This window comes from Chironomus tepperi, unplaced genomic scaffold (genome assembly GCF_022539635.2).
Source record: "Chironomus tepperi strain 1889 unplaced genomic scaffold, CSIRO-AGI_Ctep_v1 contig_214, whole genome shotgun sequence".
Classification (NCBI taxonomy): domain Eukaryota; kingdom Metazoa; phylum Arthropoda; class Insecta; order Diptera; family Chironomidae; genus Chironomus; species Chironomus tepperi.
Window position 1 is genome coordinate 521 of NW_027226336.1, and position 288,358 is coordinate 288,878.

At 32.1% G+C, this 288,358-nt stretch overlaps 19 protein-coding genes and 2 long non-coding RNA genes across 33 annotated transcripts; 5 read left to right on the plus strand and 16 right to left on the minus strand.

The window, feature by feature from the left end:
* Positions 1-10,528: 10,528 nt before the first annotated feature.
* LOC139090100 (uncharacterized) lies at positions 10,529-13,573 on the minus strand. The gene is made up of 2 exons (XR_011544354.1): positions 13,322-13,573; positions 10,529-11,236 (listed from the first exon to the last, which is right to left on the minus strand). It is a non-coding gene; the product is annotated as an uncharacterized lncRNA (long non-coding RNA).
* Positions 13,574-23,514: 9,941 nt separating this feature from the next.
* On the plus strand, positions 23,515-30,059 carry LOC139090107 (uncharacterized). Of its 2 annotated transcripts, none has more exons than XM_070639805.1 (5): positions 23,515-23,648; positions 24,712-25,799; positions 26,210-26,473; positions 27,051-29,038; positions 29,380-30,059. In XM_070639805.1, the coding sequence occupies exons 2-5, from the start codon at positions 24,714-24,716 to the stop codon at positions 29,690-29,692; spliced, it is 3,651 nt and encodes a 1,216-aa protein (XP_070495906.1). In that variant the 5' UTR covers positions 23,515-23,648; positions 24,712-24,713; the 3' UTR covers positions 29,693-30,059. The 2 variants fall into 2 exon arrangements, with proteins under 2 accessions (XP_070495906.1, XP_070495905.1); XM_070639804.1 differs by having other exon boundaries at positions 23,538-23,648; positions 24,709-25,799.
* A 7,053-nt stretch (positions 30,060-37,112) lies between these two features.
* LOC139090096 (uncharacterized) lies at positions 37,113-40,305 on the minus strand. Its single transcript, XR_011544353.1, has 3 exons — positions 40,265-40,305; positions 40,107-40,150; positions 37,113-39,942 (listed from the first exon to the last, which is right to left on the minus strand). It is a non-coding gene; the product is annotated as an uncharacterized lncRNA (long non-coding RNA).
* LOC139090095 (uncharacterized) lies at positions 38,410-48,299 on the plus strand. 5 transcript variants are annotated; one of them, XM_070639783.1, is made up of 6 exons: positions 38,410-38,920; positions 39,262-40,158; positions 42,866-44,186; positions 44,252-44,521; positions 44,959-47,111; positions 47,771-48,299. In XM_070639783.1, exons 3-6 carry the CDS (start codon positions 43,101-43,103, stop codon positions 48,123-48,125), a joined length of 3,864 nt encoding a protein of 1,287 aa, XP_070495884.1. In that variant the 5' UTR covers positions 38,410-38,920; positions 39,262-40,158; positions 42,866-43,100; the 3' UTR covers positions 48,126-48,299. The 5 variants fall into 5 exon arrangements, with proteins under 5 accessions (XP_070495884.1, XP_070495885.1, XP_070495886.1 ...); XM_070639784.1 differs by having other exon boundaries at positions 43,097-44,186; XM_070639785.1 differs by lacking the exons at positions 38,410-38,920; positions 39,262-40,158 and adding an exon at positions 42,319-42,335 and having other exon boundaries at positions 43,097-44,186.
* Positions 48,300-49,178: 879 nt separating this feature from the next.
* On the plus strand, positions 49,179-52,178 carry LOC139090109 (glucose dehydrogenase [FAD, quinone]-like). Its single transcript, XM_070639806.1, has 4 exons — positions 49,179-49,332; positions 50,058-50,207; positions 50,252-50,415; positions 50,643-52,178. The coding sequence occupies exons 1-4, from the start codon at positions 49,179-49,181 to the stop codon at positions 52,176-52,178; spliced, it is 2,004 nt and encodes a 667-aa protein (XP_070495907.1).
* A 401-nt stretch (positions 52,179-52,579) lies between these two features.
* On the minus strand, positions 52,580-53,940 carry LOC139090115 (luciferin sulfotransferase-like). The gene is made up of 3 exons (XM_070639814.1): positions 53,578-53,940; positions 53,379-53,511; positions 52,580-53,137 (listed from the first exon to the last, which is right to left on the minus strand). The coding sequence occupies exons 1-3, from the start codon at positions 53,880-53,882 to the stop codon at positions 52,607-52,609; spliced, it is 969 nt and encodes a 322-aa protein (XP_070495915.1). The 5' UTR covers positions 53,883-53,940; the 3' UTR covers positions 52,580-52,606.
* A 1,096-nt stretch (positions 53,941-55,036) lies between these two features.
* Positions 55,037-56,294, minus strand: LOC139090110 (sulfotransferase 1 family member D1-like). The gene is made up of 3 exons (XM_070639807.1): positions 55,984-56,294; positions 55,788-55,920; positions 55,037-55,570 (listed from the first exon to the last, which is right to left on the minus strand). Exons 1-3 carry the CDS (start codon positions 56,292-56,294, stop codon positions 55,037-55,039), a joined length of 978 nt encoding a protein of 325 aa, XP_070495908.1.
* Positions 56,295-57,184: 890 nt separating this feature from the next.
* LOC139090104 (luciferin sulfotransferase-like) lies at positions 57,185-58,924 on the minus strand. The gene is made up of 3 exons (XM_070639799.1): positions 58,606-58,924; positions 58,188-58,320; positions 57,185-57,815 (listed from the first exon to the last, which is right to left on the minus strand). The coding sequence occupies exons 1-3, from the start codon at positions 58,908-58,910 to the stop codon at positions 57,297-57,299; spliced, it is 957 nt and encodes a 318-aa protein (XP_070495900.1). The 5' UTR covers positions 58,911-58,924; the 3' UTR covers positions 57,185-57,296.
* Positions 58,925-58,992: 68 nt separating this feature from the next.
* LOC139090105 (sulfotransferase 1B1-like) lies at positions 58,993-60,512 on the minus strand. The gene is made up of 3 exons (XM_070639800.1): positions 60,153-60,512; positions 59,955-60,087; positions 58,993-59,683 (listed from the first exon to the last, which is right to left on the minus strand). Exons 1-3 carry the CDS (start codon positions 60,455-60,457, stop codon positions 59,165-59,167), a joined length of 957 nt encoding a protein of 318 aa, XP_070495901.1. The 5' UTR covers positions 60,458-60,512; the 3' UTR covers positions 58,993-59,164.
* A 136-nt stretch (positions 60,513-60,648) lies between these two features.
* LOC139090098 (sulfotransferase 1C2-like) lies at positions 60,649-61,933 on the minus strand. The gene is made up of 3 exons (XM_070639790.1): positions 61,591-61,933; positions 61,390-61,522; positions 60,649-61,333 (listed from the first exon to the last, which is right to left on the minus strand). The coding sequence occupies exons 1-3, from the start codon at positions 61,893-61,895 to the stop codon at positions 60,815-60,817; spliced, it is 957 nt and encodes a 318-aa protein (XP_070495891.1). The 5' UTR covers positions 61,896-61,933; the 3' UTR covers positions 60,649-60,814.
* Positions 61,934-62,823: 890 nt separating this feature from the next.
* LOC139090103 (sulfotransferase 1B1-like) lies at positions 62,824-64,346 on the minus strand. Its single transcript, XM_070639798.1, has 3 exons — positions 63,931-64,346; positions 63,403-63,535; positions 62,824-63,346 (listed from the first exon to the last, which is right to left on the minus strand). Exons 1-3 carry the CDS (start codon positions 64,233-64,235, stop codon positions 62,828-62,830), a joined length of 957 nt encoding a protein of 318 aa, XP_070495899.1. The 5' UTR covers positions 64,236-64,346; the 3' UTR covers positions 62,824-62,827.
* On the minus strand, positions 64,333-66,104 carry LOC139090102 (sulfotransferase 1B1-like). The gene is made up of 3 exons (XM_070639796.1): positions 65,740-66,104; positions 65,529-65,661; positions 64,333-64,946 (listed from the first exon to the last, which is right to left on the minus strand). Exons 1-3 carry the CDS (start codon positions 66,042-66,044, stop codon positions 64,419-64,421), a joined length of 966 nt encoding a protein of 321 aa, XP_070495897.1. The 5' UTR covers positions 66,045-66,104; the 3' UTR covers positions 64,333-64,418.
* Positions 66,105-66,882: 778 nt separating this feature from the next.
* LOC139090101 (sulfotransferase 1C2-like) lies at positions 66,883-68,325 on the minus strand. Its single transcript, XM_070639795.1, has 3 exons — positions 67,968-68,325; positions 67,769-67,901; positions 66,883-67,440 (listed from the first exon to the last, which is right to left on the minus strand). The coding sequence occupies exons 1-3, from the start codon at positions 68,270-68,272 to the stop codon at positions 66,913-66,915; spliced, it is 966 nt and encodes a 321-aa protein (XP_070495896.1). The 5' UTR covers positions 68,273-68,325; the 3' UTR covers positions 66,883-66,912.
* Positions 68,326-69,291: 966 nt separating this feature from the next.
* Positions 69,292-70,773, minus strand: LOC139090116 (luciferin sulfotransferase-like). The gene is made up of 3 exons (XM_070639815.1): positions 70,519-70,773; positions 70,325-70,457; positions 69,292-69,891 (listed from the first exon to the last, which is right to left on the minus strand). The coding sequence occupies exons 1-3, from the start codon at positions 70,710-70,712 to the stop codon at positions 69,364-69,366; spliced, it is 855 nt and encodes a 284-aa protein (XP_070495916.1). The 5' UTR covers positions 70,713-70,773; the 3' UTR covers positions 69,292-69,363.
* A 262-nt stretch (positions 70,774-71,035) lies between these two features.
* On the minus strand, positions 71,036-72,653 carry LOC139090097 (sulfotransferase 1C2-like). 2 transcript variants are annotated; one of them, XM_070639787.1, is made up of 3 exons: positions 72,314-72,653; positions 71,864-71,996; positions 71,036-71,806 (listed from the first exon to the last, which is right to left on the minus strand). In XM_070639787.1, the coding sequence occupies exons 1-3, from the start codon at positions 72,616-72,618 to the stop codon at positions 71,279-71,281; spliced, it is 966 nt and encodes a 321-aa protein (XP_070495888.1). In that variant the 5' UTR covers positions 72,619-72,653; the 3' UTR covers positions 71,036-71,278. The 2 variants fall into 2 exon arrangements, with proteins under 2 accessions (XP_070495888.1, XP_070495889.1); XM_070639788.1 differs by having other exon boundaries at positions 71,036-71,802; positions 71,860-71,996.
* Positions 72,654-75,115: 2,462 nt separating this feature from the next.
* On the minus strand, positions 75,116-85,835 carry LOC139090106 (metal regulatory transcription factor 1-like). 4 transcript variants are annotated; one of them, XR_011544355.1, is made up of 9 exons: positions 85,646-85,781; positions 82,604-82,995; positions 82,431-82,533; positions 80,627-80,732; positions 79,251-79,527; positions 77,078-77,134; positions 76,975-76,985; positions 75,524-76,602; positions 75,116-75,372 (listed from the first exon to the last, which is right to left on the minus strand). XR_011544355.1 is itself a non-coding variant. In XM_070639802.1 (8 exons), the coding sequence occupies exons 2-8, from the start codon at positions 82,840-82,842 to the stop codon at positions 75,602-75,604; spliced, it is 1,794 nt and encodes a 597-aa protein (XP_070495903.1). In that variant the 5' UTR covers positions 82,843-82,995; positions 85,766-85,835; the 3' UTR covers positions 75,116-75,601. The 4 variants fall into 4 exon arrangements, 3 of the variants coding, with proteins under 3 accessions (XP_070495903.1, XP_070495902.1, XP_070495904.1); XM_070639802.1 differs by having other exon boundaries at positions 75,116-76,602; positions 85,766-85,835; XM_070639801.1 differs by having other exon boundaries at positions 75,116-76,602.
* Positions 85,836-86,270: 435 nt separating this feature from the next.
* LOC139090099 (arfGAP with SH3 domain, ANK repeat and PH domain-containing protein-like) lies at positions 86,271-144,971 on the plus strand. 4 transcript variants are annotated; one of them, XM_070639791.1, is made up of 11 exons: positions 86,277-86,723; positions 136,044-136,262; positions 136,326-136,666; positions 137,025-137,187; positions 137,261-138,586; positions 140,098-140,401; positions 140,606-140,998; positions 141,149-141,256; positions 141,317-141,414; positions 142,773-142,949; positions 143,028-144,971. In XM_070639791.1, exons 1-11 carry the CDS (start codon positions 86,598-86,600, stop codon positions 143,223-143,225), a joined length of 3,453 nt encoding a protein of 1,150 aa, XP_070495892.1. In that variant the 5' UTR covers positions 86,277-86,597; the 3' UTR covers positions 143,226-144,971. The 4 variants fall into 4 exon arrangements, with proteins under 4 accessions (XP_070495895.1, XP_070495892.1, XP_070495893.1 ...); XM_070639792.1 differs by having other exon boundaries at positions 86,278-86,723; positions 140,098-140,392; XM_070639793.1 differs by having other exon boundaries at positions 86,278-86,723; positions 140,233-140,401.
* A 7,814-nt stretch (positions 144,972-152,785) lies between these two features.
* LOC139090111 (proteoglycan 4-like) lies at positions 152,786-153,622 on the plus strand. The gene has a single exon (XM_070639808.1). It carries the CDS (start codon positions 152,786-152,788, stop codon positions 153,620-153,622), a length of 837 nt encoding a protein of 278 aa, XP_070495909.1.
* A 20,490-nt stretch (positions 153,623-174,112) lies between these two features.
* LOC139090112 (juvenile hormone acid O-methyltransferase-like) lies at positions 174,113-174,987 on the minus strand. Its single transcript, XM_070639811.1, has 2 exons — positions 174,336-174,987; positions 174,113-174,267 (listed from the first exon to the last, which is right to left on the minus strand). Exons 1-2 carry the CDS (start codon positions 174,985-174,987, stop codon positions 174,113-174,115), a joined length of 807 nt encoding a protein of 268 aa, XP_070495912.1.
* Positions 174,988-177,610: 2,623 nt separating this feature from the next.
* On the minus strand, positions 177,611-178,485 carry LOC139090113 (juvenile hormone acid O-methyltransferase-like). Its single transcript, XM_070639812.1, has 2 exons — positions 177,834-178,485; positions 177,611-177,765 (listed from the first exon to the last, which is right to left on the minus strand). Exons 1-2 carry the CDS (start codon positions 178,483-178,485, stop codon positions 177,611-177,613), a joined length of 807 nt encoding a protein of 268 aa, XP_070495913.1.
* An 89,941-nt stretch (positions 178,486-268,426) lies between these two features.
* LOC139090114 (protein bric-a-brac 1-like) lies at positions 268,427-272,456 on the minus strand. The gene is made up of 3 exons (XM_070639813.1): positions 272,405-272,456; positions 270,379-270,788; positions 268,427-269,970 (listed from the first exon to the last, which is right to left on the minus strand). The coding sequence occupies exons 1-3, from the start codon at positions 272,454-272,456 to the stop codon at positions 269,242-269,244; spliced, it is 1,191 nt and encodes a 396-aa protein (XP_070495914.1). The 3' UTR covers positions 268,427-269,241.
* Positions 272,457-288,358: the final 15,902 nt, after the last annotated feature.

Here is a 288,358-nt window from a genome sequence, read left to right on the forward strand (position 1 = left end):
GATGCGGAGTTAGGCATATAGTTGTTTTATGGTTTGACAGTTCAGACATACTTGATCCAAAGAGTGTACGGGCTCTGTGCGTTTTTGTGACTATCTTGGGAAGTGGGCATTAAAGACGAAGATTGCCAAAATTGAAGGAAGACATCACTAAATGCTCACTATGACTTAATGACTATCAATTGTATGTAAATGTCTCTATTAAGAGAGATTCATTCTGATATGACAATTTTCAAATCCAGTCTTATGCTCAAGCATTCATGCTCAAAGTGCCGAAATATTGTGTTTATCAAAATTATTTTGGTGAATATTAGACATACGTTGGGCAAATGCTCAGATGTTACTTGATGGCTGATTAACAGTCGATACAAAAGAGTATAATGTTGGTTACAGACGTTCAGAACAACTGAAGTCTAAAATAACGTCGACTTTTAAAGGGTGGCAGAGTCATATAGGTTGATAGCAAATTGTTGGTAAGGTTTCATTTAATTTATCTGTGCAATGTTCTCAGATTATCAGTTAAATTGCGTTGGTTTTCAGAATTTTCAAATTGACAAAAATTGAAAAATTAGAAAATGCTCAATTTTGATAAGCTGAAGTTCCTCTGAATACGTTTAGGTTACGTTCCCGCGAGATACCTGACCTTGCGATGGCGGGAGCCGGGTCGAATTTCGGCACTGGAGCCGACAATTTCCGAGTAGAGTCAATTTCGGCTCGAGTCAGTCAATCCTTACTTGATGAGTCTCTCTAGCTTGAGTTGAGTCGATTTTGATTGAGCAACTTTGCCAGTGACATTAAATGTGGATTCACGCCCTTCCTAGCATTTATTCCTACTTCGTTATTTTCATCTTCTTATAATACTAGTATTACGCCATTTCTATCATTGTTTTCCCATTATATTATCTATTCCATAAAAATTTATTAAATAAACTTTATTATTTATAGATAGACTTGAAGAAATTGTGAACAATAATCTACTAAAATATTCACACATGAGGATGGAAGTAGTAGAAGCAAATGTTGGCGAGGCTCATGAGCTCGAATAAACTAAAATTGAAGTGACCACGAAAAGATTTTGAAAGTCGTCTTTTGAAATTTTTCAAATTCGCGCACGATGCAATGGGATGAGATTTTGCGAAATTTTGTTGAAGTCTGGCATGGGATTCCGAAATATGATGAAAAAAGTTTGAACTGACATGGCCAGAAGGTCGAGTGGAACAGATTGAATTCAATGTAGATCTAGTGGTCGTCAACGTCATGTTTATTACAGTCAGCCATTCGCAGTCTGAAACACTAGAATTCCGTCTGGTTCTGCGTAATGACATAGCCTTGCGGCGTGAAACTACTAAAATGTTGATATTATTCATTCGGCCCATTATCCCTGAAAGAATTTGCATATTCTTAATAGCACTACGTTGTTAAATCTTAGAACTATGATTATATAAGTCCGGTTTTTCAAATCGTCTGATATCGCACTGAATCTCGATACTGACAAAGAATGTGCCCAAACGGAGCACCCCAGCATGATGTTCCGTTTAGTTGCTGCTCTGTCAGAATCGTTCCGTATTACGACCTAAGGTCAGTCTGTATCTGATGCCATGTCATCTTGTCCTCTCTGATATGAAGACATTCCATGCGGCTATCTCCAATTTCCATTGAATCCTCTAATATTCATCCAGGAAAATCCCCCTTGTCACAAAACCCTTACTTCGCAATTGAAACTCAAATGATGGATACATTACATCATTTAATGCTGACTGTCTAGCCATGATCACATTCATCAACTGTTACATTACATGATGCTGAAACTCATTGTACCTTGCGATTTCAAACGTTCCTCTAATGCTGAAAACAACAACAATCGTCAAATGTCTCATTGAATATCACTTGAATCCCACTGACAAGAATCAGAGCGATTTTAGGGGTCATCGCAAATTTGTTGCAATCTTCGAGGAAATCATCGACCGTAACAGTGTTTTTTGCGGATCTCTTTAAGGAAATCCTGTCAATAGTGCCCGAGTACTGATGCGAACATCCAGTTACAGACGACAACTATTTTTGCGGATCTGGAGTCTATAGACACTGATGAAGTCTAGTATCCCAAAAGTACTCAATCATCTGTAGTTTAAAGTCCTAATAAGGAAGTCGAAGTCTGAAGACTCCATTTTCGGGCATCTTAATCTGATTGCCAAGAAGGAAGACAAATTATCGAGAATTTCAAAAGAAATTATGAATATGGTGTTCATATCGATATATTTCCATGAACTCGAAAATACTTGGCTGATTCAAGTCATCAAAGACAGACGAAAATGAAATTTTCCATGAAAAATATTCATCAATTTTCGTTCATACTTATGCTGCCATCAAGACACCAGAAGAACATCATTGCCAGCGGCCTCTATCAACAACTTCCTCAATAGCTGTCCCGAATTTCCAGCAAGTCATGAAAAGTTGAGGATACTTCATATCGATGTTTAAATTTCTGAAAATAAGTATATCTGCCGAGGAGACCTCCAAAATCTACATATGTCATAAATTGATTCCACATCCATGGATACCGTCATGCTGACTGTCACTTTATTGCTCCATTATAGTCATGATGTTAAACCGAGCAGATGATGACGCAATGACGAATGAGGCCATGACACAATGAATTATATCCTGAAGATACACCGTCTTGTCATCCTGCTCATGGAAATGACATTGAAAACTCAAATGGAAGGATCGAATTTGTCATGGAATCTGTTCCATTCCAAGGTGACTTGCTTGCTGCCGACAATACTATCGAGATGGTATGCCAGATTTGATAGCACCGTACTCAACTGGCCGGATGACCTAAAGATCGTCCATGAATCAACACAGATAATTCTGAAGTTCAATGAGTTCAATATTTCAATTACAGTAGGTGGTCATGATGAATACCGTTACGATTCGTGATCTGATGATCTTGAAATTCAGCATTTTCCAAGGACAGCAGATGCGTTAATTTTGTTGGAAGAGCAGATTCCATTGTGATAAATCAGCCCATTCATATGCAGATGTGTCTGATTTGATCTTCAGTTTACAAGGCTGTTAAGTTTCTGGTAATAAGAATTTATCCACTTTGTATGTCGACAAGCAGTTTAAAGAGTATCAAGAAAATTCAAATTGGATAGAATGTGGACTTGATATTCGCATCTGCAAGTTGTCAATGCAGCCAAACCCTTCATGTCTGTGTTCATCGAAGCTATGCAAATGTCTCGGATGATTATTGCACCGTGCTCACATATTCAGCCATTAAATTTCAATCTATGAAGTCGCTTCAGCAGACAGGCTCAGCACAGTCATTAATGACATTCTTCTTGCTCTCTTTCCATTATACTTGGGATGTACAGGCTTATATTATCGTAAATTTTGGCGGTCAAATTGAGCATCTTCAAGATTTGTGCGATGCATCCACAAAATACTCATAATTCGGAGTAGAAATCGAAAGTATTAACAGGAATTGTCATTACAATAATTCATAATGATTATTTTGATCATTAACAAGGCAAATTTAATTTGTCAGTTGTGTCAATGATACCTGTGAAAGGATGATCAGTCTAAGGAGTATACGATTTAGGGGTTATATGCTTAAGAAGTATGTGAAATTTCCGCTGAGAAATAAGAGGTTTTTATACAATTAAATTGAGCAAGTAGATAAATTTATGAAAATAATATGAGGATGCAATTTCAGAGTTGTTAATAATACGTTATAATTGTTAAGTACGAATGATGCGTAGTTGATAACTAGTTATAATGGTTGTTTGTATACTCGTGGTGCCATGATCTTCTAATAGGTAGAGCATGCTTTCATGATAAAACTAGTAAGGTAGCCAAAAGCGGGTCTCTATGTCTGTTTGGTGATGTACTATAGAGCTGAGGTCGATCTAGTTGAAGCATACAGCTCCTACTGTAGTAGTGACAGCGACGATTCAGAAGTTTCAGTGGAAATCGATTTTGTGAAGAATGTCTTCATAAAGGATGAGATTGATCTTCCTCATTTGCTCCTGAATAGATTTTATTAGCAGAATCTGTGACAGATTAAAATCGGAGAATTCGTGACAATTTATGGTTTATCTTAGCAGTCCGTAGCAATTATCAAGAATTTGTATGATCTGTTTGTCACAGGTGCCTGTTTTGCATCCTGATCTCTGAATACGTTCATGAGTATTTCTATTGACTACTTCGAGCCACAATTTGCCTTATCTATAATATTCAAATTTATTCTTTACTATATTCTCTTTTCCACTCAGTTGCAATCAAAATACGAGCTGATGTACAGCCAGATAAATCGAAATTTGCAAATCTACAAAATTGAGACATAAGATCATACCGTATACACTTCATAAAGAAGACAAAATGCTGAAGAATGGAACGCCACTTACCCCGGGGCGGCCTGTTCAATCATTTTAGGAGGATGTGATTGGTGATTTTGGGCCATGCTGAATAATACAAATTTTCCACCTGACACTTGATCCAGAGATAATGGATGCTTACAGCAGTCTGCTGAAAGGCTCTAAATGAGGCAGTGAATGGGAGGACTAGAGATCTAGAAATAAGGAAGTGATGCTGGGTTATATTGGAGAAGTCTACTGGTACTTGACAGATATCGAAAGTATTGGGTTGATGATTTGATGATGATAAGTTGACCTAACTCCAAGCCTAAATAAGAGAATCTCAAGAACTGCGTTGAATCTGAGTCTGGGCCCGTGTTTCAGAACCAATCATTCGTCATCAAGTGCTCATATGCTCTTTCGGTATGCTTATACTACCGGACAAACTTGTCTTGGAATTCGTTCCGAGTCCCAGAATCCAGTAGAACAGACCAGATTCCAAAGTACCTGTGACAGTCCAAACCGGGGTACAAATCTGATAATATAATTTTCATTAAAGTCCGCTGTTCATCAAGAATCCCAGGTTTATTCTGCCCGTCACAGACAATTGCCTTCCATCTGAATGGACTGACATGATTGAAAATCGTGGCCCAGCTATAGTTCATTAATAAAATTAAAATATTAAAAATGCAAAATTTTATTGAATTCCATGTGCAGATGATGTGGTCAATGTGACCACATTATACTTATGTTCTTATTACAACTCTAAAATACTTTTTCTTTGTTGGGGCCTGAGACACTTACTATTTCATTTACAGACACTGTATCCATGACCTTCCACAGGTGTCCTCTTTGGGTTGACGATCACTTGGGGTTCCACTCTGTCACTTCATCGCCAAACTCGTATCCTCTCATCTCCCACTGTCGACAGTCTGTAGATCGCCCAGGACAGAGAAAGAGAACTCGCTCATTGAGGCAGCTCCACGGTTGGAGTTACCTGTGGGGCGTTCGTCTGAATTAACATGAGCTCATTTACCACACAGAAATTGAGACAAAATTATTACAAGAGACAGGGTCTGGATTCCTCTATTTTTCATTGTGTGCAGAAACATTTACGATTAAATCACAGCTTCCAGGAGCAAGCAAATATTTTCAGAAGGATTATTTTAGGCCAGCTTATGCATCCGTTTGATAATACAGAAATTATTTGTGAATAACGTATAACATTTAAAAATAGTACAGTGCCAAATCAAGGCAAGGCATTAAAGATTACTTCATTAAAAATTGATACCGTGAATAGTGCAGTCATTAAGGGCATACGTGCCAATTATTAGACTTTCGTATCAAATTTTGAGCAGAAATGATTTGAAGTATGTTCCGGGAGCGTTCCCGCTCTGGTTCTAAATTGAGTTGTAACAATATCTTAACATCTTTTCACATCTAATCAATTTCATTCCTTAATAAACGGACGGCCTCTTAACAAAATGAATAGTGCGTGAATCGCATCGAGTGATTTCCACATATTTTGTGAAGTGATATGTATTTGATGAAAAATTCACAAGAATATTTCATTGCCGTTTGCGGAAACATTCTTTAATTTCAATTATCAAACGCAATAGGATTCATTTGCTGATTCATCGATTTACATATATTCATCGATTGTCATTGATAGTATATAGAGTTGTATAAGAATTGTGACAGGGTAAAAGCAAATTATCGTGTTTCCATAAATTTTGTAGTTGTTGTTTTCATATTAAAGTCTAATAAACATATTTGTTTCCAGACAATAGGTTTAGTGGTTAAATTATTTTAATCGTGGCCCTAGCAAATTCTAAAATTTTTATACAAAAAAGAAGAAGGAAGATTTTAAATAAATTATCAAGAGTTCGAATGAAACTAATTGAATAAATCAAGTGAATTAAAGGATTACGATATTTAATCGGTTTCGTTATCTAACGGACAGTTTATTATTGGCATGTAATCCTTTCTATAATACGCTATAAATACATTATGCTTTTTCGCGATCATAAACAGAAATATTTTGAGGTAGAGGTGTATTAAGATTGGTTGATATTTACTCTGCATGTATAGGGCTTCAAGAGCAGAGTAGTGAGGTCATCGATTTAACATTACTAAAGACGCGAGTATGCTCATCTTCTAACAGACAATGAGTATACTATCTAAATTTGTGTGTTTATGAGAATACTAATTAATATAGTTGAGCGTGCTCAATTATATATATTCATGAGCATGATCCTTGCCTGGTTTGGGGATCTAGTATTTCGCCAGCAAAGAGCCGTACAGATCAGCAGAGATCGAAGCCGGTTGGTGGTGCCGAAATCGTCTGGGGTGAAGCTATACAGACGCCGATCTTAGTGACTTCGATTTAGATTGTATTCCATGCCTATCTAGTCGGTGCTCTGCTCTATCATTTTCATTATTAATTACTAATTTAAGTGTGACATTATCTTTATTGGATATTTTTCTATGAGTTTTACCTATCACGCGAGCATCTTTGTCGGAGTTGGATTATTCGGTAGAAATCTGATCCCATTGAACTACGGATTTTGTGAATTTGTGAATTCATGGAAATTTGTGGAAATCATGGAATTAATGGATTTTGCGGAGACTCACGTAGTCTCATATCATTTCGTGATTCTGATTTTTTTGAGTGATAATTTTTATAATTTGTAGAATTTGTCCAATGGACAAGTCGAATCCATTGAATCGTTTTGGATCTAATTGACTCTACCCAAAATCCATAAATTCCATGATCATTAAATAATCCATGGATTACAATGAAAATCCATAAAGCTCTGCCAGATGATTTCATCTCAACATTCTGTTATCTCAGTCATGTTTCTGTTCGTTGTTGTTATAATCAAACTAATGAATCTAGTTTGATACATTAAATTTGCTAGGTATTTTGATAACAAGGATGTATTACCAGTGAAAAATTGATTTTATCTGGCTACTGTAGTTTCCAGATTTTCTGCATTTTAGATATGCAGGCATGCAGTTTTTTTGATTGAATCTACAGTTTGCGGTTTTATTTCAGCAAAATGTCAAATAATCGGTGAGCTGAGGTATTCCAGTATCTAAATAATGATTTAGAGGCATGAGTCAATGAAACAGTTGTTCTAATATCCTCATCTAATTGAAAATCATCATCTGATCGCACGTTGATCAAATTGATGTTGTTAAAATTTATCTTTTGATTGCTGGTCCTGAGTCTGGTGAGTTTGTGTGATAGCAAAATTTTGGGAATCTGAGCTGGCCGAGCATCATCAATATTTATTGCGAGAGGCATCGTGGACATGAGTTCCTCTTCAGCATTTCCTATTCGGCTACTGGAAGGAGCAGTAGTCGTCATCTGAAAGTACTTAAACTTGGTTATTATGATGAACGTTGCCAAATACAGATCAATGTAAGCTGATCCATTAAATTGCTGAAATTTGATGTTGATGGAATGAAGAACTTCCATCATATCTGCCTTAGCCCATATTTCACTTGAATAAATCAAAAGGAATTACAGTTCGATCTCTGATATTGATGATTACGTTATTCTTAGAAATTAAGAGAAGACTGCTAGTGTTCAGATCGTTTTCATAGACTCGATATCGTTAAATATCAAGAAAATAAAGGAAATAATTATGTCTACAACATGAAAAGCCATTTTACTGAGACAGTTCATTATAAGAAGATTAGGTTTGATTCTTCATTTTTCATTAAAAAGTGCAGAAACATTTTACGGACTAAATCATATGAGTAAAGCAATATTTTTTTCAGAAGGATTATTTTCTAGGCCAGTTGTTTATGCATCCGTTTGATAATACAGAAATTACTAGAATAACGTAGGAATATTTGTAATATAACAGGGCCAAATCATATAGTAGTAGCATTAAATTGATAATGCGTAGTTAAAAAGTTATTGCTAACACTAATAAAGCCACTCATTAGATTTTCGTATCAAATTTTGACAGAAATTGATTGTTTTAGTTTCAGGAATCCTGTCTTCAAAATTCCGCTTTTTGAAATTCTAGTTTGAGTTGTAACAATGATTCCACATCTTCACTTAATCAATTCATTCCTTAATAAATGATTGCCCTTAACAAAATGAAGAAAAAGGCGACTACATCGAGTGATTATACATATTTTTGTAGAGTGTTATGTATTTGATGAAATTCAATATTTCATACGTTTGCGACAATATCAAACGCAATATTAAAGGGATCCAATAGGTTGATTCATCGATTATTATTATACTATCGACACCACATATTAGTGGTATCTGTATTACAAGCATCTAGACAGGTAAACTATACAAATTAGTCAAGAATTTACAAGACTTTTGTGAATTAGTTATTCATATAAGTCTAGTTGTTTTGTTTCCAGACAATGGTTTAGTGGTTAATTGATGAGATTGATTTTAATCGTAAATTCTGGAATTCTAAATTTTATACAAAAAAAGAAGAAGAAGCCTTAAATGTAAATATTTCCGAATGAAATTCACTGAATAGTCAGCGAATTTTCAAATATCCAACGGACAAGCCTATTACATAACTCTTCTATAATACGCTATAAATAAGACATGCTTTTTTTCAGTGATATACACAAGTTTTCACCCTATAGCTAGGCTAAATTAAGCGAACGTTTTAGCCACCACCAGCTAAATTATCAGCGGCTTCGACCTCTGCTAGATCTGTACGGCCAGCGAAGAAAGTAAGTACTAGATCCCCAAACAGACAAGGATCATGCTCATGAATATGCTCATAAAATTGAGCACATCCAACTATATTAATTGAGTTTTCTCATAAACACACTAATTTAGATGAGTATGCTCATTGTGTGTTAGGGATGAGCATTCTCGTGATCATTGACCTCAGCATAGTCTGCTCTTAAGAGCCCTTTGTTTGTCTGCCAAGGTAAATATCAAGAACCCACCTTAAAACACCTCTATCTCAAAATATTTCTATTTTTGTTTATAAATGACTGAAACTTGTGTATGTCCTTGAAAAAAAGCATGTCTTATTTATAGCGTATTATAGAAAAGAGTTATGCTTAATAATAAACTTGTCCGTTGGATGGCAAAGAAGAACTTTTCGATTAAACATCGTAGTGGTCGGATTTAATTCACTTTGATTTATTCACTTAGTTTCATGCGGGAGCCACTTGATATTTATTTAAAATCTTCCTTCTTCTTTTTTTGTATAAAATTTTAGAATTTTTTAGGATTTTTGATTAAAAAAAAATGGAAGCAAATCCAATCTCATCAATTTAACCATTAAACCATTGTGTGGAAGCAAAATAGTGTTTATTGGACTTTTAATATGAAAATAACTTGAATTCCACAAAAATTTTTATGGAATTTTTAGCATGGAATTCTTGATAATTTGTATGGTTTTTGCCTGTCACAGGTGCCTGTTTTGCAACTCTGAATGCCACTAGCTATTATTGGTTAATCGATGAATATAATATAATAATAATCGATGAATCAGCTAAGATCCTATTGGATCCCTTTAATATTGCGTTTGATGGTGAAATTAAAATGTTTCCGCAAACGACGTAAATAATTCTTGTGAATTTTTTCATCAAATACATATCACTTCTACAAAAATGTGGTAAAGTCACTCGATGGAACGATTCGCCTTTTTTCTTCATTTTGTTAAGAGGCCGTCCATTTATTAAGGAATGAATTGATTAAGTGTGAAAAAGATGTTAAGATATTGTTACAACTCAAACTAGGGTTTCCAAAAACGGGAATTTTCCCGGGAACGGGAATTCTGGAAACCCTACTTCAAATCAATTTCTGCTCAAAATTTGATACAGAAAGTCTAATAATTGACTTTTTTATGTTACTTAATAACTGCACAGCCTCACGGTTATCAATTTCAATAAAAGTAATCTTTAATACTTACTTACTATGTGATTAATTTTGTTATATTTTTAAATATTCTCACGTTATTCACACAAATAATTTCTGTATTATCAAACGGATGCATAAGCACTAACTGGCCTAAAATAATCACTTCTGAAAAAAATATTTAGCTTTACTCACAAACTGTTGATTTAGTCGTAAAAAATGTTTCTGCACACAATGAAAAATAGAGAGAGAATCCAAACTTAATCTCTTATAATATTTTTGTCTCAATTTTTGTGTGGCAAAAGAGCTCATGTTGTAGACATAATTATTTCCTTTATTTCTTGATATTTAGCGATGTCTGTGATTTGTATGAAGACAACAAGCAGCTTTAGAATCTGAATTTTGTAATCCTCATTCTTAATTTCTAGAGCAGCATTTACTAAGTCATCAATATCAGAAGGGACGAATTTTATTTTTAATTCCTTTTCTATAAATTCCCGATTTATTTCATTGAAATAGAAAAAAAGAATTTTAAGGCAGATATGATGGTAGTTCTTCATTCCATCAACATCAAAGAATTTCAACAATTTACGGATCAGCTTTAAGTTGATCTTGTAATTAATAGCATGTTCATCATACGATCCTAGTTTGACGTTAAGAAAGTACTTTTCAGGTGACATTTTACTTTGCTCCTTCCAATCATACATCAAAATGCTGAAAAGATTCCTCATATCCACATTTTCTGTCACGCAATAATAATTGATGATTTGCTGACCAGTTGCAGATTTCCAAAATTTTTCGCTATCCTTTTTCATCACCAATTCGCTTATTGCTTTTGAGTTGTAATCAAAAAATGTAAATTTTGAAACATCAGTTTGATCAACGTGTTTTGGATCAGATGATGATTTTCCATTCGACGATGACATTGGAACAACTGTTTGATTATTTCCTGCCTCTAAATCATTATTTCCAGTAACGCACGGAGTTGCCTCAGTAATATCACCATTATTTGACATTTTTGCTGAAAATAAAATTTACAAACTGTAAGATACAATCCAAAACTGCATGCCTGCATATCTAAAATGCAGAAAATGCAGGCTTGCGGTTGTTGGATAAAATCCAATGTTTCTTTGTGCACTTCCTTGTAGTATAAAGATGTACCTAGCAAAAAATTGAATGTTGTCAAAACTAGGCTAAATTGGTTTGATTATAACCTTAACAGGCAAAGGGCATGATTTTGAGAGATAACTAGATGTTGGGAGTAAATCATCTGGCAGAAACTTTATGGATTTCATTGTATCCATGGATTTTATTTATGGAAATCATGGAATTTATGGATTTTTGGTGGAATCAATGGAATCCATGATTCAATGGATTCGACTTATTCCATTGGATCAACAAATTCTACAAATTATAAAAAATTATCCATAAAAAAATCCATAGATTCCACGAAATAATCCATAATTTCCATGGATTCCATTGATTCCACCAAAAAATCCATAAATTCCATGATTTCCATAAATTTTTCCATGGATTCCACAAATTCCACAAAATCCATGGATTCAATGGAATCCATAGTTTCTGCCAGATGATCCGAACTCCTAGATGCCCGCGCGATAGGCCAAAGAACTCATAGAAAGAAGCTGTCGATAGAGATTATGTCACACTTGGAATTAATAATTGGAAAGCGGTAGGAAGCGATAGAGCCAGTATCAGGCGCCGACTGAGGAAGGTCATGAATCACAATTGATCTCAGAAATCGAAGTCACGAAGGTCGGCGGCTTTATAGCTAGGCTAAATTAAGCGAACGTTTTAGCCACCACCAGCTAAATTATCAGCGGCTTCGACCTCTGCTAGATCTGTACGGCCAGCGAAGAAAGTAAGTACTAGATCCCCAAACAGACAAGGATCATGCTCATGAATATGCTCATAAAATTGAGCACATCCAACTATATTAATTGAGTTTTCTCATAAACACACTAATTTAGATGAGTATGCTCATTGTGTGTTAGGGATGAGCATTCTCGTGATCTTTGTGTGTTAGGGATGAGCATTCTCGTGATCATTGACCTCAGCATAGTCTGCTCTTAAGAGCCCTTTCTATGCATACCAGGGTAAATATCAAAAACCAATCTTAATACACCTCTACCTCAAAATATTTCTATTTTTGTTTATAAATGATTGAAACTTGTGTATGTCCTTGAAAAAAGCATGTCTTATTTATAGCGTATTATAGAAAAGAGTTATGCTTAATAATAAACTTGTCCGTTGGATGGCAAAGAAGAACTTTTCGATTAAACATCGTAGTGGTCGGATTTAATTCACTTTGATTTATTCACTTAGTTTCATGCGGGAGCCACTTGATATTTATTTAAAATCTTCCTTCTTCTTTTTTTGTATAAAATTTTAGAATTTTTTAGGATTTTTGATTAAAAAAAAATGGAAGCAAATCCAATCTCATCAATTTAACCACTAAACCATTGTCTGGAAGCAAAATAGTGTTTATTGGACTTTTAATATGAAAATAACTTGAATTCCACAAAAATTTTTATGGAATTTTTAGCATGGAATTCATGATAATTTGTATGGTTTTTGCCTGTCACAGGTGCTTGTATTGCAACTCTGAATGCCACTAGCTATTATTGGTTAATCGATGAATATAATATAATAATAATCGATGAATCAGCTAAGATCCTATTGGATCCCTTTAATATTGCGTTTGATGGTGAAATTAAAATGTTTCCGCAAACGACGTAAATAATTCTTGTGAATTTTTTCATCAAATACATATCACTTCTACAAAAATGTGGTAAAGTCACTCGATGGAACGATTCGCCTTTTTTCTTCATTTTGTTAAGAGGCCGTCCATTTATTAAGGAATGAATTGATTAAGTGTGAAAAAGATGTTAAGATATTGTTACAACTCAAACTAGGGTTTCCAAAAACGGGAATTTTCCCGGGAACGGGAATTCTGGAAACCCTACTTCAAATCAATTTCTGCTCAAAATTTGATACAGAAAGTCTAATAATTGACTTTTTTATGTTACTTAATAACTGCACAGCCTCACGGTTATCAATTTCAATAAAAGTAATCTTTAATACTTACTTACTATGTGATTAATTTTGTTATATTTTTAAATATTCTCACGTTATTCACACAAATATTTTCTGTATTATCAAACGGATGCATAAGCACTAACTGGCCTAAAATAATCACTTCTGAAAAAAATATTTAGCTTTACTCACAAACTGTTGATTTAGTCGTAAAAAATGTTTCTGCACACAATGAAAAATAGAGAGAGAATCCAAACTTAATCTCTTATAATATTTTTGTCTCAATTTTTGTGTGGCAAAAGAGCTCATGTTGTAGACATAGACAGAACGCCCCCTAGGAGATAGGTAACTCCAATACTTAGCATAAACAGAAACTACATAATGAGCAGTTCTCTATCTCTATCTAAATGATCAAAGAATTTTTGGAAGGAAGCTGTCGATAGTGTTAGAGATAGAGAGAGTGTTGAGTTTGGTATTGGAAATTGACAAGTGGAATCCAGCTATAAAGCCAGCTTCAGGGAACACCTGTGGGAGATCATGGATCACAATTGATCTGTAAGTCAGTAAGTAAATATCTCAATTTGTAAAAAAAAATATTTATTTTAGAGTTTAGCAATAAGCATAAGTATGTGTGGTCCACATAGACTAACAAAAGCACATCATCACCACATGGAATTCAATAAGAATTTAACTAATATTTTTAAATTTTTAATATTTTAATTTTGTTAATAATTTATATGAAATTTTGTATTCAATCACGTCCCGGGTCCGTTCCAGAGTTGCATAAGAGGTGCCTGTGACAGGCAACAACCATAAAAATTCTTGATAATTTGTATGGTTTTGTAGGAAAAAACCGTATAAATTATCAAGAATTTGTACGGTATTCGCCTGTCATAGGCACCTGTTTTGCAATTCTGGTCTGTTCTACTGAGATTCTGGGACTCGGAACAGAACCAAGACGGGATTTTGTCCGGTCCGAATCTAAGCATACCGAAAAAACATATGAAGCGCCTTGATGGCGAATAAATGGTTCCTGAAGCTACAGCCCAACCTTCAAAATTCAACTATTAATTCATAATTCTCTTATTTAAAGGTAGAGTAATTGTTAATTTATCATCATCCATCATCCACTTCATGTCATTCATATCATTCGATATCTGTCCACCAAAATTATTCAGCAAACTGCCAATATGACTCGACATCACTTCCTTATTTCCCAAATCTCCATCCATTCTGCTTTCCTTCTCATTTGACCTTTCAACAATTTCTTCAATAGCATCCATTGTCTCAGGATCAAGTGTCAAATTAGAGAAAAATTTATCCCAATATTCAGCATATTTTCTAAAAATCCACCAATCACATCCTCTAAATGATTGAGGACAGAAGATACTTGAGTCAAAAAGTGGAGTTCCATCTTCAACGTAAACATTTCCGGTCTTCTTTTCAACATAAAGTGTATGGAGTTGATGTATGTCTGGATATTTTTGGGTTGCAATTTTCACACATTTATACATAAATTTTGTACATCGAGATAAGTTGTTTTGATTGCAGCTGAGGGTTGGAAAAAGGAAATATAATTAAGAAATAAATTTGAATATTGTAAATAAGGTAAAAATTGTGGCTCGAGTAGTCAATAAAGTACTCATGGACGTATTCAGGATCAGAATTGCAAAACAGGCACCTGTGACAATCAAAAATCATACAAATTCTTGATAATTTGTATGGATTTCTGGGAAAAACCATGTAAATTTTCACGAATTTATACGGTTTTGTCTGTCACAGGTGCCTGTTTTGCAACTCTGTTCAGGATAAATGAGGGGGTCGAAATCTCCTCCTTTATGGAAAATATTCTTCATTTTTTAAGAGTTTTCCTCGATTTTCCGTGAAAAAAAACACAACCTCCTTCATTTCCTTTCAACAGCTTTCTGGATGCGTCGCTGACACTGCTTTACAGCGCTTGAAGTCGACTTGGATGTTTTATTTAAAGCTCAACTTGAGTCTACTTCAGGCTCTGCGGAGAACGTCACCAAACAGGCATATAGACCACTTTTAATTACCTTACTAGTATTTCTCTATCATGAAAGCATGCTCTTTGCTTGTTACGGGTCATGGACCACGAGTGGATAAAAAACCGTTATAACTAGTTATCAGCTACGCATCATTTGTTGCCTTTAACTAGTTATAACGTATTATTGACCACTCTGGTACAATTCATATTATTTTCTAAAAATTCTTTACTTACTCAATTTGAACAGCATAAAACACTCTAATCTTCTCAGCAAATTTCACATACTTCTTAGCATATAACCTCATTGTGTACTCCTTAGACTGATCCATCACTTTCTGAACATCATTGACAACAACTGATAGAATCAAATTTGCCTTGTTGATGATCAAAATTATCATTATAGTTATTGTAATGATTTGAACAATTCCTGTTATGCTTTTCGGTTCTATTGCAATCTCTCCAGAGTACATGATGATGTACTTTGTGGATGCATCTCCTAAATCTTGAAAATCCTCAATTTGACCGCCAAGATTTTTATCAAATAATATAAAAGCCATTGCAACACATCCAAAGAAAAGCGGAAGAAATAAGAAGAATGTCATTAAGTATGTGCTGAATACTGTCTGTAAGCATTTCATATAGATTGAAAATTTAATTGCTGGATATAATGACACGGTAGCAATAATCATCAAAAGAACATTTAAAGCTTCTATGAACACCAAGACGTAGAAGAGACTTGGCTCATTGATTTTTTGGTAAATTCCAGCACACACAGAGATAATGATTGGCAGTACAATAAGTCCACATTCTATCCAATTTGAGATTTTCTTGAAATATTTCTTTATACCTTTGTCGACATACCAAAATTGTATAAATTCTCTTATTACCAGAAACACAAGCCTTATGCCTAGAAGAAACAAAATCGAACACATGCTAAGGCTTATGAATGGTTTTTTGCTTGATATGTCTGAGGAATCTCCTTCTGTAGTCAAATTAGCACACATCTTGCTGTCCTTGGAAAATGCTGAATTTCCAAGGTCATCAGCTCCAGTCGTGCTGTTGTTCGTCATATTACCTCCTTTAGTCAAATAAGCAGGCATTTCAGTTGAAAATTCAGAATTATCTGTGATATTCAAGGAAGATGTCAAATTTTTGAGGTCATCAACCACCTGCGTGCAGTTGCTTATCAAATCTGGTACGCCACCATCTCGATGAAAGAAGTAAACCAAAGCAATTGTCGGTAGCAAGTAAGTCACAACAAATAAGAACAAATTCCATGACAAAATTCGATCATATTTTTGAAGTTTTGTTTTAATGATCATTTCCATAACAGGATGAGTGACCAAAGACCTCAAGTTGTTATCTTCCAGGATGTAATTCATTGTATCATAATCCTCATTCATCATTACGTCATCATCAATTTTCTCAGGTTTTACATCATGACTATAGTAAGGTAATAAAAATTGACAATCAACTTTGTAGTGATTATCCATGGATGTGATGCGAGAATCGAGGAATTTTTTCATGACTTTTTGAGGTATCCAGGTTTTTGGAAGATCTCCGCGGCTTAATTCATACTTATTTTCAAGAAACATAAGCATCGTGTAGTGATGGATATCCTCAACTTTCATATTTGCTGGAAATTCAGGGCAGCTGATGAGGAAGTTGTTGAACTCAAAGACCTTCTTAATGATATTCTTCTGGTTCGTCTTGATGGCAGCATAAAGAAGGATGAATGAAAAAATTGACGAATATTTTTCATAAAAATTAAAAATTTCATTTTCGTCCGTCTTTTGGTGACTTGAATCGTAAGTATTTTCAAGCTTGTATATCTGTCGATATGATTTTTCCATGTTCATAATTTCTTTTGGAAATTCTTCGATGAACTTGTCTTCCTTCTTTACAATTATCAACGATAAAATGCTTAAAAATGGGATGTAAAATCCTTCAAACTTTAAAACTTCCTTACTTGGACTTGCTACACTGCGGAGGATAATTGAATACTTTTGGGATGCACTAGAGCTTTCATCAGTGTCTATAGGCTCAAAATCAACAAAATAGTTCCAATAGATCATCATCAGGCTTATCCAGAAGTGCTTTCTAGGCAACTTTAGTTCATGTTTACCGTCAAATTTTTCTGGCTTTTCCGACAGGATTTCCTTAAAAAGATCCACAAAAAATTTATTTTTTCCCATTTCTTCCGGTCGATATTGACTCATTTCCTCAAAAAGGTACAACAAATTTGCAGTATTTTGATAATCATCCTTCTGATTCTTGTCAATTAAATTCAAGTGATATTCAATGAAACATTTGACATTGTTGTTGTTTTCAGCATTGCCAGAAGGCATTTTGAAATCACAAAACAATGAGTTTTTCAGCATCATGTAATGCAGCGGTTGATGAATATGATCATAGTTTTTAGGAACAGTCAACATGAGGAATGATGTAATGTATCCATCATTTTGCGTTTCCAGTACGTATTCAAGTAGGGTTTTGTGTAAGGGATTTTCCTGGATGGATGAAAAAATAGAAAATTTATGGAAATTGGAAATATACATCATATGATGTGCATATCCCGAGAGGACAAAATGACATAACGTCTAGGTACGAACTTGACCTTAGGTCGACTAATGACTAATTCTACGGAATGTTCTGACAAATAGTAACTAAATAGACATCATGCCAAGTTGTCCGTTTGGGTTTTTGCAATTCTTTGGTCAATATCGAAATTCAGTGCATTATGATCAGGGGGTTGAAAAAACTAGACTTATGTCTAGTTCTAAGGACAACACCAAGCGTGGATACTATTAAAATATCTGGGATAACCAGGGATAATATGGGCCAATTGAATATTATCAACATTTTAGTAGTTTCCACGCCTGGGGACAAAATATGCCATCATTACTTTAGAATTAGGCAAATTCTAGTGTATCAGGCTACGAATAGTCGACTGTACAATATAAATTTGACATTTGATGACAACTAAACGTAAACTTCACTAATCACAGTCTGTTCCACTCGAAAATCAACCTAAAAATGACTCAGAATTCAAACTCACCATCACATATATTTCCGGAACTTCCCACAACCGGAACTCATGCCAGATGTAACTTAAAATTTCACCAAAATCTTCATCCCATTTTCCATCATTAAGCATAGAATTTGAAAGGATATTTTCAAAAAGACTTTGACTTTCCAAGTCTTTTCTTCCGAATAAAAGCTTCCTGATTTTTGGTTTATTTTGAAACTTTTCCTTGAACTCGACAACATTTACATACTCTACTGTACTTCCATCCTCATGTGTGAATGTTTTGAGTAGATTATTGTTCACAATTTCTTTAAGATCATTCTGTAAATGAGATTAATTAAAGTTTATTTAATAAATTTTTATGGACTTTAAATGAATAATATGTGGGAGAAGCTGTTGTTAGTTGATAGAAACAATATTGTACTTGGTATTGATTATAAGAAGGTAGAAAATAGCAGTCATTAGGTGTCATCTTAGGAAGGACGTGAATCACATTGAACGTCTAGCTAGAGTTTGTAATCAAAGTCGACTCAACTCAAGCCAGAATCGACTCAACAAGAGCCAGAGTTGACTTTACTCTAGTCAAAGTTGACTCAGCTCAAGCCAGAGTCACCCCGACTCCATACAAAATCTGGGTCGACTTCAAACTCTGCATCTCGCGAAGTCAGTAAGCACACAAGCGTATTCAGAGTTGCTTCAGCATCAAAATTGTGAATTTTTCATAATTTTTCCAATTTTTGTCAATTTTAAAAATTGAGAAAATTGTACAATTTGCTGATGAGTATCTAAGCCTTGACTTTAATTAAATTAAATGATTTCTTACCAGCAATTTCTCATCTTTGCTATCCAACGCCCTATACAGCGACTGAAACTCCGCCACCCTTTTAAAAGTCGACGTTGTTTTAGACTTCAGTTCTGGACAGTCTGTATTAAGCAGTATAAACTCTTTCGTATCAGTCAACTGCTGAAAATCAGCCATCAAATAAAGCATCTGAGCATTTTGCTTAATAGCGTACGTCCAATATTCACCAAAATAATTTTGATAAATTTTAATGAATTTCTTGTACTCAACTTTGAACTCCATGAGTAGATTTTCCTTAAGCATAAAGGCTAATTTAAAGAAAAATTGATCGCAATGGTGGATCCTCGTCTTGTAGGACATTTTGCATATTGATGGATCATTAGAGTCATAAACTGAACATTTAGTGATGTTTTCCTTCAAATTTGTGTAAACTTCGTCTTTGGTATTTTCCAAAAAAGTCACAAAAACCTTTAAAATTTGACTTCGGCACTCAATATTCTCCATTCTTGTCACTCTTTGGATCAAATTTTGTATGTCTGAACTGTCGAATTCCTCGTGACTGTCGACTAACTCATCCAGGAAATAATAAATCATTTTTACGCATATCTGATGATGATCACTGGCTCTGGTATTCTCAATTATATTGAATAAATCTTGAAATGATTCTCGGTGGACACGATAAACTTCTTTGTCATCATCATCAGTCATTGTACGTCCAAATGTGGCAATAACAGTTTTTTTATTCTTTAGATATTCATTAAACAAAAAGTCACGAATAAGCTCGCTAACATTTCCCTTTTGCGCATGATATTTATTCCTATTTTCGATTGATTTGGAACGATTCAAGAAGTTTTTAGCATCTGGTGTATTTTTGGGTCTTTCTCCTGAAGTAGCAGGTTGAGCATTGCATCTAAAACTTCGATTCCGCTGTCGATTTGGAAGAGTGGCACTTTTATTGAATGTAGACATATTTATTGAAACATGTCGTCCATATTTTAGTGATCCACGATAATCCGTAGAGTCTAGGAGATTGGTTGACGCATCTGGATGTGGCATAATCTATGAATATGTATGAAAAAATGATTACTCATCATGCATTTAATTCATTGCTAATTTACTATGAGCAATTTCTCATTTAATTGTCATGATTATGTCAATTCTAAAAGCATATAACGAGAGATTGCCAAAAATGTAGGCTTCAGACTAAAATGAATCAACCTTTAGCCAGCATGACTCTAGCATAAAGTTATATTCAATGACATTCGGCTTTATGCTAGACAAGTTAACTTGAAGCTGGATTTATTTTAATTTCTCCACCGCGTGTCTCTCGCGACTATATTGAACAGATTGATAAATCAGTTAATATATCCAATAATCCAGCATCAAGTAGGCATGAAGCTGGATTTAGTTTAAATCCTGTATCAAGTCGACGTGTCTCTGGAATGAAGCCAGAGTCATTTCATATTCATTATCATGTCAGAGAAAAGTCAACTTAATGCAGGATTTTTGGTCGCTAGCTTTCTGAGTATTTGGAACTAACGAAGATCTTTCGGCCGATTTCGCTAAATAACTTCATATCAAATTATATACAACGCACACACACATAGTGTCCATATGAATAACAAATCTAAGTGGGGTTTCTTTATAAAGACATCTAACTTAGTTATACATTTATTATAATCTATGAAATAACCGGTTGTGACTATCAACTAGTTTAGAAGTTTTTGTGATTATATTTTTGCGTAGAAAAATTTATATTTTTTTAGAAAGATGAAGAGGTTTGGGGATCAAAGCCCCCCTACTTTTTGAAGAAAAATTCTTAAATTTGCTATAGTTTTTCATGATAAAATATCTGAAAACCTCTTTAAATGACCATCACCTTCCCCTTTTACTTTATAAAATTTCTGGTTACGACTTTTTTCCTGCCAAGCCCAAAAACTATTAATCAAATAAAAATTAATATTAATTTTTAATTTTATTCAAATTGATTTTCTGAATTTTGTATGTTTTAAATCTCTTTAAATCTTTCATAGAAAAAAAAATAAATAAATAAATTTTAATTTTTAAAATATTCATCAATTCACTCACATTAAAAATTATTAAAAATTTTCAAGACACCGATTGTTGATCACTTTATTTTGCAAAAGCTATACAGACAACTGAACAAGTCATCAAAAATTTTAGACATATTTTTTTTTTTTTTATTTTATCAATTTAAAAAAAAATATGCAAAATAGGGGCCGTTCACTTATTACGTTACCCAAAAAATTCCATACGAAATCGTTTCTTTTTTTTAAGCTTTTTTTTAAATTAGAAAAAACTTGGAAAAAACTTTACAAATTAAACGGTTTTCTAACCCTCAGAAGGGGAGCCCGTACCCCCGATGCTCCTGCCCCTGGCTAAGCTCCTAATCTTAATTTGTACTCAAATTTTTGTTTCTTAAATTAATTAACTTTAATAAATTTTCAAATTTTAAAATTAAAATTTTTATTGCTTTTAAAGTTTAAATGAAAATTATTAGATTTTTGGTGTATATTTTCCAAAATTTTAAGAAACATCTAATTATCTCAGTAAATTAGATATCTCCATTTTGCAAATTATTTATGGCCCTGTGAGTGGCTTGTTTTGAAGCATGCGTACTAATAACACAAATTACTAAGAAGCTCTTCAATTTACATTAAAATTCAAATTATTATCACATATTTCATAAATATATAACTTTGTTTTCATTTCATATTTACAAGCTACATAGTAAGACTCACATACATCACGATTATCTCAAAAAATAAAAATAAATTGAGAGAATTTGCTGAGTACCGGCACGTGTTTAGATGTAAACAAACATATGATATATCCGAGAGTATAATATAGCTTATTGCCGGCATTTTTATTGCATGTGGTTTTTTTTGTCGTGTGTGATGTGCTCAACACATTCATAATTCATTGAGAAAAGAAAAATATATGAATGAAGATAAGTGAGCTACAACATTATTCTACCCCGGACAGCACATTGTGTTTGCATGGTCGCCACTGCGTCGTCATGTTAATGGCAAAACGCGAAGTTGTACTGACGGTACTGCAATGGCTGCTTTTGACTCATTTTTATTATGCTTTCTCGATGTCGAAACCGGAACCAGGAAATTCCGGGATAGTCCCGTGTCGAGTCCCGAAATTCTCCCCGGAAAATCTCAAAAAAATGCAATTCGCTTTATTGTGCTGCTCGGGCACAATTTTCAATGACTTAACTTTATCTTATCATTTTGTATTTCAATTATCAATTGCACCGATATCAGTTATTTAATTGCAAAATATAAAATGATTGATATATTAAGGCTTTACGGCTCTGTTATGTAATTTTGATAAGAAATATTATTTTCCAATAAGTTTTATCAAAGTTAGAAAATTTGATAGGGATTTCAAGACTTATTATTATTGTCATATCAATAGTTATACAGTTAATATAGTTAAACCTTTTCCAAGCTGTACAACCTGAGCTTTTAAGGCTCTGCCAATTTTCTTTAATTTTTACTAATAAGAAGCCGGCTCTACCCTCTATTGAGGACTACGTCGGAAAGCTGCAAGCGAACTCTAACACTCATCTTGCATCGCGAAACACCGAATAGAGCATAACATAAATTAAAGCGAAATAATTTCCAAATAAAATCAATAACTAAGGCTAAAGGCGATAAGCCTGAATCCTTAAAAATTAAAAAAAAGAAGCCGTCTTTATTTGTTAGAATCGCACAACTCAGTTAATCGATAAAAATTCTGGCATTCGACTTACGTGACTTTGGATTGGTGCCTAATTTAAGTAAAGTCCGTGTCATACTATCTCAGAGTCACGAGGGTCTTGAAAAGCTCAAGTCGGGTATCAATTCAAAATCTGGCACAAGGCGAACGTGGTTCTAGCATGACATGGTCTGTAATGGATTTAATTTAAAAATGGCACCAAATTATAATCAAGCCGGCTTTTTGATCAAGAAGTCGGATTTTTGTTCGATTAATAGATTTACACTATTTGGATTGGCAATCAGTAGGATATCACTTGAAAGCAACTTCCATTTGGTGTTAATGAAAGAGCTTCTTTTCCATATGTGTCACTCGAGTAAATACCAACGGAATGAAAATTAAACAGACATTATTACGAAAACACAAATTACTCATTCTTCATCTCCTAGAAATACACACATAAATAGAGATTCTCCTTCTCACAGCTTGCTAATAACAATGATATATCTCATATAGTATGATTCATATTATCACAACCGCTTCCACGTACATCTCATTTTTTCGGCGTAAAATGCGTGAAGAGCGAATTAATTGAGTAACTAAGAAAATGTTTGAGAGAATATGAAGTTCGCTCCTCTTTTACGCTCAATAACTAACAAATCAGACAATTCAAAGAGTTGATGATCAGTTGTATTGTGATTTTTAAAGCAAAAGGATTTTATTTAAAATTAATTCTTAAAATATTCTTTTTAAAAAGTCATAAAACTACCTTAGTTCATGTACTATTTAGTATAGTTAATAAATTTTGTCTGGTAAGTTCATAAATCGTGTGTTTTTGGAGATTGGTCGATTTTCAAGGTCAACAATCGAGTCTAAAAATAAACTTTGTTGAAAGAGAAATGATTTTATTTCTTGGAATTTTCGTACATATGTATTTCGCAAAGTTGTGCAAACAAAAGACTTTGTTCTGTTTTGTTTATACCAATAGGACGTCATGATCTGCAACTAAATTTGTGAAATAATTTAAAAATTTACTCTGCATATGCTTGCAGAAGCTATCCCGATTGGCACATATTGTAAAAGCCATCCGGAAACGAGGTGGCAGTATATTTAGAACCAAATGGCATTTACTTGGCATTTTGTTTGTTTTCGACCAGGGACGTAGTCAAAAGAGACTTCTTTGAGGGTAATCTTTATTATAAACACCCAATCTCTTTGATACAAGAACGGAAGCCATGTGAAGCCATGTGCAGCCGAAAATTGAGGGGTATCAGAGGGAATGGGGGGATGTAATATGATGCCACGTGAAGCTATGTGAAGATGAAAATTCTGAAGATGGGCGCCACGGGTGCTCCCGATACTCTAGTTTTAAATATATTTGATTGGGCATATTGAAGAAGTTTACCGATGATGGGATCTGTTTTGAAGATTCACTGCTAGCTTCCCTCCATTCCTCCTTCTGGTTACGTCTCTGCAACAAGCTCTGACGATACAAATAAAAAAGACCCAGTCACGAAGCTTTTAAGGCTGCGCTTAAGCTCTTATTGCCACCAAATGAAACCTGCAGCTATATGAACGCTAAAATTAGACGGTTTTCATTTGGAGTTAGTATTAGAGGTTTAGCAAAGTCTGTAAAGCTTCATTAGAAACTTTCTTAATTTGTGTCCTTCGTTATGACTTATCGATTTCGATGCATCTGGAAAATCGAGTATTGTACAGAATTTTGCAAAATTTTGTTTCAGAAATCTACAGAATTCTACAGAATATTCAATCTACCAGATGCACCGCACCCTATTAATCCATCAAAATTCTATTAGCCTTAGTTAAAATCCTATTAGCTCTTAATTGTTAACCAAAGAATTTTATTTACAGCAGATATGGCCAACAATAATGGAAATTCTAGTCAAACAGGCCCTCTACTAAAGCCTAACCAAGAACACCAAGAAACCTCTGAAAGAATACGAAAAAATCGGTATTTTGACGTCAAAAATCAACTTAGAAAATCAAAAGGAGCATATTTGGATGAATTTAATGAAATTCTTATGTCATGTGATGATAATTCGGATTTAATAAGTTTAATTCTGCGAGAACTTGAAGATGAAGAATTTGTGGAAAACAAATGCGCTTCTATTATGGAATATTACGCAAATAATGAAGATGCTAATTTGAAAAATCTGTTTAGTGTCTTAATGTTTAATTGGCATGAGCAAAATCACTCAGAGAAAAAATATTTTTTGGTCCAAAAATTCAAAGCTTTTGGGGAACTTACGGGTAATAAAAGCCTTTTTGAGAAATTATTTACAATTATAGACGATGAAAGTGTTAAGGAATATCATCAAATATGCGTAAAGATTATTTATTACTACTTTAATGAAGCTAAAGTTCTGAACGATCAAGTCAGCAATTCTGATCAAATTGCGACCTCCCCAGCATTTACCAACGATGACATAATAAGTTTAATCTCAAAAGTCCTTAAAATGATCAACGATCAATACAGAAATCAAATTCTCAAAATTCTCGTCGTCCATTTAAGCTATTCTGACGACTTATCATATGTGGACATAAAATCCAACATACTTGAAGCAAAAAAGCATCAAAATGAGTTTCGATCACCATACAAGCAATCATATCAAGCAATTACAAAACATTGTGATGAAAAATTCTTTGAAATGGCATTTTATCTGAAGCAAAATCTAGTCATGAAGTTTAAAGTTGAATATAAAAACTTCATTGAAATGCACAAGAAATATTTTGGTGAATTTTGGGTGACGGCTATCAAGTTTAATTCACAATTACTCAATGCAATTGCTGAGCTTCAAGACTTGGTCGAAACAAAAGAATTTTTACTAATTGAGCTTAATGATCCTGAAATTAAAAGCTCACCGACTATCATTTTTGAGAAAATTAGCGAGTTTCAAGCTGTGTTTAATGAACCGTTGGATGATAAGGATGAGGAGCTTTTGGTAAGTAATTCAAATGGTCAAGAGCAGAATAAAATGAGAGCAATTTTCCCGAGCATGTTCATCTTGTATATTAAAGGTGCAGGGAGCATGCTCTATGCCTGTTACGGGCAAGTATGTGCGAAAAATATGGCTGGTAGAGTTTCATGCTACCCGAGTCATTCCGACAAGGATGTATTCAGGAGGTTGGGTGGGGACCCATCCTCCCTCCTTGTTGGCAATCCTGAGTCACGATGACATGTTTTCGTGCCACGTAATAAGTGGTCGGCCCTTAATGACAGAACTTGCAGTCAACTCGGATTTTGCATGAAAAAATCGACTCATGTCGACTCAATTCCATACAAAATCCAAGTCGACTTCTAGCTCTGCTTAATAAAAATAAATAAAATATTTATCCTCATTCATATTCACAGACCCAACTCACAGATTTTATCGATAATCGACTACAAGGTGAAACTTACCTATACACAGAGCAATTCAAAAGACATTTTAAAAATAATAAGAAGACTTTTCGGCTATTTTTCGGAAGGAAGGATTTTAACAGTCCAAGTCTCTTTGAGAAAATCATAACGATGGAGAAATTTGCAGAAACTGAATTTTACAATAATTTTTTGGAAATTTTGAATTATATATGGCATGAATTTGGATTGAAGGACAAACCTGAAGTGTTGATTATGGTAAGTTGTATGCTGATCCTTCCTTAATTTGATGGGAATTTTGATCAATTGAAGTTAGCTTTATAGCTTGATATCTTCTAATGTCAAAATCAAATTCAAATCGCCTTAGCAGGCAAAGAGCATGTTTTCATGGTATAAAAATACGAAATTAGTGTCTACAAGGACACGAATTTAACGTAGAGCCGGATTTTGCCTACTCTAGGGATACTTTTTTTTTTGCTTTGTCTATGCCGTGTGTATTGAGTCTATTGAGAGCTTAAAATGGTCACATAAAATGGTAAACTCTACAAAAATAACACAAGTCGGTTGATCGATATGAACCCAGTCTTGCATAATTCTGGCATGAAGTCAATTTTAAACTGAATTTGGATTTTAACAAACCCTAAGCCTGTATGATTCTGGGTTTTTGTCAAATTCATTTTAAATTTGACAATGCGTCAGAGTCACATTAGTTTGGTGCAAGTTTCTGGATCGATCACCGAACTTTTGCTATTTGAACTAGTAAAACCCCAAAATAATTTACTTAATTCACGAATATTTCTAACAATTTCATATTTTTTGTCATCTCTATCAACAGAAAAACTTCCATGAAAAACGACTAATAGATTTAGTTTTGGACACCTCAAATGACAATCTATTCATCTTATTCTTGATGCCAGAAAAGTCTTCCGACGCTGGAATTGTTGATGAACACAAATTAATGCAATTTATGATACTCAAAAATGCTCTTTACTTTGACTATAAAACCGAAAATGACGACAAATGCTTGATTGAGTTTAACCTTAAATTGATTGATAAAGAATGCAAATCGGACTATAAAAACTGGAAAAATGTTCTATATCTTTTCGAGGAAGTTAGTCAATATAATATCGAGGCATCAAAGGACGACCTGTTCATGTGTAACTTATTCGTTAAAGTCATGGAAGAGACGTATGAAGAATTTGATGAACAAAAGGAACTAAAACTACCAAAAATGCATTTTCTGTTGGGATTGGCGATGATTTATTTGGATTTTTTTGTTGAGTTCCAAAACATCAAGGATGAAGGAGGAAATGATAAAATGTTTGCGATACTTCGCAGCACATCAAATCCAACGGGAATCATATCGAGGCAGGAAACTCAAATTATTCCAGTTTTCATACTTCTGTCCTTAATAATCAATAGAAATGAGGATGAATTTGTGAGAATATTTCCGGAACAAATGATCTTAATGGAAGAATCCTACAAAACAACATATAAACTGAAAAGTACATACGCCAGGTCGTATGAAGACAGTCAAGAAATCTTTCATTTTTATGAGAAATATTCATCTTGGTTCTGCTTTATTCTCTTGTATGCTGCAATCAAGACAAACCAAAAGGACATCGTGAAGAAGGTTTTTGAGTACAACAACTTCCTCATCACAATTCCTGAATTTCCAGCAAATATGGTCGTTAATGATGTTCATCACCTTGCAGTCCTAGGATTCCTTAATAAAAAGTATGAATTAGGTCGAGGTGACTTGCCCAAAAGCTGGATAACTAAGGATGTGTTTGAGAAATTTTTGGATTCTCGTGTCACATTTCAGAATGGATTTTATAAAATTGACTGCTTATTCATGCTGCCGTACTACAATCAAGACAACAAGTCAAAGAAGCTTGACGATGATTTGTGCCTTAATGAAGACTATGATACAATGGAATATATTCTTAATGATCAAGATTTAAAGCATTTAGTGACACATCCAGTTATGGAAGTCATCACCAGGACAAAATTGAAGAAATACAGTCATTTATACTTTTGGAACTTCTTTCTGTTCCTGTTCACTTACATCATACCTACAACATTTCTGGTTTATCAGAATCATTGTGATTCCGAGTCATCAAATTTGTGTGGATGGTTAGGAACTGAAATTTCCATCGGAATTCTGTTATTTATAAGATTTACATTTATAATAATGAGGGAGCTGTTCCAGTGGCATGTCTTCTATCAAGGCAAATACTTCCAAAAAATATCCAACATCTTTGAATTCGCTTTAGTCTTGGTGACTTTTTTCCATCTTATATTCTACACAACTACATCCTCAACATCCTTTATTCTTGTAATGACAGAAGTTATTAATGTCCTGCTTATGATGCTTACAACTGCATTCTTATTTCCATTCCTTAATTTTGCTATTTATATGGAATGCTTTAAAAAGGTCATATTGACATACTTTAACGTCCTAATTGTCTTTATGTCCATATTCCTTGGATGCACTACACTCATGTTTATAATATTTGATAAGAATCTTGGTGGTGAAGTTGAAGACTTTCAAGGTTTTGGAAATGCTTTTATGAAGTACATCATCATGTTTTCTGGCGAAATGGGAATCGATCCAACAAAATTAATTGGCTTTATACAAGGAGCTGCCATTGGACTTATCATAATTCTTACAATAAATCAATCGAATCTAATTATATCCATAGTCATTGGTGATGTTAAGGAACTGATGGAGCAGTCAATAAAATATAACATGACATTGATTGGACAGAAATATGTTGAAATTGCAAGGAGTATCAGGATGTTTTATGCATTGAATATTGAGTAAGTTTTGTCATATTTTTGATTGCTATTCTGGAAGGCACATGGCGTCTTAATGGCCAAAAATCCAATCCCAGGCTTGTGTGACTCTAGCTGTATGCCAAGTTCAATGAAAAACGGTCTCAAGCTCAATTCAAGTCGATCGTGAACCGGATTTTTGGCCATATCTGCGTCTTGTGCTTACTTCGTGTTTTCCCTCGCAATCCTGAGTTGCCTAAAATAGCCAGAGCTGACAGAGAGTCCGGACTCTAAAAAAAATTGAAGTCTGAACTCCACTTAGCCCTTAAAGTCCTGCCAACTCTATAAATAACTCTAAAACATTATTCCTTTTTATTTTTATCCAGAACCAACTACAACGTTGGCTTCATCGACAACATACTCTACAAAATCATAAAGAAGCTCTCAAGAAAGAGCATTTATGCTCATCGACTTCAATGTCTGTATATTGAAAAGGAAACTGGCAATGTTTATGCTGACACAAATAAATCTGCGTACGAATTTGATGTGTTTCAGAGTCAGTGTGTCCGCAAGACACCAAAAAATATTTTTATGAAAATGTTTATAAAATGGCTTGATCAACTAACTGGAAATTTCATAATAAGTGATCAAATTATGGAGAAAATTAAGGATGTTTATGAGAAAGTCAAAACTGAATAGTATTGAGAACATATTGATGTCTATTAGAAGCTTTACCCGAATAACATAAATTAATTAATCGATTCAAAATCTAGCAACTGGCCGACATGACTTTGACATGGTTCCCAATGAAGGCTCACATCGTAGAATGGCAGAAAATCAATCCCCAGACTAATTTGACTCTTGTCCGATGCCGGATTTCATCAAATCTGACTTGAGATCAGAGTCAAACCCTAACATGCTTTCATAATTCAGTAAGACCACTATGATACCTGAAGTACCTAAAAAACGTTGGAAAAGAAAATATGAACATTTGGTTTTTTTTAACGTATATTTATTATTAATTTATTTACATATTTTAATAAAAATTTCCAATAATTTATGTATATATAGCTTTGTTTTCAATTCATATTTACAAGCACCCTAATAAGACTCATATACATCACGATTATCTCAGAAAAATAAATTGAGAGTATTTGCTGAGAACCGGCACGTGTTTATATAAATACAAATAAATAGTTTAGAGTATAAATAACTTATTGCCCACATTTTTTTATTTCCGGAAACTTCAACACATTCACATTTTATGGGTACGGATTACCAAAATGTCAAAAAATGTGATTTTTCAGAAAACCAAAAACAATATATTCAGCAGCGAAAAAGCGGCAATGATCAAGCGGTTAGAGCGTCGGACTACCGTTCTAACGACCCGGGTTCAATCCTAAGTAAAGGCTAGTTGGATTCGGATGCCTTTTCGCTGTTCTAATCACATTAACTCGGTTTGTGTGATTCGCTATACACAAATTGTAGCTAGGTACGTTGTATTGACTATGTCATGTAGTACGCAGAGTTGGGGAAAGAAAAACGTCCATTGGACAACTAACAGTCATCACGACTAAAACCGTCATCACGACAAATCATCATGGTATGGTCTGAAATGGATTTAATATTAAGATGACACCAAATTATAGTCACTCGAGCTTGGATTTTACATCGTTTAATCGATTTGAACTATTCGAGTTGGCAATCATAAGGATATCACATGAAAGCAACATCTACTCGGTATAAATGTAACATCTTCTTTTTGATTTGTGTCACGCGAGTAAATACCAACGGAATGAAAATTAAAGAATACACACATAAATCCTAGAAATACACACATAAATGGAAATTCTTATGCTCACTACTTATATCAAGCATAACTATGTTATCCCATATATTATCACATCCGCTTCCACGTACATCTGAGAAGCTAAGAAAATGTTTTAGAGAGTATAAAGTTCGTTTCTTTTTTACTGAACTAATCAGACAGTTCTAAGCGTTACTGTTTGAAAGATCAGTTGTGTTGCGATTTTTAAAGCGAAAGAATTTTATTTTAAATATTTTTAATAAAATATTTCTTTTAAAAAGCTATAAAACTACCTCAGTTCGTGTACTATTGAAAAAAGTTAGTAAATTTTGTCTGGTAAGTTCATAAATCATGTTTTTTGTGGATCAATTGATATTCAAGGTCAGCAACGAATCAAAAAAATAATCATTGATGAAAGAGAATTGATTTTATTTCTTGGAATTTTTGTACATATTTCACACCAGGGCTATCGGATAGTTTCTTGACGACACAAAACTTAAATTTTCGGACGATTTATTCTTCTTTCTGACGTTATTTTCCTTCCAAACGGCTTTTTTAAATATGTTGAAGGTTGAAAACGCTTGAAGACTTTTAATGCATAAGAATATGATAAAACAATGTAATAATCACTTTTGACTTCTAATTTAAACATTTTAGATCGTTTTTAGTAAAATAAATAGCGAATTTTTTTCCGATTTGAAAAATCTCTATACATATACACTTACGTATATATACGTATATTTTTTCTTGTTCGTATACGCATATATACATATATATACAATTAATGTTATTAAGGGGCTTTCAAATCGCTCTAACTTTTCACTGCCTTAGCAGATTTTTTTGAAATTTTTTTTATTTGGTAGGTATTAGTAAGGTCTTTCAGAAAAATATTCATATGTTACACTCAGGGTCAGGTCGAGTGTGAAAACCTCAAAAAAGTTCGAAAAATGCATTTTTTTAGCGGCTGCATACTGAGCTATAACTGTTGACAAGTTACTGCATATGAAAGATCTTATTTATATCTACAATAGCTACATACATTATAAAACAAAAAAGTTCTGTATAGGTAGTGAAAATTAGCTTTGAAGTTAAAAACACGTGGTTCTTTTGCCTTCTAGGTTCAATATGACCCCCGAACATGAAACTAGTTATATTTTTGCGGTTTTCAAACCTGTAAATAAGTAAACGGAAAATTCTTGAAATTCGATATAATAATAATACTTTATTGTGGAATTGAAATTCTTATAATTTGTTGTACAAAACGGTGAAAATATTTTGACACCAGCCTGAATGTTGCTTTAATTCAAAAACATCTTGAGAATTAATAATTTTAATGGATGAAATTTATGCTCATCAGTGAAGTTAGGCTTAAAAAGTTTAAAAAATGCCAAGTGGTAAAAATTTTTTTTTTCTTATTCCTTATATACTACGTCGGCTTAAGTTAAGTTGAAGAAGCCGTACTTCACCACAAGATTGAATGCTGTTCCTGGAGGAGCGTCTGCTGGCATTTTTTCAGCTTCGTCGACAAATTTGCAATATTTAATTATTGCTTCTTCGATGTTGGGGATCTTTTTCAGACGTTCTTGTGCTTCGGTGAATTTCTTGAAAAGGTTTTCAGCCTTGATTGCATCGCTTAGCTTTTCAACGTAAGTTGTGCTAATTGTCAGTTGTTGCTGGTTAATTACTTCATGACTTGACGATGATGAGTTGCTTGCAAAATTCACTGGATGTGGATGAGCAGCTGCTTGATGTACGTTGACTAACTGTGGATTGTTTTTGCAATCCAAATTTACTTTTGGCAGCATCTTGATTGGTTGCGTTTTAGTCCTTAATTTTTCGATTCTTTTGGAGTACATGATGAACGATGGGCACAATCTATGACTGGCAGCATGATTACCATTGCAGTTTATTGACCTGGATCGTGATTTTCCGTGCACTTTACGCAACGGAATTTTTATCCGCAATTCAGTGATGAATGGCCCCAACGTTGACAATTGAAGCACTGCGTTGGACTTTTGTTGGACTTCTTGATGTTCTCCCATTTGACAATAATGTTGTCAATGTTGCGATGGTTGTGGTTGAGGACATTGATATTCACATTTTTATCTTGAAAATGCACAAGATAAAAAGTGAATTCGGGCTTTTGCACGAGAGTTTTCACTTTAAAGGCTGGAACTTTTTCCTGTTGTAGCGTCTTCAACACTTCATTCGTTGGAGCCTCAAAGTAACCTTTAAGGTCAAATGACTTTTCTTTCTCTGATTTTTCAGAGAAAGTGTGGAATGGAAAGCCATTAGCTCGCAGGACGTTGATGATTGAGGTTTTATCCTCAATATTTTTGATGAATAATTGAGTTGAATCAAGCGATGAGATTTTATATAGGCTTGACCTGTAATTTAAGTTGTGAGATAATTACTCTTACTTCTCTGAGATTTTGATGGATGAATATTGGCTTTGTCGCTATTGGAACAGTTGGTTCCTCCGTTGGGGCTTGTTGCGGAATTTTTTTCCTCTTTCTGGATCTTCCGTTGGAATCTTCTATTGTTATTGTTTCATTCAAATCGATTTTTGGAGACAAATCTTGTTTTCTTTTGGTCTTCGCCATTTTCAGTCGGAAGAACACAAAAGCAAGAACTAAGTTAAGTACTTTTCACTACTTATAATCACTGGTAAACTGTAAAATTAAACTGAATCACTGAAACTTTTTTCCTTGAAATTCGAAAAATTTGATTGAATCATTTTCTGTCAATAACAGGTATTGATGGTGTAAAATGGGATTATTTCCAGTTTTTAGACAATTATAGAGTAAAAATATAGTACTCTTTTAAAAATAAAATTTGGATAGTCGTTGCACCAAGGACGTATCCCGAAAATAAGACATTTTGGACTTAGCATATCTGTGCACTGGGTAACTCTCAAGCTATAATTTTCTTATTATCTCATAGATACTGCTTTTAGCTTTCCAAAAGTACCAAATTTGTCAAATATTGTTGAAATTTAAAATAATTATGAGCAAAAAAGTAACTTATAGATTTTCAGATTTGAAAAATTTTGACAACTATTTAGTTTTTTCGATATAAAAAGCAGATTATGTAACATATTATATATCATCGGAAAGTTAATTTAGTGCGCTTTGCATAAAATAATGAAATATAAAGAAAAAATTTGGTTATCGTACGTTTAAATGTCATTTAGTGGGTTCAAAAACACAAAAACCAGTTTTTTCCAAGGCTCCTGCAGATTATAATCTTCATACAAAATGATTTTCAAGATTATAATCTTCCATACAAAGATTATTGAAGAATATAATCTGCGGGAGCCTTGCTACCTATACAGAACTTTTTTGTTTTTATAATGTATGTAGCTATTGTAGATATAAATAAGATCTTTCATATGCAGTAACTTGTGTAACTTGAGTGTAACATATAAATATTTTTCTGAAAGACCTTACTAATACCTACCAAATGAAAAAAGTTTCAAAAAAATCAGCTAAGGCAGTAAAAAGTTAGAGCGATTTGAAAGTCCCCTCTACCCAAAAAACGTTTTACCAAATATTTCGCGCACAGTGCACTCATGGGGAAAAATTTTATTTTTCATATATAGTACTCACTAGTGTCTATAATATATGCATATCAGATGAATTTCTTAATTTTAAACCAAATAATTTTATTTACAGCAGATATGGCCAACAATAGTGAAACATCTAGCCAAGTAGGCAGTCAAGTAAACCCTAACCAAGAACACCATGAAACCTCTGAAAGAATAAGAAAAATTCGTTATTTTAACGTCAAAAATCAATTAAGAAGATCAAAAGGACCATATTTTAATGAATATAATGAAATTCTCATGTCATGTGACGATAATTCGGATTTAATAAGTTTAATTCTGCGAGAACTTGAAGATGAAAAATTTGTGAAAGAAAAATGCGCTTCTATTATGGAATATTACGCGAATAGAGAAGATGCTAATTTGAAAAATCTGTTTAGTGTCTTAATGTTTAATTGGCATGAGCAAAATCATACAGAAAAAAAATATTTTTTGGTCCAAAAATTCAATGCTTTTGGGAAACTTACGGGTACTAAAAGCCTTTTTGAGAAATTATTAGCAATCATAGACGATGAAAGTGTAAAGGAATATCATCAAATATGCGTAAAGATTATTTACTACTACTTTAATGAAGCTAAAGTTCTGAACGATCAAGACAGCAATCCTGAGCAAGTTGAGACCACCCCAGCATTTACCAACAATGACATAACAAGTTTAATCTCAAAAGTCCTTAAAATGACCAACGATCACTACAAAAATCAGATTCTTAAAATTCTCGTCGTCTATTTAAGCTATTCAGATGACTTATCATATGTGGATATAAAGTCCAACATACTTGAGGCAACAAAGCATCAAAATGAGTTTCGATCACCATACAAGCAATCATATCAAGCAATTACAAAACATTGTGATGAAAAATTCTTTGAAATGGCATTTTATCTGAAGCAAAATCTAGTCATGAAGTTTAAAGTTGAATATAAAAATTTCATTGAAATGCATAAGAAATATTTTGGTGAATTTTGGGTGACGGCTATCAAGTTTAATTCACAACTACTCAATGCAATTGCTGAGCTTCAAGATTTGGTTGAAACAAAAGAATTTTTACTAATTGAGCTTAATGATCCTGAAATTAAAAGCTCACCGACTATCATTTTTGAGAAAATTAGCGAGTTTCAAGCTGTTTTTAATGAGCCGTTGGACGATAAGGATGAGGAGCTTTTGGTAAGTAATTCAAATGGATTTAAATATTAAGCAAACTATACTAAAATTCCAGGTACAATTACTCCTGGGATTATAAACTCTTCGTGCAATTTAAGCCCAGAAAAATTTTCCATTCTATACTTATTGTCCTAAAAAATCTTATTAAAATTTACGTAATAATGATATTTAGGCAAAGCCAAAAACTATTGCATTTAGCTAGGTTTAACTGGGTATAGGATTTGGCTATGCAAGCCTAAATGAAGGCAGACTCAGTTAAAAGGTGTTAAAATTTAAAAAAAGCATTTTTTTTCATAAATTTTAATAAGATTTTTTAGAAAAGTTTTCAAAAGCTTTAAATACACACTTGGACAATAAGTCCAGAATGTTAATAATCCCAGAATGTTTATAATCGTAGGAGTAACTGTACCTGGACTTATAATTGCACAGAACAAACATAAGTCCAGGAGTAATTGTATGTGGCATTATAATCTGCACGTGTAGTCCACTCCTGGCATTATGTTATTGACTTATGTTTTGGTTGTGCATTAATTTTGTATCTGGGCTTATAATTTCTGGGATTAAAACCAAGCAACGCGCTTAATAGCAAAGCTCGAAGTCGATTTGGATTTTGTACGGAAACTCATTTCAACGCAATTCCATATGAATTTCGAGTCCACTACAAACTCTGCTCAATAAAGATAAATAACATATTAATTCTCATTTTTATTCCCAGGTCCAACTCACAGATTTTGTCGACGATCATCTACGCCCAGAGCAATTTAAACGAAAATTTAAAAATAATAAAGAAACTTTTCGATTATTTTTCGGAAGAAAGGATTTTAACAGTCCAAGTCTCTTCGAGAAAATCATAATGATGGAGAAATTGGCAGAAAATGAATTTTACAATATTTTTTTGGATATTTTGAATTATATATGGCATGAATTTGGATTGAAGGACAAGCCTGAAGTGTTAATTATGGTAAGTTTTGTGTTGACTCTTGTTTACTATGTCGAGTATTCTGATCAATTTTTAGTTCTAGTTGTTAAGTCTAGGGAAACTTTTTTCACAAATTTTCATGCCGTGTAAGTTACAAACATTTTTTTCGGAATTTCAACTATTTTCTGCAACTTTCCTGCGTAATTTAACTAGTTCTATGAATATTAGGACTCAAAATAGTCCAAAAGAACTCCAATAGTACCAAACTTAGAAGTGTCCCAATTTTTCCAAAAGTTTCCCGATATTTTGCGAAAATCCCCTGCTTTACCTACTTTAACCCCTCAAGAATAAGTATCCCGAGTGAACAAAAAAACACTAGAACTAATAGGTGTTGAGCTGACAAATACGTTTATCCAATTTATATTTTTACCATTTCTATCCGCAGAAAAATTTCCAAGAAAAACGATTAATAGATTTAGTTTTGGACACTTCAAATGATGATTTATTCATCACATTCTTGATGCCAGAAAATACTTCCTACGCTGGAATTGTTGATGAACACAAGAAAATGCATTTTATGGTTCTGAAAAATGCTCTTTATTATGACTATAAAACTGATAATGACGACAAATGCTTGATTGAGTTTAACCTAAAATTGATTGACAAAGAAAGCCAATCTGACTACAACAACTGTAAAAATGTTCTTTATCTATTCGAGGAAGTTAGTCAATATAATATCGAGGCATCAAAGGACAATGTATTCATGAGTAATTTATTCCATAAAGTCATGGAAGAGAAGCTTGAAGAATTTGATGAAAAAAGGGAACTAAAACTGCCAAAGATGCATGTTCTGTTTGGATTGGCGATGATTTACTTGGACTTATTTGTTGAATTTCGAAGTATTAAGGATGTAGGAGGAAATGATAAAATGTTTGCTATACTTCGCAGCAGATCAAACCCAACGAAAATCATATCGAGGCAGGAAACTGAAATTATTCCAGTTTTTACACTTTTGTCCTTAATAATCAATAGGAATGAGGATGAATTTTTGAGAATATTTCCCGAACAAATGATCTTAATGGAAGAATCCTACAAAACAACATATAAACTGAAAAGTACATACGCCAGGTCATATAAAGACAGTCAAGAAATCTTTCATTTTTATGAGAAATATTCATCCTGGTTCTGTTTTATTCTCCTGTATGCTGCAATCAAGACAAACCAAAAAGACATCGTGAAGAAGGTTTTTGAGTACAACAATTTCCACATCACAATTCCTGAATTTCCAGCGAATATGGTCGTTAATGATGTTCATCACCTTGCAGTCCTAGGGTTCCTTAATAAGAAGTATGAATTAGGACGAGGTGACTTGCCCAAAAATTGGATAACAAAGGATGTGTTTGAGAAATTTTTGGATTCTCGCGTGACGTTTCAGAATGGATTTTATAAAATTGACTGCTTATTCATGCTGCCATACTACAATCAAGATATTAAGTCAAAGGAACAAGACGATGATTTGTGCCTAAATGAAGACTACGATACAATGGAATATATTCTAAATGATCAAGATTTGATGCAACATACACATCCAGTAATGGAAGTCATTATTAGAACCAAATTAAAGAAATACAGTCATTTATACTTTTGGAACTTCTTTCTGTTCCTCTTATTTTACATCACGCCTACAACATATCTGGTTTATCAAAATCACTCCGATTCTGAATCATCTGAATCATCATTCAGATCTAAATCTTTGGGAACTGAAATTTCCATCGGATTTCTATTATTTATCAGATTTATATTTTTAATAATGAGAGAGCTGTTCCAGTGGCATGTCTTCTATCGGGGCAAATATTTCCAGAAAATATCCAACATCTTTGAATTCTTATTGATCTTAGTGACGTTTTTCCATATTATATTCTTTATAACTACATCCTCAACATCCTTTATTCTTGTAATGACAGAAGTTATTAATGTCCTGCTTATGATGCTTACAACTGCATTCTTATTTCCATTCCTTAATTTTTCTATTTATATGGAATGCTTTAAAAAGGTCATATTGACATACTTTAACGTCCTAATTGTCTTTATGTCCATATTCCTTGGATGCACTACACTCATGTTCATAATATTTGATAAGAATCTTGGTGGTGAAGTTGAAGACTTTCAAGGTTTTGGAAATGCTTTTATGAAGTACATCATCATGTTTTCGGGCGAAATGGGAATTGATCCAACAAAATTAATTGGCTTTATACAAGGAGCTGCCATTGGACTTATCATAATACTTACAATCAATCAATCGAATCTGATTATATCCATAGTCATTGGTGATGTTAAGGAACTGATGGAGCAGTCAATAAAATATAACATGACGTTGATTGTACAGAAATATGTTGAAATTGCAAGGAGTATCAGGATGTTTTATGCATTGAATATTGCGTAAGTTTTGTCATATTTTTGATTATTATCACGGAAGGCACATGTCGTCTTAATGGCCGAAAATCTGAGTCAAGGCCTGCGTGACTCTAGCTTTATGCCAAGTTCGATGAAATTCGGTCTCAAGCTCACGTCAAGTCGATCATGAACCGGATTTTTGGCCATATCTGCGTCTTGTGCTTACTTCGTGCTTTCCCTCGCAATCTTGAGTTGCCTAAAATAGCTAGAGCTGACAGAGAGTCTGGACTCTAAAAAAAAGTGAAGTCTGAACTCCACTTAGCCCTTAAAGTCCTGCCAACTCTATAAATAACTCTAAAACCTTCTTCCTTTTTATTTTTATCCAGAACCAACTACAACGTTGGATTCATCGACAACATACTCTACAAAATCATAAAGAAGCTCTCAAGAAAGGACATTTATGCTCATCGACTTCAATGTCTGTATATTGAAAAGGAAACCGGCAACGTTTATGCTGACACAAATAAATCTGCGTACGAATTTGATGTGTTTCAGAGTCAGTGTGTCCGCAAGATACCAAAAAATATTTTTATGAAAATGTTTATAAAATGGCTTGATCAACTAACTGGAAATTTCATAATAAGTGATAAAATTATGGAGAAAATTAAGAATGTTCATGAGAAAGTCAAAACTGAATAATATTGAGAATATATTGATGTCTATAAGAAGCTTTACGCAAATAACATAAATTAATTAATCGATTCAAAATCTATCACCTGGTCGACGTGACTTTGACATGGTTCCCAATGAAGGCACACATCGTAGAATGGCAGACAATCTATCCCCAGACTAATTTGACACTTGTCCGATGCCGAATTTTATTAAATTTGTCTTGAGATCAGAGTCACACCCTAACATGGTTTCATAATTCAGTAAAACCACTTTGGTACCTAAAAGTCGTCTCTTTTACTGTTAGGAACACTGCCCCGAGTCTGATTTTCTACCATTTCAACGTCATGTGCCTTTCTTGTTGTGAATACTTTCGTCAAAGTTCCTTTCCATAAACTCTAAAAATATAAATATTTAAAAAATACTCAACTGACTACAGTAATGAGCATTATTTATGGTTAGTGTGTAAACACACAATCAGAACATAATTTTGGTGTTATTTTAAAAAAAAAATTTAGTTTAAGTGTGCACACTCTGGTGATAAGACGCAAAAAATACTTACTTAAATGTGAAGCTGATAATCTGCTTAGTTTTAACAAATTGTTACTGTAAATGTAAGAAGATTTAATCAAAATTGGTGAATTTAATTTGCAATAAAAGTTAAAATAAATTAAATTTAAAATAGTTTTAAATTATTGTAGTTAAAATTTGAAAATTTACAAATTTAATAATTGGTGTTTTTCACATCAAATGGAAGTGACCCCTCAATCTTTATTAAAGAGAATTCGATAAGATAAAAGAAATACAAGTATTAAATTTTTTATAGCCTTTACGCGTATATTTGCTATCGATTCCTCATGTATTGATCAATAATAATATTAAAGAGTCAATTAAGGGGGTAAAGAAGAAAGTGAGGGAGGAATAGGAATAGATATGTAGGGATTCGGACGGATGTGAAGGGATGCAAGGCATTGACACTCTTCATCCGCATTCATCCGGCCCATACAAATCATTCATCCGCTTTCATCCGCTTTCATCCGGCTCATATAAATCTTTCATCCTCTTTCATCCTCTTTCATCCGCTTTCATCCGGCCCATATAAACTTTTCATCCGCTTTCATCCGACTCATACAAATCTTTCATCCGGATGAAATTTTTGTATGGAAAAAGAAAAAAACAATTCATCCGGATGAATTGATTCATGAATTCAAAATAAATTATTATTTTAATTTATTTAGAATGATAATTTTTTAGAAAGCAGTTTCTGTGATTTTTACACATTATGTAAAGCACAGAAAATAATTATTCGAGTTTAAAATTAAGAAATTTAAGAAATTAAGAAAATTTGGTAATATTTTACTTCATTTTAACAAATTTTTCTATTTTTTCACGTATATTAACAGTTTTTTATAACCAATATGGATTGTACGAAGCAATATTCATAGCTAAAATGTTGAAAATAGCTTTCGTGTTTCTTATACAAGGATAAAAATCCTCGAAAAACCTAATTTTGCTTAGATTTCCCTGTATTAGGATGAAAATTTCTCAGAAAAGCCCTGCATTGCCTAGGTTTTTGTATATTAGAATAATAAACTCCCAAACAAGTCAAATTTTGCCAAAATTTTCCTATATTTCGGTGAAAAACTCTCGGAAAAGCCATATTTTTCTTCAATTAGGGTGAAAATCCCTCGAAAATAACATTTTTGCTTTAATTTTCCTATGTTAAGATGGAAAATTCTCATATAAGCCCAATTATGGCTTCGATTTTACTATATCAGGGTGAAAAATCCCTAAAAAATCCAAATTTTGACTCAATTTTCATTTATTAGAGTGAAAAAGTCTAGATTTTCCTATATTTGGATGGAAAATCTTTGGAAAACCCAAATTTCATAAACTACGGTGAAAAACCCTCATATAAGCCAAAAATTTTTTCGATTTTATATTATTAGAGTGAAAAATTCTTAAAGAAGCCATAATTAGCTATGATTTTTCTATATTAGTGTGAAAAAGCCTCGGAAAAGCCATATTTATCCAAGATTTTCATATATTATGGTGAAAAATCTTTGGAAATGCCAATTTCGACTACATTTTTCTATATTTGTTTGAAAAACTCATCGGATAAGCCGAATTTAAAATCAGTTCTCTTATATTAGGGTGAAAAAGTTTGAGAAAAACCGAATTTTTGGACGAAAAATGATGAAAAATCATGGAAATTGTTTTATTTTATCTTAATTTTCTTATACTTGAATGAAAACTTTGGAAAATGCAATTATTTAAACTAATTTTCTCATATGAATGAGGTAAAACAACATAAAATATGATTTTTGTATTAAAAGTATTCAAGTAAAAATTTGTTTAAAATCATTCATCTTCTTTCATCCGGCTCATACAAATTATTCATCCGCTTTCATCCGGCTCATATAAACCTTTCATCCGCTTTCATCCGGCCCATATAAACCTTTCATCCGCTTTCATCCGGCCCATACAAATCTTTCATCCGTTTTCATCCGGCCCATACAATCTTTCATCCGGATGAAATTTTTGTATGGAAATGAAGAATCCTTTCATCCGGATGAAACGTGTGTCAATGCCTTGAAGGGATGGGAAGAGATGGGGAGATGCGGGCGGGTGCAGAGGAATGGGGAGAGATGCGGAGGGATGAACACAGATGAAGACAAGAGCGTGGAAATAGGAATGGGAAGCATTTATGGTGGATTGAGGGCTTAAGTCTCATTTCCGTGAGTTAAAAAATAGCTGCTGAAAATCTCCCAAAAATTGCTTTTTCTATTTGGTAATTGAAAAAACTAGTCAATGTAGGTAAGAGTCATATATAGCTATGACCATAAATAGAACAAAATCCAAAATTTTAAAAAAATATTCGCCGAGTCTCCCATAACAATATTTTCTGACTACACTCTTGTATGAGGTGTAGTTTAACTCGAAAAACCATAGAAAATTGAGTAAATTTGCTCAAATAAAGATAAGGAAATGAATTGGTGTCGATTGCCGAAACTCTTCTAAATACGCTCTTGGTTCGTAATCAGATTAAGCAATACAAATGAAACATTGTGTTTAATTATCCAAAACCACAACAGTATTAAACCATATTTTCTGTATTGACAACTACACCTATATTTGATGTGTCATTTTCACAAATGTATCAAAATATATAACAATATTTTGTATTAAATAGGGATGTATTTAGTGGGGTTTGGGGGTCAATACACCCTATTTCCTCCTTATTTTGGAAAAATTCTTAAATTTTCTAGTGGGCTGTCCATTTATTACATTCAAGTAACTTTTGTAATTTTCTTTGTTCAGTTAAGTTTCGGATATAGCAAGTTGTTAACCTACTATACCTAGCCTGTTTGTGGGGCTGCCACCTTACCTTTGAATAGGCTTTTAATCTATTCTTTAAAGTACTTATCTCGGCACAGCTTCGGTCGCCAGCGGTGTTCTTAGTGAAAAGTTAGTCAATAACTTCAAACTTCCCTAAATTTTTGCAATCTATACACTAAAAACAAACATAAAGTTCTTAATTACTTCAAATAGAGCTATGGAAGCCAATGGAGAACAACAACGGCTTCTTAGCATTAATGGACATAATTCAGCTGCCAAACAAGCCGAACAAGTGGAAATGATTGAACTAAATTCATCAACTATTATAACATTTGAAAGTAATGCAGCTATTAAAACTGGAAGTTCTTTGAAAGATTTGACATTTATTGAGGATCAATCAGCACAAATTAGTGAATTTCTACGAAAAAATGAGAGTTTAAAATTTTGGAGTTCCAATAAAATTAGTGTGGTTATGAATTATTACATAACTAACACAAATGCATGCATAAAGAACTTATTCAGCATTTTAATGTTTGATTGCTATGAACTTAGCATAAATTCACCGGATACCTACTTCCTTACTGAAAAATTTCAATTTTTTGAAAGCACAGGAAGTAAAATTTATGAAAAATTGTTTCAAAAACTGCTGAATGTCTTTGATGATGCTGAATATGATAAATATCATCAATTATGCCTGACAATAATCTACTTTCTGTTCAATGAAGTTCATAGCAACATCGAAGATGACGTAAAGCATAACTATAAAAATTTCCGTAAAGTCATTGTTCCTGAGCTGATCCAACTGACTCTAAAAGTCAAAAATGTCGAATACAGAACTGAAATTTTAAAACTTGTTACTGCTTTTTTGGACAGCACCGATGAAGACAATTACATAATTTTAAAGCAAAATATCCTTAAAAGTATTCAGCATGTAGCCGGTCCACATCAATCTGCATGCAAAAGCTCTTACAATGAGATAATAATGCACTGCGATGAACTTTATTTTAATCTTTTGTTCCTGTTAATTGAAAACTTAATGATGACCTTTAAATTCGAATATAAAGTCTTTATAAAGACATACCAAAATTATTTTGGTGAATATTGGATCCACGCAATTAAGCAAAATTCTCAATTGCTTTATATTTATGCGGACTTACAGAAACTTGTTGACACGAAGGAGTTCCTGCTGATTATTACTGAGGGAGCTGATTTAAAGTCAAAAATTATATCAACAATTAAGAAAGTCGCAGAATTTCAAGCTGTATTTGTAGTTCCACTGGATAGGAAACATGAGGGACTATTGGTAAGGATCGGTTCTTGAGAGCATGCCCATTGTCTGTCAGGATTTAATAATGTACATAATTTCAGATTAAAATGACAAACTTTATTGAAAAAACGCTTTTAGATGATGACCAGGATGACAACATAATAACCGAATTCGAATCCATGTTCCGTAACGCTCCTAAAGTCAGAAAATTGCTATTTGGCAGAAAAGACTTCAAGAGTGAAAGTCTATTTGAGGAAATTCTGTCTATACCTGCAAAGAAGGATGAGAGTTGGAACTATATTTTTAAAGAAATATTGCACTACATTTGGAATGAGTTTAAATTGTGGGAAAAGCCAGAAATATTGACAGCGGTGAGTATTATTGTGGATGTGGATTGCTGTGTCTTAAGTCTAGTCGAGTCTAGGTCGAGTCTAGGTCGAGTCTAGGTCGAGTCTAGGTCGAGTCTAGGTCGAGTCTAGGTCGAGTCTGGTCGAGTCTAGGTCGAGTCTGGTCGAGCCTAGGTCGAGCCTAGGTCGAGTCTAGGTCGAGTCTAGGTTGAGTCTAGGTCGAGTCTAGGTCGAGTCTAGGTCGAGTCTAGGTCGAGTCTAGGTCGAGTCGAGGTCGAGTCTAGATCGAGTCTAGATCGAGTCAAGGTCGAGTCTAGGTCGAGTCTAGATCGAGTCTAGGTCGAGTCTAGATCGAGTCTAGGTCGAGTCTAGTTACATGTGTCGTGCTCTTTTTGACCATATTTCCGTTAAGATTAGTCATCACAGTTAATATGTTGCGTTATTAATCTTTTAATTCACAGAAAAACCCAAAAAAGAAGCGTTTATTTGATTATGTGCTTCAAACTGATAACGATGCCTTCATAATTTTATTTTCAATGCCTAAAATAGCTGATAAGTACGAAGAAATTTGCAAGCCGCTGCTCTGTATGATGTTGAAGAATTCATTATATTATGACTTTAAATCAAGCAGAATTGACCATGATTTTGTAGAAGTTGAGGATGATTATTTGAATTTCGGAACTAATCCAAAATGTCTGATTGAATATCATTTGAATTTGATTGATAAAAATGAGAGGAATGACTACGAAAATACGAAAAATTTGATGTACCTGCTTGAGGAAATTTATCAATTTTGTCCGGATCAAGATGGAAAAAATCAATTTTTTGTGAAGCTTTTCAAGAAAATTCTGTACGAGGAACCGGAAGTGTTTAATGGCAAACATGAGTTAAAACTTCCAAGAAAGCACTTTTGGATTGGCTTAATGATGATTTATTGGGGATATTATGTTGAATTTCAGCATGTTGAAGCTGCCTCAAAGGAGAATAAGACACAAAAGTGCTTCATTATACTTAAAAGCACTTCCAATCCGAACGAAGAAATTTTAAAACTTGATGGAACTTTCATCCCGTTTTTGAATTTATTATCATTAATAATCAGCAATAAGGATGAAGATTTCTACAAGGAATTTCCAGAAGAAATCAAAGAAATGGAAAGATCTTACAAGGATCTATACCAGCTTCCTAGAAATTACGATACAAGTCATCAAAATACAGACAAAAATGAAATTTTCCATTTTTATGAAAAATATTCCACAAATTTCTGCTTCATCTTCCTTTATGCTGCAATCAAGACAAATAAGAAGAACATTGTCAAGCTGATTTTTGACTACAACAACTTCCTCATCAACTGTCCAGAATTTCCAGCAAATATGATAGTCAGTGACATTCATCACTATACAGTTCAAATGTTTCTTGAAAATAAGTATGAATTAGGTAGAGGAGAACTGCCTAAAAATTGGATACCACATGAAGTCATGGAGGACTTCCTAGACTCAAGAATCACATGCCATAATAATTTCTATAAAGTCAATTGCAACTTCATGCTGCCTTATTTTAATCATGATAAAATACCCGAAAAAATAGACGATGGAATTATGATGAGTGAAGACTACGATACAATGGAGTACATGCTTAATGATTATGAATTGAGGTCACTAGTCACACATCCAGTCATGGAGATGATTATCAGGACAAAAAATGAAAAATATGATCGGATTTTCTTCTGGAATCTGGCAATGTTCATCCTGACTTATATCTGTCCGACAATAGGTTTGGTATGTCTGCTGCATTCGTATGATAATTTTACAGTGGAATTTGGAAGTGATGTTGAGAATGGAACATCCTTAAATGGAAACCTGACAGAAGATTCCAACACAACTTATGTCCAAAAGTCCTCAAACTGGTTCGATGACTTGAATCTGCGGTTCTCTATCTTGATTATTCTGTCAATATTCAGGATACTTCCAATATCAATCAGAGAACTTATTCAGTATTCTTATGTCTTTAAGGATGAATATTTCAAAAAATTAACAAATTTGATTGAATTTGGACTGATTATTTTACCAATTATATTCTTAATTCCAACTGTATTATACTGGATTTATGAGTCTGAATGGCTATTTGTCACAATGGTTGTAATTGAAGCCATTAATGTACTGCTGATGATCATTGCAACTGCATTCTTATATCCAGTACTTAAATTTGCAATTTACATGAAATGCTTTTTGACTGTTTTTACGACTTATGTGATGATATTCCTGCTGTTCCTTCCATTATTCTTCGGATGTGTTGCAATGGCTTTTATAATTTTTGATAAGAAGCTTGGCGGTAAAATTGAGGAATTTCATGGATTTGGAAATGCATCGACTAAGTACATCATCATGTATGCTGGAGAATTGAACATTGATTCTGAAAAATTAACTGGATTTATTCAAGTTATTGCTATAACAATAATCATTATTCTGATCATCAACAAGGTCAACTTAATTATTTCAATTGTTGTAAATGATGTCCAAAGAGTCTTGGATCAGGCAAAAGAATTTAGTTTGAGATTATATGCAAAGAAATATGTGGAATTTGCCAAGAAAATAAGAATATTTTATGCTAATATTGAGTGAGTATCAAAGACATTTTGGTCGGTTCATGTAAAGCATACAGCGTGGAATTGGGTGATAATCAAGCCTCAGGTCAATTTAAATCTTGCATCAGGCTGGATTTCATTGAAGCTGGTTTGAGGTCAGAGTTATGCTTTCTCAAAATCCTGGAAGATTTACGGGACTCAGGATGGGACTCACGACGGGACTCACGACGGGACTCAGGACCAGACTTAGGACGAGACTCAGGATGGAACCAGAACGGGACTCAAGACGAGACTCAGGACGGGACTTAGGACGAGACTCAGGATGAGACTCAGGACGGGACTCACGACGGGACTCAGGACGGGACTCAGGACGGGACTCACGACGGGACTCAGGACGGGACTCAGGGCGAGACTCAGTACAAGACTCAGGACGGGACCAGAACGGGACCAGAACGGGACTTTCCCGGGATTTCCTGGTCCCGGTCCCAATATCGAGAAAGTATAATCAGAGTCAAGTAAGCATGGGGCTGGTTTTTTGACCATTTCTTAGCAATATGTCTTTCAGGGTTGTAGCTCATAGAACCGACCGATTTTTCGGCTCAGAAAATTGTCAATTTTGTCGATTTTTGTCCCGAATTCGACCATTTTTTGGCGGTGAAACTGATAATATATATATATTTTTTTAATTTAAGCTCCAGAGATGACAATCAAAACATCAGCAACAGCACTGAACGCCTACTCAAATTTATCCGATTAATGACAAGTAAATATCCCCACCTGCATCAAATTCATACACTTTATGTCGAAAAAAAGACAGGATACGTGCACATTGTCGACAGAAGACCACTTTTTGAGGTCAATTATTGCTTCATGAGATATTTGAGGAAGCGTAAAAATTGGTTTGTTCAAGCAATGATATTTTATTGGGATGATTTTTTCTCACATTTGAAGCTTGAGACAGAAACGATGAATGAGATTAAGGCAATTGTTAAGAAGAGGAAGAGAGCTGGGAAGGATTTAAGTGATGGGCAAGATGATGAAAATTAGACCGAAATTTGCCTCAAATTTTCAATTTCTACATTTTTAAGGTTAAGGCGCAATTGTCAAAAATTATGAAAATTTCAAGAATTTCTAACAATGTTATACTTTATGATGCATTTACTTCAAAACAAATAAAATGTGTTATATTTGAGAAAAAAAAATAAATTTAGAGAAAATGTTTTCGTACGCTCAATTTTTAATGAAAGATAATAGAAACTAAGAGTATGAATTTTTTAATCTCATACTCTTTTTTCAGCTTAATAATTTGAGATATATTATTCAATGCCGGAAAGCACATGAAGCAGAAAAGATCGAAAATTCGGTCTCAAACTGATTTAATCTTGGTTTGAGATTTCATCAACAAAATATTCATGCTGACTGAGAGTCGGATTTTCGGACATTTTTACGCACTGTGGCTTTTACGACGTATTATGACATGAAGGAGGCCTGACTCGAACAACACAAATCGATTAATTGATCTGACCTAATGGCGGCTAGACTCTGAATTAGTGCCAGATTCGGTTTAAATCTTGGTTTTTGGCTTTTGGATAGATTATTCGGCTTGTGCTAATTGGATGATCACTTTCGTTTGTAATTTGTTTATATTTTCAACATTGTAGAACTATTATCCCTCAAAAATAAATGCTATAAATAGTTTACATGAATTTTTTTACTGACAACACCAAATTACATTCGAAGCACATTGCATAAAAAGGCCAAAAATCCGGACTTGACTCTTACCTGAAGACAGATTCTCTGGACTGATGATGAATTTTCTGTCATTTCTAAGCCATGTGATTTCCTGGATTCATAATTGAATAAAATATGAACAATTTTCACATTTTTAAAGCATTTCTTTTAATTTAATTAATTAACTGATTTTTGGATTCATCAATATTACCGTAAAAGTTGCAATTACACTCAACAAATTAGCACAAATTAGCATCAAACCTGTTTAAAATTCAAAAATTTACCTACTTCACAATCTTCTATAAAAGAACATTTTTGAGTTCATTTCTCTCAGTTTCTTTGCAGCATTGCAGCTTAAAAGTTTTAAAAATGTTTTTGAGATTAAATATTCTATTAATATTTATCATAAGTTTTCATAACTCAGCTGGAACTTCAAATGATTTCATAGATCAAGATAATTACGAGTTTGATTATAGTGATGAAAATTTACCATTTGAAAAAAGTGCTCCGCTGACAAAACAAGGTGAGTCTTAGAATTTAATGTTTCATAGCAAATTCTCTAAGCTGGCATAACTCTGATTTAGTGTCTGATTCGTCTAAAATTGAATCCAGCACCATGCTAGAATAACATTATCTAACAGGCAAAGAGCATGCTTTCATAATAACCGAAACACCATTCCGACACATTAATGTGGTCTCTTTGTCTGTTAGAGGTCAAATTTTGATGGACTAACCAACTTTATTTCACACTCTATTGACACGTTGCTAATAACTTCAATATGCTGCATAAAATTGACTCTGTAAGAGCTAAAACATCAGTGATAGCCATTAATAAAACTCAATCAAATGACTTAGAATGCTGCTTTGCATGTTTACGTATATATACAACTAAAGATATATTTAATTTTTCCATGCGAAATGTATCATGCTGATATGTAGCATGTATTGTTCTTTGCATGTATAAACACATTAGAGCTTTAAAAGATATGACTATCAGATAGTGCGCGATAAGAGCAATATCGTACTTTAAATGTGGTTGTAGCTCTACAAATGCAAAAAATAATTGAAAAATTACACTTTAAATTGGGGAATATTCAGGAAGTACGTAACGTTTAAGAGGGATAGGGAAGAAGTGGGTTTAAAGGTTACAATTTTTTTACCTAATTTGTATATCAAGTTCTTAATAGGACTTAACTGCTTAGAACTAGACATACAACTAATCCAAAAAATCTTCTTTCTCATCCATAGGCCAGCTTCAAAATCAATGTCCATCAAGAAGCACAGGAGGTGTTAAAAGTGTTTCCAATGGAATGTTCCAAAATTTAATTAATCGCGAATGTGAACTTGGTTCTCCGTCACTTTGGCCTGAAGACTACGGACCAACTGCTTTTAATAATCGTAAGAATATTTAATGATTTAAAGTGTTCCTGAATTTAATAAAGCCAATTTTACAGCAACAGCATTAAATAACTTTGATTTTGTGATTGTTGGTGCTGGATCGGCTGGATCAACTCTAGCAAACCGTTTAAGTGAGAGAAGTGATTGGAATATTTTACTTGTGGAAGCTGGCGGTGATCCACCAATTGAAAGTCAGAGTCATAAGAATGTTCTGTGACGGTTATGCGTTACTACTAACATTCAAGCATATGCCCAATGAGCATGCTCACTAGGTACTGTAAGATGGTCATTGAGATGCTTATGGTATGTATGTTGTTATGTTATGTTTGATTGATCAACTAACACAATCCATCATCTGACTAACCTAGCATATGCGTGTATGTTGTCTTATTGACTAACGTATTGTCCTATTTACCCACTTAAAATCATCTCTAGATTCCAGCATTCTATCCATTTGTGATGAACACTTCTTACACACACAATCATTTTGGCACTAAATCACCAAAAGCAGGCAATGGATTTAAAAACGGACCATATGTAGCAAGTGGTAAAATGCTTGGCGGTACAAGTTCCGTTAATGTAATGCTCTATGTACGTGGAGTACCTGAGGATTATAATGAATGGAATGTTACTGGATGGTCATTCAATGATGTCCTTCCGTACTTTAAAAAGTCTGAAGATAATAAAGATTTTCCATCTAATAAATATCACGGCACTAATGGTCCGTTAAGTGTTAAGTATTTTGGATCAACACCTGAAATCAGCACAGTAATATTCAGTGGAATTAATGAAATTGGATATAAGAAGCTTGATGATTTTAATCAAGATCAGCACATTGGATTTGTTGAGTCACAAGGAACATTAATAAATTCAGAACGATGCAGTACAGCAAGAGCATTTTTAAGTCCAATTAAAAATCGTCCCAATTTAAAGATCATTAAGAATGCACGAGCAACACATTTAATAATGAACAATTTAAAAGTTGATGGCATTAAGTTCCTGTTGCGTGGACGCAGCATGAAGGTACGAGCACGTAAAGAGGTCATTTTGTCAGCTGGTGCATTTGAAAGTCCAAAAATTTTAATGCTTTCTGGAATTGGTAAAAGTGTGGATTTAAAGCCATTAAATATTAAACAGGAATTGGATTTACCTGTTGGATATAATCTACAAGATCATGTGATATCGTTGTTGAATTTTAATTTTTTAAAATCAGCTCCACCGACTGATAAAATTTCAAATTATTTTGATAGTTTATATGCTTATTTGAATACAAGAACTGGTCCATTTTCTGGTGTTGGATGCTTCAATATCTTAGGATTCATTAATACAGACAATAAGACATCAAATGTCCCAAATATTGAGTATATGCACTTCTGTTTCTTAAAGGAACAAAATAATATTGATCGAATTATGCCAAATCTTGGATTTGATGACCACATTTTAAGTACCGTATATAAAGCTATTAAGGAAGCACCAATGCTTTCTGCAGCACCTATACTATTGAAGCCCAAGTCAAGAGGAACTGTTAAGCCACGCAGTCGTAATATTTTCGACAATCCAATAATTAATTTTAATTATTTTGATCATAATGATGACTTAATTGCTATGGTTAAAGGCATTAAGGAATACAGGAAGCTGCTAAATACATTAAGCTTTAAACAAATCGAAATTTCGGATGTTCGCATGTCATTTCCTGAATGTGATAAATTGGCTTATGATACCAACAGTTATTGGCTATGCTATCTCAAATATATGTCATCATCAGCATCACATCCTGTTGGAACTTGTAAGATGGGTGACAAATCTGACACTAGTGCTGTTGTTACACCAGAATTAAAGGTCAAAGGAATTAAAGGACTTCGAGTTATCGATGCAAGTATTATGCCGAGTATTATTAGAGGACATACGAATGCACCAACAATTATGATTGCAGAAAAAGGTGCTGATTTAATTAAGAATGAATACAAATAAAGCTATGCAGATGATCATTGCAGGCAAAGAGCATGTTTTTATGGTACAGAAAGATCACTTCTAGGGTGCGTAGCCTACCACTACTAGAGGGGCCAGGCCGTTATTTATTTTTTTTTTTTTAAAAACCATACAAAAAATTAAAAAATTTAAAAAAACGTTACAAAATGATTAGGAACCTAATATTGGAAGAAAGGCATGTGTCACCTGACTACGCCCCTGACCATTACGGTACTTAAAAGGTTCCTCTTTGCCTGTTAAGATATTTTGAAAAACAGAAACTAAAAATGCACTTTTTAACGCTTTTTAACTTTAAACTTATGGATTTATTAGCTAATTTTGTGAAAATACTCATAAGTATGGTCTTTAACTGTTCAGTATATACCACACATTCATAAGACAGTATGAAAACAATAAAAAACGTCAGCACCTTAAAGCTTGTATTTAAATCCAATTTTTTTCAATCCATCATGATTTGCATAATTTTCCATCATTTCAATTTGCTCATCTGTCAATTCATCTTTATATCCACCAATTTTTCCTTTCCTAATAAAACTAAATCCATCTTTTGGCTGATATTTCTGTCCAACTAGTTCCATTAATACTTTTAGGTGTTCATCTTTGTTGACCGTTTTGTTATTGCGGACTGACTCAAATGACAAATGCTGACAAAGCTTGTCAATTTCTTCTTGAGAAAAGTTTTTGCCTAAAAATTTCATTGTCTTTTTGACTTCTTGGTCTAAATTCCTCTTCATGTCCTCAAAAAAGAGGAATAAAATATTTGGCTGGTCACGAATCTTCCAGAAGTCAATGATGTGCTCATTAATTGGTGCATATGGAACCAAATCTTTGGCAAAAGCTTCAAAGAAGTCCTCCTTTGTTCCTTGATAGCCATGTAAGTTGATATGGTGATGGTACCAGGACACTGCTGCATCTTTTGCGTTCCTGACGACGTAGATGATCTAAAATGGAAATATGTGGAATTTTTGGGATCAAAACTAGCTTTAAATGAGAATTTCTAGAGAAGATGCTGCTGATGACCAGAAAATCTCTTGCCCTTTACACCCTCCACCCCCTCCCCTACTGAATACCGTCCATGTCGACGGTAATAGATTGACTAATGTGATCACTAAAGTATGCCCATAAGTCAGTATCCAAATCAATAAATGACTAACACTTAAATCATAAATACACAAAACTAACCTTAGGCTTTACAGTCCACAGCTGATCAGGCAACAAAAAATAAGGCAAATGTGACTTAATATATCTCGGACGTGACATGTCTTGGACCAATTCAAAAAGGTCAAAGGGTATTCCGGGTCCAAGCCAGCTCATTCTAAAAGACATAAATGGAATTAATAGATAAAATTACTTAATTTTCATTATCAATTTTAAGACTTACTCCAAAAATGGGAATCGCTCGTCAAGACTTGTTTTGGCTGATGTGACGTAGTCCAGGTCATTTCCAATCATCCAAATCATTTCTTGTGCCCATGTTGTGCCACATTTTGGGAATGTTACGATCCAAATGTCATCTTCATAAACTTTCATGTTTTTAATCCTTTCGATACCTTTTTCGATGAAAGTCTTTGGCATTACGCAAAACTTACTTGGATCATCTTTTAGGGATATCCTTTGAAGGTCGTAAATTAACGGTGTTTCGACTTTTATGGCAATTTCATCTTGTGGTCTTTCTATTTTGTACATTTTTAAGAAAATATTTTAAAATCTAAAGTCCAATTTTAATTTTTGAACTTTAACTGTTGATGGCTTAAGTAAGACTGACTTGAAATTTTCTTTGTTATTGAAAAGTCTCTCAAATACTCTCTCACGTGCCAGCTTAAATAGAACGAAGCTGATAATTCTTTTATCAAATTTGATAAGGTTTGTTTATTACTTAATTTTGGGGGTAAAGCTTCACGTGTCGTCAATGTAAAATACAAACAATTTTAGTGATTAGATTTTTAAAGAATGTATGCTTTACTGTTTATTTTGTTATTGAATAGTTTTGAAAATTTTTAGAAAATTTAGACAAGATTAAGATAAGATCAGATATTGAAGTCAACTTGAATTTAATATGGAATTAGACGATTTTGGCCAAGAGTAAGCAAGACTCAAAGAATCAGACTGCAATAATTGCCGACAATTATTGTCGATCTTCTGAATAAAGTTCTGACATTAATGATGTCTAAACTTAAAATGGAACCTAATACTAACAATTAAATTCGGACAATGGAATTGATATTCAATGAAGTCAGACCAATTTTTCTGCCTGAAACTCTAGTTAACCAAGAAAAAATCGGAATCAATACTTAAACAAAAACTGAAAACCCTCATTGAAACTACCGAAATCCAAAATTTTTGTTGATATTAAAAAAAGCTAAAAATCATGACAATCTCAAGTGTACTTGAAGTTGATATAATTATAAAGATTTCACTTGAAGTTGTTAATGCTTAAGTTTAAGATTAAAACTGTATTGCCATGGTAGCATTTAACATCAATATTTGTACTGTTAACAGGTGAACTTATTATCAGTTAAGTACATTTTTTAATCAATTTTTATTTTTTGTTGACAAACTTCGATTGCCGAACAGACAAGAAATGTGCACATTAGTATGCTTACAAAACTGATCAAGACATAATGTCGAAAATCATGTGCTACATAATTTTGGTTCAACAACAAATTTGGCTCAATTTTGTGAGCAAATTCATATTATTTCAGATTGTTCTGAAAATTAAAATTTTGCCATCTTTTACAATATTTTTACAAAATTCTATTCTTTATTTTTTCATCTTTTGTACTATTTTCAGCTACTGTCTTTAAGAAATCTCACTCAGATTATCTCAAAAATTTATTAAATCATCCAAATTTATACTCAAATTCAGAATCCTTCAGTCTTGAACAGTCCGCATATTTTTCTAACATAAGATTTTGTTCAGCTGCTAATTCCTTTTTATAACTACCGACTTTACCTTTCCGTATGAAGCTAAATCCATTACTTTGATCATATTTCTTTCCAAAAAATTCCATATATTTTACAATAGCGTTGTCTTTGTTGACGTTTGGATTATTTCTTATAGAATTGAATGATAAATGGATGCAAAGCTTGTCAATTTCATCTTGTGAATAGTTTTTATTCAAAAATTTCATCGCTTTTTTCACTTCCTGATCTAAATTTCTCTTCATGTCTTCATAATATAGGAATAAAATGTTTGGTGCGTTTCGGATCTTCCAAAAGTCTAGAACGTGATCATTCATAGGCGAATAAAACATTAAATCTTTAACAAATGCTGCAATAAGCTCTTCCTTTGTACCAGTATAGTCATGTAGATGTTTATGATGATAATACCATGATAAAGCAGTATCTTTCGGATTTCGAACTACATAAATAATCTGCAAGAAATGAAATTATTGATTTTCAGCTCATAACTGCTGAAATATTTCCTGAATAGCACAAATCAGTCCCAAGGTCACAAAAAACTGGTTTAAGATCAGCGTGACTTCGACTAAAGAATGGAATCGGCTCAAATATAGCTTTTAGTCTGTGTCACGTCGGTCTGGTGTCAGAATTTGGATCACTCAACTGGCTTGTTTTATTTAGCTTCCTTACTTTTGGTTTAACTGTCCACAATTGATCAGGCAGTAGAAAATACGGCAAATGTGACTTAATATGTCTCGGACGTGTCAAATTCTTGCAAATTTCAACTTTGTCAGTTGGGTAACCTTTAAGAATGCTACTAACTCTGTGAAAATACACAAAAAAAAATTAGGGCTTATCAAAATATCACATAAAGCTCATCATTTACTCTAAAAATGGATATCTCTGTTCCAAGACAATTTTTGAAGCCGTTTCATAATCAAGATTGTTGTTTAGCATCCAAATCATTTCCTGTGTCCATGTTGTACCACATTTTGGATAAGTCACAACCCAAACATCATCTTCGAATATTTCCATATTTTTGATCCTTTCACGGTCTTGATCGACGAATTTCTGAGGCATTATGCAAAACTTGGATGGATCATCCTTTAGTGACATTTTAACTAAATCTTCAATACAAAAAGTTTCAACTTTTTTAAGTATTTCATCATCAGGCTTTTCTATTACTAAAAGATCCATGATATCAAAAGTTATGCTTGTCTCACTGCTGAATCAAAACTGATATCAACGTGAACAAATGCTGAAAGGTGCTTGATGCTAAAGTTTAAAATGAAAATTTATTTAGTGTGCTTTTTGATAATTTTTTTATCAGATTAGGTCAGTGGTGAGTAACCTATGTGCTGTGGAACAATATTGTGTAGTGGAACACTAGAGTGCCGCCAAATTTGTTTGGAAATGTCATGAACTATATGCAGTGTGCTATTTCGGTTGAGAATTACCACCAAGGTGTGACACGAAAAGTACAAGGTTGTCCACCACTAGATTAGGTGGAAGCTAATGTTGTTGATAAGTATGGTTAAGTTGAATGAGTGTGCTTTATCTCTAAGTTCATTAAACTGCTGTGATTTAGAACAGTTGACATGGAGTTGGTCTACAATAAATTGTAAGCTTGGGCATGCTAGCAAGGTTTTGGCGATATACTAGTGCAGTGGTGTGTCTTACTTACTTACTTCGCTGGCTGTACAGATCAACTGTGAACCATGGCCTCTCGCAGATGTCGCCTACAACAGGTTCCGTCGCCGGCTTCCGTCTGCCAATTGCCAACACCAAATGCAATGCTGTCTCTATCGACAGCTTCCTTCCAGGAGTTTTTCGGTCTACCTCGAACTCCCTTACCATCCACAAAGTCTGATTTAAAGACCTTAGTGGAGCTTCTACAGGTCTTCTAATAACATGTCCAGCCCATCGGAGCCTGTTTACTTTGACTTTTTTTTGTAATATCAGCCTATCCATACATCCTCAAATGTACTTCCAGTAGTAAAATGCGTCATCATCTCTTTTTATTGCGATACTCTACTTAATTCCTCTGAAATGTTTACATTTAAAGTGCAAATAATTTTAATTGCTGATAATTTTTATCAAAACTCATTAAATAGTTGTCTTTATTGTTTCTGTTCATTTTGGAGGTAAAGTCAGCATTACATAACAATTTATTTCGTTATCATCACTAAGTGCTACGGATTAAAAATGATACTCAATATCAAACTCAGCCTTCTTGATGTATTTGTCAAGCATTTCAATTGATTCTCGGGTCAGTTCCTGCTTATATCCACCAACCTTTCCTTTTCTTATGAATGTGAACTTTTCTGGATTATATTCCCTGCCTGCAATGCTCATTAAGTGCTTTATGTCATTCTCTTTATTAATCATTTTGTTACTTTTTATTGAATCAAATGATAAATGGCTGCAAAGCTTGTCTATTTCATCTTGTGAATAGTCTTTGTCCAAAAATTTCATCACTTTTCTCACTTCCTGTTTCAAATTTCTTTTCATGTCCTCATAAAATAGGAACAAAATATTTGGTTGACTCCGAATATTCCAAAAGTCAATGACATGATTATTCATCGGAGCATACATCATTACATCATTTACGAAAGTTTTGATGAAATCTCCGATAGTTCCTTGATATCCATTCATGTTGTGATAATGATGGAAATATGATACAGCTGTGTCTTTTGGATTGCGAGCTGTGTAAACTATCTGTGGGAGAAATTTGGAGTAGTTTGAACATAAAATGTTATAAATTATGGAGGGAGGCAATTATAATGGACTTATTAATGGGAAATGTTATTGCTGGGACAGAATCACAAGGAATCCGAATGGGAAACAGCGGTCAGAAACTCTAAAAGCTACTTGGTACAGAATAGTAATATAAGAATGTCAGCTCAACGTGCGGACAGAGAATATGCACAATCTAAATGGCAAAGCCAGCTACATATAGCCTTCGTAAACACTACTAAATTGTTGTAATCTAAGTTCCACATAGGATCATGGTTACAGTAAGCAAGCTAGTAATGAAATTATCCATGCGGGTTTGGAATGAATCAGTTTCAATTGACTACTTTATCTTACCTTCGGTTTAACAGTCCATAGTTGATCAGGTAACAGAAATGCTGGCAAATGAGACTTGATGTAACGTGGTCGAGGCATATTTACACATTCATCAAACATATTCTTCGGATAGCTAGGTACAATACCTTGTAATCTACATAAGTAAATTAGTTTAATTATTTAGAATAGGTCTTGAATTTTCCGAGAGGCACACGGTGTGGAAATGGTTAAAAACTGATGCTAAGCCAACATGATTCTTCCTTGAAACTAGATTCGAGAGAATCCAACCTCAGCCCAGAGTCAAGTCAGCCTGAAACAATATCAACTATGCTCTCCAGAAATCCCGGTTCCTTAAGATGTTCGGGACTCGGGACGGGACCGGAACCAGGACCGGTATCGAGAAAGCACAATTTCAACACAGTATCTTTACTCAACTCACTCTAAAAATGGATATCGATCATCAAGTAGCACTTCCAATGATGTTTTATAATCAAGATTGTGTCCAATCATCCAAACCATCTCTTGTGTCCATGTAGTGCCACATTTCGGATATGTCACAACCCAAACATCATCTTCAAATATTTCCATATTTTTGATTCTTTCCAAGTCTAAATCTACAAAGCTTTGTGGCATGACACAGAATTTTGTTGGATCATTTTTAAGAGATATTTTAACAAAATCTTTATTAAATGGTGTGTCTAGCTTTTTATAGAGCTCGTCATCTGGAACTTCGATGTTGTACATTTTGTGATGACTTTCTGCTCTAAGTAATGACTTTAATATGACTTAGTATTACTAAAAATTTTAAATTTCCGAATGAAACAATTGTCCTGATAAGTTTTATCATTTTTTGATAACATTTATTGTTATTGACTCTATTAGGGGTGGAATGGTTGAGATTGATAACAACATATTTGGCATTAAATATAATCTAGAAGCTGATTCATAAAAAATAGACTCGTGTCGACTTAAGGAGTCATTTTTGAGGAATCGACTCCTTAAAACTGATACTCAATTTCAAACTCAGCCTTCTTAATGTACTCATCCATCATCTCATTTTGTTCTTTTGTTAATTCCTTCTTATATCCACCAACTTTTCCTTTTCTGATGAATGTGTATTTCTCTGGATTGTATTCCCTGCCAGTCATTTCCATTACTTGCTTAATTATTTCCTCCTTATTAATCATTCTGTTGTTTTTGATTGAATCGAATGACAAATGAACACAAAGCTTGTCAATCTCATCCTGAACATAATCTTTCTCCATAAATTTCACGACTTTCTTCACTTCCTGGTCCAAATTTCTCTTCATGTCTTCAAAAAATAGGAACAAAATGTTTGGCTGACTTCGAATATTCCAAAAGTCAATGACGTGCTCATTCATCGGTGAGTATGGAACTAAATCTTTTGCAAATGCTTCAATAAAGTCAGCTTTGGATCCAGTGTATCCATGTAAGTTGGTATGATGATGATACCAGGATATGGCAGTGTCTTTTGGGTTTCGAGCTGTGTAGATGATCTGAATTGAGTAAAATATTGATAATTGAGATATAATTTTGAGGATATTTGCCTTGGATTCAATCCTAGAACAGTATAGACCTGCAAGGGGGTGTTCATGGGAGGCCTATGGCAGGGGTGTAGCCCAACATTAATTTCAAACCTTAAATCTTGTTCTGTTCGTAGTCATATATAATATACTGAACCCAATGACCCTCCCCCACCTCCCTTTTCCCTGGCTACCTCTCTGATTTGAGGATTCATCTCCAAGTTAGCCCTATCAATTCACTTACCTTAGGCTTAACAGTCCACAATTGATCTGGTAATAGAAATATTGGCAAATGTGACTTGATATAACGAGGTCTTGGCTGATTTATGGAAGCTTCAAATGTTTCTGTCGGAAGGTCAGTTACAATCCCACCAAGTCTAAATAATAAAGCAAGGAAGTAATAAAAATTGACTCCAGAATGCAGAAAATTTTCAATATTTACTCTAAAAATGGAAATCGATCATCTAAAGGTATCCTTAATGCTGTCTCGTAATCAAGGTTATGTCCAATCATCCATACCATCTCTTGAGTCCACGTTGTTCCACATTTTGGATAAGTTATGACCCAAATGTCATCCTCATAGACTTCCATATTTTTAATACGCTCCAGGTCTTTGTCCACAAATTTTTTAGGAAGTATGCAAAATTTTGTTGGATTCTCTTTTGATGAAATTTTCACAAAATTCGCCGTTTGATGTGTTTCCATTTTTTGACAGATTTCATCTTCCGGAACTGTGACTTCATACATTTTTTAGTCAATTAATAGAAAAATGCAAGCAAAATAATTGAAATGTTGTTCTGCGCAAAGCTTTAAAATGACTGAAAAATATTGCAAACTACAACAAATATGATTTAAGTGATTGCGTGTGCTGATTGTGAACACGTGACGTGCTGATTATTTTTTTTTTTGTCATTTTTGATAAGCTTTTATTATTATTTACACTTTTGAACAGAGTTGGAAATTTAGATTTAAAGATAAATTGGCAGGACTTGATTGTCGGGATGGATCTAATTAAGTCTCGGGTCCTATAGTCTTACCAAGTCTGATTTTTGACAGAAAATTATGTTGATGTTAGGGATACCTGATCCCTGACCCTCACTAAACTCAAAACTTATACTCAATCTCATATTCAGCCTTCTTAATATACTCATCCAGCATGTCACTCTCTGTAATTGTCAGTTCCTGCTTATATCCACCAATTTTACCTTTTCTAATGAACGAATACTTTTGTGGATTATATTCCTGCCCTGTCATAGCGGATATTTGCTGAATTGTGTCTTCCTTGTTTATCATTTTATTCTTTTGGATGGAATCGAATGACAAATGAACACAAAGCTTGTCTATATCATCTTGTGAATAATTTTTGTCCATAAATTTCATGACTTTTTTCACTTCCTGGGGTAAATTTCTCTTCATGTCCTCAAAAAATAGGAACAAAATGTTTGGTTGGAAGCGAATATTCCAAAAGTCAATGACATGATTATTCATCGGTGAAAATAGAACTAAATCTTTTGAAAATGCTTCAATAAATTCAGCTTTTGTGCCTTTATACATCGCCATGTTACGATAATGATGATACCATGAAACAGCAGCGTCTTTTGGGTTTCGGGTGACGTAAATTATCTAATATTGAGAATCTTAAAATCATGCTGCAATTAAGGAAGTCTGGATTGTCTTACCTTAGGCTTAACAGTCCATAACTGATCAGGCAACAGGAATATTGGCAAATGTGACTTAATGTATCGTGGTCGTGGCTGATTCGTGGCCATACCAAAAGTATCAACAGGAAATTCCTTTGCAATACCACTGCATCTAATCAATGAATTTCAAAATGTACGTCAATGAACTTACTATGACATTCAAACTCTTATCGCACTTACTCCATAAATGGAAATTTATCGTCAAGCGGAATTTTCATTGACGTTTCATAATCAAGGTTGTTTCCAAGCATCCATACCATCTCTTGTGTCCAAGTTGTGCCACATTTTGGGAATGTTATGACCCAAACGTCATCTTCGAATATTTCCATATTTTTGATCTTTTCGAGGTAATTGTCAACAAAATGTTGAGACATGATGCAAAACTTGGATGGATCATCCTTTAATGATATTCTGACATAGTCTGTCATGAATGCAGTTCCAAGCTTTTTGGTTAGGTCGCTATTTAAAACTTCAATGTTGTACATTTTTTGGATTTAAAAAAAAAAAGATTAAGGAACACGAAACAGTCACTTTACTGTATGACTTTAGATTTTAAAATAACTAAGAAAAAATATTGTTTTATTTAACATGAACTGATTATTTTTATCACAATTGATAATTTTTTTCTACTAACACGTGAGTGTCACTTAGCAAATATTTATGGAATTTATCAACAAGCTTTAGAAGTTATGTGTTTATTGGAGTAAGTATTGGAAAGAAAAGGTCAAAAATCGGACGTGAGGCTGGTGCGTGAGTTTGGACTGGAAAAGGATTTAAGGAGGTCTGACTCCAAATGACACACATCATTTATATGCGTTTCATGGCTATTGATAGTTTAACGAGGGAGGATTCGCCAGATCTCCCGCTCAAACTTAGACCTACATTTTATAGTGGAATCCGAACCACTTCTTTGATGATATTACTGCCTGTAGCCTTCAAAGGGAGGCTGTGAGCCGCGTTTCCACTACATATGATTCGAAAAAGGACATGTCAAATGACTCTATGTTGAATTACCTGCTGTAGTTTAAGTACACCAGGCTGTACTTTAAGTACCCCAGGCTGTACTTTAAGTATCCCATTCTGAACTAAAATACGGTGCCAAGCCAGAGTGTCACAGTCATAGATTGGATATTCATAGCTATTTCTATGGATTATGGCTTCCAGATTAGAAATGTAACAAAAAATAGTAAGTTACCGTTCACTTATTACGTTAGATTATTGGGGCAGAGAGGAGGGAGGGGGGTGTCTTGTATTTAATGAAAGCTGAAATTAAATAATGTGAAATGTAGAAGGAAGGAGACTGAACTGAAAATTCGGTTTTTTAAGGAATTGCATACAAATAAATAGTTTCTAAGCTCTAGAGCGATTTATTACTTTAGAATGTTTGACAAGTATGATCTGTATACCTTTACCAATACTAAAACTGATACTCAATTTCAAACTCAGCCTTCTTAATATATTCATCCAAAATATCATTCTCCTCTACCGTCAATTCCTTCTTATATCCACCAACTTTTCCTTTCCTGATGAATGTATAGTTCTGTGGATTGTATTCCCTTCCAGTCGTTTCCATCAAATACTTTATGTCACCTTCTTTGTTAACCATTTTATTATTTTTGATTGAGTCAAACGATAAATGCACACAAAGCTTATCAATTTCGTCTTGTGAGTAATCTTTTTCCATGAATTTCATGACTTTTTTCACTTCTTGACTCAGATTTCGTTTCATGTCTTCAAAAAATAGGAACAAAATATTTTGTTGAAATCGAATGTTCCAAAAGTCAATGACGTGGTTGTTCATTGGAGAAAAGAGGACCAAATCTTTTCCAAATGCTTCAATAAAGTCAGCTTTTGTTCCTTGATATCCATGCAAGTTACGATGATGATGGTACCATGAGACTGCTGTGTCTTTAGGATTTCGAGCGACGTAAACTATCTGCAGGGGATTTTTATGCTGTAATTTTTAATAACATTTTGAAATTTTCTATTTACCTTAGGTTTTACAGTCCATAGTTGATCAGGCAGTAGAAACAATGGTAAATGTGATTTGATGAAACGTGGACGTGGCATATTTTTGGTCTTTTCGAATGTGTCTACTGGAATAAGAGTTGTGAGGCCACCAGCTCTATAGACGTAAATAATTCAAAATTTAGGAATGTAAATTCAAATTTTTATCGTTTTTCGAGTGGCAGAGCTCGAATTCGACTCTCATTTTGTATGGATTTCAGTCGACTTGAGCTTTGTCGAGTAGCATAAGTCAGCAGGATCCAGCTTCTAGGGCAATATAGAGCACTCTACCCCAGTAATACTTTAATTTTATTTAAATCTTGAGTTTCTTTACTTTGAGTTTCAGGATGATGGCATGGTGCTCTAGAATGTCCTTGAAACCAGTTCTTGGCCGGCGTGACTCTGACATGCTACCGGGATTAAACAGTCTGGTAGAAAGTCAGAGATATATGGCCTGGGACCGGATTTCGGATCAACCAACCGACTTGTGCTATTTAAGTCAACTTAACTTACTCAACAAATGGAAACCTTTCATCAAGTTGCACTTCCAATGATGTTTTGTAATCCAAATTATGTCCAATCATCCAAGTCATCTCCTGAGTCCATGTTGTGCCACATTTTGGAAATGTTACAACCCAAATGTCATCCTCAAAGATTTCCATATTCTTAATTCTTTCAAGATAATTATCAGCAAAATGTTGAGGCATGATGCAAAATTTAGTTGGATCCTCTTTTGATGAAATTTTTACAAAGTTGTGCATCAGCGGTGTCTCAATTTTTTTGAGAATTTCATCATCTGGAATTTCGATGTTGTACATTTTTTGAGGATTTTTCTTCTGTTGTCGGTTCTGCTGTAAGTTTAATAATGACTGAATAAAAATAAATTCAATATAAATAATAAAGTTTTGGAAATAATTTATCAAGTTTTTGATAATTCTTATCGTATTTGATAATTTTTATTAAGCTATTCCTTTTTGGTTGTGTTGGATGCCTTAAAATTTTCAAAATTTATACTCAAATTCAGCCTTTTCCAATCCCGAACAATTTACATACTCATCAAGCATCTCATTCTCTTCAGCTGACAATTCCTTCTTATATCCACCAACTTGACCTTTTCTGACGAAACTGAACTCTTTTGATGCTGGATCTCTTCCTGATGCTTCCATTAATTTCTGTATTTCAACTTCTTTGTTGACCATTTTGTTGTCTTTGATTGACTCAAATGATAAATGCTTGCAAAGCTTGTCAATTTCATCTTGTGAGTAATCTTTGTCCAAAAATTTCATCGTCTTTTTGACTTCCTGATCCAAATTTCTCTTCATGTCCTCAAAAAATAGGAATAAAATGTTTGGTTCATTTCGGATCTTCCAAAATTCCGTGATGTGTTCATTCATTGGTGAGTACATCATTAAATCTTTGACAAATGCTTGAATGTAGTCTTCCTTTGATCCTTGATATCCATGCATGTGCTTGTGATGATGGTACCACGATACTGCTGTGTCTTTCGGGTTTCTGGTTACGTAAATTATCTGTAATTATTTTAATAAATGTTCAGAACAGACCAAGACTGAACAGATTGAGCGTTGCCATGAGTATTCTCAATAAAAATGATCGGATCTCAATTGCAAAACAGGCACAAATTCTTTCTCACAAAACCATTCAAATTAACCAGAATTTGTATTGTTTTCGCCTGTCACCTCTGGTTCCTCTGGTTCGGAATACTTATTCAATTTTGTAGAATTATGCTTAATCAAGTGTTTATGCATTTTTGACTGAAACATGCTCTAAGCAGCTAATATAGACTTTTTGGAGCAACACAAATGCAGAAGGCACCGTCAAGGACCAATTAAGGCTCAGCTAAATCTCTTATTAACACCAAATGGAAGCTGCCTATTTTTGGCAGATTTATGGACGCCAAACGGAGTCAGCATCCATTTATTGTTAATAAAAGAGCTTTAGCAGAGCCTAAAAAGCTCTGTAGAGGAGTCAATTGTGTTACTCGGGGTTTAATCCCCAGTGGACCAAAATACGTTTGAACTAGTCATCAACTGGACATTGATCAGCCATCAACTAGTTATAACGTATTTTTGTCCACTCAGGAATGATCTCACCTTTGGTTTAACAGTCCATAGTTGATCAGGTAAAAGAAATACTGGAAGATGAGATTTAATATAACGTGGTCTAGGTTTATTCTTGCAGTACTCAAAAGTATCCGTCGGAAATCCAGTAGCAATTCCACTCAATCTTTAATAAAACAAGCAAAATCATGCAATTATTAGTCATAAGTATGACTACACGCCTTTCCCTTAAAAAAGTACATACTCCATAAAAGGAAATCTATCTTCAAGATTAACAGTCATTGACGTTTCGTAATCAAGATTGTTATTAATCATCCAAATCATTTCCATAGCCCATGTTGTGCCACATTTTGGATACGTTACTACCCAAATGTCATCTTCATAAATTTCCATGTTTTTGACTCTTTCGAGATCTTGATCGACAAATTTTCGAGGCATAATACAGAACTGAGATGGATCATCTTCTGCTGATATTTTGACAAAATCAGTCATAAGATTTGTTTCGATTCTTTTGACAATTTCTTCTTTTGGAACTTCTATTTTATACATTTTTGGTGGGAAATTTCGAAATTGGCAACAAAAAAATATTTCACTTAGCACTAATCACGCTGTATATAAGCACTAAAGTATTGTTTTGAATTTAAGCAATCAGTCGTGAAATTATCAGGTACTGATAATACTTTTTATTGCCGAAAAAGAGCGTAAAGAAGAAAATTGAGAGAGAAGAGTGAGTGGACTGTTTTTGTTAAAGCCTGTAATCCATTTACGATGATGTTGTTGATGATGATTGTGTCCATTACGCCACTATGAAGTATAGTTTGCTAGGGGAAATTGAGCGTTGCTGAGCCGTTTCTTTACGAAAAGGCGGTTGCCAAATAGAACAAGGTTGAACAGTAAGGCTTCTCGAGATCGAAATTAAGACTTCCTAGTCTCGGTCTCGACGAATCTTGAGATTTTGGTCCACCAAGAACTCACTTGCAATTTTAGTTTCGGTCTCCAAAACTTGTGAAAACCAAGACTGTACCAATGAGAATTTCATCTATTCGACGTATTTCAGAAAACAGCTCGAGAGGAACAAGCTGCGATTAGTCTAGTCGATTAGTCCCTGTCTCTAATAATGACCTTGACATTTCGTGAAAAATTCTACAAATAGTAAGGTAGAGTAAATAAGATCCACTAATCGCAGCCTATTCCACTAAAGCAGCTTGTAAGGCTATATCTGCAAGATCTTTTTGAGTGTGTGACCAATCCAGTCTCATTTACTATTCCCGGATTCTGTTTTGTTAAAGTTTAAAGTCTCAGATGCGATATGAACTCTAAGTAATTTTTTGAGCAACAATTATGTCTGAAAATCAAATTTTTGATGAACTTAGACTTAAAAACCAAATTTTAACAGAAATTTCAATCTTTATTGAATTCAAAATCTATACTCAAATCCAAATTCTTCAAAAGTTGGCCATTTTGAGTACTCATCAAGCATTTCATTCTCTTTCGCTGTCAATTCCTTCTTGTATCCACCAACTTGTCCTTTTCTGACGAAACTGAATGCATTTGGATCGAATTTTACCCCAATTGACTCCTTTATCATCCTGATTTCTTCATTCTTATTTATCATCTTGTTGTCTTTGACAGACTCGAATGACAAATGCTTGCAAAGTTTGTCAATCTCTTCTTGAGAAAAGTTTTTGTCTAGAAATTTGACAGCTCTTTTGACTTCTTGGTCCAAATTTCTCTTCATGTCCTCAAAAAATAGGAACAAAATGTTTGGCTGATCACGAATCTTCCAGAAATCAAGTACATGATCATTCATGGGTGAGTATAACATTAGGTCTGTTAAGAATGCTTCAATAAGGTCTTCTTTTGTGCCATTGTAGCAATGTAGATGAGTATGGTGATGGAACCATGACACTACAGTGTCTTTTGGGTTTCTAGCTACGTAGATGATCTGGATATTGTGAATAAATTAAGTTTTAATCAATAACTGGATGCCAAGCTTTCGACAATCCCTTATAGTTAGGGTGGCCAGAGAATTTTCGCAAAATATCGGGACACTTTTTAAAAAAAATCGGGACATTTCGAAGTTTGGCGCCATCTTTGACTTTTTTGAGTCTTAATATAAGCAGCAAGACTGAAAAGTACAGCAGTGTCCCGGCAAAAATACAGCAGATGGCCGTCCTACTTATAGTTCGTCCATGGATGCCGACCTGCGTTTATTGTTAGCAGGCTTGCAAATTTGGATGAAATTAGACAATAAATAGTAAATCAATCCTTACCTTTGGCTTAACAGTCCACAGTTGATCCGGCAAGAGAAACAGAGGAAGATGTGACTTGATGTAGCGTGGTCGAGGTCGAGTTTTGCAGTCTTCAAAAGTATCAATTGTGAAATTCTTAATAATTCCGCTCCACCTGAATTAAAAAGATTTTAAATGAATAAATTCGCAATTTTTTTCAAATTAATCAAATCATTTTTACTCCAAAAACGGAAATCTATCAGCAAGCTGCACTTTAGATGATGTTTCATAGTCTAGATTATTATGTATCATCCAAATCATTTCTTGCGTCCAAGTTGTGCCACATTTTGGATAAGTTACAATCCAAATGTCATCCTCAAATATTTCCATGTTCTTAATTCTTTCTAAATCTTGATCGACGAACTTTTGAGGCATGATGCAGTACTTTGATGGATCAGATTTCAGAGATATTTTCACCATATCAGCAGTCACCTCCGTTGAAATATTTTTAGCTGGTCCATCGTCTAATTTTTCAAAGTTGAACATTTTTATGGCTGAATATTTCGCGTCTGTTCTCTTTAAAAATTAAAGCACAACTGATAAGAACTGATAAAGACGCCTTAAATACTTATAAAAGAAATTATGTCATTTAATATTTTTGTAAACAGAATGCACGCGATGGTATAATATTAGTAATTTTTTTATTAGTCGTTGTAGATGCCGACTGCACAGATATAGTCAAGTGACAACGGTTTTTTTACAAACTTTGTGATAAGGCCAGCAACAGAGTCAGATGGAAGTCCTTTTGTAGAAACCTAGGCTCCACATCGGAGCATGGTTCCAGTAAGTAAGTAAGTAACGGTTTTGGAAGATACTTACTTCTTACTTCCTTGGCGAAGGCGCACGGGGGCCCATTGCCTCATTTAGAATTCGTCGAAAGCTGGATCTGTCTTTAGATAACTTCTGCCAGTTTCTAATTCCCAGTACTTTTGCATCGTTGCTCAAACAGCAATCCTATGAGCTTTTTGGTCTACCTCAGGAAGATACACGACTTAGAAATGGATAAAAATTTAACAACATGCTGGCTCTGAGTTGAGGATTGAATCTGGTTCCAGATTCTTCCCTCATTCGAGTCCAGATTGGGGATTCTATGAATATCCTCAGATCAGATTCATGCAAGTTGAAAGTCAGATTTTTCGAAACAAGGACTTTGGGAGTCCAAAAAGCCAACCCTGTTTTATTATAGATAAAATACTAAAATACAGTATAAATAAGATTGATAAGATAAATTTTTTTATTTGCGTAATCATAAAATAGTAGCTAGTCTGTATGTAGTAATGAAAAGAGAATTTTGAAGCAACCATTAAGTGCATTTGGAAGAAGGAAACAGGTGAGCTTTGGACAAGAGTCAGATTCTATCGGAAAAGTCATGAAATTTGAGAATATTTCCAATTTTTATCGAACCAAAAATCTTAAAACTTTCCATTTTTACAGGCTTTTTAAACCACAAAACCACAATTTCTATTTAAAAAATGAAGAAATCGTCCTGAATTCACAATTTTCACACTTTTTAGGATATTATCTGACCTTGAGCAAGCAACTACACTTTAGATAATTTTTTATCATTACGAATTATTCTAAAATTTATATTCAAATCCACACTCCATATTTGTTGCCTGCTTCACATATTCATCAATCATTTCATTTTCTTCAGCTGTCATTTCATCTTTATATCCACCAACTTGACCTTTCCTGATGAAACTATATTCATTTTCATCATACTTTTCTCCAAAAGATTCTTTAACATTTTTGACTTCTTCACTTTTGTTGATCATTTTATTGTCACGAATGGATTCGAATGACAAATGCTTGCAAAGCTTGTCAATTTCTTCTTGTGAATAACTCTTGCCTAAAAATTTCATTGCTTTTTTGACTTCTTGATCCAAATTCCTCTTCATGTCCTCAAAAAATAGGAATAAAATATTTGGCTGTTCACGAATCTTCCAGAAGTCAAGTATGTGATCATTCATAGGTGAGTACAACATCAAATCTTTGACTGATGCAGTTATAAAGTCTATTTTGTTGCCTTTATAAAGTTGGAAATGTCGATGGTGATGATACCATGAAATAAAGGTGTCTTTGGGATTTCTGGCTGTATAGATGATCTGTAATTGGGAATTTTTGGAATGATTAGATCAGAATTGGCAGGAATTTGGAATTTTGGACTTCAAATGTTCAAAAAGACGTCTGCACTCGAGTAAGAACTCCGATTTTTTCGAGTCCGAACTACATGAACGTCCAATGGAAGCGTATCAATGCTGTAGTCTGCCAATTTCGTTTAGAAAATATTAAACTTATATTAGGAAACGAAGGTGTGTGTAGCTAAAAACAGGATATGCAGGCCTATTAATTTTGGGACAAATCCCAAAAAATCCCCAAAATTTGCAATTTAAACTAAAAATCTTTTAATTAAAATGAAGAGTTTTCATCTAAATATAACGGTCATGCTGTATTTATGCCACGGTTGCTTTAACCTTGCAGCTGTGTCCCCTAAGTCAAAATTATCGATTTTTCAGATAAGGTTCAAAAACAAATTACCTTTGGTTTGACAGTCCACAGTTGTTCAGGCAGTAAAAACAGAGGCAAATGTGATTTGATGAATCTTGGTCGCTTCATATTACTACAAATCTCAAATGAATCAGTAGAAAATTCCTCAAAAATTCCACTATACCTGTTTAAATACAATTTCAATCAGTTTTAAAATTAACAATTTTAAATCAAAATTTTCTCACTCTAAAAATGGAAATCGATCATTAAGTTTCATACTCAAAGATGTCTTATAGTCAAGATTATTGCCAAGCATCCAAATCATCTCTTGTGTCCAAGTTGTGCCACATTTTGGATAGGTTACAACCCATGTGTCATCTTCATAGATTTTCATATTTTTGATCCTTTCTAGATCTTGATTGACGAATTTTCTCGGCATCAAGCAGTACTTGGATTTATCAGATTGTAAAGATATCCTTACTAAATCCACAATCAATTTTGTCTCAACAGTTTTGACAAGTTCATCATCAAGCTTCTCAATTTTGAACATTTTGCACGATTTTATGACTGAAAAGAACTAAAACTCTTCCGAAAAAGCAACAATTTGATACTGATTGCCATTATTAAGTTGAACAGCTTTTAGATGTTCAGGAGTTAGGTTGATTGCCTATCAATTTAGTATCTAATTTACTATCAATGATAACTTCTTTTATCATTAATTCGATTAAATTTATCAGTATTGATTGTGCACTTCAAAAAATGTTTGTTTTTTAGATAAAATCGTTTTGTTTTATTGACTTCTTATTACTAACTGCCTGAACACTTCAAAAAAATTGGAATTTCGTCATAGCCCAAGTCATGGTAACAAAATATGTTCGAATTGTGACACTTAACTTTTGATTACAATTTTGATAAAAAGTCTTATGATTCCTTAAAACTACGGTTCGCCTAGATGCGCAGGCCTGCATCTATATGCATCTAATTTTGGCAAACCCTACTTAAAACCTAATATTTGTACTCAAATCCATATTCCTCAAATTCAGCATAATTCCCATATTTATCCATCATTTCATTCTCTTCAACTGTCAATTCATCCTTATATCCACCAACTTGTCCCTTCCTGATAAATGTATATTCACTCGGATCGTAATTTCCACCTACAGATGTCACAAATCTTCTAAGTTCTTCATTCTTGTTAACTGTTTTGTTGTCCTTAATTGAATCAAATGACAAATGAGTGCATAACTTGTCAATTTGATCCTGTGAATAGTCTTTGTTCAAAAATTTCATTGTCTTCTTCACTTCCTGCTCTAAATTTCTCTTCATGTCCTCAAAAAAGAGGAACAAAATGTTTGGTTCATCACGAATCTTCCAAAAATCAAGGACATGCCTGTTCATTGGTGAGAAAAACATTAAATCTTTCGAAAATGCTTCAATGAAATCAGCTTTTGTGCCTTGATATTGATGGAAATGACGATGATGATGGAACCAAGATACAGCTGCATCTTTTGGGTTCCGGGTGACGTAAACTATCTGGAATTGGGAATTTTAAGAATCAAAAGTGTTGATACAATGTTTTCTCTGACTTACTTTAGGTTTAACAGTCCATAGCTGATCAGGAAGCATGAAAATCGGCAAATGTGTATTGATATGACGCGGACGAGGTAAATTTTTCAATTCTTCTATTCTGTCGACATCCAAATGATGAATAATTCCACCCCATCTACAGAAAATGTTCATAAAAAAATTATGATATAGTCAAACCATCCCAAGAAGCACAATGCAGTCACTAGAGCGCTACTTTGTCGTCGCTTTGACGGCTAGACGTGAGTATGCCCTGACGACCGCTTTATCGTACATCCTTAAATAGCACAAATTGGTTAATTGATCACAAATCTGGCCAAAATCGTCATGACATTGACTTGAATCTGTACTCAGTTTAAATCCATCACCAAGAGTCCTGTGAGTTTAGTGTCCGATTGTCAATCGATTAGCCAACTTGAGCTATTCAGGATACACTTTAAACTTTAATCTACTCACTCTAAAAACGGAAATCTTGCCGTTAATCTGACATTCTTCGATGTCTCATAATCAAGATTATTATTAAGCATCCAAACCATTTCCTCAGTCCAAGTTGTACCACATTTTGGAAATGTTATAACAAAAATGTCATCTTCAAAAATTTCCATATTTTTGACCCTTTCGAGATCTTTTTCTGTATATTTTCGTGGCATTATGCAGAATTTCGATGGATCATCACTCAATGATATTTTGACTAGATCAGCTATAACTGTTGTTCCAACTTTTTCCACAATTTCATCGTCTGGCTTTTCGATTTTAAACATTTTGACTGTTTTGAGGTCTGAACTGTTTTGTTCAACTTTACACTTAGGACTAAGTAAATTAAATATTTTTGAATTCCTATATCAACAAAATGATAAGAAAATTTTAATGCTGATAATTACTTTAGTTGTTGTTGTTTGAATGCATGTTTTTTGAATAGATGGGAAATTAGTTTATCAGTTTGTCGGTCTTGCAGATTCAAAACCTTTAATCAAAGATCTATTTGGAAGTCATTTGACCATATCGATGGAACTGATACATTCTTCTCATCCGGCTCGTAAATGTCATGGCAGCATTTACAGACATAACTAGAGTTTTTTTTAAAGTTTGTGTGATGAGTGTTGAATATAGAGAATTAATGTTGATTTATGTCACTGACTGACTTACTCACTTACTCATTTACTTCGCTACCTGAATAGATCACTTGCAATCTGCACCCTTAGATGGCGCTTGATGCTCACTTCATCGTTAACTAACCCTTGCCAAATGTCAATACCAAATGCAATAGTATCGGCTATTAACACGAAGAGTTACACAACATGTTGTTGCAATAACATTTTAACAATTTAGTAACAATGATACTTTCTTGTATGGTAACATTTGGATACCAGATGTTAAAAACCATAACAGGCAAAGAGCGTCCTCTCAGAAGCAACTTAAGCAAAAGTAACGCTCACAAGCATGCTCATCTAGTTTATTAAAAGTGATCAAGCTCTCTAAATCATGTTCTTTTGAAAGTGAATATTTGAAAATGTTAAAAAGAATAACTTTTGAATGAGTTACTTCTAGAAGTTTCGAGTCTTATTTTCTCCATCTTAGCTAATCGATATTAACAGCTTCTACCCATCAAGGGGGTATTCAAGGGGTTTGGTATAAGGTTTCTGAAAACGGTTATATAAAAACCGCAAAACCGTATTTTTTGACCCTAAAATAGAAAATTCCTCCATTTATGACGTATTTTTGGAAAATTTTCTGAAAACTAGTTAATACAAATTTACAAATGAAAAATCATTTACAATTTATTTATTTAATTTTTACAAAATTTTCCAACTCATAATTACTCATAATCTTATCAAGAACGTATTAGATTTATTAATTTAATTCACATTTTCCAATGTGAACCCACTTGGCCTTTTCTGATAAAACAGAATTCTTCCTGTTTTAAAATACGATTTAATTTATTGAATTCATGATTTTTATTTATAATAGTCTAAGTTGGTCGGTATGGGTAAGGGATGAGATTTTGTTACGCTTGAAGCAATGAAAAATCGTTTCTATAGAGACTTTTTTACGGACGGAGATCGGGACGCGCGGCTGAAAAAGCCAATTATGTAACATATTGAACTATTGACCTTCATTAGATTTATAAGAATGCAAACTGCATTTACAGCCTAATCTCATCTCATTCACCTATTTTGAATTTTTAGTTGAACAGATGTCAAACAGCTTGTAGATTGATTCGGAAACATCGTTTGACAATTTTCCGCAGGGTCATATAATATTTAAATAGTAAAACATGCACGGTGCTGAAAGGAACAAAATTGCATCTACAGCTTGATGTGCGTAGGGATTTCAATTCTAACATTCTGATTTTCGAGATTCCAGGATTAAGAATTGTATATTCTAATAGACTATGAGCAAACCCGTCCAAATGGGAATGCTTATGAGTATACTCAGTCCATAAACTTGAGTATGCCTAATTTTGTGAGTGTTTCTGACATTGATTCTAAGCTGTTTGGGTTAAATCACGACTTGTAAATTTTGCCGGGATTCAGATTAAATAAGCCTAGCTTCACACAAGCTTCAATCTAGCCTAGAGACAATATTTTCCATTTTTACCACGTCGAGCGCCTTTCAAGCCACCTAATACACTAATAAATAATATAAATATTGAGAAATTTTAAAAATTCGTCCTGAAATTCAGCATAGCTTATCAACCACTGCTATAAATCAATCAAAACATGCTATTTATGCATTACAAAATTATTTTATTTATTTTTTTTTTATATTTTTCTTTTTTTAATATCTTTTTAGATGTACAAATTGAAGCACCGAAAATTTTGACAACTTTCTATTCAATTTGAATTTTTGTTCTACATTTCATTTTTTAAAGGCACAATTCACCTTGCATGTTAATTGAATTTTTTAGTAGGAAATTTCTTATTAATTTTTATTTGTTGCATTTTCCTAAAAGAAAATAGCTTTGGTACGATAATGTTCATTCTTATAGTTTTGTGTGTGGGTTGTTCAAAAGTGATGTCTATTGTTTTTTTCTGGGAGGGTGGAAGAATAGGGGGCGTAGCTAAGAGAGGAGTAGTAGGAAAGGGTGGTAAGGATGAGGAGTAGGGAGGGATAATAGGGAGGGGTAGTAGGGAGGGATAGTAGGAAGGGATAGCAGGGAGGGGTAATAGGGAGGATATAGTAGGGAGGGATAGTAAGAAGATAGCACGCAGGGTAGTTTTGAGAGTTAGTAAGGAGGGGTAGTTGAGAGTCGTAGGAGGAAGAAGATGGGGTGTGGAAAATGAAGTGTAAATCTCCATTATAGACGTCATTTATGAACAAACTTTATTACAAAAAATCGTAAAACACTCTGACTAGTTAATTTTTTATAATCTATGCAAATACTCGACTTTGCAGGTTGTTGAATTCATTTTCTTGGAGATATTCTTTGTGATATGAGGATCTGCAGTAAGGAAGTCAGATGAACCCCCCAAAATTGATTTTAACATTGTTCCAGCAATATTACCTGAATAGCACTAATAGGTAGATTTATCAGAAATCCAGCACCAGGTCAGCATGACTCTGACTTGATGCCGGATTCAGTTTCTATCCGAATTCAGATTCGGTTAGAATCTGGCACTATATCAGAGCCATGTCGACCAAATACCAAATTTCAGATCAACTTACCGTCTTGTGCTATTCAAATTAATCAATCCAGACCACAAAAAACCCCAATTCCTAACATCATCACTCCTCATTCCTTCCTCAAAGTACAAAATGATTGGCACATACAGGTTTCTGATCGATTAAGTCATCAATCGTTTTATTCTCAGCTTTCATTGTCTCTAAAGTCTTTAGACAAATGACAACACAACATCCTTTATCAACAGCATCTTTTGTGCTTATACATCCACATGTACCATTCGGTGGTGGCTTTGACGTGTCAACATTCAAGGAATCAATTTCTTCAATCAATTTATTCGTATCAGCTTCAATTTCATTCTGTGTTTGCCTTACAATTTTTTTGTCCTTCTTTCCACCGCATGGCTTTGTTGTTTCACATGAGCCAGAACATCCGCCGTCTTGCATCGGATCACATTTACAATTTGTACATCCACAAATGCCTGCATCGGCTGTAATTGATTTTAAAGTTTTATTAATTGAATCGACTTCCATTTCTGTGTCTTGATTGCTATTTGACATGATAAAATCATTAATTGTTGGCTGTGCTGATTGCTGATCAACAAACATGTCATTGGCATTTTGTATTTGATATGTCGGTAAGTCAATATAGGTAGGAACGACAGTTGATATTGCAATACATTGTGATGTTACAGGCGTTGATGGAAGTACCGATTTTGCTGCCAATGTTGATATGTCAACCCATTGATGCTCATTTAATTCAACCTCATTTGCAAGGGCAAGTTCCATAGCCTCATTTGTTGTCTGCTCTGGCGACGATACCGATGGTGATATGTAATTATTATAGTATGGTTCAAGTTTTATGCTATTTCCATTATCATCAAGAACTTGAAATTGTAACATATTCATATATGTGTCGCCATCATCAGATGATGAGGCATTTGATGACGTCAATAAGTCTGTGGATGTTGTAAAACTAAGTTCTTTGGTATTGTTACGATTTATTGTTGTAACAGAGCTTTGTGCTCGCTTCTCGTGGGTTTTTATGTGAGATTTTAGACTGTGTGGCGTTGAAAATGCTTTTGAGCATGTTTGATCTATTTTACATAAGTACGGTTTCTCACCTGGAATGGAAGGTTAAGGATATATTTAGTAATGTGTCTTATAAGTGAGGAAAGTTGAATATTCAGGAACAGGAGCGTAGCTAGGGTCCTTTTAGTGATGGGAAATCAAAATCCGAGCGGCAAAATGCAGTAATTCACATTTTCGGCCTTAAAATGGGTCGAACTCAGCAATCGCGGTGCCGTCAGGGCAACTTTGCATCTCACTGCTTATGCAGCGACGTATAGGTGCCCTGGCGACCTCCAACATCGAGCACGAAGTCCGTAAACACACTAAAGTCTCCCTACCCACGCTTCTGCCCTGAAAAACTCTCAAATAACTTCAGTTCCAAAGTAAATTCCCTCCATAATTAAATAATCATTATTCATACGTACCACTGTGTATTCTACATAAAGGAACGTAATCAGCATAAAAAAAGATAAGAAAGTAAAATCAATTAAAAGTTCCAAGCGAGCTGTTTTCAATTTTCTGTATTACCTTAAATGTGTTTTTAAATGGTGTGACGCTGTAAATGCCTTCGAGCACTCACGACATCTAAAAAGAACAAATTACAGCAAAAAAAAGAAAAAAATTAGAATCATATCCTCAAAATGTTTCACACGTACAAATTTTTATGTCACGCGAATGAACAAATGATACACGAGAAAGTGATTATGTTTGTTTGTTTTGTGGATTGAATATTTGGGGCTGAGGCATGTATTGAGGTAGGGAATGATTGACGTGAGGGCATTGAACGCATTATTTTTGTTTGTTTGATGGGAATTTTGTAAATATTGAGGATATTGAATTTAAGAATATTTTGTGTATGCTACCCTCGGACATCAAACAGTCTCGGTTTTATAATGAGGAAATAAGCATTTTATTCAGAATTAAATGAATTTTGGTTTTTGGATTCACTCTTTTCCAGAATGGACGGATCCAGCACAATTGTAATAATTGTGAAAATTACACATTTTGTACCAAAAAAATTGTGATTTTCACGACTTTTTCAATTGAATTTTAACAACAGAATCTGAACCTTACTAGTAGAATATCCAAAAAAATTTACCACAGTCAACTCCATAAAAACCAATAAATATTGTAAATTAAAATTAATTTTCGAATTTAATTAAAAAATAATTTTGCAAAAAAAAAATTGAAAAAGTTAAAAATAAAGCTAGCTGCACAAGAGCGTTTCCCGCACAGAGAACGAAAATGAAGATTTGAAGTTTTTTCGAGAGATACGAATGTTCGAATCCCATCGAAAATGAATACGTTTGTGTGATTTTCTTCTATACATACTTGATTATTTCAATGTGATAATGGTTTGTAACTGTACAGATAGTTAAATCCCGTAATTCAGTACAAATACTAATGAAATTCCGCAAAATTTTTTAAAAATGTGCTCGTGTCAATTTAGTTTTTTTAGTCGAAATAGTAGCCCGGAATTTGAGAGCTCAAAATCATTAAAATTAGTCTTAGTAATCAGAGAATTTTTCCAAAAGTGCAAATTTTAAAAGTGAATTTTTATTGATTTTGAATGTCTGAATCATCCCAAATTGGTGTTAATATGAAAAGGTTATAGTGAAAATTTAGATAAGAAACTAAACTAGTGTGAATATTATTTGACAATCATGTGGAAATTCCATGCAATATCAAGAAAAATTCTAAAAATCTTACAATTTCAACGTCAAGATTATTTTTCAAAATTTCTAAAGAAATTCATACGTAAGTCGAAATTTTTTAAACATTTATTTCAAATTTGTGAAGAAATCGTTCATTTATTATAATTTTAGATCCCCTTCTTTCCCACTAATTGAAAAAGTGCCCATACACAATTTTTCGTTTGTTTAATTCAATGATGGGCAACCATTTATTTTTCGCTGCACACCTTTGTAGTAAATCTTGACCTAAACCGCAGACGATATCATACGGTTCTTGGCATTTTCAAACAAATTTGTCGGAACACAGGTTACCCATCAATGGTTTAAGGTGTTACTAAATTCGTATATTCCCTCATAAAAAGTTTGTTAAAGAGCTGGAGCCGATTTCTTCGGTGGTACTTTGAAGACACGTTATAGGTACACCATTCGTACGATACAATGGTATCATTGGTATGATATAGGTATGCCACTTTGCCGTAGCAGTGATGTACCTATACCGTATCATACCGTACCACGTCCAAAATAATCGGTCCCAGCGGTCAAATTATACAAAATGTACTATTTTAAAGTGAAAATCTTTAAAAAAATTAAAACATTACTAAAAATTTATGCAAATTAGAAATTAAATACCCAAAAAATTTCATTCAAATCGAATCAATTCAATACTAAATCTTCATTCTAAATATCTAATCCACGCCTAAACAAACAGCAGCGTAATTTTTTTCTATTCACATAAAATGAATGAAACAATAACACACAAGTTCATTGTCTAGTAGACTCTTTGGTTTTGTTGTATTTTTTGTTTTGTTTGTTATTATTCCGTAAATCACGTGTTATCAATAAATCTTTCAATGCTTTCAACGGAGAATATAAAGCAAGTCAGGCACATTTACGGTTGTAAATATTCATTACTTTTTAGTAGTAAATAAATTCATTTAGCGACACCTTATCATTGTCAGGTTTTTGGGGTTGAAATGACTAATAAGTTATAATTTTATGTTACTTACTTAAAAGGACGTTCTTGAGTGTGCGTACGAAAATGCTTTTTAAGATCCGAGAGAGTCGTAAAGAATTTTGAGCAAATTGAACAGTTGAATGTTTCGCCATTATGAAGACGTAAATGAGCACGCAATCTGTAACGTGTGTTGAATGCCTTCTCACATCCTGATTCCGTACATTCATATGGTTTAATCTTTGTATGTACTCGAATGTGAATTTTTAGAGAGTATGACGTTAAAAAGGCTTTTCCACATCCTTGCTCGGAACATTTGAAACGGAATTCACCTAAAATGAAAATGTTGGAAAGGATTAATTATGAGTGGAATTTGACATGTGTAGATATTTAAGTAAATGAGAGCGTGTTAATAGTACGACATTTTGGAATGGATTTTTATGGAATTATTGTCAAATGTTGCTTAATTTTTCTAAGTTTTTGAGTAGTTCTGCTGAGTTTTTGATCAATTTTGATGAAATTTCGTTAGGATTGCTGATTTATTGCTCAGTTTTGCTGAATTTTTATACAATTTTTTTGGCTTGTTACTGAATTTTGCTGAATTGTAGCTCAGTTTTGCTGAATTGTGGCTCAATATTGCTTAGTTTTGGTGAATTCCTGTCTAATTTTACTGAATTGATTATCAATTTTGTTGAATTCGTGGATAATTTTGCTGAATTGTTGCTCAATTTTGGTCATTTTATTTTGTTGAACTGTTCCTCAGTTTTGCTGAGTTGGGACCAAATTTTGCAAAATTATTGTTCAATTTTCCAGAGCTGTTATTCAGCTTTGCTGGCTAATTGCTCAATTTTACAGAATTCTTCCTCAAATTTGCTGAAATGTTGCTCAAATTTGTTGAATTTCTGTTAAATTTTGCTCACTTTTATTGAATTTCTGTTTATTTTACTCAATGGATATTCAAATTTGCTTAATTTTCTGAATTTTTGTTCAATGTTGCATTTTCTTTTAAATTTTCCTTAATTTTGTCGTACTTTTGCTCAGTTTTGCTCGACTGAATTTTGCTACTTTGTTATTAAACTTTGCAGAGTTGATGTTCTGGTTTGTTGCTCATTTTTAATGATTTGTCCCTAATATTGCTCATTTTGTTTATCTTTGCTCATTTTGCTAAAATATTTCTCAATTTTGCTGACAAACAAGTCAGTTTAGCTGAATTGTTGCTCAGTTCTACTAAATTGTTGTTCAGTTTTTCTAAATTTTGCTGAATTGTTGCCCACTTTTGCTCAATTTCACCAAATTGTCTTTCAGTTGCAACTAAACCTTTTTTCATTTCAACAAATTCACGCATCATTTGCTACCATTAACCCAAATATCAACCGTAAAAATACACTCAAAAAAAAAAAAAAAATATTCATCATCCCCATATCAAATTACCTTTATGAGTTTTCAAGTGAGTCCTCAAGTTACCAACGGTACTATACGATCTGTTACATTCATCATAATTACATCGATATCGTGCATGAATTGCTGGATCAGTGCCCTACAAAAAAATATATATATCATATTTATACACTCGAAATTCGAAACAAAAAAATTTCAAACTTGTTGAGTTGCACTCAAACACGATCATTCATGTCTGTCACAGCCGAATAGGAGAATGAGAATAAGAAAGGAAATAGAAATGATGAAGATAATGCAACATGCGAGTGAAAACCAAAAAAATTTCTTCAACACCTGCTGAAGTTTTTTTTTATTTCTCCTTTACGGTTAAAAATAGAATCAAGTCATGTTGGTTTCGGAATTAATAGTTCATTCCTCATCCACCCGAGTATATATCTTTTTGGGGAAATCATTCGCGATTAAAATAAGAATGAAAAAAATAAAAATGAGACTTTTCGCATGGAAAATTACTGAAAAAAAAGAAAAATTACATCTATTTTTATCTGCACCGTCTTGTAGGTAGCTTGAAGTGAATGAAAATCGTATTTGTAGCTGGTGTGATGATTTGTTGTGGATCTTGTGGGGGATTTTTTATGGTTTAATTGAATGCTTTGAGTTTGAGATTGATTGAAAAATTGCTTTAGTAGTCGAAATTAGGTGTTATTTGAAACTAATTGTGAATTTTAAGCGATTTGTTCAACTAATGCGTAACATATTGGGCTTTCTGTCCCTTATTCTGAATACTATATGGAATTTCCACTTTTTGGGGTGTCTCCATTTGTGGGTGTGGTGCCTGATAAGAGTGGAATCTTGTTGAATCTTAGGTCATCTAGCCATATAAAGGCAGTTATGTCAGTACATCTGGCTTGATCCACAATTTATGTGTTTATCGCTTTTCAGTTTCTGAGTCATCTAATACCTTTCCAAGTAAGACAGTAATATCCATAAAACTTAAAGAGAATTGTCAACGAAGTGATTTACCAAAGCACGCATTCTTTTCGCAAGGCAATGAAACCACGTGCGCCTTAGCCAGAAGTAAGGATGCCAGTGCGAAAGTAAGACCTCTGTGGTCGAATAGTTAGACAATAGATTGAATATCTGTATCACTCTTTTTTTGGGTCTATTTCCAATCAGAGACCGATCTCTCAATCATTAGATAACAAGGCATTTGGCTTCCGCGACCAAGATTAAAAGGATCCGTTGCGGAATCATTTATTTATTTATGTCAATCAAATTGAGAATATTTACTACACTATGCTACACTCCTACATTTTGGACACAGAATTGAATTCATCCCTGGTTCGTTAAAACCGATTAAAATTAGCATGGAATTTTTCCTGCTGACACTTGTATAAATATAAGATTTAATACAAAATATTTGCCTTCGACCTCTGAAGCATTTTCGGATCAAATTCAATATTCAATATTCTTGATCCCAAAAATAACCCCAACCTACTATCTCTAAGTTCATCAAACTCACATTCCCCCTAATTTATTGCCAATAAAAAATAGAAACAAATTTTTTCTTCTTCCGTCCTTGCCCTTCTTAAATTTTTTTGTTTATCAAAACATTTTCAAAACACAAAATCTCTCCCCCACTAATGTATAGCTGATAATTCAACCTTATCTATCATCTCGTCGATGAAATGGGATACTTTATTATATCCAACAAAGAAACAAAAAAATCAGACCAGAAAGGTCAAACGAAGGAAAAACTCCAACTCAGTGGTTGTACGGGCAATCAACAAGTTATAAAATTAGCATGCACGGAATGAAGCATGTATGTAGAGAACTTTACCTCAATCGTAATTGTTGCGTGTGATGGCTCACCAAGAAATTCACCTTGTCCCGGTCGTATTGTTAAATTGATTTCATTCTCATTGATTTGATGATAAATAGTTCTGTAAATTGTTAATGATAAGGAAGACATAAGTGTGACTCATTTTGACATTATCAGCATTCTTATCTCACCCTCGATCACTCCTTTGGTCAATTTCTAGGTCAAATTTAATGTCATTTGCTGTGTCATGAACAATTGATGAATCACAAAAATTTAAATGTTCCTCATTTAATGCAAATTGTTCAGGTATTTGATAAATAACTCTGTCAAATTCCTCTATACAATTATGTAGATCTAGTTCACGGTCCAGTGATAATACTTCATGCTTTATCAATCCTTTACTCGGCGATAATGCCATTTCTTCATTCATACTTTTTTTCTTGTTTTATTGCGTTGCGGGGGGATTGGCTGATTAGTAAATATTTGAAGTTGATTTATTTTGATCAACTGGTGATTTATTGGATGTAGAAATGTGTGCTTGGGAATTTTTTTCTGGTGGGTTTTTGATGATTTTACAGGGGTTCTGAATTGAAGAATTTTGAGAAATTTGAAATTAGTTTAATATTTTTGAGGGTTTATAAGCTTAGTATATTAAGGACCCTAACAGACAAAGAGAACACTTTTAGGTATCGTTGTGTATTATTAGCGTATTACTATGCCATGAAAGGATGTCCTTTGTCTTTTAGAGGTAGGGTTTCTGAAAAACCGCATATTGGGTCAAATAGTGAGGATATGCGGGTTTTAAGAAAACCGCTTCCAGAAACCCTAGTCATAGGTATGCTTTCCCGATTTCTTGGTCCAGGAAGATTTATGGGAAGACTTTTCCTGGTAATCCCAAGGGTTAGACACTCCAGTGCACAGTACTATAATTACTAATTTTATATAAATTCAAAGAATACAGCAAGTACAATACTGTATTTTTGGACTGTCTGACCTTTGGGTAATCTCAATCCCGGTTATAGGTATGCTACATCGGGCATGATTTCTTGGTCCAGGAAGATTTTCGGGAAGACTTTCCTGGGAATTCTCAAGGGTCAGACACTCCACTTACTGTACTTGTTGATTGGTTCCTATTGATCCACTGTGAATCGTAGACACTCCAATGTACAGTACTGTAATTCCTGTACTTTCATATAAATTCAACGAGTACAGCAAGGACTGAACTGTACTTTTGGAATGCCTGACCCTTGGGTATTTGGCTTTCCCGATTTTTTCTTATCGTCCCTATATCCCTACATCGGGCATAAAGCATAGCTATAAAAATTTAGAGTCTCAAGGGTTAAGAAACTGTTTGACACTTAAAAGACATTGTTATTTGAATTAGACGACTCTTGTGTTATGGGAAATTGGTTACAAAAGGAAATTCTTAATTTAAATCATGTGTTATTGAACCCCTAGAACTTTTCCGGGAGAATTTATGAAGAAATTTTCAATGAAATATTTAACCTAACTTGAAAATAACTGGGAATTGATAAGCCTCCGAGAAAATTGAACAGATTCGGCATTTATTTTATCTCGAGACAGAAACCTTGAAGTCTCGATATCAAAAATTCTTAGTAATATTTTTAAGGAAGATTAACTGAATTAAGTCATCATTTGACGTTTTTAAGAACATGCAGCTGATGATTTCATTTATTCTATTTGTCACTAATTATACGCTTTAACTCAATGATTAAATGTAATGACTTTATGCTTGCGTAGCTTCATCAACTGCAGTTGCACCTACTGTGCCATTTTTACAGTTAATGTACCGAAATTAATTTGTGTTAACTTTGGAGAATTTATCAGAAATTTTCTGTGAAATATTTGATTATAACTGAGAATGATAACAAACATAGAACATCTAGACGACATTAAGCATTTTTAAAATTCTTAGACCTAGATAACCGAAAAGCACAATTTGGTGCAAATTAATCTAAAATGTGGACCCATGATTAAATGTAATGACTTAATCTGGTATGCAATAGCAGTGCCATTTTTAGAAATTAATTGATAAATAAAAATTCAAATCAGTGGTTTTAAAAACTAGAGCTAGATCCCGAATAGTACCATTTAGAAGATTTCTCAAAAATTTGGAACCAGGAAAGCGTTAATCTGGCATAATGTAGGATTTAAACCAAATTCATATCATAGTCATGCTGACCTTAAGCCAGATTTTTGGTCGATTTGTGCTATTCACAGAGCTCGAAGTCGATATGGTTGAAGTCGACTTGACTCGACTCCAATGTAGTCGACTTCAAGTCGGCTCGATTCAACTTTGAGCTCTGGGTTATTCGAGAGAAACACAACTAGGAAAACAAAACCCATGCACTCGAGAACTCCAAGGAACCAGCTTAATTTGTGCTAGTAAATTAACCAAGAATCCGATCACGTATCGATATCAGAATTAGATTAATATTAATTAGCGAAGCATATCAAATTTATAAATTTCAAGAGTGCTTTGCCTCCAAGATTAAATTAATGATTTAAAATTTATTGATAAAACCTCAAAGATTATGTTTTGCGGGTTTACAAGTTAAATATGTAGTTGAGATAATATTTTTTTAAATCATAAATCTTTCGAGCAAAACGGAAGTTAAGTATCGCTTTATAAACGCCTCTATGATGTGATAACCGAAGGCTTGCCATAGGTCAGTCATTATTGTAAGTCAAGCGACAATATTCTCGAATAAAAAGAATAGAAAATTGATTAAAATTTTGACAGTTTCAAGTGCTGCACCTGATCATAATAAACAAAAAAAAACAGTTCTTTGAAGCACTAATTGGAACATTCCAAATAATTCTACTAAGTTTTTATTGCGTTTGATTTATTGACTTTAGCGAATGTAAACATAAAGCTAGTAACCATCAGCATTCTCTCGCCAAAATTATGCATACTGTGAAGTAAATTTATCATGAATCACATTTTAAAAGTCGATTTGCGATTCGATTTATTATCATTGAATTTGCTTAAAATAAATTGCAAAATGTTCGGCGATTTTTCGTCATTTGCACAGAACTTGGTGGAATTTCCATTAAGATTTCAAACTAGCTATCTAAATCCACATAAATTCGTCGTCAATCCTCTTAAATTTCACAATAAAAATTCCTCAAAAATTCTCCACACGAAAAAATTCTCAAAAAAATTTCCTTTTTTTAAAAACAAAGTTCATCACAATGACAAAATTTCTTACAAAATTGTCTAATTTATCACTTATCAGTTAATTATCTTATTGCACTCGTACTTATTATGTTATATCAGTCGGTTATTTACAAAATACACATTAAATTAATTATGTTAAATCAAACTTTACCGACAAAATTATAAAAAAAATTTTACACTTAAAAGACCTTTTTTGAGTTGGTAAAAATTTTTTTTGTGTGGTTGCATCACTGACGTTGGATTTGACGGGTGGAAATGATAAACATTGGGGGAATTTTGGGGATTTTTAGGGATTTACGGGGTGGATTTTATGGAAAATTATTGGAAAAATTCAAAAAAACTCAATTTCCACCTCAAAAAATGTTAAAAAATTGTCTAAAATCCAAAAATTGCAAAATATTGTAAAAATTCCAACAAAAAATTAAAAATCTAGTCCAACGTCCTCAGTCTCTCCCCAAACAAGCAACAAACAGTTGAATTTTGAGTCAGTTTTAATTGAGAAATTGCTGTGTAAAGAACGTATAAAAAGTTTAAAACCTGCAATTTTTTAGTATTTATTAATAATTAATTAATTTTTATAAACAAATTGGATAAAATAATTACCATAAAATCAATGTGGATGTAAAATTAACATCAATAACGTCCTGCAAAAGTGTCAAAATAAATAAAATTTTGCTCAGCTCATTTTTCGCAAAAAAAAAAAATAAAATAGAAGAAAAAGGAGGAAAAAAAAATTCATCCAGTGTTTGTGTATATATATATATATATATGAAAAAATAAGAGTCAAGATGATGATGAGTTTAAAGCGAAAAGCCATTGAGATTATGATGTGAACAATATTGCAAAATATATGAAGGCATTTAACAAAAAAATAAAAAATTAAATTTTTTTTTTGTGTATTTTGTGCTGTGGATATACAAAAATATTTTTTAATAATCCAATAAATTGAGTGAAAAAAAAAGCAAAAAAGAAAGAAAAAAAAAATGCCAGCATTAATAGGAGTGTCAGAGTTTGTCGAGGAGACAACGGCGGATTATAAAAGTCCAATTACAAGTACTTTTGTGTCGAGAATGCTAAACATGAAACAAACAATTTCGACACTTGAGGAGGTGAGTTATCGACTTTATACATATATATACATATTTGGATATAGATACGGAATCAAACAATACCCAAAAAAAAATCAATTTTTCTCTCCGATTTTTTGATTCACTGTGCCTATTTTTTTTTTCGTCTATCCATCATCAATTTATTAAATGGATGTGTCATCAAAATCCAATTAGTGTGTGACTGAAGGAGCAATTACTTTCCCTACAAAACTTCCTTACTTGCTCTTATTGCTATGCAGTGCTTGTGATGACTGATGACTTTTTAGTCAATTCCATTTCATTTTTCAACCCTCGATATCGCGCGTTAAATTCTATCCGCAGGTTTCGGCTGCGATAATAGTCATAAGATGTACTCAGATACATAATTTAATTAATCGACATAAAGTCAAATTGCTGGTTGGTTCTCACATTTTTATTGCTTCTCAATTCGAATGAAAAGTTACGATGACTCACAAGCTGAGTCGTCATCTGTTGACAATGGGATATTAAAAGTGCCTCCAAATGGAACCGCGGTCGATGGAAAAAAATTGCCTTTTTATTGGTGAATTTGGAAGGAATTTTTGTGAAAATGTTGCGGATGGACTGTTTTGGGGTTGGCTGACTCGGGTTATTGCTGTCGAATTTTGTTGGATTTTTTGGATAGTCTTCAATTTTTCATGCAAAAATCAAGTTCTGAAAGGACAAAAATTGGACATTAACTTCCCATCCAACAGTCCCTAATTATCACTAAATTAAGCATGTCCAACAATCTACAATCCAAATTTTAATCTCCACCACACCACAAAGTGAACGACCCCAAACAAACTATTCCAATTTTAATAAGGTTCAATTTCTTTCAATTCATTGCAATTTATACACAATTATATCTCTCAACTCAGCTGATTAGTCATGATGTTGTTGTGCAATTTAGTTTGGAATTTTCTAATTGGTACTCGAATACAACATGTCACTGTTTTTTTTGCAGGAAATTGATATTAAGTACGAGAATGATTAGATCTTTGATGATAATGAGAGAGCTGTAAAGTGAAGATTTTAATAAGATTGTTGTATGAAATGGGATTCTGGGAAATTTATGGATTCTGAGAAGATATGCTGTAGTGTCGATGATGAGGAATTGGTTTTATTGAGCATATATTGTAGTTGAATAGTTTAAGGAGGTTAATTGATACAAAATTTGATACCAGATAGGCATGGCTCTGGGATTTGAAGAATTTAAACAGAATCTGGAACCAAATCAGAGTCAGGTCGACTTAAGAACAATTTTTGATCGATTAACTGATTTTTGCAAGATTTATGCTGTTCGGGATAGTTTATCATTGGCTTCTTATATCCTAGGATCAAACTTTATTGATTATGGTACCAAAGATTGCCAGAATAGCTGGTTTTAAGAAGTAAAGTCATTTTTAGGACAAGCAAATGACTCAAAATTCGCGTGACGCATTTAAACCTTTTAAAGCTTCTATTTGATGGTATAACGAGTATCAGACTGATAATGTCATTTCCTAGCTGCTAAATTGTCCTTAGGACAAGGTCTGGTGATAGTTTAAAGTCAATAATGCTTGAAAGTGAAAGCACTGCACCATGTGAGCTGTTTCCGTCAATTTCGACACAATAATTGACATTTTCTGCAGCATGAAGCCTAAAATCAGCCGCATGTCGTTTCCGTCAATTTTGATATCATAATTGACATTTTCTGCAGCATGCAGCTCAATATCAACTCAAAAACCAAAATTCACTCAACAATCTCCAAAATGCGCCTTACAATCCACCAATACTCAACAATTCATTCAACTTCCTCTCCAAAAATTATTTTATATTCACTTTCCTTTTATTTTGTTCGCTCCTCCTATCATTAATCGGCTAATGAATTCAGAAACAGTTTTGTATATATACACAAAAATAAAATAAAAAAATTTTTTTACAACCCCGAAAATTCAGCCTTGAAAATATTCCAGACATTCTTCTTTGCATGAATAAGAAACCAAAATAACAAGAAAAAAAAGAATGAGAACAGCAATATGAAATCAGTAACAAAAAAAAAGCAGAATGAAGCACAGAACAGAATATAAGAATGAACCAAATGTTACACATCTCATCATCATGATTATTGTTGTTGTTGTTTATTTTCATTTTACGAGAATTCGTGAAAAATAACATTCAGTTAAGACTTCTTCTTCCTTTTCTACTTACGTTCATATATACAAGATATACAAAATAATAATAAGAAGGAGATGTTCTGTCTACGGTATGAAGAAACCGATCAAAATATTAAAAAAAAAAGAGAAAAGAGTAACATTCGTCATCGTGATCTTTTGGCTTTGGGACATAAACGAATTATTTTTTTTTTTTTGAACACAAAATTTTCTGTTCATTTCTCTTTGAAGAAATATTGAAACATGACGAAATAAGAGATGGAAGTGTGAACGGTTGTTGGGTATTGGGATGAGTGTATTAAAGCGCATTTTATAGAATTTGCTTGATTTAATTAGGTTATAGTAGAGATTGAAGTCGATTAATGCGATATGATGTAGAGTCTAACCTGAACTGCACAACTGGTTCGTTAGGGCATCGAACCATCACAGTATTTACGATAAGACGCTAAGTTACCCTGACGGCACTTTGGCATATGACTTTGACCCATTTTTAAGATGAAAATCACGTCTTACCGCAATATGTCACAATGGAAGATCGACTCTAGTCGTCAAATTCGAACTTTGGCCGTGATTGTGATTAGTTTTCTAAACATGTCGTGGTTTTGTTGAGACACAGTGACACATTAATGTCTAGTTGAAATACAAATGACACTTAAGCCATTATTTGACTGCTTTGCACTTGATAATTCACGTTTTAGACTCTAAATAGCTTAAGAACTATCTAAATTACTTACTATCTTAGCTGAGGCTCATGCAATGAGGGACGTCTAAAGCCCTAAAGCCTGAGTTATCTTGTGAAAACTTCTGCTAGAGTTCGTAATTTAGTCAAGCGCTGTCTGCTTACTCAAAAACTGAGGTGATTGCATCAGTTTTGTCCTTACAGCTATGACATATCTAACACAAATGAGGTCCAAACCACAACTCACAAACCCAGATCTTGAGTCATTAAAGAAATCCAAATCCTCCATACTTCCTTACTTACTTACTTCAAAAGCTGGTTTTTTCGACGGCTTCCGTCTGCCAATTACTAAAACCAAATGCAATACTGTCTCTATCGACAGCTTTCTTCCAGGAGTTCCTTTGAAGTCAACCACCAAATCCTTCCATGCCCATCCTAAATAAATTAGTCCATAATTTGAAGTATAATCCTCAAATTGCACTAGTTAGGTTTATCATGCTTCAATTAAAATAAAATTCTTGGTACCTCGTTAAATGAGATCATACAGAAAAGTCCAATAACCTCAACAGACCACAAAAAATCGCAACACCAGACTTAAACACATAAAAATTGTCTCTGCTAAAAAATCAATAGTCAATTCAATAGTCAAGTCATCTCCCATTCGCACATATATAATTTAAAAAATCCATTTCAGACAGTCTGTTAAACCATCAACCAATTCCACATGACCCCTTATACGTAAAAAAAGAAAGTCCCACAAAAAAAGAGTAAAAGAGGAAAGATGAATGCCTTGTGTATATAAATATTGTTCGAAAGATACTTTAACCCACTTTTAAGCACACAAAAAAAAAATATTAAGTAGCTCATAGTTCTGGAGTACAATTTCTCATCACTTCCCATCTGCACACGAGACATGATTGAAAGTTGAAATAACACAGGCAACATAATATGAAATTTAAGATCATGTTGAATTGGATATAAAGGGCTAAATATTTACATAGAAAACATCTCTTTTTTTTTGAGGTTTTCTGTTTCAAGCCATCGATTCCATTCAATGACGTTCTGGCGGCCTCGTGTCTCTCGATTACTATTTAAATGACTATACAAATAATATAAACAAAAGGAATGAGTTTTTATAGTTTTTGAGATTGATATAATACAGCCTATAGTATCCGGCTGATGGTTTTTCTACATCATCTAAAGTACTTCACGTTAATCTCTTAAATTAATAGAAATAGAAATACAGCGAGAGATCTTGCAACAGATAATTGAGTGGCTCAAAGTTGAATTCATGAATTCTCGTGCCATGAACTGTAAATATTGTTTTCAAAACAGTTTAATTCTTTTAATAGAAGCAATTCTTTTTTACTTGATTGTGTTTCTGTTTTTATTTTGGAGCTTGATTTGTAATGGGGTTATTGAGCTTGCGTTTGTGACAGAGGCAGTTTTTCTACATCATCTAAAGTACTTTGGGTAAATTTAGAAATAGATGGAGAATTGACAGATATTGAGGAAAGTGGTCCCTCAACAGACAAAACAGATTGATTTTAGGTACAGTTGTGGTCTTTCTGGAATATTAAAGGATACTCTTTGCCTATTAGGGGTCAATGCAGTAGTATAGACAGAATTTAGAATGAATAAGTGATCCTTAAAGCTTGGAGTATGGATGAATTGACCTAGTTTATACAAGAGAACGATTTTGGACCATGGTCTTTCTGCAAGAAATCAACCTGGTTGACTATTAAGGGTCAACAAAGAGTATAACCAGAATTTGAATCTGGCACAATACCGAGTAACTAGCGAGTCTGATGCCTTGGATTTTGCATTGATTATCCGATGCCGTATTTTGTGTTATTCAACTTGTGATATTCGGGTAATTACCTACATAGCTTCTAGACTGACTTTATATCATCAAATTCTTAAATAAACTCCCTTATGGCACAAAACTGCCTCTAAATCGGTACAACTCCGTTCCAACATTGAAAATTCCCATTCCCTTTGACTCCATCCCCTTCTGATACCACTCAATACCAAAAGAACTCACTACCATACTCATCGTTGACATAAAAAGTCTCACTACTGCACTTTCTGACTAATTTATTTACCTTTTGAATTATTCATCTTTAAGATGACTTCACTGTAATTAACGAATGACATAATAATACTCTTTAATATACTGTACATTTCACATTCAATTACTTCATCGATTACCTGACAAAGGAATAGACTTATAAGTACTTCTTTGTTGGGAATATCAAAATGATGGTTAGTAATGTCATAGTGGATTAATGATGGGATGGATTCTTGAATTTATGGTCTATGGGATCTTAAATTATGGTCTATGAGACATGAGTTGTGTGTCGTGGAAGAAGGCTTCTGGATGTTTGGTTTACTATATTGCGCTTGGAGGGCATGAAGGCAATCAAGGGGCTGGATTGAAAACTTGATTTTTACAGTTTCATATAAACTCACAAGTTTTAAGTATACTTGTTGTCGGGACAAGTTTGTTCCCAAAAACTTGCTAAAATCGCATAGTATGGAAAACAAGTCAGCTGTTCACGGGAGTTACAACAAAATTTCATTATTCTCGTTCAAAATGAGTCAAATACAGCCCTAAAGGTGCTGTAAAGGATTCTTTTAATGTCTTCCATATTTTGTGATCACCAAGGTGACTTAACAGTGCCGGAGATATCACCTTGTGCCGCTCGGTCTACCTATTGGGCCTTATAGAGTCGGAAATAGTTCTTTGACTATATAATTGCCTAAGGTCTTCAAAAAGAGATGTAACATTAAACCCTGGTTAAGGGAATTTGAACCTTTAATTGGCACAAAACCAAGCTCCTCCAGTTCCCAACATTAAATTGGACATAATTCTGGTTAAAATGCGCCTAAATCACCCACCCTCCCAACCGACATATCGACTAGATCTTTTTTCTTTCGAATTACAAACAATAGATTGACTGAAAGCGATATGGAAGCCAAATTGGGACCAAACACAAACACCTGGGGATTTTGTTTCTTTCTTTTCTTTATTTCTATTACTCGGTTCTTATCTGCTGTGTCTTAAGACGAAAAGAATAGATGAAGAATTAAAGCAACAAAAGGAGAAGAAGAAGAAACTGAACAAAAAAGTCGTTTTTATGATCTTAAATGCAATTGCACATTATTATTACCGTTTGCTGCTGTTATTACTTTTCCGTTTTTTTTTTTTCTCATTGAACAATAAGCAGCGTTACACGGTTCAAGGTTATTTTTTTTTGGCATCAATGGCACATAACCTAAAAATAAAGATTGTTTGCTTGCACGAATGATGGAAGTAAAGTATAAACGAAAAATAAAGAAATGAAATTAGGGCGAATATGTAGCGAGTCTTTATTGTTGTTGTTGTTGCTGTAACTTCTTCCGTATATCCAAAAAAAATTCTCGTACATTGAATGTGTCTGTCCCGTGTGCATCGAAATAAAAGTATTTCAGGAATGAAAATCCCTTGTCATGTTTTTTGTTGAGAAATGTAAAGTCTTAAGAAGTAAAATGGTAAATCCATAGAGGGAGATTGCTTGATGTTTTTAGATATGTAAGTTAATTTGTGTTATGTGAGGTAAAATAGCGTGAATAAGTGATTTGATATAGATGATATAGATCGGTAACAAATCAAGATTGAGGTATAGTTTTGATAGACTTTGATGAGTTTTGGAAAAGGGAGTTGGGAAATTTGATTGATATTTATAACGGTAGTGAACTGTTATGGATGCTCTTTTTAGGATTGAGGTTAATGAAGTGTAAATCAAAATTCAATTAAAAAATTGTAGAATCAATTCGTCAAAATTTATCGAAAACAGCTGTATAACCAGTTAAACTAACTCAAAATTCTACAAAAATTGCTTTAAGTTTTCCAAAACTTCGTCAAAATTTAGCAAAATCATTAAAAAACTCAAAATTCAACAAAATTTACTTTAAAGTTTGCTGAATTTTTTCAATATTTAGCTAAATCTAGTGAAAATATATAAAATTTGACAAAAATTGCTAGGAAACTTGCAGAATTTCGTCAAAATTTAGCAAAACTGCTCAAAATTCAAAAATTGCTTTAAGTTTAGCTGATTTTAACCAAAATTAGCAAACTCTATAAAAATTTCTCAAAATTACCCAAAATTTCTCAAATATTCCCAAAAAAATTTTGACAATTTTAAAGAATTTAAAGAAATTATTTGAAAATGGCTTTAAATTTTATAAATTTTAGCAAAAATTGCCTTTAATTTGTCGAAAATGGCTTTAAATTTTAGTCAATTTTGCCCAATTTTAGCTAATCTATGTAAAAATTGCTCAAAACTTATTAAAAATTGCAACAAGTTTTGCAACATTTTTGCTATATTTTATCAAAATTTATCAAAATCAGTCCATAATTCTCGATAAATTGTTTCTAATCTGTCAAAAATTGGTAATATTTTGTCAAAATGTTGCATAATTTTTCAACAATTCAGCTTAAATCCTTTCGTATATTTCAAAATAATCCTCCTAAATTTCCTAAAAACTAGCAAAACTAAATCTATTTTTAATAATTTTCAATAATTTTCAATTTACCCATAATCCCTCAATATTCTCACCCTATCGATAAACATCATCATCAACTCATTTGTCCCAAAAAAAAAAAATCCCTTGCAAATCATCAAAATATTGTCACATTTTTCAAACCCCTTTCGTAGACTTGTCCACTCATAAAAAGAAGAAGAAGAACTTTAAGCACAGAAATAAAAAGAAGCAAAAATAAATTTTTTTTGATACTTCAAGCCCTACCAAATTGCTTTCAGAATGAATGTATGTCGTTCATGCCCGAAAATATAAAAAAGAAACACTAAGAAGTCTTTTAGTTCTTCTTATTCAGTCACAACAAAATTTTTTGTGTACATTCATAAAAAAAGTAAAGTTTTGCAATAAGAAGATTTTTTTTTTTCGGATAGAATGAAAAAAAAGTCTTCAAGTTGAATGATTTCTTTTAAGATGTGGGGTGACTTTTCATTTTGTTCGAATAAATAGGGTTGTTTAGGTGTGATGTAGCGTCTGGAAAAGGATGAGAAGGAAGATTAGAGCTAATATAAGATTTATGGGAGTCCATTTTGCATTTTTGTAGATTTAAGTTGGCATTTAATGTCAATTTGTGAAGCTTAAATCTCGTATTGTAGAAAATTTAATAATTTGGCTTTGAAATGGGCCTAAAAGAGTCTTTGATGTATTTTCATGAAGGTGCCTTAGCTACTATTTTGTATTGTTTAGAATGTCTTTTGTGTATCAATTCTGCACATCAAATGTGTTCGGGACTACACTTAAGAGCCCTGGACTCCCAAAGTACTACCTAACTCTGCTTGAATCAAATAAAATGACCAGTCAGCTTGTTTTGCCCGACTAAGCTGAAATTAGAAGAATATATTGAGTATGCTAGGAATACAATTAAATGAACAAATGTTAATTACACTTTATTATAAATATTTGAGTGGGATTTGCTCTGATCCTTTCAATTACATCTCAAGTTCTCTTACTTATTATGTTATACAGGGTTGTTATAGAGCGTGGCACAATGCTCATTTAAATCTTAATATATATGCACTAAGATTACTCATTGAAAAGTTCTTATCATTGTATAGGAACTAGCAGCAAATCCATCAATGTAAATGCGCATAACCCGAGCAGAAAAATCAGAAGAACTGCAATTTTTACCATAAAGATGGGTCGAAATCCATCGTCAAGGTGTCGTTAGGGACAACTTTGTGTTTTACCGTTAATAAAGCAACAGACCAGTGCCCTACCGAACGCACTGTACTATTTGAGTAGCCACAAGTTAAGCTACTTAACATCCATTCAACCCAAAACGGACAAAAATCCTTACATTTTCATATTTAAGAACTAAAAGTAAACGAAACAGACGACACATTCCTATTCATATCTGTTAAATTATTTGCAATTTCATCAACGTAAAAAGAAGACAAAAAATTTTTTTTGTGCCATTTTATTTCTTATCACAACGACATTTTCCTTTACCTGTGTACAGCAAATGTACAACAACAACAACAAAAAAATGTAACAGAACAGAAGTTTATTATATCGCATGAATACAAGGTGATGAATCATCCATCACATCATCATCATTATTATTATTGCGATGAAATTCTTTAATTTTTATTTACTTCGAATATTTTTTTTTACATTCCACTCGACCTCTTCTTGTTCTGCTAACAATTATGAATAAGTTTTTATTGCGAATGTTTTTTTTTCGGTTTTTATTTGAGACTTGAAAGAAGTTCTTTATGATGAAATTGGAATAGATTGTCCGGGGAGCATATGGTGTTCGGGAGGGATTGAAGTCGACTCGGATTTTGTATGGAAAAGTCAACTTTGAGCTCTACCGAACCCCATATGCTGCCCGGACAATCTATTCTAAATTCATTGTAAAGAACTTCTTTCAAGTCTCAAGCAAAACCCGAAAAATAAATCACTCCATTCCAATCGACTTTTTAATGCAAAATACGAGTCGACTTTGAGAGCTGCTTGCTCGGTAGGACACAGTTAAGACCTGTTAAACAAAACTCCGGAATAAAGGAATATTTCATACAAAATGGGAATACTTGTGAATATTAAGAATACTTTCATGTATTATTGGGAATATTCGTGAATATATAGGCACATCCGTGTGGTCATATTACCTTGACCGTGTCGTTTAGCCGTATTATACCGGTAAGCCGAAAAGTAGCCCTGACAACCCAAAACGACGCATTTAGACCCACTATTATGGTTAACAATCCCATTCACTGTATTGTGTCGCTCGGGTCCGCGTTCTTGTGATTAAATGGATCGTCAAATATTTAATGAACTCATAAAAAAACTGGCAATATCAATAGCTTCTATTCCTAATGAAATAAAAGAAGCTGAAAATTGTACAGCAAAAAAAAAAAAATTAAAAGTCTCAGATTTCAATTTAATTTAAAATCGAATGATACTTCAATTATAGTCGATAGTCAATTTAATTCTTCTATCTCTTTGTGAACGTGATTTTTCTTGGAGGAGATGGAAGTTTGAGCTGAAGCAATTTTGTTTGTTGAACATAAATTTAGTTTAATATGTTTTATTAAGAGAAATTTTTTTTCATCATGATCATTTATTTAACTGTCGATAATAAAATTCACTATTTAGTTTGATTGCACACGATTTTAAGGCTAATATAGCTTTTGGAATTGTTAAATTGTGAAATTCTAACTCTTTATTTAAGCATGCTGAGTGGAATAGGTTGTCGATTAGTGGGCATTATTTGTGGTTATTTGCTTTACACTCGGGTAACTTGTTATTCAATGTTATGCTCATTACTAATCTATACGGTTCGACAATTGCAGTCTTTTTAAGTTGAATCATGAGGATAAGTGTAATTTTCAGGTTCATCAAGCTTCTCTCATCCTACCCTTCTCCAACTGCAGTATATTCAAGCTAATTTAAAAATCTTACATTTTCCTAAAAGACAAAGCGCATGCTCTTGAGGGCTAACTTACTTACTTACTTACTTACTTTGCTGGTCGTACAGATCAGTTGTGATCCATGACCTTCCACAGGAGTCGCCTGAAGCTGGCTCTCGAGATTTTTACGTATACTCTAGCGTTGCTCTGATCTTCTAGAGCACTCTTTTTGCTTGTTAGGGTTTAATACGTACATAATCGACACTTATTAACCTACTTACTTGGCTGGTCCAACTGATCAATTTTGACTCAAGACTTCCCATGTGTAGATGTTGCCTGAAACTTACTCAATCACTAGCATCTGATTGCCAACTCCCAATGCCAAGTGCAACACTATCACATAACAAGCAAGCTCCGGCAAATTTTAATTTTGCTATAAAATGGACCAAAATCAGCCATTCTGGTGTGGTCAAGGCAATTTCATATATTTCCGTCAACATAGCGATTTGCCGGTGCCTTAACGACTGTGTATTGTACTGTTCTGTGTAATAATTGGGTAGATAGTGTTTTCTGAACTAGTTCAAATATAATAAAGAACCCAGTTTGGAAATTGATGAATTCTGCTCATAAAGGATGAGTTGTTGTTTGAATACGCTCTTGAGTCCAACGAACTCTAAGCATCTACAGAACTTATCCATAAGTTCATAACCACCGCATGTTCAAGTATTTGACCTATTTCATAAATTTCTTAATAGCACTTAAAAACAATTTTACAGAAAATCGTAAAAACATGTTTACATTACATCCATACTTTTTGATAACGACTAGTGAATCAGTTGTAAAATATTCTGAAAGTGTAGCCGGCTACAAACAATTCTTATAACTTGAAAATTATTTCAAAATTACTTGTTTTACAGATTTTTAATGAACTATAAACAAATTACATTGTAATGTCTGTACTTTATTCTAAGTATGAACGGAACAGTTGATGCTATATTTAGCTATGTGCTTAATGGAAATTTTACGACAATTATGACCTTGAATATTTCTGATAAGGCTGTGTGTAAAGCTTGGGGAAATGAGATGATTATTTTTATCAATTGTGCAAATTTTAGGTAGGAGATTTATGGGCCTTTGTAGTCAAAATACTGAGAATTTTGGTTCCAACAATTCCATTCTGACTACTTTTTCCCCAAATCCAATCCCATTCCAAAATCTCCAACTCAGCAAAACCAAAATCCAATCCAATTAGACCAATTGGACATAAATATTCTAATCCTAACGTCTACCTGAGTCTTAACTTACTGAATTGAGATTTTGTTTATTTTTAAGGTGATAACAATCGGTAGTTAATGTTCAACAACTCGTCCACATGTGTATCTTTTCTAAATATCCATCTGCTACCCACACAGTATCTTAAAAAATTTACTTTGTTTTCGTTACTTCAAAGATAATGTATCTCATTATATGAAGCAGTTTGGAAATTGGAATTAAAGGTTTTGTTTTTGTTAAGAATGTCAGGTAGAAAATTTGAATAGAATGGATGGGAATTGAGGAGATGAAATGGTTAGTTGAGGCAATAATAAGGGATGAAATGGTATGAAGAGGTCTTGGGTATGAGAGGCCATGAATTTTAAGACTCTATGGGGTTTAGAGGCCATGAGTATGAAGAGTCCATTGTTATGGAGAGGCTATTGGTATGGAGAGGCCATAGGTATGGGGAGGTCATAGAGAGGAGGGCATGAGTATCGAGGGAGGACATGAGTATATGGTGCTTGGAGTATGGAGAGGGCATGAGTATAGGGAGGGCATGAGTATGAGGGCATGAGTATGGGGAGGGCATGAGTATGGGGAGGGCATGAGTATGGGGAGGGCATGAGTATAGGGAGGGCATGAGGAGGGCATGAGTATGTAAGAGATGAGCATGAGTATAAGGGAACGGCATGAGGGGCATGAGGTATGAGGTAAGCGTCACGTTCATGAAGAGTGTCTTAGAAGACCATTTTACCGTTACCTAATTTCCTAACATTTCCAAATATGCTCAAATAAAGACTAAACTTCATATACAAGCACTCTACGATACCCAACAGAATATCACAAAACCCCACCTCCTGAGACATTATTTCCAACACATAATCCAACAAAACTACATCGCCGATCATGATTTATTCGAAAGTTAATCTAAACACGAATCCAAAAGTATTCACACAAATCTAAAAAAAAATTGAAGATTATGATCATTAATGGATATTCCATAAAAGGAATTTGCGAATGATAAATGACTTTACAATCTAGTTAGAGAAATATCAAACTTTTCCCATTGAAAATGTTGTCTAAAAAGAAGTTCCACAACACAGGCACTTGTTCATAAATAATTAACTTTTTGGCAATATCCAAACTGTCTAAAAACCTCATTAACTGACCGAAAAATCACTGATAACCTACATGTATTTTCTAAATATCCAATTAGCATTGCTTTCAAAACAAAACACAAAATAGTATTGACAACAATATATTCGTGTACGCTCAAATGTCTTTTGCTATCATAACTCATCCACGCACACTTCAATGTCAATCGTTTTCCTTTCATAAAACACGACTTTAACTGTTGATCGTAGCAAAATAAAAAAAAAATTGTTGTTTATGTTGAGTGTCAAGAGTAGGAAAGAAATACGAAAAAATAAAGTCATGACATCAAGTGATTTTTATCAATGAATGAGAAATAAATGGACCATTGAAGAAGTATGAAAAATAGTAAGAAGAAAATCGGCAAAAATAGAAAAAGTAATAAAGTTTATTGGGTGTTAAAGGGTTGAGAACGCATTTAGCCTTACTGAAGATCAGATCGGCTGACGGAATTGACGAAATAGACATAAATTACTGAACTGACTGAACTGACAGGACTGACTAACTTACAAATTTGATAGAAATAACTGAAGTGACAGGACTTTTGGAAGAAACTAAACTGATGTAACTGACAGAATTGATGGAACTGTGGGAAATGATTGCACAGACAGGATTGACGGAACCCTCGAAACTATCGAAACTGACAGAACTGATAGATCTCTAAACTGATACAGCTAATGACAAAATGACGGGACTGACGGAACTGACAGGACTGACAAGACTGACGAACTGACAGGACTGACCAGACTGACGGAACTGACAAATCTAGCAGAACTGATAGGACTGACGGAGCTGACAGAATTACGAAACTGATACAGAACTGATAGGACTGATGGAACTGTCAGGATTGACGGAACTGAAGGACCTAAGAGGACTGATTCAATTGGTAGACATGATGGAACTGATAGAGCTGACGAACTAACAGAACTAATTGAATTGATTGAACTGATCTAGATTAACGGAACTGGCAGGACTGATGGAACTTAACAGAGGTGACAGAACTGATTAATCTAATGACTGACGAGACCTGACAGAACTATCGGAACTCACAGAACTGATGAAACTATTAAAACTGACCGAACTGACAGAGCTGCGAAACTGATGGACCAATGGACTAGCAAACCAACGAAATAATTGTCCTCAAAAAATGCCGCTAAACAGGCAGACATAAAACTCACCACCAACCGATTCATCAAAATAATATGCACAAGAAAACTTTCAAGACATTCCCAATTTATGAATAAATTTCTTTTGACATGGCAATGAGTGAGGTGAGGTTTAGTCATCGTATAGGCACACAATACTGGATAGAATGACTAATATGCATACATATTGAATTAATTCAAGGCTTCTTGAGGTTACTAACATTCTACATTGTAAAGTTTTGCTGCTTGCATGTTGAACCATGTATGATATGGGTTATTAAATTCAGCTGACTGCCCTGAGCCATGTTATTGCCATACTCAATTCGATATACAAGAACCATATGCCAATATACACATTTTTAAATTGATATTCAAATCTCGACTCAAATTCCAAAAAAATAAGACGAAGAAAATTTATTTTCATGTAAATGTCTGATTAAATTCAATGATTTGAATTGGAACTGTCACAAGAGACACACATTTCTGTGAAATTTCGTATTTTTGCTGCTTTTATCTAATCGAAAATAAATAGTTTATTTTGTGATGTTATTTTAAACGTGTATCGTCAGAAAAAGTTTATGACTCAGACTGTGAATTATGTCGTCTTTTTGAGGATGGATAAGAAGAAGGAATATGATGTGGTTAAGTTGGTCGCTTGGTTGATGTTTTAGGACATTTGGAATCTTGGTTTATGTAGGGCAAACATGTTAGTTCAATTATAAGCTGAGTGGCTAAGGAGACGATGAGATATCTACGGAATTTGGTCGCTACAACAGACTGGTTATCGGTTGCACAGTCTGTTATGAGAATATAGGTTCAAATCCTCTCCATGACCAATTTCTCAAAACAAGACACCTTTGCTAAGACTCTGATACGTAACTGTATTAATAGTTAGATATGAAATTGCCCTGGCGCATTTACATGAAGATGCAAATTCCATGGAATCCATGGTTTTTGTAGAATTTGTGGAATTCATGGAAAAATTTATGAAAATAGTGGAATTTATAGATTTTTTGGTTGAATCAATGGAATCTATAGTTTCTACCAGATGATCCAGACTCTGCCCTGGCGACACTTTAATGATTGATTTCGACTCAGAGTCTGGTGATATATGCGATTCGCTGCTTTATGTGGCTCAAGCTTTCTAAAGCTATGCAGCTTATTTTGAAATGGCCTCAACAGCCTGAGATAGGACCAAGTCTGACAGTCAAATCAACAAGACCAAGCTCGTGCATCACAATGTGACCAACTCCATTTTTTGACGCAAAAGTTGGATTGAAATCAGGCGTCAATATGCCGTCATTTGCAATTTCGCGTCTTATCGTTGATAGGCGACGTAACAATGCATGTGGGATTCCGGCTCTTTAGGTTTCCCCGGTTGTCTCGATCTCAGTCTCGGAGACTTCAAGAAACCCTAACAGTGCCCTAGCGAACAAGTTGTACTATTCGAAAAGACAGTATCAAGATCGATAACAATTTCATTAAATCTCAATCTAGATTCCATCATGCCAACTCTCAAATTGACTAAATCTTAAAATCAAACCCAAATCATTTCAAATATCCTACAAAAAAATACCCACCCCAGTAGCTTATCAGCCATGAAAATAAAATCCGATTTTGATTGAGAAGTGATTACAGTATCGGATTATATGCCGAATGATATATGACTACATACATGTGACAAGTCTGTGTAGCGTCGAACATGCGAGGCAAAAGAAGTTAAATGATAAAAAAAAGTACTAAACTAATACAAAATAGAAATTGCGATAAGGCACCAACTGCGTCATTTCCATACACATATGTGTACAATCTCCTTTTTCACATGGCAAAAACAAACTTAGTTTCTGGACTTGAAAGAAAAAACTTTTTGTTTTTTGCTGTTCCCATTTTAACTCAAAATATTTCCATAAAAGGCTCTGTGCCTGATGAAAATGATGATGCTGTTTTGTCGAAATGAGGTCAAGGATTTTCCAGGGATTTTTCATTCTCTTCTCTTCATTCTCTATCTCATTCTATATCAAAAATAGCTGACATGCAACAGCAGTAGCTGAGAAATTGTTTTAAAATACTTCCGCATGTACGTGTGCTTAAATTTCAACAATCTTTTCCTTTCTTTTATTCTACATGAGAAGTCAATAGAAAGTTAATTGAAAGGAATGATATGAATGATGTGACAAGGTTTAAGCGCATTTATATCTATGAATAATGAGTAATGGATTGAAGTTGAAATTGAGTTGAATGACTATGCTAGAATGGAGAGTGTTGAATGCAAATGATGATGATGATTGTGATGCTTTAGTGCAAATTTGCTGTGAAAAGAGCTTTAAAGAATCGGTGTGATGAGGTTGTGAGATGTTGGTGATGATATTAGGGTGTTGTGGAATTGTAGATTGGGAATATAATGGCACTTGAAAGTTCAAGGTCATCCACTGAAGGCATAGTTTGAGAATCATCTACAGTTTGTCAATTACAGGAGTTGCTACCTTCATTTTCTGAATAATCTATATCAATTGGAGTCCACGAAGTTCTTTGAGGTATACATTATGTCTTGTATCTGCACATTAGGTTCAAAATTCCTCAAAATAGTTTCATTTCTTCGAAAATAGCAGCCGTAACTCAAAAATAGCTTGATTTACCTCAGAATAGCTTCAAGAGCATCTAAACAGCTTAAATACTCTCAAAACAGCTTTAATACCCAAAAATCTGTTTCGATACCTCCAATAATAGCTTCAGCACCCTCAAAAAGGTTTCAGTACTCTTAAAATTACCTCAATACTCTCAAACTGGCTTAATTATCTTACATATAACTTCAATATGGCTCTTCAAAGCTCAACAAGTTAATAATAGCTTTATAACCCCCAAAAAAACTTCAATATTCTCCAAAATAGTTCAAATACCTCCAAAATAGCTTTATTTCCATCAAAAGAGCTTCAATTCTCCTTAAAATAGCTTCAGTTATACCAAGTTGCCTGCAGTATACTCAAAATAGCTTTAATCGCCTCAAAATTGAACATGTACCCTTTAATATTGTCAAACTGGGTTCAATTCCCTCAAAATAGATGTATTACCTCCAATAATAGCTTCAATACCCTGAAAACAGCTTCAATGCTTCCAAAAGTATCTTCAGTACCCCCAATAGAAGCTTTAATACCCCAGTACTATTAAACTATCCCTCTGAATTCTTATCTCCAAATATTTGACATCCTAAGTTACAAAAGACACCAATTCAATCTAACAAAACACATCCCACTCAGTCAACTGTTTCCCATGCAGCTAATTACCATGATATCTTCGCATCAAATCGGCCACTAATTATTCAAAATTTCCATCGAATATTCAAAGCCTCACTCGAAAGATTAATTATGAAATTTTTATGCCAATAAAAAAACTATTCATCATCTTAATGTGCTATGCGAATGTCCAAAAATGGTCACATTTCGCATCAAATTTGCAACGCAAAAAGAAGATAAATTTGAGATCTTTTTGTATATCCAATATCAGTTCCTGGAAGTATCAGTGAATAAAATGTAACTTGACCAATAGAAATGAAATATGTGAGATCCCATTAAATCATCCCTTGAAAGAGAAAGTTTTTTTGGACTTGATTTATAGCCATAGCAAAAAATAAAAGAATGCTCATAATTTTTTTTTGTTGTTGTTCCGACAGAGTTGAGTGATTTGGTAGTAAATTGGGTATGAAGCTTAGGAATGGATATTAATTAATTTTTAGAAGAGTTGATTTATTGAGTTTTGAGTTGGGTTATTGAACCAATACAAGCCTAATTTTGTTAAGGTATACTATGGTTTATAAAATAGCTATTCAGGTATTAAGATTGATCCAGAGTTGTGCATATTGTGTGTCATAGAGCTTATTTGAGAGCGTCTTGACGAGTGAGGGTTCGCCATGTAATACTGGACTTAAACTTATAACGATAATTTAAAGTCGTATCCGAATCACTCTTTTCACTACATTACTGTCTATAAACCCATTTCTTCGAATGGATTATTAGTCCGAATAGCATCCAAGTCAGCGTGAATCAGATTAGGAACCCTGAAAATATTAAACGAGTCGTAAAATGATTGCACAGCTCCAATTAACTCCAAGTCTTGAACCATTTATCAGACAAGGAGCATCTGTCAGCTTTAGGGGTACAATAATGTCACTACGGTGTTTAAAAGCGTTGTATTTGTCAAGAATTGCTCTGTATGTTAATCTTAGACAGTACTTTGTATGCTGATGGAAGGAGGAATCGTTTTGAATCAAGCAACATCATTCAGAGTCATTTCTAGTTTAGTGTCTTTTTTGAGTCAATTGGTCGACTTGTGCTATTCGGGTACACTACTTAACTACTTCGACACGCGTTATGCTATAGAATTATGAAACTGCTCTGACTTTTTTACAAATCTGACAATCTTGGGCTTCATATTCAAGAGGAATTTCAAATAATTCATAGAAGGGATCTGTTGACTGAGACAGTATTGCATTTGTTATTGAAAATTGGCAAACTGAAGCTAGTGATATGGCCAGTTTCAGTCGCAACACCTGAGGAAGGTCATGAATCACAATTTATCTGTGACCAGTCAGCGTTATTATATGATGCTCTTTCTTTCCATACGCTTCATAACGATCTTACAATGAGCTGTTACTATAATTGAAGAAATCCTTCTGTCCAATTGGAGATTTTGTTATGGACATTCAAATACTTGCTGTCCAATGTTGGAGTTAGTTGAGGTCGCTTACATAATAAATGAAGCTTTGGTTCCGTCGTTAGTTCCAGTCCGGCTCTCTCTTTGTGAATCCTAGTACCTAAGCCAAATGATTATCTATCATTTCTATCTTTCATTCAAGATCCACACCATCCAACTCTGTAAAATAGTAATTATCTTTTCATATCTCTTTCTCCCATTTCATTCCTCGCCGATTAATATTCATATACATAAAAGTAGGTTTGTCAAATATAAAATAATTAAGAGACTATCAAAAAAGATTAAATATTATTTTTTATTTCATTTCAGTCTCTAATAGCCTCATAAAAGATCTCTCTAAAATATACGTACAGTATACACATCTCCAATGACAAACTGACTTTAAAAAAATTAAAAAATTGTAATTCTTTGTGCTGTTGAATATTTCATACAATTTTTATATGTATATCCATACAATGCGCTAAAAGTGATATGAGCATAAAATAAAAATTCATGAAAGCAGGTCAACGCAATACAATTTTTTTTTGTTGTATTTAATACGTTCTGTTTATACGTTTTGTGCCTTGTTTTCATATCAACAAAACTTTTTAATGCGTCCGAAAATTTCACTTTTTTTTTTTCATCGAACACACAAAAAAAAAAAAAAAAAATTTATTCACATTTTCATTCAACTGGTGCGATAGAAATTGTTTTCATTTATTTTGTTGGCAAACTGTCTAAAGTTGCTCAATGTTTTCACAAGTATGTACACATATAATTTTTGAAAAATTTAAAATTAAACGATGAACGATGGATGGATATATAAGTGTTCATCATTTGCCATTTTTAACCCATAATCACCTTCTTTTTAGTTGTTGTTGTTGCTGACTGTTTTATTCACACATTGTTGGGGATGAATGTGATGATGAGTTGATGAGCGCGATTGTTGAGAGATGGGGATCAGTTACTCGGGTTTTCTCATTGTGCTGTAGAATGGATTAGATTAAGGTCATGCTACCATGCATACTAGAAACTGGATCTTAGATCATTGCTAGCTCTGAGAATACGACGTTAAGGACAATACTAAGTAGTTTGGAGTTAAGGCCTTTTCCTGGATTCCACAAGACAAAGTGAATGCTTTAATGTGACAGAAAGACCACTAAGGTACTTAAAAGCTGTCTCTTTTGCCCATTTGGGGTAAGACTGATAATATGCAGAGCTCGAAGTCGGAATTTACATGAAAAAGCTGACTTGAGTCGACTCGACTCTATACAAAATACAGGTAGTTTGATAGCACTGGTACTAAGTCCCTTGTTGTGGCCCTTGACACTTAGAACCATACTAAGCAACTAGAGAGTTACGAAAATTTTTTTGGAAAAATTGAGGAGGGTTTTTTGGATTTTTGACACGTAAACCAAATTGAGGAACATTTTCCAGAAATGTTGGGGAGAGTTTGACCCCCAAACCCATCCTAATACCTCACTGCAAGGCCATGAGGCTAGAAACATGATTAAACTCGATCTTAGTTGGGGATATGGATGGCAATACACCTCTTTAAATAAACATTTCTTCAAATTCAATTATTTTCAGCCTACATCAGCATCCATAGATGAATTTTGAACGAACTTATGGCAAATATTCCCAAAATATCTCAATCTTCCTATAAAATACCTTCAAAATCTCCAAAAAAAAAAAAAAAAACAATTCTACACCAAACTTCAAACATATTTTCAGCACCTATCTTCTCTAATTCCTCTTCAATTTCCTTACAACCCATACGTATAATGTCTGCCTTATTATGTCTATTCCCATAAATTCACATTCATCATATTTCACATATTTCACAACTCAAATTATTTGTATCTAAATGAATGTTATTAGTGAGATGTAAACAACTTTTAAATCATTATACGAACACGAGCTTTTTTTGCACTGTAGAAATTGGAGGTGAAGAAGAAATAGGTCAATAGAAAAAATGATGAGTGATGATGATATCATATTCGTGTATTATGGTGTTGTTGGATGTATAGAATGGATAAAATAATTTTTTTGAGTGTGGCAAATGACGTGATTTTTTGAATTTAAAGAGCTATTTGACCTATTAATGTTGGAGAAAGGTGGTTGGATGTTCAATATTGTCATGGAATATTGAATATTGGGGAACTAATGTTGTGACTCATCCTAAGCATGATCGTTATTGTTGCTTTAAATCTATTCTGTTCTTGAGAGCACGGTCTCCTTACTAGGGCAAGGCACATATCTGATTCTCAAGATGCTAAAAAATTTAGCTAAAAATTGATTGAAATCAGTCAAAACAGATTGAACCTGAAGTGAATACCACGTTCTTTAGGGTACCTATGAATCGCCGTATTAATGATAAGAGGCAAAGTTGACCTAATGGCAACAATACGGCGAATTTCGACCCTTACTTCCTTGTCAAAAGTGCATAAAAGCCTATTGCCGCATTTAGAGTTCGTCCAAAGCTAGATCTGTCTTTAGATAACTTCTTCCAGTTTCTAATTCCCAGCATTTATGCATCTGTGCTTATAAACCACTTCCAAGAGCTCATGGATCTATCCAGAGAGATCTCCTTCCATCCAGAAAATCAGCAGTTGTTAATTTGAATATTGAGGCATCATTTGGTCTTCTATGTACCCGATCAGTCCATTTTAACCGAATTATTCGAACCACTTTCACTTTATCAGCATTTAAGAGTGACTCATAGAGTTTATTATTATATCTGTTTTAAAATTTCACTTCCGTTCTAAATTCTGTTCTCAATACACGTCTCTAACAGATCATCGATCGCAGTGCTGTTGCGCTTATAGCACTCAACATTATATTCTATTCTACACGAGGTTAAGCGCCTCTTCAGTAATTTATACATCCAAAACCCTCAAACAACTCAACAATACCCAAAAAACATTCCCAAAATCAAATCGAGCAGAATCAACTTGATGTAGGCGAAAATGAAATTTGTCGCACAAATTAAAACTAAACGTCTTACCTTACCGCATGTCAAAAAGAAATAACTAAATGATTAATAACAGCAAGCTAATAATACATATGAATGTTAATAGAATCAATTGAGTCACAGATTAAATGCGTGCTTGAAATAAGATACATTATTCGTGAGGAAGTATAGTTTGATTTAAAACACATATGATTCTGCAAAATTAATAAAATATGCGCGAGACAAGGCCACAAATGCCGCAACCAGTAATTGTTTATATCTATCTCCACAATATAGTCATTAAATTCCTCAGACAAAATGCACACGTGCCAAAAAAAACTATGGTTAAAAATTACTCACGTTGTCATTATGTATGCGATTGCCTTTCACTGTCATTGCAGTCTGCTGGAAGTTTGTTTTGTATTATAAATGATAAGAAAAAAAGCAATTTCTCTCTCAATAGCAGACCATAAGTCACATAGTGAATTTCTATATTTAGAATTGATGCTGTAAATGCGAAGATTGTTGGGCCAGTTTGATGAATATTTAAGTAGAATTGCATGTTGTTTGTCAGTAAAGTGGAGAAATGGACGATGAGTTGTCAATTTAGATGGTAACATGTGGCATTGATTGGATTGGAGTCATTAGGATGCTGTTGAGGGGGTATTGAATATTTTAAGGGATAGACCGAGGGGGCAATCTGGCTATTTGCATTGAAGAGTCGTTAAGGCCAAATCGCGTCTGAAATGTCTTAGGGCAACATCGGGATGCCAAAAGAAGTTCTGATCAATTTCCTCTTAATCCACCCAATCCATCCTCCCTCCCTGCCCAATTCCCATCAAATATGACATTCAGCCCACATCCAATTGCAACTACAATACAAAAGCAATTCAAATGTACTCGAAAAATTTATGTACGTTTATGTATGTGAACATTCACAACAGATTAAAAGCTAAAACAAAACAGACGGCGAACAAAATACAAAAAAATGTGAAGTAATAAAAAATTACCGGAAACTCATCGTATGTATTGCGAAGTAAATTATATTTAATGGTACAGAACCTTTTTCGGAATGTACGTACATTTTTGCATTATTTTTTTCTACATCGACATCATTGCTCTTTGTGTCTGTTATTTGCTTAGTTCGGTGCAAACAAGAGCGGATGTCTTGCATTCGTCGACGATTGCTTCCCTTTCTCACGAGTGAGACACGACAGGTCAAAGGAATTTGAAGAAAAAATTCCTTGAAATTTAACAATATCTTTCATATCTTTATTAGTTTTATGCTAATGATGTCTCTTGGTGAGTATAATCTGCATCTGTTTTTTAATGGGAATAAATACTTCCTTTTGGATTGTTGTTTGAAGGTTGTTGAGATGTGGATGTGGATGTGTTGTGGAATGCAGTTTGGATGACTTGGTAGGATTGGTTATGTTTTGTTAGGGATACTGCTGATTAGGATGAATCGGTTGATCAAGAAATGTAACCTAAGGTCAGCATGAATCTGACTTAGTGCCGATTCGGGATAAATCAGACCAAATTTCATAGTCACACCAGTCTGATTTTAGAGTTTCAGAGTCTGGCTAACCGGCTTGTGTTATTCGGGACTTTTTCTTGATATAATCTAAGCTGTTTGCAAGATTGTTGAACATTCTTAGTTCATTCTTATCGTTCATTCTAATGAGAATATGCGCCTAAGTACCTGAATAGACAAGGAGCATGTCTCATGGTATCATGACAATTAGCTCATAAGCATGCTCATTTAAGAGAATATGTCTAGTGTCTTTTGGGAATATCGACTGAATTTTGGAAGTATGCATTGATTTTGGGGGCATTTTGATTCACTTTAAGTAGTCATTCCATGATTTCCTCCAAGATATCTCCCAAGGTGCCAATATATGGATTATAATGAAACAAGAAGATCTATGAGAGAGTAAGAATGAAATCTGGTAATAAAGTGCTTTAAGATCGATTTTAAGTAAGATTTGACATGAAACTGACATAATTTCAGTTCAATGCTGTCTCAGCAACTCATTATGATCCCACCTAGTGCCATATAACCCTTAAGGTGACCTAACAAACTAAGGTCAGCAATACACATCCCAAATTACAAAGAATTCTAGAAAATGCGCTTCCTACACTTAATAGAATGCTTTCTACTTCAAAAACTTCTGAAAACCCATCCACATAAGAATTATTTACTTAAAAGATAATCCTGTAATTGTGATTTAAACAAAAAATATATTTTTTACTACTTTTCTTAATGCACGCTAGCATCTACATAGATAGTTACCAAGAAATAACAAAAAAAAGATCGCACAGATGAGATTAAGAGTCTGAAGAGAAGAACGAAAAAAAAAATTATTTAATCTTGTACTTAAATTCTATTTATTTCTTCTCATCAGCAATTCATCACATGACGAAGATCATGACGATGTAAAACTTATATTTTTAAAAATAAAAATGTCTAAACACCTGTTAATTGACTACCATGTTTCATTTTCATTAAACTCTTTAGACAGCTTTCAATCTTTTTTTGTTCCTTCTTATTCTCTGCCTTTTAATGATGAAAGAAAAGAAATTAACGATGAGATTTTTGCTTGTTCTTTTGAGATCTTATTTCTGTTTTGCTTTTTTGGCTGAGTGAAATTAAAATGCAATTTATTGTGCTTGTTGTGGTCAGTTGATCTAGTCAGATGATTGAGATGGTCACGATTTTTTTTTTTTGAGAAAAATGATTTTTAAATTTTTCAAAATTGTTTTAAAATGTGAGTCGTAGGCTGCAGGAGGTGAATTGTGCGGAATTGTTTGTATTATAAATCGTAATGATTTAAGGGTTGTTTCCACTTCAAAAAATTGAAATTCCGAGAATTCCAGTGTTCAATTTGAAATAAAGTCTTTAATTCAGTAATTTAATTAATGAGAAGTCTCTTTTTTTCAGGCACCTAGGAAAATCGAAGGCCATAAACTCTGGGATGGACTTATCCTTAATGGCAAACTGGCATCTAGCACAGTGTCACGCTGGTTCTTGGTTGACAAACCGATTGCTGCTATTCAGGGATGTCTTTCAAGTACGTCATTAGCTTCCAAGTTACGAAATTCCAAGAGAGAGGTTATGAGGAAAATCACTATTTCATTCCCAGAGGCCACCTGATTGAAGGGTCATTTCTATTTCATCTTTTCAAAAAATCTTCAGTTTCTAGGGGTTTTATGGAAAAATTTAAATTATTTAAGTTTCAGGCAACTGTAGTAATACTTCTTTAGCTGGGAAACCTCTTTATGTATTCAGATCTTTACCACCCACAAAATCTTCGTCAATTAATTCAAAAACTTAAAATTTTCCAACAAGTCACAAATCTTTATAATTCTACGAATTTGACAATAATCTTAAAATTCTCCATAATTTTTTGACATCTTTAACGACTTTCAAGCCTCCCAAAAATGTACAATTCGCCATAATAATCGGCAACAACTCAACCTTCATCGTTAGTTCACTAAACAAGTCATTAAAAGAAATTTAATAGAATTAACGGAATTTAAGACTTTTTATTATTGTTCATTCCAAAAAGAAGAAAGTCATAAAAATTTAAAGAATTTTTGTTCCTACAAAAAAAGTCATTCAATAAAACATTAAAGCTGTGGCAACAAAATTCCTAAGATTGTAAAAATATCTATAAAATTCATCAAATACAGCTTGAAGAAGTATTGAACGAAAAATAATTTTTTTAATGACAGACACTTGCACGGATCTTCAAATAAACAGTTTTATTGGGATGAAAAAAAAATTACGAATTAACAGAAATGAGAAACACTTGTAAATATCTTCATGTTACCTGTGTGTTTGCACCTAAGCAAATTAGCGTCAATAAATATCAAATTAGATAATTTACATTATTTTCAGCAGTGTCTATTTTTGTAGCTATAAAATACCGTAATCGTTTAAATTATTCTACAATTTATAAAATAAATTCAACGACGTAATTAAAAATTATTTTTGTTGTTTAGTGCTGGTTAGAGAAGCTAGTAAAAGATGTGCAGTAGTGTTGTAGATGTGGATGCAGGGGTCAAGATGGGAACTTTCTATTTTAGGCTTCAAAATGGCGAAGTAGTTTTAAACATTTTGAGGAATTTTTTGGTCAGTTTCTTGTTGCTGGCCAATTCGGAACTTTACCATGCCAGGTGTCTCACTGTACCGTAAAAGCAGTGTATCTTTTGCGTGCCGTACTAAAGTGTTACGCATTCGTTTAGCCGAGACAAGTTTTTTAGAATTTCTTCATTTCTATTAATTTTAACGAAACAACTTTTTTACTATATTAAATCTTATTAAAAATGTCAAATAACAAGCATAAGTTAAAGACTGTTAAGTTAGATTTTCACGGAACTGAAAAAAATTGAAAATTACAACAACAATAAATTCGTTTAGCCGAGCTTCCAATTTTGTTAAATTTTGATGAAATTGCATAATCTAACTAACGTTTTATATTCTTAAACACTAACTATGAATAAACAATGCTTAATCATACTTAATACTATAGCAAAACTACATAGTTATGTTAAAAATTTAAATTTCAAAATGGCGGCAAGAACCTCATGATTTTTCAAGATTTTGGCACGATAACTATATATTTTCTTGAGTTTCTTCAATAAATCTTACTGCGTTTTCATTAATCTTTCAGATAATATATATTTTGTTACTATTTATGTAGATTAAAGGAAAAAATTTAACAAAAACTTTTAGTTACTTGAAGTTTTTTTCCAAAATTTTTTTCTTTGTCTTAAATTTTTTGTTATAATCAGCATTATGCAATTAAAAAGCTTTTTCATATAGTATTTTAACTAATAAATCAACTTCAAAAGCTAATCAATGATGTAATGAGGGATTTTTCAAAAAAAAAGTAATTTTATTTGATCTTTGTCTAACTCATGAAATTTAGTGAGTTTCCTATGAAAAAATTTTTTTTTCTTCCATGACACTAGAATTTTACTTTTTTTGAAAAATCCCTCATTACATCATTGATTAGCTTATTGAAGTTGATTTATTAGTTAAAATACTATATGAAAAAGCTAGTTTTAATTGCATAATGCTGATATATAACAAAAAATTTAAGACAAAGAAAAAATTTTGGAAAAAACTTCAAGTAACTAAAAGTTTTTGTTAAATTTTTTCCTTTAATCTACATAAATAGTAACAAAATATATTTTATTGAAAGATTAATGAAAACGCAGTAAGATTTATTGAAGAAACTCAAGAAAATATATAGTTATCGTGCCAAAATCTTGAAAAATCATGAGGTTCTTGCCATTTTGAAATTTAAATTTTTAACATAACTATGTAGTTTTGCTATAGTATTAAGTATGATTAAGCATTGTTGTCATAGTTAGTGTTTAAGAATACAAAACGTTAGTTAGATTATGCAATTTCATCAAAATTTAACAAAATTGAAGCTCGGCTAAACGAATGCGTATTGTTTTGTTGTAATTTTCAATTTTTTTCAGTTTTCCGTGAAAATCCTAACTTCAGTCTTTAACTTATGCTTGTTATTTGACATTTTTAATAAGATTTAATATAGTAAAAAAGTTGTTTCGTTAAAATTAATAGAAATGAAGAAATTCTAAAAAACTTGTCTCGGCTAAACGAATGCGTAACACTTTATATCACCCCCAGAGAAATTGGTCCCTAAATCTGAGTCAAGTGTACTTATTTGAATCATCCAGATACAGATCCGGAGCAAGATTGCAAATTGAATCAGAAAGACTTCAAGAGGGTCTGAACCTCTGGCAGGTCCAAAATTCTTAAAATATTCAATTTTAAGAACATTGGACCTACCGGAGGTTTAAACCCTCTTGAACTCTTCCTAGTTCTAGTTACACTCATCCCACAGATTTGTAATGATGATTCAAGTATGCACACTTGACTCAGATTGACATTGTTGCGCAATTCAATGAAATTATTACTAATATTGAATCATAAATATGTGCATATATTGTGTCATACATTTAGTTTCCTGGAAAGGAAAAGTTGAAATAATTATTGCAGCAGAAAGGCGTCAGGTTTGTTTAAATCCGGATTCGGCATTTTTTAACATAAACTTGTAAGAACATAAACAAAAAGCAAGCCTGCTACTTTCACGAAATGCAAAAATCGGAAAATAGTGTCCTCAGGCCAGCGTAACTCTAGAATGGAATCGGATTTCGTCAAATCTCTTGCCTGTTAGGTTAAGAGATCACTTTTAGCACCTTTTAGGTCAAGAATTACGGGCTACTCCTGTATCATGACAATATGCTCTTTGCATGTTAAAGATCCAACACTAAGTCAGAGAGGTTTTGGAACAATGTTTAAATTTTTCCATTCCGTGTGCCTTTCAAGGACCTTCAAGCGTGGGGAACTGATAAATCACATTAATATTAAATTAATAAATTTTATTCAATTTTGAATTAATTTTTGACACTTTTTCAACTCATTTTTAAATCAAATTTGATAATTCTTGATGATTCTCGTTCAGTTTCACTTCCTCGGCTATTATCTTGGCCTAGCTGTTCCAACACCACATCAATTGTTAGATCTTCTAGTGTGATCACCATGTCTATTTTTGTAGATTGTGAATTACTACTGTGAACTACCTGAGATTTGATGTTAAACAAACCTCATTTTCAAACTTCATCATTACACGAATATAGCTCAGCAATTATCAATCCAAAACCAATCACCATCATCACCATCATCATCATTATTTTCTCTACACGTCCCAGATCAATGTTCGTGCAATATGAATTTAAAATTTAATTGAACAATATTAATATCAATATTAATTGACGAAATTAATGAATTCAATGAATTAAATTACCATCGAGTGTTTTATTTTATTTTTTTAATTTTTTTTTTTACTTAAAAAGGTCATCGAGAATATTAAATTGCTGATTACTTTATAGAAACGTCGATGCTCTTAATTGAATTCTACTGTTTATGTAAAAAAAAAGTGAAAATAAAAAATAGAAAACGTGATTCCAGGGGAGAGTAGGTCAGAGTTGCAAGACAGGCACCTGTGACAGGCAAAAACCATACAAATTCTTGATAATTTGTAAGGTTTTGTAAGAAAACCTTTCAAATTATCTAGAATTTGTAAAAACCGTATAAATTCTTGGTAATTTATATGGTTTTTAAAAAAACCTTGCAAATTATCAAGAATTTGTACGGTTTTAGCCTGTCACGGGTGCCTGTTTTGCAAATCTGGAGTAGGAAATGTGGTTGTAGTTGGTGTGGTTGGCTGTGATTTTTTGAATAATTTGTGGATTAAAGGATGGCCTTAAATGAATTTTATAGGAAATAAAGGTAAAATTGGGGTGTCTTCATCAATATTTGATACTTTAATAAATTATTGACACCCCCGCCCCATACCAACCCTCTAAAAATCGATAATTGATGGATATCAAGTCACCAATTACTTCTTCCTTCACCAAAATTGACAAAAATTCCCCTAAAAAATCCATAAAATATTCAAAACGTAAAGCACAATGTTGAAGGCCTGTTGAATGGGTAATTATCGCTCAAAACGATCATAAAAAATATAAAACAAAACAAAAACTTCTTCTTATTTGGGGTTTTGTACGTGCAGTCAATTTGTAAAGTGCATTTATGGTTTTATGGCACTCAACACAGGGGTTAAGGAATGCAATTTTTATGGCATAAATAGATAAAAAAATGCTTTAATGCGACAATAAAAGCAGAGCTAAAGTGAATGAGTTTGTTGCGTGTATGCATGTCATACGGAGATATGCAAATGACATATACAATTGTAGACTGTATGTATATTTTGTTAATATAATATAATAATGCTACAAAGGCACTGAATAATGATAAATATTGTAGACATTTTGTGAGAAATTATATGTATGCATTCAAGTGCATTCGAATGAGTTAACATGAACAAATACAAATAAGTAAGGGAATGTCGTCACGATAATTGGCAACAAGCACAAATTTTTTGAGTTCCTTGAGATGTTAAGAATGAGATTTTAATGATTTTTAAAAATTTCAAATTTTAACGGATTTTTAAATTTAATTTGAAAAAATTTCAAAATTTTTGTTCAATTTCAAAACAATTTCCAAAACTTTAAAATTTGATTTTGTTCAAAATTTTAATGAATTTTAAAAATTTCAATGAATTTCAAAATTTAAACGAATCGAAAAAAATTTTAAAATTTAAATTTTAAAAATTTCAAAATTTTAATGAATAAAATTTCAAAATTTGATTTGAGCATTGAGTTTTAAAAATTTTTAAGTTTAATAAATTTTTTTAAAAATTTTAGAAGATTTTAAATTTGATTAAAAGAATTTTTTAAAAATTTCAAAATATTCAAAATTTAAAATAATTTTAAAAATTTCAAAGATCAAGTTTTTTTCAAAATTTAAAAAAATTTTAAAATTTTAATAAATTTAACAAATTTAAAATAATTAAATTCAAACAAATATTAAAAATTTCAAAATTCATCAAATTTCAAAATTTAACAAATTTTCAATTTTTTAAATTTAAACAATTTTTTAAAGTTTGAAAATTTTATGAAATTTCAAATTTTTTTTTCAAATTGTTTAAAATTCCTGACCAAATTCACCACAAGAGCACCAAGCATGCACATTGATTCACTAAAAAAAATTATTATTACTATGTGCAAAAGATTGAAAAATTGAAACTAATTGCCATGCTCTGTTTGTAAAAAAATATGCAAAAAGCAACAAAAAAATGAAAAAAAAATAAAATGTATATCATTATGCCTGGGAATGTTCATAAAACTGTCACTCTTGATGCGGTTCAATAAGTAACCGAGATTCGTGAGTGAGAAAAAAAAAGTCTTTTTAATACAATACATCGTAAATTGCAAATTCTATTGAAATATGTCAATTGTTCAATGAGATGTAAAGTAAAAAAAGGCATTTTTATGTCTTAACCAATTTACATGATTTTGAGTCATAAACTTCTCCCTGATTTCCATTGTGTGAATTTTATTCAAATTTGTGAATTTTTTAAAATAAATTTGAATTTTCAAAAAGTTTGAATAATTTGAATTTTTCATAAATTTAAATTTTCAAAATTGTTAAATTTGAATCCGTAAAAATTGTTAAAATTTGAATTTTTGAAAACCGTTAAAATTTGAATTTTTAAAAACCACTAAAATTTGAATTTTAAACATATTAAATTTGAATTTTTTTAAAAACTGTTAAAATTTGAATTTCAAAAAAAAAATTTGAATTTTCAAATTTAAAAAGCAAATAATTTTTTTAAATTTTCAATTTCCGTTAAAATTTTAATTTTTAAAAATCTAAAAAATTTAAAATTTGTTAATTGTTGAAAATTAAAATCTTAAAATCCGTTAAAATTTGAATTCAAAAAATCAATTCAAATTTAAATTTTGAAAAACCGTTAAATTTTAAAATTTCAAAAATCATTCAAAAATTCACAACTTTCTGACTAAATTCCTGTAATTCCATTAATTCCTCCCCATATTTTATAGTCGATTTAAAAATGAATAATCGTCTCTTAATAAATAATGAAAAAATAAAATGTCTTGTTGATTATCGATGGACATGCTGCACATGCTCATTAAGATTATTTATGATCAATTCATATTTAAATACATGCCCACATCCCAACTGTGAATGATTATAAGTACATTGCATCCAACAATTGTGACATCACACTGATTAGGTTAATAAAATTAACCCATTAATGACCTCATCAAATTTTTATATATGTGTGCATATATAATCGGTCGCTGTTGCTGCTGTCTTCATTATTTCAATTTACAGTAGGTAAGCTTCGTATAGTTTGTACAGCAGCTAGCAAATGACGACTCGTTCATGTCATTTCCATTCTAAATTGACAATAATGAATAAGCAGCATAAAAACCCGCAAAAAATAAAGCACGAGGCGACAAATGATTGTTAAATGTGTGAAATGTGAAATAAAAGGAGTGGTGAATTATTGGGTTTTGTGAACTTCTATGCGGTGCTTTTGTTTGTGGCGATATGGCTCATTACACGGTCAGATTGATGGATTCTTTTTGAGCAATTGATATGGTACTCAAGGGTATAGTCGAGAGGTGCATTGCATCTGGTGGAAGTGGGTCAAAAGTTGATATATTATGATAATTTTAAAATTGGAATTTTATAATTACAAAATTTGAAATTTTTGAAAATGTTAAAATTTTGAAAATATTAAAACTTGAAATTGAAAAATTTGAAATTTTGAAAAATATAAAACTTGAAATATTGAAATTGTTGAAAAAAATTTTAAAACTTTAGAAATTTTAAATTTTTGAAAATTTTGAAGTTTTTGAAAATTTTTTTATTGCATTTTTGAATTTTTAAAAATGAAAATTTTAAATCTTGAAAATGCTAAAATTTGAATGATTTTTGAAAATGTTAAAATTTGAAATTTTTGAAATGGTATTAGAGTTTTTAAAAATGATCAAAATTTGTAAATTTTTAAAAAGTTAAAATTTGAAATTTTTCAACATGTTAAAATTTCTTTGAAATTTTAAAGTTTGAATTTTTATAAAATTTTAAATTTTCTTGAAAATTTGAAGAATATTAATTTATGAAAACGCATAACGTTCGTTTTTTGAAATCCAAGTTTTTGTAATCCGAATTTTCGAAATTTTCAAATCAATCTTTTATTTTTGAAAACTAGTAAATTTACATTTTTGAATCCCAATTTCACACGAGTTTTCGAAATTTGTAAAAATTGAATTTTTTTAAATTGTTTATAAAATAATGCTTAATTGTGAAATTTTGAAAACCGTTTAAAATAATTTCTTTAAATTTGTTAAAATTCAAGTTTTAAAAATCATTAAAATTTGAATTTTTCAAATTTCTTTAAATTTGAATTTTTAAAACAATTTCAATTTAAATTCTTAATTTTAATAAAATTTGAATTCTCAAATTTAACAAAATTTGAATTTTCAAACTTTACAAAAATTGAATTAACTTGCATTAAAAATATTTCAAACTTTCAACAACCAAATAAATTAAATCAAAATGTTGATCATAAAAATATACATAATTGCTTATGTTTACCATACCCTCAAAACTTTCTCTTCACCAACCTGGAAGCTCATAAATTTTCCATCACAAAAAAAAGTTTAATTGATGTGAATGATGAGCTCATTTGTGGAAGATTTCCATTATTTGTTCAGCACATAGAACAACGAAGAGGCAAAAAATACAAAAAATTTAGCATTTTAATGCACATGATTATAGAATTTGCTTTAGAATAAAAAAAAGAGTGACAAATGACAATTCACATGGTAGAATGAATGAATATAATGTGGTGTAGCATAATGCAAAGTAGTTGTGACAGAATTGTTCAGTTACAGGCATATTTTTAGAATGGAATAATGTTCTTGAATTGCAACATTGTCTTACATGCTGCTTGTTACTTGTTAACAATGCTGTCTTGTGTTACATTAAATAATATGTATTAAATAGTCTCTTGAAGTCTTTCTGGATGTGTTGCTGAATTTTTCCATATTTGTTGGTATGCAGGGGTGTGATTTTGGGAACGGGGGTCAATACATCTCAACCTACAACGCCTGCAACCCCAAGTTAGGTCCTCTTGCTGGAAAATTTGCTAAATAATTTCAATAAAAAAATGTGAGACCCCTCCCCTTCCCCCCTCCCAAACAAGAGGACCCCCCCCCCTCATCTCCAACTATACTCAATCTATCTGAAATTCCTTTATACATCCCTGTCCCTAGCCTTCTATGTAACAAGAGTTGTTATAAGTTTATATTTTTCTGCTGAATCAGCTTCCTTCTTGCTGGTTTGATTAGAATTATTTTATATGTTTTTGTTTCGATGTTGTATAGCATGGAATCTTGTTTATTGTAAAAAAAACAGAACTGAATAAAAATACAGAAGTTTGTAATGCACAGCAGGTCTCAATCTCATGGTGCCATGAACATTAGCTATGACGACTATGTCGACGAAATGATCATCAATCTTAATGTTGAAATTCTAATTTAAATGATTAATGTAATTTAGTGGATGTATGAAATTTTTTGGATAATTTAGAAATGTAGATTTGGGGTTTTTGGATTTATTGAATTTGAAATTTATAAAAGTCGTTGGAAAATTTGAATTATTTTGAGTTTGGGTTAAATTTTTAAATTTGAAAAGTTTAAATTTTAAATTTTTGAAAAATTTATAAAAGTTGTTAAAATTTGAATTTTTGAATTTTTGTTAATTTTGAATTTGCAAAACTCGTTAAATTTTAAAAATTTATTGAAATTAGAGTTTGAATTTGTTGAAATTTAGTTTTGAAAAATTTAGATTTTAGTAATTATAGCTTATTAAATTGCAAAATTTAACAACTTTGGTAAATTTGAAATAATTGAAAATTTAAATTTGTGAAAGTCTTTTAAAAACTATACTTAAATTCTGCTAATTTTTGAATTTTACAAATACGTTAAATTTGAATTTAAATGATTTTCTACCAAACTCATTTTAATCACCAAATGTAGCTTTATAAGCCATCAAAACACACATCTAAATCTCAAAATCTCGATTGTTATTGATTCATCTGATTACCATACCGACCGGACATACTACTAAGTCACCAAAAATTTATCTCAATTCTTCGTAAAACCCTCAAGCAATCCATACAATCCCAATGGCGCTCTTCCATTCTAATTTATTCATTATTTGTCTTGCCAATTCCCCATATATCAAATATTTACTTAAACAAACAAAAAAAGCAAAAAATTGTCGATTTGCGAGAAAGAAGAAAGGCCACAAAAAAGGATGAAAGAGCAATACAGAAATAATAAAAATATTTCAGAATGATGCAAAACAAAAAAAACACAAAAATTAAAATTTCATAAGCATTACAAATGCAGACATCGTTAGCGTGAAAAAAAATAGTGAATTAAGAGTTTCTTCATGCCCACGTTCATTGTTAAAGAGAATTGAAAATACAAAAAATCATAATAATAATTTTATAATTAACCATACAGAAATCGTGAAAATTAAATTAAATTAAATAAAAGTTTAACACAAAAGAACATGACAGAAACAAAAAAGTTGTGTATTATTGATTTTCTGGAATTGATGTTCGGTATGTCAACAGGTCTGCATGGTCATTTGTTGAAAGTTAGACTGAATTGTTGGATTTTGTTGCTCAATTTTGCAAGTTTCTCGAACTTTGTTGCTCATTTTTTGATTTTTGCTCAATTTTTGAACTTTTTTTCTCAATTTTTGAACATTTTTTGCTCAATTTAATTTTGTGCTCAATTTAAATTTTATTGCCCAATTTTTGAACTTTTTGCTCAATTTTTGAACAATTTTTCTCAATTTTTGAATTAATTTGCTCAATTTTTGAACTTGTTTGCTCAATTTTTGAACTTTATTACTCAATTTTTTGAACTCTTTTGCTCAATTTTTGAACTCTTTTGCTCGATTTTTGAACTTTATTGCTCAATTTTTGAACTTTATTGCTCAATTCTTGAACTTTATTACTCAATTTTTGAACTCTTTTGCTCAATTTTTGAACTTTATTGCTCAATTTTTGAACTCTTTTGCTCAATTTTTGAATTATTTTGCTCAGTTTTTGAACTTTTCTGTTCAATTTTCGAATTAAATTCGCACTTTTGCTCAATTTTTGAACATATTTGCTCAATTTTTGAACTCTTTTGCTCAATATTTGAACATACTTGTTCATTTTGAACTATTTTGCTAAATTTTTGATTTTTTTCTCAATTTTTGAACTCAATTTTTGAACTTTTCTATTAAATTTGTGAAATTTTTGATCTCATTGTTGCTTAATTTTGAACTTTGTTGCTCAATTTAAGAACTTTTAACTCTCATCTTTCAATTATTTAGCAAAATTTTCAGATCATTTGCTCAGCTTTCAATTAATTTTGCATAAATTCCAACTTTACTAGCTCAACTACCCAACAATTACATCACCAAACCCCACAATCAAATTATTCTGTCAATATCTGACATATTCAGTGGCACTTCCACATTTATCCAACCCAAAAATAATCAATATCATTAAAATCCCCCCAAAATTGTTAACTGACTCATACAGTAGCTCAACAATAGCAATCCAAGTACACTTATTCATTCATTCAACTGCAATTACGTCCGAAAAAAAAAAATAAATTTTCAAGTCCATAACTTTTTTTTATTGTTCACATATTTCCATTATTATACACAATTTTTGTGAGCTGCTTATTAACAGCATGTTCTTGTTGTGTCGAATAATTAACAAATTCACTTTCCATTGAACCACTTTCGATATCATTATAATAATAATTTTTACAGCTGTGTGCGATTTTCGGCACCAATTTTTCATATGCACATGTAGTTGTTGCTTTTTATTGACTCAACAATAGACACAATTTTGAAGTTATTCACATGTGAAATAAACGTTCAATAATCCATCAATCAGTTGGAAATCTCTTAAAGTAGTTTGCAAATTGCATTATTTTGAGTTCTGTTACGCCAGTAATATTGTGTTACATAATTCGGTCGAGAGAGTCAATTGACTTCTTGCTGAAAAGTAAATAATTTTATTTGAGCATCAATTACTGAATGATGGAGATGATATCTGAACGGAATGATCGAGATGATGGCGATGGTTTGGAAAAGAAATGATTTTTTTTGTAAATAAGTGGACTTTTTGTATTCTTTTTTGGTGCTGATTTATTTGGGGTTGGGAGGAATTGTGGTAATTTTGACTGGTTGGCTGGTTTGAATAATGAATCTTAACAGGTAAAGAGACAGGTTTTAGGTGCCGTAGTGGTCTTTCTGTACCATGAAAGCATACCATTTGCCTATTAGGGGGCCATCTGGTGTATTTTTGCCGGGACACTGCTGTACTTTTCTACCTTGGTGCTGTGTACCGACAAAGCATCAAAATGTCCAGATTTTTCAAAAAGTCGAAAATTCTATACAAAAATTAATTTTTGACCAATTTTTAAATAGTGCCAAACTTAGAAGTGTCCCGATATTTTGCGAAAATCTTCTGGCTAAAGTACAAGCCCTCGAAAGCGTACTCACCTTAAACATACAAAATGACCATGTTCGTGAGCGTTGCTCTTAGCATACTCCTATGCTCTTTGCCTGTTAGGGTAAGATGGATTCTAAGTGGGATTCTAGGCAGCAATATAGCATAAGAGGAGTTTTAGGTTCGAAATAAAGTCATTTTCAACGAACCTGAATAGTTCAAGTCAGTTAATCGACCCAAAATTTGAAACCAAGCCGGCGTGACACTGACTTGGTGTCAAATTCGAATTTAAGGCAAATCCGGCAAAACCAAGTCAGAGGTCCGGTCTTGGGCTGGACTATTAAACGATTAAGAAATTTTTTAGCCCGAAACAGAGGGTTTATTGAGAAGCATAAATGAAGCACCTAACATTCTACATAAATTATCCAGAATTCTGCTGCATGAGGCATGAAAATCAGCCCTATAAGTTTGGATTGATAAGCTGGTTTGATGTCCAGCTCTCTGATACGATCCTCTCTAATGCTCCTGCCTAGACTTCTGGCTCAAAATATTCAACCAAAACTCCAAAATCTCATCCCAGCCTAGCAACATCCTCATCCAAATTCATCATCACTTCCATATCACTTTAATTGCGCTCTAATCTCTCCATTCTAATCAACTATTTTGCATTATCCCTTCTCATCCGCTCCTCCTTCTAGTCTATCAATTGATACAGCAACAACAATAGCTTCCTCCTCCTCTGCTACTGTCAATGCCTCTTTTTTTTGTTTGTACAATAAATGTTTCTCATCAATTTCACATCTATTCATCCATCCTGACTGTATATGTAGCTATATTAATGATTGATAATAGGATTTTGTCTTCATTGCCTAGACTAGGAATTTTATTATGTTGAAAATTGATTTTTTTGCCTTTGCTTTTCTTCGATTTGCTTGCTTGTTGTTGTTGCTGCTGTTCAGTTTTATTTATTTCTATGAATGTGAAATAAGAATGAATTTATTCTAAAAATAAACAATTGAACTTGAGGCACTTGCTATATGTTGCTGTTGACAATGCACGGACCGACATAGAGACCGGGAGTAAATGTGTCGCATATTTGGGAATTCAATTTTATTTACATATTTTTATGCTGTATATATAGAAATACTTTTGATAGTCAATTGATTGCGATGGGATGGAATAAATGAATGTAAAAGAGGCTTTTTTATGGCTGTAAATTGAAGCTTTTTTGGTGGAATAAAGAGGCTTTGTAGATTTTTGAAAAGTGGATTTTGAGTTGAATTTTGAGGACAAATGGGGTGAAAGAATTGGCAAATGTGACTAGTATGTTGAACATTCTGAGAATTTTTGCGTTGAGTTGGGTGAGAATTTTTGAAATATTTTAAAGATTATTGGCTGCGATTGTGGCTATTGAGCTGGACCACTTACTTATTTTGCTAGCCGTACTGATCAATTGTATTCCATACTTACTCACTTACTTCCATGACGAAAGCCCAGGGGTGTCCATTGCCGCATTTAGAATTCGTCGAAAGCTGGATCTTTCTTTAGATAACTTCTGCCAGTTTCTAATTCCCAGCAATTTTGCATCGTTGCTTACACAGCAATCCCATGAGCTCTTTGGTCAGTAATCCATTGCATTCCATAGCCTCCCTTAAATGCCGCCTGCAACTGGCTGGCTTCTCTTTAAACTGTATTTAGACTAATTTTACATTGCTACAGTAGACTGTCTGTGTGGTACAGGAACCCCTGTAATGGCATATCAACAGTATGTTATTGGGTGTGCAGGAGTAAGGAGGATACAGAAAAAGTATAATTCATATAATGCACATTGTCATATAGTCGAATATCCCCTAATAGCTCAGTAGTAGGAGTATGTGACTGAAAATCACATGACGTGAGTTCAAATCCCACTCAAAATCCGTGATTTGGATCAATACTTTAGCTTATTAATTTGAGGACAAAGGTTCAAATCCTAATATTGAAAGATCTTCATTTAATTGCTACAAATCAAATAATTACATACTTGTGACTGAAGCGCACGTGGGCCCATTGCTGCGCGAAGAAAACATCTAAAACACCGGCTCAACCTTCAAGATCCTTTTGCCAGTTCGAAATGTCAAGCAATATTTAGCAACAATCTTCAAATCCCCCTACTGTTTATTACTCAACAAAAAATTCTTTCCACTTTCACTTTCAATCCCTCAAAACTGTCACAACATTCAATCCACAAATCCATTTAACCTTCACAATTTCTTACTTTAAATTATAAATGATAACCAGCAGAGACACAACAATAATTCAATTTTACTCAAAGATTAGCAATTTAATGGTCATTTGGTCACTGGGTAATAGCTGACTATTGCTGCAAAATCGATGAAAGTGCGAAAAAAAAAAAGTTAATTGAGTTTTGTGATTCCGACATTTAAGAAAATCAAACCGTATCAAATTTAACTCAAAAATTATGTCATTAATAATGCTGAACAATAGCTGGTATACATGTGATAAAAGCAACATGTAAGCATGTCAAGTCGATCATCATCAACAAATTAACGTACTTGATAATTATCATTGTCATTTACTGTGTAATAAGTCATTACTTACGATATTAAGTTCAAGATTATAATCATTTGACAATTAACAGTAATGAAAATTTTGCCAAATTGAGCAACGGCAAGTCATTCGATGATAGATAATAACTTGAATAATTTTACATAAATTTTTATTTTATTTTTTCATTCAATGGAACTTTTTTTTAATTACTTTCCATTTACATGCTTACGACGACAATTGCCTTTGAGAGCTATTCAATGAAGAATGGGGCCCTTATTGCATTATCTCATTCTATGTCTTTCGATGTTGTATTGTCTTTGTTGGGATGTTTGGCTGTGTTGGGTTTGAGATAGTAGTTGTGGATTTTGAGAGAAAATTTTGAGGTTATGATTTAAAAATTTGAGGCTAAAAATCAGAATTTTGTGAGATTTGGTCCAAAAATTCAGTTTAAATTTGAAAATTTGAGGTTATGTTTCAAAATTTTGAGGTTATGATTCCAAATATCATAGTTATGCTTTGTATTTGAGACAAATTGTTGAGGTTATGTGTTTATGTAAGCTCGAAGTCGACGCGAATTTAGTAGCTAATGGAGGTTGGAATCGACTTAAGTTAATTTTGATAAAATCTGAGTCGAATTCGAGCTCTCGTTTCTGGTTTATTTCATCAAAATTTAAGGTTAGAATTCAAATTTGACTTAAAAAATTCAAATTCAAAACTCAAATTTTTAAGGTTAAGTTCTCAATTTAAGCTTATGATATCAAATTTTAAGGTTAAAGCTTTAATCTTTGAATTTATAAGTCAAATTGTTGAAGTTATGTTCCAAAATTTGAGGTTAGGATCCAAATTTTATAACATAATGTTCAAAATTTACGATTTAGATTCAATTTTTCAAGGTTAAATTCTCAGTTTCTAGGTTAGGTTTCAACATTCATTTATGTTCCAACATTTATGGTTATTTTCCAAAATTAACGTTTAAGATTCAACTTTTCAAGGTTAAGATTCAACTTTTTAAGGTTAGGTTCCAAAATTTGAGGTTATGCCACAAACCTTTGGGTTATGATTTAAGGTCAGGTTCATACTTTTGAGGTTATGATTCAAAATTCTGCAAAACTTCATCTTAAATTTTAAGGTTAAGAATTAATTTTTTAAAGACAATTTCTCAATTTTGAGGTTATGTTGAGTTTATGATTCAAATTTGTAAAGCTAAAATTCAAATTTTGAGGTTGAATTTCAAATTTCTCTAAGATCATCTTCCAATTTTTTCAAACAATATTCCAACTTTTTGAGGTTATTTTTCTAAATACTTGAAATTCTTCTAACAGCTTTCATACCTCAAGATCCATTTTGTTCTTCAATCACCCTCTACAAATTCCTCAACATTTCATAATAACAAAACAATTTAAAGTCCTTGACGAGATCTCTCTTAAAGCCTTGATGCCTTAAAGTTGTGTTTTGTCTTCCTTCCCTTCAATAAATATCATGAATTTTCCGTATATTTAGTCAGTTGCTGTTATTGTGCATCATTAAAAATATCTCGAGAATCATTTAAGTTGAAAAATGATTGGAAAATGTGCGAATAATGTTTGAGAAGGCAGTTAAGGATATCGATTAATGTTGGACATTTTCAATGGATAGAACTTTTATTAATATTGCCTTTTTTTGTTAATAATGAAGAAGAATTGCTGGTAAATTTGAATGGAAGGGTGAATATGACTAGACGCATTTTAAGGGGGGATTATTAATTGGGATATTGATAATAAAATTGATTAAACTGTTGATTAGAAATGAGTGGTCATGAGTAGTGACGAGCATAACCTCAAAAATCAATTTAAATCTCAAAACAAGCCAGATCTTAACAATCAAAATGTGGCACGAAAAATTTCCAAAAAAATTTTTGTGGACTTCTTGATCTTCTAGCTTTTGAGCTTCATATACATTTCTTAATCTGACACATGACATAGGTATATAAAAATTAAATTCCTATTTCTCTTCATTGACCTTTTGTTCGAAAAGAGCTTTAATTCTATAGAAAAGAGTCAGCAATCTAGCACCCCAAAGAGTTGTTCAGTTAGGGACAGGAGAATTTGGCAGAGATCGAAGTCGATTTGAGTTCGCTTCGGTTAGCTTACTTACTAACTTTCTTGGCGAAGGAGCACGAGGAATTGTCGTATTTAGAGTTCGTCGGAAGCTGGATCTGTCTTCTAGCACTTTTGTATCATTGATCACTCAGTGATCCCATAAGTTCTTTGGTCTACCCGAAATATCTTTTCATTCAGAAAGTCACCAGTTGTCCATTTAAATTTTGAGGCTTTGATTAGCTAAGATTCGTTAAATTTTTAGATGGAATGTTTTTCTGCTTGCACTTGTGAAGTTTTATATGATTTTATACACCTTTCAGTCTGTTCTTAGTGAGTTGTTGTGGACTCAATTTGGATTCGATCTCTGTGTTTTGTAAGACATCAGGGGAGTGTGACAGAAGCATAGCTAGATCTAGCTGTATCAAGATTTTAGCAAACATGGAAGGATTTAAACTAGTGATTGGCAACCTGTGAACTGTCAAAATATTTTAGATGATGCTCTGAATCGTTTGCCGTATGCAGTTTCAGTCAAAATGTCTGATCAAGACAGAATTACGTATATAATGGGAGGATGAATGAGGAGAGGGTGTTGTGTCAAAACCTCAAACTTTTGGACACAAAGCTTCAATTTTCTATGATTTAACAAGTAGTTTCCCTAATAGTTTTGCATATCGCTTGACCATCGCTGCTTTGCTGATCATCCATCCCAATTTCAGAACTCTCATTTAAGAGAACGTCCAGCTACCCCCTGGATCTAGATTTCAAGATTAACAATTTTAATATCACACAACATCCGATTGTCCACTTATTAAAGCTTTAACACAACTTCTTGTTAATGTAACTGACCCAACAGAAATGTCACTCATGATGCTCCCCTAATAATTCTGACCCATAACATCAGATTAACCTCTAATGTACTTGACCATTATCAAGAACAATAGAAAAAGTCATCCAATTAAAAATAAAAGTCAACCCCAAAATGACAACATAAGCTCATTTGGTTGACAAAAAGCAGTCATTTTAAAAAAGGACGATTGTATCGTTAATAAATGGAACAAAAGAAGTGGAAGGAAGGAAAAAGGCATTTAATAATGGTTCCGATGAAAGATAACAATATGAAAAAAAGGAAGTAACTAAATATTGAATTGTGCCTGCGACAAATTTCAATAAAATTCAAATTATATCCAAAATATTCCCCCATTTCCTGCTTCTATTGTCAATTCCTTATTTTGTCACTTTCAATTCCAACAATCTTGATTGAAAAATCACAGACATTGACTGTCACGTCACATATCACATGCAGTTCATTCATTCTCATTTCCATTCTATTTACAATCCTATCTTTATCGTCGAATTGAATTGTCATCTTCATGCATACATAACAGAAAAATATTTGTTATTATTGGAAGTAAGATATTAGATTATTATAATATCTTTAATATAAAGAACAATTAAGAATATAAAATTCTACTAGAATGAGCTAGACAAACGGAAGTGTTGTGACCATGTGGTTTTCAAGAAAAACTATCAATCGATGTAAAACCTTTCATTATTAAAGTGAATTTGGAAGTTGGTAAAGGGATGAAAATAAGGAGAGGAAAATTGCCTGTCTTGTCGATGTTTATTGGTTCCTTGGGGAGAAATTGGGATGAATTATTGAACAGTTATTTGATGTTACTAAGTTGAATGGAAGTTAGTTGAGTTTGTTTTTGGGATTGGCACTTATTTTGAGTGTTTGGTGGGAATTTTTGAGGGAATTGAACATTAGCTTAATTATTTATTGGGTTTAATGGACTTGATGGACAATTATTTAATGCGATGACTGTTTTTTGACTTAAAACAAGCCAAATACAGCTGTTATGGTGCTGTCAGCTCTCGAAAAGCATGCAAAAGAGTCCATTAAGGTAAAGACTAACGGAATAAACGAGTTTAGGTTAGCTCGACCTCGATTAGAGTAGCTCAACCTCGATTAGAGGAGCTCAATCTCGATTAGAGTAGCTCGACCTCGATTAGAGGAGCTCGACCTCGATTAGAGGAGCTCAACCTCGATTAGAGGAGCTCGACCTCGATTAGAGGAGCTCGACCTCGATTAGAGGAGCTCGACCTCGATTAGAGGAGCTCGACCTCGATTAGAGGAACTCAACCTCGATTAGAGGGACCTCGATTAGCTCGACTTGAGCTAGCTCCTAAAGACTCTGTACGTCTTGCTGTCAACAAGGCGATATATCTGTGCTCCAGCGACTTCAATGTGCTACTCGGATATACAAAATCTTAGCCTATTTCGTGTGAACCTTAAGTCCTCAAATAAAGCTCAGTAAAAGAAAAGCTTGAACAAGTCAGAAGACAGTTTGACCTACCTTCTGGATACACCCTTACTTTCCTCATGTTTTCAATCAAATAAGGAGAATTTTTATACTCAACAATATGTCCCCCACCTCCTTCCATCAATACTCTTATCAATTGTCATCGATTTTGTGTCCTTTCCCCATTCTCAAAACCCCCAAAAAAATTTGAGAGCAAAAAAAAATTATTTTTTGTGGAAAATGAAATGAATTTTCAATAAGTGGATTCAAGTTATGGTTTTCAATAGTACTTTATGATGTTCAAAATGACATCACCTCCTCCTTCCAATTCAATGATATTCTTTTTAGATTTACTGACCCTGTTCATTGAGGAAAGGTCATTTCCATTTTTTGCGGTTTGAGATTATATTGTAAATAAGACGAAAAGTTGTTACTTCTTTTGGGGATGGTTGGGGTTGAGGAAGAGTTTTGTGTTTTTCTTTAAGATATTTTATGTTTTACTTTGGGTTGGATGGTGACTGAGTGGGATGGTTTATGGGAAAAAAAAGTTGCAAATATTGAATTACATAAGAAGTACAGCAAGCTGTTGAGAAGGAGAAGATTTTAAAATCTTGGATTTTCAAGAATTGTTGCTGGGGTGCAATTGGGGGATAGCTTGTACAAACTTTGAGATGAGGCTAGGAATAGAGTCAGATGGAAAGCATTTTGTAGTGACCTAGGTTCCATATCGGAGGATAGCTATAGTAAGTAAGTTAATGAGCAAAACATTTGGGGGTATGGAGGAGGGTTTTACTGTCAACTCTCGTTCCCATTTTGGACCAAATGATTGCTTCAATTTGACAGGATATGAGCCCTTCCTCTCCCTTTTAATCCTTTTAACAGCATAAATCAGTTACAAATTTGAAATTTCAATATAATCCCTGAATATCTTCATCAACTCCCCATCCATACTCACATTTTCTCCACAATCAGACACAAAAGTGATAAATATTCATCAACAACATCCTTCATACAACCAGAACATCCTAAATACAAATACAGCATCTTAATAATTCACAAAAACCCTTCAAATGCTCAAAATCCCTTCATAACAACAAAGATTGTGACAAATTCAAAGCTCTTCCAGGAACTGTTCGAACAATTGTTATCGCAGCTCTTTAGAGACATGAACAGTTCCCAAAGTAAAACATTGAACTTTGCATCATTTTTCAAAGGGACTAAGGCTTTACCTTTTTATCCAAAAAGATTAAGATATTTTTAAGAATCCAAAACATCTAAGCGCCTCTACATCATAAATTCATTCATGCTTTAAGGTGTCTATTTGCAAATTTATCAGCAAAAAAATTGTTCCTATAACTTCCTTATTCACCCTTAAGTTCAAGATTATCACATTATCGGTATGCAGTAGCAAAAGAAGACATTCCATTCCTTTTAAGCCTGAAACTTTTACTTACAATATTATTTTCTCTTCTCTCGTTTGCGATTCTTCGTGGTTCTTGTGCTGATGGCTTTTTGATGACAAGATATGCTCGTAAATAAACTTCTTCTTGCATTCATTTCATCCGTAGTAATTGAAAGGACTAAAAGGTAGACTTAAAGGGGTTTTTTTTTTGGAATTTATAGACCAAATGTAAATAAGGCGGAATTTTTTTTAATAAAAAAATATGCTTATGTAAGGCAATAAATTGATAAGTAAGGATATTTGAGATATTTTAGATTGTAATTTGAGGTTATGTGAATGAAATGTTGGGTTAGGTTAGGGAAATGATGGCTCGGGAAAACAAAAGTGTGGTTGGGTTAGGTTATGATAAAGGATGACTAAGATGACTAGAAACAGGGGATTTGAATTGGATTTGGTGTACAGTGCTTCATATTTGCAGCATTTCTTCAATTTGATAGTATTTTTCGAAACAAAAGTCCCAAACACACTCTATCCCCCTAATATTTCTATATTCTATTCAAAATCTTCGATACAAACCCCTCAAAAATACATTTGTGACTACAGCCTTGACTGCAAACGCATAATTGAAGTTTGAATGAAATTAGTGAGGGTTGAGTGAAAATAAAACTGAATTTTTGTAGAACAAGTGAGAATATAGCGACAAACATTGAAGTTTGAATGGGAAAAATTGTAGTTAGAACTCAAAAATGTAAGGTCAGAGTTCGAAAAATTGAGGTTAGAGTTTTAAAATCAAGGTTATAACGATAAAAGGTGTAGAGAATAAAAACTAGAGCATAAAGTGAAGTTAGAATTAGAAATTAAAAATTAGTAAAAATGAGGTTACAATTGGAAAAATTGAGGTTAGAGTTTTAAAATCAAGGTTATAACGATAAAAAGTGCAGTTAGAGTCAGAAAAGTGAGGTTAAAACTCAAAAATCATGCTTAAAATGAGAAAAAGTGTAGTTAGAACCAGAAAAGTGAGGTTAAAATTGGAAAAGTTAGGTTAGAACTCAAATCAAAGTTAGAATTACAAAAATCAAGGTTAGAATAAAGAAAATTAGGTTCAAAATCAAAAATTGACTTTAAAATCGAATACATGAAATCAAATTGACTAAAGCTACTCTACATTCCATAAAATAAGACATGCCTCAAGATTCTCATCCTCAATTAACTCACAAAAAAATTCAACGTCTCCTCTCACATCCCATAGATTACATAAAGCCAACGTTAAGGAAAAACTCAATTTAGCTACTTGAAAAAACATAAATTTATTATCATAGAGCACGACCTACCCCTTGAAAATATAAATTAAATAACAGATCATCAACAATAAATTATCATAGTTATGCTAGTTCAGTACAATAACTCGTAGCATGGCAACGTAGCAATTTCATTGAATCCGCAACGTAGAAAAAAATGGAAACAAAAAATATTTCAAAAATTCTCACTCGACAGATGGTTATTGTTGGATTCATCGCGATGAAATGTTGCAATAATATAGAAATTGTTGAAAGAAACTGAAAAAAAGGATCAATAAAGGCAGACCAGGTGTGTCCATTATTGTGACGCTTGACTGAACTCCAAAAATATTATTTTTTCATCTTTCCTTTCATTCTCCAAACCAGCAAGAGATTCATCACCTGTCCTCACATAAATTCTCATACACATCCAACAAACCGACCCGTGTCCGAAGAAATTTCGTGAACATGTATGGAACGGTAAAGATAAAGAACAAAGAAAACTGTTTTTTTTTTGGCGCACGTTCCAATTCTATTAAGTTTTCTTTTCTGTTCTCCTTAAATTGCTGAGTGACATTGAAAATCATAAAGTGAGGGTAAACCGTAGAAAATGCATGAGAATGAGCTGTACGAAAAAATGTGATCGATAGTGATGACACAATGAAATATAAGCGGCAAGTTTGAAGGTTTTTCGCGGGTGATTGAGGAAAGGTGAGCGCGGTTCGATGGATGAAGGGATTTTTGTGGATTTAATGAGGTTTTGTTTAAGAAGGTATGGGAATTTTGGGGATTTATTGATGGAATAGTATGAATCTCTAACTGTTCTTTGGAATCGCGGAAATTCTGTACCATGAAAGCATGTTCGATGCTCCTTAGGGAATATTCTGTTGTAGAAGGTTTGATTTCTAATTTCATTCAGTAGTTCGCAAGTCAAGCTTAGATTCGGGCTTCCTTCCTTTTCTTTCTTGTCTGAGGCGCACGAGGGCCAATTGCCGCGCATATGGCATGTCTAAAGACAGCTCTATCCTTCGAAACCTTCCGCTAGTTCAAGAGCTTGGGGCTTGGGGCTTAGGAATTCTAATATAACTATGTGATCGACTTGGTGTCCTGAACATCAAAAATCGGTTTATCGAGCCGAAATTGGACACTAGGCTGCCATGATGTCTTCTTCGCAGGCCGGACAGATCAATTGTGATCCATGAACTCTCTTAGTTTGCTTCTGAAATTGGATCTATCGCCGACAACCGTATGCTAATTATCAATGGCAAGTGCGTGATAGTAATCTCTGGCATGATACCGAATTTAAATCAAATTAGCACCAAGTAAGAGTAATTTCGTACTCTGACCAAATTAACCGATTATTATTTGGATGTCTAATCCATACTGACTTCGGTTACACTCCGAATTGAAGCCAGTCTGTTACTAAGTTATTAATCAATAAAATCCCATTAAAAAATATTTTAAAAAATTCTCAAAAACCCTTCCAAAAAGCCTTCAAACATTAAAAAGTAACACAATTCAATTTACTTAATTTACCATTTACACAAACACATGGCATTCAATTTACAATTCATTCCTATCTCCACATCGTATAGCATATCAGTGATAATCAAATGAATGTATTATATACTAAATCAAACAGACATAAAAGCCATGTGATACATGCCTCAGAATTATTTAAATTCTGATAAATGATGATGAACAAAAAAATTATTGTGTTAATTTTCAATTTATACATATTTTTATGTCTGCTTCCAAAAATAGACTTTAAGTTCCGAGAAATTTTATTGTAATCAAATTAAACACACTTATTAAAAAATATATACAGTATTAAATTATATCCATAAGGCATTTCCGTTTATAGTCGACAAAATGTTGATAATCAAATTAGTCTGACATGGAAATATAAAAATTTCTCCTAGGATGTCCTACAAGACAAGAATTGTGTTAATGTGGAGAGATAATGGTGGTGATGGATGGATGATTGGGAATGGTTAGCGAGTTTTTGGGGTTGAATTGCTCATAAGTTGTGAGGACTTGAAGGTATAAAACCTTTTCTATTCAGATCTTTAAGATCCAGAGCTGCGCAAGGGCGATACGTGGCTAATGATTGATTAACGAGTGAGGGTGCGCCAGACCACTGCACTTAATAGACCTACAGTTTATAGTGGGATAAACTCCTTTTGACATTACTGCCTATAGCCTTCAAAGGGAGGCTGTGAGCCGCGTTTCCACTACATATGATTCGAAAAAGGACATGTGAAAAATTTCCCATGCCAAGTCTCGAACCCATGATCGATAGATCGGTGTTGATTATGTACCGAAGTACTAAACCATTCCGCCACCGAAGCACGAGGACTTGAAGGTATGTCGAAATCCCCTAAATTGGGATCCTGATTTTTGGGATACAGAGTATACTTGAAGGTACATGGGGTAGAAAACACCTGAATCTGGAATGTAGCCTGATTTTATGTTATTTTATTATACTTTCATGATACAGCAATACCACTATGGTACCTTAAAGTGGTATCTAAGGTGTTTAGTCATTAACAGGGTATTCCGGCTTAATGCCTGATGTTTCGATTTTTCGATGCCGGATGTCTTTTGCGACGAATTATTATGCCGAATTATTGAATGTCTTTTAAATGCATTTAAAGCACATTTTGGCAAGAAAGTAAGTGATTCAGCATGGAGTCGGTGTGAAGTGAATTAAGGCTACATTGGTCTCATAAGCCAGAAATGCATTCATAGGGAGGAATTTTGTCAAAGAGATTGAGTCAGAGATAGGGATTGGCGTCAATATCTGGTGTCATGTTCCTCCAATTTTGGTATTTCCGTAAAATACACTAATAATATGCCATTAAACCAGTCGTTGTATCCAACTTGGTATTGAATTTGCATCAAATTCTTGTAACCCCTGATACTAGTCCTATATAGAGTGGTGTAGAGCCACCACTCTGAGCTATTCCCTATTGTCCCATTCTGAATGACTCTCCATAAAATCCATAAAAATCGCACTCAACGAAACCAACAAAAACAGCAAAAAGGAAGAAAATTATCATATTTCTCATCATCTCACCACTATAACTGAATTTTACTCGTTCATGCACGATGAGTGAATGACTTGACATCAATAATGATGATAAAAGGCTCATTCCGTATCTATTTGTTGACATACTATCCAATATAGCGCGACTTATTTTTAGCAACAATAACTAATAATAATTTTTTGATTTATGACATTTTATAGACACTCGAATTCGATCGTGAGGGATTGTCAAAGCTTAAGAAGGCAGCAAAAGCAATTCACAATAGTGGCAATGTACATGTCGAAAATGAAATGTGTTTGGTGCGTGCATTAGAGAGATTAGGAACTGTAGCATTATCGAAAGAGGAGCCAGACATTGGCGCTGCATTTCTTAAATTTTCTGTTGTGACGAAGGAATTGTCAGCATTAATGAAGACCTTGGTATGATATTTAATTGATATTTTAATTTAATTTCTATGTAAATTTTTATCTTTATTGTAACAGATGCAGAACATCAGCAATATCATCATGTTTCCCGTTGACTCCCTCCTCAAATCAGAATTAAGGGGTGTGAAAGGCGAAATGAAACGACCGTTTGACAAAGCAGCAAAAGATTTTGACACAAAATATCTCAAAATTGAGAAGGAAAGAAAAGCTCAAGCCAAAGAAGTCGGAATGATACGTACAGAAATATCAGCCGCTGAAATAGCAGAAGAAATGGAGAAAGAGCGGCGTGTATTTCAATTGCAAATGTGTGAATATCTCATAAAGTTTAATGAAATCAAAACCAAAAAAGGCATTGAATTGCTACAACATTTAGTTGAATATTATCATGCTCAGAATAAGTATGTCGAATTATATTTCTTACTCTTGTCTTATGGACCTTTTTTGGATGGCATGTGCAGCTGTTTGGGTGCTTTTTGAGCATCTTAGTCATTTCGATCTGAATTCAATTTGATTCAATTTGAGTCAGTTCAGATCAGGTTCAGATCAGGTTCAGATCAGGTTCAGATCAGGTTCAGATCAGGTTCAGATCAGGTTCAGATCAGGTTCAGATCAGGTTCAGATCAGGTTCAGATCAGGTTCAGATCAGGTTCAGATCACAAAAATGCGCTGTTGTCACTCAAAAATTTCCTTACTTCAGGAAATAATTTCTTAGTTAACATTTTCAATTTTCACCTCTCATTCTCACGTTTCATGTAGCTATTTCTCCGATGGTCTCAAAACAATTGCTCATTTTGGAACGTATATTGAGGATTTAACGATGAAATTACAGGCGATTCGTCAGAAGCAGGACGAGGAAAAGAAAAAGCTCATTGAATTAAGAACACTTCTTCGTAGTACACCAGATTTTGATAGAGTAGAGGTAAACATTGTCATTTCCACATCACTAGGTGTCATTTTCATAATAAAATTCCTTTCATTTCCTCCGCAAACAGAATGTAGTTACAGATAAAGGCACAGCATATAGTCTTCATCAATTACAAGGTGATAAGAATCATGGTGTGACAAGATCCGGGCATTTATATAAGAAAAGTGAAGGAAAAGTGAGACGCGTGTGGCAAAAGAGACGTTGTCGTGTGACAGAGGATGGATTCCTTGACATATATCATGCGGATGAGTCAAAACCGCCAACACGTGTGAATCTATTAACCTGCCAAATTAAACCCGTACCAGATGACAAAAGAAGCTTTGATCTCATCAGTTATAATCGGCCATATCATTTTCAAGCAGAGGACGAACAGGACCAAAAAGCATGGATGTCTGTGCTAATAAATTGTAAGGAGAAAGTCCTCACCAAGTCCTTCCAACACGAGAATCACCAGCAACAAATGAGCCCGGGATTAATGGAACTCCAAAAGACGCTTATACGTTACATCCAAAATATTCCTGGAAATGACCAATGTTGTGATTGTGGCTCAAGAAACGACGTGACATGGATCAGCATAAACTTCGGCATTCTCGTCTGTATACAGTGTAGTGGTGTCCATCGGGATCTTGGCGTACATCACTCACGAATACAATCATTAACATTAGATAATTTAAAGACAGCACATTTATTGATCGCACGTGCCATGGGCAATAATCAATTAAATGAAATTCTCGAAGCGACACTTGGCAAGTCAATGAAAATCCATCCGGATTCGAGTATGGAGGAACGATATGACTTTATTCGTGCAAAATATGTCGCTAAACGTTATATCATGAGAACATGTGCTGATGAGAGTGATTTAAGGGTAGATTTAGAACAAGCAGTAATTAATGCTGATCTCAGTCAACTATTACAAGTGTGGGCAGAAGGTGCTGACTTTACAGTACCATTACCATCATCCGATTACGGTGAGAATGCACTTCACTTAGCCGTACTACGTGAAATGGGATCATCACTACATATTGTTGATTTTCTCATACAAAATATGCCACCGCAAGGTCTCAATAAGCCAACAAATCCACAACCGAATGGTGCAAGTGGTGATGATGGTAAAATGACACCATTACATTTTTGTGCAGCATATGATAGACGTGAATGTATGAAGCTTTTATTACGATCTGGCGCTGATATTGAAGTTAAAAATTCAAGTAGCAAGACAGCACTTGATCTTGCCATTGAGAATGGCCGTGATGTATGTAAAGAGATGTTAGAGCAAGCAATGAGACGAGAAAAAGGTGCATTTGATCATATCAATACAGATTGGAATTTACCGCCACCACATGATGATGGATCAACAGACTTTTCCGATGATGATACTGGACTTGATGAACGCGTAAGTTATTAGTGGACGTTGTTGACTTTTTCTATTTTTTTTTTTTGTATATTCTTCAAAATTTTTCTTAAATGTTCTGGTGGAATCTCTCAAAATTTTTATGACTTATCTAGGAGGAATATTATGATTGATTGGATTTAGATTGGACTGCTGAAGTGACATTTTTTTGTGATTGACTGGTGTTGATTTTTATGCTGCTTAAGGTTAATGGACTTTGAGTAATGAGATAAAGTTTGATGACTTTGAAGAATTTGTTAAATAAGATTGATAATTCTGGGGGGTCGAGGATTGTCCAGATTATAGAAATTTGTCTGAATTGCCTTAGGATTGGCATTAACTAGTGGTGGACAACCTGTGTGCCGCGGCTCTCTGGTGTATCACCAAAAATTTTTTCAAATGCCATAATTCGTATCTTGTGTACAGTTATGGTCGAAGCTAATCACCAAGGTGTACCGTGAAAAATAAGAGCTTGCCCACTACGCGCATAGTCCATATTTGAATAGCACAAGCTGGTTAATCGATCTAAAATCTGACACCAGGCTGAAGTAACTCGAGAATGATTTAATATCAGATTTAACTCGAATCCGTTATTAAATCAGAGTCACGTCGATCTGGGGCCGGATTTTTGATTGAGTGACCAATTTGAGCTATACGGGATAGTATAACTTACAGTTACTTATAAGAATGGATATGGCATATGCAAAGGAATGAATATGACCTAGGCTTTTATCAGTTTGTATCCCACATGGAAAATAATGCAAAAACTGTCAAGAATGTAGCATATACCTTAAATATACTAGATGAACATGATCAAATTAAATTTCCTAGATGAGCATGCTCGTGAGCACTTACTATGCTCTTGAGTGCATGCTAAGGGTAGTCAGCATTGTGGCAATTAAGTGATCATTCCATGCCGAAACTGGCTTTTTACCGATCAAGTGCCAGATTTTCCCAACATTAACTTTTCTGGTCCTTCAAATTTTTCCCTCTAAAATCACAAAATCCCAACAAAACAGCAACAATCTAAACATAATCAAGATTATATCCCTCATCCTAAACTTGCATTTATTTAGAAAAAACAAAGCAATATTTATTGGCATGAAAACTCTTTTTTGCTCATCCACTCAATTAAAATTAACCGAAATTGTCCCCCACCCAAAAACTTTTTGGAATGCATCTCAAACAGAACAGCATTTACATATATATTTTTGTCATTTAGCCGCATAGATGATAAAATAACTCTCTTTTTTTTTGCTTGTGATAACAACAATTTTTTGTATCATTCATCTCTCTTTTTTAAATGCCCAACCCTGCATCATCTGGATCTCTACACCTAATATCTATCTTTTTATCTTTTTTTGTATTTTTGCATATTTTTTTTATCTTCCCCAAAAAAATACTGAATTAAATTTTTTTAACACCCGTAACGATGAACTTTTTTGTTTTTTGTTGTATTTGTAAATAAATCCCCGTGCCAATAAAATTATGAAATGTAAATATAAATCCTTTAGAGACGTACGTCACGTCCCCCTAGTTTCATAGGCGATTCCCCGATCACATTAAGATCCCGCTCGTCCACATGTGACTCAATTAAAAGTGGTACGAGTCCAACATTCTCAATAAATTCAACGAATTCCAATCGACAGATTTCTGGCTTTTCACATGGATTGGGTACGAGTCCGAAACAGCAAATGAGTTTTCCACAATATGGATCACAGAGTGGTACCGGTGCATCGAGTCCAAACTCTATAACTAGTCGTTCATCACATTCATTAGCGAGTAATCAAAGTCGGAAGACTGCTGGTGGTGAGTATCGTAAGGATATATTGATTAATTTGGGTTGGTTGTGGGGCTTGGTTGTCATTTGTTGGATATGATGTCGATTTTTATGGTTCCGAAAGGTCATAACTCAACTTTGTCTTTCGGCGACGATCTAAGAGCAACGATCCCATAAAAACACAAAAAGCCCCACAAAAACCATCATCAAAACCTCAATAAAAATACAACTTCCATCCACAGTCGTAAATACACCATCAGCATCAGCAAAAAAGCGTAATGCACCAAATGCACCAAATAATTCACAACAACAAGCCGTCTATGGTACCCTACCACATAGTGTCGGTCGTTATCAACAAAATTATGATCTCTCAGATATATACAGCTCCAATTCAACACTACCACATCCAGGACGTAATTCAATGATTGAACACCAACGTCAAAATAATAACAACAATAATAACAATAATAATAATAATGTAACAGCAAATAATAATAAGAATCAACAATCGTCGAATCAGCAACACTTTGATAATAAAGTGTACGAAAGATTTGAGCCATATATGATGCAGGCCAATAAAACTAGTCATAAAAGATCACCAAGTAGTGATTCAATTACGAGAAGCATTCAATTGGGTGAGTAAAGATAATGTGTGGGATGATTTTATGGGACTTTTTTTCGGGTATGTGTCTTAGAATTTATTGTTAAATGGAATCAGAGACGTTTTTTATGTCTAATTTTGGCATAGCTATAAAAATTATCTTAAGATTGTCATTTATTTACAGCGGGTGCCAAACTTGTTCTACCACCGACCGGAGAAATTCCACCAAAACTTAAACCAGTGAATATGAATCGACCACGATTGGCGCCGCCACCAGGTCCACCAAATAATGGTAATTCAACATCAAAATAGTCCTTAATTTAATTTAATTTTATTAAAAATCAATTTTTAGATAAATCAATATCGAATGGTCAATCAAGTGAAAGTCTGAATTCATTAAATGATGGACAAAATACATCACGCGTACAGTCAAATACACCATTGAGGAAGGTGAGTTGTGAATTTATAAATATTTATTTTATTTTTTTTTTGAAGGGTATATTCATGTATTCTTGGGTTTATGGTAATGAAAATTGTATTTTATATTGGATGTTTTATTAAATTATGTGATGTATAAGGTAAGGTGAAGGATAAAGAAACTTAATCGATTGTGAGGAATTTGTTTAGTAAGGATGAATCTATGGAATTTACTGAAATTTTATGTTGCTTTAAGAAAATGTCAAATTAATTGAATCTTTTGCTTCAATTTTGCCTCAATTTTGTTGAATTTTTGCTTTAAAGATTCAAATTAAATTAAACTTTCGCTTCAAGGATGCAAATTTGATTGAATTTGAACTTCAAAGATGCAAATTATTTAACTTTTGCTTTAAAGATTCAAATTAAATTAAACTTTCGCTTCAAGGATGCAAATTTGATCACACTTTTGCTTCAAAGATGCAAATTAAGTTAAAAGTTTGCTTCAAGGATGCAAATTTAATTGAATTTTAGCTTCAAAGATGCAAATTTGGTTAAAGTTTTGCTTACAAAATGCGATTTTGAATAAAATTTTGCTTGTAAGATGCAAATTTGATTCATTTTCACTTCACAAGAGAAAATTAGATGAAGTTTATACTTTAAAGATGCTAAATTAGTCAAATTTGTGCCTTAATGTTTCTTCAAGATCAAATTCAGATTTGTATTGCTTTAAAGATGCAAATTTGATTGAATTTTCGCTTCAAAGATGCAAATTAGTTTAAATTTCGCTTCAAGGATGCAAATTTGAATACATTTGGATGCAAAAATTTGAAATTTCACTTCAAGGATGGAAATTTAATCAAATTTGCTTCAAAGATGCAAATTTGAATTTTTGCTTTAAAGATCCAGATTTAATTGAATTTTTCAAATTGAGTTGAAATTTCGTTTAAAGATGCAATTTGCATGAACTTTCTCCTTAAAGATGCAAATAATTTAAATTTAAAGATGCAATTTTACTAAATTTCGCTTCAAAAATTGCAAATTTCCCTAAATGTTTGTCTAAAAGTCACAAATTTGCTTAATCTATTGCTTTAAATCACAAAATTTCTAAATTTCTCACCTCAAAGCTGCAAATCTTCTAATTTCTAGCTTCTTAAATGGAAACTGGTCTGAAATTCCAGCTTCAAAGATGCAAATCTATTCAAAATAAACAGTCTACCTTACCAAGTCAACAAGATTCTAATCCATGCAATAACCTAACCATTACCATAAATTCCAAAAAAAATTAAAAGATTATAAATTTAAATCCAGCACGAATCAACATCAACAGCAACAACAACCCCCAAAAGCCATAAAAGCAATTATCATAATCATCTCAAAAATTTTCATTTCAGTCATTTAATGATTCAATAACAAATTCATATGGTGATTATGGAAAATATGGTGAATTGGATTCATCATGTAGTACAATGGATACATCAAATAATTTAAATTCAAATAGCAGTTATTTAACTGATGATGGTTCACCCCGTAGCAGTCCAGGTGGTGTCACAATACAGCCAATAAATTATGTAAGTTAATTAAAATTGACAACTGACAATTAACTGTAAATTTCCATTCTTTTTTTTCATGTTTCATGTCCAATCCAGGCGGGCCTTAAAAGATGTCGCGCATTATACGATTGCAATGCTGATAATGATGATGAATTGGAATTTAAAGAGGGTGAAATACTTGTAGTTCTCAATGAGCGAACGGATGATGAGAATTGGATGGAAGGTGTAATTGAATCTGATCCATCAAGGCGTGGAATGTTTCCAGTTAGCTTCGTACACATCTTACCCGACTAAAATCTTTTATTATTATGCTACTATGATGACTATACTGTACACACTGACACACACATAAACACACTCATACATACACACACATAAATATGATATTTATTGAAATTGATGAATCAATATGAATTGACTGTAGCAAAAAAAAAAAAAAAACTTTTTAGATTAGAAATTGTCAAGAAAATTGAGTAACAATAGTCACTGGATGTGGGTGACTGAAGCGCATTTTATGGGGGTTGGATAGTAAATTAATTGGTATGGATTTATTGGTAGGGATTTATGGATAGTGAAATTCTTTCTGATTCCGTTTCGACAAATTCTTGAGATTAAGAGCAATTTTAGGACTGAGACTGGAACCGAGACTTTAAAGTAATTTTTCGGAATTTCGGTCTCGAGACTGAAACCGGGAAGTCTTAGTTTCGGGTCTGAGACTGGAAAGTCTTGCTCTGGAATTCATAACTGGTCAGCCTTGGTCTCGGGACTAACTCCGGAAAGTCTCAGTTTCGAAACTAGAATAGAATAAAATATAATGTATGGTTTGCTTATACCAACTGCACTACGATCGATGATCTGTTGTACCATCCCAAATTCTTTACAAAATGCCTATGTCCTAGATAATACCAACAATGTCCAAATTGCGCTGTTTTGGTATATCCTCAAACTAGCTTCGAAACTAAGAAAGAGAAGACTCAGTCTCTGGACTAAGACCGAGAAATATTGATCTCTAATTTTCAATTTTTTGGAGTTTTTCAAAGCCATTCTTCAAAAAAATTCTGAATGCTCCTATGTTAAGAAGCTCTAAATTGCCTCAGTGTTCCCTCGAACTGAAGGAGGGGTTCAAGAGGGTCAGAATTGACTCAGCTTCATATTGAGTCAATGGAGAGGTCTTAGTCTAATACTTGATTTGAGGACTATTTGAAAATTTCCTTTAAATTTCATATATATGCATAAAATATTCAAAAAGTCATATATAGAGGGGTTCAGACTAGAACAACACAAATCAGAATGTTCAAATGCAGCCTCGTGTAACAAGGAACATCTCCATTTTCAATATCAAAGCTCGAAGTCGAGTCAAGTCAAGTCAATTCAAAACGACTTCAAGTTTATCGACCATGAACTCTGCTCTATATACATACCAGCCAAACAAATCAGTCTACAAAAGCACCAACTCAATCCCCATAAAAATGCGCAAACCAAAAAAAAAAGAAAACTTTTTATTCCATATTTATTATTGAAAAATGTTTTAGGTGAAATGAGCAATTTTATGTCATTTCAAAAATAAAAAAGTATAAAAAAAGAAATATTAAATGAACAAGAATGAAAAAAAAAATAAAAATTCCAATCTATATAGTGAAACAACAAAAAAAAACCCATAATATAAATGAAAGGAAAAAAGCTAAAAAATTCACGTGTTATATTATTTATGAATGTAATAAGTAGAGAACTATTCTAATTTATTGATGATAATAATGTAACTAGACTAGCGAATGAGAAGAGATGAAAAATAAGGAAGATAAAAAAACTTTTAACATAAAAAAAATCATATATTGTTGTCTATGCGTGAAAATATTTAATTTTTTACTACCAATAACACTCATTATGTCCCCCTTTTTATAAATCACGTGTGTTACTTTGTAAATGACAAAGTCTTACTTTTTATTGCATTTCTGTTTTCTTAATTTTATTAATTATTTTATAATTTTTATTTGTTTTATTAATCAGGGGTTGAAGTTGAATTGAGTTTGACACAGTTCGGAGGGATTCAGTTGAAATTTGCATCCCTTATCAAGAGCATGTTCCCCTGAGAGCAACGTCATGAGCATGCTCATCGCTGTATTCAAGATAATCAAGCTCTCCAGAGCATGTCCTTTGCCTGTTCCTGTAAAAAAATGCAAATTTCAATCAATTCCAACCAAACCGCACCGAACTCAAGTCGACTTCGACATCTGCTATTTATCTATAACTTGTGAATACTCTATGTCAGTCACACATACACACATACATATGATTAATGATTATTATTACAACTACTGTATTATCTTAGGAATTATTTAATTGTCCTATTTTTGTCTTCTGTGACTCTTTTTCTTCCTATTTTAAAATGATTTGTTAGAAATTTTTAAATTATTTAAGTAAGGTTGGAGAGGTTTTGGGGGAGTTCTGGAGGTTAGACGTTGGGAAAATTGAATTTTTGAGTCGATGATGGCTTTAGTAGCTACTAATGACGAAGTCGATGCTTCAAAAATGCAACGATAGACAGCTATAGCCCAGCTTTGGAGCTTCGGCTTTGCCCTCTAATTAGCAATCTAATACAAAGAATTGTTATCTTTCGGAAACTTTGATGATCATTAGCAGGATATGAATATGATCTTAAATTTATATGTAGTCAAAACAAACAGGGCTTCCCAAGATCTACGTTTATTCATTTTTGAGACCGAGAACGAGTCTGTGACTACATATTTCCTATTCCAAATCCTCGGTTTTCAACAAATCTCGAGATTGAGACCGAGAAGTGTTAGTCTCATCATTGGAACTCTTAGAGTCAGTTGTCCATTCATAACAATGACATAAAATGCTTATCAAAACAAATCTTAGTCGACTTCGGGTTCTACGCTCATTAGAATTATGTTGGCTTTGCTCTATGGTTAGCAATGCAATGGAATTAAATGTAATTTTTAAAAAACTTTCCTTAGAAGAACTCGAAGTTGACTCTTTTCCTGAAGTCTCGGTCTCTAAATATTATTCAAACCGAGATTGAGACCAAGGCCGAGACTGAAACCAAAAAGTCTCGGTCTCCGCATTGAAAACGTGCAGAGTCATGTTTCGTCAACTCTAAAAGAAACCTTCTAAATAAAATCCTAGTCGACTTCAAGCTCTGGACTCATTTAAAGTATATCAAAATATTGTGAAAGAGGAATAGAGCTTGACTCCTAGAATACTATTTCTGGACATATGTTCCTCAACCAGTATTTATGATATAATTTTCACACAAAATTAAGACCCCTACCCCACCAATCTAGCCATCTCAAAATTTATTAAAATATTAAATTTTCAAATTTGAATCCTGTCTGGGAACCTGTCAAGCCCCACAAATTCACTCTAAACCTTCCCAACACAAAAAAAGAAGGAATTAATTAAACCGAATAAGGAAGAAAAATTGAAATTGTTTTTTCATATCATAACGCGAATTTTACCAAATATATTATAATATATTTTAAATAAACAGACACAACATACACGAATATAAAGTTGTATGCGATTATTTTTATTAATCTATGTAAATTATTTAATTATAATTAAGATAATATTATTATTATTATTTTTTTGTTATTTATATAAAGACAAAATAAGTTTTTTTCGTGCCAGTATGAAAACACACACACACACACACATACATAAGAAATGAATCAATTTATTTTTAAATAATGATTTGTTTGAGAAAAAATTTAATACTATTTAAAGCAACATGGAATGAAGAATTGAAAAAAAATGCAGGATATTAAAAAAATTAAGAAAAGAAAGAAAAAAAAACAAATTGAAAATAAAGAGAAAAAAAATAATTCATTTGAGCTATTCAAAAAAAAAAAGTATTTAAAAAATTTAATTTGAATTTTATTGAACTTATTTTTGAATTTTTTCAAGGATGTTTGAGGATTTTTTGGTGTATTTATAGAGGAATATTGATATTTGTTGGTATTTAACTATCAAACGACAGAAGGTACAAATGATTTTTCTATACTTTTGTTAAGACAGCTTACTCTAGTTAGTTTCTACAGGTCGAACTATATACACCGTGAATGATTAAATACTAGGAGTTTGGATTATTTAAACTAAAATGTATGGAGATCCAGAATTACAGATTTTTATTATCCCGAATGGAACAAGTTTAACTAAATTGACAAAAATCTGGTCTAAACTTGTGTGATTCTGCTTTTGGAATTTAAATAGAATTTTAATCAAATTGGCTCCAAGTTACAGTCACACCGACCTTATATCGGACTTATGAACGAACAAACGCTTAGTGCTATTTAGAGATGTTCAGTGTGTATACTTTGAATCTATTAAGCATTTAGGTCATTTCAGGAATAAATTAAATCAAAGTGAACATTTGAATTCTGGACTTTGTGAATGTTGTTAACCTCAAAAGCTCCATTTAGTAAGGTCTATTAAGTTTGACTTAATCGATGACAAGATCGCGTTACCCTAAAACACCATGCCAAAAAAGGTAACAATAGAGAAAGTATTGTTACTAGGTATTAAGATTAGGAAAGCAATGACAAGCGCTTGACAAAGTTTCAGATGAATGTATTGGAATCATGGATCTGGATCACTGGATCACAATTAATCTGTACTCATTAAAGTAGTGTAAATAAATAGAAGTACTTTTAATAATGTTAACCAAATATCTAGCAAATTTCCTTAAAATTCAACAAAAAATTAACGGTTTTTAAATTTTCAAACAAACTTTTTCTAAAAGCTACAAACTGCTAGAAAAAGCTTTCAATTTCAAATTCCAACGGTTTTTAACTGCTACACATGATAAAATCATTCTATTCTCCAACACATGTTGGCAACAAAAAAGAAAAGCGAATAGAAAAAAGTCTCAATTGAATTCATTCTCGCAGCAAATAATAAAACAATAGAAAAAATATATAATAAAGAATATTTTTTGAATAAATAAATTATGAATTAATATAATAATATCTCATCGTAAGAATCACATGACAAATGTGTAAAATAAAATGTTGATGACATCACATTTTGACATTTTATGAAATAAATTTATTCATATTTCACAAATAAAATAGTTTATTTATAAATGGCGTTTTTTTTTTTGGAGGGAAGGTGTCTACAAGCATAAACAGCAAATGTAGGAACATGACTTGCGGCATCACGCACCCTTTCAACATTAAAATATTACTGGCTGGTTTTCAATCAATTTAACTTTAATTTAATTACATTCTCAATCTTCCACTTCGTCGTCGTCGCCGTAAAAGTGTGGATAAAGTCGTGATGGTGGCAAGAGACATTTCTTGGGCTGAAAATTAAATTTTATTTGCATACATGGCCACAGAAATGGATGAAAATTTTCTATCGACATTTTTATTATTTTGCAATCAACATTTTTTTTCTGCAATGTGCGTCGATGCTTCTGTTTATTTTCATATAAGTCGTAAAGATTTTTAACATGAAATTTCCGCTCATTCTCTTTTGCAGATGATGTTGATTATGTTACGATGTTCATGATGTTATTAGTAACTTTGATTCTTGTTGTTATTGATTGATAGCTAAGGGAGGTAAAAGAGATGTGAATTTTAAGATGCATATTGGGTGAGGTGGATATTAAGACTTAAATTAAACTCTTGCTTGCTTTCTCAATCAAGTTTAGACAGTTCAAAAGTCTTGCACTGATCCTTAGGAGTTTCTGATCCTTTGAGAATGCTGATAACTCTGATAGTGATTGCTTTCCTAAATTACAGGGATCCCAGAGTGGTATACGACGGTAAAATAGTTCAAAATCAGCAGTCACGCCTGACAGCTTAATTTGGATAATCGATCCAAAATTCGATCGGGCCGGTATGACTCTGGCATGGATTTAAACCAAATCTGGCAAAAGTCAGAGTCATACTAGAATGAGGAAGAATTTCTGATCTTTACCCGATTTTAGCTATTTGAGAGGTTCTCAAGGCATATTTATGTAGTTTTCCAATTTCTTAATAGTATGCAGACGTAGAGGTACTCTAGTGGAAGAACTGTATTGGGATCATTTACTATACTTTTCTGATTACTCGAGTTTAAAACTTCAACTGTGTAGTTGTAATTATGGAACATATTAGAAAATAAGGACATTGAATGAAGGATGAGATTTAAGAGTCAGACATGGATCAGACCTTATTATAACAATTCAAAGGGGAGAAATCTTGACCCTAAACCCCAATATTTGGCGGTATTATGCATTTTAATCCCGGATCAAAATGATAAATCACTTCCGGGATTGAAACCCCAATATTGGCTATACACTTGGTTAGACTCCTCCTGAAACATAAAAATCATTTTAAACACATTTTATATTCAAAAACTTATTCTAACATCATTCTCAAATAATTTAAGAATTATTCCTTAAAACGTCATTTTACATGAATTTACTATATTTAAGGCCTCTAATAATGTTTCAACCAAATGATCAAAAAGTCACATTTTCAAAATTTGAACAGAGAATTTAGGTGACAGAGCCAACAACAGGGTCAGATGAAAAGCCTTGAAACCTTAAGTTCCACATAGGAACATGGTTGCAGTAAGTAAGTAATTTTCAAAATTATATCCAACGTTATCCATCAAAAAAATGCGCGAAAAATCCAATCAATCCGGAGTGACATTCTCAAAAAATCTGTTGTTATTATTATTTTCTTTAAATTTATATATGTAGATCTATATAGAAAAGATATTGCACAATAATTCTCAATTAACATTAATTTATATTTATTCATAAAACAACATAAAATGTTTTATAGCTACTGCCATGCCAGTGAAGTGAGTGAGAGGGAGAGAGAGAGAAGACGCAGAGAAAACATTTTTTGTAATTTATTTTATACATTATATATATAAGTTTTAATTAATTAATTAAATTGAATGGACGATATTAATATAATAAAACATTTATGGGAGTACATACATATTCGTTATATTGCCATATTTTCTGCTTTTCTTATTCTTAAACACACTCTCTCTTACTCTCGTCTATATTCATTCAATCTACTTAAAATATATATATATTTTGTAGAACATCCATAAATTATTCAACAATTTCCTACAATATATATATATTTTAACTAGGAATCATCTGCGTTGTGCGTAATGAGGAAATGTTAAATTTACTATATTTTTAATATTTTTTTTATAAAAATTAAATTTAGTTTTTAAAAAAATTTAATTTAAAATTTATATTTATTTTAAAAATCTAAATTTTTAATTAGTAAATTATTATCAAATTTTAAATTTATTTTAAAAAATTAAAATATCAATTTGATCCAACTTTTCAACATAACATTATAATAATAACAATTTTAAATACAATCCTTTTTATTATGTTTCTATTAGTTCTATCGATAATTTTGTTTAATTTAACTTTTTCAAATAAAAAAATTATTTTCTATCAAAATTTCGCAGTAATTTTGTTAAATTAAAATTTAGTAAAATAATTTAATTTTTAAGGTTTTTTTTGTTTAAATTTAATTTAATAAAAAAATTTGGAAAATTGAAACTTAGTAAAAAAAAAATTTTTAAATTAGATTTTAAATTAATCTTGAAGCTTAAATTTTTTAATTGAATTTTCAAAATTATAAGTTTAATTAAAATTTTTAAAATTAATTTTTTTTGTTTTTTGAGATTTTACTAAATTTAAAAATACTCCGCAATATTTGACTTTTAAACTAAAATTAATTTAAATGTTTTTTCCTAATTAAATTTCAAATTTTTATTCGAAATAATCATTAATTTTTAACTTTTTAAATTTTTATTAATTTTTAAGTTTCAAAAATTTTAAAATTTAACAATTCAAAAAAAAAATTCAAATTTCCAATTTCAAAAAAATTCAAACTTTTAAATTCAAAAATTTGAAATTTTCAAATTTAAAAAATTTAAAATTTTAGAATTAAAAAATTGAAATTTTCTAATCCAAAAATTTTGTAAATTTTTCAAATCTAAAAATTTGTAAATTTGTAAATTCAAATTTTGAAATTTTTCAATTCAAAAATTTTAAATTTTCCAATTTTTTCAATAATTACAGACAATTTCAGAAAATTATATAACAAAATTAGTAACATATATCCACATTATTATTACTTTTTTTTTCCCTCTTATGAGTTCCATACCCCGTCGTCTATCCATTTCACTCACTCACTCTTGTATTAATTAAAATTAACTACTTACTCCAATATTAATGTTATTTTATTGATTAATATTATGTTGTTGAGTAAGTAAATGGATTATATTATGTTATACATATCCATAGATATAGACACGGATATTTATTGCTGTGCTGAAAGAATCTGTGATTATATGAAAGTTTTTATAGATTTATTTATATTTTTTTTTTTTTTCAAAACTTTGTTCTGTATGCGAATAGAGTCTGGATTGCTTTATAGAAAAGATTAATAATTCAAATGAGATTGGTCCTTGGTTGGATACTTTTTGGATGTATAATCGGAAAATTATTGATTATTCATGGAATTTTCGGCATATCAGCGAAAAGCGGCAAAGGTTCAGTTGGTTATTAAGTCGGGCAATTGAAGCCGGGACATGGGATCGATCCCAGGGAAGGTTTAGTTGAATTTGGGTGCTATTTCGATGTTCTGGTTACACTAAATGGGGATGCGACGGACAGATTGTGGCTTGGTACGTTGCATTGATAAGTCTTGGGTCATGCAAATCATTAAAATGAAGGCGAGAGGGTCAAAAAAGCAAATTTCAGATTTTTGTATATTTTTGTCTTTTTGGCCCTACCTTCAAGTATTGAGGTGTGCCTGTACAGATGAATATCACTAACTTTCGTATATTTCAAGTAAATTTAACCAAAATTTTGATACAAAATTGAAAAAAATTCAAAATTTTCATTCATCAACTGATTTCTTCTCTCCAAGCAGCTTTCCTTCCCATTTCTCCACTTCCACCTCCCATCCACTATTTTCCCATCCACATCCACATCAACTAGAACCAGCAACATTTTTTTATTCCTCTCTACAAAACGAATCAGAATGAAAAAAAAAAAAAGATGAAAAATTAAAATAATCACATTTGTTCCTCACTAATTTATTTAATTGCGATTCGATCAACAAAATGATGGAACCTGCCAGTCAGAACACAACTTCACATTTGTTTTGCAACATTTTTTATTTACCTACCATTCTCATTCGTTGCTAATTTTTTTAAATGTACATAAAAAAAGAGAAATTTTCTTCCAATTGACATTTCCTCCTCCATTAATTTTATTTTACATCTTTTTTTTTTTGTCCATTTTAGCTTCCTTGCCAATGAGGAAGTTCCTTTAATCGAGTAAAAAGAAATTATTGAAGACTTTTTTTTTTATTCTCTGTGCTGTTTAATAAATTGCATCCCTTTTAAGAGGTGTACATTTATTTACTGGGGTTGATGTAAGTAAAATTTAATTTGATTTTTAAAGGAATCAACAGAAATGAAGACAGAAAATACGACCAGAACATACAGAAAAAACCAGAAGAGACGGAACCAGAAGAGTCAGAACCAGAATAGTCGGAACCCAGAGATATTCGGAACCAGAAGAGACGGAACCAGAAGAGTCAGAACCAGAAGAGTCAGAACCAGAAGAGTCGGAACCAGAAAAGGAGCAACCAGAAGAGACGGAATCAGAAGTGACGGAACCAAAAGAGACGGAACCAGAAGAGTCGGAACCAGAAGTGACGTAACCAGAGGAGACGGAACCAGAAGAGACGGAACAAGAACAGACAGAACCAGAAGAAACGGAACCAGAAGAGTCGGAACCAGAAGAGCCGGAACCAGAATAGACAGAACCAGAAGAAACGGAACCATTAGAGATGGAACCAGAAGAGACGGAACCAGAAGAGACGAAACCAGAAGAGATGGAACCAGAAGAGGCGGAACCAGAAGAGACGGAACCAGAAGAGTCGGAACCAGAAGAGCCGGAACCAAGAGAGACGGAACCAAAAGAGACGGAACCAGAAGAATCGGAACCAGAAGAGACGGAATCAGAAGTGACGGAACCAAAAGAGACGGAACCAGAAGAGTCGGAACCAGAAGAGACGGAATCAGAAGAGACGGAACCTGAACAGACGGAACCAGAAGAGACGGAACCAGAAGAGACGGAACCAGAAGAGTCGGAACCAGAAGAGACGGAACCAGAAGAGACGGAACCAGAAGAGTCGGAACCAGAAGAGTCGGAACCAGAAGAGTCGGAACCAGAAGAGACGGAACCAGAAGAGTCGGAACCAGAAGAGTCGGAACCAGAAGAGTCGGAACCAGAAGAGACGGAACCAGAAGAGACGGAACCAAAAGAGACGGAACCAGAAGAGACGGAACCAGAAGAGTCGGAACCAGAAGAGTTGGAACCAGAAGAGTCGGAACCAGAAGAGTCGGAACCAGAAGAGTCGGAACCAGAAGAGTCGGAACCAGAAGAGACGGAACCAAAAGAGACGGAACCAAAAGAGACGGAACCAGAAGAGTCGGAACCAGAAGAGTTGGAACCAGAAGAGTCGGAACCAGAAGAGACCGAACCAGAAGAGAAGGAACCAGAAGAGACGGAACCAGAAGAGTCAGAACCTGAAGAGACGGAACCAGAAGAGTCGGAATCAGAAGAGTCGAAACCAGACGAGACGGAACCGGAAGATACGACCAGAAAAGACAGCAATCGCTAAAGAATCTAACCAAACCAACTGTCCAAGCCACTTAAATCCTCCCGATTCCTCAACGACTTTAAACAATTTCACACCCAACACGCTTCCTTAAAGCACACAAAAGAGAAAAGGAAAAGAAAAATCGATTTAAACAAAAACCATCGACAATTACTCACAGTTCATTGCTACTTACGACTGTGAATCATCCATAAATGAAAGAACAAAAAAAGTAGCAACAACAAGCAACCGACGAGACGAGAAAAAAAAAAGCTGAGAAGATGTAAGTGGATGGGTGTGAGTAAGGAAAGAAAGAAAAACATTCGGCATGACAATAGAAAAAGATTAAAGTACGGCAATTGCAATTTTCAATTCTTTCAAGTGAGAAACAGCAGCAATTTAGGTCATAAAAGGTCCTTGAAAATTGCAAACAATTTGAAAGCTCACTTTTTCCATTCATTGAAGTTTCCCGTCGATGAAAATTCCTTTCTGTTTTTTTGTGTATAAAAAATGCAACAGATACCGGTGAGTCTCTTTTCCTTACTCCTTTTGCTCAGCATTTTCATGGCTGTTTTCATGTGAAACGCATCATGAAATATGCATTGCATTTCTCAGAAGATGAGAAGATGAGAATTGTAAGGAAGAGATGAGTGTGAGGAGTTGGAGATGGAGATGAATGAATTGAATTGTATGAGAAAATGTGAATGTGCAGATTTCCTTTTTCTGCTGTGTTTTTTCTCGATATACTTTGAGATGCTGGTTGTCGTTTATCATTTTGACAGTATTTTGTCTTTTTGGATGATTTCTAGGGATGGTAGCTTAAGTATATGTGAGTTTGGGGCCTTTATTTTCCTTAATTGTCTGTGTAGAAATGAAGGTGTTGAACGTACCATAATTGATGCTTCTGAAAGACTTATATCATTTAAGCGACTACCTATGCTACACTTGCCATTAGAACGCAAAATTTTGTGCACATTGCTCCAGCTAAAAGTATTTCGTAAGAGGTGAACGATCGCTTAAGGAAGTCCAACATTTGAATAATGAAATTTTGATTCTACCCCGAGCATTAAGGTTGTTCAAATTGACGATCTGGTAGCTTAATGGCAAGTTGACGACTAGTTCTAACTTGAATTTAGCCAAGAGCCGAAAATTTGACTTTTTTGCGATTTAGAGGCGCAGGCCTACAGCTTTAAGCTGAATCTTATACTTCGTCTAAGGTTGCAGACCTGCTTATCGTAAAGTTCGTTTAAGACTTAAGGCCTGCAGTTTAGGACAAATCCTAGTTTTAACACATTTTTATTCACTCGGAAACCTGGTTTCTAATAACAGCTTTTTTAAGCCTTTGCTGTTAATATAATTTGACATTGATATTCCAGCGATGATATTTACATGTCTGTCATATGGATGAACTAATTTAGTGACTCAGCAATATTATGTCATCAAATGGCATCTTGAACTACATTGATGCTCATATTTGTAATGAGCTCTAATAGCACAAATCGGTTAATTGATCAAAAATCCGGCCTCAGGTTAGCGTGACTCTGTTTTGGTGCCGGATTCTATTTAAACCATTCAAGAGTCACGTTAAGGTCTAGAATCTCCGGAATATATTCACAAGTATTTCTAAATTTGTTTAAAATATTCCATTTATTCAGGATTTTTCAGGTCTTGAATCACGCCGGTCTCATGCCAAATTGTGTATCAACTAACCAACTTCTACTATATGGGTAAGAGACATAGCCAGGGGTTTGAGTTAGATTAGATTCAGGTTTTAGGCTAATGAACCTTACCTAGTAATGTCCTTCTGTTTCTACACATCATGTTTAACAAATGCGCCTTATCCAACATTTTTCTAATAATTCTCACAACTTTTTATTTTTATAATATTTCATTTATTTCTATAAAAGAGCATAAAACAGCGAGCACACATATATATATGAATGTATAAAAAATCATAAAATATTGATATCAATTGACTGAGTGAAATGAAACATTTTTGTACTCAGCAGTTTTATATTAAAAATATATGTATGTACATACATATATCCATCCAACAGTATATTTCAAGGATATACTTTTTCTCAAGTGCTGGTAAAAGCGGTTTTTATTCAAGAGGGCAACATATATGTTCATGTACTTCCTGCCATTGCATTTGCCGACTCTTTTTTTTTTATTCCACACAACTTCCCTTACAAGTGTATAATATAAAATGAAACAGAGCATTTCACAGTTAGTTGCTATTGCTGTGTAATTTCAATTTTAATTTTACAATTCAATATTCAATATAATATTGAGTGTGTGCGATATTGCATTATATTGATGGTGAATATAAAAGAAAATACAATAGATAGTTGAGTCGTTGGAATAACTTTACAATGGTAAAAGAAAAAAATGTGGAAAAATATATATCATGATAAATTTTGTAGATATCTAGTTGGATAGTAAGGAAATTTTATGAATTATGAAGAATTGCATGAAGGATTTTGGTTTGTGTCTGGTGTAAGGAGACCTCTAGAATCTTCATATAATACCATAGTTTGAAATCGACTCAGATTTTGTATTTAATAGTTGAATTGAGTCTATATAGAACATACAAGGAGCATGCTCATGAGGATGCTCTGAAAATTGAGCATGCTGTATTATATTGATTGAGTAAATTCATGAACACGCTTATTTATATATTATTAGGTGAGTATGTTCATTGCTTCTTCGAGGGTATTCGACTTCATATGAAGTTCAAGAAGACTTTGAATAAAAATTCATGTTAAGATTCCTGTTTGGGGTCGTTCACTTATTATGTTGTACAAAAACAGTTTATTCAGTTCCCTCAAACCTTTTCTAGTTAGAAATGGTTCTTATTGATGCACTGTAAATTGTAGAGCATTGATAATGCGGTTATCAGGTTTTTAATTTCTGGCTAAAATGACTGTTGCTGCTTAATTTCTCTTTTTGTTGCTCTTCATTTTTCTATACTGAAGAATCAACTAAGTTTGCCTTTTACGTTCCAAAACAGCATTGTGATAAGCTTCGATCGAAATCGATATTTAACATACTATTCTTGGACAAACACACAAATGTGCCACATCACTGTTTAACAGGTTGCACATTTTTGGACTGTTTAATAACTTATCTTTCTTTAAAGTTGTATACCAATCCATTTTCCCACTGTCCAACTTCTTATTTAGATCCCCCTCCTCCATAACTTGCTGTCATGAACGTTACGTAATTTCAACCCCTAAATGCTGCCTTAACGTGAAATTTTCATTTAAAAATGCTGAATTGTTGTAAAATCGATGCCCTCACCCTACCTCCTCCGTGAATGAACCGAAATTGATAGGACTCCTGGATCGGACTCCAAATGGACTCTAAAGTCGGCATCTAGTGTTGCCTGGACTTGATATAAGCTAGTCCTACCAACGCCAAAATGAACGATCCCTTTCTAATTTCCAGAGACCCCAAGAATGCTTATATGAAATTAAAAAAGTTACAACTTATCGATTCAGATTATAATTTTGCAACTCATTATATGCAATATATAATTTCTTTATTTTCAACTGCATTATTTTTTATTCATTTTCAACAATTCATCCATTATTCATTAGCAATATTTTTCAATAGATTTCTTTTTTTACAATATATATCGATATTCCCGCACTCAATCGTTCACTTATGTGGAATTGTGCTTATAAAATGTTTCCATATCATGCATAATTTATCAATAAGTATTATCGAATGCGCTTTTTCAATATTTTTTTTCAATATCTGCAATAAGAAGGAAATGAATTATTTTATAATAAAAAAAAAAAAGAATTTCTAGCATTTGTGAACTTTGAGGGGTTGAATTATTAATGAGAAGTTCAAGTGGAGTTCTTTATTATTATTTTAATGGGTTAATGAGCTAATTAATTGCAAAAAAGGTCATTGAAAATATCATAAGAGGATTGATGCATTCCAATAGTTAATTTTAATTATGTTGCGTAAATATTGATGCGTATTTGAATGCATTGTTGATGATTTTTTGTTGTTGGAATGCTTGATTATTATTTATTGTTGTATTTTTTTCTAGATGAATGCTTTAAAGAAATTTTAAAATTTTAAAAAAACCTTAATTTTTTTTATATATTTAAAAAAAAATTTTCAATTTTTTTAATTACTTCAAAATTTTTAAAGTTTTTAGAATTTTAAATTTTTTTATGAAAACGTTTTCAAATTTCAAATTTTTAAATTTAATTTTTCAATTTTAAAATTTTAAAAGAATTTTTAAAATTTGAAAATTTAAAATTTTTTTCATTAAATTTAAAAATTTGAAATGATTTTGAATTTTTTAAATATTTAAAAATAGTTTTAAAATTTAAACATTTAAAATAAAAATAATTTTTAATAATTTTGCTATTTATTTAAAAAGAGTTTTTAAATTTTTTAAATTTTTAGATTTATTTAAAATGAAAATTTAAATCCTTAATTTTTAAAAAATTTAAATTTTTTAGTAATTTAAAAATTATTCAAATATTATTTCTAAATTTTTTAATTTTTAAAAATTCAACAATTTTAATTTTTTAGTTTTTTTTTCAATTTAAAATTTTTTTAATTTAAAGTTCTATTTGAAAAAGTTAAAAACTAAAAAAATAAACAAATTTTTAAATTGTTTTAATATTTTTAAAATCTTAAACACAATATAAAAATGCTCGAAAATACCACAATTGAACTTCAAACCCCTTTTACATTTTTCTCAGAAACTGCTACAAATATATTTATTAAAATTGAAACATTAAAATTGAAACTAGAATTAAAAATTCTTTTTATTACAAATGTTTGACATTTAATAAAATAATAACAATATAAAATTGAAAAGAAATAAAAAACTGTTTCAAATTTGAAGTATAATTAAATTGCGTATTTTCATAACGAATTTCCTGCTACGCTCTTTTTGGTGACAGATGGGATGGCAAAAAGATGAATTGAAGAGTTTTTTTATATTTTTGAATATAATTATTAATTTTTTTGGGTTTATTTATAAATGATGGAAAAGAGTTTTTGAGGGAAAATTATGAAATTTTGTTAAAATTTAAAAGAGCTCGAAATTGACTTAAGTCGATCCGACTCGACTCATACCTAGGGTGGCCACTGACCAGAGGATTTCCGAAAAATACCGAGACACAGCAGCAAGACTGAAAAGTACAACATCGTCCCAGCAAAAATACAGCAGATGACCGCCCTACTCATACCAAATCTACTTTGAGTCGACTCGATTCGACTTCGAGCTCTGGGGTCTATTCACATATTAAAGTGTTGATCAAACTGATTACTGTAGAGGAAGTTCAGATATGCTTTCTTGATATCGGGACCAAGACCAGGAAAGTCTCGTCCTGAGTTCCGCAAATCGTCCGGAACCTTGATTTCAAGAAAGCAATATTTCAGGTTTTCTATGGTCAAAGGGGGAGGGGTAGCGTAAATTCCATTTAATAATACAAATTTAGAAATTTATGACGTCATTATTGGACGTCATTTACTATCCAGATTGTCCCTTTTTAAATTTATAATGATTTTTATTTGCAACATAACTGTAGGGAGGAATTCTGTTGATATTTTTCGTGAACATCCTTATGAAATACTAAATAGTAAGATAACTTTCAGTGGGTCTACACCCAAAAAAAGGTGTATCCTCTATATTATGATCAATTTAAGAATAAATCCTTCAAATAAAAATTCAGAAAATTCACCAAAACATTTATTTACGTCCCATAATTTCAAAAAATACTCAAACCACCCATGAACTTAATGATAAATTCATGTACACACAATCATGTGTTAACTACCGACAATATTATCTGTCAAATACAAAAAAAAATATTCAAATGTGATAAATGCATGCGAAGAAAACGACATAGTAGCTGTAAAAAGGCACAGCGGGTGATCACAAAGTTATTTTTTTCCTGCTTCACTTACTGTTTTTCTTGGACATTAATGGTGAATTAAAAGAATTTTTATGAATCATGTGAAATAAAGTTATATTAAATATTTTATTGTTAAAAAATAAATGAATGAATATTAAAAAGTTTTGTAGTTTTAAAAATGTATTTAAATTGCAATATGAAGGAACAAAATTTGAATTTTAAATTAATTTCAAAAAATTTAATTTTTTTTTTTAAAAAAATGTAATTTAATTTTTTTAGAGTATTAAATTTAAATTTAACATTTTTAATTTTTTAAAAATTCTAAAAAAATTTAAATTTTTAATTTTTTTAAAATTTAAAATTTTCTTTTAATTTTCATAAAAATTGTAAAACTTTTTGAATTTTCCTTTTTTTAAATTTTTTAAAATATTTTATTTTAAATTAAGAAAAATTTTATTTTAAAAATTTTTTGACCTATTCAATTTAAAATGACGAATTAAAAAAAAAAACTCACTTTAAATTTCAACAAAAATTATTTTTTAAAACTGCACAACTTCCACACATTGCATTTCTTAAAATAACACAAACATTCCATTTGTTTTTAATGCCTCACTTCTTTAATCTCCGCAATAATATTAATTCTTAATTTTTATTGCTGTTTTTTATAACTTCAATCTTTTATTTAATCGAACCTTTTTTTTCCTTTAATCATATTTCTTCGGCATTATTTTGCGATCAAATAAAAATTTTTAATAAAACTTTTAAATAAATGTGAATACTTAAGTTTGGCATGTTGATAAAAAGAAATAAAGAAAGAAAGCAGGATCAATAATTCAGTATTAAGAGCAGTTATTAAATTTGTTAAAGATTAAACTTGATATCTACTTAATTATAGAGCTGAAACGGAAAGGTTTTGTGAAAGTAGTTCAAATTTTTTGGGGATTTTAAATTTTGTTTAATTTTAAAAATTGTGTAAAAATATTGAAAAATTGTCAAAACATTTAAATAAAATAGAATTAAATTTGATAAAAAATTTTTTTAATTTTAAAATTTAAATTTTTAAAAATGTTTTAATAAAAATTAAATTTTTAAAAAGTTTTAAGAAAAATTTTAATTTTCAAAAAGTTTTTAATCAAAACTTAAATTTAAAAAAAAATTATAAAAATTTAAATTTGTGAAAAAAAAGTAATTTTTGAATATTTTTGATTCAAATTCAAATTTTTTAAATTTTTCAAATTTCTTAAATTTTTCAAATTTCTTAAATTTTCTTAAATTTTTCAAATTTCTTAAATTTTTCAGATTTCTTAAATTTTTCAATTTTTTTAAAATTTTTTTAAATTTCTTAAATTTTTCAAATTTCTTAAATTTTTCAAATTTCTTAAATTTTTCAAATTTCCTTTTTCAATTTTTTAATTTTTTTAAATTTCTTAAATTTTTCAAATTTCTTAAATTTTTCAAATTTCTTAAATTTTTCAAATTTCTTAAATTTTTCAAATTTCTTAAATTTTTCAAATTTCTTAAATTTTTCAAATTTCTTAAATTTTTCAAATTTTTTAAATTTTTCAAATTTCTTAAATTTTTCAAATTTCTTAAATTTTTCAAATTTCTTAAATTTTTCAAATTTCTTAAATTTTTCAAATTTCTTAAATTTTTCAAATTTCTTAAATTTTTCAAATTTCTTAAATTTTTCAAATTTCATAAATTTTTCAATTTTCTTGAATTTTTTAAATTTTCTAATTTTTTAAAATTTTTCAAGATCTATTTTTCAAAATTTTTCGAATTGAATTTTTTAAAACCTAAATTATTCAAAAAACTTGAATTTGTAATTTAAATAAAAATCAATTTTATTTTTAAAAAATTTAAATTCCCACAAATTTGACAAAACCTCTTAAAAATTTCCAAATCATCTCCAATAAACCACAAAAAAATCCCAAAACTCTACATTTTAACTGTCCATATTCCATATATTTTGATATATAGTTTCACTTTTAATGAACTTCCCAATAACATTAATATGAAAATGCCTTTTACAAGACACACACAAAATTGTAAAAGACATGAGACTCTGACTCCGATAAGATGCATCACAACGATGATGATGATGATGTCGATTAAACAAAGTAAATTGAGTGAGTGATTCATGAAGTTTATGTATATAAACATTCCATACTAAATGAATGAATGAATGAATGAATTTGTACATAAATCTTTGTAGTAGAAGACACAACAGTAAGGAGCAACAACAACAACTATTGCTGTTAAGACATGAATAATTTTTGATGTTAACATTCTCACAAAATTCCGGTGTAAATTCCTTAATTGAACATGTGAGCAATTGTGAATGTCGATTTTATTGGGAGAGAAATGTTCCTTTAATGATGCTGTGCTGCACTGCACTCGTTTTTGATGTCGCTAATTAAAATTCGTGCCAAAAAAATATTGGATATTAATTTTATTGGTTGATCTTTATCACTCTTATGGGTGTTTTGCAGTTAATTCTTATATGATGGTGCTTTTGATGGTCTTTTGTGATCGAGTCTTTGGATGAACTTATTGCTGAAACTTATTATTGACTAATTGTTGCAGGGATTGATCTAGAGTTGGATGGAGTCCAGATTCCAGTGGAGGTGCCCGATTTTTGATGTTCAGACTCCAATGGGGACACCCTTTTGGATTTTTGATGTTCGGACTCCAGTGAAAGGGCCTTTTTTGGAATGGTAGATTTCGGATTTCCAAAGCTCCGTCAACTCTGGATTAAGCATTCATTAACTAAGTGTAGTGGTGTAACAATGGAATCTTTGAGTCTGGATTTGAATTAAAAATTTACGAGAAGACGGATTTTTTATGGTCAATTTTTAAGAAGATTTGAGTAACATTTTGGATTTAATTACTATCTGTAGTCTCTTTGCGAAACTACAGATTAGGATAAATACTATTGATATGACATTGTCTGACAAAAGACTTCTTCAGCAACATGATGTGGTACATTTCATTAAGTGCTGCAATATTGAACTAAAATCTGCCGTTAAATTGCAGTCAAGTGTCTTTTCCTTATTATCGTTTACTCAGTAACTTAACGGTGTCTTGGCGTCTAGGTTGTGTTGCTAAGAACAGCAAACAAGCACTGATGTCCACTTTTGGATAGCGAACAGCGTAGAAATGATTAAAATTCAGTCTCAAATCAGATTGACTCTAACTTGAAGTAAAGTATCATTGATCTCATCAAATCTGGCTTGGTGGCAGAGCCAAGGCGGTTGTCAGGTGTTGTATTTTTGGCCATTAATATGCCGTGTGTTTTCCGGAATTGTAATTAAGAAGGATGAAGCATACAAGGCGTGACACTAACTTGAAAACTCATTTTGGAGCTTCATTCTTTTACTTCTTTGAATGGACAAAAATAAGTTAGAACAAGACATCAATTGGACATTAACATGCCATCAACTAGTAATAACGTATTTTTGTCCACTTTAGTTCATTAATAATCCATGTCCTAAGCTAATCTTCCACAAATTCAACATATAAACTACATGAAGTTTAACTACAGAATCACTGATTTAATCCATAATTAAGCAAGACTCTATCCATCAATCTACCATCAAATTATGTCAATTTCACACATTTCCTTCCATCACATCGGTCAAATGCTTTATCTTAAAATATCAATCCAAACAATTTCACACTTACCCCACACCTCACTGCAATTCCCATCATTTCTTTTTTAATTAATCAAATTAATAACAATTTTTTTTTGTTCACACTTTATAAGGTGTGTGCTTAATGCATGCAATAACATATGACTGCTTGACTGTACATGCGATAAAAAAATTGGCGAGTACAAAAAAAAAATTAATTAAATAAAATTCAGTCCACATTATCCCGTTCCTCTATAGAACTAAAATAAAATGAGAATCATATAATTTTTTAATTAAGCACACGAAAAATCGCAGTTTCTCGCTTCACATCAGTCATTCAGTCAGTCAGTCATCCAGTCACTCATTCAGCCAATCCAATCATGTTGGTTTTTTTTCCTCTTTTTTTTCACTTCTTTTTCTTCTTTTTAATTTTCAAGCCGCAAAGCGATAAGTGATTTTTTTTTTTTTTCAATTTTTCGGGTGAGAATGTTTATCGAGAGACTCTGTGGCATGCGAGTTGGAAATGAAATATAAAAAAAAAATGATGAGAAAATGTAATTAATTGAAAATCACGAAAATTAACGCCTGAATGATGTGTATCGTGAATATGAATTAATTTAATACATTAAAATTGATTTTCAATCAACACATCAGTTGATATGGATGTATTAATTTTTTTTTGGGTTGAATGGCGTATCTTTTTTGTGGGGCTGTTGTGGTATTGGAAAAAAAGATGAAAAAGTTTGATTTTGGTGATTTTTATTAATTTAATTCTGTCTAGTAGATTTTTGTAAGGAGAAAAATCTTTAAATTTGTGAAGCTTTCAAATTGATTGAACTGATATGATACAAGAACCGCTTTTAGGTAATGTTTCTGAAAAAACGCGTCTTTCAAAACCGCGGTTTTGTGGTCTTCCATTGTAAAAACCGCGGTTTTAGTTTTCATAATTCATACAAATGTATGGACATTTTAGGGGTCTAAAATTCGATTTATATGCACAAAGTTTTGAAACTCTCTTTTTCCTTCTATTTTATTTAGATTATGTGGTTTTCAGAAAACCGCTTTAGAAACCCTACTTTTAGTTAATCTGTCTGGATCAAAATGGATCAAAATCAGCCATTTATGTTGGGTCAGGACAATTTTGCGTCTTATCGTTAATCAGGAGACGTATCGGTATCTTAGCGAATACGGTGTTATGTTCGGTAAAACCCTAAAAAGTAATTAAATGATCCATAGACATGTCAGGATTATGTGTCAAATTTACTATACTTTTATTAAGCTATAATGCTATTTGTGCATGCATATAATACCCGATAAGTATTCGAAGTCGGTAGTTAGCTTATTACATTCTTAACTTCAATTCCTAGTAATATTTTAGAAAATTGTAGAATCTTAATTTAGCAGAATAATTCAATGACCTCAAAAGCTCACAAGATGCTTGAAGAGGAACATTCGGATATTCTGTAAAAATAAAATTTGCTCCTGTACACCAAAAAGCTTTGTGATAACATCATATACCAAAATTTGTATTCCTTAACAACATTGCAACCCCAACTAGACCATCCTCCTCTAAGAATTTGTTTCGAAAGTCCCCTTAAGATCTTTTGAGTCTTTGAATACTATATTTCCATTTTATTTAATCGCATGATCCAAGGTATAGCAATGCATGACATGCAATATGCAATATGCCTTACCACAATTTGTATTGAATGAGTATTTAATAAAGAATTCAAATCCAACTAGACATTCCAGGGCACGAAGTCGACTCAAATTTTATGTTGAATTATCCATCAATAATTTAGCTCTGAGATATTTCCTTGGATTGACCCCAAGAACAGAATATAAGAGACAAATACATTAACCATTCCGCCACTACTGCTTTATCTCTCCTAAAAATTTAGCAGTTATGCACAATAAATTCACAGAATTAAGAAGAATTTACTCAACCGCAAGTATCATAAAAGAAGAATGAAAAATTTGCAAGAATTCATTTCAATTAATTGAGATGATTACACGGCATATAATCATGTAACATAAAGCATAAGCATATACAATCAACATGTGTAGTTACATGGTCAAAACAGGCACAACCGAATGTTAAACATGTCGAAATAAGTAAGAAAATGCAAAAAAAAAAAAACATGGAAATTGCCCCGCATGTATGCAAAAAAAATATATATATATAATAAAATAAAATATAAAGGCAAGCAGCAGAGCTAAAAAAACTATTGGCTGCCGATAACATGCACGTTTCTGTGTTTTTTTTTCTCTCAATTTTTTGAAGGCGTGTTAAAAATGATATTTTATACAAACAATTTTTTATATTTTTTTTTCTTTCATGGCTTTTTTTTTACCTCAACAAAAGCAGCACACACAAAAAAAAAACGCCGAAATGCTCACTCGCTGCCTGCTCCTGCCATACATTTAACTCATTCTTCGTGCGAAAAATATTTATGCATTCAATTTTTTTTTTTATTTTTTAATTAACTCACACACATGTGAGTCACACAATATATACAGCAACAACAAAAAACGCATGTTTCTTTCTTACCACGTTTGTTGCCGAGTGTGAATTGAACAGCGGCAAAGTTGCAATTGAATGCACAGAAAGGGAGAATGAAAAATATGAATTGAATTGAATGTGGCGTTCCAGGTGTCTCCATACTCAGTTACTTATTCACTTCGTCTGCTTGATCTGGATTTTCTTTATTTCTCTTTTAATGCTTTGCTTTAAAGATTCTGGAAGCGTTTGTTGATATGAATTGAAAGGAATTTGGTTCTTGTTTGTTGCTGTTTGGAAGTTATTAAAAAATTAGTAATTTGAGGGTCAGGGTATGGCAAGTGGTTGGTTTGAACTTGATTATAGGAATTTTTGGAGACTAAAATGCAGTAATTCTTCAATATTTGGATTGAAATGAGTTGTCGCTTTATGGATAGACTAAAAATTGATTACTGCTTCAAGAAAATACTCAAATTTAGTCACTGCTTTTAAAGTAGAGTCAATATGAATCAGCAATTTGAAAATTATTAAAAAATCAACTAGATTTTTATCAATTTAAACCGTCGCTATAAGGTGTGACTGAAGGACCACGAACACTTCATGTCGTACATTTCATACCGTGGTACTTCAGTCACACGCTAAAAGAAGTGACTAAAACTAAGTCACTGGTTGAAGACTGAGCTTCAAAATGAAACATTTCTTCAAGTAATGACTAAAATTATATCAAAGCTTCATGAAATGTCTCAAAATTAATCGTCACTTCAATAATTCACTCAAAATAAGTCTTTGCTTCAATATCTTGATTCAACTTTAACCTTAGATTGAAGCACTGACTCAATTTAAGTCATTGCTTTAAGAATTGTTTCAAAACAAATCATCGCTTCAACATTTGGATTCAAAATGAGTCACTGTTTCAAGCACCAATTCTAATTAAATCGTCGCATTAATAATTGACTTAAAACTAAATTAGTACTGTAAGAACTGACTCAAAATAAATCTTGCTTCCAAAACTGACTCAAAAAAAATCGTTGCTTCCAGAACTGATTCAAAATAAGTCACTGATTCAATTAATTGCCCAATAAAAGTTTCACAATGAGTTAATGCTTTCAAGATTTGGAACAAAAAGAGACATTTTATTAAATAATTAACACAAATGAATCATTACCTTTAAAAACTGGATTTTAAAATGAATCGTTACTTCAAGAATTGATCCAATAAAGATCGCCGCATTAAGAAATCACTCAAAAGTTAATCAACGCTTTTGAAAATCTAAGTCGTTACTTTAAAAATCACTTTAAAATGAGACATTGCTTTAAAAAATCTAAGTCGTCACTCTAAAAGCTAACTCAAAATAAGTCACTGCTTTAAAAATTGACTTCTAATAAGCTATCTCATTGAAAAACTAATGACTACTTACCAAATGAGTCCATTTCTCTTCCTCTACAATTTAAACATATTCCATTCCATTCCTCATCTTCATCTACTAAACTAGCACACAACAATTACCAAATAACTGATCGTTTAGCTGCTCTATTCTCAAATGACCAAATCATGACTTCTCAAATCGAACTTGCAATTCATTCATTTCCTTCTCACAATTTTTTTGTGCTGCTTCTCTTCTTTTCATTCCGTTTTCTTTTTGGCTCTTTCTCTCGCGCCTCACGATTCATCCTCGAGACAAATTAATTGCATGAATGCCAAAATTGGACTAAAGCAAATACAGAAGTGCGCTTAGTCTCTGCAAGTAGACGCAAATTCGAGGAAGAAAAATTTAAAATGATAAAAAAATTTTTAATTCATAATTTATGATTTTTTTCGTCTTCTTCTTCTTTATTGTTCATGCTCTTCCACACATTTAATGTTAAAGTAAACGGAAAAATTCTTTGTTTTGATCTTTTTGATTAAATTTTTTTCTTATTCTTATTTTTCTCAATTCCATTGTGCTACGCAGTTGCGGTCATCAACGCATTTAATTTATTTTACGTTTTTGTTTCAAAAAAAAAAGTTTTGTTTTTGACGGTTTTTGAGGAAAAAGTTATTTGAGACAGAGTTGGTCATTTTGTCATTTAATCTTTTGATATCTTGATATTTTTAAATCCTTGATAGGATCCGCTTTTTAGACACCAAAAAATTACTAGACAAAACTAAACTAGTTTACTAATTACAATAGTTTGTTATGTAAGAAAGAGGATCTGTTCTAAAAGAAAGTTCGGATTTAATGACTTAATTTTAATTCTCAAATCAATCCGGGTCAAGATGTACCAGTCCGCAAATCAGGATTAGAAATCAGAAAACGAAGCGAAATTCTGGTTAAGACCGAATTTCAAAAAGAGGAACGATCGGAAACTATGCATCACCTCAAACTCAATCAACTGTAGAATCTGAGTAAATTTTGTCCTTGATCAACTAATTTCGAACTACTCTTATACTATTTAGAATCAACTTCATCAACCCTGCTACAAAGAATTCATATATGAAGAATAACCTAATTTTAATCCCTAAACTCATCGGTACCATAGGGCAAATCTAATTTCTGATCAAAAATGTCCTATTGCACCCATAACTTTTCTATACCATTACAATTCATCAACTCTGTTACAAAAAAAAAGTCGAATATATGAAGAATAACATTAAATTAAATCATGAAAAATAATTTTTACTTTGGGGTCATTCACTTATTATATAACGCGAGTAAATCGAACTTGTGAACCTTATCCCCTCCTCACTGAAAATATCATTTTTAGACGCACATCGAACCCCGCCCTAAACTTTTAACACTTTGTGAAAAAATTCATGAACCAAAATTTGTATCATCGAACTATTTTTTTCCACACGGCAACATTTTTTATTGGACTACTCTAAGTGTTACGTACTTTCCAAACTTTACCTAAAAGATCGTTCACTACGTTCACTACCAATCACCCTTAGGATGTGGCGAGGTGTTTGGTTGTGATTTTGTTACTACTCAAAAAACTAAAATTCTGGTTTTACAAAAAAAAAATTAATTAAGAAGGTGAAAGAAGCTCTAAAATTCGATTTCCACACGGCAACATTTTTTGATTGGCTATACGTAATAAGTGAATGACCCCTTTAATTTTTTTGTGAATATTCATCAAAAATCTTTTATGTGTAAATAATATTTTTGATTGAAACATTTTAGTCGTTTTTCTTATTTTTTCTTCTCTTTAAAAAAATCCCGTTGATGTGATGTGATGAGATGTGAAGAAATAAGACACATAAAAGTAAGAGTTTTCTAAAAAAAAGTAGAAATAATAAAAATGTAAACATACAGCAAAACAAAGCGAAACTTCCTTTGTTCAATTTTTTAGTAGCATTTTTTTATATTTTTTCATCTTTCATTCATTTTAATATAAATATAGATGTAAAAATGATTATTCTATACTTTACATTACATTAATATTTCAATATCCAAGGCATAAGGCAAGTAATGTAAAGAAGGTAAACATGAATAAATATTGATTGTACTGCTTAAAAAAAAGAGAAGCCAAGAAATAAATGAAATTTTTTTTCTTATTTTATTGATATAAATGTGCCACGACTGTTGTGGATTTCGTGTATCTTTATCTACTTCGTGTGAGATCTGCAAGTAAGTAAGCATGCTGAAATGCAACACAAGAGGAAAATAATAAATATTATAAGTAATATTATGAGATCAATAGCATTATTGAATTGATTCATGCAAACCGCTCTCTTTTTTTGCAGTTCGAATTGTCGATTTACACTTGAGGAAATGGATTTTTTGCAATTGCTGACTGCTTGTGTATTTTTATTGACTTTTGGTTTGTTTTGCTTAATTTCTGTTAATTTTTACTCAATATTTGCACATTTTTGTTCAATTTTGGTGAGTTTTGAATAGCAAAATTTATTAAATTTCAATAAATTTAGTACATTTTGGTTGGTTTTTAGTAAATTTTGTTCAATTCTGGTGAATTTTTAGTAAATTTCGTTCAATTTTGGGGAATTTTTAGCAAAACTTGTTCAATTCTGGTGAATTTTTAGTAAATTTCGTTCAATTTTGGGGAATTTTTAGCAAAACTTGTTCAATTTTGTTGATTTTTTAGAAAACTTTGTTCAATTTTGGTGAATTTTTAGTAAATTTTGTTCAATTTTGTTGAATTTTTAGTAAATTTTGTTCAATTCTGGTGAATTTTTAGTAAATTTCGTTCAATTTTGGGGAATTTTTAGAAAACTTTGTTCAACTTTGGTGAATTTTTAGTAAATTTTGTTCTATTTTGTTGAATTTTGGTGAATTTTTAGTAAATGTTGTCTTTTTTAAATCATACTCACTGAAAATACGACTCACGACCTCTTTATGTAGCCTACAGCCATTAATGTTATCAAATAGGTGGCTCTGATCACTATAAGCTGTTGGTCTATTTAATTTAGTGGTCTGGATCACCTAAGCCTGTTAAACAATCATTATGATCAGTTTTGGTAAATATTCACAAAATTATGTTAAATTCCTTCACAATTCTAGTAAATTAATATCCAAATCTAACATCAAATATTCTAAATTTGTTTGTAAAATATGAAACCACAGCAACAAATTCCAAGAACTTATTTATTTTTTATTACAACAAAAAATTCCCAGAATCCATTTTCAATTCCCAATTCCTCTCATTTGTTTATAACTGCATCATTGTTTAATTCATTAAAACGCATAACAAGAATATTAATAATAATTTTTAATTTTTTCTTCTCGGTGCATTAATTTTTTTTTAACAAAAATTAAGAAAAAAGAACAAGAAGCAAAAATGGAGTTTAAAAGCCAAAGTAAATAAGTAAAAGCATAAAAGTAAATATCTTTCAATTCACATTTAGTTCATTAACAACAATAATTATTACTTCATAACCATTATAATATACCTTTATGCTACTTCCAAAAGTAATTAAACTTTCAACAATCGATAAGTTTTATTTTAATGAAAAATATAATTTTTTTTCTTTCTTATTTTTTCATGTTGAGCGCGATTTATCACGAAAGGAATTGAGGATTTTATTATTTTTGTAAATTTTTAAGAGTTACACTTAAAAGGAAGATTTGGGAATGTTTTTTTAGGCTATAATCCAATGGTTTGCAATCTTTGTGCTGAGGCACCCTAGTATATCGCTAAAAATAGTTGGAAATGCCATAAACTATATGCCACGTGAGGTTTTGATCGAGGTTTACCACCAAGGTGTGCCGCGAAAAATAAGCTGTTGCCCACCACTGCCAAAAATTGAGGTTATTTAGTTTTATTTATTCAACAGGACTAACACTGTGAAGCAGGTGTTGTTGCCATTTGGGAAGTAGCCAAACATTGTTATGGGTGATAGGAGGACTGAGATTTTTGGACGAAATTCAAGAATTTATGGATGATTTTGGAATTTTTCACAGAAAATCCTAAAATTTTGAGAATTTTTTGCCATAAAGTACAGCTGACCCCAACCTTCCTTACCTTCTCTTCTATTCCAAATACGCTTTTAGGAGGATATAGGTTGACACTTTCCACAAAATGGAGATTTGAATTATAAAATGAATTTGAAAATCAAGAAACTTATTCTTTTCATGCAACGAATGACCCCCATTAACATTACCCCTATTAATATCGAACCCAACATGCAAATAGGCCACTTTTAAGTACCGTAGTGGTCTTTCTGTGATATGAAAGTATTCTATTTGTCTGGCAGAATCTGTCTATGCCATTGACACCTAAAACACCAAATTTATCGACAATCATCATTCTTCCACCTTCCAATTTCTATCCATTTCCATAAAAATGCCCTCACAAAACAAATATTCCCGCTACCAAAAAAATCACCCAAACTTTCAATATTTTAATTTTTTTTTGTATTTAAACTTCTGAATGAGGTTTGTGCTAAATGAAATTATACACGTATGTGCCTCCTTTTAATACAAAAATTTTCTCCTCACATATTATGAAATAAAAGTGATCATGTGTAGTATAAACAATATGTAATGTTAATAAAATGCATAGACATAAAAGGCACATGAAAACACAACTTCTGGTATTTACTTGACTGTACATATTAATATTTGCCTGTATTATTGCCTATATTAAGTACGATAAGGAGGAGGAAAAAGGCTGGAAATATTTTTGTGATCGTCTGGAAATGAAAACTCTAATTTCTTTATTTTCTGACGTTCTTTTGCTTGCTGCCTGTTTGTGTTTATGAATTGAGAAATTTGAATATTTTTTTTATGGGCCTCTTTGCATCGCTTCTAGTGAATTACTACTTTCGTATTTACATTAAATTGGTGTGTTTAATATGAGAAAATTGTTATGTTTATTTTAAATTTTGATATGCAAAAACATATATTGTTATAATTTGAACGGAATGGATATTTTGATAAGCTTTCAGGTAGAAGATTGGATTTGGTCGAAGGATCTAAACTTCCAAGTAACCACTGAGCTGTGTAATCACTGGGATACTCTGGAATACACTGGGAAACCAGGATCCTTACTTTGCTAGTCGAACAGATAATTTGAATGAAATATTTTCTTGATTCCAAAGTTTCCAGGTCTTGCGTCTCCTTAAGCAAGCTCTATGATGCTCTATCTATCAACATCTTTTCTCTATGAGGCTATGTTACAGACTGGATATCTGAATCACACCTTTTTGTGAGTTGGATTCCTACCATAGCATGATCTCTCAATCATTGTATTGTATAAATCGAGCAGCAGTGTTGTCCAAAGTATTCTGCACTACTGCACACCGTGGTGTTAAGTCTCGGCCGAAACAGCAAATGGAAAATGATTCATATGGACAAAAGCGTGTGATTTTGGACACAAAACGTACAGTAAAATAAATGTTCCAGAACATCACGATGACAATCATATTTTGTGTCTATAAATAAAGTAATTTAATTTACAAGCTGATTATTTGTCTGGTTCCGTCTTGTCAACCTTTTTTTGGCTAAATTCTTCAGAAAAATCTATCAAAATTAATTGTAGACTCAATAATCCTTTATTTAATTCATTTCATAAGTCGGTAGGTTAAATATTTTAGCTTGATTAATTTGCTAATAACCTTGTCGAATTTTAATCAAATATTCTAAAGAAATATGATAAGGTTATTGCCTTTTAAAAGCTCAATGAAAGTCTACGCACGTGTCTACTCCATTTCATACAAATCTAACAAAAATCGTAAATTCATGCTCTGTTTGAAATATGACAAGTGTATCGCGGACATGCGTCCAGATGCGTATTCAGGAGAAGTTTTGGGGGTTTCATTTGGTATTGGCAATTGGCAGACGGAAGCCAGCGTAAGAGTCAGATATAGACTTTATCTCAGAGAGGCCATGGATCAAAGTTGATCTTTACGGTCAGCGATCCATTTCCTGTACGGACCCCCCTTCTTTTACTCCTCACCCCTTACCCTCTTACCCCTTACTCCTTATCATTTTTAAAAATTATCAATTCGCCAAAGATTTTGCGCCATTCACGTCGATCTACGCTAAAAAAATACTAGCTACGCATCTGATGACAGCACACAGGTTAACCACAAGTGGTCTTATCACATGATTATTCCTACAGTTAAAAATAAACAATTGTAATTTATTAAGAAAACAAAGATTTATATTAAAAAAAATAAATAAAATCTCAACTCTATTTTTGGCATGCTGATAATTTTAATGAATGAATAATATTATTGTCCTAGGTCAGTTTAATAGCTGTACTGTGTGTATATTCTTAAGAATATAATTTACAATGTAGAATGACTGATTAAAAATAGAAATACGAAATATAATTTTAAATAAATTTTTTTTACGTCTATCTGTGTCTAGAATCATTTTTTTTTCATATTTAGGGTCAAACCTTGAATTCAGACTTTCCGAAGAAATGATAATTGCATTATTCAAATATGAGTAATATGACTAATTTCTGAAGAAAAAATACAAATTTAACGTCATGTCAATCACATTTTAAAAGTTCGTTCGATAAGTTCGTTTGAAATTTGGTTCCGGCCTTCGTCTCGAGAATTTGTCACGTTTGACACTACGGACACTGGTAAAATGTACTTGCATTGAGAATAAAGGGACCGTTCACTTATTACGTTCGCTTTTAGGGGGTAAGGGGGTCTACGATTTTGTAACAGCCTTAATAAAAAATTTTTTTTTAAAGACATTTTATAACAAGGGGGGGGGGGGGGTGGGTTCTACAAATTCGTTTTTTTGCGTAACGTAATAAGTGAACGATCAATATGAACATGTCGTTGGTCTTTTTGAGAGGAAGATCAAACAAGGAATCAATGGATGGAAGTTGTTGACAGAGAAAGTATTACTTTTGGTATTAAAAATTAGCCACGTCGCCGATTGTGCCAGTTTCAGGCGGCATCTGAGTGAGGTCATGGATCACAATTAATCTGTACAACCAGCAAAGTAAGTAGCAAAGTTTATATTTAATTTATATTTAAATTATATTAAATTTTATTAATTTACAAATTTATTTAAAAAATTGACAATTTATTTCTTAGCTATAAAACGATAAAGTTTTCTAGGAATGCACAATGGATCCTCGGATTTTGTCGATAATAAGACTTTTGCAATATCATCCATGTACTCATCCTGAAGGGTTTCTGGCATCTTCTTAAGAAATGGTATGACAGCCTTCATTGCTCCTAAATATAGGAATAAAATAAAGTGATTTAGACATTTGAGTGATAATTATTGTCAAAAAGTTACTTACTTTTGAAGTTCTCAAGATGTTGATAATCATAAAATTCGTTTTCTTCAGCATTAAATTCAATAATTTCAAATCCAACTTCAGTCAAATATTTTTTAGTTAAATTTTCAGATTCATCTTGAGTAAGCCATAATGGATAGAATTCTTCCATCCAATTATTCGTGTACGGTGAGTATTTATCATCTAACTGAGTCATAAGGTCGGCAATTAAATGCCATCCTAAGAACATGCAGCAAAACACTCCACCTGGATTCAATAAATCATAAACATTTTTGAATGCCTTCCTTAAATCTTTCATAAATTGATAGACGTAAAATGATGTTGCCATATCAAAATGCTTATCCTTTAATGAATCTGGTATGTCACCTTCAGCATCCATATACATGAACTTTACATAATCACTGCCATATTTTTCATTTGAAAATTTAATCATTTCATGACTTCTATCCACACCGACGACACTTGAAAAATTTAATCCAATATTTTTAAGAGTTAATTCTGATAAAACTGATCCACATCCAGCACCAATGTCAATCAATGAAATTTCTCTTAGTCCAAATTCATTCCTTAATGTGTCACCGTAAGTATCGTAAAACTTTTTCACGGCATCTGTTTGTTCGTAATTATTAACTGAATATAGCTTGGCTTTATACATTATTATGGCTTAACAAGACAAACGATTACTGATCACACTTGTGAATTCACTTGCCATTTATAGCTCAATCAGAAAAAAAAAATCTCTCATTTTTTCTGATTTTCGAAAAAAAAAGTTCTGATTTACTCTACAATTTATAATTATATAAAAAAGTGAGCAAAAATTAGAATGAAGATGTGTCCGAAAAATCCAGTAATTACCAAATATATTTTTCGTACAGTAACACATTTCTTTTAATCAAGTTTTAAAAGTGACATTAATAAAATTTTCAAATTTAACTTTGTAACTCAGTGGCGAGCAACCTGTTATTTTATGCTGCACACGTTGGTGGTACGTCACGACTAAAACCACATACACCATACAGTTAATGGCATTTTCAAAAAAATTTGACGCCACACTATTGAAGATTATTAATAACGTGGCTTTATTTAAGAAATCATAAAAATCAGAACATAGACACTCTTCATCCGCTTTCATCCGGTCCATACAATCTTTCATCTGGATGAATTTTTTTTATAGAGATAAAGAAATCTTTCATCTCCCGGGTTCGAATTCCGATATCAGTATAGGCTTGGTATAGGCATGTTATTTTTTTTACAGGATAGAGTAAAAGCCTATGGAACACACCTCTGAAGGGTGACATTCTCACATTTAGTCTAAGGATTGTAAGGTTTACAACTGACCTCTATATATCGATTGCTTCTGCCAATTTGGGAAATTGAGAACTCTTGCGTCCTTATCAACACAACCAATCCAGGACATTTTCGGTCTTCCTCTTGATCTTTTGCCGTCCACAAAGTCTGCAAAGGTTAATCTATATACAGGGGCATCTTGTGATCGTCTATTCACGTGACCTGCCAATCTCAAGCGATTCACACGAAGAATAGTGATAACATCAGCATCTTGGAAAAGCTGAAAAATTTCATAATTATGCCTACATCGGTAAACTTTTAATTCATTTGCAAGGTAAGTCAAAGACACCAAGTGCTTCTTCATCTGCTTGTGTGAATTCCAGGTTTCCGAGCCGTACAATGCAATGACCCGAATAAACGTCTTGTATAGCATGACCTTTGTGCATCTAGACAGACTCTTGGACGTGATGACATAAAGTACACGTAGCTTATTGTGTCTTAAAATACTTTTTAATGATTCTTATCTATCTTCCAAAATTATAATACAATTAAATTAAGATTAGGCTTAATTTAGTATATACATTTTATAATACTTTTTTATTTTCTATTTTCTTCTATGTGTTATCAGTTCCAAATCCGTTTATTAAAAACATCCCGCTTTCGAAAGAAAAATAGAATGTAGCCAAAATGATTGTTGATCAACCTTTTGATAGTGTCATAAATAATACTGATTATTTTAAGACGTAAGAAAGCAGTGTCGAAGGTCATTCAGAGTGCAAATAAAGTGTTGATCATTTTCAAATTTGAATTCAATTTAGGGAATGTTTTAATCATTGAACCAGTGTAACAAGCAATAGGTCCATTTATTTGGCCCATTTTATTTCCAAAAATAGATTGAAATCAGCTGTTTCGGTGCTTTCGTACTAATTTCATGCCTTATCGTTATTAATAGTTCCGGTTTAGTTCCGGATTTTTTCAATCAATCAACCGACTTATACTATTCTAATTTGCAGCTTTTTCATACTCTGACTCTTTATTTGTATCAATTTTTGTATAACACAAGCTACTTTAAGAATAATAAAAAAAAAATCAAAAAGGTCATCAAAATTAAAACACGTTTTTGCAATATTAAGCAGATGTTCAAAATTTACTAAAATTGTTGATTGTAAATTAAAATGACAAAATGAATAATCTCTAATTCACTCCAAAAGTGTCCAGTCAGTCAGCACGTAATTTAAATGATAATTAGTGATATTTGGCTATTGTAGTGGCGCACGTGGTTGGTCTCTTTGAAAGGAGGATCATGTGAAATATATTTGGATCTAAGAAGGAAGTTTGGAAGGTGGTCGATCTGATTCGGTAGCTGAACAAAGCTGTCAAGTGTTTCAAGTATTTCTTGTGGTACTACCTGTTTTTACTAAGAACACCGTTGGTGGCTGAATTTTTCCGGGATAAGTACTTTGATGGATAGATTAAAAGCTTATTTAGACTCCTCGCCTGTAGCTTGGCAGCCTTACAAACAGGATAGGTGTAGTACGTTTACGATCTGCTATATTCGAATCTAGACTGCACAATGAAGATTAAAAAAGGAAATTAGGACTGGACTAAGAAAGAAGGGGTCATTTAAAAATGTAGGAGCAATACAGAGATCTATAAGCTATGCAACGAGGCTGATATCGTAAAACAACTAACTCGATGGGCTGGACATGATGGAAGAAGGTCGGCAAAAGCTCCTTCAAGTCTAACTTTGTAGATGACATAAGATCACGAGGACGTCCGAAGAGTTCAAGAAAAGAAGCTTCTGACAGACACAATATTACATTTGTAATTGGAAATTGGCCACGTCGTCGTTAAAGCCAGTTTGAGGCGGCATCTGAGGGAGGTCATAGATCACAATTGAAGCCAAGAAAGTAAGTAAGTAAAATGTAAAATTTATATTTAAATTTTATTAACTTTTATTAATTAAATAATTTTCTAAAAAAATTGACAATTTATTTTTTAGCAACAAAACGATAAAGCTTTCTAGGAATGCACAATGGATCCTCGGATTTTGTCGATAATAAGGTTTTTGCAACATCATCCATGTATTCATCCTGGAGGGTTTCTGGCATCTTCTTAAGAAATGGAATGACAGCCTTGAAGGCTTCTATACATAGGATTAAAATAAGGTGATTTAGAAATTTAAGCAATAATTATTGACAAGTATAAACTTACTTTTCAAACTTTCAATATGTTCGTACTCAAATATATCATTTCCTTCACAATTAAATTCAACAATTTCAAATCCAGCTTCAGTCAAAGATTTTTTAATTCTATTTTCAAGTTCGGCAAGATTAAGCCATAATGGAAAGAATTCTTCGACCCAATCATTCGTGTAGGGTTTGTATTTATCATCTAAATACTTCACAATTTCAGCAATTAAATGCCATCCTAAGATAACGCAGCAAAACACTCCACCTGGATTCAATAAATCATGAACATTTTTAAATGCCTTTGTTAAGTCTTTCATCCAATGATGGACGTAAAATGATGTTGCCATATCAAAATGCTTATCCTTTAATGAATCTGGTATGTCACCTTCAGCATCCATATACATGAACTTTATATTGCTACTTCCATATTTTTCAGTTGTAAGTTTAATCATTTCCTGACTTTTATCCACAGCGACGACACTTGAAAAATTTAATCCAATAGTTTTAAGTGTCAAATCTGTTAAAACTGATCCACATCCAGCACCAATGTCAATCAATGAAATTTCTCGAAGTCCAAATTCATTCCTTAATGTGTCACCGTAAGCATCGTAGAACTTTTTCACGGCATCTGTTTGTTCGTAATTATTCACTGAATATAGCTTGGCTTTATACATTATTATGGCTTAATAAGACAAACGATTACTGATCACACTTGTGAATTCACTTGCCATTTATAGCTCTATTGGAATTTGAAAAATTCTCTCATTTTTTCTGATTTACTCTAGGATTTGTAATTATTTAAATATACTGAGCGATAATTATATTGAAGATGTGTCCGAAAAATCCAGTTATTACCAAATATATTTTTCGTACAGTAACACATTTCTTTTAATCAAGTTATAAATTAATCTAATTTTAGAATTGACATTATAAACTTTTCAAATCTTACTTTGTAGATCAGTGACGTACAACTTGTTATTTTTCGCAGTACTTTTTTCATGATCAAGACCTTGATGGTACTGTTTATGACATTTCCAAAAATATTTTAATGTCGATGATTATAATAACGTGGAAAACTGAAAAAATTCTTAAAAATGTGCTATGTTTAGAGAAAATATTACAAAAATTTAAAAGAGGACGACCATCTGCTGTAATTTTGCCGGGAAACTGCTGAATTGTTCTTCATTGCTGCTGTGTCCCGACAAAGCCTCATAATGACCCGATTTTTCAATAACTCGTGAATTAAATAAAAATTTAAGAAATTTTAGAAGCATTTTTTAAGAATACATTGAATATTAAAATTCAAAATAGTCTAAGAGATTCCCAATAGTGCAAAACTTAAAAATGTTCCAAAAGTATCCCGGTTTTTTGTGAAAATCTTCTGGTTACCCTATTTAATAATTAAATCCTAGAATTAGGCAATGTGAGATGCATGTGTAGAGTTTTCATTGGAACGGACATAAATATATTTTAATTTACTAATAAACTGAAACGAGACTACTGCTGCACATCCGAGGTAGAGCATGGATTTCGAACTTTATGCTCAACAAAACCTAACACTGACAATTATCCATCCTTTAAAAGCATTGGATTGGTGAAGCCGAAGTGTGACCAAATGTCAAGTGTGTAACTTCTCGTGGTATCTTCTGTTAACACCAAACATACCGCAGGCGACCTAAGCAGTGTCAGGATATGTACTCAAAAAGAAGATTAATATCCCTCGCTTGTAGGGTGGCAACCCGAAAAACAGACAAGTTATAGCAGGCTTACAATTTCCTATTACCGAACCCAACTTGTACAAAGAAAGCTAGAAAAGTAGCAAACGTTGACCAAAAGTTGAGTGCCAAAGAACTTATGGAAAGAAACGAGATATTATTGCATTTGAAATCGGAAAATGTCAAAAGGTCAAAAGCCAGCGATAGAGCTGGTTTTAGGTGACATCTTAGGAAGTTTATGGATCATAATTGATCTGTACAGCCAACTAAGGAAAGTAAGTAAATAAAAGCAATGTTAAGCAACAAAAAACGAGCTAGACGAAAACATTTTGCAGCACCACGAACAGAAACAACGCAAACAAAGTCAATAATAAAGCGAATAATATAAAATTAATAAAAATAAATTATATCAACTTTGTAGGTATTATTATTATAACGGATTTGTATAATATGATGGTGATTCATGTTGTTTCTGTAAAAGTAAAAAATTGCAAGTTGCAGATTGCTGAAAAAAAAAAGACTCACAACAAAAAATAAAACAAAATACGAGAAAAGAGATGAGGGAATCGCAAAAAAATGTAGATTATATTTCGCATGGCAAATATATTATTATAAAGTTGCATTTTTTTAATATACAATAATACAGTGCAAGGAAAAGACAGAAGATACGAAGAAAAAAAAATATATAAAACAGAAATAAATTTAATAATACATCTTTTGAATCTCTTATTTTTTTTTTTTTCTTAAAAATAATATATTGAAATAAAATCTTTCGTTTCTGTATACATCTCTTTTTTATACTTTTGCTGCCAAGAAGCTGTATTTATTACAGCCACAACAACAACAAAAAACATATTGGAGAAGCAAGTAAGTAGATATAAATGTATACATGTAGAAATAATTTACAGGCATTTTTGTAAGTTTAGGATTAATTGGAATAGGACACAGTTTCGTCAATCCAAGGCTCATAGTGGGTCAGAGTCAAACTAGGCTCTGGTTAATAAAGAGTGCGTTGGCCTAGCCAGCCGATATTCTTAAACACAAGCTAAATCAAAGCATACAGCTTATTCTGTAATAATAATCAGAACATAGTCGATGTTGCGTCGAGTATAAAACTAGGTAACCATCAAGGAGCAAATCATTTATTACGTAATACAAATCTACTTCTTAATCCACGTTTGAGGTGTAGCAAAACTTCAAACCCGAACCCGATTTTCTCAGAGTGATAAGTAATAGCTAAACAGTCTTAAGAGTGAATCCAGTAATTTTTTGAAGATAGGATATGTGAGGGAGGGTTGGTATATATTTAACCTGGTATACCTTAGGTAGAATTCAGATTTTTGTTACGAAAAACTATAGTTATTTGAAGAAACTTTAAATCTAGTCTTATCCTTTGGAAACGTCTCTAGTAATTCGATAAGTAAGTATAAACAAATCATTCCAGAGCTGGAGTTAGAGAACTGCTAAGTAAGTGTTCTCAAAACCGAGACTTCGAGGAATTTCCTTAGAGTTTCAGTCTAGTTTATAAAAATTATGTTAATTAATCCGAGTAGAGTTTGATTCTCACTAGTGACCAACTTCTCTGTTCTGTTAGATCTCCCTAGATGTTCAGTAAAATCGGCCCTAAATTCTAGGGATTTCAATCCTAGAGTCAAATTGCAACCTCAGGATAACGGGTTTGTAACTCTAATTAGATCCCTATAGTCCCCTATCATCAGAGACCTATTCTACGACATTCTAATTTTAACAAAAAACAGTTGTTCTTTAGAAGATAGGTGCAAAGCCAGGGTGTTTTGAGAAGGTTGGTCACATGATTATGATTTCGTAAGAGTGGTGTGTACTTTCTCTATGCCGGGACCGGAAAATCCCAAAAAGTCTCGTCTCTATCCCAGTCCCCTCCCGAAGTCCCAAAAATCTTCCCCTATGAGGAACCAAGATGAGATTAGTGAATCTGTACATCTTTGCCGAATGCTCAGTCTATTTTAGTATTAATTAAGAATAACTAAATTAACACCTAAACCATTCAGCCCAAATAAACCCATTAACACATTTCCATAAAGAATATGTTCATCAGAAATGAAAATGTATATTCGAATCACGAAATAAATTCGATGCGAATTATCAAAATAAAAAAAAAATGCACAATAAATAAATGAAATTTATATTTCGAGAAGTTATAATTTTAACATAAAGAATATATAAAAAAAAATGAAAATATTTTCGCCAATTATACACAAAAGCCCGAGACTCTCTTCGAATGTTTTTATTAATAAATACGAAGAAATATTGTATTTAATAATAATACATAAAGAAATGAGAACCTTAAAAATGCCTCAAGGAAATTCAAGAAAAAAACAAAAAAAAACAAAAAAAAATCATATTTAATCTCAATGCTGAATGTTGAGCGATGCATTATGTGTTCAGTGAATTATTTCAAGTTATTAATTTCACTGCTGCTGCTCTACTGCCAAATCGAAATTTAATTTTATTATAATGTAGTTGGAATATTTTATGATTATTATTATTAATATTGTTATTACAATTACTGACGGTGCTGATGCTCTTGTAATGCAGGATATTAATATTCATTTTTTGAGATTAACACCGTGTTTCGCGGATGAAGTGTGAGAGAATGAACTGTTGTAGAGAGGTGAAAATATAGTTTTGTGTATGAGATTATCAAGGTTTTTGGATCAATATTAGAGATGGTATTTAGGGATTTCTACGACTATGCAATTTGTCAATTAAAAAATCCTCCATTCAGTCTTCATAACTTTCAGGTCAGACATCTAGTCTCAGACACTTCTAGTAACACACATGGATCAGCATAGTGTGACAAATAACTACTATATTTTAGAATTTCTTCAATTTGCTGAGTTTCTTGTTTAATAATTCAAAATCTGGCATCAGAATGGCGTGACTCTGACTTGGGTACATTACGTCCATTACCAGGTCAGTCTGAGGATCAGATTGCTGATCATTCAACTGATTCACGAAGGGCACTTGGCGTAGAAATGGCTGAAAATCCAGCCATTGCCCAGTGTATCTATGGCCAGATTTGTAGAAACTTAGCTTCAGACCTGAGCCAAGTCTGAGATTGAATTTTTGAATTTTTCCAAATCAATCGTGTGCAGGGCTATTTCCTCTCATAAATTAACAAAAGGCAAAAATTAATAAAAGTTTTTAAGTGAAAACAGTCGAAACGGCGTGAATATGTCTTATAAATTAACAAACCTTATACATTTATCTGTTGATGTGGCAACAGTTACTAAGTTGATATGAAAAAGGTGATGATTTAAGAAATTATGTGAAAATTATTGCAGTTTATTTTATATTTTATAGGAGATTGATTTTTCTACGCTTGTATCATGTAGTATGATTGAGTCATAGAGTAAGTGAAAGTTGGGGTGTTATATGTGTTATAGATGAATAGTTTAGAGTAAGAGAAAAATTGGATAATTTGGTGTTTAACTAGATATTAATTAGATGGTGTTGTCAGTTGTGTTAGGGAAATTTTTAAGAATTTTCAGACGAATATTGAAGTCGCAAGGGTATTGCTACATTCCCAAATTGACGGTTTGATGCTAAGATGCCATTCGGATACCAATTTTGGAAAAGTCCCAGTTTTAATGTTTTAGTTTTGAGCTACCAGACCCTTTAGATTAACAGTTCTTATCTGTTCACTTAAGCCGCTATTGACACTTCACTGTTTTTGGGGTATATTAAGGTTTCCCGAAGTTTCGGTCTCGTCAAATTTTAGGGATCCTTGGGACTACACGGGAAGTCTCGGTCTTGATCTCGGCATCGAGAAACCATTATCAAATTGAGCATCTTGTGGCATTTTGTAAGCGAGATTCTCAGAGTAGAGTAGAACAGGATAGAATGTCCTGATAAATTCAAAAAATCTTCTAAATGGCATAATTTGGCCATAATAATAATTCAGATGATTCTCTAATAATGCAATCAATTGCTAATAAATCCAATAATTCCAAAAATCCCAAAACCTGCATCCGATCAACAATATTGCTCAATCAATAAGTCTAATTTACTTCACAGTCGGTTAACTTAATCAACATTCGAAAAAGTATTTCATGCAATAAATTTTTGATTTTACCGAAAATGTATGCAGCACATATAAAATCATTAATTTCCTCGTAATAAAACATAATAATTAGAATTATTGCATAGCAAAATCATTAAAATCTAAAATTAATAATCGCAAGCTATAACTAATATTCTACGCATTCGTGCGTTCATCCATACATGCGAAAATATTTTATATTTTTTTTTATATACAGTGTAAAATGTTTAGAATCTAATTTAGATACAAAATTTAATAATTGCATATCCAAATCAACTGTTGCTAAAATAATTTTTAAGCGAGAAATAAAAAAAGTTTTTTTTTTTTTTTCACATAATTCACAGCCACAATGACTGTTCTCTCACCTACCCCCTAAAAAATAATTAAATTTTATTTACAAACTTGTTGATCTGTTTTCACAAAAATTTTTGTATTTTTTGTTTTTTTCGGGTGCATGTAGAGTAAATGCAACTACTATATGATGCATAAATATGTCAATAACGTACGCGCTGCTACTACTATATATTTGCACTGTAAATTTATGGCGAAAATATTATTTCAATATAGGCTCGGGATAAAAATTGAAAACTTTTTTTTTATTTCACTCTCACTATTTTTTTTTTTTTTTTTTGGTGGATAAAAAAAGGAAGCATATTGAGCTTATAAAAATTTATTCTTCCTGTTTTGTGGAAGGGTTGGGGATTTTGGTGTTTTGGAATTTGGTTATTTTATGGGAAATTGTGATAAAAATTATGACAATTTTAAGAATCTAAGCTGTGCTAATTTGAGCAAATTTGATCGAAAATTAGACACAATTTAGAAAATTCTGAATAAAAATTAAGCAAATCTGAGCTAAATTTGAATCAAATCTGAGTCAAAATTGAGCAAATCTGAGCCAAAATTGTTCAAACTTGAACAAATCTGAGCCAAAATTGAGCAAACTTGAACAAATCTGAGCCAAAATTGAGCAAATCTGAGCCAAAATTGAGCAAATTTGAACAAATTTGAGCCAAAATTGAGCAAACTTGAACAAATCTGAACCAAAATTGGGCAAACTTGAGCAAATCTGATCCAAAATTGAGCAAACTTGAGCAAATCTGAGCCAAAATTGAGCAAATTTGAACAAATCTGAGCCAAAATTGAGCAAACTTGAACAAATCTGAGCCAAAATTGAGCGAACTTGAGCAAATCTGAGCCAAAATTGTTCAAACTTGAACAAATCTGAGCCAAAATTGAGCAAACTTGAACAAATCTCAGCCAAAATTAAGCACACTTGAGCAAATGTGAGCCAAAATTGAGCAAATTTGAGCCAACTTAAACTAATCAAATTAGAATGTCCAACTCTGACCATTCTCAAATTCATTCATCTATCTCCCCAATATAAATTTTTATAATATCCACACACATGTTTTTTTTGGTGGTTTTAAAAAATTATTGTATGTACTCCAACTTGATGATAGTTTTTTTTTATTATTCGTACATTTTCCTGTGGGCTATTTAACACTCACTCACATTATCATGAACTTATGTTGTTGTGCACTTTTCTGACACTTGTTGCACTACTAACTAGTTGGTTGGCTGGAATTACGGGCGAGAATGAGAGGTATGAGATAAATGCACACACAAAAAAAATATTTATATGAAAAATAAAATATATATAATTTTTTTTGTGGCAATTTTATTTATAAACTCATGATGTTGATGATAGAATAAATATTATTTTAAATTAAGTTTTATGAAATTTTAATAGGTGTAGAATTTTTTTGGGGGAATATTTGAGGTGTGTGGGGCATCTAAAGTCTTTTTATGTCAAGGATTTTATGAGTTGCTAACTTACTCATTTCGCTGATCGTACATATCAACTGTCATTCATGATCTTCCATAGATGTAGCCTGAAGATGACTCTGAAGCTGCCTTTGTCTTCCCAATTTTCAATGCCAAAAGCAATTCTTTCTCTATCTACGGCTTCCTTCCAAGAGTTCTTAGGTCAGCTCCGTGCTCTCATGATAACTAGAAGCCATCTAGGTTTTGGTCAATGTTAAGCACTTAGTCGTGCCGCGAAAAATATAATGTTGTCCACTACTGATCTAGAAAGTCAGATTTGAAGACCTAATCAATGGAGCTTCTAAAAGTATCCTCATAACGTTTCCAGCCTATTGTATTGGGATTTTCGAATCTAAATACTGTAGCTTAACCTCTTCTCTGAAAACGCTCCTGGACCCAAAACGGTTAATTAGTCAAAAATCCGGCAATAGTCTTGTGTGACTCTGAGTTTGTTGCAAATTTGTTCTAAATCGGGCACTATGCCGATTCAGAGTGTCACATCGGCCTGGTTCTGGATTTCGAGTCGATTAACCGACTCGTGTTTTTGCCATAAAGCTTGGATTTGCTCAAGAAGGAGTCCATGTGGAGTCCTTAAAGAATCCAAATAGACTCAGAACTCCGTGCAGCTTATAAATTAGTTTATGTCGTCTATTGTTGTCCCACTCATACCCAAATGCCATGTTATTCCTGAATTCCATTAGACTCCTTGCTATACAAAGCTACATGTACACAATTTTATATGATTTCACAGAATTTCTATTCAAAAATGTCCATCCATTCTCCTCTCAATTGCAGAATTAATACAAAAAATTGAATTCAACTTTTTATTTAATTTTATTTTATTTCCATCTTTTTTATACAAATATCCACAAAAGCACCTCATTCTCATTCTCCATTTACCAAAAAACTGTATCATAACATACAATTCCAACAACAAGGACGATGATGATGATGATGATGATGTTGAATAACATAATATTTAAATTCAACAAATAATAACATTCACCTTATGCTATTATTACTATTTGTGTATATGAGAATGAAAATTTTCACAGGTAATTTTCACCTTTTTTTTTCATGCGGTTAACCTTTCAATCTTTCTTCTCATCTCATCCATTCTGTATATGCTGTACAACAACAATATGTATGAATGAAATATCTACAACCGTAGACAATTCTTCGAGATAAAGATTTGGCCACAAAAGAGTGGAAAATTTTAAATCCTTTTTTTTTTTTCTTCTCTCTCTTCATGCCAGGCGTTTAATCTGTAAAGCTGAGTGTCTAAAATATATTTGTTCAACATTCATACATGTGTATACAAGGATGTATGTACGTATGTTTATTTTATATATAAAAAAAAAGACAATTTAATTTAATTTTTTTTTTTGTGAGATTCCAAAAAAACACACATTTTTTTGCTCCTTTAAAAACATGATGAGGAAGAGCGAGAAAAAAAGGATTCAGATGGCAAATAATCGTGACTAGGATGAGATACTAGAAGTGGTTGGATGAAATTTTGTGCGTGGGATAAGTCAGAATTTGAAGATGAGATGTTTGAGAAAAACTCCGACCCCAGAACAACATGTCTCTGCCTTGGTGCCAGACTCGGTTTAAATCCGGCGTCATGCTAGAATAACACCAGTTTGATGTCGGATTTTCGATCAATTAGCCGACCAGAATAGCACAAATCGGTTAACTGATCAAAAATGCAATTCCAACCAAGCGTGACTTTGACTTGATGTCGAATTCGGTGACCATTCCTGAGTCATGTCAAGCTAGTGCCTGATTTTGGAACGATTAATCGACTTGTGCTTAAAAGACTCTGCCATGGAGCTTTTAAGGCAGCTTCCATTTAGCGTTGTTAAAAAAGCTTTGAAGCTTTAAAAGCCAGGTGAAATAAAACTCTTTATTTGTGTCTCTCGATGTTATACTCTGCATGCCGCCGAACACTAGTCGAAGCTTACCACCAAGGGGTGCCGCGAGAGATAAAATGTTGCTCATCACTGCTTTAGTGGATCTAGATTACATGCTTTGCCATCACTCGAATTGGTTCGATTAAGGTAATGCCTTAGAGAACAGAAGCTTGATGATATAGCTAAGTCTGTAGCTTGGTACCTGTCCAAATCCACTTTTCTTAGTTTTATGGTTATAACTTAATATCAGGGCTGTTAATAATGACTAAATGAGTTGATTTAACAGCACAGAAGTTCTTGTCTAAGGAGAATTTCTATTGAAATGAACTATTAAACCATCCCAAGTATCATATCTTTTATCTAAGCATCACATCCTTGTAAGAAAGTCAGGCAGCACTTTTTAGTGAATTGATGAATGTGAAAATTCTCCAAAGAGATTCCACTCGAAAAAGATCCTCTACATTTATATTTTTTTCAATTCTCCATCTCCTCATATTAAAAAGAGTATCAGAGAGCAAAGGCATGCCAAGCAAGTACATTTAGTCATACACATAAGCGGCTACAAAAGGAATGAAATGAATATAATCAAGTAAAAAGGAGTGAGAAGAAATGAAATTTAGAGACAGAAGAGAAAGTTTTTTTTATATATAAAAATTTTAAATATACAAAAAAAAAACCTCAAATTGTTGTGCATGTAGCTGACTGGTTGAGAATCATTGGCAGTCGTTTGCCTTGGATAAAAAAATATTTTAAATGAAATTATACAAAAAATTTGCTCTATCACAAGCTATTTTATATCCCCATCATACACATCGGACTCATGTTATAATGTCGGGTATAAAAAGAAGTAAAAGAAGTGAGAAAAAGGTTTTGCTGGATGCTGCTGAGGTGAAAAATGAGAAAGACACACACAGAATTTGTTGTGGCAGAAAGACAGTGTGGAGAGATTTTTTAGCTTCTGATATTTGCATATTTGGCAGTTTATTTAAATATTATCTCAACCACTGTTAAATAAAGATTTATTTTTTCATTCCTCTTTATGTGCTGCCTGCCGACACTCATCATGCCTTTTTTCACACATTTTATTTTTTAATTTTTTTTTGTGGTCTTCTTTTGATTATTTTAATTTTGTTTTTTGTTCTTTGTGTCTTTTGAGCTGTCTATGAATTTGTTCAGTTATTGTTGGCTATGAAAAATCAACAATCTAAGTGGATATGATTCACTTTCAGATTTGCGGTAATGTTCTTGAGTTCATCACTTTTGGTTTTGTTTTTGGTGATTAGGCGGGGATGTTGTAGATACTATTCATGGAAGGCAAAGACAGTGTTACATTCAGTATTAGAAATTGGCAAGCAGAAGCCAGAGATAGGGTTAGTTCCAAGTGCGTTATTGGAGAAGCTATGTCTCTGTAAGGTGTGCGAATGTGGAACATATGCAGTCACATACTGCACTTAGCCTAACCACACCAAGCTACCCTTAGTCTAACCAAACGCTAAGAAACGCAAAGAGAGAGCCGGACTGGAACTAATGACGATGAACCAGCTTTAGGCGACATCTGAGAGAGGCCATGGATCACAATTGATCTGCACGATCAGAGAAGTAAGTAAGTAAAATACTTTTGTTAGTGGCTGAATTAAAACCTCAAACTTCGAGTTCTCATGCCGAATTAGAACCAAGCGTCATGTCGATTATTTCACAGAGACAATTAACTCTCCTTCTAGAAGGAAATATCTGCATCCTGGAATATCAGATAAAGTTCATTGTTATGTTGTTATGTTGTTATGTTGTACTCTGTTGCTGGCTCTGTAATCTAGTTTGTACAAATTCTCTGTTTGTCCGTCCTGGTCGCTATTTCCCAAAGTGTGTGCCCTATCTAGCCTCTCCGCATAATAATATTCCTCTAAATTCCACAGTATTACTTCATCATCAATCTCACATTCCAATATAATCAAACAACTGCAAGTAAAAACACAATTAAAAATTCTAAATAATCGTCGTGTATCAATAAAAATCACAAAATCGCATTAGAATCTTCCATTGTAATGGAACTGTCCAAATCTCACTGAAATAAGTCATAAAATTTTCCACACGATTAATCAATCATAAATGTATCGATTCAATAAATAAAAATGCAAATCTAAATGCATCATGAATAGAATTTTGTTGTATGTTTAATGCACACGTGCAGCATAAAAGAACCAAACACAAAAAAATAAAATAAAATAATAAAATCAAGAATTACATCGATTGAGTGCGAAAAAAAAAACAGGCAGAGAGAATTGCCACAGAACAAAAAAAATGCACATTTTAAATCAAGTTGTCAATTTACGGTCTCGCGCCGTTAAACAACATAGCGATTGAATTTATTTTCATATTATTTATTTATGAAGCGACCGCATGCGAAAAAGCCACAAAACCTGTAAAAACCGCAAACAATATTGATGTTTTAATTCTCACTCTCCAATGCACAATAAATATGTTTGACTGTGTGTATAGTGGATATAACAATTGAAATAACAATATTAACAATATGCATAATGAAAAGTGTGATTTTTTTTTTTTTTTTTTGATGCACATTTTCTGGTTTGTTTGGTGAATTAACTTGCACTTTTTTGAATCAATTTTCGTTTTATTTTTATTGAAAATGTAGTCATTTTTGAATTTTATTGGAAATCCAGTGCGGAAACGCAGTTATTTTGACAAGATATTTATAGCATTCCTGCAAGTATTCTTGCTTACTTCTCAGTATGGATTTCAAAGGTCCTAGTTTTATACACTCGCATGAATGTCACAATAAGTCAAGGCTTAGAAATTCTTAAAATTCATCAGTAAATTCGAATCCTTCTAAAAATTCAGAATAAAGTAACTAAAATGCAATAAAATCTCGATAAAGCTTAACATTCTTAAATGAAAAAATTCAAACCTCTTGAGATTTGCTCAAGATAATCACAAAATCATCAACCTTGAAATTCTCAATTACCACCTAATCTGCACCTAATTATCAATGAGACATAATATTGACACAGACACTTATCTCCTCAAGATTACATGCTAATAAAAAATATCATCGATATGTTCATTGATCTCTCAATTTTTCACTTACATTTTCATTTAAGAATCACACTCATTCGGTGTATGGATGTGTCATATCTTCCTTATGTGAATACAAACTCAATTTAATATATTATTGCTATACGAGCAGCCAAAAATTTGATTCTTTTTTTTGTTTCTTCTTCATCTCATTCAGCTCTCACCGCTGTTGTAACCGCGAGCATGTGTTCAATATAAATTTTTATATTTATTGAGTATCTTATAATAAAAAATGCACGATAAGATATTTTTTTATATTTATTATTATTCATTTTTATTATATATTTTAGAGCAATTGATTGCTTATTCCGAATATTATTCTCCATCTCACTCACACTCCCCTCTTTTCGGTTCTTTATAAATTTTTGGTTGATAAAAAAAAATAAATAAAAACGTGTTGTAAATTTTATTGGATGCGATTTTATCACATACCGAAAAAAATAACTCTTTTAATACCATCGACACAAAAAAATTTATTTTTAATTGCGATTTTCATTTTTTTTTTGGTCATTAAACTCTTGTTGAGATAGAATTATTAATTATAAATGGAATTGCTTGGGATTATAAAAATTAATATTATTTTGAGATTTATATTATTTTAGTTGATGTCTTGTAAGAAGTGAATTTAATTAAAATGTGTCTGGGTGAATTTTAATATTCTTAACACTGCTTAAAATTGTGGAATTATCATGCTTACCCCAAGCTTACCATTACAGACATGCTTTCATGGTACAGAAATACCACTACGGAGTTTAAAAGCGGTCTCTTTGTTTGGGTTACTTACTAGTGTCTCGATGATGGTCAGAGAGTTCATGGAAGGATGTTGTTGAGAGAGACAGTATGGAATTTGTTATTGGAAATTGGCAAGTAGCAGTTAGAGATAGTGCCAGTTTAAGACAAGATTTGAAGGTAGCCATGGTCAGAGTTGGCAGGAATTTGAGAGTCCGGAATCCACAGTCCAAAAAGACATCTCCACGTTGGAGTCCTGTCAACTCTGGCTGAGGATCACAATTGATCTGAACTACCAACCAAGTAAGAAAGTACATACTAGTGTGATGGAAAACAGGTTAATTATAATTCTGGGGAAGACAGATAAGTCACAATATTGGAGCAGGTTAGAAAGCTATATTCAGTTTTAGTTTAGTCTAAATCATAAGTTTAGGGTAGGGCGGCCAAAAAGTGTCCCGATATTTTGCGAAAATGCTCTGGCCACCCTAGTTTAGGGCTATTACTTACGTACAAAGTCTCGAAAATCTTGAGGCCGACACTAGAAAGTCTTATTCTCAGTATCAAGTCCTTACTTACATACTTCCTTGACTTACTTACTTCTTAAACCGGTATATAACTTCAGCCAGACTTTTGAAGTTAAGGACTTTAGCGACCTTCTCTAAAAATCCAATGCAGGTATTCTTAGGTCTTCCTTGAGGTATCAAGAATCTTTAATTATCTTCATAAGTCAGCAAATCGTCTTCATGATGATGTAGACTACATCACCTCAACAATTACCTTTTTCAAAAACAACAAGCTGAGATGATATCATCTCTACACATGTACAAAAATTTCTAGACTTCACGTGATAATATTTATCAAAATTTTTCAATATTTTAAGCTCTCACGCTTATCGATTGGTTCTAATAATTACCAAAAATATATAAATTGGAATTATAAAATTGATATTTTCATATTTTTTGGTCGGATAGTAATTACAGATAAAATAATGGCACTTTAGTTGATTAAATAAAATTTATGGGTTTAGTGACACTTGAACTAGAGTGTAAAAGTCGGGGATAATTTTGTTGTGTGCATAATTTTAGGTGTTTTGGAGTTTATTGATGGACATTTATTAAAAAAGGAGGATGGATTAATGGGAGTTGCTCTCTTGGGTGAATTATCCTTGTTAAACGGATTCTATTACATCATTAATAATCTGGAATCAGTTCATGTCGTTCAGAAGATAGACTTTTACTCCAAGCAAGACAAAGACAATCAAATGGAATCCATAATAACTGTTTATACAGACTCCAAGCTCCATAAGACATCCCTATGAATTAAAATTGAAAAGTTTGTTAGAAAATTAAATAATTTTGTTCAATAAGGAAGTGGGGAAGCCTAGCCTTTGTCAAATATCAACCCTTAATTACTTAATTACTTACTTTGCTGACTGTACAGATGATATGTGATCCATGGCTTTTGTCAGCTGGCTTCTCTTTCACTGACTGCCTTTTAAAACTACCAATACCTATTATTCCCTTTGATACGCTTAATGTGTGAATCATTGAAATTTTGGACAATAAGTGATATTTTGATGAATAGCTTTAAACAAGTCAGTTAATGTAAGCAAAGCACATCGCTTCTTACATTAACTAGATTAACACGATCGAATCATGAAGTGAAAATGGAAATAAATTCTCATCAAAAACCAAAAGCTGTTCATTTATTAAGTGGCTTACATAATTTTACATGATTTTAAATTCATTTAAGGGGATTTTCGTAAATTACGTGATGCTTAAAAGGAGATGAGGAGACAAGGATGAGATTGAGGCTACATTTCTATTCAGTAGTGCATATTTGGCTTCATGAATTTGTTCTGTCCGTTACGGTCGAGGGAGAATGGTCTAAAAATGCTATTTTTATGTGACTTAATTGCCAAACCTACCCTAAATACATTTCATCCCTCAATTCATTTTTAAAAAAAGATCCATTTCGTAGGCGAGATAAGTCAATAAAAATTATTTAAAATAAAAAAAGCTGATTGAGTGATCATTAATTATCATCATATCCATAATAAATCCTTTTCCTTTATCCATACATACGGTTTAATCTCATAAATAAAACATTTCAATGTAATGAATAAAATATGTCTCATTAAATGCACATTTCTGTCATAATTATTGCACGACATAATTTATGATTATTCATGTTGAAAAATCAGACAGAAGTGGAAGGAAAGCAAGCAGGAGTAGGGATGAAAAGCTACCGTGTCCATCCAACGACATTGCAATATCCAAATATTAATTTTTTATTTAATTATCAGTGAAATTGAGGCGACAATAATCTCATACGTTGGACGTAAATATTAAAAATGCTGTACCTATAAGAGTGATTTTTTTATATTCAATTCCAGATTTTTTTACTCATTTTTATTTTTTATTTTGATTGACATTTTTATTTTATCAAAAAAAAAATGTTGAACGAAAAAGGTATTTAAAAAGAATCAAGCAGCACATGTATATGCATATACATATAAATAATTTAAATGAAAAAATATACTCTAATTGCTTTATTGAACATTCAATTTATGAACTTAAACGAGTCTACCGACTTTATTATCGCATCAGCTCACTCGATTTTTTGGCTTGTTTATGGCTCCTCATTTGCGAATATATAAATTGTTTTTTTTTTTTATGTTTATTGGGTGGGTTGATGGATTTGTCTCTTGTTTTTTGTGAGGGAACATAAATTTTGGTAGCTGCAGTTAAAGTCTGATTCCTCACAACTCTGGTCTGATTTGCAGAAAATATTGAAAATCCATACTGTTCTTGTGATAAAATCTGAAAGTTAAGGAAGTATCAAAAAATCTGATATAAGTTATTCTTCATTTTGAATCCATTTTTCAGCTATTCGTTCATCATTGAAAGAAGAAGTAAGGAGCAATCTCAGGAAAAGCTCATATCATTCTAAGAGTTGAAGACATTCGTGGGAAGACATCTTTAAATTTGACACCCGAACAGCACAAGTCGGTTAAATAATGAAATATCCGGTCGCAGACCACAATGACTCAGACTTGATACCAAATTTCGCATACAATTCGGCATCATATCTGAGACACACCTATCTTTAACAAGCTGTGAATTAACCGACTTGTGTTATTCGGGTTTGTGTGTCTAGTTCAAAGGGTGACTAATGTTAAATTGAGTCGATTCATCGTCCTTAAAATTAGAAAATCTAGATATAGATACAACTGGTCAAAAATGTAGATAAGTCGAACATCGTTTTCTTTAAGCAAAGCTCCCAGTTTTTTTTTAGATGATAAATATCAATAAAAATTCAGTTGGATCTCCACTGTAATTCTGTTGATTTTATGTTGCTGTTTTTACCTCGTCTTTCTTAACTTTCTTTCTTATTCATATGTTGATTTCAAAAATGGTCGATTACAAGCCTTGCAATCCCTAGTCTGGCCACAGTTCTGTCACTCAGACGAAGTTGTATAGATAAGCTTTAATTTTTATTTAGAGTTTATTTATTTAGTCTGGCACATGAATCGGTTAGCAGAAGTAAATTTATCTGTATAAAGAAAGACCACGGCAAGAGATACACTAGAATTTTGAGTCGTTTTGACCATCAAATCAATCACGAAAAGAGAATTTTGACAAATTTTTCATCTCCTGAACCTTCTCGCAGCATTCATGCCACTATTAACACAATTATGTTCATATGAAAAGAATAATAAAGAATTTCAATATTTGAACAGCCAGAGCTTGTTTTATATATCAAAAATATAGAATCTTCCAGACATTATCATTATCATTGCAAATTATCACAGCTTCTACAGTAGCTCTTTTTCTAAATGACTAGTCCTCAAGTGATCATCATCATTAACTTCATGTGCCCCACACATCTTCTATAAAATGTGACTACTAACATCATTTTATTCATGACTACGTCACAATAATTGTTCTAAATCACCAATTTCTAACTCGCAACATCAAATTAGTGAGCAATTCCAATAAAAATGACTCAATTTTTTTTTCTCATGAATAAACTATCGACGTTAACTTTTTATTATTGAGACGTATTAAATATGATAATAATAATAGTTATTTATGCCTTATTCTATGTTCCTTTATTTTTCAGTTCCTTTTTTTGGAAGAGCATGTATAAAAATAACAAATAATTTATTCTACCGCTGTCAGCACTTTTGAATTTATTTTCGATCATATTTTTTTATATTTTCGTGTTTGTTAGATTCGATTGTTATCATTTATAAATCGGAACTGCCTATTTTATTCAGAATTGAACAAAGTATTGCTTCACTTATCGAATTAAAATGTTTATAAAATTTTCATAAATATTTTTGGTCCAAAAATTTGACATTTTAGTGATATTCTACTGTCATGAATACATATTATTGAATTTTAAATAAAATTATCAGGTTTTGTGTGTTTATTTTATTTTATTTATTTATTATATTCAATGAAATTATTTTATATTTTAATACCCTCTTTTTTGCAATATTATTTCATTTTGGCTATTGATGATAAACCAATGAAATATGACTTTTCGTACAACTAATTAATATTTTATGATAAAATAAATAAATAAATATATTTTTTATTTGTGTGATGTGATTGTTCACAGGTGTTATTTTGTGGTAGGTGGAAACGTTTTTGGTGTGGTTCGGATTATTGAAAATAGCTTTTTAGAGTTTTACAAAACTTTTCTCGATTTATGTTACAAATTTTAAATAAAATTTAGAATCAAAGTTATCAATGAAATTTTCATTTAATTTGTTTAAAACCAAAGAACTTTCAACAATATCCAAACCATTGATCAATCAATTATCCGACATCAGGACGGCGTTACTTTAACTTGTTGGACTCATTCGGCTTAAATTTGACTGGTGGTACGGGACCGGAAAAGTCCCGCAGTAAAATATCCCGCGGGACCAGAATTATCTAAACTCTTAGCATCTCATTCAAAAGCAGCTGTTTTGAAGACAGTGAAATATGTATTTTCCATTGAAAATTAAAAATTTAAAACAGCAATTGTCAAGCTCCAAAGCAGCAGATACTTCTAAGTAAAAGGTAGCATAATTGAGGTTCTTTTGGTAAGCAATTGGTGGCAATTGGATTACTTCTCGATTTGTTTCATATGATCAAACAGGTTTCAGTGGTTATAATATTTGGACACTTAAAAAGAGGTAAGTGCTTTTAATAAATTTTCTTCAGATTAAAAACACTGAAATTAAATAGCTTAGTATTTTTAAGTATCGGTCCCGGAAGTTTCGGGCTGATGAAAGCGTATTAAAAGAGGCATTCAAAAGAAATTGAAATCTAGCTGGTCACAGGTCAACGTAAGACAGTCCGGTCTAAGATCGGAAATTTATTTCCACACCGTGTGCTTTTAATAATTTTCCAGACATAGAGCCTTTCTCAAATGACGTCAATTAAAAAATAATAAAGTCTTCTCAAGTATCTCGGAAAGCACACGACGTAAAACTGGCAAAAAATCTAGCACTTAATTGGCTTGAGTCAGAATTTTACTGAATCTGTTTCTTCACCATGTATTGTCCAGGTATACGCCTTTCTCAAATGATGTCATTTTTAAAATTAACAAAGTCTTTACAAATAAAGGCAGAAGTAATATGATCCTATACGAGTAAGAATGTCATGTAGATATCACTGCTTATTCACTTTTTCTTGCAAACATTACAAAATATGTTGCTTAAGGCTGTAATATTGTCTAAAACACACACCGTTAGTTTATCGACTACTCTCTAAAGAGCATTTTTGAGCTTCATTTAGGATATTTGAAAGGTATTTAAGAGGAAAATCAATTGTGATTGAATGTTTTGCAAATTTGAACGTTTTAACTAACTTGAAGTGATTAAGAACCTAATATAGTTTGAAGATCATGGTTTGAGTTTGGTAGTTATCGAGTTTTCACTCGTTAAACTAGTTTTAGTCATGACACTGTCTAGTTGGTGCAAGATTTTCGATTTATAAACCGATTTGTGTCGTTTGAGAGCACTAAATTATTAAAAGCGTCGCCTAAAAAAGCATCGTATCAGCTTAATGTCAAACCCAAGCTTGATTCGAGTTTATATCGTCCTGACTTTGGTTTAGTGCCAAATTTTACTCCAAGTTTGCTTTTCATGAATTTAATATCAGTCATTATCAATTTTTAACTGCCATATTACTCAGCCAAACAGTCAAACCACAAACATTTTAGTCAATTTTAATATTGCATCAAATAAAAAAAATCACGCTAATTAAAAAAAAATGCTCCACACACAAAATTCATGCACACGCAAAAGAGAGAGATTATTTATCAATTTTGTGTGATTTTAATTAAATTTAAATCTCCATCCTCACACCCATCTCTATTGATTCAAGCATTCCTCTTCCATTTCGACATACTCTACTATTATTATTATTGAAGTATATCTCTCTATATCAGCTTATACATTCGTTCACAACGAGAAATGTATGTACATGAATGCCCACATTCTTTTTCGTTAAATGGAACTTTTTTTTTTTGTGTGTGATTGCAAATAAAATCTTTATGTCATATAACGAGATATAAAAAGAACGAATGGAATTGCAAACGAAAGCAGCATTGCGTAAAAGGCCTAAACTCGCTTATCTCTCGACCAATCGCCAAACTTGTTCAATTATTTCTGCATTTTTTTTTACTATATTCATTCTATGTGTGTTGCATAGGAAATAAAAAAGAAATTTCTGTAGTTTTTTTTTTGTATTCTTAAAATTCTTAAATTGCATGGGGAATAGAATACGATAAAGAGCTTTCAGCAATCGAAGCATTTTCGCAATTTTTTTTTTTTTTTTCATCTACATTTTCCTCCTTCCTATTGACGGCAGAGATACACAACTTTTTGGCGTTGTTTTCTTCTTGAAAAATGAGTTTCTGATGTTGTTTTGTCTGGGTTTGTTACTGATCATACTTAATATTTTTGTGGGGGTTACATCAAATGTTACTGAATTGATTCAAATTTTGAATGAAGTCGAAAAAGTCGTTTGGAAATTGCAAAACGATTAAAAATAGCAATTTTAGAGCCCCTTGTCCCCCTAGAGTGATGATGACTAGGCCACGGCACTCAGTACACTACAGTTATATGAGATCAGAGTCTTTTATTTCGTTGCAAACAGTTATCTGCGCGTTTCCACTAAAATGACAAAAAGACAAGTAAGAAATTTTCCCTACTGAGTCTCGATCGCATAACTGCTTGTTATGCTGTCGACCACATTGTGTCATCCTAGCATTACTTAATTTCTGAACGTTCTCATACGATTCAAATCGAATTTTCAATACAAAATTCAAGACGAGTTTAGCTGAAAATCTTAGAAAATTGAAAATCTACATTGAGGAAATGAACAATATGATTCTTAGATTTGTCTCAAGGTAGAAGGTGTTACCTACTTAGATAATTCAAGCCCTATGTGAGCTTAACTCTGGTTGAAGTCGTATTTCAATTAATCCTTGACCAGACTAGACACACGCCGGTCTAATGTCGGATCTTGTGTATCTTGGATTAATCAATCTATTCTGGCTATTGGAATGCACTTGCTATTGGTTAGCGACTAGTGATAGATATTGGAACTTCAAACGCCATCTTAGGGGCTATAGATTGTAATTGTACTGTATATCCTTGAATTTAAGTTTGTAAGAGTGCAAGAATCCTCACCATAACATTAAGATTCAGTTAGAATTTTATTCAATCTTACTAGTTTTACAAATTTTCATACTGGCTCCTTATTTTTTCAAATGTATAAAGATTGACATTATTAACACTTAATAATAAGAAAGCTTTCTATGGTAGAATTCAAAATTGAAACTTAATATTCTTCAAAATATCATCAAAGAATACAAAAGCTCTACTTCTAAACAACTAAGACCAACTCTCAATCAAGCATACCTTATAAGAAGCATTCAATCCCCCCAATAAGACATCCATTTAATAAAATCCATTAAATAACATTAAAATGCGTTAAATCCACCCGATCAATCATTAAAAGAGCATTTAAAAAAGTATTTTTCCTAGTTTTATTTCTCATCTCCAACTCCGACAGAATAAAATGCAAACATAACGAGTTATTGCAAGCTCTTGAGCTCTCGAGGCGTCCAGAAAACGTAGAGAGAAAGAGCATAGAAATAGGAATAGGAATAGGAATATAAAAAAAAAAGTGTTCCTATGATGATGCCTACACAAATCCCCGGACAGAGATACAAATATGTGTGCTGCATTTTCTCATTCTTTTACCATTTTCTGCCTTTATATGATTAAGTTCTCGCATAAAATTCTCGTCTCTAACTGCGTAGATGTTTTACTGTATAACATCGCTGTGTATATATGCATAGATTTCTGCCGTTGCCATACTCTTTTTATGAAAAAAAAAATTATTTCCTCGCTTTTCTCGAACAACATTCTCTATATGTTGGATATGTGCATTCATACATATTTCTCATGTCCAGAGAAAAAGGATACTGAAATTGAATATAACGACGATGCAACTGCCATGCCTTTTTCTCTACATGTAGGCAATTTTTATTCTATTTCATTCTTTTTTTTTCTAAAAGTATTTCTCGCAAAAATATCTATAAATGTAGATATGCCGTAGCATCTCATTGCTCATTCTCAATTTTCTGACTACTCTTCCTATATATATAGTTTCACCAACATTCGCATAAAAATTGCAAAAAGCTCACCCAGAAAAACACATTCGACAATAAATATTCGTCCAACTTTTTTTTTTTTGTCAACCAATCTTTACGGCTCTTCCTCTGTACTCAATTTCTACGATCTATGCTCATTTCTATATCTTCTTTTTTATGTGTGTTATATTGCTTCTTTTCTGTTTTAATATATGCTATAAACTAGGGATGGGTGATCGGAAGTATTAAAAATTCGGGGAAGCTTTTATTAGAGCGTGGGATTTTATATGAGGAAGTTTGACTAGTTCTTAGAAAACTGAATTGCTTACGGAATTCTGACTAGACTTGGAGCCTAAATTGCTGCAAATGACTTATTCATCTAACTTTCTGCCAAAGGATGAAGCTTATACAAATTCTCAAGTTTGAGATACTGACCCCCTTAATAACCGTCCCGACATGATGCACTCAAACCTTAGGGTACCATGTCAATTTTGGTACCAAGAGCTCCTTACCTATTGACTTTTGGATAGAGGTTGAAATCTTGTCAAGTAGTAGTTAAGACTGATGTGTTAAAAATTGATGAGCATCTTGTTCAGAACATTACTACAACTATGGTTATAGAAGAATAAGTACATTTCTCCACAACATAACCTAAGTGAATTGAACCCACAACATCTTAGTTACATATGAAATCTACTTGCCTTATGCGCTACTGGAGGTTATTATTGAGTGCAGCACAATGCTCATTAAAATTTTCTTCATCTCTATACTTAGGAAAGCTATATTCAATACCACTAGCCAATTAGCTGGTTTTCTTGCCATCTGGTTAAAACCTTAACATTTTGTCAACTTATTACTGAACAACTAGCCAACTGGCTAGTCAGGTTACTAATTTAAGGCAATCATACAACTAATTATGATGTTAACAGACCTGAGAAGCTCCATTAAACAAGGTATTTGAGTCAATTTTTGTTGATGACAAAAGAGCATGAGGAAGGTCCAAGAAATCATGGAGAGATGCCATCGATAGAGGTATAGACTATTGCACTTGGTATCAGAAATTGCCAGACGAAAACCAGCAATCGACCAAGTTTTAAGAAACGTTCAAACGAGGCCATTAATCGCAATTGATCTGCATGACCAGTTCTCAAAAAATAATTCCCATCCCTTGCAATGCATTCGAAAAAATCTTCATTCTGTGAAAAAAGTCCTACAAGCTCTCCTATACTTTATCTGATATGTTTTCAAGAGGCAACAGAATAAAATCATTGCTTCTTTTTTTCTCCGGAATGAGTTCCCTTTTTTACGGGAGGGTCATCAAAAAAAATATGCAGATGCACAAAAAGTATATAGCATGCAGGCACAAAATTTTGAAAATGACTTGTTTTTATGCCTTATTTTTAATTCGTAAATTTTTGTGAGAATGCGAAGAGTATGGCTTGAAGAGGCATGAGTCGATGGGTAGGAATGAGAACTTTTTATAGATGCAGGATTCTATAGGCATAGTGCACATTGCACATGAAACATTTACCGAAAACCGAAAATCGCATTATTTGCACAAACACACATCTTTTTCTCATTCTCATCGTCATCATCATCATCAGGTCATATGGAAAATATAAAAGGAGGTTTTTGGATGTAGAATATACACAGATATTATGAATGTTTCGGAGACGCACCAAAAAAGTATTTTCCTAGTTCCTTTTTTTTATTTGGGGGTATAAAATCTCTCTCGTGCGTCTGATGAGTTTAAAATCCATAAGAAGAAATGCTATAAATTTTAATAAAATTTCGTTGATGCTTTTTACGTCTCTATGAATCGTACGAATAGTGAGCACACCTCACACCCCTCCTGAAAAACTCGACAAATTTTTGCTGATATTGCTGATTGTTGTTATTATTATATCACATGTGAATAGATAAAACTGCACGCTTTGAATGCAATGAGGTGAAGGTTGTGTATTTCTGTTATTATTAAAAAAATCCTTTTTTTTTTATTCCTTCTTATTTCGGTATGGATGTACATGCGATGATGGTGAGATGAGCAAAAAAAATATTTTGGAGATGGAAAATTTTCTCATTTTTGGAAACAATTTTATGGAGGGTGTGGGCGTTATTTGCGTTAATATTTTACTATCTTCTTGTGTCGAAAGACTTAAATGGAAGGTACGGTAGATGGATTTTGTATGTCAGTTATTAACAACATTTTTGATTTTTGGTGGAGTTGAAATTTTGAATGATTTTTTGGTGATGTGAAGTTTTTTTTATTATTGAAGGATTTGGATTAGGAAATTAGCTGTAGGGTTGTAATCTATTAATGCTTTTACTATGCAATACAAAGCAGTAGCTGCATCTCTAGATTTTAATTTACATATCATCAATTCTATCTTTAACGGTCTTTTGTTGTCTGTCCTCAGTTTTATCAGTCTTCACATTCTTCCAATTCAGTATAATTCTAGAGACTTTTTCTGAGCATTCCTGATTCCTTACTTATTTTCTCTGGCCGTACAGATCAATTACATTTGCTGGCCGGAACATGGTCTCTGTAAACATCCAATCCAGGACATGTTCGGACTTCCTCGTGACAAATGATACAAAATTGATAAAAATATTGCATGATATCGCATGATATGTCTTACCAAGGTGTCTAAGAAGACAATGTCTAGATACAAAGGCGTATTTAGGAATATCTTAAAATTCTAATTCATTTAGAATATTATTGGCTGCTAGAGAACTCTTGGATTGATCTTAAAATATTGTATTATTAAATGGAACTGGCCAGGAGATATCCTTGTGAAAGTAAGGCTGATAGGTCACACACTTCAGAAACGCAATTAAACAGAACGTGTCAATGTTGAGGCAAAAACACAAATTCGTTTGACCGCTCTAGGATGAAATCCACAAGGGTGATACGACCTAATGCTCCAAAAGCAATATGACGTATGACGATTCTAAGAAAATGTCAGTTGGATGCAAAACTGACAGAAGTCAGCCATTAAAAGAACCAACATCAGAACCCAACTACGAGAGGCTATGGATCACAGTTGATTTGTCTGGCCAGCGAAGTAATTTAGAGAAATTTTCGCTATTTCTGTAGCTAAAACTTTGAATAAAGGTCTAAAGTCTCCACAATGCCTACACAAAGTCTATGCAACAAATGGACAAAAAATGCTTTCATCATACACTTTGGCCAAGCTCCTAGTAGTACATATAGTAAAAACTCTCCCTAGTAAAATACGTCATTACAAAATAATTCTTGAATACAAAACTAAAACAAAAAGTTCAGCCGAAATAAAAGTTCTTTTTTTACATCTCATCCATATCTGAAAATTCTACATGAACATCATCGTTCATTATCAACGTAATCATCATCATCATCATCATCATATATGTTACTATTGCATTTATTATTGTTATTTCTGTTGATGTTGATAGTCATCATAGTTGAATGAATAAATAAAAAAAATTGCAAAAGATTTTTGTATGAGATGCAAAAAAGGAAAGGAGTGGGGGTGGGGTTATGTAGGGGGGCTATCTTCGTGATATGATACATGTGGGACAATAATAAATAGTAGAAAACGTCGTTAGTTTTCTCCGAAAAATGATGAAACTACAATAATTAAAATTTAAAATCGAATTCGTATTCCGTTATGTTGAGGATGAATGCTTTTTCATATGCATAGATGCTGTGCATGTGTATATGTGTGTACATGCAATCGCATCGTTGGAGAAAAAAGATATGGAATAAAATGAAAAAGGAGAGTTGGGGATGGGGTAGGGTGGGATATAAGGAGGTCGAAAGGCAAATCGAAGTGTTCACAAAGGACCTTACTCTCTCTCTATATTTGTACTGATGCTGTTACGGAACATCGTATTCTATTCTATACTTTTTTCATTTTAAGATATGTACATTCGTACGTATGTGAAATATGCACACACAATCTATACTGCTGCTAGAATGTGTATTAATTAATGAAAAATGTTATCAAGCCTCAATCATAGAGTCGCTGTGTGTACATTGAGGCAACGTCGTTGACGACGACAAAAATTTTTTTTTTTTTAACTCTATTCGTGAATGTATATGCAGAATATATTTGTACTTTTATCTCTAGCAACTAATTTTTTTTTTTTGTGTAGTGAATTTTACAAAAAAAAGGGAAGGCTATTTTATGGGAGATTGAAGGTTGGAGGATGCTGTGGGATTTGTGTCTGACTGGCTGATGGTGAGATGATTGACAAGGGGAGTGGGGATGGCGGTGGTGGACGTCAAGGTCTTCTTAAGTTATCTCTGAATTTCTTCAATTTTTCCTGAAATTTCTTCAATTTTCTCCCAAATTTCTTCAATTTTCTACCAAATTTCTCCAAATTTCATCAATTTTCCTAAATTTCTCCAAAATTTTCAATTTTTCCAATTTTCGAATTTTCTTCCAAAAATAAATTCTTCAATTTTCTCCCAAATTTCTTCAATTTTTCCTAAATCTCTTCAATTTTCCCTAATTTTCTTCAATTTTCCTCAAATTTCTTCATTTTTTCCTTGAATTTCTTCAATATTTTCCCAAATTTCTTCAATTTCCCCTCAAATTTCTTCAACTTTCTTCCAAATTTTATAAATTTTTCCCAAATTTCATCAATTTTTCCTCAAATTTCTTCATTTTTCCCAAATTTCTTCACCTTTTCCAAAATTTCTTTAATTTTTCCCAAATTTCATCAATTTTCACCAAAATTTCCAACAAAAATCCCAAAAATCTCCTCAAATCCCCACAAAAATACGCTCTAATTCCACCATACCAACTTATTTCAAACAAATTTTATTCCTAGATGCTACATCGCCTCATTCTCCATCTCTTAAAAAGTGAGAATTAAAAGGGAAGTCGGAAAACTAGGAAAATCTATGGTGCCGCACTGCTCAATATATTTTTAAACACACACGCATACACAATTTTTTTCTTTTCCAAGCTTTGCCTTCTATCTGCACTCAAATGGAGCAATTTAATTTTCTTATTTATATCATTCGTTTCTGCAAACATGAAATGCGTCAATCGTAACGTTATCATCGGACGCACAAGTTTGCTCAAAAAGCCAGAAATTTTTTTTTTCACTCTTTCTCTTATTTGAAATTTTTTTTATTATTATTTCACTGTCTCTTCTCCTTTTTGGTTGCTATTGCAATGTCTATATGAACTTTTATGCAATATAATATTTTTTTTTGTTTGTGCCTCTCTCTGTCTCTCACTCATCTCTTCCTGACAAAAAGCAAAGTCGGTTTTTTGTTAGCCTACAACAATTTTTGTGTTTTCGTGTGGACTTTTGGATGGTAAATGAGATGAATCAAGATGAACACTATAGTTTACATATGATGATATTGATTACTGTATCAAAACTGTCGAACTAGAACTCATGTTTTTTGGACCGTCCTTGGAAGAAGTCGAAAGGAAGATGGTGTCCAAAATGTCAAAAACCAAATGGCGTAGAACATTGATGAAATGATGTTAACTTAATATACAGACAAGGAATTGGTACAAAATAGATATAAGAAGATAAGATATCAATTGGATCAAATCGGTCCAAACACAGAAATTATGTCGAAACGAGTATGTCGTGACCAGTTTAACTGTGAACATAAGTCTAGTTAATAACCAGATCTCGATCGAAGATTGATGTTCATGGAATTACGGGAGTTTCCCTCAAGTTAGAACTCTGAATGGTTTTGATTATAAGCTGAAGTTGACACCATGGTCACAATCACGATGCCTTGGCGTTCCCGGGCAATTAATAGACAAGCGAGTTTTTATGACATTTTTCTCTTTATTCCGTCAAACGAATTTAATATAACTCTCAAAGCGACAAAGTGTCTGATTATAAGTCTCTAAATCAGCTCGAAAACTCAATGAAATCCTAGTAACTTTGTTGCACCGATCTAAAAGTCCAAAATGTGGTCTTTGGATCAAAATGACCCTAAAAAATAATATTTTCCATGACGGACAACTGTCTCATTGCTGACAGTTTACTTGATAATGCTCATTAGTATACTCAATCAATTAATTTAAGTATGGCTGATTTTGTGCATGTTCCTTTTCTGTTCACATTTAAGATTGTAAATTGGATGAAAATGTATCTATCTATAACCTAAGTCCTACGTCTTCCCAATTCTGCACTCACTTACTTACTTTCTTCATTATACAAATCTATCACAGATCAACTGTGATTCTTCCTTTGTGAGCATCTGAAACTGGCTCTATTGCAGGCTGTCTTTCTCAATTACCAATACCAAATGTATTGGAATTCACAACATACATACATATTGTTCGTATCCAGTCATCATATACCTATACAGCCCATATCAAGTCATCCACCTCCAAACTTACCACACGACATCAGAACCAAAAAAAATTTTTTTTTCTCTAGTTTCCTCTGTGTGGAAAATTTTCATTTCATAAAATTATTATCGTATTAAGGTTTTATTTGCGAAAAATCTTTTCCGTTGTGCGTATGCATGTACATACATGTGTGATACCTCATAGAATTATTCGAAGGAGTGGAAAATATTAGAAAATGCAAATAAAACATAAATGACCCCCCTGAATGCTAAAAAAAAGGCAGCCCCTGCTCCATATGTGTAGAGAAATTTTCTGGAAAAAGCTAAAAAGACTTTTCACAAATATTCACAAAAATGCAGCAGCAAATTTGAAATGCAGCATACAGCAACAACAACAAAAAAAAGCTGTTCTGTTGTGTATTTGACACACAGTATTAATGTATGAGCTCTAATGCTATTTAGCAATGAAGAATAATATTTTTTTGAGGACATAAAATTTTGTATATTTACTAAGTCACATATACAGTCAGACCGAGCATGCAATGCCTACATACTTTGATTTCCCCTGAAGAGATGAAACATTGAAAATTGAACTGGCTTCAAAATATAAACATGAAAAAATTTTAAATTCATAAATATTAATTACTTAATTTTCATTTGAGTGGAATTAGAAAGATCACAGGTACAGCCTGACTATTTGGATACAAATAGAGACACAATATATATACGCATTATTTGTCAACTCGAGAAACTCTTTTATATGCAACAAATATATTACATTGCTATGCATATACAATGGCACAGTCGAGTATGGCAATAATAATTTCAGATATATTATGAAAATGGCTGGACAATCATGCAAATGATAAAAAAGTAAGTTATTAAATATTTAGTCTTCAAAATGTTCACTCAAACCACCTTTTGGACTGCTGTTGCTTCTTTTTTGCAGGTGTTTATGCATGGATGTGGATGAAATTGTTGACTTTTTGATGGCAATTTGTCTTTTAATGTCTTTAATGTTAATGAGTTGGGGAAGGGTTGAGTGGATTAAAGTAGAATTATTAAAAATTGTTACATGTAATAAAGTCTGAGGTGATCGAATCATAAGACTAATGAGCATTCAGAATTGATCATCTCGGAAATTTCAAAATTGATCACTTCAGAAAATTCAGATTTGATCACTTTAGAAAACTGAAATTTGATCATCTCGGAAATTTCAAAATTAATCACTTCAGAAAATTCAGATTTGATCATCTTGGGAAATTGAATTTTGATCACTTCAGAAAATTTTATCTGGAAATATGATTCCCTAGTTTGATTCTCTGAGAAAATTTGGAAGTGATCCCCTCAGAAAAATTTATTTTAATCCTTTCAGAAAATTCCAGTTTGACCCTCTCAGAGAATTCAGACTAGATTTTCTAAGAAAATTCTGGTTTAATCCCCTCGGAATATTTTGATTTGGTTACTTCAGAAAATTTAGATTAAATAACCTCAGAAAAATTGAAATTTGATAACCTAAGAAAATTCAGAAAAGATCAAACAAGGAAGCTCTGAGAGGATCTAATCAGAAGATTGAGATAATCAAACTAGACCACTGAAGATAACAAGCCAGACGACTGAGAGGATCATACTAGAATTTTCTGAAGTATTCAAACCAGAATATTCTAAGATAATGAAATCAAAATTTTCTGAAATGATCGAATCAGAATTTGTAAGGAGAAAAACGCGGAAATTGAAAGCGAATCAATTTTCTGAGAAGATCAAATCAAAATTTTCCTGATGTGATCAAATCTGAATTCTTCTAAGAAAATCAAACCAAAATTTTCTGCAAGATCTAACCAAAATTTTCTGAGAGGATCAAACTAAATTTTTCTAAGAGGATCAAACCAAAATTTTCTGAAGTGATAAACCTGAAGAGGATCAAATCTTCGAAAGAATTTTCTGAAATTTTCTGAAACCAGAAATTTCTGAGGAGATCAAATTAGAATAGTGATCATAATCTGAAACGGGATCAAGTACTGAAAACTAAATGACTTTGAAAGCATACAATAGAACATTTAGTCCGTAAGTCAACTCGTGGACCATCATAAACATCTCAACCAACCAGACCTAGTTGACTATTCCCGTCTAGTCACATTTCACCTTATTTTATCATCCTCATTGACATATACATATATGAACTTATGCCTTAACCATGAACCTCTAATACAAATAATAATACATTTATATGTATGTTACGCTATATCACATAATAATAATAACGATAACAATAGCTTTAATAATAAGTATGATATTCAAATGAATGAACAAATAGAGATGCACATTCAACTTTATATGATGCACAACAAATTGTATAAAAATTCATTATAAGCGAAAATAAATAAAATAATTTTGTGAGCACTGAGCACAGTTATCCATCCCCACACATATTATGCCGACTGCTTATAATATATTGCACATTATATCATATGCACATGAACAAAAAACCTACAAAACTGAAGTTCAATCTCTAGAGTCGTGAATGTTATATTAGACATTTGACAAAACGCAATTTAAAAAGTCATTAGCCGTATCACAATGCACTTGAAGTCGGTTTCATTCTTCTATTATACACGGAATATTTTAATACATATGAGATGTTTACGCACTAAATTCAGCCTCTCTTACACTCGATATGTGCCCGTGCTTATGTGTGTGGATATTGCAACGTGCAAAAAATATTGAATTCAATATTTTTCGATACATTTCAATATATATTATGCATGTTATTTTGGCAAGGGGATGGGAACTGTTTATTAGGTTTTGTCATCTTGGGTTGATGAAATTTGGTCATCTTGGAAAATTTTGAGTTTGGTCATCTTGGATATTTTTAATTTGATTTTCGTGAAAATTTTCTCTTTTAGAAGTTTTCAAAATCCTCTTGGAAATTTTAAATTCTCAGATATTTTCAAGTTTAATCTTCTCAGAAATTTTAAATTCGATACTTTCGGAAATTTTCAAATTTGATCATCTGAAATTTTGAGTTTGATTAACTCAGAAAAATTTTTAATTTAGAAGATTTTCATGAAAACTTTAAAATTGATCTTAATGAAAATTTATTCCTCTCAGAAATTTTAAATTTGATCGTCTCAGAAATTTTACAATTCGATCAATTCTCAGAAAAATTTTCATGTAATTTCATCACTTTTTTCTCAGAAATTTTAAATTTGATCATTTAAGACTTGAAATTCAATTTCTCATGAACTTTTTATCCGTTTGGAAATTACTAAAATGTGCCTTCTCAGTGGAGCATTTAAAATTAAATATTAGAAAATTATAAATTACATTTTTTTTGACCAAAAATGCTACATTTTTGACCAAAAATTACATTTGACTTTAAAGTTTGTATCATCTCATAAAATCCAAAAATTTAAATTTGCTCATCGGAAAATATTCACAATATTATTTATTCGAAAATTTTAGATTCAACCATCTCAGAAAAATTTAAATTTTATCCTCTCAGAAATTTTAAAAATTCAATTTTTTTTAGAATTTTTGACGTCAGAATCGCTTTTGAAATTGTAAATTTGGTCTACTCAGATTATTCGAAATTGATTCTCTCAGAACAATCAAAACAAAAAATAATTTTGAAGTTTGATCTATTTAGATAATTTAAGTTTGGTCCCCTCAAAGGTGTGAGCTGCTGATTCTCTCAGAAACTTCACTTTATTATAAATTTAAAAATTCGGTCCTCTCAGAAATTCTAAATTCAATCTCTTTTGGAAAATTTAATGTTATCCTCTCGGAAATTTTCAAATTTGATCTTCTCAGATATTTCAAATTCAATCTTTTCAGAAATTCTCAAATATTCTATCTACAGATTTTGAATATTTAGTCATCTCAGAAACCCCAAATTCTCCCCTCTCAGAACTAATTTACTTTAATCCCCTCACAACTATTCCCATCCCCTGTCAATTCTTCTTTACTCCACATATAACGACAGATATAAATATTGTGTGTGAAAATAGTCATAGATATATTTTTCAATTCATCATATGCACGTCGCATTCTGACTTTAGTGTCTCATAAATGTTATATTTTGTAGGAAAATACAGCATCGAACATTTATAATAATTCAATTTTTCATTTGCAAGGAGGGTAGGGTGGGGAAACATTTTGTGTTGTAGATATATTTTTTAACAGATTTATGTCCTTTCGCTTTGTTTCTTTTTGTCAAAAAAAATTGTTTTTAGTTTGTGTAGATTCTCGCTGAGCACTGTCTGATTTTGATGAAAATTCTTGTTTTGGTTTTGGATATAAAAAAAAAATTGATTTAGATTGTAAATTTTTTTTTTTTTGAGGGGGGGGGGGTCCCAAGGGGGGTCCATCGACTTACTCGAATGATTTTTTTTTATATAAAATTGAAATTTTTGAGCTAATAATCAATTTCATGAACATTAAGACCTTCAATCTCACTAAGATGTCCACTCATTGCATCTTTATAGTCCCTATATGTGCTCTATCTCAAATGACTCATAAAATCTACAAAGAGAAAAAAAAAAATTTAAATTTATTTCTTCATAAAACTTTTTTCTTGTTTTTTATTATATTATTTTATACTTTTTTATATATTTTTTTCTTTCTAAAACGTCCAATTCCTATGAAGTTTGCTCGTTTATGAATATTCAAAAGGAAAAAATATATGAAAAATATCTATAAATGCATTTATGGATGAAGATATAAAAATAAATATTGTAGAAAATTGGAAGTAAAAAAAGGGGAAGAATAATTTAATTTTAGAGTCCTACAAAAATAGAAAAATATATTTGAAATAAAATAACTAATAAAATTGGAAATAAATTTTCTTTTAAAAACATTTATTTGATTTTTTGGTTTTTTTGTGACTAGAATGAGGGGTTAACTTTGGCAGAAAAATAAAAAATCTTAAAATCTTAAAAATTTTAAATTCAATTTTAATTGTTTTTTTTTCAAATAAACTTCCTTTTTTAAATTTTTTTAAATTTCAACATCATTTCAAATTTTTAAAATTTCTTAGTTTCAAATTTTTTAAATTTCTAAATTTCAAATTCTCTTGAATTTCTAAATTTTAATTTTTTTAAAATTTATGAAAATTCTTTTAAATTTATTTTATTAAAATTTTAAAAATTCTTTTAAATTTATTTTTTTAAAAATTTTAATCCGTTTAAAGTTTAAAATTTTGTTTAGAATTTTGAAGTTTTTGTTTTAAATTTTGAATTTTTTGTTTAAAATTTTGAATTTTTGGTTTGAATTTTGATTTTTTATTGAATTATTAAATTTTGATTTTTTTTAATTTTTTAATTTTTTCAATTTTTCAATTTTTCCTTTTATCATTAGAATTTTTTTAAATTTTAAAATTAATTTTTTTCCTAATCTTAAATTTTAAAAAATAAATTGTTTACGTTTTGAATTTTTTTCAATTATAACATTTAACAAAAATTCACTACCCCCCATTCCCCCCCAATTTATTCAATTCTCCTTTCTGACCGTAAAACACAAAATTGAATTAAATTTTTAACTTTTAAAACTTCCAAACCTTAAAATACACATACAGAAAAAAAAATCAAGATCATAACTCAATTACAGCTGAACAAGTGGGTGCAAAAGTTGTGGAAATGGCGAACAAAAAAGAAATCCCAAAGAAAAATCAATTTTTCCATTTTCCTTCATTTGTGAGGCGCATAAAAATGATTGTATTGCATGTTGTTAACAGTTATAACTATCAGATTATGCAAAACAAAAAAGAGTGTATATATAATAACATCATGGCATGTAATGAATGTGTTTGATGATGTAAGAAGTGCATAAGTACTATGTTGTGTGCATGTAAGGGAGTGTAGGTGAGAGATTTCATCATTTTTACTCTCAATAAAATCTAAGTGCAAAAATTTTTCTTATTTATTATTGAAATGGAAATTTTTGTGGAGAATAAAGATTGGTATTGTTAAGTTAGAGCGCATTTTTTGAGATCAAATAATTTGAAAAAAATAAAAAACTTTAAAAAAATTTAAAAATTCAAAATTTTTTAAAATTTTAAAAAATTTAAAAAAATTGAAAATTTTTAAAAAAATTAAAAATTTTTGAAAAATCTTTAAAATATTTTGAAAAATTTTAAAAAATTTGACAAAATTAAAGAAGTAGAAAAAATTTAAAAAATTAGAAAAATTTATAAGTTTTAAAAAAAGTTTTAAAAAAAATTTTGAGAAAATATTAAAATTTAAAAAAATTTAAAAATTTCAAAAAAATTTAAAAAAAAAATTTGAAAAAAAATTTAAAAATTGAAAAAAATTAAAAGGTTAAATCAGTTTAAAAATTTAAAACAATTTAAAAATATTTACAAATTTTTGTAAATTTGAAATTTGAAAAAAAAAATTAAAAAATGTAAAAATTTGAAAAAAAATTTAAAATTTTTAAAAAATTTAAAAAAAATGTTTTCTTTTAAAAAAATTTCAAAATTTGATAAAAATTTGAAAAAAGTTTAAAATTGAAATAAAATTTAAAAAATTTAAAAAATTTTGAAAACTGTTTAAAAAATACGAAATTAGAAAAATTTGAAAAATTTAGAAAAATTTGAAAAATTTAAAAAAATTAGAAAAATTGAAAAAAAATTTGAAAATTTAGAAAATTTGAAAATTTTAAAAATTTGGAAAATTTAAAAATTTTAAAAAATTAAAATTGATAAAAAAACTAAATTATGACTAAAACTAATTTTTAAATTTAATTTTACAAAAATAAAATTATCAAAAAATATATTTTAATCAAAAATATTTAATTAAAAAGTTTAATTAGAACATTCCTATTTATAAAAAATCTCACTAAATTAATAACAGTATTTTAACCCATCAGACACCCATATCAAGCCAATGTAGTCCCCAATCAACACCACTCAATATTTAAATTTCAACAAAATCGTGCTAAAAAAGGAAATTTACATACAATTGTGCATTATTATAACTTTTATTCACCCAACAAATGTATAATGTATTTATTGTTATGCCTGTATGAGTGACTATGTGTGTAATTTGGTATGAATGAATTTTTACGTAAATGTAGATGGATAGACTCATTGCATGTTTTTACTCATTGAAAATATTATATTATATTTGTAAGAAGAATGAGAAAAAAAAGGCATAGAAAATAATAGAATAAAAAAAAATGAGAATTCAAGAGCAATTTAGTGCCCAACAAGACATATCATTATTATATGAATTTATAAAGAAATGCTTTCTATTTTTTATTATTTTTCGATTCATGAAATATTGATAGGAATGAAAAATCATTACATTCGATTTTTCACATTGTTCTATTATATAATTATTAAAGATATATTGTAGAATGGATTTGAAGAACAAAAGGTATTCAATATTTTAAATATAAAATTCTATCGATTTGAAAATAAAAGCAACAAAAAATGCTCACGTTTTTTGTGTGAAATGATATGTTTAGTTGATCTTACAATTTGGTCAAATTTCTATAACTGTAGTCAAATTTTGGTCAGTTTCTTAGAGAACGAAATGTTCGAAAATGAAGAGTCAAAATACGCAATTTTTACATGATTTCACGAATGTTTTCTTTTCCAATTTTTCCAAATTTAATAAAATTTGCTCAATATAATCTCAATTTGTTGCTAACCATCAAGTTGACCAGGTGGGATGAAGAGGGTCAACAAACGGCGTGGTGATCGTTCCAGAAATTAGCTATTACATTTACGTAATTTGCGATTGATTTTTTATTCAAATTTTTGCTTGCTTTTAATAAAGTTTCCTAGGTTTCGCCAAGATATTTCTATTATCTAACTATACTACTCCAAAGGTTCTAGAGGAAAAAATGGCTAAATTTCACCACAATCATTTTATTTTTCTTGGCCCTATTGTGGACTCAAACTCACATAATCCTACGATTTCTCTGGCATTCAAATGCAAATTTTGGCGGCTACTCATTTTTGCTGCGTCACACAGGTTGCAAACCTGGTCTAAACCAAACTTAACTGTTAGTCTAAAATTTGTCTCACGATAACACCGAAAGACCCTATAGCAAATAGATTGTGTTGTTCTTATTTTTGTTAATTTTCATATGTTCAAATTTTGATAGGTTTTGCCTTCATTCTAGAGTCAAGTAAGTAGAACCCGAATTTTTGGCCATTTCTACGCCATTTGCTTTCATTAATTTAGCAATATTTTCATGAGTATTTTTTCCTCGATGTTCATTAGTATTACTCATTCTATCTTGAGGAAGACTGGATTTAAAGTGTAGAAAAGAACGCTAAAATCCTTATCCTACCGAAGCGTCAATGTGTTTATGTGCGCCCCATCCAAGGAAGTTAGTGAGTTACTCATTCTTGTTCATTTAATCTTAATTCACATTAAACATCTCAAATCATTTGTCGCTATAAATGTCCGAACAAAACAAGACCAAACTGACCTCATCTCCTCCAACTTTCCCTTTCATCCAAATACCGCCGTAAGACGTAAAAATGAGCTTCAATAATGATTCATATGGTCGTATAAATAATAAACATCATTTGCCATAGGCTATAACTAAAGGTATAAATAGGTATAAATTAAAAATGTATCGAGAGCTTTACATTCTGAGAAAAAGAATGTCAAATCGTAGCGAGAAAGAAGCAGAAAAAAAAATTATAAAACTGAAAATGAATTTTTCATGTAGAAGAAAAATTGAAACACACAAAAAAAAAATGTTTTAAAACAATAAAAATTAATTGCCGATATAACAACATCTAGCTATATATATTTACAATACGACAAAACGGTTATAGCTCATATAAATTTTCGAATGTCAACTTCATTTAATAATAAATATTCTAAGTCAGACCCGAACTATTGCTTTTAACTAATGCATGGTGGATTTATTCATTCAGTCATTTCGATGTGCTATAAAGTATTTTATATTTTTTTTTTGTTTCTTGTTCTTCTTTGTATTCTCGCTGAATGTCCTATTGCTGCTTTGAATTATTAATTCAATTTTTTGGGATATTAATGACAGTGAATTTTTTGATTTTACTGACTTTATTCAAATTGTCGTTTAAGTTTTTGTGATGGAATTTAAGACGCGTTGAATTATTTTGGAATTTTGATGGAAATTTTAATGGTTTTTAATTATTTTGTACTGAATTAAGATTGGTATTAATCTTGAAATTTTGAATTTAAGTCTTAAATGAAGCTGTTTAAACCTGTCGATAGAGACAGCACTGCTTTTGGTATTGCCAATTGGCAGGCGAAGTAAGTAAGTAAGTAAACCTGTAACAGAACCTTATAGCGCCATACAATTCGCAGTGGATCAATAGGAACTAATCGTCATCTTAACTAATTTTATAATTGTATCCTCCCTTAATATGCTCTAGTTTATCACTTAATACCTATTTAGACTAGATTAGCCCGTAAGACTAAGGCATCGGAAACTCAATTAAATCCTATTCAATATAATGCTTGAAGGGCCCAACCTTATGAGCTGCAATTTAAATCTGTCCCCATCCTTTAGACCTACAGTTTACAGTGGGATCTGAGCCACTTGCAAGCTCTGCATATTGCAAAGACACGAATACGTCACATAAGACCTAAACGAGTACGTCACAGGGTACGTCATAAAAATGACCTAAATCAACCATGACTAAGGTTTCCTGAAGACTTGGTTTCAACGAATTTTCGAAACCGATACTTAGACTGAAACCAAGACTACACGAGAATTCTTCGAGATTTTTTGATATCGAGAATGGAGAGTCTTGGTCTCAGTATCGACCCTTAGTCGTTACAATGCTGCCAGGGCACCTTTGCGTCTTGCCAGACTTACTTACTTCTTTACTTCCTTGGTTGGAACGCACGGGGGCACATTGCCGCGTTTAAAGAACGTCTGTATACAGCTCTATCTTTCGAAAATTTCTGCCAATTTGGGATATTGAGAACTCTAGCGTCCTTATCAAAACAACTAATCCAGAACATTTTCGGTCTTGCCATAAACACAGCAATGAAGCGGCAATATAGCTCTAATGACTACACATTATTTCTCATTCATTTCATCATCTAAATTCATTCGCTCCACTTCTTAACCCCTACAAATCCATCTCTGTACAATGATAATAAAATAAACAGAAACGGAAAAATGTATTAAAAAATTTTCTGAACCCAAAATTGAAAATGAGCAAAATAATAAAATGAATTAAAATATGACAAAACAAAATAACACATGACGTAACCTCGTAAAATGTACAAAAGTGTGATAGCTATTAAGAATATTTTCTATTTTAGATTTTTTAAATATTTTCCTTGAGTTTTTGAGTTATCTTGTTCTGGTTGTTGTATTTTGTATTTTTTGTGACATTTCATGATTTGATTTAGGTTAAGTATGTAATGATGGTCGTTAAATGAGTGAAGCTGACAGTTACAATTAAAACAGCAAATGTATGAAGATCTTAGGGGCCGTTCACTTATTACGTTCGCTTTTTATTTTTTGATCTCAGGTGGGTCAAAAGTATCAGGTTTTAATTAACAGCCTGAACAACAAAATTTATTTTGCATGGACATTTTGTAACGAGGAGGGGAGGGGGGTTCTAGAAATTTGTTTTTTTTTTTTGCGTAACGTAATAAGTGAACGGCCCCTTACCCGATTTTGAGTCATTTTTCCAATTGCCTGAAATTCGGCACATAGTATTCAAGATGCCCTTACTCACCATAATTGTACACAAATGTAGCAATGAGTTTGGATCAGTAGTGGGTAATCTTTTATTTTCGCGGCACAGCTTAGTGATAAGTCTCAGCCGAACCCACACTTACCAAACGATTCATGCATTTTCAAAGATTTTACCGTACACTAATGTGCCGCAGCACACAAGCTGCCCACCACAGCTGTTTGGATCACAAAACTTTTGGGATTTCAAAGATTTTTTTTTTCCAAAAAATGGAGAGGAGGTAGAGATTTAGGGATTAAGCCCTGAATATTCCTTACGATCCAGTCACCAACGTAAAAGTGCAGTTTTCCGCATTTCCGGATGCATTATGTCACATTGACATTGTAAATCAGTTGATTCAATTAAATCTAATTCGTCAAAATAATTAAATTATGAAAATTACGGTCATTTTGAGATTGAAAAAAATATTGACGTCAATAAATGGAATGTTCAGTCTGTAACAGAAGCTTATTTTAAATTTATCGTCTATAATGGATAAAAGACCAAGCTCTTAATGGTTCCTGCGTCATGCAAGAGTTACGCCGACCTGGTATAAGCAAAATTTAGGAATCCAAAAATTGAATGACGTGTAAAGATCTGCTCTGAAAATGCATCGTCCTATCCCAGTAAAAGTGCAGTGCATTTCTGAACCAAGACATCCTAAAACGATTTTCTTACCCCAAATCCATTAAAAATTGAGCGACCTAATTAATTTAGAAATTTTCTTTAACAGAAGCTTATTCTAAACTGGTCGCTTAGAATGAATAAAAGACCAAGATCCTAATGATTCCTGCGTTATGTCATGGTCACGCCAGCCTGGTATCAAAATTAGGTTTGATTGAATGATATGTTCGGTTAGGGTTTAATTCATCGTCGTATCCCGAGCTAATATTTTGCTCAGAATTTAGCTTAAAATGCCATATATCCATGTATGCTTGTATTTCAAAGGATTCCTAAATTGCCTTATTATCTACCCCTCCAATTTAAAATCTTAATATCAAGCAGTACTCAACCTAAATTTCACATTACAAATTGCATTAAATAATGAATAATTACGCAACATTCAGACAATGTAAATTGCATTCAACTAAAATAGATATATAATTATTGTGTATTTACTTTTCCATTACAATTTTCTAGCGAAACTAAGCAGTCAGGTGAAAGATCATGAGTTTAATGATAACATAAACACTTGACTCTAACTCAATTGAAATTCTTTATTTTTATACTAGATTAAAATTGTTATTTTTTTTTTTTTATTTTTCAAGCAACTCAAATGCGAAATTACACTTTTTTTGATAAATAAATAAAGGCTGACGTCAAGAAAAATTATCTTGAAGCTTAAGGCCGCTTGTCTTTCCAGGAAAAGTTGGGTGCTTACCGAGAAATGAAGTTAAAAATTTTTTTTTTTTGTTATCAGTTCCAAAATCCATATAATGCTATCAAAATTATTTATTTATTTACTGATATTGAGATTCGTTATCTCAGCTATTTTCGCACAATTTATGGCATTTTTTATATTTTATGTTCTCATATTTTTTTGTTTGTTGATGAAATAAGTATCGTGGGATTTAAAGGCTATTGGTAAAATTTAATTTGATAAGAATATAAATATAAAATGTCAATTAAGCAATAAATTTTATGGCATTTATGGCAAATTTGTAAAAATATTTCGAGTTAATTGTGTGTATATATTGTTTGAAGGGCCTAGCCTTATGAGGTGGATGTACTGTAATTAATAATCTATTTTAGCACACCTTTTAGACCTGTGATGGACATCCCTTCTGCCTATGTACACGAAAAATAAATGGTTGCCCATCACTGCTAGACCTTGTGCTAGACCTACAGTATATAGTGCGACTTGCAACCTCTGCATATTGCAAAGACATGAGTACGTTTTTCGACTTGATGCCTGATGTACCCTTCAATGATACTGCATGAGTACTAGTTTATAATTTTGAATATAATAGAGACATCTAGAAATAGAGACACATAAAGTGTTAAACACGTCAAAACTGCACACAAACCAAGTTTTGTAGCTAGAACGGGAAAATGGTAAAAACTGCATCGAAAATCAGGCATGACCTGAAACTGAGACCAAAACCTTTGACATGTATGCTCAACAGTGGCCCTATACTTTTTATGCCAATGTCACTGATGCCATTTCACTGCATGAATTATAAATTAGGAAACGTTCGGTAATTAAATAACCCTAGAGTAGTGGTGGGTAACCTATGTGCCGGAGCATACTAGTGTGACGAACTAGGATTTTTGGAAATGCTATGAACCATATGCCATATGCAACTACAGTCGAGGCCAAACACTAATGTGGGTCACGATAAATAAAAAGGTTGCCATCACTGCCAAAGAGGGAGGGGGGATATGGTTAGTATGTTTCGAAGTACCAATTTAAATCCATGATTTTTAAAATGTTTTTCATACATTTTTTAATTGATTTTTCCATAAAATTCCTAATTACAAGTACATAATATATAATTTAAATTAGAATTTCAATATAAAGCATAAAAAAATATAATTAGAGTTATTAAATCAATACAAAATATATATTTTCTATTACACATAAATACACATCATATTGAATTCTAATGCAATATTCATGAAATCGATGAGAAAAACACTTTTTAAAACTAACATTTCAATTTGAAACAATACTGAAATTTATAGACACAAAAAAAAAATATAATTAAAAACATTTCTATGTATTTAAAAGCCTTTAAATTTTTAATTTACTTAATTTACAACAAAGTAGTCATTTACGTTGTTTGGATTGTTTGAAGGATTTTCAGGGGATGGAAAATTGAGGATCAATTTTTGAATTATTTTTTATTGCTTTTTTAAAAATTTTAAAATGTTTGAGTAAATTTAGATTTAACTTAAATTTTTAAATTTTAGAACTTAAATTGAAATTGAAATTGAACTCAAATTTGAATTTTAAAATTAAAGAATTCAATCTTGAATTCTAAATTAAATTTAAATTTTAAAATTTGAAATTTACAAAAATTAAAACTGAATTTTGAAACCAAAATTTAAAATTCAAAATCAAAATTAAACTCTGTAAAGTCTTTAATTGAAAAATTTGAGTCGAAGTTGAAATTAAAATTGAATAAACTTTAAAATTTTAATAAAATTGAGAATTTAATAAAATAGAATTGAAATTGATATTTTAAAACATTCAATTAGAATGTGAAATTTTAAAAAATTATTTTGAATTTGAAATTCAAAAACTTGAATTGAAATTGAAATTGTGAAAAAGTTGAATTGAAATTGAAATTTTGAAAAAGTTGAATTGAAATTGAAATTTTGAAAAAGTTGAATTTAAGTTGAAAGTTTTTAAAACTGAGTTGATATTGAAAATTTAAAAAATTAAATTCAAAGTAAATTTTAAGAATTTAAATTGGAATTTAAAAATTTAATTTAGAATTAAAGAATTTAAATTAAAATTTAAAAATTAAAATTTAAGACTTTAATTTAAAAACTTAAAATTTAAATTAAAATTTTAAATTCAAAATTCAAAACTGCTCAATTTAAAATAAAAAAATTATTTTTATTTAATTTTCAGTAAAATATAAATATATTTTTTTAAACTACTTTAAACCTCAAACAAACCAATTAAGCTAAATTTTAAATAATTAAAAAAAAATTCCTCAAAAATTTTTAATTAATAAGAAAAAATGTCCACCTGACACGTTTCGATGCACGAAGCACCCATTCCTATGCAAAATTTCTATTGATTTACGTACATCATCAATGTATTCAGTCGTCGTCGGTCTATTCTGTCTATAGATAAATAAATGAAAATATTTCCATTATGATTATTACATTACAAATCAATCAATCAGCACAGAACATTGCAACAACAAAAATACAACGGAAAAATAAAGGAGAAAGAAAAAAGTGAAGAAGTACAAAAAATTTTCATCCAAAAACTGCATCATCTCAAAATACCGCCCCGGTCCGTCACTATAGATGCAAAAAGCATAAAAATTGATGAACCATAGAAGTTTGTAAATGAAATACAAATTTCATCTAGGAAAAATAAGCAAATATACAAAGGCAAAATTGAACTGTATGAGGCAGTTTCTCCTATTGTGCATTGTATACAGTTCGATGACTATTCGAAGCAGTTGCAATAGCGACTCAAAAGAACGGATAAATGTTTTTTTTTTTTCACTGTTTCACATTGCTGATGTTATACATACATACACACGATATCAAGGAATTGAGAAGGATGAGATGTAGAAAATTTATGAAGAACGACTACACAATATATAGATTTTAAATATCAATTCTTGATGTTCTCTTCTACATATTTTATGCTCTCACATTTCCCTCGTGAAAGGGCTTCGTGCTCGTTGTGTATTTGCGTTTTTGGATGTTTATCAACATTTACAAGATATTAGTCGGAGTATGGAGAATTTTGGACGTTGAAGTGAGTCTTTTCCAGGTTGAAATGAGTTTTTTGGAGCTTATTTTTCAAATAGGACAGCACCACATGTGTGCTGGGTACCACCATAACACCGTATGTACAGTAAGACGCGAAGTTGACCTGACGACATCATATCAGTGGATATAGAGTCATTTTTAGGGTGAAAAATGCTGTTTGCCGCATTGCGCCGTTCAGGAAGGTTAACCACGTTTATTTTAGTTCAACTTTAAGTCCCGAGTAGCACAATCTAGACACAAGGACACTGCATTAAGATGCTTAATTGACAATAATGCGTGAGGATGTTATGTCGACACTGTAATGGATGATTACGACCTCTAAATTGGGGCTTCTGAAAAATCGCGTTTTTTTAATTATCTTCAAAAATTTTAATTTTTTGGATTTAAATGAATTTTTTCCATACAAAGTTCTAAAACCGCGGTTTTTTCTTTCAAAACCGCGGTTTCTTAAAAACCGCATTTAAGGGTCAAAAAGTGCGATTTTGCGATTTTTGGAAAATCGCTTCCAGAAACTCTACTCTAAATAGGATGGTGATCTGCTGTATTTTTAGCACGTTGCTGTTGTTCTCTTCACTCTTTCTGCTGTGTCCCGACAAAGTCTCAATATGTCCCAACAAAGCCTCAGTATATCCCGATATGTCCCGATATTTTACATAGACGCCCCGATATTTTGCAAAAATCCTCTGGTCACGCTACCTCTAGGTTCATTCCTAGAGTTCTTTAAGGTTTGTACTTGCAAAAGTATCCACAAAATCCAATTCTTCATATAAACACCCCTTAAACAGACATCAATAACAAGCACATCCACTCTCCTTACACCAAAATAATTCTCAGAGCATCGATCCCTTGCCACATTACCCTCCTTTTTATCAAGCACATCATACCATCATCCACAGAATTTCAACCGAAAATTTTCTATTCAGCTTATGTCTATAAATGACGATGGCAATGACGACCAGTTCTAACCGACCCGACCACCCCTTTTCTGCATATTTCGCGAGATATATATAAAAACATTCACAATTTTCCAAATGCTACTGCCCTCCATCAGCATCACAGCATCATACATTTTCAATAGAAAATAAATAAAATATTTATGTCCATCTCATACCTAAAAAAATCTCATGTTTTTTGTGCCCTCTTAGTCCATAGAATACAAATATCTTTTGCTGCTATAAAGTACTTTTCATTTTCTACTACCACCTATGTATGACTAGGTATTTTGTGAATTCGATATACAATATTGTATTGTGCATTATTTTTTTTTGTGTAGCGAGAATGAAAGTCAAAAAAATAGTTTTTTTTTTAGAGAATTCAACCGTGTTTCAAATTTTTTTTTCACTTTCTAGTCTGGAGTTATGAGGGAAAAAAATGTCGAGAGCTTATGGACTTATATTTTTTTAGAAGAGTTGTTGTGGGGAAAATTGATGAATTCCAGTTAATTTTGACTTAGCCGGAAGGCATGTGGTACAGAAATGGCTGACAAGTCGACCTTATGCATGCATGACTCTAGCTTTAAGTCAGATTCAATGAAATCCGATCTCAAGTTATATCCAAGTCAGCCTGGGGCTGTATTATTGGCAATTTACATGTCGTTTGCTTTTCGGGATAAAATGACCTTTTTGATAGGGTGGTTAGAGGATTTTTTGCAAAATATCGGGACACTTTTGGAAAAAATTAGGACCTTCAAAACGAAAATGTTCAAAATTTGTCTAAAATTCCAAAATTTGTATGGAGTTTTCGACTTCTTTAAAAATCGGGACATTTTGCGGCTTTGTCGGGACACAGCTGCAAGGCTGAAAAGTACGGCAGTGTCCCGGCAAAAATACAGTAGATGGCCGCCCTACTTTTCGATGATTTTGTGAAACAAATTGGAATCAAAATTGGGTTCTCCCAAAATTTGTCAATTGATCGGAAATTCGACCCCAGACAGGCGTGACTCTGACTTAGTCTGTCTACTCAATCAAAAGAAAAATTCCAAGTCAGATCAAGTAGGAGTCATACCGGCCTATTTCGGGTCAATTAACCGACTTTTGTTATTTAAGCCAATTTCTCAATTTGGACAAGAACGAAAATTGACCAATCAAATTGATTTAAACTATATGCTTAACTACTTTATTAATGATCTACAATCCATAGTCAATTAATAGTTTTATAGCCTTTTGAAGCTACAAGCTCCTTTTAAGATGTAATGATGACCAATAACTTATTATAAACACCCAATTTATTTGCTGATACAAGAACTGAAGCCATGTGAAGCCGAAAAGGGAGGGGTATCAGGGGGAATGTAAGTGTAATGTGATGCCACGTGAAGCTTTGTGAAGCTGAAAATTCTGAAAAGGGGCGCCACGGACGCTCCCGATACTCTAGTATATTGATATACTGTAGCTTGTAGAACATTAGGCCTTACTAAGCCATAGTAAGGCCGTCGAATAGCTCAAAAGACACAAATACAAAATAATTCCGGCATCAGGCTAGCATCACCTGATGATAGGTCGGTGTTAAATCAGATTCGAAGTAGATCAGCTACCAACTTGGCAAGACGCTGTCTTTAATCTACATTTTAGGGGTTTTTGAGCCTTTTGGTATCTTGAGCTAGTTTCTGTCTTGAGCTATAGCATATCTACTTTGAAGATATCCATAAACACAAAATATTCCCATCTATGACTCACCGAATCCATGCCAAAATTTAATTATCATCAATTTATGACAATTTCTTAAGCTTCCAAACTGGAAACAATAAATTTTCACCATCAAAACATCATAAGATCGCGAAATGTATGCATAAATATCTACGTCCATAGAAAATTGCAACACATTTTTCTATGTATATCTACACATATTTTTTTCCACTGTTTTTTTTTCAATATTTTTTGTTTGGATTTGTATACATATATTGTTGAGCCACGAACATAACGGGAGAAAAGTATCTCAGAATATAAAAAAAAATGCAGGCAAGAAATAACAACAGAGAGCAAAAAAAAAGAGTAAAGTTATAATAATAACAAACTTCCATATACATGTAGTCTACATAAAACATTAAACATCCATTCAATATTGCGATATAAAAAAAAAATTCTATCCATCGCTAAAAAGCATTTGTTGTTATTTTTACTACTGTGTATTTCATCTCACAGCTCAATGGCGTCCTTAAGGGGAAAGTATGAGGAATTTTGTAGAATTTGGTTATATTCTGAGTTTAGGATGAGGTCTTATTGATGTCAGTCAGGAGCCAATTTATCAAGTTTTTTTCATCAGTAGTAAGGAATTTTCAGCTACTGACCCCAGAGATCCCCTTAAATAATGGAAAGAAAGGGGTCTTGTAAAAAAGAAGGAAAATTGACTCCACAATCCCTCATGGATACTTACATACTTACTAGACCTCTATTGTAGGCTGCCTTCTGCAAAGTATCAAATGTAGCACAGTCACTATCAACGGTCTCTTTCCAATATGGATACGTCTCTGAGTAAAGCCTGGTGATCTTACAGAATATTATTAATAAGTAGGGCTCGACCAAGAATAGGAGGCATGAATTTCATGTGTTTAAGAAGAACAGACCTTTATTTTTCGGCTGTTCCAAATAGTTCGTCCAAGGTTGAAAATCTACATGTATTTGTCTGACGAACCCTCCCAATAAAAGTATCCGATGTCTCGACTTTGACAAATCCTCAACAATTCTGTTTTGTCTTCATCTAAATCCCATCTCATGATGACTTGATACATTCAATAATATGATGACAAGATATATACCCAATAATCCGACAGTATAGGTATCATTTGGAATTTGCCAGCCTAAATTATCAGTATCTGCATGGCAGAATAGGTAGGTCCTTCCCAACCCCTTGTTCTACTAACCATAAATATTCACAATTTCACATTAAACATCAAATTTTAATTTTTTAGAAAACCTTTAATAAAATCCAGTAAAAATCCTCACAAGGGACTGAAAGCCTTCAACTCCTCCTTTTTCGCTCCTCATTTTTCATCTCCCCTTGCATTTTTAACTAAAAAAGGATTTTTGAATAAAACACATGCACAAATATATATATGTAGAAAGATGTAAGCGATGTGAGGAGGCGAAATGATGTTGATGGGGGCGAAAAATTATGTATATTATATATAGATATATATATTTTTTTGTTGACTGCAATATAAATATACTGCTGACTCAAACAATATCAATTTATGCTTATATGACTATATATGTGCATATTATATGAAATATAATAAAATGTTTCTACTTGTTTCATCGTCATTGTTATTGCAAATGTAATGCTATCGAAAAGAGTAAATTAAAAAGTGAGGAGACATTTTATGCACGTGAATATTCAACTTGTTTACTTGGATTATTATTGTGAGTATGGTAAATATTGTTGTATTTGTATGAATGTGTTTGTGTGGCTTTGGTATGTCCTATAAATATTACATGTGTTTTCTATTAACAAATAAGATTCAAGTCAATGTGAAATCATCTCAAATCCATGATCAAGCTGGAAACCCGCTTGACGGGCTTAACTCTGACTTGCCCTAATAATCAATGTGACTGTTTTTAGGTACCATGTGGTCTTTTTGTAGAATCAAAGCATGATCATTGTCTGTTAGTGCTAGTTACTCCACCATGAACCAACTATGCTTTCTCGCTATTGGGATCGGAATCGGGATTTCCCGGGATAACCCGATCAAGAAAATTCCCAAGATCCCGAAAATTGCAATCCCGATCCCGAAAATTTATCAGGATCGGGATTTCGAGAAAGCATAGTACCAACATAACCTCCTCGTGATGAAGACCGTCAATCCAAACCTTATATTGTGGCGGAATCATATGAAGCTCTGGTTAATACAGGGTTTGTTGGCCCAACAAGCCGCAATCCTTAAATTCAAGCTAAAGGAACCAACGAATGGTTAGTGAGAAATTTAGTTTAAATCCGGCCCTATTCCAGCGTCACGCCAGCCTGATTACCCTTTCCTGCGTTCCATCCAAAACTCCAAACCTCCATCCATATCCATAACATATTTTTACAACATGTTCAATATCCAAAAATTTGATTACCATTTCGGAATATTTCGTAAATTAGTAAGCTAATTAAAAAGCGGCATTGTAAAATCAATTAGAAGTCATCAATTTAGAGCAAGAAGCGTGCAAACCAAAAAATTTTTATTGGTAGCTATCGAGTCATGAAAAGAATTATTAGAGAAACAGTTTTATTCAATTGATGTGTGATGAATGGTGCGAAAATTTTGGTGTGTCATGTAATTTACTGGAATTCTGTAGTCGAGTTGTCGGTGATTTTCACAAGAAAATTAAGATATGGATGTATTTCTGCTTAGCTAGCTGCTAATCAACTACAGTTTAATGTTTCAAAGCACCTAATTCTGTGTAATTCAATTTTAAATTGAGTTAAAAATGTGAAATTAAAAATGCAGTCCCGGGCAGTACAGGAGAGGCATTTAGAACGCAAAATTGATGCAAAGTTGCAGGATTATGGAAGGAATTCGAGAATTTGGACTCTAAAGGTCCAAAAATGCGTCTATATTGAAGCCACCTCCACATTGCAGTCCTGTCAACTCTAGATTCATGTAGACTCTCTTTAGATTCCATACAGCTACTCTTAAGTCGTTCGGGAATAAGTAGAACAAAACCTTCTGTGAATCTAAGTCTACATCTTTATTATATAAATGTAAATCAGGCAATCTCTTGAGCAATTAAATAAGAATCAGCATGATACAAATTATTTCTTTATAACTCACAATTTTTTTTCTCTTCTGTCTATTTTTTATTTATGTTCGCTGTCTAATGTCTTAATGAGAACATGCACACCTTTTAAAATGCATATAATGCATGTTTATACCATCATCAAATGCATTTAGATCTACATATAATCACAAAGCTCCTTAATGATTTCTCATTTGAATATTTAAAAGAAATTGTTAAGTTGAAAAATGGAAGTGATGATGGGAAATGAGTGTTGGATGAATGTGAATTGATGGCGCAGTTTTTATGGTTTGTTGGAAGCTGAGGTAGGTTGAATTATTTGTAATTTAGGTCAGAATTGGACTTTATGATGAATTTAGTAAATTAGGTTCCTCAAAATATTCTAGAAATAGGACTGAAAGGCGCATGATGTGAAATAGTCGGAAAATAGTGTTTAGGGTTTCATAACCCTGGATTGAGGTTGATTTACAAAGATTGACCCCAAGAACAGTTACATTTTGCCGGGATTGAAACCCCTAATAGTGTTTCAGGGTGGCTTAACTCTGGATTCGAATTTGAATTGGCAAAATCCGACTCCATGCTAGTGTCATACTGGCCTAGAGACACTCTTTTCTGAACTTTTTAAGCACTGCGTCTTTTGAGAGAGATCAAGACTGATATATGCACAGAATTCTCTATGCCCATTCAATAAGCATATGCTAAATGATATTTGCTTTAGTCATGCAAACTTTAAACCAGAATTTGAGGATACATCTATTGAAATTGACTAGCGACTATACAAGATTACTTAAAATACAGAATTTGAACAATGAGGAGCTAGTTTATGTACCAAAGTAATCTTTACTTCATTTCACTAATTCTGCTGTCATCTTAGTGCTATGTTGATAGCAATAGACATGATTTCCCGAAAACTATCTGTTCTTGAAAGAGAAAGCAGTTCAAAGCAGCAACAGAGACTCAAACTCTGAACTCGAAGTTGATTTGGATTTTGTATTGAAACTAGTCCATCTCTAACAGACAAAAATCATGTTTTCATGGTACAGAAATGCTACTACGGACAGCTAAAAGTGGTTTCTTTGTCTATTCGAGCATTTGACTCGATACAAAACTCGAGCTGACTTCGAGTTCTGATCAATGATAAATCAAATGCTTCTACTAACAGCCTAAGGTCGCATCTACTGTCACTTACCCATTGTTGCAGCACCGATGAGGAAGGAATCAGAAATTCCAAAGAGACAAAATGCTTCATTAAATCACCTATAAATCATCATAAAGTTATCCAGACAAAAACAAAAATGTTATGAATATATGTTTCAACATATCAGAAAGATACTTGAATTTAAAATTATGAAGCACAAAAAAAAGATGCAAAAAAAGAAGAAGAATGTAACATCAAAGTGTAAAGAAAAGCAGAAATTATGCAACATTGTTGTATGTTTTATTTCGCATAGTATCGACATTAACATGCATTTTTTGTGTATTTTTTGTTTTCTTCTCACTTTACAATGCAATACTTTGTATTATTATAATAATAATATGAAAAGTACATAGATATATGCGGTATTGCATGTATGCAGTGAATATATGTAAATTTATGTATAATTTTCACTTTGTACATGATAAATATATGAAAAAAAAACTTGGTATTATTATCCTTGACTAATGATAAGATAAATCCTCATCTCTCGTTCTTCAATTCCTTTATATCCTCCACTTTTTTCCTTTCATCTTCCCATCCATTTGTGTCTACATGTGTGTATGTGTGTTTGATAAAGATATATTCAAATGCTGTTGCTACCATTATCATTATCATCATCAACAGTTCCACGAATTTTATTCATCATATTTAGTATGCTGTAGTTTTTTTTATAAATACGGTAGAAATGATTTGAGGTTAGCTTGTCTATGGATTGTCTGGAGGTTTTGATTTTACAATGGAGTCTGATGATTATGGTGATGATGATTAGTTAGTTCTAAGGCAGCCATATAGAATCCACATGAGAGTCTACATGAATCCAGAGTTGACAGGACTTCAATGTGGAGGGACTTCTAAGGTAACTACATTTTTGGACCTCTAAAGTCCGAATTCCTTTCATAATCCTGCAACTGTGCATCCGATACCGAACTGGCGGAAGTTCTCGAAGGAAAGATCCGGCTTTAAACGTTTCAATGTATGCAGGAATGGGCTCACTCGCGCCACACCCATGGAAGCAAGTAAGTAAGTTCGCCCAAAATTGCGATTCTATTGACAAAAACCAATTTTCTGCTATCTTGAACGAACTTTCAGATACAGTCGAAAACTGCAGATCTTTACATCTAAAATACAGGCTTGCAGTTCTTGATTGACCTCTAATTTTCAAACAGATTAGTTTGGTGACTGAAAATACTTGATTTATCAGGGGGAGTGTGACTGTCTCAAATTCGAGTTTTTCGACATTAAATTGTCAAAAAATTCGAACATTTTAAACTCAACTTATTTAAAAATAAAAATTTACGTTACGAAGAAAAGTGGCGAAGAGTAACGATCAAAAAAATTAAATTTACAACGACAAGCTTCTTAGTTTTTTTAATTTGGAAAAATTAACTTGGTCTGAAAATTTGAGTCTGGCCATAACTCTGATAGAGACATATAATGAGTAAAATGAGGCAAAATCAGCCTTCACGCAGCTGTTAGCACTCTTTCGACTAGCCGACAACGCGGCGACGATTGAGCGCTCTGATGACTAAATTTTGCTACTTGTGACTCGAATCATGGAGGGTCTGATGGATTTTCGATCCATGATCATCCCAAAAATGCAAAACTTTATGCGCACATGACCATAAAATCCCAAACTTACCCCAACCATCACTCAACTCTTTGTCAATCCTTCAAAATGCATAACTCAAAAAGAGAAGAAAAAGAAGAAAAAAAATCATAAATGATGTTGCATATGCAAAGAGGAACTATCATTAGCGAGAAAATTATGTGCATTACAAAATAAAAGAAAAGAATTCCATTTTTAGTGAGTCAGTCAGGTCTATTACACTTAAAATATATATAAATATATATATCAAAAAATAAAAAAAAAGAAAAAGTAAAAGAAAGCACAAAACACAAAAAAAAAAGTTTCCTTTGAACACAGAAAATTGTATGTTAAAAAACATCAAATGCTGTCTGCAACGGAAGAGCCGTTTTATGTTGTTTTCATTTGTTATAACATATAAATATGAAGAAGAAAAAAAAAGAATTCCTTTCAATTTGTATGCTACAAGAAACATTACAATGCATTGCATATCATAATCAGCGTATTTTATATAAAAAAAAGAAGCAGGAGAAACAAAGAAGTAAATCAAAAAGGAATTGTATAAATGGCAGGAGTGAGTTAGGGGTCGGTTGGAGGGTAGCCAGGGTGATATGGGGTATTGATTCGATTTCCCGAGCTACACAATGAAGAAGGTCACTCCCGAGTGAACAACTTGACATAATGTCTAGTTAATAACTAGATCTAAGGTCCACAAGCATCATCAGTCGACTGTAGGTCTAGTTATTAGTTGGATATCATGTTAAGTTGTCCACTGGAGACTTATGCTCTTTCATTAACATCAAATAGTAGTGGAGGCCAAATGGCAGCCACATGAGTGCCAGATAGAAGTGGACTCCATGCTTCATTTGGAGGTGTCTTAAAATATGTTGAAGCCTTGTTCATTTGAGCCACTATTGTGGACTAATCTCTTAAAACACTAAGGTGAAGCATTTCTCGCATTTGTATCACATGGCAATTAACATTTGTGTTTTCATCTCATTGACATCTCTAGATGATATTTAAGAAGTGAATCCCGTGGAGTTATCCATTTGATGGACAACTTGGCACGATTTCATAACTAGTTTTCCTGGAGTCCATGTTCAGTTTGTAACTAGTTGTAATGCAAATTTGTTAGGCCTGGTGTTAGGAATGCTATCTAAGATGATAGGGTAGAATCACTCATCTTATTAAACAGTTGCGGCTTAGAATATAGTATAGAGTACCTTTTGATGGCAAAGGGTAAGGGACCCGAGTGGACAAAAGCACGTCATAACTTGTTGATGGCAAGTTAATGTTAAGTTTGTGATTAGTTCTAACGTATGTTTGTCCAATCGCGGTAGTAAAAATAAACCATATCCTACTGATACCTCAGCAATTTAGTTTAAACGATTTTTTAAAACGGATTCCTTACTTTTTACAACGTCTACAGCTTCTCTGTACCTAAACTAGGTATTATGCTTATTGTAATATAGGTCAAAATTGGGGAGTTGGAGATTCTGACGACAAAGCAATCGGTTAAACTTTTGTAAAATTATTTTACAAAAATTATAATATTTCGCTTAATGAAATCATTTTAACTCATAAACATACCCAAGACTTCATTCATTTATGTCTAATTACTTTAAACTCTTAATTAAGTCAAAGCAAAAAAGTCAATCGGTTAAAACTTTGGTTTTTACGTCGTAAAAACGTAAGAAAAATATTTCGAGTTTTTTTAACTTAATTAAGTCCATGTATGGACATAATTGCATACAATTGCAATTCCACCAACTACTTGATGGCTTGTTAAAAGTTCGAGTTGTATGTTAGCAATTACCAAAAAACAATCAAAAATAACAAGTTGAGAAATATTGCACATCGAAAGCTACACCTCTGACTAATGCACTTGATACTGATACACATTTATGAAATGAAATGTAGCGGGTGAGTGAATAGGATCGAAAAATATAAAAAAAATTGTGTCATTACATTTTTTCTCTCTTTCTTTATGCCATTCATGTTGCCTTTAAAATGCAATAAGTGCGAGAAAATTAGCGCATTTTTGAGATTGAAATTTAATGGATTGAAAAGTACTTGAAAAAATCTCAAGAGAGAGAAAGAGATTGTGCATAAAATGCAGTCATGATAGGTCGTAAAGTTGAATGCTTTAAATTCCTTGCTGTGGCATATTTTTTGCATGTTAGAACAGATTTTTAGTTGTGACAATTTCTTGGGAAGATGTAAGTAAGTGCTATGAGAGAACATGAGTGTGAAAATTGTCTTTTGAGTATGTTTAGGAGTTATGGGATGTGAATGTGTGACGGGATGAGGCTTATGAGTGTGACTTGTGGTATTTAGTGCTGCTCTACACATTGTAACTTGTGTCTTTCTATAGAAACTGCTATAATATTGAATATCAAAGGCCAAAACTCAATATGACAGCCTAAACAGCCCAAACAGTCCTAAACTCATGAATAACCCCTGATGATAGTTACCTTAAAATAAGAAATAAAAACGGAATTACAAGTTGCTTTTAAAATGTACTCACAGCAAAATAATATGCATCTAAATGTAAGTACACGTTTGCATGGCGCTTGATTTATGCTAAATATCTTCATTTCATAATTCATGTGAAACATATAAGCCATGTATGCAAATTATGCTTGAATATTTTTTCATTTCTCTCTTTTTCGCTTGAGACTTTTTTTGTAGTACTACACATGAACAGTTTGGAAATTAAATGAGGTAATATTTGAGTTTTGACCGAGAATGGATTTATGAATTTGTGGAGGAATTGGAAATCGAATCAATTTAAGTTTCTCGGATAGCACAGGTCGGGTAATCAATCCTTCCCAGTGTGGACTTAAAAATACATTAGAACTAGTCATCAATTGGACATTAACTTGTCATCAACTAGTTATAACGTATTTTTGTCCATTTGGGTTCTTGGAAGAAGGCTGTTGATGGAGACAGTGTTGCACTTGGTATTGACAATTAACAAAGTACAGCTAGTTATAGAACCAGTTTTAGACGTTATCTGAGAGAGGTCATGGCCCATGAATTACATCTGATCTGTATAGCAAGCAAAGTAACGGAAATCAATCCAAATTTTGGTACCAGACCAGCAAGACTCTGGTATTATGCTAGATTTAAATTGAATCCGGCACCAATTCTGAGTTACGCTGAACTAATTGAAATTGAATCCGGTACCAAGTCAGAGTCATGTCAGTTTAATTTAAATCGAATTTTACACCAAGTATGAGTCACGTCTTCATGATTTAAATCAATTTCGGTACTGAGGCTGTGTCACGCCGACATGATTTAAATTGAATTCAGCACCAAGACTGAGTCAACTCGACCTGATTGAAATCGAACCCTGCATCAAGTCAAAGTTACGTCGACATGATTTTAAATCGAATCCGGCACCAATACAGAGTCACGTCAACCTGATTGAAGAGCCAAGTCAGAGTGAAGCCGACCTAGAGTAGGACTTTTGATCGATCAAACGATTTTTGCTATTCGAAGATGGTTAAAATTATCAAAATTCATTGAAACCACAAAAAACTGCATTTTAAATACACCTTAAGACCTCATTAACCCAAAACCATCCTTACTCGAGTCTCAACAAATTATTACTTTCTCTTTACATATCTTTCCACTGCGATGATTATCATCATTATTATTTCTATTATTTCAAAATGAGTAGAAATATAAAAAAAAATATAAAATAATATTAAAAGTATAAATATCTTGCAAATCATGACAGTCTTTTATAACTGTCTATATGTGTACATAGATAAGCAAATAGACAGAAAGAAAAAAAAATTATTTATTAAAATTATCATAATGATGACGACAATGATGAAATGCACAATCATTTCATATCATATGAATTTTATATTTCATTTTTTTCTGCTTTTTCTCATTTACTTATTATGATTACATACAGCAATAAGTCGATTTCAATTCATATTAAAATACGTAATATGTAAAAATTTATCATAAATTTATATTGTTTGTCAGGGTTGGTGTTGGTGGAGTTTAAAGTTGATTCAACAAATGTTTAGGTACTCTGCTAGGGTGCAATCACATGTATGAGGAACTAAATATTTAAATCAGGTTCTAATTTTGAAAACTCCTCAGTATAGCAGTAGATGCATGGTTTGTGCCACGAAGTTTAAGTAAGCATGAAGGGTTTGTGGTGCCTTCCAGACATAACTGAATCCATTGAAAGTTAGGATCATCTTCAGTCGATTTGTAAATGAAATCAGCCTGAATAGCACAAGTCGGTTAATCGATCCAAAATCTGGCATCAGTTCGGTGTGACTTTGGGACGGATTTATACCGAATCTGACATCAAGTTAGAGTCACGCCGACCAAGTGTCGGATTTTAGATCGATTTACAGACTTGTGTCATTCGGACAGTCATTAATTGCATCTCAAGTTTAATGGCGGTAAGAAGAATAAAACTTCATCAGAACTCTCGCTTGATCCTAGACCTATAAGGGATCGTTCGGAAATAACGTAACACTTAGAGTAAGGAAGATAAGGGGAGAGGTAAATCTACAATTTTTACAAATTTTGGTTCATGATTTTGCAATAAATCGTTACAGAATCGGGCTAAGGGTCTAAAAGTGCAAATTTAAGCGTAAAATAATTTCCTGGTGCTTCCTGAATTGACAGTTGGATCCAAAACTACTGATTTGAGGACATTTCTGCATGTAGTCTTCTCCGAGCAATACGTCATGGTCACCAAGGCACCATTAAGTTGGTATGTTGATTAAGTAGTGTATAGATGCCCTGATGGCACCATCAGACATCATCACAACTGATTCTGACTTAGTTTTAAGGCGTATAATGTCATTAGCCGCATTGTGCCACACGAATACAATTTTAAACTGTAAATTGTGCATCCAGTAAACATATTGCACGGAAAATTCTCCAATCTGGTCAAAAGTCAGCTCAGTTATGAAACCCACCCAGCCTCCCAACCCTGAAAGTAATTGTAAAATTACACAGACATAAACTCACACATTCTCAGACATTCGAGTCGATAAGCTTCAATTTATATTGAAAAATTATAAGGAAATCAAATATTAAATTTTTAATTAGCAATTTGTTCATTTTCAGAATCATCACAGCAGTATTATTCATATGTAGACATACATATGCATATGGATATTAGTAGTAAGCATCAATACTTGAAATGCATGTGTATATAAAATTTTGTAATTTTATTTGTTAGTTAATTTTTCTCCTTAGTTGGACTTTTTAGAATCACTTTTGATAATATTTAATAGCTGAGTGTGAAATTTTGTTCCATTTTTAAAATTTAAGATTAGATTACTCTACGGAAGCAAATCATGCTTTAAATTAGTTTAATTAACATAATTAGTATTCTGTTTTTGAAAAAATTATTTTTTTCCGTTGAAATTTTGAAAAAAAATGGAACGTTATTTGCGGCTAAGCCCAATAGCATTTTTTTTTTCAAAAGGAAATTTTCAATCGATTTTATTGATCTTGATGAGAATATTTTTTTCTCATTGCTGTGCCTGCCTGTTTGCTTACTTGCCTGTTTGTTCTCATTTTTCATTTCTTTTTTATGTTTACACAATAAATTTATGTATTTGATATTTATATTCATCATCATCATCATCAGCGTCGTCATTCTCTTTTTTAAAGTCACAATTTATTCTCTTTTTACTCGCATGTACATGCATACATACATGCACAGAAACCCGACAACATAAATTCTTTGCAAATATTTAGATGATTTCTTTCCCTTCTAAAACAAAAAAATTGTCGTTTATTTATTGTGTTCTCATTGCATTTGTCATTAGTGACTACACAATGTTAATAATTATAAATATTCATGAAAAGTTTGATTTGTTTATCAAACGGAAGTGAGGAGGAATTGAGGCGCTGTTGGTTTGGAGACATTGTTGCATGACATGATGTGGTAAATTTCATATTTCGTCACTAAAATTCAGCCGAAAGCTGCCACTATGTTGTTAATAGGGTACCTTCACGTCTTGTCGTCAAAGCGGTGACGGAGGTGCTACTTAGCGACTTCATCGTTTGTCAGGCTGCCGACTAAAAATTCAACAAAATCTAGTCTTATTCACTTTAAAATTGCAATTAATCCAATCTGTATAAGGGACACTGCGTCTAGATTGAATTCCGCCGGCATCACATTGATGTTGCTCGCATTTTAGCTATTCGAAAGGTTTATCTCATTATCAAAGCTTATAACAGTTCAAAAAGAGTGAGAAACAAAAGGTCTTTGGCTAGAGTGAAGCTAGTTCGGTGTCAAGTATGCGCCAAGATTAGGCAAAACCAGCATAATTCTAATCTCGAGCTGACAAAAATCCTGAATAACGCACATTCGTTAATCGCTGAAAAATCTGGCTCCAGACCAACTCCAGACTCTGACTTGGCCTGGAACTAGATTTTAAATCGATCTTTTGAGATCCGACTGCGCTAATGACTATTGATTAACCAGTGAGCTTGACCACTGCACTCAATTGACATAAATTTTATGATGGGATGGAGAACCATTGGTTCCACTAGACATCAACTAAGCATTAAGTTGTCACTAACTATCATATCAAGTATTTTTGACCGCTTGGAGATTTAATTCTTTGCTTGATTATTCTTATGCATTGTCTCATTATATTAGACTAGGATAGAACCTTAAAATCCACATATCTTGATTTTAACAGAGCTCGATGTCGACTCAAACTTTGCATTAATTCTAGTCGACTCGAGTCGACTTTTCCACAATAAATGCGAGTCGACTTCGAGATAGAGCTCTTAATGACTATGATTTCATCTGTTTAGCATAGCAAATAACTTCATGATCAACTAAATAAAATCTATTAAATTTTTAATAGCTCGATAAATATTCAAAACCACCCAATCTGACCACAATTAAAAAAAATCCCATAAAATTTCAATTCATAAATAAATAACTTAGTGAAAAAAAAGCTAAAATAAACTGTCATACTTAAGTTAAATAAGTGCAAGCATATGCGTTTGTATATATAAAATATGTATAAAATATATAAATAAATGTTATGTGAATCGAGTGGAAAATTAATTAAATTACGCCCTGTTCTTTGTTTACTTATCCATTAGATTCGATTTATGAAATTCTCCATCTCCATCTCGATTATATAGTAGTGAAAAAAAAGCACACACATAGCGGCAGCAATAACAGCAGCAGTAATAGTAATATTTATCTATATAATTTTATTTTATTATCCATTTACTTTTAAATATCGCTATTGCTATTTGAACATAATATATTAATGCTCTTTTAAAATTGAACATATATCCATACACATATTTATATATGAGGAGTAAATGAAGGTTTAGAGTTGGAAACTTGGGATTTTTTTTGGGTCATTTAGACTTAATGTACAATATCGAACTATCTAGTCCAGTGTTGTCCAAGCTGTGTGGCGCGATACACTAGTGTGACGTGAATTTTTTAGAAATGCGGTGCGTTCGAGCTACAACCGGTTGAGACCTTACCAAAAAAGTGACAACACTGATTTAGATGGTCATGATTTGGTCCATCAGAACTCTATGTATTTGCCAAATTATTTGCTTAAATGCAATCAATTAAATGGTCAATGACTATTTGGCTTGACCTTGATCATGTTGATATAGATGACCTCAGACCAATACCGAATGCAATATTTGGGTACCATATGCAGTGTATAAGCTTCTGTAGTGTTGTCCAACCTTTTTTTCGCCAATGCACACTTTGATGGTAAGCATCAACCGAAATCACACATGACAAATGGTTCTAACACTTCCAAAAAATTTGGCATCACAATAGTGTGTCACGGCACATAGTTTTGACAAAACTGAGTTAGTGTGATACCAATCTCATGTCTGACACTACTACGACTATTCTTGCTTAATATGACATCTGTTTAAAAGACCTAAATTATCACCAGAGCCAAACTGATATTTTGGTGCTAAGTTGATGCTTAATCATTACAACTTTCGGGAAACTATAGATAGATCACAGGTCGCAGTGCCTTTTTGTTTTGAACGGATCTTATACTTTAATGTATCTACTTTCGGGATACCATACAGTGGTGCATCCAGAAATCCCCCCGACAGTCTCTACCCTAGTGAACTATCCCGATATCATGTCTTTGTATCCAACTTACTTACTTACTTCCTTGGCTGGGGTGCATGAGGGCCAATAGCCACGCGTAGGTAGTTTCTACAGACAGCTCTATACTTTTGAAAATTAAGCCAAGAACTCCGTCCTGTAAGGCCTAAAGATCCCCTAAAATTTGACTTGCCAGCTCCCTAAAACAGTTTGTCAACTTTATGCTTGCTTAATGCGTAAATAGGCTGGATAGGTCTAATTACTTCGAAAACGGATTAGTGTTGTAGCAGGATTCAGACTTAAGTTTGCTATACTGCCCTTGGTTGGAATCCACAAGGGAAAAGGAGTCTAAGTGCTCCAAATAATGCATGCTTCAGTCTCATTTTCCATCCCTGCCAAAAACAAAAATCCAAGATGAGAAAAAGAAATGAAAATAAAAAAAAAATTACTTGGCTGCAATAAAATTTTATTTCACTTTCGAAAAAAAAAAAAAAAATCCAAAATATTGTTTAATAAATGTTAGTTTTATTTAAAAACATTTCAACAATATATTCAAATTTTCCTTCCATCTAAATTCATTTTACAGTCTTTTTTTTGCTATTTGGTACGTCATTTAATAGAGTCTCATGGTATAGCCTCCAACATATCAACAATATATTTTACTTCTCGGTTTACTTTACTAAAATTGAATTTATATATTGTATACAATATTAAACAATATCGCTCTTCCTTTCTCTCTCTTCTTTATTCCCATTCATCGATTTCAAATTTCTTTTCACTTAAATAAATATATTGTAAATATTACTTACTGCTGGTGCTGCTTTAGTATCGTTTAATGGTGCTTTAGGTCAGAAAAAATAGATACGTAGATGAAGAAATTGAAATAGACATGTGAGTGTTTTTTAATTTGTTAGGTGATTGAGACGCATTTAATGAGCAGTCGTTAATTTTTTGGATTGATTTTTTAAAGATTATTTGATGGAACTTGACGGGGACGTAGCCAGAATGGAGGTTTTTGGATTTTTATTTCGAAAAATCCTAGAAAAATGAAGAGTTGACCCTTAATCCTCAGTGAGGTCCGAAAATTACCGGTAATCGGGATTTGACGGTAACGGATATTTACCGGTAACGGACGGTAATGGACGGTATGGATATCCGTCGTTCGGACCCCTATTCCTCACCCCAGAATGCACTTCTGATACTAGATTCAATTGGTATGTTAGAGCTGCTGTTAAGCTAGTGATATGATAACAGACTCAATCAAATTTGCAACTCTTTGCTTTAAACTTGATGTTGACTTTGCATCAATTGACCTGTTCAGCAATTACACTATGTTTGCTACGCAAATGAGTCAATTATATGTAATGATGATTGATTATTAATTTATATTGATCAACTATGTATAAATCTTATGAGGGGTAATTATGCAGATAAAGCAGGTTTCTGTTTCCGGCTTTAAAGCGCTCTATCAACTAACTAGTTCAATTTCTGTTAGTTTCTCATGATGTTGTTCGGTCGTAGCGCCACTTTCTATACTGTTGAACGTAATCATATCACAAGGTCCTTAGCTTGTGTAGTTTCTTATTCTTCTGTGGATCAAATCAACCGTGTGAAATTGATTAAAATGCTCAAATTTGATCTAAATGAAGTTTATCCCCTAACAGACAAAAAATATGTTGTCATGGTACAAAAATTCAATTACGGAAACTAAAAGCGACCTCTTTGCCTCTTAGGGATCACTTTTGCAACCTTGAGTAGAATTAGGGATACCTAAATTTTTTTTAACAATTTACACTGAATTTTAAATTTTTCCAAACAGCACCTATGATTACACTTCGTTCTCTTGCTTTCCAGGAAGACACATGACATACCCGAGCGGCATTTTCTGGCAATGACAGCTATGTGGCAGCCTTCACACTGCCTTGCCATGAATAAGGCTGCCATAAGGCACTGCCATATATGTTCGCCTTGTGGCTGACATATAATTGCCTTGTGATTGCCTTTTGCTTGCCTTGTGATTGCCTTGTACGACCGCCTCATGGTCATGTGTTTTTCATTTGAGTTGTAATTTTTAAAGTGTCAGCATCGCAGAAGAAAAAAATCGGCAAAATAATAAATCTGGAGTGTTAATAGGACTTAACAAGACTCAAAAACTTTGGAATGGAGCTGAAAATTGATGTAAGTAATGGAACTTAAATAAAATTATGTGATGGAGTGAAAATTAAGGAAATAATATGTGAATTTTCAATTAACAGTGCAAAGTGAAATTTAAGGACAATTTTTGATGATTAATTGATTTTATATAAGATCCCATTAAAGAAAGAACGTATGGTGAGTAAAAATCAAATGTTTAATGATTTTTCTTTCCATTTAAGCAAATCAATGTTCATTTTGTGTTCGCCTTGTGATTGCCATGTGACCACCGTCAATAACAAAAGAACTTTTCCGCGTGTTTTCAAATTGAGATGTAACATTTGAAAAATAAAGAGATTGGATAGACATATTTTGAAGGTATGCATTTAGTTTTATTCCTTTTTGTGCATAAAAATATTAAACTTATTGCTTATTCTCATTTCAGGTCGAATTCATAGGAAAATTATTTTGGCCATCTTTGTAATTTTCGCGATGCTGTCAATTTTCATGTTCAAGGAGTGTACGAAAAGTTAGATGACGCCAGCAACCCGTAGAACTCATGAGGACAAAAATAAAATATTAATTTAATAATATGTGAAAATTATATAATTTAATAAATAAAGAGTGAATTGTTAACAGAAAAATAAAATTTAAATTATGTCTGATTATAACAGTTTTATTACAGATTCCAGAAGGCAGTAAGAAGGCAATTTCGAGGCAGTGCCTTTATATTGCCTTGCTGACCGCCGCTTAAGCGCCTTTATGCCACCGCCACGGCGATTAAAAGGCAAGGCAATCTAACGGCAATGGCGGTTGTGTGGCAGCCGCTCAAGCGGATAAATCGACATCTGGGACCGCCATCAAGGCAGAAAGGCAGTCGTATGGCGAATATCGTTCTGCCTTGACTCAAGGCAGTCGGCAGCCGGCAGCGCCGCATGACTGCCATTTGGCTACCACAGATACGGTTGATGCCGCTCGGGATAAAAAGCGAAAATTCGGTCCCCGCTATTTTCTTTCGCTATTTTCTTTCTGGGTAAACTGTTAAATAGTTTTGTAATGGAATTTTACAGTCAAATTGACTTGAATTTTATATTGAGTGTGGTCGGCTCTAGTCGATTTTTCCATACAAAATCTGATTAACCTTCAAGCTTTGAGTTTTATCACCGTTCACAATTTTATTGACACTATGCTTTCTCGATTTCAAGATTCCGGAAGATTTTCTGATCTTTCTCGGAATATCCCGATCTCGGTCCGAATATCATGAAGGCACAGTAGACACAATCATCGATTCGATATGTTCTCCAATAGAATGCAAACTTCTAAATGAATATCAATTCCTAAAAATCCTTTACATAAGACAGCTAGCCATTCCAGCACCTTACCATCAATTGTACTCATTATTAAGTATTTAAAAAATTTTAAATAAAATATGAAACCGAATGTGAAAATTATGTGTTATGATTTGTGCTTCACATAGAGGAACTAACTGGTAGTTTCATCTAGTCATTCTTCCATCTATTCTCTTCCCATTCTGGTCTTCTTGGTCGAAAAATGAGATAAAAGAAGTGAAACGAAAAGAAAGAACGAAATTATAATATTATAAAAAAAAATCTTTTTATTATTGCTTTAATTTGACCTATACAATTAATATAATAATGAATTCACTGATCAATAGCCTAAAATTAAAAAGCTGTAACTATACAATATAATATAAAGTGTATACATATAATATATACATATAGTAAAGTAAGTAAGAAGGCAGAATACGGGAACGTGGGAAAATCGGCTTATTTCAATTTAGAGAAAAAAAAAATAATTCTTTTATTAATTTTTAACTTTTTTTTTTTGATTCTCTATCTCTTCTTTTTACTTCTCTCACTCTCTCACTCTAATGTGAATATGAAGAATTAAATGAAAAGATTTATAATAATCAATGTATATCGATTTCTTGTGTCTTCATATCTTTTTTTATTTTGTGTTACAATAGAATTTGTTTCTTTTTTTTTCGCTCGATTAGAGAACTAACCTTGTAGGTTAGTTTTGTCAGGAATTACAGATGGGGGTTTAACTAAACAGTAGCTCATGATATGGCATTATTTGATATCATGTTCTTAGTCATAGTCTAGGTGTTAGCTATAGGGTGTATTTTGTAGTATATACATTTATTTAGGAACATATACATATTCATATTGTACAAGCTTTGTGATAAAGCCAGCAACAGAATCAGATGGAACGCGTTTTGTAACAGCCTAGACTCCAAGTCGGAGCTTGGTTCCAGTAAGTAAGTAATAACATGTACATATGTGGGTAATATCATAATTTTGAAAATTAGTTCCTATTGTTCGGGTAAAATGGGCTGGTCATGTCTATAGAAGATCAGATGATGCCTCAATATTCAAATTGACAACTGCTGACTATCAGGATAGAAATAACTCTCGAGGTAGACCAATGAGCTCATGGAATTACTATGTGAGAAACCATGCAAAAGTACTGGGAATAACAAACTGACAGAAGTTACCTAAAGACAGATCTAGCTTTTAGCAAACTCTAAATGTATCATTGGCTCCCATGCGCCTTCACCAAGGAAACAATAACCCTTTTATTTGGACAAAGATCTTTAAATTGCAAGGATTTTTTCGGTATCACACTGATATCACATAGGTCCTTGCTAATTTACCTAGCTAGGCCACACGCTACGTTTCCCGAAGTTTCGATATCAACGAATTTTGGAGACTGAGGCAAATTTCGATACCGTGACTGAAAAGTTTTTTTATCGGCCTCAAGAACCCTTAGCGATAGATTGGTATATTGTCAAGATTTGAGAATGTCTGGAGCTGACTCCTTCATTTGCAGTCTGTCATCTGTTCAAATTACTTAGAGCCATTAAATTCTAATTCATCAAAAACAATAAATTCTCCCAAAATCACCGCAAGTGCTTCTCATAAAAATTCAAAAACAATCTTTTTTTTCACCACACTCTTCTTTTTTCCCTTCAAAAGAGATTTTCACATTACACAAAAAAATTTCTACAACTTTTTTTTATACACATAATAATAAGAAATTATCCAACATATTAGCATTAAAATTCTTTTCGGCATTGAAGGCTTTCTACTCAATAGAATCATTGGTAGGGCTTCTTTTTATGCCAAATATTAATGATTGTAGAGTGAATGAGTGGTGATTTTTGGGATGGGCAGAGTGCATGAATTATTGCAGAATTGTAGTTAAATTGGGACCTAAGGGCTGGGAAGCTTGAAGTTGACTCAGATGTTGTATGAAGTCAATTCGATTTGAGCTAGGGTGGCCATCGGATTTTCGCAAAATATCGGGCCCTTTTTGGAAAAAATCGGGACATTTTGAGGCTTTGTCGGTACACAGCAGCAAGGTTGAAAAGTACAGCAGTATTCCGGCAAAAATACAGCAGATTACCGCCCTAATTTGAGCCGATTCATCCATACAAAATCCAAGTCGGCTTCCAGCTCTGCCCAGGGTAATGGGGCGCATAGATACTCAATCACTGAATTCCAGTGACAATTGCGGATGCAGGCAAATTTACAAACATTCCATTTTTATCTGCAAATTTCTCTTCCGTTCAATTATTGTTACATATCCAACCATAATATTCATTTCAAACTAAATGACTCAATAGAATAATCCACAAAACTTAAAATTCCTCAGCCTGCATAAAAAATTTCAAACACAAAAAAAGCTGTAATTGCACAAAAAAGTTTAACTTAATCGGCAGCGGCAGAGGATTTGCATAAATTAATTTTTTGTTCACTCTCTGTTGTTTCATATAAAAACACACAAAAAATGTGAATAGAGATGAAGTATATCCACATGTTTTGTATTACACACACTTACATGAATACAAAAAATGTTACTTACTAAAATCCTATATATCTTTTTGATGAAAACATGTATAATCCTAACAGAAAAGCATTTTGCTATTAATTAACTGTTTGTATCTCGATATGAAATTTATACATATATATGCAAGCCGACGTCGATGAGTATGACTATGAGAAATGAGTAAGTGTTGGCCAAGGGGTGGTGAAGTTGGAATTACTAGTTTTTGTTTCATGCTTCTCAGGTGTAGCTTCATGTTGCTCAGATTCTGCCTCAAGTGGTTCAGTTTGGCCTTATGTTGCTCAGTGTTTGCCTTAAATTGTTCAGTTTACTCAGCGTTTGTCTCAATTATTTATTGGTTTTTGTCTCAAGTTGCTCATTTTTCTCAACAATTTTGCTTCAAATTGCTTCATTTTTCATTAAATTTGCTAAGCTTTTACGTTGAGTTTCTCAACTTGTCTTAAGCTGCTCAAATTTTGTTTCAATTGCTTCCACTTTTCTGCGATAATTTGCTCAATTTTTACATTCTAGTTGCTCACTTCTTGTTTGTAATTTGCTCAGTTTCCGCTTCAAAGATAATCAGTTTCTGCGTTAATTTGCTCAGTTTTTGCCTCAATGATCTCGCTCGGTTTTACTCCAATTTCAGCTTCTAATTGCTCAGTTTTTGATTCAATTTGTCCTAATTAGTTTTATCATGAATTTCTCTGTTTTTAATTCAAATCATTTCTAATTGCTCAATTTTTGCTCCAAGTTGCTCAGTTTTTGCTTCTAGATAATCGGTTTTTACTTTAAATTTCCCATTTTTTATCACATTAGCTTAATTTTTGCTTAAATTAGATTAGTGTTTGCTTCAAATTTCTTAGATTTTGCCTAAAGTTGCTCAGTTTTTGCCTCGATTTTCTTAATTTTGGTTTTAAGCTGTTCAGATGTTGGTTCAAGTTGCTTAATTTTTACCTTAAATTGCTTAGTTTTAACCAAAGTTTTCTAAATTTTTGCATCGATTTGCGCAGTTTTTGCATCAATTTTTTCAGATTTTTCAACAACTTGGTCAATTTTTGACACAATTCTATCAGTTAATATCTCAATTTGCTCATTTATCATCTCAATCCACCACAAATTTTACCATAAAAATGACCATCCCTATCCTACTGTGACTCTATATCTCTATATCAAGTGAGAGTGAGAGAAATATTTACAATATAAACACATTTTCACATATATAATAAATAAATATATTTCAGAAATAAATATAGAGATAGATATGTAGATATATTTACATGATGCTGTTTCCACTGCTACTGTAGCTGCTGCCGAATACTATTAGTAATTGAGTTGAAAAACGAAAAATGCCTAAAGTTGGATTTGCTAATGAATTTCATTATATTGCGTGAATATTTCAGACATCGAAATTATCGACAAGCATCGAAACATTAATTATTTTAATACCATCAGAAAAGTAGGCAAGCAGGCAGGCATAGTAGTAGTAGATTTAACGTATATGATTGCATATCGTTTCTATATAATATTTAATTAATTATCTTCACCATTGGATGAATATTTGCTGATGCTGTTTATTTGCTTTTGCTACTCGACCATTTTCAACCAAAAAAATAAAAGGAACCTAATTCAAATGTAGCGAAATTTTACGAAATGGAAAATTACTTACTTCTTTCGCTGTCTGCTATCTAACAGCAGATATACACAAAATCTAATCAATATATTTACAATAAATTTCACTCGTTCCCACTACTTTTTCATTTCTAATTCTTCTCATTTCCATTTCACTAATTCGCAATATAAAATAATAATCAGAAATGAGTTGAATTACAAAGTTCGTTAGCTTTTTGTGGACAGGGTTGGATTTAGAGTGGGATTATTGATGAATTGTGTCTTATATTGTCGTAATCCAGTCGTAAGGGACGTCTAGGATCGTGTTGGACGCACACGATCATAAGGATTGTAAGGTCGTTGTTAATTCCTCTCTGGTTCTTCAGTTAGGTCTCTTTGCTTGAAGTTAAGGATGTCGGTTGACTAGGTAAACGAATCCTGTGATGATCTGAGCTTCGTTTGGCACCGAAACACTGTTTGGCATGCATTGACGATTCCCACCGTCAGATAGTGTGATTAGTGCATGGTGTAGTTAGGCTACGTGCAGTTAAACCCACATATGTTGTGCGTTCACTACTTTTAAGAAAATATTGACGTTTGCTTATTAAAAAACACTTCTAAGTTAAAAAAGGAAGCGGAGTTGCGATTTTGCTTGGAAATGTGGACTGAATTAGAATAGTTTTCTGATAAAAATGTCACAAAAGCTTGATAAATTCGTGTCATATTGTCTAAAATTCATGATTTCTTCACAATTATAATTAATATTGGATTCTACTCTGCAGTCTAATTACAAAGAAATAGCCTTTTGTTGTAATCTAAGCTCCATACTAGAACATAGTTATAGTAAGTAAGTAAACAGCGACAATTGGCACTTGAAAATCAAATCATGATGACGAACTTATTTGCATCCATTACCAAAGAAAATTATATTACCGACATAAATTCATGGACTGGAAATTCCACTATACATGACTCGGTACCCAAACGTCCACTCAGCAGACCACTGTAACCACTCCAATTCCTCTCAAATTCTCTCATAAATAACCAATTTTCCAACTCTGCTTCCAACAAAATTACAAAATATATATACATAATATTAAATATTCTACATATATACATTTACACACCAGCCGGGTGGTGATTGGAAATTAAAGGTAAAGAAGTTGAATACGAAAAATTAAGTGAGCGGGTGGCGCAGAATGATTTTGCGGAAAATAATCGACTGACTCACTAGCTGACTGTTACGAAATTAGAGAAAAAAATAAATGAAATAAACAAAAACAAAGAAAAATGAGAAAATTAAATAGTTTGGTAATAAAATTGCGATTTGTAGGAACAGTAATAAGAATATTCGCTTTGTTCATGAAATTTTTTTTAATAGCACCTGAAATAATTGCGAGTTGTGAAGGTAGAATGGAGTTGATTTTGTGGAAAAAAATAAACATTTTGTTTGCAATTTGTTGGCTTTTTGGTGGATGTTTTGTGGTTTTGTTGAATTTTTGTTGTATTTAGTATCAAATTGAGGATTTGTGAATCGATGTCTATTATCTATTAGGGTCAAGGAGGTGCATTTTTTATTGATTTTGACATTTCGACAAGGGGTGTTTTGCTGTATTGTAGATCCTTCCAAGCAAAGATTATGCTGTCATAGTACAGAAAAGACACTGTTGTACTTATCGGCGATCTCTTCTTCTAAGGAGAGAAACTTAATCATCTTAATTACCCAAAAATGTTATTTGTTTAATTCAAAACTTAATCCAAACAGCACGAAGCAGCAATTATTTTTACAGCTCAAACCAGCTGTTATGTGGCCATCAGATTGACATCAATGTAGAGATTCCTGGCGACTACATTGCACTGCTAGTGTAAATTGACCTTTAGAATTGCAAGTCATAGCTCGAAGTCGACTCAGATTTTTCATGGAAAAGTCGACTCAATTCAACTTGATACCATATAAAGTCGAGTCGACTTCAAGCTCTACTTCGAGTCGATCTTCAGGAGTCTAAGTCAATCATAATCAAATTTAAATTGATAAAAGTGTACTTAAACGGATCATGAATGATCTCAGATAACACCACAAAGTCATAGGGTATTTGAGACAGTCTCAAATGATGCAAAGCTATTTAATTTACCTTAATATATTTTAGGGGCTGATAAACATCTCGAGTTACACTAAAGCGTCCATATAGATAACGCGGTCGATAGCTTGAGTAGTTAGCTCAAGTCAAATATGAAGTATTAATTCTTGTTTCACGATTTACCACTAAAGAAACGTAATTTGATTTTAGAGAGTCCTAATCAACCTTAGAGAGCTTCAAAAGAGTTTAGTTAGCGTCTTGAGATTCTCAAGAAAGTCTAGAGAGCATCAAGAAAGACTGAAAAGCCTCAAGTCCGTCCCGAGAGCCTCAAGCTATATTAGAGAGCTTCAAAAGATACCACAAAGCCAGTTGACAGTTGACTCAAGATGGCATCTACTGATCTTAGTTCATCATATAGCATACCTTTTGATTTTAGATACCCTCAACCCTCCTCAACCGACTCTTAAGAACCTTTAAATAATCATCATATCTACAAAGTTCCACAATTACATATAAAACTGCTAATAAATCATTGAACTCTAGATGCATTGCAGCGCAATCAACTCATTTAATTAAAATACTGCCCACTTGCTATTTTTTAAAAAAATTACAATATCCTCAAATGTTGCAAAAAAATGTTCCTCCCATGACTATTCCTGATTAATTATCGTCCAATTATTGAAAAATTAATTAATAATAATAATTTATAGCACAAAAGACTCAAAAAAAAAAAACTTCACCAATAAATCCTTGAAAATTCAACATCTTTGCAGTCCTCATCGGAGGAAGCAAAACCAAAAAAATTTGTTGAGAATAATGCAGCTGTTTGTGGATATTCGTGAGTTGAAAATGATATATTCATTAAGAACAGTCAGAAAAATGAGAGAAAAAAATCAATTACAATAATTTTTTGTGTTATTTTTTAAATATGAAACTCACTGGCTGCTATCCTGTGTGATGGTGTGTATGTACAGTAATAATGCACAAAAAGTTGCGAGGGGGGGTTGGAAAAATGAGAAATGTGATTGGGAGAAGTTTTTTTTTTTTGCTGTTTTAATTTTTATTTTCCACCTCATTATATACATTTTTTTTGCCATGCTGCTTTTGTTTTAATGAAAAAAAAAGTATTTTTTGTTGCTGCCATCGCATCCTCCTCACACCCCCTCAAACTTCTGCCACTTCTCACACCCCATATCGTCGTCGTCGATGTTGGTTCGAGTTAAATTAAGTACTTTTTTGTTCTTTTTTTTTGCACTCGCCCGAAAAAAAAAAATATGAAGAACTCATCCCTCGCACAACATTTTTTCTGCTCTTTCGCTTTTCTCATTTTTATGTTCCATTTTTTTTTACTTTTTTAATAAATTATTAATATAGAAATTTTTTTTTCTTTTTTTTACTGACTATATAATATATTTGGGTAAGTCCACAGAGTGGTGGGGTCTAATGTAAGATAAGTTTCTATAAAGCTGGACTTTCAACCACATTCAACCTTTAAGATGAATCATTTGAGAATTTACAGTGCATTGTTTTGTGCCGAAAATTAGGGTAAACTGTGAAAATTATTAAAAAATGTATGAGATAGTACTTAAAATTGCAATTAAACACAAAATATTGAGTTGTCCATTCATTTGGATTTTCGCAAAAAACGGGACACTTTTGGAAAAAATCGGGACACTTCTAAGTTTGGCTTATACTTTCAGTCCTGGGAACCCGGACCTTAAAAAGGAAAATGTTCAAAATTTGTCAAAAATTCCAGTTTTTGTATGGAGTTTTGAACTTTTTGGAAAAACGGGACATTTTGAGGCTTTGTTGGGACACAGCAGCAAGGTAGAAAAGGACAGTAACGTCCCGGCAAAAATACAGCAGATGGCCGTCCTACTTATGATATCCCTTACATATATTACTTTTATTGACTTTAATTTACTCAACAAGGGTTCCGGATACTGAAACCAAGAACGAGAATCCTTAGTTTGCTGGTCTTACAGATCGATTGTGATCTTTAACTTCTCTTAAATGGTATTTAATTATTGCCATTATTTTTATTGATAGACATACTGGAGCTAGCTGTCATCTGCCAATGTTCAAGGCCTCTATACAAAATACATACTTACTTCGCTAGTCTCCATGCTACAATATTTATCATTTCATGAATATTGTTCAAATTCTTATCACCATAACAATTCAACTAAAGTGTTGTGATATTTAAAAAATTGCGTTATTTAGATTCTGGAACAGCTATTTAATTAGTTGGGCACAAAGACCTTTCTCTTGCGTTCCCAATTCACCTACTAATGAGTCTTTACCTCATATTCCATTCTTTTAATAGTCCCGGTTGAAATATGGTTGGATATTTGAGTCCAATTCAGGCTTTTAGGCCAGTTTGTTAACAATTTTTTTGCGTTTGTACCATTTTATTAAATTGCCAACTTTTGAAATTTAATTTAATTAATATGCACATGAATTTAAATTCACATATATTTGCATGTCTTCCTCCCAATAATTCAATATTTAGCATTACACATGTCACATAAAATCCCAGACAGACACAGCAACAAGATTGATTTCCATTCAAAATTATCAAAATACAACCTTATGAATAAAATGTTTATCTCATTTAAATATGCTGCAATTAAACAGTCTTAATTCCACCCCTCATTTTGCAAAAAATATCTTTATAATTCCATTGTTATTTGATCAGAAAATGCAGTGAAATTTGCACCCCTATCTAGATTTGCCCACATGTACATCTCATACAATATATCTGTATATGTATATCTATACAGTCATGAAGTAAAGTGGAGGAGACTACACTGGCTGTTTATGGTAGAACAAAATGAAAAATTAAAAAAGAGCGGACCCCTTTTCGTAATTATTAATTTAGAATAAAGTAAAATAAAAAAAAAAAAAAAAAACTCTCCGCTTCGTTTTTTTTTCCTCCGCTCTCCTCGCCGCTTTTTTTTCCTTTTTCCCTCCTCCGAGTTCTCATTTTTTTTTTCGTATAAATTTATATATTCATTAAAAAATTTTTTTAATTAAAAAAAAAAGTCTTTATAATTTAATATTATTTTTTTCCATCTCTTTTTCTCATCTCTCTTGTGCACAGAGCAAAAAAAAGCAGTAATATAAAAAAAAGGAAAGTTTGTTCATGGAAAGAATGGAAAAGGCAAAGAAAAAATATAAAAATTGGTGAACAAGTGTCCGGCAAGTGGGTTGAGATAGCGCATTTGAGGGATGATTTTGTGATAAAAATTAAAGATGCACAAGAATTTTAGATCTATTTAAATTACTGACATTTTAAATTTTTTGGTAAATGCCATGTCTTCAAATAGAGTCAGCAACGATCTTGTATAGATGTTGTGATTTAAGCTATAATTTCTAACAGACAATGAGCATACTCACCTAATTAAGCGTGGAGAATAGGATACTTATTGTCTGTTCGAGATTTATGAACAAGAATGTATGTTTATAGATTCTTGGGCAAGACACATTGTTAGGAGACCTAATGAAGCGTAATTGGCAAAGGACAACTATTTATAGAGCCAGTTTCAGTCGCAAACTAAGATCAAAACCAACAAACAAGTTTTCAAGATTAATCCCAAGCATTATGTGTAATCGATTGGCACCTCTATAACGACAAGATGCAAAAGTGCTCTGATGGCAACGTTATGATGTTTTTAGACCTATTCGTGTCTGTTTAAGAATTATGTTACCTTTTTTTTAGATTTTTACTGATATGACTCAGAAAGGATGTTTAAGTCCGTTCTGAAGATATCGAGGTATTAATAGAGTTTCAACTAGGGGCGTACAATCTTAATAACATCCTCTTGGCTTCACCTTTAATGTTAGCCTTTGAATATCTATAAAATTTCCATTTTGTTTCATCACCAAAAATCACTATCCAAAATATATATGGTTGTACAAGTCACCATAGACAAATGGCTCAAAGTTGACCAGTGAAAATTTCAAAAATATGACAAAATTTGTTAGACAATTAGCTATAAAGTTTCAATAGTTACAAAAATGGGATCAAAATTTGACAAAAGTGGCAAGCTGAGTTGTCCGCTCCTTGCAAATTGGTAGTTCATCAGTAGTGTAGCAATCGTCATCATGATGCTAGGTTTCACTTCACAGGAATATCAAGCTCAATTTAGTGGTTATTTTTAGAAGGTTTAATCATAAAACTCAGTTTGTGTGTCACTAATTTAAATTTGTTAACACTAAATTTGTCACTAGGCTCATTTCATTGATGCATCCTGGGTCATTAAAATTGTCTAGAATTGAGAATCAAATGTCTTCTTAAATAATTTACGCATCAACTGGATACCAACAATCGAAATCATTGAAACTAGACCACTTCAATACAAAAATTGGTCCATAAAGTGACACTCCAATTAACTTTCAATAGAACAAGCCATAAAATATTACCCATTGATCTTTCTATCAGACCGACAAAGCAACTTCATCACCACCTTCAATATTTCAAAGAAAGAAAAAAAAATTTCCTTTTTAAAAAAACAAGCACCGAACAAGCAAAAAAAAAAGTGGACGAGAAGGAAATTGAAGAAGAAACAAGAAAGAAGAAGCTTTATGTGTGTATGAGTGTGGATGAGTGGAAATTCTTCTTTTTTTTATCATATTAAATTATTGTCGGACCAGCAAAGTTTTCAGTCATTATTTTTAAATTACTTTGCAAATGTTTGGATTTTTCATCCTTGCACTCATTCTGATGTAAAAAATTGAATTTATGTGACGACGATGCGCGAATTGAGGACTTCTTTTTACTTCTCCATCTTTCGCTTTTTTTAATTTTTATGTTTTTTAATTGAAAATGCAGTTTTTCATGATAATTACTTAGTTAGACAGATATCTTATGGGGATTTTTATAGAGAATAAGTAAACATACAGTAAAATATTTTGTGTAAACTTATGGACTTGTTTGCAGTATTTTTTGTTGATAATTGGATGATTTGGCAGGATTTGATGATTATTTTCATCAAGTAGGATGGGTTAGTGGGTGGTTGGAAAATGACGTCAATAGGAACTGTTTATTTTATTAGAAAATTGAAAAAATGAATTTGTTTTGTGGAAAAAATACAGATTTATGGATTATTTAAGGTCAAAGGAAATGCAACATAGTGGAACATCATCGAGCCGACTTGTTGTCAGTGTCATGCCAATTCTGTTTTTGTACCGACTTAAAGCCGACCTGTTACCTGATAATATCCTCTTTAACTTCCTTGGAAGGCTATTAACAAACTCCAAAAAGCAAATGATGCAAAAATAGCCGGAAATATTATGCTGATTTGATTATAGCCTAATATCGGATTTAATCGAATCTGACATCGAGCCAGAGTCACCCTGGCATAGGGCTGGATATTCACTTTTTCAACTCCGTGTGTCTTCCAGGAATGACATTATATTAAGTTAGAGTATTGCAGCATGTGGGGTTTGAGGAAGTCTCTCGGTACAGCACACCGAGCTCGTTAAGACAGCACTTCGTCGTCGTTTTAACAGTAGAACGCCAAATTGACCTTTGTGCATCCTAGACTAAGAACTGGGTGTCGGTATCAAGAACCCTTAACACCATAATGATATGCTTATGAAATTCTTAAATACCAAAAATCTAACTCCAAATCTACATCAACTCCAAATAACCCATAACCTATAAAAATAATTCCCATTCCTGCATAATAAACACAAAAAAAAATCACTTTATTAATACCAATAATATATCCACAAAAAATAAAGAAGCTCGTTCCATCTCTTACATTGTACAGATATACAAATGAAAATTATTATGAAAAATTCCTGTATAAAAAAAAATAAATAGCTGACTAATACTTTTGTTTCATAATCCACTCAGAAATTGGCTTCTTTTTTTCATACCATCGACAATAGCAATAGCACCAACATTTTCAGTATGTGAACGGCTGAGAGAGTGAGGCTGGAGGAAAAAAAAATTAATTGGTAATTTGAATTTTTTTTTCTTAATATATTTTTTGTTGGTGATTAAAAAATGTTTGAGTTTGTAGATTGGGGGTTTGGTTTGTCTTGTTGTCTGTTGTTCGTGAATAAACAGTGTGTTTTCAATTTGGGATACATAATGACTTACTTCGATGTCCTTATACTTCAATTATGATGCATTATCTCTCATTTAGTCGCCTAAAACTAGCTTTGTCGCTAGATATCACTCGCCAACGATTTGGCATACCTGTTGTAAATAATTGCTGAGTATCAAAAGCATTTTTAGCATACATAAGGTGCTAATAGGTGCCTTCCACTGGGATGGATTTCCAATTTTTCAGATCAACGCTAATTCAACTATGTACACAAAATTAACTCAATAAACCTAAAATAGTCCAAAAATTTTGGAGTTACAAATCAAAAATCCATTTTCCTTACATAATGTTAAGGGGTTAAGTGTCTCTGAGAGGGTCAGCAAGAAGCTTGGCACAAGTTTGGTGTGATAACCCAAATGGTCGTCGGTTCGAAACCAGCTTCTTTAAAATTTTTGCTTTTTTAGAAGTTTAGAAGCTTCATCTGCTTAGTATACCAGGAGATTAATTGAAAATTGGAACTCTAGGATACTTTAAATTAAGGAACGAGGCAGAGATCATTAAAAATTGTGAATTTAGATGGCCTAACAACCTGGTTCGTTCTAGTATCCCTCCCTAATTTTAGAACGTCTTAGATCAGTAATGAGCAACCTATGTGCCGCAGCACACAAGTGCGCCGCCAACAAATGTTGTAAATGTAAATGAGCCGTATGCTGTGTACGATTTTGGTTGAGACTTGACGATGACAATGGTGGGCCACGTAAAATGAAAGGTTGTCCACCACTGACTTAGATAAATCATCGTTTAGTCATTTTTAATATGAAATCTTCCTACTAATCTTAACTCAATCCAATAAATGCGCTCCATCCTCCAAAAATTCCAACTTCCATCCATACTAATTATGAACTTCTCCAGTTGCAAAAAAACAAAATATCTATATATATAATTTTCGTAAAAACGGTTAGGCAATCAAGCATTAATATAAATCATATTTAGCGTATTACTTATTAATTGCTAATAAAACAACATCTGAGAAAGAAAGAAGAGAAAGAAACGATATGAAAATAAAAAAAAAAAAATTATAATGCTTTGATGCTGAGAAATAATAGATTGCACATATTATTAATATCCCTCAATCTACTCCGACTGTCTGTTTGTAATTCTGCTTGTAAGCATGTGTGTTTATTAAGTAGGAAAAAAAAAAGTTTTTTTTTTTCATTTTTACTAAATACAGGTTTTTGATCCACATGATTGAATGGTAATAAACATAGTTTTCGTATTACCCGACATCCTGTAACTTACTTATGGTTTTTTATGGATTTTTCATAAGAGTGTTTTGTAGTTAATTAAGTTTGAATTAATAGAAATTTTTTAAGGAAAGGTTGGAGAGGTTGTAGTGAGTTTATGAAAGACAGCTCAGCTTGTGGATGAACTGGAGAGATTTGAAATTTTTATATTTTAAATTGTTATATTATAAAAGTCAAACAAAAGCTTAAATTTTAAAAAAATATTTGAAATTAAATTAGATTTTAAGAAAACTTCTTATTTATAGAGCTGTCTACAGACATTCTTTAAACGCGGCAATGGGCCCCCGTGCGCCCCAGCCAAGGAAGTAAGTAAGTAAGTAAAGAATTAAAAATAAAAATTTTGACCTTTTAAAAACTTTAAATTTTGAATTTAAAATTTTTCAAAATTCAAATTTTAAATTTTGAACTTTTAAAAACTTGAAATTATGACTTTTGATAAGGTTTTAAAAATTCCAAATTTTTATTTTTAATTCTTTACTTACTTACTTACTTTTTGAACTTTTCAAAAATGTCTGTAGACACTTCTATCTTTCGATAACCTCTGCCAGTTCGAGATATTGAGAACTCTAGCGTCAAAATTTTAAACTTATCCACACAATCAATCCAGGACATTTTCGGTCTTCCTCTTGATCTTTTGCCATCCACAAAGTCTGCAAAGGTTACTCTATATACTGGGGCATTGAATTCTTTAACATTACAAATTTTGGATTTTAAGTTGAATTGTTTAAATTTACTCAAAATTTTAAATTTTTCAAATTTGTCAGTTTTAAAATTTTAAAATTTTAATTTTTTTAAAACGAATAACGTTAAGTTTTTATTAATTGTGAATATCAATTTTACTTCCAAACAATCCATATCCAACCTCACATCTGCACTGATCTCCCACAATGTATTGTATATCCAACATTAAATTTCATTTTAATCTCATTTTTTATTTATCCAATAAATATTATTTCAAAATTATTTTTATTAAACCCCGAAATGTAAATCTTGAAAGAAAAAAAAAAAAAATAAAGAAAAATTTACTCTCAACTGTAAATTAAATCGCAAATATTGCAAATAAATTTAAAGTTGAAAGAAAATTGAGATGAAATTTATTTTTATGATGTAAGAATTGACTTTTATCTCCTTAAAGATTAATATTTACGTCTGAAATGTTTATTCTTATTATTCGAATATGAATTTGCAGATTTCTAGTGATTATAGGAACAGCTTGACATCATGCAAATGTATTTTATCAATATTTTGAATTATTGCAGAAATTTTAATCATAATCGCATGAAGATTATAGCACCTGGGCATTTAATTATTGATTTAATTCCAATTTTAAATTTTTGAAATTCAATATTTCACAATAAAATAACAATTTGTCCAATAAATGACGACAAGTGAAAGGAATCCGTTATAAGGAAACATCCGTAAAATTGCAGATACAAGAAGAATTTCTAAAATTAAAAGTCCCGATATTAAAAGTCAAATTGATCTTCATCGCCTTTCAAATTCGGTGATTAATTTGATATCGAATAATATTTTATAGCTTACTAATAATTTTTTGTTAATTTATTTCTCTAAATAAATCTCTTGTTTTTCTGTGTTAATATTATTAGATTTAGTTGACAATGTTTTTGAAGATAAATGTGAATTTTGGCGATTGTTATGTCTATTGTTCTGAATGGTCGTGGAGTTTGGATTCTGAGTTTTGGATTTTTGGAATCTCAGGTCTGTCTTAAAGGTTCAGATATCACCTAATGCTAAAATTAGTTTCTTAAAACACTTTTCATACCCAAATGTTTTGTAACAAAATTATGAATCAGAATGTGTACTTACTTCCTTACTTCGCAGACCGTACAGATCAAGTGTGATCCATGACCTCCCTTAGTCGGTTCCTGAAGCTGACTCTATCGCTGGCTACCGCTTGCCAATTACCAATACAAAGTGTGGCACTATCTCTATCGACAGCATCTTTCCATGCGTTCTTTGGCCTATCGCGCGATCTCTTGTCATCTAAGAAGTTGGATTAACGAAATTTGTACTTCGTGGCAAAATTGTGAACTGCCCCTCCTCCTAAGGGTTATTAATGTAGTTTCTGAATGTTCCTTAAGTTGATCAGATATCAAATACTCTACATGAGTGCCGGGTTAACTATTTCAAAGGACAGTTTAAGAGCATATTTGTGAAGCATGTTCTCGCAGATAATCAGGGACACTATCTTGTAAGTCAATATATAGGTAAGCTTAATTACTTACTTCTCTGGCTCTACAGATCAATTGTGCTTAATGAACTCGTTAAGATGGCGCTTAAAGTTGAATATAATGCTGAATTCAGTCTGCCAATTACAAATACTTAATACAATACCATATGTCTCTATCGACAGCTTTATTCCAGGAGTCATGCATACTTCATAACATTTAACAGACAATGAAAATTTATCCCAATCATTGGGGTAATTTCTAAGATTTTATACTACGTAACGCGAAAAATTTAGTTTTTGAATAACTTTCCTTCAATTAAACTCTGTAAGTCGATAAGGAGATAATCCAGTTTATTGTAATAATTTCCAGTGCCGTAGAAATCTTTTGGAAATACTGTGATTCTCATATTCTATCCTTTGTACTAGAACCTAAAAATTCAAGACAAAAATCAGAAAACTTCATATAAATGCGCTTCATTTTTCTCAAATCCCAAACCTTGCAAAAAATATATATATTTCTTAAGCCTAAACTCACAACATTTGAAAGTAAGCTATCAACTAAAAATAAGCACGAAAATCAGCTAAAACAAAAGCCATAAAATATCAGCAACAAAAAATATTAAGAAGAAGAAATAATATTTTTAAGTAATTGAGCAATATATCAAAAATATCATGCGATTAAAATTAAATATCTTAAATTGGCAGTCGAGAAAAATTAAATTAATGTTTATAACAAAATTTTTGTCGACTATCTAGTCAGGTAGACATTGCCAAAAAGTAACGGATTTTTTATATATGAAAAGAATTAAAAATCACCAAAAAAAAAATAATAATAAAACTATAAAGTCCATAAAAAGTCTTTCTTTGAACTCAATTCACCTTGTTCCGACAATAAGATAAGAAATTAAGTAGTAAGTAAGTAGCATGAAGATGGGAAAGAACTGTACAAGTCCACAAATAAAATAATCGAAAGTCGCTTTTTAAAAAGAATTTTTTTTTACATATTTTTTTGATTTTTTTTTTTTGAATTCTATTGAATATCTTTTAATTAATAAGAGAATTACTTTATGGTTCTGCTAACTGATAATTCATTTAATTGTTTCTTAATTGATTTGCGCTCTTTTCAATAGAACTTATTTTTTACTTTTTTTTTCTCTTTCCTTCAAATTTGAATAAAGAATTTGTGAAAGAAGTTCTTCGGTGTCTTCTTTTATTCACTATCATCGTCGTGTTATTGCTCTTTTTTTTTGTTCACTTGATAATGTTGGACTATTGAGTTTTAGGAACTTTTTCTCTTTGTCTTAGACTATTCAGCTTCAAGTCTTTTCATTTAAATTAGTTGGAAAATAACCTGTGAACTTTTTAGCTTGAGTTCATGCTGTCGTGTATTTTTTTGGAATTTTTTTGAGATGTAAAGTAAGTTTTGAATTGAAATTATTAACAATAAGCTTTGTAAATTTGTACTTTTTGGTAGGGATTTTGAATTTATTTTTTTTTGCAAATATGAAGACATTTGAAAGATTAAAAAGATCAAAATTGACTAAAATTTCAATTTCGAATTATTGCTAAAATTTAAAGAAATGTTTCATTTAAAAGCTCTTTGCTTCCAAAATAACGCTCCAAAATAACAAAACAATGAACCATAATTTGTCGTATGTAACAAAATGAGAGTTGCAACTCTCACTTACTTAATTACTTACATCGCTGGAAGTACAGATCCAGTGTGATCCACTGCCTTTCTTAGTTGACGCCTGAAGCTGGCTCTATCGTTGGCTACCACTTGTCAATTATTAATTCCAAGTGTGGTACTATCTCTGTCGACAACTTCTTTCCATGAGTTCTTTGAATATAATTGGATATAATTGATAAAAAATTATATATATAGCTTTTGACTACTATCATTCTCCAATGATTCTGTCTTCTGAGATTGAAAACCATTTTTTTATAAACGTCCTAAACATGTAGGGTTTTGATGAACAATTACTGAGATTTTTAATAATTTATTCAATTTATAAGTTGCAAAACAATGCGATAATACCAACCATAAATGCATACATCATGTACTTAGTTCGGCAAAATCAAACCCTACACTAGAGTCAAGCTAGAAACTTGAAACAAAATTTTCTGACTTTTTAACATCTTGTAAGAAGTAGGAGACTAAGATAGATCAAGTCGAATATTTGTCATTAAATTTTGCTTAAAATTTATTGGTAACAGTCAACTCTTTAATCAGTATACGTTATATATGATATGGGATGAATCATCAACCAGCGAAATCAGAAGTGTTTTCACAAAACTCTTGTTTTCTAAAGGATTGCCCTTTATTTTGTGAGGTCATTGATCACAATTGATCTGTATGACCGACGAAATAAGTAAGTCCTCTATTTTTATATGATTTATAAAAATATTTAAAGTTGGATGTCATAACAAAATTCCTATTCCTTTGAATTATATTTAGATACACATTTGTTAATTGCCAATTACTAGCAGCATCTTAGACCTTTGTTGTGGACACTGCATTTAGATGCAATGATCACACTCTGTTTACCGTTTATCATGACATTTACTACAATAATCATTTTTACATAAATTTGTCAATATAGCAGCACTCGTGGAGTCATTAATAGCAAGATTATTTAAAATTCTTTTTTATATTTTTTATCCCAACTATTAAAAAATCCACAGCTATCTATACGCGAGTATCGATGGTCGCAGATATAAAAAAAAACTATTCAAAAAAATAAATCGTAATCCAAATAACCTTTTCAGAAAAGTTTAAAACTGAAGAATTAACAATATAAAAGATTTTAAAGCAGCACCAATTGATAGAAACAAAAGCGTATCTGAAAAGACTGAAAAAAGACAATAGAAAAAAAATAAGAATTAAATTGAAAACTCATATAAGTATAATTTCATGTAATTATTTTATATTTTTATTTAATATTTTTTTTTGTTTCATTCCATTTTTTTTGTGAAGATTTTTCTTTTTACTTTTATTAATATTATCATTATTATTTCTTATTCTTATTATTACTTTTTAAGAGTTTTTCTTCATTTTTTTTTATCGAATCTTTTGGTATTTTTTATTCTGTCTCAACTTCGTTCCCACGGATGAAATTTCAATTTAAATCATGTGGCTGATTTTTTTTTTACTATTTTTATATCTGTGTGTGTCTATCTATGTGTGTGTGTGTGTGTTTGTGTGAAATCTTTTTATTTCAGCATTATTATTATTTTTCATTAATTAATAATAGAATTATTTTCCACTTCTTCTCAGCTCCATTCTCAATATGTATAATCAAAAAAAAAAAAAAATATAAAACTAAAATACAATTCTTTTCAGTAACATTTTTTGTTGTAATATCAATAATAGAGAAGAAAGATTTAATTATAATATGTATATGAAATAAGATTTTTACATCTTTTTTTATATTATTCAATTATTTTTTTTGTTCTTTTTTGTCTTCTTTTTTACTGAGAGAATTTTTTTTTTCTTTTTTAGAAAAGTAAATTGGTTTAAAATTTTTAATGTTGAAAAAAAAAATAAAACTTTTTTGACGATTTACTTTTGTGAAGTTAAATGTTTTGCAAAAATTATTTATTGCTGTAAATAATGGAAATTAACTTGATTGTACAAAATATTGTATTAGACATTAACTTGCCATTTACTCTTCATTCCCAAACAGACAGTGAGCATATTAACCTAAATGAACGTGCTCCTAAGTAAACACAATCAATATAATTGAGCATGCTAAATTTTGTGATCATAATCATAACCATAACCTTTGTCTGTTCGGGATTTACTAGTCACACTATCCAAAAAATAAATGCTTAAATGCAGCATTTTAAATAGCTAGGATTCAAATTCTTAGTCAAACCAGGGTCAAATCACAGTACTAAACACTACATGGTGTAGAAAAAGTGAATAACAGAGTCTCCTGGATGGAGTTACTTTAGCGAAGAGTTGAATTTGGTAAAATCTGGCCCAAGATACTATAATTTAAAAACTCCATCATTCACGTTTTCTACATTATAAGCCTTTAATGAGTCCCTGCTTGACAAATTTCGTCAATTTACGAGGGGGTCAATTTTTAAGAACAAAATTAAGTTTCACCCCAAGCTCACCCACTTATCTTAAAATTGTAAATAATTTACAAATTTTGCATTTTTTCAATTAACGAGAACTGTATAAATTGTAAAATTTAGATAAGTGTCTGGGGTTTGAGCCAAAGTCAGGGTAGGCGAGTTAACTTTAAGATCAAATTCCAACCCCTTTTTAACCCTGTTTTGATTGAAAGTTTAAAATACACCACAAATTTTGAATTTTGAGTTTGGAGTTAACTCATCAACTTGGAAAAGCTAATTTTGAATTCTAGGCTTAATTTTTTAGTTGATACAAGACTTCTTTTGACAGCCATTCGACTTCATGTGACTGAGTTCGGAGTCTGTTTAGAATTCGAATGGATTTCATACAGATTCCTTTTCCTGCTTTGTGGAACTCAGAATTCTTCAATTGATTTTTGATAGTTGAAGATTAAGAAATGTCAAAAAATGAGTTTCAAAATATTTCACAATAGAAAAATAAAATTTTTCATAAATTGCAAAATTGTACAGATCCATCCATCTAACTTCACAAAAGTAAAAAAAATATATTTCCTTCATTCTTAATGTGTTAAAAAAGTTTTTCTTTTCACCAAAAATAAAAGATGAATTTAAATTCTTCAATTTTTTCTGCTTCTTTAATAATTTTGACTACTTTTTTGCTCTTCTCATCGCAAATTCATTTTCATTCCTAAATACGTTCATTCCAACCTTGCGTAAACGATAGGGCCGCAATTTAAATTTTTTTTTGTTTCATTTTTTTGTATACCTTACAAAGAGTTATGTCCATAAAAAATTTTTAACTAAGAAAATAGTACGTTTCCGAAAAGGCACTTTTTTGAATACTAAAAATTTTCTTTATGCCAAAAGTTTCTAAATTTTTTTTAAATATTTTTTATTTATAAATATTTTTTTATCTTTTTTTTTAAAAACAATATTTCTATCCGAAAAATATCCAACATTCTCGCGATACCCTTATCTAACGCGAAGGTTGCAGAAAATGATAATTTTTTTTTTTTTTAAAACTTTTTTTTTTTAATCACCGAAACACTTAGAATCATAAAAAGGCAATTTTGTATGTTTTTTTTTTTTATCTTTGTAATTTTGTTTAATAATTTTTTTTTTCTCTTCGTTCTAATAATAATTTCATTAATTCCTCTTTTTCTTCCTTCTTTCGTTTTTCTCTCCTTTTTTTTATATCCTCAAAACATTAATTTTCACAATAATTTTTTTTCCTTCATTCCAAAGAGTTTGTTTTTCATAATTTTTCATCTTTCATTCTTCTTCATTATCCAAAACATTTTTTTTTTTTAATATTATTAAAATCTTTTATTTTTTTTTTTGTACGTTTAATGCTTCTATTAAGGATGAGTGAGATTGAAGTTTTTTTCTTCTTTTTGGGGATGAAGTGAATTTTTACCGGCTATTTTAAAATTCGTTGAACTCATTAAAATATGTCTGAAAGGGTTAGTCTTCCTTTATAGAATTTTTACTTTAATTTTCTAAAATAGCCCAATTAGAGCAGTGGTATACAACCTTTTTTTGATCATTTTCAACAATTTTTGGCGATACACTAATATAAAGCTTTATATTATATCCCTTAAAGGAAACAGGTTGCCAATCACTGTTTCATAGGTCTACATGACTCATGATTTCATGATATATTCTTCTAAGCTCCTTTTTAGTATGGATCTCTATGTTAAAATTCAGACAAATTCTCGTAAAAAAGACACATTTTAGATCGTCTTGTTCCCGTCTCGATCAAGGTTTTCCAAAGTCTCGATTGAGGTTTCCTGAAGTCTGGACAAATTTTCAAGACCGTGATCAAGACTATCCGAGAAAGCTCGGTTTCGACAGAGGGAACCTTTAATCTCGATCTCGAGTGTTTGTCAAGATTAAGAAGTCAAAAACTCTTGGGAGATTGCGCAAGCTGAAGGCAAACCCAAATGTATAGTGCATACTTTATCTGGATAAGCAGGTTGAAAGGATAGAGTAAAAGCCTATCCAAACAACCCTGTTTGAAGGGTGACAGCCCAACAATCAGGATAAGAAATGTAAGATTTACTACCTAATGATTTCGAACTCAACATGTACAAAGAAAGTGACAAAATGCTTCAAATTCGGGTATTCGCGTTACACTAAGATAATGACCATTACAATTAATCGTCAAAAAAAAAAATTCGATTGTAGAAATTAATTGTATTATTTACGAGTAGAATCACATCAAAATACTAGTTGATGACAAGTTAATGTCCAGTTTATGTCTAAAATATTTTTGTCCACTCGGGATTAATTTCAGATCTTTTTAGATTTGATGAAATTTTAGGAGAAAAATTCGAATTTATCGCTCTTTATCGAGTTAGTAGTATTAAGCATTGTTTAAGTAACATCGTTATTCTAAACTGGGTTGTAAAATAATAAATACCGGGTTAAAATATCATAAATAGCAATCAACTCTTTCCAGTCGTTTTCAACATACAGTCGCCGTCGGCTAGACCCGCTAACATTAGTTCCTTTTGACTACCGTTTGCAGGTGCCTTTTGATAACCAGTCTGCGACATGCAGCCGTCCTGGTTGCCGCCAACTTATACATTTTAAAATATTTAAGTAGATTTAAAAAAATACTCAATTTGAATTAAGTGAATACAAATAAGAAATAACCGTTATAAATTTTCATCACCCCATAATCATCATCACCACCCAATATATTTTTTAATAATTTCTTATTTCTGTTTATGTCTCAAAAAGGGAAAAAGAGAGTCAAAAAAAAAGAAAATCAAGACAAGACACGAAAGTATGACCGGAATGTTTGCTTGCATCTCCTTCATTCGAAAATGATCATTTATTGTTATTATTATTGTTATTATTTGTTAAAACTCAAGACATAGAGATAATTTCTGTTTATTTCACGATGATGATTTTACTTCTGTCTTTATAATTATTTCTATTTTTATTTTTTATTTTTTTTTTTTTTAGTATTTTTTTTTCTCTTCTTTTTTAAAAACTTTTATTGCATTTCTTTTCTTTCATCTAAAAAGTTGAGATGTAAACATTTCAATGATAATTTTTTTTTCCTTTTCTTCTTCACATTTTTCTTATTTTTTTTGCTCTTTGATGATGAAAAAAAAGTTACTACACTTACAATGATGCTGAATCAACTGCATATATATCAATGGATTAATTTAAAAATGTTTTTTTCTTCTTTTCTTCTTATTCTTGTTTATTTTATACACACCAATTTTTATATAATTCTTTAGCATTTTACAATTAATAGAGATGGTGACTTGGTGGTTTGTTGTGTGATCAGAGCTAGAAGTCGACTAAGGTATTTTATGGCTATCGACTTTATGTAAAATTAGAGAATGTCACAAATCAGTTAATTTATCAATAATCTAGCTCTAGGACGGCGTGACTCTGATTTGGTCCCGGATTCAGTGTAAATCCGATAACATGCTGGATTTCGGATTGATTAGCCGACCTGTGTTATTCGGAAGCGCCAGACTCAGACACATTTTCACACTTTTGTTTATTACTTCTTAACTGACAAAGAGCATGTTCTCAAACATTTTTCTTCTAGTTGACCATGATTATGAGCATTGTTTTCAGTTTATTATGCGCTTGAGAGCACGCACATTGCCAGCTTAGGAATGACAGTTGCAATTTGACTATCTTAGTGACTGACCCAAGTCTAATTCTTGAATTTGAGTCGACTTTGAGCTTTGGAATTGATGAAGACAGGTTTCAACGGTTAGAAATTATTGGAAACTTATTTTAATATCCGTAACAAGCAAAGAGACAGCTTTAAGGTACTGAAGAGGTCATTCGGTACTATGAAAGCATGCTATTTGCCTGTTATGGTCTTACGGATTACTGAATCTTCTAATGGGGACCCCAAAGATTCTCAATAATTTATTTTGTGTATCTTAGAACTGTTAATTAAGTTAATTTGTGAAAATTCGTTTAAATCTTCTCTTAACCTTCTCAAATTGTTGCGTATTTGGTTTTTGTTAAAGGAAATATTTTGATTAGCTTCATATTACCTCTAAACCTTCTTAGCTATATTCCTAATAAACAATCTAAGCTTACCCAGTCATCATCAAAACACAACAACAAAATCCCCAAGTTTCACCATCCCTAGACACATCTTTCATCATTTATAAATACTAATATCGAAGATCCGCTTAGATATGACCGAAAAAAAAAGATTTGATAAATGATTTTTGACAATAATATTGTTCATTGATGACCATTGTTAATTTTTAATCACTATATCGAATTTATATATTTTTTTACTTAATTATTATGAATTCATTCGGTCCATAATAATTTTTTTTTTTGAAAAAATAAAAATATTCATTTATATATTTTTATCCATTTTTCATTTACTTATGTACGTACTTATCCATGTATGTATTTTCTATGTGCTGCTTCATTAATATTACAAAACAAAAAAATATGTATTATCTAAATGACGACGGTTTATCACATACATAAAATAAAAATTATTAACTTTTTATAGCGCAGGCAAAAAATAAAAAAATCTTCTTTTTTTTTTTGTATATTCGTTGCTGTTGCCTCAGCAAACGGAATTCTCTATTGTCTTCCAATTAACTTTTGTGGATTTTAATTTAATTGATTAAAGATTTTTTTTTCAGTTGGATCAATTAAGGTTGAATAAAATGTGAAAAGATTTTTCTTATGGACTGAATAGAGAAAAAAATTATTTTTAGTATGGGATTATTTGTGATTTTTTTACTTTTCTGAGAGTTTGAGATTGTTCTGGTGTGAGAATTTTGTAATTTTGGATTCTATGTTATAGATTTGATTGGATGAATATCTAAGAAATTGTACCAAAAGTCATAAATCGGTTAATCGATCCAAAATCAGAATCCAAGGCAACGTAACTTTATCGTGGTGCCGGGTTTAAATAGAAACTGGAACCTGATCGAAATCAAAGCTAACTGATACCGGATTTTTGTTAAATTAACTAAGTTGTGCTATTTTGGTTATCCCGAAAAATATACGATATAAATTATCTAAAAACTATTGTGCTCAGGACAACGTGAGTTTGATTTTGAGTAAAATTTGACAAATCTGGTCCTATTCTAGAGTTACGCTGATGTGGAGACACTGTTTTCTATTAGGAAACTTAGGAAGTTTTTGAAATCAGGAATTGACTTGATTATTGGAATCAAATTTTTAAACTGTCATAATTTTCCGATTTCAGTCCTGAGAAGCAAAACTAATCATTTTTGGGTAAGAATGCATGAAAATCACAAATCGATTTTTTGCTATAAATTCGTTTGAAATACGAGTTACGTTACAATTCCGCACCTTTTCGAGAGGACACGACCTGATGACCAATTTTTGATGAATTAACCAACTTGTGCTATTCTGGATGGTTAAGGGTTTTAATGTATTGAAGTTAGTTTCTCTGTTAGATCTAGTCTTGCTCATTACTATGTCCCAAAGAGGACGGCTTAGAGTCAGAAATTAGAACTCCAAATTAAAATCAGTCGCTTTCTTTATGTTTAACTAATATATATCGCTTTGACAGGTCATTGAAGATTAGGTTGGGAATCTGAACCTCCATTAGTCACGACTCTGACTAGTTGAATTTTAAAAATCAATCTAAACCCAATGAATTACGTTACACGTGATGAAAATACGTTCAAACTAGACAATGGCTAGACATAAACTTGCCATCAACTAGTTATCTTAAGCCTGAAGTATTAAATATCTATTTCTGTGTTAGAATCAAGCCTACTTAATCTATGAGTTAGTCTCTCATGTTAAAAATAATAATAATGTCTACCTCACCTTGCTCCAAACTTGCTCAAAATGTAATTCATACAGTACATATTGCAACTATTTTAAATCATAAGTTCTAAATTCAAAAAAAAATTCAACGGCGATTTGTAAAAAAAAAATAAGAAAATTTTCACAGAATATCCAACCAAAAGAATTAAATCCAACTAAGTTTCAAATCGATTATTTTTTTCTAATTCTCCTTCCATGAAATTATAAATAATAAATTGTCTATTGCTATATTTAATAATTTTATTTCTCATTTTCCATCATTTTTATTTCATCATATAATCTATATGTATATATATATATTTATAATAATTATTATAATTATAATTTAAAAATAATAATAAAAAAAACTGTATACGTAATGTAATTTGTGTGTGTGTGTGTATTTGTGTGAGAATTGATCATTTTCCTTTCCTAATAAATGTGAAAATGTTGTATTTTTATGCCTACCTATATACACATTTAATGCTTCCCGAAAAAATAATAACAAAATAAAATTATAAAGAAACTTAAATTATATTAAAAAAAAAAAAACTTGAAAATTATTATTGACTTCCTGAAGTCTATCGCTCGTTATGAGCTTTCCAAGCGATGGAAAGAGAACCGAAATTGTAATAATGTTAAAAAGTAACGTAAAATTATTATTTCTTTTTTTTTTATTAATACACCTTAGACATACTTATGCTTGTTTTTTTTCTGTTTTTTTAAAAATTACTAAATAATGCTTGACTATTCCACGTACTTATATAGCGTTCCTTCCATTATCATTATTATTATAAATTATAAATTAGAAACATTAAAAGCATTTTTTATTCCACCTTCTTTTTTTCAATTGTTTGCCTTGTGGATGGCAGGGGTGGTCGAGTGATGATTTTAAAAAAAAATTAAATTAAAATTAAACAAATTTCAATTTTCAATTTTTGAAATTTTTAGTTTTAATTTTTAATTTTTGAAGTTTTTTGCTTTCAATTTTTGAAAATTAATTTTCAATTTAAAGTTTTTTAAAATTACACTTCAAAAATTAAAATTTTAAAAAATTTACAAAAGTTCAGACCTTTTAAGATAGGTTTAATTTTTTTTAAATTGTAAAAAATTTAAACTTTTTCCAATTTTTTAAAATATTTTAATTGCAATTGAAAATTACATTTGAAATTATGTTTCAAGCAATTCAATTTTTTTTTCAAAATTCGTTAGAAATTTTAAATTTTTTATTTCATAAATTTCAAAAAAAAAGTTGAAATTCAAAAAACATTGAAATTTCTTTAATTTTTCAAAATATTCTTCAATAATTCAAAATTCATATTTTCTTTCCACAATCTATCTTCAACTTTTATTACTCAACACCATCCACGACCATCCCTGCCATCCACTAATTTATTCTTACATCATACACGATTCTTATTCTGTTTTTTTATTCCTTTGTTTTGTTGGCTTTCTCATTCTTTTATATTTCACTACTTCTGGTAGCTCTTGTGTAACATTAATTATCAATGATATTTTAACATGTGTGTAAATGTGTGATTTTTTTTTATTTCCATCGAACTCACTTTTCAATTTCATTTATATTGAATAATGTACTGAAGTCGTTATTTCAATTTTAAATGAAGTCAATGAGGTACGGACAACTTTATTCAACTGTATAATTTGGGGAAACTTAGGGTAAATTTTTGATCATTTTTAATTTTTTTTTTTTTTTTCATTTTTTTGGGGGGGTCTTGAGGGGGGTCATGATGACTTTTGGATTGAAATTTCAAATCTTAACGGACTTTTTTTTAAAATAATTCCGAAATTTTCTTATAGCTTGAAAAATCCTCACAAACCCTCCCAAAACTCCCCCAAATACTGACTTTTAGCTCAGCATGTCAATTTCCAGCACTTCCCACTTCCTCATTTCTATTTCGTTCGCATTTGGAAAATCACACAATTAAAATTAACATTTTATTTTTTTACCTTCATTTATTATTTTTTTATGGGTGAAGTTACAACTTTTGCGTGTATACAAATTTGTAATCCTACCCCCATCCGTGTTTTTCACATGTCAAAACTTTTCAGTTCCATTTAATTTATCTTCATTCATTTTTTGTTCAGTTTTGTAAAATTTTGTGAAAATGACATCAAAAAATTTTTTATTTTATTTTTTTTGCATTTTTTTAACTTTTTTTTTTAACATTCAAAAAGGAAAAGTTTCTTATTCACGACAATCAGCGAGCGGTTCTAACTTAATCGGTGACGAGTCTTTAAATCCAAGATTAACGGCTGCATTCCGAAACGATCGTGTGATGTCCTCACCATTCACACTACCGTCACTGCTATTCCGCGATGACTTGTATGACATGTCTAATGATTGACTGCTGATTGCTAAATTTACAGCCGGTTCAAGTGCCTCAATTGACGGAGTTTTACTCTGACTTTTTGGTGAATTCATTTTCGTTATGCTTAATCGATTATTATTCAATCCTTTTTGATGTTGATCCTCAAATTCTTCATCTAATGACTTCCGTAGTCTCATTGATTTCTCATTTTTACGATACTCATTCTCATCATTTGGTGATAAGTTTTGTAATCCATGCAGTGACAATTCTTGTGGTAAATTATGTAATGCTGGTGATCCAAGTCGTGGCATTTGAAGTAAATTACTTGATTCACCGCCATTCTTATTCATTTGATTACAATTCATTGCAGGTGATCCAACTTTTGGATTTGGTATATTGCTACTTGAATTACCACCGAGTGTCGGTGTCATCGATTGAATTGTCATATTCGGTGGGAGATTAAAGCCGGCAACAAAATTCGCTGCATCGACCATATTGCACATTTGTTGACGTACGGCTGCAAGGAGATCCGGTGACATTGAGTCTGTTGCTTGTGGATTTAAGCCATTTGGATAACCTAGCTGTGCATCTTGGAAGGGAAATGGCTGTGATGAGAAGAATAAAGAGAATTAATTAAGTGGGATTAATTAATTGATGTGAAGTATGAAGTGCCAGGGGTTTTTCGAGATGTGATCGGTTAGTTTGATGGTTTCTAGAATTGTTAACAAGAGAGATTTAACAGTTTTAGAAAAAATCAAACTTTAACGGATTTTTAAAATTTAAATTCTAACGGATTTGAAAAATTTGAAATTTTAACGGAATTTTGAAATTTAAATTCTAACGGATTTTTAAAATTCAAAAAAAATTTTTAAAGTATTTAAATTTTTAACGGTTTTGAAGAATTTAAATTTTTAAATTTTCAATGGAACTCCATAAAAAATTGAAATTGAAACTCTTCATAATCCCTGCACTACAACTCTAAACGTAATTAGCATAGACATAAAGCAACATACCGACTGTCTTCCGTATATCATTTGCTCTTCCTTCAAATTCTTTTCATCACGAAAGACTACACTTTTAATAACTGCTTTGATGTGCTCATCAGGCCATATACCAAGTAATATTCTTTGAGGTCTCCCTCTGCCTTTCGGTCGTAAATCAGTTCCACCATCCATTGACGGTCCAAGCATATTATGTACACGATTTGCATACAGAACAAATGTTGGATATGGAATATCATATTTTCTAGCAGCTTGAGATAATGAAAGACCTTCCTTTAATACACTAAATATAGCCTCAGCCATTGTCTCCGGACGCCATGACTTTAGTGGACCACGTTCACGAAATCGCATATGTTGAATCAGGTTCTGACTATTCCAGCATTTTTGCCACATTGATTGCAATTGATATTGATAACTTTCAGCTGTTGAGGAAAGACACAAAAAAATAAAAAATAATTAATCATGTGAAATAAACACATTTATAGCTATAGATATATCCATAGACATTAAACAGGATAGAGATATAAATAATAAAAAAAAGGCAAAAGTTGTGAGTGTAAACAAACCGCAAAGTGGTGGAAAAGCATTAACCCATAAAAATACCGAATGAATAAAACATTGTGGTTCCCTCTCTTTTTTTACCATTGAATTAAAACTCAATTCATCTGACTGACTAAATGCTTTTTTATATATATGTATTTATTTTTATATAGATGTTCATTTCCATTTCATTTTGATTTTCCATTCTTTTCAGGTTGTGGATGGATGAGAGAGCTTTTTTTCTTGGCCGATTGCTTTTTTGTGAGAGGATTTTAAGGTATGTTAAGCTTTTCAGACTTTATGATCAGAAACTGTGATTTGTTTTGAATTTTAAGGTAATTTACAACTCATGGAGATAAGAAGCTGTTGATAAAGATAGCATGACATTTGGTATCGGTAATTGGCAAATGGAAGGCAGCGATAGAGCCAACTTAAGGAGATGTCAAAGGGAGGTCTTGGCTCACAATTGATCTTTTTGATCAGCGAAGTAAGTAAGTAAGTAAATTAGTAAGTAACTAAGGTTAATTACAGTTTCCTTAGTGAGAATCCGATAGATCTGTTGCTCAATTCTAGACCAACAATTTATAGTTGAATCCCAAATACAAATTTAAGTACATTCCTGTCAATATACCTTAAAAGTAAGCTATTAGATTCAGTTTAAATAGGGTTCGTCAAAAATTGCAGGCAATCTACAGGTCTGCGCATCTAAAATGAAGGAGATGAATACATGAGGTTCTTGACCGAAATCATAATTTTAGTCAACATCGTCGATATCCAGAATTTTAGTGGATGATGTCAACCATTCAGAGTGAAGACGTCTATTCTTTGACTTGAAAAATTGTTAACTTGATCCTATATATCAATGTGATTTAAAAGTACTGTGTACCAAAAAATTCAACTGTATCAATTTCATTTGTAAATCAAATACCTTTATGGTAAAATAAAGATTATTACTATAAACCCTAGTAGTTAAGCTCTAGAAAATAATCTGAGGACCGCCAAAACGAATAGGAATTCAGATCTAGTTAAGCAAATACCACTAAACTATCGAGTCACTTGAATTCTAAATTATTGATAGGTTAATAAGTTTTTGTTATTTCAGGTACAGAATTTAATGGTACAATACATAAAGTACTAATTTTAATTACAATATCCAAGTTCGAATCTTAAAGTTTAATTAAAAATCTCTCATAATTTTTCAATTTTTATTTTTACCTTACTTTTCCTTTACCTTTTACTTTTAAATCGGTAAACTTGATTTAAACAATGGTCCATACTAGAGACTCCCTAGAACAGAAGTTGGCAACCTGTGTGTCGCGGTATACTAGTGTGAAGCCAAAAATCTTTGGAGTGCCATGAACCATATGCCGAATGAGGTTTCTATCGAGGCTTAAATCCAAGGGATGCGACGAAGAATAAACGATTTCCATCACTGATCTAGAGTCTCCCTTTTCACATACCTTCTTGAGCGATAGAAAAATTCATTTAAAATCAGTACCATATAAGTCAATCGCTGCAAATGTAAGAACATCGCACAATTCCTTTTCCATCACTATATTATTTAATTTGCACCAAGAAAGGTAGTCGCTGCAATCGAGCAGCATTCATTATTCTCACTCTCAGTGAAAAATTAACACTGCATCGCGGCATTTAATGCTTAATGAATTTTTTTTCATTTAACACAACAAATTTATTAATTGTTTTAATTTTTTTTTTAATTTTTCGCCTTACAACACACAAACACGTTGAGTGGAAATTGCCCATATTATTCATGCCACCCGTAAACATCGTCATTTATTTTCATTCCATTCAATTATTGAGCGAATCAGTGTTGATGGCAATTTACAATGAAATTTACCACAATGAAATTTTTATGTTAATTGATGCATTTATTACCTTGGCTGCACATTCGAAATTGTTCGTTGAATTAATTAAATAAAATATTGAGTTAAAAAAAAAATAATATGTTAAGTGATAAATATTTATGTGGGGGTATTTAGTTGGAACTATGGGAGGTTTAGGGCGCATTTTGGGATGCAAGATAGGAATTTTGGCTGGGAGATGGTCATTTTGGTCTTTATGGATGAGCATAGGAGGTCATATAGTGATGAAAGTGAACCTTAAGAGCTCTAGAACTGCTTTATGACAATCTAAATATGCATTGATGAAAAATTCCAATTTTAATGGGTTTTATAGATGAAATTGACTCGGTATTACTAATTTGTTGAAAAAGACGATAGAGTCCTTAATATCCCAAACTGGACAGAAGGTTTCGAAGGATAGAGCTGCCTTCAGACAGTACGGTAATGGGCCCTCGTCCGCCCCAGCCAAGGAAGTAGGCAAGTAAGTATTACTAATTTTAACCTAACTTAACCTCTTAAGCATCACATTGCATTCCATTGCATAGTTTCATCAATTGTTATAAGCCCCAAATAGCACAATTCGGTTAAAATCCTCAAAATTCGGCTCTAAGCTGACGTAACTCTTGTGTAATGCTGGATTTGTATCAAATTCCACAACCAATCAGACTCACACTGGTCAAGAGCTCATTTTAGCTATTTTGAAAGGATCAATTGTGGCATAATGCCTAATTTATATCAAATCCTGCACTTATTCGTAGTCACACTGACTAGAGGGCGAATTTTTGCTTTTCGGGAAGGATAAATTATGTTAAAAGCCTTCCTTAAGAGGATGCCTTTGGTATTGGACATTGACAAATGAAAGCCAATGATAAAGCCAGCTTTATATGCCATCTGAGAAAGACTATGGCTCGTAATTGACCTGCAAGACTAACCCAGCAAAAAAGACATCTGAAGCTGGCTAATCACCAACACTTCATCACCAGCACACCCAAAATGCCTGTCCAAAATCACTCAAAATATCCCAATTTTCAAAATACTCTTTCAGCCACCGATGTGTGGCCTGCTCACTTGCATCTACACTCGTGCTGCAACACTCTTTCATTGTTGAGTCGAGATAAATATGAAAATAAATTATTATTGAGAGATATTGCGTAATTATTTATTTTAATTTTTTTATTTATTATTAATTTGAATTGCGTTTATTGTGTTGTGCCATAATTGAATGGAATATAAGAACATATGGTGTGAATTATTGAATTATCGATGATACTTAAATTAAATAACCGAAAAATAAACCGCGTGTGAGAAATAAAAAAATTGGTTATTCACATTTTTTTTTAATTAATAATAATTTGGCAATACGCAATTTGGATTCGATTTTTGGGTGATGTAATCGACATTTTATGGAATATCAAATTTGCATTAAAAATTATTTTGAGAAAGGAAAAGTTGAAAGAAATTGAAATTGTTAATTTATTTTCTTAAGATGATTATTTGGTGATCTGCAATTTGATGGTAAGTTAAGCTTGCAGTGAATTTAATGGGAATTAGGCATTATGTGGCATTATGATTGGGCTTATATAGAGTCATTAGGATAGTAAGGAAGATCATTGACCCAGAAAGCACGCTGCGTAGAAATGGCTAAAAATCCGAGCCTAGGTTGATTTGAATTTTGCCTGAGATCGAATATGCGGCTAAAGTCACGCTGGTCTGGGGTAAGTTTTTGGGCCATTTCTACACCGTGTAATTTTCGGAGCTGAAAATGAGGCATTACATATTACCCCAGAAAGTACTGTGTCGACTTAACTCTGATTTGAAGATGAATATTATCAAATCTGGCTAGGGACTAGAATTATTTTGGATTGGGTCTGATTTTCAGCTTTTTTTAGGTCATATGCCTTCAAGTAGAGATACACACCCTATTTTAATCCTTAAAAATTGATTTTATGACTAAATAATCTTAAAATAATATCAGAATTTGCAAAAAAAATTCAACAAATTTGCCAAAATCTTCTTATGGTCATATCTTAGTCATATCCAGTTTAAATTGTACTTTTATGTACAAAATTCATATAAAATTTCATTTGATAATTTCTTGCAAAATTATTATTGTTAATAAAATTAATAAAATTTTTGTCCCAATTAATATTGACTTTATTAACTCCAATAAAGATAATGAACATTTTACAATGCATATTACTACTACTTTTTATTGCATTTAACAAAAATGTTTATTGAATAAAATGCATTAAAAATTGTATTTGGCTGAAGGAAATTCGAGTCAACAGGAAAGATCGAATGAATATTGATAAAGAAATTTATTTTAAATTAATTGAGTAAATTAAAGACACAGGAAATAAGAAGAATGAGACACTGAGTAGTTAAGTCTGGGGTGGGCAACTTTTAATTTTTCGCGGTACACCTGGGGGTCGTTCACTTATTAAGGTCACATTTTAGGGAGGTCCTCTCTTCCTCCCTAAAATGTGACCTTAATAAGTGAACGACTTCGATTTTGTAGCAGCTCAAAAATGGGTAAAAATGAGTGAATGGTTCCTTTTGGTGGTCAGCTGCACACGGCATATGGTTCATAATATTTCCCAAAAATTCTAGAAGCACACTAATGGACCGCAATAGTATTGTAGCTGGGGAGAGAGACACAAGCTTGCTTTACCGCGCTTGACTGGAATCCACAACGGGAAAATGCGTCCTGGTGCTCCAAGAGCTACATTGCGTGGAAAGGTAATGAAGGAATGGCATTTAGATGTCAAAACTGAGGATTTGTGCAAGCTTTGTGATTTGGCAAGTAATAAAATCAGATGGAAGGACATTTGTAGTAATCTAAGCTCCAAATCAGAGCATGGTTCCAGTAAATAAGTGAATTCTAGTGTCCCGTGGCACACACATTGCCCTACATTGCCCTCCATTAAGTTAAATGTCAGATCAAGATCACACCTTAACCTTCCATATTTTATGACAATTTTTCAAACAAAATTCTGCATTTTTCTTTGCCATTCAACTTCCATTTACTTCAACAACCACTCAACAATCTTCCAACGCATTTATCACTGCATTTTGCACAACTTTTAAAAATGATGAATACAATCCCATTATTTTATACATACTTAATATTGTTAAATACTGCATTTTAAAGTACATTAATCAAATCAGCCTAACAAACTTATAAAGCCCAAAAAAGTACTTTATACCTTCAAAAAATGATGCCACAACAAAATAATAATCATTTCCCATAAATTTATTTCATTTAACATACGATAAATAAGCTCTTTTAAGTAGCCACAAAACATAAATTGTGATGAACAAATAAGTTTTTTTTTTTATTCATTTCCACAGATGCTCTTTATTTTTTGATGGTCATTTAAATTCGTATGATTATGTGAATTATCGATCAATGTTGAGTGGATTGAATGGAAGTTGTTGATGTTTGCGTGTGTTTGTGTTGTAAAAAGGAAGACGATCGTTATACTGTCAAGATTTTTTATATATTTTTGTATTCAATTTACTTTCTTTGTTTGTTTTTTGAGTAGATTGGATATGAATGTTGTTGAGTTGAGTTTGGGAGATTGGATGATAACTTGGAGTCAGAGTTGAGAAACGGCCTGATTTTATTGGTCGGCCAAAAACGTTAGCAAACAAAAAGGGCGAGCGATAAAAAACAATGGCCGATAAAATCAATGAACGATTCTCTCGATCGCCGACATCAGCAATCACAACTCTGCTTGAAGTCATATGAATAGCACAAATTGGTAAATCGATCAAAAAACTGATCTAAGGACGGCATGATTCTGATTAGGTTGATTCTGTTTTAATCTGACACCATGTCAAAACTACTCCGGTCTAGTAACGAATTTTGGATCAATTAATCCACTTGTCTTATTTGTAGTAAAGTTTCCCGAAGTCTCGGTCTCAACAAATTCCCAAAACCAGAACAGAGACTGAGATTACTAGGGTCTTGGGGCTTGATTATTCTTCATTAGGGTTGTATATTGGCTAATATAGATTGATCTATTGTTCAGACACTCCAGTGGTACAGTACTGTACTTAGTGTACTTATTGAACTTGTATGAAAAGTACAGTAAGTACAGTAGGACAGTAAGTATTGTAAGTCTTACTTGTTTAATTTAAATGAAAGTACAGTAAGTACAGTAGTTCTTTTGGAGTGTCTGACCCTTCGGTATGAAGCCTATGTAGTCCCAAAATGAACAAAATGGCATTATAACTAGATAAAGACAACTTAATGTCCAGTTAATGACTAATTCTAACGTATTTTTGTCTACTAGAGGTCGTTATAATCCAATCTTTGCAATCCTAATCTTCTGAAGCTTGGTAAGGCTTCTTAATGTCGATTGTGTTCTCCTACCACGTATGTAATCCTTCCTCATCTTATAACCTGTTCAACTCCCTTATATGGAACCCTTGAATGGCCTTAAATCCACTTAAATCATTTAACAACCTTTTATATTCTCATAAACCCATGTGAACTTTACAAATAGTTTCAAATGCCACAAAAAAGAACAAAAAACCCCAAAAAATAAATCCACAACAATTACCATTTTTCCCATTAATTCATTTATTAAAAAATACAATTAAGTTGAGTCAAAACGTCAACTCAATTATTCAAAAATGTCATTTAAAAAAGAATCAACTATTTCAAATTCATGCAGCACCTATTCACATTTGAAATTATTATTATTATTATTATTATTATTAGTATTTTAATATTTTATTCAATTTTTTTTTATTATTTCTAGCAATATTTTATAGCTCTTTTGTATATGCGAGTATTACGTAAAGAACACGAAGAAATAATAATAATTTATATTGTGATTATCGTTATTATTATTATTAAAAAACAAAAAAAAAATAATATAATAGCGCTGACTAGTAAGTAAGTACAACAACAAATAATAAAAAGAAACCTTAGTGCCTATAAGATATTATTTAATTTCCGGTTGAAAATTTACTTTTTTTTCTCTATTCATGTACAATACACATTAAAATATATTTTATATTAATTATACTTATTCTTTATTTCTCTCGACTGTTATTATTTTCATTTATTTTATTTGTGCTGTTTCTTAAGATGTTTTGAGTTTATTTTGTTATGGTTTGATTTGGCTGTCATGATTTCGGAGGATATTGGGAATTATTTAAAAGATTGATGTGAATATTTGGAGATTAAGCTGGAGTTTTAGCATTAAAATGCAAAAATAAAGGAAATTTTGGACAAATTTGACTAATTTGTGCTTAATTTATGTAAAGTTAAGCAAAAATTGAAAGAATTTTAAGTTAAATATTGCAAAATTATATAAAATAATGAAGAATTTGCTAAAAATATTCAAAATTTTATTCAATATTTAATAAATGATGCAAACTGAACTAGATTGAGTCGGAAATTTGACTAAATGTCGCAAAAGTGAAGCTAAAATTTGACTAAATGATGCAAAATTGAAGCTAAAGTTTGACTAAATGACGCAGAATTGAAGCTAAAATTTGACTAAATGATGCAAAATTGAAGCTAAAATTTGACTAAATGACGCCGATTTGAAGCAAAAGTTTGACAAAATGACGCAAATATGAAGCTAAAGTTTGACTAAATGACGCAAAACTGAAGCTAAAGTTTGACTAAATGACGCAAAATTGAAGTCAAATGTTGATTAAATGTTTCAAATTCGAATTAGAATTTAAAATAAATTATGAAAAATTGAACTAAAAGTTTAAGCAAATTTAAATAGAAAGTTATTAAAAAATGCGCTCTAACCCCCTCAATCCAAAACCAATTAACTCAATAATTCACATTCTAACTTTTTTCTCGTATTTTATATATTTTATTCACGGCAAAAAACCCGACTACAAAATAAAACAGAGGTGGAATGAGTGATTACAACAGAACAGATAATGTCGTTATCTAAGATACAATTTCAACTATGTATACTAAATATTAGTACTGCAACTATATATATATATATGTACAAGTAGCGTATTGTTGAACAACAAAGTAAACGAAAAAAAGGTAAAATAAAAAAAAATCTTTAAACAGAAGAAATAATAAATTATGAGCGTAAATTGAATACGCCACACACAAGAAATGAAGAACTATTTTGAAAGTATGTAATTATTATTGTTTTGCTGATTCACATGTCTAATGTAAAAATAATAACAATAAAAATAATAACAATATATATAAAAAAAAATTTTAATGTTTTTTCGTTCATACACAAAAAAAAGCAAATAATAAATATATGAAATTATAATATTAAATTCATTTTTGTTTTCCTTTATTTTACGTCTTCCACAAGCGCGTTTTTTTTATTTTATTGAGAGTTGAGCTGTATAGAATAACATTATTGTTATTATAAAAAAAAAAATTTATATTTATACAAATTCACTAGAATTGGTGGATTGTTAAGCATGATGGGAGTTGCATTACTAAGTGAATAAAAATACGTTAGAACTAGACATCAACTAGAAATGACATCAGCTAGATGGCAACATATAAGATGTGATAATCAGTAGTAAATTTGGATTTTTTAGTATTTTTTGGGGAGGTTTGAGGTATGAATTTGTCATTCAAGGTGTTTCTTGAGTTTTCAGTCATTTAGGCAGGAAAAATGTCTTTAAATTATTAATAGGACTCAAAATGAAGATCACTTAGCTTCTTGGAGGCTTTTAGTATCACATACGCCTTCTTGAATCATCTAAAAACGCCCAAGATCCTCAGAAAAATGTTAAACTACTAGCTATACCTAATCCTACTCCATAAACCTACTCCATAAACATATTGATTAATCATTATCCCAATTTTTGCTACAGTTCTAGCAATGGCTCTTAATATTTTGACTTTGGTTAACAGTTAAAATCGATTAAGAATCGAAACTGAATCAAGATTACATAAGAGTTCCCAATGATTCGATTCTAATATACTTTCTGGACATCACTGAATTATATCGAAAACAATCTGGCACAATCTAAATCTCCTTGTCATAAGGACCACAAATTATACAATGATTCAAAAGATCGGCTTCTGAAAGGAATTGAACCAATGTTCTTACAAAGAAAAGAGTTCCAGATACGATCTGTGAGCTTACAAATCTGTCAAAGAGGCCTTACTCCTATATTGGCAGAATCGACTATATATAGTTCGATACCCCAGATTCAACTCTAACATGACACCATAATGAGAAGACCCTTTAATCCAATGGTGAGCAATCTTTTACTTTTCGCAGTACATTTTAGTGATAAGTCTCAAAAGAACATGAGCTTCGGTTTATGGCATTTCCAGAAATTTTTAGGAACATACTAGTATGCCGCAGCACAAATATTGTTCACCACTGCCCTAACCATCCACAATTGTTGAAAATTATACAAACATTAATATGTATATAAAATTTAATTTTTTTTTTCGGGAATAATAAAAATAAGAAAAAAAAAATGTAATTTAAATGTACGTAGTATAACATAAGTCATAAATACAGCAAGAAAAAAGCAAGAGTAAAATTGTATTAAAATTATTGCCTTGGCGTCAGACAAACATTAAAAGGGTTCGGCATTAGATAGATGTGGATGAAAAGAGAGCATAAACATGAAAATGTTTTTTTCTATAAATGAAATTTTTTATGATTCTTAGAAAATAAAAAATTTATTAAAATTAAATTTGTTTAATGGAAAAAAATGTAAAGGAATGCATTGCAGCCCTGTGTGCATGACCTCCAGTACGGGTTGGATCATTTCTTCCGCTTACACTTCATGCATATGAAGCAACGAACAATGTTGTATGAATATATTCCACATTAAATATTATAATATTTATTTTATTGTATTTATTTTGATAATTTAAATATTAAGTACTGTAAAAAGATCTGTAAATAGCAAGTAAAGAGAAATATCTTATCTTTGTACAGTTCACAAGGTTTTTTTTTTATTTTCTATTAAATAACTTCTTATATGTGAGCACTTTGTGTACACACAACGTAAATGACGTGATTAAATATATATTTCTATTACTTTTTATTATTTTTGAGATTTTTTATTTTAAAAGATTGTCAAGATTTACTGTCGGTTGGGCTCTGGATGACAAAATTAACGGAACTTGGTCATTAAATTTATTGAATAATAAAAATCTTTTTTTGTGGCAAAATAACAAAAGTTCAAAGACATTTATTGCATTTTTTATATGAAATGTTTGTGGTACTTTTTGATTGTGTCTAGTTCAGGGGGGCTGGCTAGGGTATCCCGAAGTTTCGGGTTTGACAAATTTCTCGAGAATAATATGAAGTCAAAGACGGAGACTAAGAAGGATACTGAAACCAAGCCCAAGACAGAGACCAAAACCGAGATTGTGACCAAAAACCAATATTGAGACCAAGGCCGAGAGCAGTAGCGATATCAAGACCAAGATAAAGATCAAAACCGTGATCGAACCAGATCGAGACGTAGATTAGAATCAAGACCGAGAACAAGATTGGGCCGAGTCCGAAATTGAGATCATTACCAAAATCGAATTGAAGCCAGAATTCAGAATTCAGACAAAAGCCGAAATTCAGACAGAAACCGGACTGAAACCGGAACCGATCTGAAGCCGGAATCGATCTGAAGCCGGGATTCGAACTGAAGCCGGGATTTGGACAGAAGTCGGGAACCAGACTGAAGCCTGGAACCAAACTGAAACTGGGAATCAAACTGAAGCCGGGATCCGAACTGAAACCGGAATTCGGACTTATTGACGATCTCGAGACATCTTGGTTTTGGTCTTTGGACTTAACAAATAATTTACTCAGCAATCAAAAAAAAAAAAAAAACTCCAAATTTGGACAAAATTCTTCAATTCGCTAGATTTTATCCAAACTAATCCTAAGGCTCCGTCTACTAAAAATGTCAAATTTTGCCCTTGTGTCCATTCATAGGCCAAAGAACTCATGGAATGAAGCAATTGGAATTGGTAATTAGCAATCGGTAGCCAGCGATAGAGCCAGCTTCAGGAGCCGACTAAGAGAAGCCATGGATCACACTTGATCTGTACGGCCAGCGAAGTAAATAAGTAAGTCCATTCATTTGAATTCCCAACCAGAAAATGAATCGACTAAGCAACAAGCCCCTCACAACTCTACTAATAAGCCGCTTCGCTTCCTTTAATCTTTTTTTTTTATTATTTTTCATACAAATTTCATAAATATATTGATAAAGTTCATATAAAGAGAGTAATCAAACAATATGTCTATAATAAAAATTGAATTTGAAATGATTAAAAAAATAAAAAAATAAACAAGATGATAAGGATTTATTATCGTATTTTTGATAATTTTGCTCTCACTATAAATATTATTGATGTGTGTTTGGAATTTTAAAAAAAATAATATTGAAATTGATTAAAATGTTGTGAAATTTTTGCTATTTGAAATTTGTTGATTTGAAAGATTAGAGTGTGATTAGTTACCGATGACGTCATAATAAAGTGAGATTTTGTTATTTTGAAATAATTGAAAACAAAAAATATTTTTAAAAATTGTTTGAATTTTTTGAAAATTGTTTATATTCTTTATAAATTTTTTAAAATGTTTAAAAATTATTCAAATTAATTTAAAATATTTTAAAATTTATTTAAATTATTTTTAAAAATTACTAAAATTTATTTTAAATATTCTTAAAATTTATTCTAATTGTTTTTAAAAATGTTTAAAATTTATTCTAATTATTTTCAAAAATCTTTAAAATTTATTTAAATTATTTTTAAAGATTTTAAAATTTTAATTTCAATTATTTTTAAAAATTCAAAAAAAAACTAAAAAGCCAAAATTTCAAATTTAATAAAATCAATTTTTCCATTCCAAAATTTCCAATTTAAACTCCCTCAAAAACGCATTTCAAGTGCTTCTCATGTGGTTCGAAACTCAATTCCTCATTCCCATAAGTGTCATTTTACAGTTCATTAACTGCCTCAAAAATCCAGTCAAAATTCATAAAAACTTCACTTCAAACTGATTTTAAAACTCTTTTTCCATTAATTTTTTTCTCCTAAATTCCATTAAAATTTACTCAACAGGCATTCATATCTCTCGATAAAGTGTAAAATTCAATTCTGGTTAGGTCAATATGCAGCATTTTTTTTATTATTTATTTTAAAGAGAAATAATTATCTTGAACAATATTTGATTAGTGATAAGTGCAATCTTATACGTAAATTCTAATATATATAATATATTATTAAAGTAGCAAGTGTTGTTAGAGATGAGTGTAGGGTGCAACATTGTTATGTCAAGTGAGTGATAAGTAAAAGAGGAATAATGTGAGAATTTGATTGATAATAATTACTTGAATGGAATAATAAAATGTGTAATAATTGAATTAAAGTTTCTAGATTTTTACATTTTTAATAAATTTTGAAATTTTAATAAATTTTGAAATTTTAATAAATTTTGAAATTTTAATAAATTTTGAAATTTTAATAAATTTACAAATTTTAATAACTTTCAAATTTTATGAAACTTTTAAATTTTAATTTTCAAATTTTAATAAATTTTCAAATTTTAATAAATTTTCAAATTTTAATAAATTTTTAAATTTCAATAAATTTTCAAATTTTGATTAATTTCCAAATTTTAATAATTTTTAGATTTCACTAAATTCTCAAATTTTATTTAATTTTCAAATTTTAGTAATTTTAGATTCAAATTTTAATTAGTTATCAAATTTTAATAAATTTTAAGATTTTATTAAATTTTCAAATTTAAATAAACTTTTAAATTAATATTCTTAACTATTTTTTAAAAATTTTAAATTTTTAAAATTAACAAATATCGTAAATTTTCAAATTTATAGAAAATTTTCAAAATTTCAAATTTATAAACATTTAAATTTTTAAATTATTAGAGTTTTAAAATGTTCTATATTTTTAAATAATCATTTAAATTCATAAATTTGCACAAAAATTTTTAATTTCAAAAATTTGAACGAATTTTAAATTTCAAATTTAAGTTGCAATAAATTTTCAATTTTTTTGAACTATAAACTTTATAAAATTTTTAAGTTTATTTTTTTATATTTTTATTTTGAATTGATTTCAATTCTTTTTAAATTAAAGATATTAAAAAATTCTAGAAACAAAATTATTCAAAATACAAAAATCCTTGAAAAAAACTTAAAAATCGCTTCCTTGTTACCCAATTCAATTGACACTATTCATCATCTCCCCAACAAAATGCAGCAAATCATCAAACAAAGACATCTCCAAAGTCTCCCATTCTCATCCACAAACAAAAAACCCAACAAATCAACACAAAACAAGACTCAAAAAGTCAATTCCATTGATTACATCCATAACTATCAATCGCATTCAGTTAGTAACAAATTTGTCTAGACCACATGCCGTTATTCATGTTCTTAAAAACATTAAAATATAAAGAACGCGATTGAAAAATAAAAGATTAAAGCTCAAAGCATTTAAATATATTATAAATAATATTAACTATTAGACTATAAAAAATAAGAAATAAGAATAGAAATGAACAGACACTTCCAACTAGTTCATCGTAAACTATTTGATTATAATAAAACACAAGAAAAATGTAAAAAAGAAGTGAAAAAAAAATAATCTCAAACTGTCTGTTGTGATAAATATCAAAGGAACCCTTTTATGATTTTACCGCCCGTCTTCGTACACATCACACACAGCGACGACTGATCTGCTGCACTGTGTGAGTGAGCGTATATGTAAATAATATTTGAGTATGTGTTCCTCAATCCACCCGCAATTCACATGAAAAATTGTTATTTATAAAGTAAAATATAAAAAAAAAATTTTCATTTTCATCATCAACATCATCATCGTGTACATACATATGTACATAAATGTAAACATACCACATGCATTTTTCTCTTCCTCTTCATTTTCGGATGATTTTTCATTAAAGAATTCTCTTTTTTTCATCCTCACATGTATTTAAGATTTATATTAAATCCGTATATATAAAATGATTTACTTTGTTGTAAATAGACTACTTCAAAAGAAACAAAAAAATTATATCTGAAATCATTGAAATTATTTTTTTTTTCTCACTCCTTTTGGGACTGATTATTTTGAAAATGAATTTTAGTTTTATTGGCAGTTTGGATTGGGTTTCTCTGAATAGTACAAAGAGCATCTAACGATAGAGCCAATTTAGACACTAACTAAGAGAGACAATTGAGCACAAATCAGTTAATCGATTCAAAATTTGGTATAGTTGGTAATAAAAACCAACTAAGGTACCAAGTTAGACTCACACCAGCCTGGGATCAGGTTTTTGATCGATGAGTCGATTTTTTCTATTTAGGGTCTTTGAATTTGCTTTGAAACTTAATTATTAACAATTGTGAATGAGATATTTCGATTAGGGGTCGTTTTAAATTCATCAAACATGTAAATCAGCAGAATTTAAGTTTCTGACAATTTTACGTCATTCATAAATGAACTCTTTCAATTAATCCACACTTGTGGTGTCTCATAGGAGTGGAATTTGGAGTATCGAGTCATAAATAGGAGAATTTGCCAGTCCGAAAGTTAAGGCATCTTTGGTCGAGTGGTAAGGCAACAGATCGAATATATATCACTCAATTGCGAATTCGTGGATTCGATTCTCACCAAAGAACAATCTTTCAATCATTAATTACTTTTTCACTTCGCTGGCCCTACAGATCAATTATGATTCATAGCCGATCCCTCAGATGGTGCCTAAAACTGTTTCTATCACTGGCTACGGTTTACTAGGCAGCGAAATTGTCAATGGTCAAGTGGTTAGGGCGTCGAACTGGCTACGACTTGCCGATTTCCAGACTTATGTTCGACTTAAGTCGACCTGACTCCAACATAAAATCGAGTAGACTTCGAGCTCTGTCAATTTTTGATATTTAATGCGGAATCAAAATTAAATACTTTCAGACCATTTTACTGCTATGCCATTAACAAGTTGATGTTATAACTTACATGCTTAAGATACTTTGTACCCTAATAGACGATGTGATGGTATTACGGCGTATATATTAAGGGTAGTGCTGCTCGGCAAACAATTTGATACTAAAAACCCAATAAACAAGCGTAAAAAGCGTTCAAGAATCAAAAAAAGTATTCAAATCTGTTACTTCCTCATTTTCCTTACACATTTATTATTCGTAGAATTATATTTATAAATGAAAAAAAAAGTATATTTTTTTGTGTAGCCAGTTATATGTTGTATAGATTTGAATAATTAAAATTGAGTTTTGTTTATATTTTAATTTCTTTCATTAGAATTCTTTTTTTCTTTTTTGCTTCTTTTGCTCTTCTTTAAAACTAACAGCAACAGCAGTAGTAACAGCATCAAGGTTTATATTTTTATGTAAATTATATTTTTTTCTTCTTTTATTCTTTTGATCATGATTTCTTGACTTATTTTCATTTCGATTTCTCGTACGAAAATTTTCACACCTTATAAATCATCACTGTTTGAGATATTCTGCTTCTTATTTCACATCTTTGCTTATTTTTTAATTTTTTTTTTGACGGATGGTCTCAGAAAACATTAAATTTTTTTGGGAAATGGTTGGTCATCCATCGTGTGATTAATTATTATGAGTTGTGAATCTTATTGATTAGATGAATGGAAAAAAGGGTTTTTGAAGTTTGAGGATGATGTGCAGCCTGTGGTGCAACTAGCAAGCTGTGATTAGGTTCTCTTTTGATGTTGTTATGAATGGACTAATTGCATCAACATCTATATTAATTTTATTATAAAACATAATATGAGTATGTAGTTTGTATGAAGCACACTTTTGTGTTGGATGCAGATTTTTGAGGTCTTTGGATCATAATATGTCTAGATCATGATATGTCTATCATGATATGCTAGGTAAATTAAAGGATTTACTTCTATTTAAATCAAAGTTGACAGGATTTCAATAAGGAGGTGCCTCCTAAAAAAAGGAGCCGCCTCTATTAGAGTCCGGTCTTTTTGGATTTATGGAGTCCCTTGCCATTTCTGATCTGAATGATTTTCTTGTATCTGAGTAATTTTCTTCTTAAAGCAAAATTTTGCACACAAAAATTGTAATTAGGCTCATTGCAGAGTCCATCAGGTCTCATGACGTTCTCGTGTACTTTTAATGTCTAGATTGTCTCCTAACATGAAAATAGACCGCTTTTAGGTACCTTAGTGGTACATCTGTACTGGTTTTCAATTCCGGTATTGCTTTGTATGAAATATAACATACATTTTGATACCGGTATTGAAAACCCTAATCTGTACCAGGTACTTTGCCTGTTAGGATTCCAACTCGTTCGTGTTTGATTTTGTGTCTTAGTCCAACATAATGATAAGACCCGTGCAATGAGAATTGTATAGAGAAAGAAGGTTTAAGTGAACAATGTGCAACACTCTCTAGAAAGCATCGGTAACTCAATAGGTAAGAGCACTTGACATGTAATTGAAAGAAGGTGGGCTCAAGCCTCATTTGAGATATGTTTCGGTGTACTGAACAGCCTAAGTTGAAGTAAGATTTCGAACAGTTTGGATCCCACTATATAAATTCATTTATCTACAAATTTGTCCATTAACAAATGTGTTGTTAATCAAACTTTTAATTTTTTCTCCTCATTGTATTTAAAAATTAAAAAATAAAGTAAGAAATGAACTGAAGTGTGAAGGAGACAGCATGGAGATTAAATGGATGCGATAAAGAAAAATTTCAGGCACTTAATATTTTTTTTTTATTCCACATGCCACTTTAATTTAAACGCTCTTTTATGTTATCAAAATAAAGCTGCCTTAATCTATTCTTGGATCTATCTTTTTTTGTTTGTTATTAGTTACTTTCATATTGTCACGTGGTACCCAGAATAGAGACACAAAAATAAAAAATTAAATTCTCGTCCTTCATTTATTTCTTACGGGAAATGCACACATAAAGAATATTTTTTTGATTGTAATAAGAGGGGCTAGTGCCGATGCTTGTACAATTAATTTAAATCTTCTTGTCGTCTTCGAAGAAAAAATTTTGCTAATTACAGTTTAATTAAATTTCTTTATTTCTGTCAGATGAAACGAGGAGGGGTGGCAGAAGGTTCTAATCAATGTAGATGGTAGTGGAGGGTTTGAGGGGGGAAGTGAATGAAGTTAGGAAGAATGGATGTGAATTAAACGCAGTTTTTGAGATGATTTTTGGAATTTTTTGAATATTTTAATGGTTTTAAATTTGAAATAAATTCTGTTTTTGCAGAAATATAGTTGTTTTTACTGTGCATCTCATAAAATGTGCCTGAGCAGCACAATCTGGTACCTGAGGTCACCCTAAGTCACCCAGCATTACCCAATGTCACCCAGTGTTACCCAGTGTCACCCAGTGTCACCCATCGTCACCCAGTGTCACTCAGTGTCACTCAGTGTCAACCAGTGTCACTCAGTGTCACCCAGTGTCACCCAGTGTCACCCAGTGTCACCCAGTGTTATTTAGCGTCACCCAGCATTAACAACAACTCATGAAGTTGCCCTTATGGCATTGTAATGGCTAGTTTTCATACATTTTATGGCAAAAATTGAAATTTACTGCATCGATCCGCTCATCGA

Excerpts from the sequence above, each read along its gene's own strand:
- LOC139090095 (XM_070639783.1), top strand. The coding sequence starts at position 43,101 with ATGGAAGCCAATGGAGAACAACAACGGCTTCTTAGCATTAATGGACAT. Across the intron at positions 44,187-44,251 it reads GGAAACATGAGGGACTATTG|ATTAAAATGACAAACTTTAT; the intron begins GTAAGGATCGGT and ends ACATAATTTCAG. Across the intron at positions 44,522-44,958 it reads AGCCAGAAATATTGACAGCG|AAAAACCCAAAAAAGAAGCG; the intron begins GTGAGTATTATT and ends TTTAATTCACAG.
- LOC139090113 (XM_070639812.1), bottom strand. The coding sequence starts at position 178,485 with ATGTATAAAGCCAAGCTATATTCAGTGAATAATTACGAACAAACAGAT. Across the intron at positions 177,766-177,833 it reads ACATATTGAAAGTTTGAAAA|AAGCCTTCAAGGCTGTCATT; the intron begins GTAAGTTTATAC and ends TCCTATGTATAG.
- LOC139090099 (XM_070639791.1), top strand. The coding sequence starts at position 86,598 with ATGCCAGCATTAATAGGAGTGTCAGAGTTTGTCGAGGAGACAACGGCG. Across the intron at positions 86,724-136,043 it reads CAATTTCGACACTTGAGGAG|ACACTCGAATTCGATCGTGA; the intron begins GTGAGTTATCGA and ends GACATTTTATAG. Across the intron at positions 141,415-142,772 it reads CAAATACACCATTGAGGAAG|TCATTTAATGATTCAATAAC; the intron begins GTGAGTTGTGAA and ends TTTTCATTTCAG.
- LOC139090112 (XM_070639811.1), bottom strand. The coding sequence starts at position 174,987 with ATGTATAAAGCCAAGCTATATTCAGTTAATAATTACGAACAAACAGAT. Across the intron at positions 174,268-174,335 it reads ACATCTTGAGAACTTCAAAA|GAGCAATGAAGGCTGTCATA; the intron begins GTAAGTAACTTT and ends TCCTATATTTAG.
- LOC139090104 (XM_070639799.1), bottom strand. The coding sequence starts at position 58,910 with ATGTACAACATCGAAGTTCCAGATGACGAGCTCTATAAAAAGCTAGAC. Across the intron at positions 58,321-58,605 it reads GATCGATATCCATTTTTAGA|ATTACAAGGTATTGTACCTA; the intron begins GTGAGTTGAGTA and ends TTACTTATGTAG. Across the intron at positions 57,816-58,187 it reads TATGGACTGTTAAACCGAAG|ATAGTTTACACAGCTCGCAA; the intron begins GTAAGATAAAGT and ends TTTCTCCCACAG.
- LOC139090110 (XM_070639807.1), bottom strand. The coding sequence starts at position 56,294 with ATGGATCTTTTAGTAATAGAAAAGCCTGATGATGAAATACTTAAAAAA. Across the intron at positions 55,921-55,983 it reads CAGAGATATCCATTTTTAGA|AGTTAGTAGCATTCTTAAAG; the intron begins GTAAATGATGAG and ends GTATTTTCACAG. Across the intron at positions 55,571-55,787 it reads TGTGGACAGTTAAACCAAAA|ATTATTTATGTAGTTCGAAA; the intron begins GTAAGGAAGCTA and ends CATTTCTTGCAG.
- LOC139090114 (XM_070639813.1), bottom strand. The coding sequence starts at position 272,456 with ATGGAAAAGGAATTGTGCGATGTTCTTACATTTGCAGCGATTGACTTA. Across the intron at positions 270,789-272,404 it reads TGCAGCGATTGACTTATATG|CTGAAAGTTATCAATATCAA; the intron begins GTACTGATTTTA and ends TTTCCTCAACAG. Across the intron at positions 269,971-270,378 it reads TGATATACGGAAGACAGTCG|CCATTTCCCTTCCAAGATGC; the intron begins GTATGTTGCTTT and ends TTCTCATCACAG.
- LOC139090116 (XM_070639815.1), bottom strand. The coding sequence starts at position 70,712 with ATGCCGAGAAAATTCGTCAATCAAGATCTAGAAAGGATCAAAAATATG. Across the intron at positions 70,458-70,518 it reads GATCGATTTCCATTTTTAGA|GTATAGTGGAATTTTTGAGG; the intron begins GTGAGAAAATTT and ends GTATTTAAACAG. Across the intron at positions 69,892-70,324 it reads TGTGGACTGTCAAACCAAAG|ATCATCTATACAGCCAGAAA; the intron begins GTAATTTGTTTT and ends TCCCAATTACAG.
- LOC139090106 (XM_070639802.1), bottom strand. The coding sequence starts at position 82,842 with ATGAATGAAGAAATGGCATTATCGCCGAGTAAAGGATTGATAAAGCAT. Across the intron at positions 79,528-80,626 it reads TCACTTGAAAACTCATAAAG|GTGAATTCCGTTTCAAATGT; the intron begins GTAATTTGATAT and ends TTTTCATTTTAG. Across the intron at positions 77,135-79,250 it reads ACTCAAGAACGTCCTTTTAA|ATGTCGTGAGTGCTCGAAGG; the intron begins GTAAGTAACATA and ends TGTTCTTTTTAG.
- LOC139090101 (XM_070639795.1), bottom strand. The coding sequence starts at position 68,272 with ATGTTCAACTTTGAAAAATTAGACGATGGACCAGCTAAAAATATTTCA. Across the intron at positions 67,902-67,967 it reads GATAGATTTCCGTTTTTGGA|GTGGAGCGGAATTATTAAGA; the intron begins GTAAAAATGATT and ends TTTTTAATTCAG. Across the intron at positions 67,441-67,768 it reads TGTGGACTGTTAAGCCAAAG|ATCATCTACGTAGCTAGAAA; the intron begins GTAAGGATTGAT and ends CACAATATCCAG.
- LOC139090107 (XM_070639805.1), top strand. The coding sequence starts at position 24,714 with ATGGCCAACAATAATGGAAATTCTAGTCAAACAGGCCCTCTACTAAAG. Across the intron at positions 26,474-27,050 it reads AACCTGAAGTGTTGATTATG|AAAAACTTCCATGAAAAACG; the intron begins GTAAGTTGTATG and ends CTCTATCAACAG. Across the intron at positions 29,039-29,379 it reads TTTTATGCATTGAATATTGA|AACCAACTACAACGTTGGCT; the intron begins GTAAGTTTTGTC and ends ATTTTTATCCAG.
- LOC139090097 (XM_070639787.1), bottom strand. The coding sequence starts at position 72,618 with ATGTTTAAAATCGAAAAGCCAGACGATGAAATTGTGGAAAAAGTTGGA. Across the intron at positions 71,997-72,313 it reads GCAAGATTTCCGTTTTTAGA|ATGGGGTGGAATTATTCATC; the intron begins GTGAGTAGATTA and ends CATTTTCTGTAG. Across the intron at positions 71,807-71,863 it reads TATGGACTGTTAAACCTAAA|ATAGTTTACGTCACCCGGAA; the intron begins GTAAGTCAGAGA and ends TCCCAATTCCAG.
- LOC139090109 (XM_070639806.1), top strand. The coding sequence starts at position 49,179 with ATGTTTTTGAGATTAAATATTCTATTAATATTTATCATAAGTTTTCAT. Across the intron at positions 49,333-50,057 it reads TGCTCCGCTGACAAAACAAG|GCCAGCTTCAAAATCAATGT; the intron begins GTGAGTCTTAGA and ends TCTCATCCATAG. Across the intron at positions 50,208-50,251 it reads ACCAACTGCTTTTAATAATC|CCAATTTTACAGCAACAGCA; the intron begins GTAAGAATATTT and ends AATTTAATAAAG.
- LOC139090098 (XM_070639790.1), bottom strand. The coding sequence starts at position 61,895 with ATGTACAACATTGAAGTTTTAAATAGCGACCTAACCAAAAAGCTTGGA. Across the intron at positions 61,523-61,590 it reads GATAAATTTCCATTTATGGA|ATGCAGTGGTATTGCAAAGG; the intron begins GTAAGTGCGATA and ends TTCATTGATTAG. Across the intron at positions 61,334-61,389 it reads TATGGACTGTTAAGCCTAAG|ATAATTTACGTCACCCGAAA; the intron begins GTAAGACAATCC and ends TCTCAATATTAG.
- LOC139090111 (XM_070639808.1), top strand. The coding sequence starts at position 152,786 with ATGGAACCAGAAGAGACGGAACCAGAAGAGACGAAACCAGAAGAGATG.
- LOC139090105 (XM_070639800.1), bottom strand. The coding sequence starts at position 60,457 with ATGTATGAAGTCACAGTTCCGGAAGATGAAATCTGTCAAAAAATGGAA. Across the intron at positions 60,088-60,152 it reads GATCGATTTCCATTTTTAGA|ACTTGGTGGGATTGTAACTG; the intron begins GTAAATATTGAA and ends TTTATTATTTAG. Across the intron at positions 59,684-59,954 it reads TGTGGACTGTTAAGCCTAAG|ATCATCTACACAGCTCGAAA; the intron begins GTAAGTGAATTG and ends TACTCAATTCAG.
- LOC139090102 (XM_070639796.1), bottom strand. The coding sequence starts at position 66,044 with ATGTATAAAATAGAAGTTCCAAAAGAAGAAATTGTCAAAAGAATCGAA. Across the intron at positions 65,662-65,739 it reads GATAGATTTCCTTTTATGGA|ATTGAGTGGAATTGCTACTG; the intron begins GTATGTACTTTT and ends GTTTTATTAAAG. Across the intron at positions 64,947-65,528 it reads TATGGACTGTTAAACCAAAG|ATAATTTACGTAACCAGAAA; the intron begins GTGAGATCATTC and ends AAATAATTACAG.
- LOC139090103 (XM_070639798.1), bottom strand. The coding sequence starts at position 64,235 with ATGTACAACATCGAAATTCCAGATGATGAAATTCTCAAAAAAATTGAG. Across the intron at positions 63,536-63,930 it reads GAAAGGTTTCCATTTGTTGA|AGCTGGTGGCCTCACAACTC; the intron begins GTAAGTTAAGTT and ends TTACGTCTATAG. Across the intron at positions 63,347-63,402 it reads TATGGACTGTAAAACCTAAG|ATAGTTTACGTCGCTCGAAA; the intron begins GTAAATAGAAAA and ends AATCCCCTGCAG.
- LOC139090115 (XM_070639814.1), bottom strand. The coding sequence starts at position 53,882 with ATGTACAAAATAGAAAGACCACAAGATGAAATTGCCATAAAAGTCGAA. Across the intron at positions 53,512-53,577 it reads GAGCGATTCCCATTTTTGGA|AATGAGCTGGCTTGGACCCG; the intron begins GTAAGTCTTAAA and ends TATGTCTTTTAG. Across the intron at positions 53,138-53,378 it reads TGTGGACTGTAAAGCCTAAG|ATCATCTACGTCGTCAGGAA; the intron begins GTTAGTTTTGTG and ends TTTCCATTTTAG.